The sequence below is a fragment of the Asterias amurensis genome, chromosome 13 (genome assembly GCF_032118995.1).
Source record: "Asterias amurensis chromosome 13, ASM3211899v1".
Lineage (NCBI taxonomy): Eukaryota > Metazoa > Echinodermata > Asteroidea > Forcipulatida > Asteriidae > Asterias > Asterias amurensis.
The window spans coordinates 16,001,447-16,281,777 of record NC_092660.1 but is presented as its reverse complement, the minus strand read 5'-3'; the positions used below and the strand labels follow the sequence as shown (position 1 = coordinate 16,281,777).

General features: G+C 37.9%; 12 protein-coding genes and 1 long non-coding RNA gene across 13 annotated transcripts; all 13 read right to left on the bottom strand.

Annotated features, from left to right (window-relative positions):
- Positions 1-1,092: 1,092 nt before the first annotated feature.
- Positions 1,093-7,987, bottom strand: LOC139945886 (angiopoietin-1 receptor-like). Its single transcript, XM_071943390.1, has 11 exons — positions 7,975-7,987; positions 7,578-7,756; positions 6,975-7,344; positions 6,523-6,633; positions 6,211-6,377; positions 5,392-5,505; positions 5,052-5,122; positions 4,844-4,884; positions 4,566-4,662; positions 3,999-4,104; positions 1,093-3,331 (listed from the first exon to the last, which is right to left on the bottom strand). Coding segments are annotated over exons 1-11 (1,332 nt in total). The 5' UTR covers positions 7,976-7,987; the 3' UTR covers positions 1,093-3,256.
- On the bottom strand, positions 7,987-32,443 carry LOC139946296 (protein sidekick-2-like). The gene is made up of 22 exons (XM_071943920.1): positions 32,236-32,443; positions 28,037-28,291; positions 26,950-27,084; positions 26,373-26,531; positions 25,721-25,852; positions 25,493-25,627; positions 25,210-25,266; positions 24,235-24,531; positions 23,480-23,785; positions 21,780-21,891; positions 20,125-20,297; positions 17,940-18,251; positions 17,502-17,780; positions 16,868-17,179; positions 15,758-16,054; positions 15,269-15,401; positions 12,029-12,204; positions 11,306-11,593; positions 9,844-10,082; positions 8,884-8,953; positions 8,286-8,541; positions 7,987-8,044 (listed from the first exon to the last, which is right to left on the bottom strand). Exons 1-22 carry the CDS (start codon positions 32,330-32,332, stop codon positions 7,987-7,989), a joined length of 4,278 nt encoding a protein of 1,425 aa, XP_071800021.1. The 5' UTR covers positions 32,333-32,443.
- LOC139945898 (uncharacterized) lies at positions 13,196-13,575 on the bottom strand. The gene is made up of 2 exons (XR_011787190.1): positions 13,411-13,575; positions 13,196-13,260 (listed from the first exon to the last, which is right to left on the bottom strand). It is a non-coding gene; the product is annotated as an uncharacterized lncRNA (long non-coding RNA).
- A 12,266-nt stretch (positions 32,444-44,709) lies between the features above and the next one.
- On the bottom strand, positions 44,710-50,059 carry LOC139946295 (tyrosine-protein kinase receptor Tie-1-like). The gene is made up of 13 exons (XM_071943919.1): positions 50,020-50,059; positions 49,694-49,926; positions 49,358-49,427; positions 48,961-49,139; positions 48,374-48,731; positions 47,936-48,046; positions 47,381-47,546; positions 46,777-46,891; positions 46,437-46,507; positions 46,227-46,267; positions 46,039-46,135; positions 45,452-45,557; positions 44,710-44,870 (listed from the first exon to the last, which is right to left on the bottom strand). The coding sequence occupies exons 1-13, from the start codon at positions 50,057-50,059 to the stop codon at positions 44,796-44,798; spliced, it is 1,662 nt and encodes a 553-aa protein (XP_071800020.1). The 3' UTR covers positions 44,710-44,795.
- A 171-nt stretch (positions 50,060-50,230) lies between these two features.
- LOC139946294 (protein sidekick-2-like) lies at positions 50,231-91,194 on the bottom strand. Its single transcript, XM_071943918.1, has 22 exons — positions 91,098-91,194; positions 84,348-84,602; positions 83,818-83,952; positions 83,299-83,457; positions 82,724-82,855; positions 82,261-82,392; positions 81,844-81,975; positions 81,618-81,749; positions 81,404-81,535; positions 79,829-79,888; positions 79,085-79,378; positions 69,898-70,206; positions 69,454-69,732; positions 62,566-62,877; positions 62,114-62,410; positions 61,525-61,839; positions 54,584-54,871; positions 53,587-53,719; positions 52,506-52,681; positions 51,827-52,111; positions 51,173-51,411; positions 50,231-50,341 (listed from the first exon to the last, which is right to left on the bottom strand). The coding sequence occupies exons 1-22, from the start codon at positions 91,192-91,194 to the stop codon at positions 50,231-50,233; spliced, it is 4,404 nt and encodes a 1,467-aa protein (XP_071800019.1).
- Positions 91,195-100,624: 9,430 nt separating this feature from the next.
- On the bottom strand, positions 100,625-107,375 carry LOC139946293 (angiopoietin-1 receptor-like). Its single transcript, XM_071943917.1, has 13 exons — positions 107,357-107,375; positions 106,921-107,153; positions 106,585-106,654; positions 105,820-105,998; positions 105,232-105,577; positions 104,773-104,883; positions 104,049-104,215; positions 103,315-103,428; positions 102,971-103,041; positions 102,762-102,802; positions 102,488-102,584; positions 101,918-102,023; positions 100,625-101,252 (listed from the first exon to the last, which is right to left on the bottom strand). The coding sequence occupies exons 1-13, from the start codon at positions 107,373-107,375 to the stop codon at positions 101,178-101,180; spliced, it is 1,629 nt and encodes a 542-aa protein (XP_071800018.1). The 3' UTR covers positions 100,625-101,177.
- A 281-nt stretch (positions 107,376-107,656) lies between these two features.
- On the bottom strand, positions 107,657-131,749 carry LOC139946292 (protein sidekick-2-like). The gene is given in 22 exon segments (XM_071943916.1): positions 107,657-107,767; positions 108,580-108,818; positions 109,981-110,268; positions 110,736-110,911; positions 111,446-111,578; positions 111,935-112,219; positions 112,706-113,020; positions 115,821-116,117; positions 116,273-116,584; positions 117,004-117,291; positions 118,141-118,449; positions 119,980-120,273; positions 121,123-121,179; positions 121,253-121,363; positions 121,658-121,792; positions 121,893-122,024; positions 122,108-122,242; positions 125,168-125,299; positions 125,752-125,910; positions 126,395-126,529; positions 128,366-128,620; positions 131,632-131,749. Coding segments are annotated over 22 exon segments (4,404 nt in total). The 5' UTR covers positions 131,738-131,749.
- Positions 131,750-142,868: 11,119 nt separating this feature from the next.
- On the bottom strand, positions 142,869-147,575 carry LOC139945888 (angiopoietin-1 receptor-like). The gene is made up of 11 exons (XM_071943392.1): positions 147,566-147,575; positions 147,169-147,347; positions 146,566-146,935; positions 146,114-146,224; positions 145,802-145,968; positions 144,984-145,097; positions 144,642-144,712; positions 144,434-144,474; positions 144,156-144,252; positions 143,589-143,694; positions 142,869-142,943 (listed from the first exon to the last, which is right to left on the bottom strand). Coding segments are annotated over exons 1-11 (1,332 nt in total). The 5' UTR covers positions 147,567-147,575.
- Positions 147,576-147,577: 2 nt separating this feature from the next.
- On the bottom strand, positions 147,578-174,706 carry LOC139946290 (protein sidekick-2-like). Its single transcript, XM_071943912.1, has 25 exons — positions 174,669-174,706; positions 172,027-172,157; positions 170,151-170,480; positions 166,652-166,888; positions 162,766-162,900; positions 162,224-162,382; positions 161,618-161,749; positions 161,382-161,516; positions 161,172-161,303; positions 160,681-160,740; positions 159,923-160,222; positions 159,358-159,408; positions 159,017-159,304; positions 158,482-158,661; positions 157,257-157,376; positions 156,814-157,101; positions 153,256-153,567; positions 152,458-152,754; positions 151,910-152,042; positions 151,205-151,380; positions 150,463-150,750; positions 149,429-149,667; positions 148,472-148,541; positions 147,877-148,132; positions 147,578-147,635 (listed from the first exon to the last, which is right to left on the bottom strand). Exons 1-25 carry the CDS (start codon positions 174,704-174,706, stop codon positions 147,578-147,580), a joined length of 4,545 nt encoding a protein of 1,514 aa, XP_071800013.1.
- Positions 174,707-180,337: 5,631 nt separating this feature from the next.
- Positions 180,338-231,271, bottom strand: LOC139945881 (uncharacterized). The gene is made up of 32 exons (XM_071943384.1): positions 230,949-231,271; positions 229,600-229,854; positions 228,689-228,823; positions 228,093-228,251; positions 227,304-227,435; positions 226,432-226,566; positions 226,222-226,353; positions 225,989-226,123; positions 225,775-225,906; positions 225,205-225,264; positions 224,447-224,746; positions 223,631-223,939; positions 223,182-223,466; positions 222,090-222,401; positions 221,637-221,933; positions 194,184-194,495; positions 193,504-193,788; positions 193,029-193,161; positions 192,391-192,572; positions 191,823-192,110; positions 191,159-191,391; positions 186,077-186,146; positions 185,453-185,634; positions 184,316-184,640; positions 183,845-183,955; positions 182,999-183,165; positions 182,334-182,447; positions 182,032-182,102; positions 181,638-181,678; positions 181,445-181,541; positions 180,981-181,086; positions 180,338-180,412 (listed from the first exon to the last, which is right to left on the bottom strand). Exons 1-32 carry the CDS (start codon positions 231,043-231,045, stop codon positions 180,338-180,340), a joined length of 5,667 nt encoding a protein of 1,888 aa, XP_071799485.1. The 5' UTR covers positions 231,046-231,271.
- On the bottom strand, positions 211,518-216,387 carry LOC139945887 (angiopoietin-1 receptor-like). Its single transcript, XM_071943391.1, has 12 exons — positions 216,197-216,387; positions 215,860-215,929; positions 215,478-215,656; positions 214,897-215,248; positions 214,530-214,640; positions 214,184-214,350; positions 213,956-214,069; positions 213,575-213,645; positions 213,367-213,407; positions 213,172-213,268; positions 212,392-212,497; positions 211,518-211,592 (listed from the first exon to the last, which is right to left on the bottom strand). Coding segments are annotated over exons 2-12 (1,314 nt in total). The 5' UTR covers positions 215,861-215,929; positions 216,197-216,387.
- Positions 231,272-244,981: 13,710 nt separating the features above from the next.
- Positions 244,982-251,169, bottom strand: LOC139946288 (angiopoietin-1 receptor-like). The gene is made up of 14 exons (XM_071943911.1): positions 251,151-251,169; positions 250,715-250,947; positions 250,379-250,448; positions 249,614-249,792; positions 249,043-249,373; positions 248,790-248,792; positions 248,580-248,690; positions 247,857-248,023; positions 247,125-247,238; positions 246,781-246,851; positions 246,569-246,609; positions 246,292-246,388; positions 245,725-245,830; positions 244,982-245,056 (listed from the first exon to the last, which is right to left on the bottom strand). The coding sequence occupies exons 1-14, from the start codon at positions 251,167-251,169 to the stop codon at positions 244,982-244,984; spliced, it is 1,617 nt and encodes a 538-aa protein (XP_071800012.1).
- Positions 251,170-251,450: 281 nt separating this feature from the next.
- On the bottom strand, positions 251,451-274,053 carry LOC139946286 (protein sidekick-2-like). The gene is made up of 21 exons (XM_071943909.1): positions 273,951-274,053; positions 271,502-271,819; positions 266,723-266,977; positions 264,768-264,902; positions 263,888-264,046; positions 263,283-263,414; positions 263,047-263,181; positions 262,837-262,968; positions 262,275-262,331; positions 261,351-261,644; positions 260,436-260,744; positions 259,333-259,617; positions 258,535-258,834; positions 257,717-258,001; positions 257,097-257,405; positions 255,739-256,026; positions 255,250-255,382; positions 254,539-254,714; positions 253,784-254,071; positions 252,375-252,613; positions 251,451-251,561 (listed from the first exon to the last, which is right to left on the bottom strand). Exons 1-21 carry the CDS (start codon positions 274,009-274,011, stop codon positions 251,451-251,453), a joined length of 4,401 nt encoding a protein of 1,466 aa, XP_071800010.1. The 5' UTR covers positions 274,012-274,053.
- Positions 274,054-280,331: the final 6,278 nt, after the last annotated feature.

Below are 280,331 nucleotides of genomic sequence, written 5' to 3'. Positions count from 1 at the left end.
GACAACTCGTCCATCCGGACAACTCGTCCGCGGACAACTCGACGGTGTTGTCTGACATTCAATTAAACGTCTTTGGTCGACGGAACCGTGTTCGCCATTGGTTTTACATGCTAAGTGCATGTCCTGAATGACATGGGAAATGTTCGGCTGTTGGGTATTCGCTGCATGTTCATGCTGCATTACGTAGGTCCAGTGCATGCACACTCGCTTACGCGCGCACATACATGTACAGTCACGTACATGCCGCCGGACGGTTTTTGCATAGCCCCGGACACAATTGCATATGCAAAAATGTCCTAATCGGACAGTATTGCGTGGCGGACACAATTGCATCTGACACCGGTGTATACTAGAGAAGTATTTCCCTCTATATGTTGTCCCCCATATAAACTTATTTAGCATTGATTGAATATGGTTCAACAGAGGGCGCTATCGGAAGAAGTTTATGCGCATTTTTCGGGGAAAGAATTCCCGGGATGACAGATTTTCCTGTCACAGCAGTGTCAACGATTTTCTGGTCACCCCTTACAGAAAACTTAGGTGAACATTTTCAATATCAAAGTATTCATAGGGGACTCCATCTGCTTCCCAAAGTAAACACAGCTTAAATTAACAAGCATATGTTTCTTTATTACCAGAATATTCAAAATCATCCAAATTGAACCTCGAACTAATACTCAGGTCTTCTGTTTTTCTCATTTGTATTTAACATCGGGAACTTATGTGTATTCGTAAGTAAACAGAATCATACTGCAATATGTTTGTCATGGGATCGCTTAAATTATTATTGGACCAATATTCATATGGACAATAACATTTTCTGCCTACAAGGTAGCCTTTTGTCAAGGCATACACGGCTTGGACAGCTACCAAGCAACTGGAACGTAATAATGACCCGAAGTAATACAATTAAAAAATACCCAAAGTTGTTTTCTTGTTATTGTTTTGTTTGCTGTTTATTTTGCTTCAAACAGTTTAAGCAGGCCTAAAGCACTTTATGTTATACACGTTGGCTAAAGATGCTGTAGATTCTCAAAAGTACACTTGTTTTGAATTAATTATGTTTAGCTATTACAATGCCAATGAATTGTCTACACTGATTCATGCTTTGGTCTTAAATATTTTATTTTTCTTGTAGTAACAAGCCACCAGGTACGTATCCCCCTTAAGGGGTGAGGTTATCAGATAAAATTGAAATGGTAAACAAGGTGTGAACATTATTCCCTTGCATGTTTTTACCACGAAGCGTTATATCGAAATACTGTTTCGTCTTTATGAAATCATGATACTTTGATTATAGTTTCGTTTTCTCATTATTTTTTTTATTTCAGTATTTGTTGCCAACGTTTGAGCTACATGTCCCGTTATGGGTTCCGTAGCAACGGAACGACTTGTTGTTCTTCTTTGGAATAATCTGCCTCTTAATATCCGTAACATGTCTTCTATTCATAAGTTCAAACAGGCCCTAAAAAACCACTTTTCCACAGCTGCTTTTCATTAATTTTGTTTTTCTTCCTTGCGCCATGAGCATCACCAGTGGTGGATACCGGCGCATTATAAGTGTTATTATTATTAACGAACTTTTGAATGCAACAATATTGACAAGGACATAGTTTGAACTTCATCGTATTCACCAAACCGACTCAATTAAGTGTGTGTATTGATAAAAGCCATAAATTAAATATGAAACCAACCAATAGTATCAGCAATGGTTGTTCTCATGTCTATGTATAAAGTCACTATGACACAAATACTTGAATGTTGAATTATTTACACAATATTTCAATCCTAGTTCAGTATCTTATTATAAGAGAATACTCCGAGCGATGCACAACAAAAAAACTAGTTAATTACATGTCCATGTAGAATAATAACATGAGGAACATACCAAACATACCAATGAAAGGATTGACCATTAACAAGAAGGATGACAAACTACATATGATAAGAAAATGAACGACATGGAACCATTATATAGCTCAGAATTATAAATTTACCCACGTTAAGTTTTTCCCTATAGGATATTACTTGATCCCGAACTTCAACATAAATATACAGGATTCGATGTAATCTTGATTGAATACATGACAACACAAATTGTTTACCATAACTTTAATATTAGGTTTCTTTGTGATAAATGATTGAAACATACCGATGTTCAAGTTAAAGTTATAGTACATGTTGATGTGTGGGCCTCTAACGATCTGGTGGGTTTCCTAATTAAAAGTAGATTTAGTACGACAAACAATGGATCTAGTAAGTACTTTCGAGTTTAGATGTTTAAACTTCCAATCTTATTATTAAAAGAATGGTTGTTGTAATAAACCGTACGTCACATTAAATTCAAAAAGACCTAACAGAACAATTCAATATAATTATAATTTAATTATATTAAACATACGGGTGGCACAATTATTACCCTTGGCACTTGTTTAGACGCAACGCAATGTGAACACATCAATACGCGTACGTCTGCAAAATCCTTTCGCGAACCGGACTTGACACGAATTGGAAATCATGACAAAGGTTATGCATTTTTCGCTAGAATTATAACGCTCATTATTACGAGGGGGCACTCATTAATGGAAATAAATAGTAGTGACTCGGTCCTTTTCCGCCCGACCACGACCACGTGTTTTTAAATCGAGCGTTCATGTCCACGTCTCACTCGATTGTGTCCTTAACAGCATTTTACAATTCGATGAAAGCAAAGAAGACCCACAAACCAATTTAAAACAGTATAGCGAAATCACGAACTGACAATCAAACTACCGAGATAAACTACCACCTGAAAAACGATCAAGAAACTACCAGCTATAACATACATACATAAGGCCTAACATGTGTCCATTTAAAATCACTTTTAAGTTCACAGTTTATATTTTTTGTTGATTTATAAGCAGTTAATTTTTTCTGTATAAAAAGCTTCTAGTGGATTCAAGCGGATAACCATGAAACGGTTATTATTTCTATAACAATGATACAATAAAAGGATTATCCATGTGCTTTTGTCTAAATTACATTGGCGTTTGGATAACATGGCCAAAACATTATCTGATCCCTTTCCTTTTACCTATACAACTACGTATTTTTTTAAGTACACAAGGTTAACAAGTTACATTGAATAGTATGAGCAAAAGTATGTTACGACACATCAGTACCTCCACAAATGCGAGTGTTATACGCCAGCGTTAAAACAAAAATATCGGTTTGACTTGTACCAAGATGGGTTCCCATACGATTTGAAAACACCCAGTTAGTTGTCGTCAAACTCCGGGAGTATGTTCTCATACAAATAATGTTTCGAACTCGGTAACAAACGCATGTAGATCTGTTAAGAAATAAACAAAACTTCAATACTCTTTAGGAATGAGTAAGGATATACGAAACTAAGCCGTCGCTAACAGGTGTCTGGGGACAAGCTTGCGACGCAGCATTAAACATTATTATCGAAATGCTTAGACCTCGTCATCAGGCATGATAGTGCGTCTATGTGTTAAGTTATCTTCTCTAAGTTGGGGTCGTTGCTTGAAACCAGAACCGAGTATTCAATTTTTTTTTATTCTGCATTTATTATTAATTGTGGCAAGAGTTTATTTCAAACATTAAATTTGCTGTAAAAAAAAAGTGCTTCTTCGGAATGTCTATAAAGAAACTAATCAAGACCTGTTTTCGATCTTAAAATGGCACAATGAAAACACAAACCTTGATCAGCTAAAATGTCTAATAGGGTTGGTTCTAGATGAAACATGTTCAGTTTACAGTTTACTTGTCAAAACAGCTTACAGAACACTTAGGCCTACTAAACATCTAGTTAAGTGTCAAAAATTGTGATGAGGGCTTATAATTTTGTTTATGTAATTTCCATTTTCTTCACTCATTTAGGCCATTAAGTTAATCATAAAACGGCAAGCTTTCTTCAGAGACGTGTTTAAGTCTAAGCATCAATAATTTGAATTTAACAACACAATAAGTTCTACATCTAATTTTAGTCTCACCTGATCCTCCTTGCTGTCGGCCATTGTTTCCAGGATAGAGACAAGTTTTTTGAAGGATGGTCGATCATCCGGATCTTCCTGCCAGCACTTCACCATCACATCGTAACTGTTTTAGTAAAGCAGATCAACCGACAATCATAATTTAAAATCCCTGGCCATCATTTAAATGCTTATTTATATTAAACACAAGCTGAACCACTCCTATAAGACCGATGGTATCACATTATTGTCTTACAAGAACATCTCTTTCCGATCATTGTTAAGGATGACTTTCTTTGGGCCGTTTCGAGAGTAATGTGACAGACTAGAGCAATGATATTTCAACAAAATGATACAATTCAGTGCGCATGGTATTGCTACATGTTCTTGCTCTAAACATTAAGATTTTCCATAATAGTAAGCATGGCATAATTTGGTATCCATGTCATACAACAAGCTTTCATGGTGCATATCAAATGCACTTGTTGTTGTTACAATTGGTCTCATCTTATGATTTGCATAAATTTTGTATGAATATGATTTAACTCTGCCCTCTATCATATATATTTTTTAACAACATTATCTTACATTTTGGCATCCGAGTTGTCTGGTTTGGGCATACGGTATCCATTCTCCAGCCTTGATGTCAGGAATGGAGTCTTGATACCAGGGTACGGTGTACCACCTGTATACAAACATCAATCACAATGATAATAGATGTTAAATTTGCATCGGGGATAAAGAATATAAATTTTTGTTTTTTTACCCATACACCGATTACCCAATCACAATGATGTAAAAGTGCATTCTGTTATTTAGACATTTAGTTGGACAATACTAAAACTATTTTGGAACAATTATCTTACCGAGGGTTGCAATTTCCCATAGCAGGATTCCGAAGGACCACCTAGTGTGTGAAACAAACGTTAAATCAAATTAGTCACTTGGTTCAGGAAAATTGTTCAGTAAAACATTTAATTACTAAAACAGTCCATTGATATTTTACTGCAATCGATAATTTTGCTGAAAACACTTTTATGTGCAAATACTGTTGTTTTCACAAATTTTGCTTACACATCACTCTTCGAGGTGTACGTCTGGCGAGTCAGTGATTCCAGAGAGAGCCAGCGAGTTGGGACACGAGTCTACAAAGACAGTAAAGTTTACACAGATGAGAAAAACCTCTCACAAAAATGCAAATCGTTTATGTTTTGAAATGACTTGTTGAAACATTTATCTAATTGAACATGGCAAGATTCATTTACAGCCAGTGTGTTTAGACATGGCCAAACAGTTTTCAAGAGCACGTCTGAATGGAAATTTGTTTTGAAAAGACAATGGTAACACTTTAGATTGATCGTACGCTACATCCGTTGTATGCGTCCCTGTGTGTAGCTTTTAAAGCGTACGATACCTTTGATGTCTGAACGTAAACGTCTTCTCCACGTGACAAACCGAAGTCAGAAACCTTGGCAACCAGATTATCATCAAGGAGAATGTTCCTTGCGGCCAAATCACGATGTATCACCTGTAAAAAAACATGTTTTGAAATTTAAAATGATTACCAAGATGAGAACATCAACTCGTTAGTCTTACTCCCCGACCGTTATTCTTAATGTGCATGTTCAAGAGAGTACACCAATCACACAAAATGTTAAGGCTCATGATATTTAATATCATGAGCCATTTAAAAAGTGTATACTATAAGAGACTTAAGCAACTTCAACTATACAAAAACAAAAACCAAAATACATATCAATCATTAAACCAAAATCTAGACTCAGGCAAGTGATCAATGAGTAATTACCAGTTCTTTCAATATAATATGCGAATAATCTTTGCGAGTATGAATTGTTTATTAAAGTTCAAAGAGTTCTTTATGTAAAACCAAAATACATGTTAATTACCTTTTATAGATTTTTGTTTGTGAATGACGTAGTCTTTAAGTTGTTGGGCTACCTACTTTGCAGTTATAAGAGTGTGTGCCATACAAATAACTAAGCCCCGCTGTAACATAATGCTGTCTTCAAAGTGAGAATACTACAGCAGTATAATTTCTGAAGAAAGGATGGCTTTAATCTAATTAATGTGGAGAGTAATATCAAGACTTGTTTTGTGCGGCCTTCCAGTCTTTATCAATGTGCTTAGTTATTGCTGTGATGGCACTGCCTGTATGTTAGTCATAGTAGTCTGGTTAAATTTTGTTTTGAAAACATGAAAATGATGTACTTGCCCCGGATGCAGCGAGGTGTTGCATTCCTTTAGCCACATCCAGAGCAAACTGGAGCAGCTTCTGAGGAGACAGCGATGCTTGACCATCATCCTCCATGGATCGAGCCTTCCTCAGGTAGCAACGGAGATCACCGTTGGATAAGTACTCCATAGCTACATACAATATACCTTAACAAATTTGAAAACCAAACAACTCAAAATCCGGCGATTCAAGAGGTTTTATTTTGTCAAACGCTTGTCAAACACCACACAAGTATTCTTGACAATATACAGAACGTTCCCTTCTTTCAATTTTGAACAAACATTTATTTACCTTCATGTTGACAAGCGCCTAGAATCTTGACGAGATTGGGATGACTTCCATGAAGAGTCATAGTTTTCAATTCTTCGAAGAAGTTTTGTCTGTCAGCTGGAAGTGCATTTTCTGAAATAAGTTAACCGTTTCAAAGCATCGGAACTACTTTAGAAGCATTGGTCATTAAATCTTCCCAAATTGCGGTTACATCGTATTATTGTTTTTTAGTCCCTAGTTTCGATGACACTATGTCTACGCAAACCCAATAACACAGAACGAGAACAAAAACGGATGGCAATTCTCAAATTAGATAAACAAAAAGCCAAAGCATTGCCAATGTAAACAACCTAGTTGCAGATGCAATCACATTATTGTTTGTAATAATTATTTTGCTTTGTTTGAAGGTCGTCTAAATCTGCTTCTATATGCTCGTTTAATATTTTCACCATGGGAAGTGAACTAAGACATACCTTTGAGCTTTTTGATCGCGGCCCTGCACACATCTCCTTCAAACATTACTCCGCCATAATGTACTTCACCAAAGTGACCCTTCCCAAGTACTTTTTTTCCTACCATCAAATCCTCCCACGCGACAATCCATGGATTAGCCCACGTAGGCAAACCAACATCTTCGTATGTAGGTTGTGATTCTGGTGCTGGTGCTGGTGCTGGTGCTGGTGCTGGTGATGGTTCTGGTGGTGGTGCTGGGAGAGCATCCCTTCGTGCAGATGAAGCGGGGCCCACAGGTTCATAGACCGACTCTTGTACCAGTGAAACTTCTTTTGGGATTGGTGCGCTGGTTGGTTTCTCCTCTCGTGGTTCGGCATTCTCATAAGAAACCTGTTGTGAAGCAGTATAGCAAATAAAATAATATAAAAACTGGTCACTGTATATTTAATGCATTTAATGTATTTCAACTATATTTTGAGCCTTAAAACAGAATGTCTGGTGATTTTGTGTTGGAAGGGGTTGGTTTGGAAACGTTTCGGCAGGCGTGTAGTAGCCTAGAGTGATGTTTTCTTTATTTAATTCTGTCTTTTGAATCATACCTGCAAATGCAACTTATTACTCACGAGTTCCTGGTCAGCATTTAACCCCTGAAGCTGCAAAAGATTTAGTCTTCTTCGTTTACGACGTCTTCGGGTGTAACCGATTACACCAACTACAATCACAACAGCAGCAATGACGACACAGATAACGATAATCAGAAGACTGCTCAGTCTAGTGATAGGCGTCTGAGTTAATGCGTTCACTACAGAACAGAAAGAAGATGCATTTTTAAACTTAAAGGTTATTTAATGGTCGTTTGTGAGTGTTCTTGTGCGATGACATGAGTACATGCATCTTCATGACCCAAACGTATACCCTGATGAGGGTATACTTTTGGGTTAACGGTATCAAATAATGACCCTGTTGCCTTGATGTAGATATTACATATTAAGTATCCACGGGAAAAGTATATAAACTTACTGTGTGGCAATGTTACAGATAATGAGACGTTGATCCATCCTCCAAGTCCAAAATGTGTTTCAGCACGTATCTAAAAAGGACCAAACCATAAACAATTCAATGACATTGACATTTCAAAAGTATTGTTAAACAATGCCTTTGGTTAACTTGGCACCATACCTGGAATGAATAGGTTAAACCGTTTTCACATGTTGGTTATCTCTCTCGTTTGAAGGTCAGTCTGCTGATGACATTGACTGTTTATTAACCATAGCAGTTTGAACACCCTTTTGGGAGCATTTTTTTTAATTCTTTCTCTGATGCAGCATTGCCTGTGGTTTACTTGGCACCATACCTGGAATGAATAACTGACATTTCCTTCCAGGTTCGTGATCTCTCTTGTTTGAAGGTCAGTCTGTTGATTATCTTTGACTCTAACTATCTCAGCCGATGATGAGTTTCCAGATCCTGTTCTCCAGTAGCGGATCTCGTAATTGATGCTATCGCCTTGAGATGGACGAAGCCACGACACGGTGATGCGGTCGCTTCTGATTACTGGGAAAGTCACGTTGCTTGGAGGTGTAGGAACTTTGTAAAGGAACAAATTGGATAAATAATAAATAAAAAAATAAAATAAAAAATACAATGATTAAAAAATATACATGCATGCTTCGTACGCCAGCCTACTAGTGTCAGGTATGAATTAGTGTTGGGCATATTATACGAAAATATACAGTGAGGAAAGTTTCCGCTGCATTTTTATTTTAATTGGTGAACGTTTTTTCAAATTTATTGTTTTTATTGTTGATGTATTTATTAAATTGTTTTACTTCATCAGTAACGCCTTGTATGTATACATAACGAATTGATTTAGTCTTGAAGAGTTTTATTATAGATCTTTATTCAAAACAAACGGCATTAGCGTGTAACCTTTGGGCACAGTAGTGACTGTTGAGATGTCACTCCATGGACCGTGTCCAACACTTGTCTCAGCTCGGATCTGAAAGAGAATTACAATGTATATTTAAATGTCAAAGAAGGATAATACTACTTGTATTTTGTGGATTCAAATATCGATACATTTTTCTCTCCCCTTTGTCCCCGTTAATACCACTATCGTTACAGCCCTTCCAGACCTAGCCTAATTGTGGTCACTAAATGACTGTTGTTGTGTAGAGTCAACACATTATTGTTTACGCTTGGTAATTGTATTATCACTTGGTGTATCTCAATAAATGCATACAATAACAAAACTGCCAAAATTTAAACCAATATTGGTCGTCGAAGTTGCGAGAGAATAATTCCAGAAAAAAAACCCTAGTCGCACAATAATTTTGCTACTATCAAAAGCTCTCCATTGCTCGTTACCAAGTACGTTGCTATGCTAACAATTATTTTGAGTAATTTACCAATATTGTCCAGTGCCTTTAATTGTTTCACGTTTATTTATATTCCTTTTTTTTTGATATGCATTTAATTGTGGAATAAATTGCACTGATTATCTGTTCCTCCTGATAATAACAACCAAGGGCTCATCAAGAAGATGTAAGCCTACTGGCATCGGGCGGTATGTCAAAAAAAATTGGGTTAAAATGTCATCTTCTGAGGTAAATTATTCACTATACAGGGTTCAATATGTCACGGCAAGAAACTTTATCGAGACAACTTAAATCATGCCCCCCAAAAAATAACCAGCTTTGCGAGAGCCCCTCTCAATAAATGGTTTGAAGTTATTACGAAGTCCTAAAGAACCAACCCTTTCATTCTGAAAACGGGGATGGAAAATGAAGAAAGAAAATAATACTTGCAACTTAAGTGCAAGAAAATAGAATCATCGCAGGAAAGCTTCGGTAATGATTACGATGACACCGTTGGATGTAATGTAAATACCTGTATTGAGTAACTAGTACTCTTGTCCAGGGCCATAATCGTTTTCGTCTGGTACCGACTAGCAAGCTGCTTTGTGATTCGTATTGTATCTCCCAATGTCTGGTTACCTGACCCTGTCTTCCAATAGCGGATCTCGTAGCTAATGATGATGCCATGAGGAGGACTAGGAGCGTTCCACGCTACGGTGATCCTGTCGCTCCTCGTAACTGGAAAAGTTACTTTGCTTGGGGGCGGAGGAACTGAAATAATATGTTAACAACACTTCCAGTACTTCTATACTAAAACAAAACACACACTATAATAATATGTGAGAGAAATATCCAAGCAAACATGAAGTACACCAGGATGGTTCAACTATTAAGACAGAGCCACCATCGTTTTGTAACTAAATAGTGTTTGTGTGTTTCTTGGGGTCAGGTATGTTGGGGGAACTCATGTTGTTCACATTCAGCTGAAAGTCACCTGCAAGTGGTATTTTGTCAAAATAAAGCTTTTGTTACTATAATATGTGTTTTGATGAGTGGAATATGAATAAACAATTAACTAAGGTTTTACAAAATTAGTTTCCATGTTATTTACAAATTTGAAAATAAGCCCGACCCGAGAGCGCGCTGTTTGTGACGTAAATCGAGGCGCAGTGACAACACAACATAGTGACGCTTCGCGCAAGCTAAAAACATGCCCTCAAAATTGAAACAATACATGTTTTTTTTCATGTTAGGCAAATGCTCTTTTAGGTTCGTTACGTCTTTCAGGTACCTTCTTCGACTACCCAACTAGCTGGACAAATTATTGGGATGGCGTTATGTTTTAGAAAATAACCTTTATCTTAATGTCAAAATGTGTAGTGTATTCCGGATTCTTGAAGCACGACGGCTCGAAGTATCTGCTGCACAGCACTGGAAAAGACGTCGGACCGGACCACTTTACAAACTGACCCCAGCTTTAGTTGTTTTGCTGCATCCAGCAGCAATACACCGGGTCGACATTGCCGGAAAAAATGCAAGAAAAAAACTTTTTTCGAAACGTACAAACTCACGACTAAGACTTGAATGTACTTGCACGTACGTGTGTTCGATGTTCGATGTTCGATCGAGGCAAAGTCTGCCTCGATTGACGTCACAAAAGGGGTAGGCGGAGTCACCCCCACACAACTTTATTTATTTGTTTTCAACATATAATAAGTCGTTAAAACAATTACTAAAAACAATTATTTTGTTGTTCAGGAACATACTCTAATGTTTGAAAACAAATATGTATTTCCAGGTGGCTTGAATGTTTGGGAAGGGGCAGTCGGGTGAGATGTTATTTGTTGTTACATCTAGTCTTATAAGAGAAAACATAGTAATCTATGTATAAAAGTTGTATTATACATGTTGGTGACTGAAACTAGTAAAACAATCATTGTCTTGATGTAGTGCATTATAGGCGTGTAGACATTAAACGATATTACACTACTTACTTCCTTCTTCTGTTTGAGTCGTATATGAAGCAACTGGTCCTGAACCAAACTGATTCTCTGCAGATACTGACAGTGTGTACGACGTGAAGGGAACTAGACCAGTGAACTCTACCCCCGTACTAGAGGTTGTATCTTCCTCGAATACTCCTTTTTCACTGTCAATGAGTCTGCAATGATGCTGGGTTATGATTCCGTTACGCTGACCACACGCTGGTTGTTTCCATGAGAATGCTATGGTTTGGTTGGTAATATCAGTAGATTCCACATCTCTTGGAGGACCGGAAGGTGCTAAAATTGGGAACAATTTTTTACACAAACAAACAAACGATGGTCTGTTTACTAAGTGTCGTGATTGTATACATACAGCAGTGCATCAACGATTTCATCCTTCAGTCAGAACGACATTTGAGTTTACCAACAATACATTCAAGTAAACATTGAACATGTTCAATTCATTTGTTATAATTTATTTACACACTATACCATTACCAATTTCCTCCCTTGATCAATGAAGATGATAATAAGAAAAAACAAAATATTTATAATGCGCAAACTCCAGGGTCACGTGCCCTATGCATACCTTTGCATCCATTTTGCTATTTTGTTTTGACTAACAATTGCAATCCTTCAATAAAGGAAAGCGATTTGTTTTATTGGTAAAAGCTCCATTAACCCACATCTTGACTTTAATCAAGGCGTACAAACCAGTTTTAATATACCTACCAGTGTCGTTGGTGATGACCATCGCTGATTCTTTTCCCCCTGCTCCTGCACTATTAGAAGGCGTGACGTACACGATGTATGTAGAGTGAGGGTATAATCCAGCTATGGTTGTTGGTGACTGGGAGCCATCGAGCCACTGCTCACGATTCTGGGAAACTTCACTGTCACACTGGTCCCTTTAAATATGACAATTATTTTAAAGGATTTATTCCTAGTACAACAACTAAAGGAAAATTGTTATAAAGGATATCACACCATCGGTTATTTTGTGCGAAAAAACACATAAATCTGAGTGGCTGGCATTAATCTGAAATATCGTTCCTGCGCCTGTTTAGAGTGTTTGCGTCTGCGATTACCGAGATAAAAGAACAGTGACGAGTTTAAGCTATTGGACGGACATTACTATTATTAACAGGTTCATATTTAACTGTATTTTTTTTAGATTTGGTTATTTTTCAAATTTACAGCTTAAAATTGTCATTATGATCTGTAAATTGCTCTCGAAACAGGATTTTAAAGCAACAAATTTTTGTTTTACCATTTTTTCCTCCAAGTCGTGAAAAATATGCTGTAAAATTTACGACTCAATCTAATTTTGCTATGCTAACGTTTTCAAAATGGATAAATCACACGTATTTGTTGCATTATATCACACTCATTGTCGTGTTTTAGTTTCAAGGGATACAACCATCTATCCCTTCCTCTTTTTCGGTTGGTTGTGAGCAGCAAAGGATAAACAAATTTATCCCTTCCACTTTTCAGCTTGATTTGAGCACCAAAGGATAAACACATCTATCCCCTCCTCTTTTTGGCTAAGTTTGTGCACCCGATATTGACTTTGTTCTCCCAAATATATTTTATGGAGAAAAAAACAGCATAATTTCAACACTTTGAAAACATCTTCAAGAAAAGTTGCTATATATTACCAACAAAAGTACAAAACTAATTTTTTTTTATTGAATTGTGAACCTGTTTATTTTTGGTTATTTGTCAAGTTCATACCTTAAAATTTTCATTATGGTCTGAGAATTGCTCTCGAAACAAGATTTTAAAGCAATAAGTTTTTGTTTTACCATTTTATCCTCCAACTCGTGAAAAACATGCTGTAGATTTTACGAATCAATCTAATGTTGCTATGCTAACGTTTTAAAACTAGATAAATTCCACTTATTTGTTACAATATATCGCACATTTTGACGTATTTGAGTTTCAAGGGGTAAACAAATCTACACCTCCTTTTTCTTGGTTGGTTTTGAGCAGCAAAGGATAAACAAATCTATACCTTCCGCTTTTCAGCTTGATTTGAGCAACAAAGGATAAACAAATCTATACCTTCCGCTTTTCAGCTTGATTTGAGTTTCAAGGGATAAACAAATCTACACCTCCTTTTTCTTGCTAAGTTTGTGCACCCGATACTGAATTTGTTCTCCCAAAAATATTTTATGGGGAAAAACAGCATAATTTCAACACTTTGAAAACATCTTCAAGAAAATTTGCTATTTATTACCGAAAAAGGCAAAAAATAAAAAATCGTAGTTAATTCTGAACCTGTTTATTATACTAACTTACACATTCAAACAGTGGTCGGCTGACCATCGCTTCAATATGATACATCATTTCATTTCTTTTTTAAGTGAAGAACCGATATCACATGATATTTGAAAAAAATGTACTCTCATTCAAGTTATAGTATTTTTTTAAGGTTTTATATGTCTGTAGATGTTTTCTAATTAATGACTTTATCGGTGGATAAGATCAAGATCTGAGATGAAACAAACAATTGCATAGTTATACTAAACAGTTTATATTATACGAAATACTTAACCCTAGGGAACCCAAGGAAAACTGGCAATGAAAAAAAAATTATTTTAAGGTACAAATCAAGTAGTTAGGGTGTCAATGTTTTTTTTTCAATTTGACCTCATTTGACCATAGTTACGGAATGTGACACATATGTCACATTGGGTGATTAAGTGCACACATTTTGAAAAACCTTAGCTGTATGTTACAAGGGTACTATTTACAAACAGTTTACAATCAATGTTGCTCATTATGTTATCACACGCGCGCTCACGGAAATACGAAAAAATATAGCGGAATTGCGTCACATATCGAACTCTACCTTTGGCCTCGTTGGATATGGGACGCAGACGCGCTAGATTTTGTTCATATTCCATGAGAGCGCGTGTGTTATAACGCATTTATCTTCAAGCACACTTGGCGTGTGACATAGAACACACAATACGCAGGTAGTGATATGGGCGCGTGCATAGACCGTATTGAATAACCGCTTCTCCGCTATTCGAAAGTCGCCATTTTGTACGGCAAACCATATGCGCGTCCAAACGCACACATCAATGAAGCACGCAGCATGCAACATTCCTGGCTTTGTTTCTACGCAACTTGCGCGCAAACGCGCACAGACGTCATGTTGTAGGTCAGATATATGTACGGTGACGTCATATTCAATACGGTCTTTATCACCATTCCATTCTGCAAATCTGATTGGAGGATAAGCGCGTACTTGAAGATAACAATAATTATAAGGTATCACACAAACGCGATTTACGCAAAAGTACATTAGCGCAATACGCAGAGTTAGAAAAGCGCAATATCGTAATACTCAAGGTGTGATATGGTCTGTTTGACATTTATAGGTCCAAAATCGCCTAATTTGGAATAAGTCCTGCGTTACACTTGAGAGCGTACAAGTTAGAACGCACCCAATCGCAAAACTCATTGCACGGTTGGTTACTGATTTGCCACACAGACGCTATTTTAGGCATGTATTTCATGCCCAATGTAGCCCAATGTGACACCGGTGTACATAATTAGTAAATCACCCATATCTATAGAAATAAAAGTTATTTTCCCGTAATCTTTTTTCTACATAATCTCTCCTATATACTGATCATTATTATATGTACTAATTATTGCATTGTAACATAATTTCTGGAGAAAAAAAACGTCAAAATGTCAAGTATATCGTGCAAGTAGGTATGGCTTCTTCGTCAACCTTCAAGAGGTCATGACCTGGTCAAAAATTTATATATCCGTAAAAAAGGGGGGCTATTATGTGACACAGAGTTCACTTTGGGCTTTGGTGGGTGTTTTGATGAGGGTTTGTTAATTTTTCAATTTTTTAATGTTTTTTTTTAAAATGTGACACCGGTGTCACATGGGGCTCCTCAGGGTTAAGCATTGAATTTGCCTGCTATTTGGTGATTATAAAACACGTACCTGTTCGTGAGTTGATATTCTACTGTGTATTTAGAGACCGGACAGTTGTTGGCGTTGGGGTTCTGCCAAACAACATGGATCTGAGTTGCGTCTGAGGTTGGGTTTGCCCGTAGCATGGTCACTCGTCCTGGAGCTAGTTTATAAAGACAGATGTGATGTTGTTATTCGTTTCTTTAAGTTTGTTTGTCCAATATTGCATCCCTGAGAGCAAAATGAAGCAGCGAATTAACCCAGCCATTTAAAGCAATTTCCAATATTATTGAAATAATCAAGCAGCTCTAGGCCTACTTGTCGTCCTTCTTCTTGGTGCTTTTATAAGAACAATAATATGCAACTTATTTTGTAGTCAAAACTCGACATGCAGCCCACAAAGGTACTTTACTTCTTGGTAAGCACGTGTCTCGGACATTCTCCCCCGCGAAGCTGTGTTTGTAATGCGTTTTTACCGTCAGACTAATGTTGGTAAACAGTTCCATGTTATGTACATACCGACAGTATATGTGGTCTCTTCCTGCTCAAATGATGTGCCTTCGCTTGTCCCGAGTGTAGTTACAGCGATGGTGTAGGATGTACATGGAGACAAGTTGACAAACCGTACAGACGTTCCCCTTACATCCACACTCTGTGTATGTTGGGCGTGTCCAGTTACGTATCCAGTTAGATGCAACTCAGCTCTGTAACCAGCAATGTTGCCTCCTCTGCTACCACACGGGATGGGGTTCCAGGTGATGCTGATGCTACTGGCAGTCACTTCACGTTCATTAAACGTAGGCGCAGCTTGGGGGCCTCATGTAAATCATCAAATAATACAGTCGTTTATGGTTCATAGCAATCCCTTTTTTTATGTGGTTGTACTTAAAACATACCGATCTTAAAGCCATTATACACTTTCGGTAAACAGTATTGTCCAAGTCCCACACTTCGTGTATCACAACTTATATATAAAATAACAATCCTGTGGAAATTTAGGCTCAATCGGACATCGGAGTCGGGAGAAAATAACGGGAAAACCCACTCCTGTTTTCGCGCGTTTCGCCGTGTCATGACATGTGTTTATAACAAATCCGTAATTCTCGTTAACGAGAATTTATATTGTTTTACCGTTTTCTCAAAAAGTAAAGCATTTCATGGACTAATATTTCAAGAGAAGTCTTTCACCATTACCTTCTGTAAACCCTGTAAATTATTTGTAAATCTGTGAACTTTTTTTTTTTTCCTGTACCGAAAGGGTCCAATGGCTTTAAATAATGAGTGAGCTCAAATAATTGAAATGTTCAAAATGACCTTTGGGATGTAAACGCCTTGTTGTTGTTATCAATTCACAAGGGTCGTGATGCTCAACCAACTCACACGAATTGCTTTGAAATCAAGCGCCTGTCACATTTTGACGATGATACACTATAATCTGCATGGTCTAGATGGTGTGGCTGAAAGCACCAACATTTAATGTAAATTGCAATGCTCTAAAATAATTAACGAGTATGCAGCAGTTAATTTGTTCCACTATCTGCAAAAGATAAATAATTACATCTTTTGCGCGTTTGTGTTGGACGTAAATCAAACAATTATAACACATGCATTTTGACAATTAATACTTACTTCTTTCACCTGTGATTTTTGATTTAGTTGTCGCTGTTCCGTCCCCAGCTTCATTTCGCGCGATAACACTGACCCTATATTTAGAGTGTGCTTTCAATCCTTCTATTAAGACTGAAGTATCGGAAGTGTTTAGTGATGAAATACCGGCATTGTCAACCTCCTGACATTGCTCCAGGTTGATGAGTTCATAGGTCACCAGGTAGCTAGAAGCGAGGCAAGGATTGCCAGAGTTGGTACCAGGTGCTGTCCATGATACTCGCAGTTGATCATGGCGTTTTCGACTGATAGTAAAGTCAGTAACAGCTTCTGGAGCTATGGAAATGCCATGCACGAAATAGTAGATTGCGATCAACGGTTAAGGGGAAATCAATATACTTACACGTTCATGATATCAAAAACACCACACAACAAGATTTAGTGAATAAAAACATTATTAACCAGAGGCCCGGTTTTATTGATATATATCTGTATTAAACATTAGTTGACAAAGTTGTCATAATTTGTTTTCTATTTTTTTTTTCTCGTAATTTGGGTGTGATCCCTGGCAACACGGCAGTTAACGGTCAATCCTTGGTTCAACCCCAAAAATCGAAAATTAAATTGATTACTATTTTGTTATCTGACCCATACGTACCGACTGACTCAGTTGTTTCCTGTTGGTTAAACGATGTCGTTCCGCCAGTACTAATAGTAGTGACATTGATTGTGTACGATGTGCATGGGGATAAGTTGTCAAACTGTGCATGCGTGTTTGGCACTTGAACAGGTTTACTGGCTTGGCTCTGTGGAGACAAGATCACGTTGTAACCAATAATACTACCTCCTCTACTGCCACATGGGATGGGGTTCCATGTGATGTAGATGCTACTAGATGTCACTCTACTGCTATTTAATGTGGGCGCAACGCCGAGACCTAATCGGGAGACAATGTTAACATATTTCAAGGGGGAGTCAGACAATCTGCAGATCTCTCAATAAAAATTACATTGACCTAATGCCTATCTCACTCCGAGGCTGACAGAATAGATATAATAAATGGTAGATCTATAAAGCATTGATGAATTTCACCTACTTCTTTCTGTTGTAATCGCTGATTTGGATTTCGTGGGTCCATCACCAGCTTCATTGCTCGATGTGACATTTATCCTGTATGTGGAGTATGGATGAAGACCATCGACAGTGATGGTTGTATCGGAAGTGTTCAGTGATGAAACACCGACATGGTCCACCTCCTGACATTGCTCCAGATTGATGAGTTCATAGGTCACAAAGTAGCCAGTAGCAAAGCACGGATTGTTGTGATTGACATCTCTGTTTTCCCAAAACACAACCAGTCTACCTTGGCTGTCAGCTTCGATTTGAACATTCTTGACACCCAAAGGTTCTGTATAAAATGCATATCATCAAAACTAAGGCACAATAACTTCCAAAGATCAAGATTTTCAAAAATCTATGAACACAAATTACATTATTATTAGCAACTAGGCCTGCTTACGAAACAAAAATTAAACATTTCTACGATTTGAATTCCCCTAAGTAATGATTCTTACAATTTTGTTGGTGGCATTGGGTGAATGGCAGACCTTGAGAAGTAAAAACTTGTCAAAACACTAGCATCACATTGCGGTAATTATGACACCACTTCACTACTTTGAACAACTAATACACAAACTTGATTGCAATAATGTAGACCCTCTCGCGCAAAACGAAACAACAGGTTGTTTGTTATAATATCATTTTCATAAAAAAATAAATAATAATTTGGACTGCGTGAATGCTTCAATAATATGGCTACCATGACGTTGAATATAATAATGAATTACTTTTTATTGCTGTACTTTGCCTAATCTTATTTGACCATGGTCCTTTTCCAATGCTGGTCGAGGCTCTCACTTGAATGATATATACAGTGCATGGCGTCAGGGAAGTCATACTTATAAGTTCATTCACTGCTGTGTTAGAGCCGATGAAGTTGGTATCATCTTCTTTTCGATACCTGTACTCATACTCTGTTATATGTCCACCTGTTTTTCCACAGGGAAGCTCCCAGGCAAACTCGATGTAATCTTTAGATGTTGAAGCGACAGTTACAGTTGGTGCTTCTGGTCCTGTTTAGGAAAGCCACATTAAACAAAATATATAATTATTAAGAAAACACCTTCACAAATGGAGTTGTTTACAAATGTGTACAGTCTCCATAGGTCTACGAGGCTCACACAGTGGAAGAAAAGGCAAACTTTTATACTAACTTGATTGTTCTGTTGTCGCGGTACCGCTGACGGCTGTACTATATCCAACTTGATTTCTGGATGTAATATTCACCATGTATGTTGAGTATGCTTCAAGTCTGTCGATAGTGATTGAAGTGGACGTTGTATTCAATGTGTCAATACGTCTATTGACCATCAGACACTGCTCAAGGTTAATAAGATCATAGGTCACCATGTATCCATTGGCAAGGCAATGATTTGTGTTTCTTGCCTGCCAAGACACATTCATATTACCATGGCCGTCTGGTTTGATATCCAATAACTTAATTGTCCGAGGGGCTGTACAAAAATAAATCACAACAATATTGCATAATTAAAAAAACAAAAAAACATAGTAAGTAAGCATGACTTCCAAAGATTAAGACAGATTTGACAAAGGTTTTGAAACCATCCCGAAAAGGTTTAACCCAGAACATGTGCATATGACTGAAAAAGAAGGCTATATTTTTGATGATTTGAGTTCTCTTTAAAAGCAGTGGACACTATTGGTAATTGCTCAAAATAATTATTATCCAAAAAACTTACTTGGTAACAAGCAATGGGGAGAGGTTAGAAGTATTGTAGTTTTAGAGAAAGGAGTAATTTTCCACGAATTTGATTTCGAGACCTCAGATTTAGAAGTTGAGGTCTCCAAATCAAGCATCAGAAAGCACACAACTTCGTGTGACAAGGGTGATTTTTTCTTTCATTATTGGCTCGCAACTTCGACAACCAATTGAGCCCAAGTTTTCACAGCTTTGTTATTTTAAGCATATATTGAGATACACCAAGTGAGAGCACTGGTCTTTGACAATCACAAATAGTGTCCATTAATTTCCCCAAGTATCCCTAAAAAAATTATTTGTTTAATAACAAGCATTAGTTTTGTCTCTTTTCACGGTGCAGAGATGGTATCGTCGTGACAACTATTCGTTAAATGCGAGTCATGTTTTTGGGGGCAAGTATTTACAGCATGACCCTTGCTTTTATTTGTATTATTATTATTACCTTGTTTGTTTGTTTCTTGCCAAGTCTCATTTGACCATGGACCTTTTCCAATGCTATTCCAAGCTCTCACTTGAAATATATATGAAGTACATGGTGTCAGGGAAGTAATCCTGATAAGTTTATTCGCTGTTGCGATAGGCTGGATGAAGTCTTTTTCATGTTCTGTTCGATACCTGTATTCGTACTCCGTTATATTACTTCCACCTTTACTTCCACAAGGAAGCTCACAGGCGACCTCGATGTAATCTGTAGATGTTGAGTTTACAATTACAATTGGTGCTTTTGGTCCTGTAAAAAAAAAAATACAGTAATTAGGAAACAATTCCTTTACACAATGGAGTTGTATACATACTTCAGTCTTCATGGGATTAATAAGAACAGCACAGTTGAAGAAGCAAAACATAACTCTCCTGGATATATCACACCAAATCTTAATACTAACTTGATGGTTTTGTTGTTATGGTACCAGTGATGAATGCACTTCCAACTTGATTTCTGGATGTAATATTCACCATGTATGTTGAGTATGCTTCAAGTCTGTCGATGGTGATTGAAGTGGACGTTGTATACAATGTGTCAATACGTATATTGACCATTTGACACTGCTCTATGTGTATGAGGTCATAGGTCACCATGTAGTCAATGGCTGGACAAGGACTTTGCTTGTCGGTAACAAAAGCAAGCCACGATAGCGACAGTTGAGTATCAGTGATGTCTAAGATGGTTACGTTTGTTACAGGATTGGGAACTTTAAGAAGAAACAGATACAAGAAAGAAAAAAACTACAATTACCATCCCGACATTTCCATGCTAGTAAAACTTGTTTGTTTATCATTATTCATTAGTTGATTACGGACTTGAGTCACAGATGTAAATTGTAGAACTTTGTTAACTGCTCAACACAAATTTTGTATAATTCTAGCCGGAACTTGAATATAAAATGTTTGACGCCTCGTCCTCGTGTGTTGTCAGGTACCTTAATTATTCCCAAGCTTGCAAAACACAAGGTGATCTATAGTTACTTGTTCCTGAACATTACTTCTGACTTTTAGCACATTGAAAAAGAGGACAACGCAAGCCATTGTATCAGCGTGTTTCAATATGTAGCTATGGTTAATTGGCACCTGAAACCAAATTAATAACACAAACATATTACCATTTCTACGATTTGAATTCCCCTAAGTAATGATTCTTACAATTTTGTTGGTGGCATTGGGTGAATGGCAGACCTTGAGAAGTAAAAACTTGTCAAAACACTAGCATCACATTGCGGTAATTATGACACCACTTCACTACTTTGAACAACTAATACACAAACTTGATTGTAATGAATTTGCACAATAATGTAGACCCTCTCGCGCAAAACGAAACAACAGGTTGTTTGTTATAATATCATTTTCATAAAAAAATAAATAATAATTTGGACTGCGTGAATGCTTCAATAATATGGCTATCATGACGTTGAATATAATAATGAATTACTTTTTATTGCTGTACTTTGCCTAATCTTATTTGACCATGGTCCTTTTCCAATGCTGGTCGAGGCTCTCACTTGAATGATATATACAGTGCATGGCGTCAGGGAAGTCATACTTATAAGTTCATTCACTGCTGTGTTAGAGCCGATGAAGTTGGTATCATCTTCTTTTCGATACCTGTACTCATACTCTGTTATATGTCCACCTGTTTTTCCACAGGGAAGCTCCCAGGCAAACTCGATGTAATCTTTAGATGTTGAAGCGACAGTTACAGTTGGTGCTTCTGGTCCTGTTTAGGAAAGCCACATTAAACAAAATATATAATTATTAAGAAAACACCTTCACAAATGGAGTTGTTTACAAATGTGTACAGTCTCCATAGGTCTACGAGGCTCACACAGTGGAAGAAAAGGCAAACTTTTATACTAACTTGATTGTTCTGTTGTCGCGGTACCGCTGACGGCTGTACTATATCCAACTTGATTTCTGGATATAATATTCACCATGTATGTTGAGTATGCTTCAAGTCTGTCGATAGTGATTGAAGTGGACGTTGTATTCAATGTGTCAATACGTCTATTGACCATCAGACACTGCTCAAGGTTAATAAGATCATAGGTCACCATGTATCCATTGGCAGGGCAATGATTTGTGTTTCTTGCCTGCCAAGACACATTCAGATTACCATGGCCGTCTGGTTTGATATCCAATAACTTAATTGTCCGAGGGGCTGTACAAAAATAAATCACAACAATATTGCATAATTAAAAAAACAAAAAAACATAGTAAGTAAGCATGACTTCCAAAGATTAAGACAGATTTGACAAAGGTTTTGAAACCATCCCGAAAAGGTTTAACCCAGAACATGTGCATATGACTGAAAAAGAAGGCTATATTTTTGATGATTTGAGTTCTCTTTAAAAGCAGTGGACACTATTGGTAATTGCTCAAAATAATTATCCAAAAAACTTACTTGGTAACAAGCAATGGGGAGAGGTTAGAAGTATTGTAGTTTTAGAGAAAGGAGTAATTTTCCACGAATTTGATTTCGAGACCTCAGATTTAGAAGTTGAGGTCTCCAAATCAAGCATCAGAAAGCACACAACTTCGTGTGACAAGGGTGATTTTTTCTTTCATTATTGGCTCGCAACTTCGACAACCAATTGAGCCCAAGTTTTCACAGCTTTGTTATTTTAAGCATATATTGAGATACACCAAGTGAGAGCACTGGTCTTTGACAATCACAAATAGTGTCCATTAATTTCCCCAAGTATCCCTAAAAAAATTATTTGTTTAATAACAAGCATTAGTTTTGTCTCTTTTCACGGTGCAGAGATGGTATCGTCGTGACAACTATTCGTTAAATGCGAGTCATGTTTTTGGGGGCAAGTATTTACAGCATGACCCTTGCTTTTATTTGTATTATTATTATTACCTTGTTTGTTTGTTTCTTGCCAAGTCTCATTTGACCATGGACCTTCTCCAATGCTATTCCAAGCTCTCACTTGAAATATATATGAAGTACATGGTGTCAGGGAAGTAATCCTGATAAGTTTATTCGCTGTTGCGATATGCTGGATGAAGTCTTTTTCATGTTCTGTTCGATACCTGTATTCGTACTCCGTTATATTACTTCCACCTTTACTTCCACAAGGAAGCTCACAGGCGACCTCGATGTAATCTGTAGATGTTGAGTTTACAATTACAATTGGTGCTTTTGGTCCTGTAAAAAAAAAAATACAGTAATTAGGAAACAATTCCTTTACACAATGGAGTTGTATACAGACTTCAGTCTTCATGGGATTAATAAGAACAGCACAGTTGAAGAAGCAAAACATAACTCTCCTGGATATATCACACCAAATCTTAATACTAACTTGATGGTTTTGTTGTTATGGTACCAGTGATGAATGCACTTCCAACTTGATTTCTGGATGTAATATTCACCATGTATGTTGAGTATGCTTCAAGTCTGTCGATGGTGATTGAAGTGGACGTTGTATACAATGTGTCAATACGTCTATTGACCATTTGACACTGCTCTATGTGTATGAGGTCATAGGTCACCATGTAGTCAATGGCTGGACAAGGACTTTGCTTGTCGGTAACAAAAGCAAGCCACGATAGCGACAGTTGAGTATCAGTGATGTCTAAGATGGTTACGTTTGTTACAGGATTGGGAACTTTAAGAAGAAACAGATACAAGAAAGAAAAAACTACAATTACCATCCCGACATTTCCATGCTAGTAAAACTTGTTTGTTTATCATTATTCATTAGTTGATTACGGACTTGAGTCACAGATGTAAATTGTAGAACTTTGTTAACTGCTCAACACAAATTTTGTATAATTCTAGCCGGAACTTGAATATAAAATGTTTGACGCCTCGTCCTCGTGTGTTGTCAGGTACCTTAATTATTCCCAAGCTTGCAAAACACAAGGTGATCTATAGTTACTTGTTCCTGAACATTACTTCTGACTTTTAGCACATTGAAAAAGAGGACAACGCAAGCCATTGTATCAGCGTGTTTCAATATGTAGCTATGGTTAATTGGCACCTGAAACCAAATTAATAACACAAACATATTACTTTAACATTATGTAGAATTTGCTTCTTTTAATTACAATTTACCGTTTGATTTAGTTGTTAAGTAAGGTACCATACTGTAATTTCCGATGCCTTTACTCGTTTGTGCAGCTACTTCGAGTTGATATCTTGTGCAATGATTCAAGTTGAGGTTGACAGAAATACCCTCGATTTCAACAGGTTCCACTTCACTCCCACGTCCATCAAGGACCTTATATACGTAGTTCACAATACTGAAACCTTTTGCTGGGCAAATTACCGGTTCCCAAGATAATGTGTGAGTGAATGAATCATTAGCAGAATAAGAAGACACGCTGAAACGTTTCGGTTCCATATCGGGATCTGAAATGGAGACCAACGACGCATTGTCACTGCTCAATGAGCAAAAAGGAGCGAGATAGTAGCTAATAAAACAGAATGAACAGAATTAAAGGAACGCGTTGCCTTGGATTGGTCGAGTTGGTCTTTAAAAGGCGTTTTCAACCGTTTGTTATGATTTTAAAAGTAGAATGATAATGATCCACACAAGTATCACTCGAAATTGCGTGGTTTTCCTTTTACCTCGTCGACTAGCACGGTCGGCCATTTTTTTCTTCGCATAAATGGCCGACCGTTTTAGTTCGCGACGTATAATCAAAACCGTGCCATTTTGTTGATCATTATATTCTAGTTTTAAAACATCTTTCTAATCATACACATTTCATAACAAACGTTTTCAAACGCTTTTTATAGACCAACTCGTCCGATCCAAGGCAACGTGTTCCTTTAAAGCATGGGTACAAAAACTCACACGGACATTCTCGGAAAGGCACATGAACAACGCCTACCATATTAGTTTTGGGAAATAACATACCTTACCACTTTCACTTATAAGAATTTAATTTGCAATTTGAATATCTATTTATTTTAGTTAATTTTGAGCAAAATACGATTGTCTTATTGAACCACTAAGTTGAAGAGTTTATTTGTAGTGAGAAAGCAGCATTGCTTATACTGGCAAATGAGATGAAAGCAACCTACCTAATGCTGTGCATGTTGTATTGCACGATCGTTTATTGTCAAAGTGAAGACATTGCTCTGTTGAAAAAAAAAAAACAGGAACGTAGAACAGCTTGAAGGAAAGTATGTGTTTGGTAATCACTTAAACAAATAATGACGATACAAAACTTTGTCATAAACCTAGCCACAGCTTTCGATAGTGAAAATTATTGTTCACATTAATGTGGTTTAATGCAAACAGATTTGTATGCCAGAAATGAGAATCGAAGAATTGTTGTATTGTGAAAAGGCCTTATGTCTTTACCTTGACAGTTATTTCCTATGTATCCCGTTGCACAGTCTCCATGACATTCACCTGTTGTTCCATTGCACACAATCCCGTCGGCACAGTTACAAGTTTTTGTACAGTTTTTACCGAATTTGCCAGCAGTACATTGTACTGCAAAAACAGCAAGAGAGATGTGGTGGATATTAACATAACATATCAAATTTGGTACTTCTTAAATTACAACTTGAAAGCTGTAGTACTTACCTTGACAGTTAACTCCTTTGTATCCCGCTGCACAATCTCCATTACACCGACCCGTTGTTCCATCACATGACGCCCCTTCGGCACAGTGACATATCTGGGCACAGTTGGCACCGTATGTTCCATCATTACAATCTGAACCAGTTAAGAAAGAACCAGAGAGAAAGCGCTAAAACACTGAACATTTGACTCACTAAGTCTTGGAATAAATAAGTAATAGTGCTATGATACGCCCGAGCACTATTTTATAAATCTAATCACTTTTTTGTCAATGAGTCTGCTGCACTGCTGCATTGGCTATCATGATACATCAACTATTTTATGAAAAGTAGTGTACACAGGACGAACTTTTTGTTGCCTATCGGGGATGCTCAACATTAAGTCGGTCTTGTTGTATATCAATGATAAAGTGTAAGTAAGTATTTGTTTACCATTATCTCATTTAAAGGTGAAATCCTCATTACACCTGCCTCAACAGGTAATAGACGCGCAACACGGGAAAGAGAAGGGTGTACTCAGCAGCGTGTATTTTTGTTTCATGGAAAGTCTTAGCAATTCAAAACATTGGTGTTTTTAGCCCAAGAACACCTTTAGTTTAGCCACGGCACATTCTTTGAAGATACTTACTGACTGTATGAGTTAAAAGGAAGTGTACCTGTATTGCACTCAAGTCCCTGGTACCCAGCGGCACAGCTACAACCGTATGGATCTGGTAAACAGAACAGCATTCCTCTGCAGGTAGAATCAGTTGATGGCAATCCAACAGCATTGCAGCGAAGGCTCCCTTTTTGGCCAAAGGTGTTTGGTCTTTTTACTAAGTATAGTTCACATGAAATCAACTTCAATTATAAATACTGGTCGTATTACATTTATATGCACATGCTTGTATATTTGTTTGACACGAGCAGCACACGGTGTTCATTACGTCGAATCATTGTCACTCAAGAAATATCGGGTCAAATCCAATATCGAAAAAGCAACATTGATATTCGCTGTGCAGTCCTAGTTGAATGGAAATGTCCAATACCAAGTTAACTTTACTGTCATTGAAAAAGAAATACTTCACTGGCTCATCAGTAACATATAGCTGGCTACGTTACGGTTGTGTCAAGATCTTTAGTTTATGATATGCTTCTGCAATTACACTCGATAGTAAACTGACTTTGTGTTGTGTTTTGGGTTTGTTTCAAATCATCCGCTGTACAATATCGTCCTTTTTTTTAAATACTTACTTCTTCCACAACGTTGACCACCAAATCCAGGTGGACAAATGCATTCACCACCAACGTCATCACAAACACCACCATTAAGACATCTCGGACACGTTGTGCTACAGTCTGGTGGACTATATTTATTTTTCGGGCATCCTGTCACAGAAAAAAAAACATATCTGACAATACTTTTTGTATTTAGCATTGTTCAACATATTTAATGTCTCAAAAAAAAAAACCCGCTTCCCTTTGAAAAATAAAGTAGTTTCACTTTGAATTTCATGGGACTTGTTTGACAGCGGGCCACATCAATTGCATAGCGCTTGGTTTTGGTCTGTTTGAGAGGGAAATAATTGCAAACACTCTTGTATGAACGTGAAGCAATGTTTAATCGAGATGATCCGGTTCAGATATAGTCACGGCAACTCGACGTGAGATCTAGACAATTGTATATAAAACCTAAACAGATCATTGCCATTTGATTGGATGAATGTCTGTACGTGATAGAAAGCATATGTACAATTGCACGCTAGGTCATACACAGTACAATTTTCGTACGTGCATTTTTCTTCCTTTCACCGTTCATTTTCCATACGATTGTTTTCCATTGCACGCTCGCCCGTCATCATTAACTTTGAGAAAGCATTCTTGTACAGAACATTACGTTATGGTTTGGTGTGTTTTCAAACAAATTGACAATTGTCAAGTTTATTTTTGTATGTGTTTTTTATTCGTGCAATAGTATGAAAATAAACTTAACACAAAAAACCCTGGCGAAAGCTACCCATAAAGAGGATGATTGATGTTTGTTAACACCAGGTTGGCAATTTTGGCCACATCACCACTCTTGCCTTGACCAAAAGTTGTGCAAAAACATCGACAGTGCATGTAAAAGTGCAAAACAGTGATCTTAACATCTTAATTTGAAATGGGACTTCCAAGGTGAGCCATATCCCCAGTGGTATGGCTTGTAGTTTTGTTTTAAGTTATGATGGTGGACGACCCCATAAATTGAATACCTTTAATCATTCATTGGGTGAGTAAACTAAACAGAGAAGCTAAAACCTACAACGAATTGCCCAATAGACAAGAAAATCGTTCGGATTACCTCTAACGACTAGTCTCATTAGCGCTTGGTTTCCTTGACCACGTTGATGCAGAAAGTGACACTCATAAATACCGTTGTCATTTGAACTGGCATTGGTTATGTCGAACTGCAGAGTGCCTGTTTTTATCACCTCGCCGCCATTTTTTCTCCATTTTATGTTAGAAATCTTATCGTCCTGTGTTTTTCGTGTAACTGTCAGACTGACATCGTCATGGAGGCTTACGGTACGGGTAACGAATGTGGGTGAAAGAGTTGCTGTGGAGGTAAAAAAATACTCTAAGTGGCATGAAGCTGTATCACCTATAAATTTTAAAGTAACCTGGAAGTTGTATTTTTTTTAAATAAAGCCTTTGTCACTAAAATGTGTGTGTTTTATGAGAGGAATGTGAATAAACAGTTAACTAAAGGTTTAAAGTAATCGTTTTGATTGTATTTACAAATTTACGAGTAGGCCCCGACCCGAGAGGGCGCTGTTCGTGTCGTAATTCAATTTGTAGTCAGGCCCCCGTACATTACGTCTGGGAACATGGCACATCAAACCAAATTTAGACACGATTTTACACACATACGTACATTGAAACTTGAACATGTTGAACGCCTAGTGGTTTTTACAAAAGCTATTGCTGCTATTTTTATTTAACTATGCGACTTTTTTGCACGTGTGTTTATCTACGCATCGAGGGGAGGGGGGGGGTCTATGTTTGATCGAGGCAAAGTCTTCCTTTTCCTACGTCACAAAAGGGGTAGGCGGAGTCAACCCCCAAGTACTTAATTAATGTTTTTAACATATAAATCGTGACAAACAATTACTCCAAAAATTGTTTTATTGTTGATAAACATATACTGTTTCCAGGTGCCTTTAATAAAAACCATGAATGTAATAACAACTATAAATGTAATAAACCCATCAACCATAAAATGCAATAAAAGTCAACCCTAAATGTAATAACCCAATCAACCATAAATGTAATAAACACCGTTACTCAAGTGAAACGGGTGAGACATAGCCCAACATAAAAACAATAATGTTCATCAACTTTCACCTTGAGTCCAACACACACGGAAGAATGAGAATAGGATCACACTGGATGCACTAAGTTAAAAAAAACTTACAGTTGATACAAAACAAAACAAAATGGTGACTGACGAAGCGTATATAAACGCACAGAAAATATGCTCTGACACCCTCCCATAAAAGGCACTTCCGACACAGAGATCTTGTAATATCATTTTAAAATAATTAGAAGTGGTCCAGGCATGGTTAAATACCTTATGCCCGTTGGCCATCGATTACATACACTTTTTTGCTCCCCAGCCTCCTTTTGGCCGCCGCCGGAAATACTTTCAACTTCCCGCACACAAGTTTACACAACAATAATTGGCCGAAGACTGTTTGAGCAAACCTGTGGCTTGGCAATAATTTACTCTGTTTTTGCCCCCCCCCCCCCCACCTCCCAAGTCATACAACAGACTGTTGCGTAAGAACTAATGCCTTGCACTCCTCATACATATAACATGCCGGCATTACATTTTACGTAATAATTACTATCACAGATATGACATCTCACACGTTATGAGAAAGTACAAAATCTTACTTAGAATGTTTCTAGGCATACCGTTTATACGGGAAACTTCATGGAAGATGTATGCTGTTCCTCACCACATTCCCCCCCCCCCCCCCCACCACCACTCATCCAACGCCCTTCCCTCTCTCCAGTCCAAATTTTCGTTTAAAACACAAACAAGCCTCCAATAGTTTCAGAATAGCCTGTCCCATAAAATTGCTCTTCATTTTACCATGATTGCGCCTTAACTATTACAGATTACTGAAATACTGTGAGTATGTACCGGCTTTACTTTTTCTGTTTGTCTTAAGGCCTTTACATACACTAACAAAGTTGTTTGATGCACCCATGTCCTGGGACAATATCAATCCGAACTGTCTTCGTGGCTACACTGTCTTCTCTATTCACAACATTTCTCTGCAGGCTACATGTACGATTTCACTCTTCTTTTCCAAACAGTTTTTTTTCTTCTCATTGTAATGCTTTCGTTTTTGTTTTGTTTTTGAACCCGCGGAAATTTAGGCTATTTTAATGATTATTGAATATTTTTGTTTTGTAATGGCTTTTATTACATTTATGGTTGATTTTAAATTACATTTATGGTTGATTGGGTTATTACATTTATGGTTGATTTTTATTACCTTTATGGTTGATGGGTTATTACATTTATGGTTGACTTTTATTACATTTATGGTTGATATTACATGTATGGTTGTTATTACGTTTGTGGTTTTTATTACATTTTTTTTTTCCCTGGAGGGGGAAACTTATTCAAGTTTCTTCAATGTACAAAGCTACACAAACTACTGGTAAAACCAACAACTTATAGAACGATACTAAGAGAGAAATGGCAAATTGCAAAAACACGAAGATTGATGATTATGCAAGGCATTTAGTTGGTACATAGCAATACAAAAGGCTCCCATTTGGTATTGAACTTATCTAAGTTGTTATTCTTAACAAAGATCATTAATTTTTTTCCATTACAAACTAGTGATTTATTTCCTTTTTGAACAAACGAGGGCTTTCTGTCATTCATCTTCATCCGATAAATATGAAAACGGCAAAGAATGAGAATCAAATTAAGAGCAGACCATTTTCTATTAAGGACTCCAAACAGCTTGGTCGTGTTGTCAAAAATAATATCAATGTTCAGTGAATTAGTCAACCAGTGTTTTATCTGACGCCAAAAATACAGAGACACCTTGCAATTACAAAAGAAGTGGACTAGTGTCTCTTCTTCCATTTTACAAAAAGTACACAGATTAGAATTCTTCCGACCAATTTTAGAAAGCAAGGAATTTACACCCATAATTCCCTATGCACCAATCTAAACTGGAACCAACGTATAAATTAAACTTGGTGTCACATGTGCAGTTAAAGGGTAAACCACAAAAAACGTGCCATTTACGAATCGGAAAATTCACACCAATTTTTTCTTCCCATTTAACAATAAACTTGTGCACAACTTTTCTTGCTGGAAGTGAAAACACTGTACAGACGGGTGGAGCCCTTTATGCCCATCAACAAAGTCTCAAAATTAAATGGTAAAAAAGGGCGAGCAGTTTCTGAGGTTTCTCCATTCAGTACATTACGGAGGGAATGTTTGATTGCATTGACCACACCCCCGTACTTTATAAAAATTGTTCTGACCCTGAATTTCCTTTGGAATGCCACAAGAGAAAGAGCCACACCTTGCGAGTCAAAAATTTTCACACACGAAGTTAACACCCTTTTTGGCCCAGTGTTTATAGTTAATGTGTTTGTTACCGATCATAATATTCTGATTATGCCATAACACATTTTTCAAAGCGTCAATTTGACTGGCAGGTACATGACATTTAACAAAGCTGCACCAAGCATTAAGAACATCAATCAAAAAAATGGTTTTGATTTGCGGTCCCTTTTAAATAGATCAGCAATGCCTGGTGGCCTCCCTCGAGTGCTAAAGGATCATGAATGTTCGAAATCTTCAAAAGAGTGACCCAACCCAAGTTATCTGAATTTAGAAATCTGCGGATCCAGGTGACCTTAAAGGCTTTTATATACGAATGCATGTCAATCATTTTAACTCCTCTATGACTATAGCCTTGAATCATCTGGTTCCTAGACACACGGTCAATCCCTCTCCATATAAAGTAATAGAACATACAGTCTAATTCTTTGATAACATTGCTAGGCGGGTTGGGAGAGTTAAAATAAGAAAAGTAAGCTTAGACAAAAGGAGCGACTTCGTTACAGTAACTCTCCCCAGCACCGTAAGGTTACGTTTAGACCACTGCTCAATTAAACACGGTCAATCCCTCTCCATATAAAGTAATAGAACATACAATCTAATTCTTTGATAACATTGCTAGGCGGGTTGGGAGAGTTAAAATAAGAAAAGTAAGCTTAGACAAAAGGAGCGACTTTGTTACAGTAACTCTCCCCAGCACCGTAAGGTTACGTTTAGACCACTGCTCAATTAAACTTTTAATAGCAGAAATGACCTTGGTGTAGTTCAGATTCACCATACTTGCAAAATTAGTGTTAAAGTCTATACTAAGGGCTCTGAAAGAGTTTTCAGCCAAAACCCAGTTAACCTTGATGTGCTCACAATTTATATGTGATAACGGTTTGATATAGCTCACTCACCTGCGGCTTTCATCTGTATCGTTGACACTGAGTTCAGGTCATACGTCCAATTGAAGGCACCGGCACTTTGTTTCTTGATACGGGAAATGTTGAACATTGCTCTCCTTATGGTGCTTGGCAAACCTTTTGATAACTTAAGAGAATCATTCGTCCAGTCAGACACGTCGCTACCGACACCCGTCTTTAAGGATCGAGAAAAAACAAGCTCCTGATCGTTGTCGACTGCCGATTTACCATCAAGCACCAAGTAACTGGCGATGAATACGTGTGAAGTGTGTTGAGCTGTCACACTGGTAAAGTCTACAACTGCTATCACGCCTGAGCATATCAAAAGGGAGTGTGGATACAGCTTGTAGTGTCTTATGAGAAGCTGAAGCTGTCAAACTATTTAGTCTACATCTGCTAATACGCCTGAATATTTAAAGGAACACGTTGTCTTGGATCGGACGAGTTGGTCTATGAAAAGCGTTTTAAACCGTTTGTTATGAAATGCATATGGATAGAAAGGTGTTTTAAATGTAGAATTTAATGATCCACACAAGTATCACTCAAAATTGCACGGTTTTCATTTTACGTCGCGAACTAACACGGCCGGCCATTTATGGGAGTCTAATTTTTGACCCTCATAAATGGCCGACCGTGTTTGTCGACAGGGTAAAACGAAAACCACGCAATTTCGAGGCATATTTGTGTAGATCATTGTATTCTACTTTTACAACATCTTTCTAACCATATACCGATTGTATAACAAACGGTTACATAGCGCTTTTCAAAGACCAACTCGACCGATCCAAGGCAACGTGTTCCTTTAACTAAGGGAATAAAGGGGTAGTGACGAGTTCTTCAACTGCCGGTTAAAGGCGGCAGGGTCGGCGGCCGTGTGATGAAGGCCCTCGCCGCGAGCCGAAGGCGAAGGCCTTTATCGCACGGCAACGATCCTGCAAGGTTTTAAACGGACGTTTAAGAACGAGTCACTACTCTTTTATTTCCATTCATAAATGCCATTTTGTTAAAAAAAAAGTTAACAAATACAGTTATAGACACTTTAACAATTGAAAACTCAAAGTTTGAAATATTTTTTTCAAAAACTTTGTGAAGAATCTGTTCGATGCGCGTGGGTTGTGTGTACGCGCGCGCTAAGAATACGCGTTGTTACTATAGCTTTGAATTGCGTTCCGCGTGATAATATTGCGCGCCCGACACGCGGAAGCCAGCTTGTTAGAAACAGCCCCAGCTGGTCATTATCAAAGGTTTAAACACCCCCACGTGACGCGCTCTCCACCAATAGGAGAAGAGAAACTGTCTGGGGTATTTATGAATAAACGATAACAGCAACAGTTAAGGATAACAACCTGACATTTAAAATAATATTTAGATGCACAAATTGCTTAGAAATAGGAAGATTTCATTACTATTACTGGACACTTCTGGGGAAATGACATGCATGTTAAGTTAAAGTTCGGATTTGGGTTGTTCTAAAACTCCCCTCGATTCCCTCGACCCACGACCCACGACCCACGACCCCTCAACGTCCGCCCCGTGTTCGAAGAATGTCCAAATTTCGAATTCACAACATGTCGCTGTACGGCCGAGTGAGAATTAAGTCCCCGATTTAGAATTCAGTGTGTGATTTGCGACGCAACTTCCACGACTAGATTTGATTTCAAGTCCGAGACTGCGGTTATATTTATCTGCATCAGCCACACAGAATTGGGAGTATTTACTCTCCGCTTCCGCACGTCACGTGCACGACCCCAAAACACGTGTGGGCCATTTGGTCGGTCGAGTCTACAACCTTGCGCTCCGCTTCTAGTAGTACCATGGAGGAATAGTACACCACATGACGGGAGCGATCGGCCGGAAATGGGTCCGCCTGATCATCACGTAATGAGTTGGCCGTAATCGTACTCGGGCGGTAAACGCTGGTTCCCAGTTGGGATAATAATCTCGGATCGGACAAGAGATACGCGTGGAAATGCCGCGTTTTTTTATCTGTACATCACAAATTGCCACAGGCCCGATCTCAACAGCCAATCACGCGAAGTTTGCTTCGTGCATAATACATACGTGTGCATGGTCTTGCATACTACGTGTGTATGGTCTGTGCGGCACCTAAATGTAGCCCGAGCCCTAAATGCTACATTTAGGTACATGTTTGGGGCTACATTTAGGTCCGGGTAACATTTAGGTACATGTTTGGGGCTACATTTAGGTCCGGGCTACATTTAGGTACATGTTTGGGGCTACATTTAGGTCCGGGCTACATTTAGGTACATGTTTGGGGCTACATTTAGGTCCGGGCTACAATTAGGTACATGTTTGGGCCTACATTTAGGTCAAGCTACATTTAGGGCTCGGGCTACATTAAGGTGCCGCACAATGGTCTGTCTCGTATGCTGTGTTGTGATGTGCGAGGCATGGTAGTCGACGTCAGCAAACAAAATTGTGTGCGTGATTGGCTGAGGTTGTGAACTGTGGCAATTTCGGTGTACAGAAAACAGGTTCATATTTAACTGTATTTGTTTAGATTTGGTTATTTTTCAAATTTACAGATTAAAATTGTCATTATGGTCTGTAAATTGCTCTCGAAACAGGATTTTAAAGCAACAAACTTGTTTTACCAATTTTTTCTCCAAATCGTGAAAAATATGCTGTAGATTTTACGACTCAATCTAATTTTGCTATGCTAACTTTTTTCAAAATGGATAAATCACACGTATTTGTTGCATTATATCACACTCGTTGTCGTGTTTTAGTTTATAGGGATACAACAATCTATCCCTTCCTCTTTTGCGGTTGGTTTTGAGCAGCAAAGGACAAAAAAAATCTATCCCTTCCATTTTTCAGCTTGATTTAAGCACCAAAGGATAAACAAAACTATCCTCTCCTCTTTTTGGCTAAGTTTGTGCACCCAATATTGACTTTGTTCTCCCAAAGGTATTTTATGGAGAAAAACAGTATAGTTTTAACATTTTGAAAACATCTTCAAGAAAAGTTGCTATATATTACCAAAAACAGTACAAAACTAAAAAAAAAAATGTTTAATAGTGAACCTGTTTATTTTTGCTGTAGATTTTACGAATCAATCTAATGTTGCTATGCTAACGTTTTAAAAATAGATAAATTCCACTTATTTGGTACAATATATCGCACATTTTGCCGAGTGATAAACAAGTGATAAACAAATCTACCCCTCCTACTTTTTGGTTGGTTTTGAGCAGCAAAGGATAAACAAATTTACCCCTTCCACTTTTCAGCTTGATTTGAGCAACAAAGGATAAACAAATCTAACCCTCCCTTTTCTTGCTAAGTTTGTGCACCTGATACTGAGTTTTTTCTCCCAAAAATATTTTATAGAGAACAACAGCATAATTTAAACTCTTTGAAAACATCCTCAAGAAAATTTGCTATATATTACCGAAAAAGGCAAAAAATAAAAAATCATAGTTAATTGTGAACCTGTTAGAAAAACAATTGCACAAAAGTCGAGGGGTCGAGGGGGTCGTGGGTCGTGGGGGTCGAGCGATTTTAGAACAACCCTTCGGTTTTCACAAAAATAATTTGTCAAACTGACAATCCATGAAACTTTTTTCGGAAAACCAATCATGCAAAGAAGTGTCTGCTTATTAAAACCGTCAATCTGCGCACTTCCAAGTATGATAATGAGGTGTTATATTTCGAGTTTATTGAATGATGCATGCTGTAAAAAAAACAAAAAAAAAAAACGTTCCGCTATGAGCATTCGGATAAATTTGCTCTGAAATGACAACTATTTGCTGAAATGTTGAAATTGTCTCGCGATCATCTCAACCTCGGTCAATGTTAAATTAAAGGAACTTTACAGAATTAGTAATTAGACCAAAACTCGGCTAAAATCCAAAATTTACATAGAACTTACACGGCGGTGTATGGTGGATTACACGAAGTGCTTTTAGTGTTTATAGGTTTTGGAGGTCGTCGCCCGGTCGACCACGTCAGAGCCAATGAACAGCTCTCCCTGGGTAGCTCCACCCACAATTTACATACACGACGAACGTTGCACAAGGTTCCTTTATTGCAAGTCATTTACATGGTGAATATTCATGTGTCGGCCTCTGTGATGACGAAACACCTGGTAAGCTTAGCCGCGCTATTCAAAGGCAAATGAATAGACAGTGTGCTTGTGACATACCAAGATAACACAAAGAGTTCCCTCTGTTAAAAACGCACCCCTGATGAGACCATAGCAAGTCTTTATATTTTGCTTCCTAGCCCAGTGCAGGACAGTCTCCACTCACATTGGCTTGTTTTGAACTCTTTGTTTCACTCCTTATGTAAGAGCATGGAGGACAAGTCAGTTCATCCACCTTTGAATAGCTTGCCAGGGGTGGTTCCACTCGCGCAAACGTTGCTTAGACCCTTCCCATGAAATATGTAAATTGCACATAGCGCGTGCGCACTAACGTTTTGGTTGGCAAAATGAGGGAACATCGCGCTGTTTTGTACACGGCTAGTCTGGTTCCCTGACCAAAGATTCCTTGACGTCTCTTGTTAAAAATCTTAGGTCAGGTATCACCCACGGTTAAACATAGAGCATGACGCAACTTGTCAGGGTCGGGGGTCATCTCCAGGGAAACCATGTCTGCACGTACTACTAGCGATAACGTAACCCTCCTCCCAACGACCGCCAGGCCGGAGGGTTACGAGATTATTTTGATCGTCAATTAATGACAATCTGGTTCAACACGTATAATGTCGACAGCTAGTCACCAGATTTTGCCCCATTTTTACCACTTTTAAAAATCATGAAACTTAATCCTCAATAAATGTCTAATGAACACTCAAGTCAGAACACTTTTGGAAAAAAAATATTTTTGAAGAAACAGGATAAAAACTTACCAGATCCCGGAGCGATTTCCCAGGTTTATATATTTTAAACTTGTCGCATTGCTTTGCAAACGCTTTATTTAGGCACAACGCCTGCATTTGCAATAACTGGCATAAAAACTCCTGGATCTACGGCCGACATGACTGACATTACGAGTCCGTACCGAACATCAACGATACTGTCCGAATGTTGACGACAACACGTTCGGAACATTTCGGATAACTTCGAAAGAGGAGGAATTCCTCCTCTTTGGTCACGTGATTTTGGGTGATACCGGACCCTAAATTCGACAGAGCCTAGTCGGAGATTTTTGGGTCTGGGAACCAGACTAGTACACGGCTAAATGGGTGCGTGACGCAGACGCGATTGCGCGTCTGCTTAGTGCACAACTCTATGGCGTGTGCCAACCAACAGGGTATGTACGCATGCGTGAATGTGATTAGAATAATTCATGGGAAGGATCCATTTCAAGTGGAACGAGTTGTTCGCCGCCACCGTTGGCGAACGTTGGCAACTTTAGGCGAACATACTTCTAAGGTGTTGGCGAGTGGTTTTTAAAATGGTGGACAAGCATACAGTATTATTTCTTTGTCACAAACATAATTACATTGTATTTTCGGTGGATGATAATGCAGATTTGGAACAACAAAGTTAATTAGTTGATGTAATGATGTCAAAAAGAGGACTATTGCAGTAAAACAAAAAACTACGTTTGGTGCGCGCCATCTTCATTTCGTATACGCACCAATCGTTCAAAAGATAAAAAACGTTTGCGCGAACAGTTGCGAGTCGTTTGCGCGAGTGGAACGCAGGTGTTTTGTCATCGCAGAGGCATATGCACGAATATTCCACTCTTTAAATGACTTACAATTAAGGAATCTTGTGCAACGTTCGTCGCGTATGTAAATTGTGGGTGGAGCTGCCCAAGGAGAGCTGTTCATTGGCTCTGAAGTGGTCGACCGGCCGACGTACCTCCAAAACCTATGAACACTACTCATAATTATTGGTTCATCCCTTGTGACAAAAGTCATTTCTTGAAGAGCTTAGAGATACTTTTCGGCAAAATGGGCGTGCACATGCCGACGATTTTCAGCTTTTGCGATTAAAATACGAAATTTTACTTTGTTCTGGGCTCCTTAATAATTAAACTACATTGTAACCGACACTTTTATGAAAAGGGCTATCACTAACCTTCAATACATCCCAGTACTATGATAAGCAGCTTGAGTTTCACACGGAGTTGTCCCGCCATGGTTGTCTGTAATGCGACACTGACTGCTCCCTCTTGCCTATTGTAATCCACTCTGAGAAGGAAAACCATTTCGATTACTCATACATTTGAATAAGGAACTTATGCAATTTATTGTTAACCAATGAAGGATAATTATTGTTTTTTGCACAAGAAGTTTGTGTAAGTTGACTGGCTGCCAAATTTGCTTAATCGTTGTTAAACAACAAGGATAGTTCCTCATTTGAGAAAAGGGCAGGAAATCCTGGTGTCTGTTGCTGTTTTTAAAAGATGTTATCAAAACAACAATTCCGGAGATGTTTCTTTTGAATTGCACATCATTAGAATATCATGTTTCCTTAATTAGTCTAGCTAAAACATTGAACCAGATTTATACATGGATACGCATGTAAACGTGTAATTAGCATATGAAACGGGGTACACTTTTGTTACAATTTGTTGCTAAATATCCAGAATTAAAATCGACAGTAAAACGAACCGGGAATAAGGGAAAACAATTTACCACACAAATGTGTAAACATCTTGTCTTTTGACAAGGCCTATGACTTGACAGTGTTTCTGGACTTGAACTTATTGCTTTGTCCTTAAAAAAATTCGCAGAACTTGCACTTGGTAATGCATGTCTCCACCCATGTCTCAAATACTGACCAATTCATGAAATGAGGGAATGACCTAATCTCAATGATGTTAGTAGATCGAAAGTTGTGTGACTTACCTGACATCATCTTCCTTATCTAAAAGGGACGTCGACCCAAGCCCATCAGATAATTTGTACGTAGAAAGGCTGAGTATTAAATACAAACAAGTCAGTACGCAGCGCAGGGCCGGCAGCGGAAAAAAAATAACATTCTGTCTTCATGGATGAATACAGGAAATGCTGTTACTTTTCAATATTAATATTATTGTGGTGAACATAATATAATTATTATTAATCTTAAATTCATACGAATCCTTTGGCAAACTATTGGGAAGAAGAAGAACAAATCGTTGACCATTTGTTTTAACTTGTTGTGTCACGTGTTAAAACTGTTCTAAACTGTTCTGACAAAGTCATTATCCGTTTGATCAAATCTATACTTCAATAAGGAAAACAGTAAAGGTTTGGATTGATCCATTGTGTGAGTCAGGAGGTACAAAACACAAATGAATGTAGAACAAGAATATATGAAATGTTTTCAGTTTTCCCCATTGTCTTCGTGAATGGTTAGGCAAGATGTGTAGCTGCCAGAGGGCAATACAACTTTATATCAATATATCACAGAAAAAAAGTTATTTTATAGTCTTCATAATGAGTAAGCTTTCAAATTAACCAATTTATGTTTTATCCTGATCAATAACTTTTTTTATATTTAGCTTTTTACTTAACAAAAATTCAATTAACTATTGGTTTGAAAGATTATGTGATGTAATTTGTAATTGATTTGTTTTATAACGAATCCAACCCGATTATGGTTGCAGATAAATGATCCTTACTTTAAAAACCCTTATCAATACTGTACAAGGAAACGTAAGAACACAACACACAAAATGATTGCATACAATATTTTTCCCCCAAATCATTTTGCAATAAACATCTGTGTTTCCTGTTTAGCTAATAGGAGGAACTATCCAGTTTAATTCATGCCAAATCTTCATCCAGACCACTAAAAAATCACAACGAACAACCAAGGTCGAATAATCAAAGTGGTCATGCAATTCTCAAGCTAATTGTTGTCCGATCAAGACAGTATTTCATATCAAGTGATGCCCATATGACTTTATAATTTATTGTCGCTGTGAACGCATTCAAAATACACACGGACAATATTCAGACTGCAAAACCCTTTTTGTCAACATTTGTCTTGAAACAACAACGAGTTGAAGAGACCCTGCATCCTCACGCACAATGATAGGAACCACGGTCATGAGAACTTAAGGGAAAGTTACCATCACGTAATATAGTGATATATTTTGATGTAGGAACTTAAAGGCTGCTATCCGGGGAGGGGGGGGGGTACATTAAGTTAATTATCCTGAATGCAATAGTTTAAAGGCAGTGAACACTTTCGGTAATTACTCAAAATAATTATAATCATAAAACTTTTCTTGGTGACGAGTAATAGGGAGAGGTTGATAGTATAAAACATTGTGAGAAACAGCTCCCTCTGATGTGACGTAGTTTTCGAGAAAGAAGTAATTTTCCACGAATTTGATTTCGAGACCTCAGACTTAGACCATGGTGCGAAAAAGGTGTGTTTTGCTTTTATTATTATCTCGCAACTTCGACGACCGATCGAGCTCAATTATTCACAGACTTGCTTTTTTATGCATTAAATGTTGAGATACACCAACTGTGAAGACTAGTCTTGAAAAGTTATAAATAGCGTCCAATGTATTTAATCACTAGTGAAGAAACCCATCATAAGGTCACCCGATTGGGTTTGACCACAAACGGCAGTCAAATTTAGTCAAAGACTAAACACAGTGAAAAACACATACACGCACACACGATTGGTTGATCATTCGGGTAATTTCTGAATGGAGTGATTTGTTGTTGAGTACAATTTGCTCGATGTAACAGAGTTGTTGGTGTTCACTGAAAAATTGTGTTTTGAAAGGTCTTTAATTGGACCGTTAATTTTAGAGTATAGTCAGGCCTAATGTAAAGTTGGCGCGTGAAAAGAAAATAATACCCACAATCGCTTGGGAATCTTGGCTTTGCAAAAAACACACACAAATGCCCACTGAATTTTTATGGCGGTACTTGGCAAAAAAAGTGACATCGAAATTGGCGTTTTAGTATAAACGGTTATCAACTACTTTGGATTTTGTGTGATCGTGAATATTAACACAGTTTTTTCGCTCTTCATTAAAAGCGAAAAGGGCATGCGATTATGTCCTATTATATGCAATACTATCCGGATGCATTATTGTATATGCAATAATGTCCACCGGACGGTTTTGCATATGCAATCGTGTCCGTCCGGACGCTGCTGCATAATGCAATTGTGTCTGCCCGGACACATTTGCATATGCAGTTGTGTCCGCCCCGTGCAAAGCTGTCCTTGAAAGAAATTAAACGGAGACCAGACAACTCGTCCGTCGGACAATTCGTCCGTCGGACAACTCGTCCCTTCGGACAACTCGTCCGCGGACAACTCGACGGTGTTGTCTGACATTCAATTAAACGTTCTTGGTCGACGGAACAGTGTTCGCCATTTGTTTTACATGCTAAGTGCATGTCATGAATGACATGGGAAATGTTCGGCTGTTGGGTATTCGCTGCAATCATAAAATACGTGCGTGTTCATGCTGCATTACGTAGGTCCAGTGCATGCACACTCGCTTACGCGCGCACATACATGTACAGTCATGTACATGCCACCGGACGGTTTTTGCATAGCCCCGGACACAATTGCATATGCAAAAATGTCCTAATCGGACAGTATTGCGTGGCGGACACAATTGCATCTGACACCGGTGTACTAGAGAAGTATTTCCCTCTATAATGTTGTCCCCCATATAAACTTATTTAGCATTGATTGAATATGGTTCAACAGAGGGCGCTATCGGAAGACGTTTATGCGCACTTTTCGGGGACAGAATTCCCGGGATGACAGATTTTCCTGTCACACCAGTGTCAACGGTTTTCTGGTCACCCCTTTGGGACTTTGTGTCCCAACAGAAAACTTAGGTCAACATTTTCAATATCAAAGTATTCATAGGGGACTCGATCTGCTTCCCAAAATAAACACAGCTTAAATTAACAAGCATATGTTTCTTTATTACCAGAATATTCCAAATCATCCAAATTGAACCTCGAACTAATACTCAGGTCCTCTGTTTTTCTCATTTGTATTTAACATCGGGAACTTATGTGTATTCGTAAGTAAACATAATCATACTGCAATATGTTTGTCATGGGATCGCTTAAATTATTATTGGACCAATATTCATATGGACATTAACATTTTCTGCCTACAAGGTAGCCTTTTGTCAAGGCATACATGGCTTGGACAGCTACCAAGCAACAGGAATGTAATAATGACCCGAAGTAATACAATTGAAAATACCCAAAGTTGTTTTCTTGTTATGGTTTTGTTTGTTGTTTATTTTGCTTCTAACAGTTTAAGCAGGCCTAAAACACTTTATATAATACACGTTGGCTTATGATGCTGTAGTTTCTCAAAAGTACACTTGTTTTGAATTAATGATGTTAAACTATTACAATGCCAATGAATTGTCTACACTGATTCATGCTTTGGTCTTAAATATTTTACTTTTCTTGTAGTAACAAGCCACCAGGTACGTATCCCCCCTAAGGGGTAAGGTAATCAGATAAAATTGGAATGGTAAACAAGGTGTAAACATTATTCCCTTGCATGTTTTTACCACGAAGCGTTATCTCGAAATACTGTTTCGTCTTTATGAAATCATGATACTTTGATTATAGTTTCGTTTTCTCATTATTTTTTTTATTTCAGTATTTGTTGCCAACGTTTGAGCTACATGTCCCGTTATGGGTTCCGTAGCAAAGGAACGACTTGTTCAAATACCATGCTGGTCCTCTACTTTGGAATAATCTGCCTCTTAGTATCCGTAACATGTCTTCTATTCATAAGTTGAAAGAGGCCCTCAAAATCCTGCTTTTCATTAATTTCATGTGTTTCTTTCTTGCGCCATGAGCATCACCAGTGGTGGATACCGGCGCATTATAAGTGTTATTATTATTAACGAACTTTTGAATGCAACAATATTGACAAGGACATAATTTGAACTTCATCGTATTCACCAACCCGACTCAATTAAGTGTGTGTATTGATAAAAGCCATGAATTAAATATATGAAACCAACCAATAGTATCAGCAATGGTTGTTCTCATGTCTATGTATAAAGTCACTATGACAAAAATAGCAATACTTGAATGTTGAATTATTTACACAATATTTCAATCCTAGTTCAGTATCTTATATAAGAGAATACTCCGAGCGATGCACAACAAAAAAAACTAGTTAATTACATGTCCATGTAGAATATAGGAACACGAGGAACATACCAAACATACCAATGAAAGGATTGACCGTCAACAAGGATGACAAACTACATATGATAAGAAAATGAACGATATGGAACCATTATATAGCTCAGTAATATAAATTTACCCACGTTAAGTTTCTTCCTATAGGATATTCCTTGATCCCGAACTTCAACATAAACATACAGGATTAGATGTAATCTTGATTAAATACATCACAACAACAAAAAGTGTTTACCATAACTTTAATATTAGGTTTCTTGGTGATAACATGATTGAAACATACCGATGTTCAATTTAAAGTTATAGTACATGTTGATGTGTGGGCCTCTAACGATCTGGTGGGGTTTCCCAATTAAAAGTAGATAAAGTACGACAAACAATGGATCTAGTAAGTACTTTCGAGTTTAGATGTTTAAACTTCCAATCGTATTATTAAAATAGTGTTTTTCGTTTTTGTTTTATTAACCGTGCGTCACATTACATTCAAAAAGACCTAGCAGGACAGTTTAACCATTTTGATTGGTAAAGAGGAGTTCACGAGGCCTTGCTTGAAACTGCGATATCGATATGTTGAGATTAGGTATAATACACATCCAGATGGAACATTGATTATCGCTTGGCACTTGTTTAGACACAACGCAATGTAAACACATCAGTACGCGCACGTCTACAAATCCATTGAGCGTCGCGTGCTGTTCGCGAACCTGACTTGACACGAATGGGAAATCATGACGAAGGTTATGCATTTTTCGCTAGAATGGTGACTCGGTCTTTTTTCCGCCCGACCACGACCACGTGTTTTTAAATCGAGCGTTCATGTCCACGTCTCACTCGATTGTGTCCTTAACAGCATTCATAAATCGATGAAAGCAAAGAAGACCAATAAACCAATTTAAAACAGTATAGCGAAATCACGAACTGACAATCAAACTACCGAGATAAACTACCACCTGAAAAAACGATCAAGAGACTACCAGCTATAACATACATACATTAGGACTAACGTGTACATTTAAGATAATTTTTAAGTTCACAGTTGTTTTTTTTTTTTTTTTTTTTGTAGATTTATAAGCAGTTAAAATTTTCTGTATAAAAGCTTCTCGTGGATTTAAGCGGATAACCATGAAACGGTCACATTTCTAGAACAATGGTACAATAACAGTGATTAAATGCTTTTGTGTAAATTACATTGGCGTTTGAATAACATGGCCAAAACATTATCTGATCCACTCTTTCCTTTTACCTACACAGCTATGTATTTTTTTTAAGTACACGAGGTTAACAAGTTACATTGAATAGTATGAGCAAAACTATGTTACGACACATCAGTACCTCCACAAATTCGAGTGTTATACGCAAGCGTTAAAACAAAAATATCGGTTCGACTTGTACCAAGATGGGTTCCCATACGATTTGAAAACACCCAGTTAGTTGTCGTCAAACTCCGGGAGTATGTTCTCATACAAATACTGTTTCGAACTCGGTAACAGACGCATGTAGATCTGTTAAGAAATAAACAAAACTTCAACACTCTTAGGAATAGTAAGGATATACGAAACTAAGCCGTCGCCAACAGTTCGTCTATTTTGTTAAACTATCTGCTCCAACTTGGGGTCGTTGCTTGAAACCACCACCGAGTTTATTTTTTTTGTAATTCTGCATTTATTGTCAATGGCGGCAAGAGTTTCTTTCAAACATTAAATTTGTTGTTAAAAAAGTGCGTTTTCGGAATGTCTATAAAGACTAATCAAGACCTGTTTTTCGATCATAAAATGAAACAATAAGAACACCAACCTTGATCAGCTAAAATGTATAATGGGGTTGGTACTAGTTGAAACTTGTATAGTTTACTTGTCAAAACAGCTTACAAAACACTTAGGCCTACTATACATCCAGTTAAGTGTCAACAATTGTGATGAGGGTTTATAATTTTTATGTAATTTCCAATGTCTTCAGTCAGGTAGGCAATTAAGTTAATCATAACACGGCACGCTTTCTTCGGAGACGTGTTTTTAGTTTCAGCATCAATTTTGAACTCGTGCACAGTTAGTTATAGGGCCTGCATCTAATGTTTTAGTCTTACCTGATCCTCCTTGCTGTCGGCCATTGTTTTCAGGACAGAGACAAGTTTCTTGAAGGATGGTCGATCATCCGGATCCTCCTGCCAGCACTGGAGCATCACATCGTAACTGTTTTAATAAGCAGATCAACCAAAACTCTTAAAAGAAAACCCCTGGCCACAATGCGAATCTTGTTTATACCGAACAAATGCTGAACCACTTCTATACGACTGATGGTATAAAGTTATTGTCCCAAAGGAACATCTCTTTCCCATCATTGTAATGATTATGTAATGTGACAGAGCAATGGTATTAAAAAAAAAAAAAAAAAAAAAAACCTTACCAGTTTCAGTGCGCATGGTATTTCTTCAATTTCTTGCTCTAAACACCAAGCTTATAATGGTAAGCATGGCGTGTTTTTTAGCGAATCGTATTGAGCTCTCTGTAATCCTGTTTATAGATTATCTTTGCCCTAAAACAAGTTTTCATGATCAAATACACTAACAAATTGTTGATGTTACACTTAGTCTCATCTTATGATTTGCTTAAACTGGTACATATGATTTAGCTCTTCCCCCTATCATGTATTCTTTTTTAACAATTATCTTACATTTTGCCATCGGAGTTGTCTGGTTTAGGCATACGGTATCCATTCTCCAGCCTTGATGTCAGGAATGGAGTCTTGATACCAGGGTACGGTGTCCCGCCTGTAATTACACATTGATCAGAATGTTGTAAAACAAAAAACATCAATTGGGCCATTACTAAAACAAAATCGTTTTGAAACAGTTATCTTACCGAGTGTGGCAATTTCCCAGAGCAGGATTCCGAAGGACCACCTAGTGTGTAGAACAAACATTTATAGGTTAAATTAGTCACTTGGTTCAGTAAACGTTTCCAGTAAAATTTACCAAAACCAATTGTTATAACAATCGCACTTATGTTTGTACTGGAATCTATAAGTTTGCACAATTTGTTCTGTACTTTGAGTTTTTAAAGTTCACTTACACATCACTCTTCGAGGTGTACGTCTGGTGAGTCAGTGATTCCAGAGAGAGCCAGCGAGTAGGGACACGAGTCTACAAAGACAGTAAAGTTTACACAAATGAGAAAAACCTCTGGCATTTAATAATACGTAATTTTTGAGGTCTGAAATAAAACAATTGAAATATGTCTTTACAGCCAGTTCGTTCAAAAATCACGGACAACTTTAAGAACACGTCTTAGTAGAATTTCGTTTTGCATTTGAGAGGAGACATGTGATAACATTTTGAACAGTTCGATAGCCACTTGGTTTGTAAAGTGTATAGTCTTTGTGTATAAATGTAAAGCTTATAAATGTTAGTACCTTGGATGTCTGCACGTAAACGTCTTCTCCACGTGACAAACCGAAGTCAGAAACCTTGGCAACCAGATTATCATCAAGGAGAATGTTCCTTGCAGCCAAATCACGATGTATCACCTGTATATTAAAATGAAATACAAGGAAAGATGAAAATGAAAGCTATTTTGTCCTACGTGCAGTACGTTATTTCAAGTGCGTAAACCAATAATAACAATATTACGAGACATTCAAAGAGCACACAAAAAATAAAAAAACGAAATCAAAGCATAAAGCGTTGTTACAAGAAAAACATACAATCAACTGAGTCCCTTAAGGTCCGATGAAATTCAGATAAGATTAATATTGACGAGTAAAAGGTGTAATAAAGTTCAAATAAGTATTATTTACTTTATTCAGAGAAGGCATGTATTCTTTTTTTTTTTACTTTTTACGACATTGTCCATATGAAGCTGATAAATAAGATAATAATTAACCCAATGGTCTAATCGTAACATATTGCCAAGTAAAAGTTAAGTTATTACAGTAGTAGTCTGATGATTGTTGTGAAGAAGTAATATCACGACTTGAATACCCTTTTTTTTTTTAAGATGAACATATTATACTTTCCCCGGAAGCAGCGAGGTGTTGCATTCCTTTAGCCACATCCAGAGCAAACTGGAGCAGCTTCTGAGGAGACAGCGATGCTTGACCATCATCCTCCATGGATCGAGCCTTCCTCAGGTAGCAACGGAGGTCACCGTTGGATAAGTACTCCATAGCTACGTATAATATACCTTAAACAAATAATATATGTTAAACAAAATAAAGTCCAGATGTTTTATTTATTTAAACGCTTAATGAAATGCAGGTAAGGAGCTTCCCCATTGTTTGTCAAACTTCACGCTGTAAAAACAGTCGCTGTAAAAACAGTCGCTGTAAAAACAGTGTTTAGAGTTTAAACACACATCTAAGCATGAGTTTTTGTAGGGCTTACCCACTTTTTCACATGTTTAACCCATGTTAACCATTTGTGTGTTTTTGAATCAAATAAACCATGTAAACAGGTGTCAAAATGCTAAAGATGTTGAAAAAGTTGGTACATTTGTGTTTAAACTCTTAACACTGTTTTATAGTGTAATTTCAAAATGAGTATATAGAACATCATTACCGATGCATCATTTACCTTCATGTTGACAAGCTCCTAGAATCTTGACGAGATTTGGATGACTGCCGTGAAGAGTCATGGTTTTCAGTTCTTCTAAGAAATTTTCTCTGTCAGCTGAAGGTGCATTTTCTGAAACAATTTCAAATCCATGTCAAAGAAAGAAGCATTCGTGATGATATCTCGCCAATAAATTTGTTTTGGTTTTGTTACTTCAAACACTCACCAGCTTGAAAACCATTGTGTACGCAAGCCCACACAAACAATAGGAGAACAAAAAACTATTCACTAACGAGATTTAAGTGTATAAATGCTATAACATTGCCACTAGGAAAGGGAGTACTTGCAGATACATATTTTGTTTTGCATTTCATGTTAAGCTGCTTTAAAAATCATGTACAACCTGCTAATCTTTGTTTTAGCTCGAGAGTCACCATGGGAATTGAACTAAGGTAATACCTTTGAGCTTTTTGATAGCAGCCTTGGACAGATCTCCGTTAACCGTCACACCGCCATAATGGACTTCACCAAAGTGTCCCTTCCCAAGTACTTTATTTCCTACCATCAAATCATCCCACAAGACACTCCATGGATTAGCCCATGTTGGCAAACCAACATCTTCGTATGTAGGTTGTGATTCTGGTGCTGGTGTTGGTGTTGGTGATGGTGATGGTGGTGGTGCTGGGAGAGCATCTCTTCGTGCAGATGAACCGGGGCCCACAGGTTCATAAACTGACTCTTGTACCAGTGAAACTTCTTTTAGGATTAGCGCACTGCTGGGTTTCTCCTCTCGTGGTTCGGCATTCTCTAAAGAAACCTGTTGTGAAGCAGTATAGCAAAATAAAAATATATAGAAACTGGTTACTGTATAATATTTAATGTATTTAAATTATATTCTGAGCCAGAAAACAAAATGTCTGGTGATTATGTGTTGGAAGGAGTTGGTTTGGGAAACGTTTCGGCAGGCGCGTAGTAGCCTAGCGTGATGTTTTCTCTATTTAGTTGTGTCTTTTGAATCGTACCTGAAAATGCAACTTTTTACTCACGAGTTCCTGGTCAGCATTTAACCCCTGAAGCTGCAAAGGATTTAGTCTTCTTCGTTTACGACGTCTTCGGGTGTAACCGATTACACCAACTACAATCACAACAGCAGCAATGACGACACAGATAACGATAATCAGAAGACTGCTCAGTCTAGTGATAGGCGTCTGAGTTAATGCGTTCACTACAGAAGAGAAAGAAGATGCATTTTTAAACTTAAAAGTTATTGAATGGTCGTTTGTGAGTGTTCTTGTTCGATGACATGAGTACATGCATATTCATGACCCAAACGTATACCCTGATCAGGGTATACTTTTGGGTAAACGGTATCAAATAATGACCCCGTTGTCTTGATGTAGATATTACATATTAAGTATCCACGGGTAAAGTATATAAACTTACTGTGTGGCAGTGTTACAGATAATGAGACGTTGCTCCATCCTCCAAGTCCAAAATGTGTTTCAGCACGTATCTAAACAAGACAAAACCATTAACAGTTCAGTGAACACTAACATTTCAAAAGTATTGTAAAACAATGCTTTTAGTTAACTTGGCACCATACCTGGAATGAATAGGTTAAACGATTTTCACAGGTTAGTGATCTCTCTAGTTTGAAGGTCAGTCTGTTGATGACATTGGCCATTTATTAACCATAGCAGTTTGAATACCTTTTGGGGAGCAAGAAATTTGGATTATTTCCCTGATGCAGCAATGCATGTGGTTTACTTGGCACCATACCTGGAATGAATAACTGACATTTCCTTCCAGGTTTGTGATCTCTCTTGTTTGAAGGTCAGTCTGTTGATCATCTTTGACTCTAACTATCTCAGCCGATGATGAGTTTCCAGACTCTGTTCTCCAGTAGCGGATTTCGTAATTGATGCTATCGCCTTGAGATGGACGAAGCCACGACACGGTGATGCGGTCGCTTCTGATTACTGGGAAAGTCACGTTGCTTGGAGGGGTAGGAACTTTGTAGAGGAAAAATGGGATAAATGATTATAATAGAAAAAGAAAAAGAAAAAAAATACAATGATTACAAAATTTACATGCTTGCTTCGTACGCCAGCCTTCTAGTGTCAGGTATAAATTAGTGTTGGGCATATTATACGAAAATATACAGTGAGGAAAGTTTCCGCTAGTATTTTTATTTTAATTGGTGAACGTTTTTTCAAATGTATTGTTTATATTGTTGATGTATTTATTAAATTGTGTTACTCCATCGGTAACGCCTTTTACGTTTACATAATGAATTGATGTATTCTTGAAGAGTTTTTATAGATCTCTATTCAAAACAAACGGCATCAGCGTGTAACCTTTGGGCACAGTAGTGACTGTTGAGACGTAACTCCATGGACCGTGTCCAACACTTGTCTCAGCTCGAACCTGAAAGAGAATTACATATTTAAATGTCAAAGAAGGATAATACTACTTGTATTTTGTGGATTAAAGTATCGATAAATTTGTATCTTCATTTTCTCCCCGTTAAAACCACTTTCTCACTGGGAGTTCGAATCCCACCCGAGTAACATGCCTGTGATATTTTTTCACATGACTCGTGAAAGTATTGTGTATACAGTCCTAACACACATCGGTGTATGGGTAAAAAAGAAAAAGAATAAATAATAATCTTTATCCCCGATGCAAATTTAACATCTCTTAGGGCCGTTTCACACGAGGAAAACAAGCAGGGGGTCCTTGGACTTAAGAACACAACGTTGTTTAATCCACATCGTGTGAAAGGTACCTCTGCTTAAATAGGCACGGGTCCCTGGTCTTTTTAAGACCAAGGTCCAGACCTCCGTCTTAAAAACACAACGTTGTGAAAATTATACCACGATCGTCCGTGTGTGCTGGGTGAATGGGAATTGCTTGCGTAACGAAGGACCCTGGTGTGGCTGGAGCTACCACGCATGCGCGCAAGAAGAAACACGTGGTGCAAGAAAATCAAGATGTTCGACCCCGTTATATGATAACGTTAACCCTTTGAGCGTGTGCACGACTCCTTCAAGAGAGCAAGTTTTCAATGTTGACCTTTAGCACCATAAAAGAAGAACGTTCTGAGACATGGGATGTTGGTTTCTGCGCCGTGTGAAAGGTCCTGTTTGAGTTTGACCAACGTCCTTGGTCAAGACAACTGCCACCGGAGACCAAGGACCCGAGTTTGACTTTGTCGTGTGAAAAGGGTTTTATATGATGCAATGTAGTAATGCATACCTGTATTGAGTAACTAACACTCTTGTCCAGGGCCATAATCGTTTTCGTCTGGTACTGACTAGCAAGCTGCTTTGTGATTCTTATTGTATCTCCCAATGTCTGGTTCCCTGACCCTGTCTTCCAATAGCGGATCTCGTAGCTGATGATGATGCCATGAGGAGGACTAGGAGTATTCCACGCTACGGTGATCATGTTGCTTCTCGTAACTGGAAAAGTGACTTTGCTTGGGGGCGGAGGAACTGGAATAATATGTTAACAATACTTCCAGTTCTTCTATACTAATATACAACACACACTATAATAATATGTGAGAGAAATGTTCAAGCAAACATGAAGTACACCAGAATTGTTTAACTATTAAGACAAAGCCATCATCGTTGGGTAATTAATTTGTGTTTGTGTGTTTCTTGGGGTGAGGTATGTTGGGGGAAATCATGTTTTCCCATTCTGAGAACAAACTGAATGTTTGGGAAGGGGCAGTCGGAAGAGATGTTATTTATTGTTACATCTAGACCTATACGAGAAAAAATAGTAAGCTTATGTACACAAGTTGTATATTATATGTTGGTGACTGAAAATAGTAAAAACAATCATCGTCTTTGTGTAGTGTTTAATTATAGGCTTGTCGAAATTAAACGACATTGTTTTGCTTACTTCCTTCTTGTGTTCGAGTCGTAATTGAAGCAACTTGCCCTGAAGCAAACTGATTCTCTGCAGATACTGACAGTTTGTATGACATAAAAGGAACGAGGCCAGTGAATTCTGTCCCAGTACTAGAGGTTGTATCTTCATCGAGTACTCCTTCACTGTCAATGAGTCTGTAATGATACTGGGTTATGAGTCCGTTACGCTGACCACACACTGGTAGTTTCCATGAGAATGCTATGGTTTGGTTGGTAACATCAAAAAACTTCAAATCTCTTGGAGGACCGGAAGGTGCTAAAATGAAGAGAAAAACAAATTAATACAAACATGAATAATTATCGTCAATACATTCGAAATTACGGTCAATACATTCAAGTAACGTTTATAAAACGTTCAATTCATTTGTTATCCCGTGAAACATGCTTTCATAACCGTGTTTATTAAATTATTTACACACTATACCGTGAACAATTTCTTCCCTTGATCAATGAAGATAATAATATGAACAAAGATTTATAATGCGCCAATTTCAGACAGAGCACTTGCCCCTCTGCATCCCTTTTGCCACAATTTTTACTAACCTTGGCGTTTTTTCAAAGAAAGAAAGAGAGTTATTTTCATGATTGAAGCTTCATTAACCCAAATCTTTACTATAATAAAAGCATACAAACATGTTGTTTATACCTACCAGTACTGTTGGTAGTGACCAGCACTGATGCCTCTTCCCCTGCTCCTGCACTGTTAGAAGGCTTGACGTACACACGATATGTAGAGTGAGGGTATAACCCAGTTATTGTTGTTGGTGACTGAGAGTCATCGAACCACTGCTTACGATTCTGTGGTACGTCTCTGTCACACTGGTCCCTTTTACAGAAAATCAATCAATTTAAAGGATTTATTACTTTCACAGTAAAACGAGGTAGCTTTTTGGTAAGTGTAATATATTTTGAAGTAATGGCGTTCCATCGACCGAGATAAAATGATGACGAGTTGAAGCTGTCAATCATACCTTGTACTAAACATCACATGTTTAAAGGCAGTGGACACAATTGGTAATAACTCAAAATAATTATAAGCACAAAACCTTTCTTGGTGACGAGTAGTGGGGAGAGGTTGATGGTATAAACATTGTGAGAAACGGCTCCCTCTAAAGTAACGTAGTTTTCAAGAAAGAAGTAATTTTCATCGAATTTGATTTCGAGACCTCAGATTTAAATTTTGAAGTCTCGAAATCAATCATATAAAAGCACACAATTTCGTGTGACAAGGGTGTTTTTTCTTGCATTATTATCTCCATACTTTTATGACCGATTGAGCTCAAATTTTCACAGGTTTGTTATGTTATGCATATTTTGAGATACAGCAGTTAGTGGGAAGATGGTCTTTGACAATTACCAAAAGTGTCCAGTGCTTTAAACATCGGTCGGCCGATCAACGCTTGACAATATTTAAAATTGCTATTGATCGGTAAATTTGAATGAAACCTTGCAAAACAGTATCACAATATGTACCCCATTCAAGCAAGTTAATTTGTATTTTACTTGAAAATACTTTTTGACTAAATCATGAAAAACTTCCAAATCTTCCAAACGCATAATTTTATATAGTTAAAATTAGATTCGAACTAATTTCAGTACACAAGAAAGTAAAAAAGTAAGAAAATAAGAACATGAGAAAAAAAAAACATAATTATAATATTATTTACTCATGATACGACCTATAATTCAGCGTCGGTCTTTGTTTGCTTTCTCAGATAATTCAATTCCTACCTGTACAGGAGTTGGTATTCTACTTTGTACTTAGAGACTGGACAGTCGTTGGCGTTGGGGTTCTGCCAAGTAACATGTATCTGGGTTGCGTCTGAGGTTGGGCTTGCCCGTAGCACGGTCACTCGTCCTGGAGCTAGTAAAAAAGATGTGACGTCGTTATACGTTTCAATGAACATATATAATATTGCATCCCATAGAGAAAAACGAAGCAGCGAACATTGCCCTGCCAGTTAATGTACATATATAATATTGCATCCCATAGAGAAAAACGAAGCAGCGAACATTGCCCTGCCAGTTAATGCAATTTCAAGTGTTAGTGACATAATCAAGAAGCTCTACCTGTCGCTTCTCTTCGGGGTGCATAATAAAACAATAATATGCAGTTTTTGTTGTAAAGTGATGAAATGTTTTTGTGATCGGACTCAATACAACATGCAACCGGTAGTAATTATATATTCTTTAGTTAAAGGAACACGTTGCCTTGGATCGGTCGAGTTGGTCTTTGAAAAGCGTTTGTAACCGTTTTTTATAAAATGCATATGGGTAGAAAGATGTTGTAAAAGTAGAATACAATGATCCACACAAACATGCCTCGAAATTGAGTGGTTTTCCTTTTACCTCGTCGACTAACACGTCGGCCATTTATGGGGGTCAAAATTTTGACTCCCACAAATGGCCGACCATGTTAGTTCGCACAGTAGAAGGAAAACCACGCAATTTCGAGACAAACTTGTGTGGATCATTGTATTCTACTTTTAAAACATCTTTCCAACCATATGCATTTTATAAAAAACGGTTACAAACGCTTTTGTTTTGACCAACTCGTCCGATCCAAGGCAACGTGTTCCTTTAAGTACGTGTCTCAGCCATTTTCCCCAAGTACCATGCAGTGAAGCTTTGTTTGTATTGCGTTTTGTTTATACTTTTCTCACATGATCCTACTCCCTTTTGTTTGAGACTCATTTTGGTAAACATTTCTATGTTGATATGTACATACCGACAGTGTCTGTGGTCTCTTCCCGCTCAAATGATGTGCCTATGCTTGCTCCGAGTGCAGTTACAGCGATGGTGTAGTTTGTACATGGAGACAACTCGTCAAACTGTACAGACGTACTCTCACCAATCACGTCATATTGACTTTGGGCGTTTCCTCTTAATAGAAACAACTTTGAGATGTAGCCTGTGATACTGCCTCCTCTGCTGCCACATGGGATGGGGTTCCAGGTGATGCTGATGCTACTGGCAGTCACTTCACTTCTATTAAATGAAGGCGCAGCTTGAGGGCCTAATGTAAATCACCAAACACAGTCGTTTATGCTTCACATCATCCCTTTCTTTGTGAATGTTGTTGTACATAAACTCATACCGATGATCTTAAATAATGAGCTAGCTCAAATTTAATTGTTCAAATAATAATTAATAATGATAATAAGACTTGTAATGCGCACATGTCCACCCTGCTCGGTGTTCAAATGGCCTTTGTGATGTAAATGCCGCGTTGCTGTTATCAAGTCACAAGGGTCGGATGAGGTTCACCAACTCACACGAACTGTATTGTAATCAAACGCCCGTATTGGAATAAAACATTACGATGACACTATAAACTGCATGGTCTAGATGGTGTGGCTGGAATCACCAACATTTAATGTACATTGCATTGCTCTAAAATAATTAATACTGTCGTGAATTTATTTCACTTTCTGTAAAAGATAAATGTGCGTTTATTTTGTACGTAAAGTAAACAATTATAACACATGCATTACAATTATGCATCCACTCTGACACACACTTACCTTTTTCGCCGGTAATCTTTGATCTAGTTGTCGCTGTTCCGTTCCCAGCTTCATTTTTCGGTGTAACATAGACCCTATATTTAGAGTATGCTTTCAATCCCTCTATAATGACTGAAGTATCGGTGGTGTTCAGTGATGAAACACCGGCATCATTAACCACCTGACATTGTTCCAGATTGATGAGTTCATAGGTCACCAGGTAGTCGGTGGCGAGGCATGGAGTGTCTGGGTTGGTACCAGGTGGGGCTGTCCAAGATACTCTCAGTCTGTCATGTTGTATGCGACTGATGGTCAAGCCAGTAACAACACCTGGAACTTTGGAATGATCATGCACAAAAGCGTGGAACATGGTTATTGAACATAAGAAATATTAACAGTCAACGCACGCGAGAGACTAATATCAATACATCAAAATAAACTCCATATGACTGGTTGGATCGAGCACAAAAATGAAAACAACCAAAAAACAAAAATAAATATATCGAATAATTCAGTTATTCATTATTAATACATTCATAAGTCGCTTGCGCAGATTTTATTTTTTTGTGTATGAATCATCAGTTTCGATTAACTGTCCGTTTCATACGTACCGGTTGTGTCAGTTTCTATTTCACGGCTAAACGATGTCCCTTCACCCCTAAGTTGTATAGTAGTTACGGTGATAATGTATGCTGTACAGGGGGATAACTGGTCAAACTGTGCAGATACAGAAGTGGTTGGCACTTGCTTTAGGTTGTCTCGCTTGCTCTGCCCGTCTTGTCGAGACAAACTCACGCCGTAACCAGTGATACGAACTCCTCTACTACCACATGGGATGGGGTTCCAGGTGATGCTGATGGTATTATATGTCACTCTACTGCTATTGAATGTAGGCGCAATCCCCAGACCTGGTCGGAAGAGACCATTAACACATTAATAATAAGGAGGAGTCGGAAAATGTGCAGATCTTTCAACAACAAAGGTGTCATTGCGTCTCTCTTACGACGAGTTGACGGAATAGATACACTAAACATGGCCAACAACAAGCAGGTAGTTTACTTACTTCTTTCTGTTGTAATCGCTGATTTGGATTTTGTGGGTCCATCGCCTGCTTCATTTCTCGATGTTACATTGATTCTGTATGTAGAGTATGGATGAAGACCCTCGACAGTGGTTATTGTATCTGTAGTGTTCAGTGAGCCACCGGATTGATCACCCTCCCCACATTGATCCAGATTGATGAGTTCATAGGTCACATAATAACTAGAAGCAAGGCACGGTTTATTTTTATGGCCAACTCCTCTGTCTTCCCAAGACGCAACTAGTATACCTTGGCTGTCTGGTTCAACGCTTAAATTCTTGACACCCAAAAGTTCTGTATAAAATGCAATGCAACACACAATTAATCACCAAAAGTACCAAAGATCCAGTAAGACTTTTAACAATATATTAACAAGATTTATATTGGTTAACACCTGTATGCCTGTTTTACCAATTAAGCAACATAAGTTAACTTTCTATGACTTGAATTCCACTTAATAACTATTGGAGCAATTACTAAATTTTTAAATGTAAAGAGCTCGCACAATCAACAAAATAATTTTTTTTTAATAACGTCATTTTGGTAATAAAATAAATAGTTTGCGTTGCAAGAATGATTCATTAATATGATTATGCTGTTATGACATTACCCTTTTGTAATGTATTTTGCCTAGTCTCATTGGACCACGGTCCTCTTCCAATGCTGTTCAAAGCTCTCACTTGAAATACATATGAAGTGCATGGCGTCAAGGAAGTTATCCTTATACGTTTATCCGTTGTTGTGTTAAGGTGGATGATGTCATTGTCTGCTTCTGTTTTATACTTGTATCGGTACTCTGTTATGTTGCCACCTGTTCTTCCACAGGGAAGCTCCCACGCGAACTCGATATGATCAGTAGATGCTGAGGCGACAGTTACAGTTGGTGCTTCTGGTACTATTATGAAAACCACGTAAACAATTAATTATAACAAGAACAAACACAATTGTACAAGTTGTGAAGTTTTCTAGAAAAATAACCTCTGCAGAACGGAAAGAAAGGTAAACACAACTTTCCATAGTAATATCAACTCTTACTTACTTGATTGTGTCGTTGTCAGATATTTGTTGGCAATATAACGCACATTTATTATTTTATTATTATTTTGTCATGTTTGTAGTCCAAGGGATAACAAAATCTATCCCCTCCTCTTTCTTTGCTTGGTTTAAGCAGCAAAGGATAGAAAAATCTAACCCTTCCTCTTTGCGACTAGGTTTGAGGAGCAAGGAGGAGCATCTTTTTGGCTGGGTATGAGGAACAATTGGGATGAAACATTCTATCCCCTCATATTTTTGGCTGGGCTTGAGGAACAAGGGATAAACAAATCTATCCCTTGACCTAAATTTTATCATTTCGAACCTCATTTCGATATCATTAAGGCCTACTTCATATTAGTTCACTTTATTCTGTAAGTATCGAATCTTATTATGTAAGCATGTAAATAATTGCGTGATTGAATTTAACTGATTTGATTGTGTAGGCCTACTACTTACTTCCTTGTTTTGTTCGAGTCGTATATGAAGCAACTGGTCCTGAACCAAACTGATTCTCTGCAGATACTGACAGTGTGTATGACGTGAAGGGAACTAGACCAGTAAACTCTATCCCCGTACTAGAGGTTGCATCTTCTTCGAATACTCCTTCTTCACTGTCAATGAGTCTGTAATGATACTGGGTTATGATTCCATTACGCTGACCACACGCTGGTTGTTTCCACAATAATGCTATGGTGTGGTTGGTAATATCAGTAGACTCCACATCTCTTGGAGGACCGGAAGGTGCTATAATTGGGGGAAAAAAATTACAACAATAAACAGGCGATGGTCTGATTACTAAGTGTCGTGATTGTATACATACAGCAGTGCATCAACGATGTTGTCCTTCAGTCAGAACGACATTCGAAATTGCCAACAATACATTCAAGTAAACAATGAACATGTTCAATTCATTTGCTATCTGGTGAAACATTCTTTCATGAAGCTATTTATTTATTTATTTACACACTATACCATTACCAATTTCCTCCCTTGATCAATGAAGATAATAATAACAAAAACAAAATATTTATAATGCGCCAACTCCAGGGTCAGGTGCCCTATGCATAACTTTGCATCCCTTTTGCTATTTTGTTTATACTAACAATTGCAATTCTTCAATAAAAGGAAAGCGATTTTTTTTTTTTTTTTTTTTTTTTTTTTTTTACGGCTCCATTAATCCACAACTTGACTTTAATCAAGCCATACAAACCAGTTTAACTATACCTACCAGTATTGTGGGTGATGACTGTCACTGATGCCTCTTCCCCTGCTCCTGCAGTGTTAGAAGGCGTGACGTACACACGATATGTAGAGTGAGGGTATAACCCAGTTATGGTTGTTGGTGACTGGGAGCCATCGAGCCACTGCTCACGATTCTGTGGTACGTCTCTGTCACACTGGTCCCTTTTACAGAAAATCAATCAATTTAAAGGATTTATTACTTTCACAGTAAAACGGGGTAGCTTTTTGGCAAGTGTAATATATTTTGAAGTAATGGCGTTCCATCGACCGAGATAAAATGATGACGAGTTGAAGCTGTCAATCATACCTTGTACTAAACATCACATGTTTAAAGGCAGTGGACACTATTGGTGATAACTCAAAATAATCACAAGCACAAAACATTATCTAATAACGAGTAATGATAAGCTTTTTGTAGTATAAAGCATTGTGAGAAACGCTCCCTCTGAAGCTACGTAGTTTTCAAGAAAGAAGTAATTTTCATCGAATTTGATTTCGAGACCTCAGATTTAAATTTTGAAGTCTCGAAATCAATCATATAAAAACACACAATTTCGTGTGACAAGGGTGTTTTTTCTTTCATTATTATCTCCCAACTTTTATGACCGATTGAGCTCAAATTTTCACAGGTTTGTTATGTTATGCATATTTTGAGATACAGCAGTTAGTGGGAAGATGGTCTTTGACAATTACCAAAAGTGTCCAGTGCTTTAAACATCGGTCGGCCGATCAACGCTTGACAATATTTAAAATTGCTATTGATCGGTAAATTTGAATGAAACCTTGCAAAACAGTATCACAATATGTACCCCATTCAAGCAAGTTAATTTGTATTTTACTTGAAAATACTTTTTGACTAAATCATGAAAAACTTCCAAATCTTCCAAACGCATAATTTTATATAGTTAAAATTAGATTCGAACTAATTTCAGTACACAAGAAAGTAAAAAAGTAAGAAAATAAGAACATGAGAAAAAAAAACCATAATTATAATATTATTTACTCATGATACGACCTATAATTCAGCGTCGGTCTTTGTTTGCTTTCTCAGATAATTCAATTCCTACCTGTACAGGAGTTGGTATTCTACTTTGTACTTAGAGACTGGACAGTCGTTGGCGTTGGGGTTCTGCCAAGTAACATGTATCTGGGTTGCGTCTGAGGTTGGGCTTGCCCGTAGCACGGTCACTCGTCCTGGAGCTAGTAAAAAAGATGTGACGTCGTTATACGTTTTAATATACATATATAATGTACATATATAATATTGCATCCCATAGAGAAAAACGAAGCAGCGAACATTGCCCTGCCAGTTAATGCAATTTCAAGTGTTAGTGACATAATCAAGAAGCTCTACCTGTCGCTTCTCTTCGGGGTGCATAATAATACAATAATATGCAGTTTTTGTTGTAAAGTGATGAAATGTTTTTGTGATCGGACTCAATACAACATGCAACCGGTAGTAATTATATATTCTTTAGTTAAAGGAACACGTTGCCTTGGATCGGTCGAGTTGGTCTTTGAAAAGCGTTTGTAACCGTTTTTTATAAAATGCATATGGGTAGAAAGATGTTGTAAAAGTAGAATACAATGATCCACACAAACATGCCTCGAAATTGAGTGGTTTTCCTTTTACCTCGTCGACTAACACGTCGGCCATTTATGGGGGTCAAAATTTTGACTCCCATAAATGGCCGACCATGTTAGTTCGCACAGTAGAAGGAAAACCACGCAATTTCGAGACAAACTTGTGTGGATCATTGTATTCTACTTTTAAAACATCTTTCCAACCATATGCATTTTATAAAAAACGGTTACAAACGCTTTTGTTTTGACCAACTCGTCCGATCCCAGGCAACGTGTTCCTTTAAGTACGTGTCTCAGCCATTTTCCCCAAGTACCATGCAGTGAAGCTTTGTTTGTATTGCGTTTTGTTTATACTTTTCTCACATGATCCTACTCCCTTTTGTTTGAGACTCATTTTGGTAAACATTTCTATGTTTATATGTACATACCGACAGTGTCTGTGGTCTCTTCCCGCTCAAATGATGTGCCTATGATTGCTCCGAGTGTAGTTACAGCGATGGTGTAGTTTGTACATGGAGACAACTCGTCAAACTGTACAGACGTACTCTCACCAATCACGTCATATTGACTTTGGGCGTTTCCTCTTAATAGAAACAACTTTGAGATGTAGCCTGTGATACTGCCTCCTCTGCTGCCACATGGGATGGGGTTCCAGGTGATGCTGATGCTACTGGCAGTCACTTCACTTCTATTAAATGAAGGCGCAGCTTGAGGGCCTAATGTAAATCACCAAACACAGTCGTTTATGCTTCACATCATCCCTTTCTTTGTGAATGTTGTTGTACATAAACTCATACCGATGATCTTAAATAATGAGCTAGCTCAAATTTAATTGTTCAAATAATAATTAATAATGATAATAAGACTTGTAATGCGCACATGTCCACCCTGCTCGGTGTTCAAATGGCCTTTGTGATGTAAATGCCGCGTTGCTGTTATCAAGTCACAAGGGTCGGATGAGGTTCACCAACTCACACGAACTGTATTGTAATCAAACGCCCTTATTGGAATAAAACATTACGATGACACTATAAACTGCATGGTCTAGATGGTGTGGCTGGAATCACCAACATTTAATGTACATTGCATTGCTCTAAAATAATTATTACTGTCGTGAATTTATTTCACTTTCTGTAAAAGATAAATGTGCGTTTATTTTGTACGTAAAGTAAACAATTATAACACATGCATTACAATTATGCATCCACTCTGACACACACTTACCTTTTTCGCCGGTAATCTTTGATCTAGTTGTCGCTGTTCCGTTCCCAGCTTCATTTCTCGGTGTAACATAGACCCTATATTTAGAGTATGCTTTCAATCCCTCTATAATGACTGAAGTATCGGTGGTGTTCAGTGATGAAACACCGGCATCATTAACCACCTGACATTGTTCCAGATTGATGAGTTCATAGGTCACCAGGTAGTCGGTGGCGAGGCATGGAGTGTCTGGGTTGGTACCAGGTGGGGCTGTCCAAGATACTCTCAGTCTGTCATGTTGTATGCGACTGATGGTCAAGCCAGTAACAACACCTGGAACTTTGGAATGATCATGCACAAAAGCGTGGAACATGGTTATTGAACATAAGAAATATCAACAGTCAACGCACGCGAGAGACTAATATCAATACATCAAAATAAACTCCATATGACTGGTTGGATCGAGCACAAAAATGAAAACAACCAAAAACAAAAAAAAATATATCGAATAATTCAGTTATTCATTATTAATACATTCATAAGTCGCTTGCGCAGATTTTATTTTTTTGTGTATGAATCATCAGTTTCGATGAACTGTCCGTTTCATACGTACCGGTTGTGTCAGTTTCTATTTCACGGCTAAACGATGTCCCTTCACCCCTAAGTTGTATAGTAGTTACGGTGATAATGTATGCTGTACAGGGGGATAACTGGTCAAACTGTGCAGATACAGAAGTGGTTGGCACTTGCTTTAGGTTGTCTCGCTTGCTCTGCCCGTCTTGTCGAGACAAACTCACGCCGTAACCAGTGATACGAACTCCTCTACTACCACATGGGATGGGGTTCCAGGTGATGCTGATGGTATTATATGTCACTCTACTGCTATTGAATGTAGGCGCAATCCCCAGACCTGGCCGCAAGAGACCATTAACACATTAATAATAAGGAGGAGTCGGAAAATGTGCAGATCTTTCAACAACAAAGGTGTCATTGCGTCTCTCTTACGACGAGTTGACGGAATAGATACACTAAACATGGCCAACAACAAGCAGGTAGTTTACTTACTTCTTTCTGTTGTAATCGCTGATTTGGATTTTGTGGGTCCATCGCCTGCTTCATTTCTCGATGTTACATTGATTCTGTATGTAGAGTATGGATGAAGACCCTCGACAGTGGTTATTGTATCTGTAGTGTTCAGTGAGCCACCGGATTGATCACCCTCCCCACATTGATCCAGATTGATGAGTTCATAGGTCACATAATAACTAGAAGCAAGGCACGGTTTATTTTTATGGCCAACTCCTCTGTCTTCCCAAGACGCAACTAGTATACCTTGGCTGTCTGGTTCAACGCTTAAATTCTTGACACCCAAAGGTTCTGTATAAAATGCAATGCAACACACAATTAATCACCAAAAGTACCAAAGATCCAGTAAGACTTTTAACAATATATTAACAAGATTTATATTGGTTAACACCTGTATGCCTGTTTTACCAATTAAGCAACATAAGTTAACTTTCTATGACTTGAATTCCACTTAATAACTATTGGAGCAATTACTAAATTTTTAAATGTAAAGAGCTCGCACAATCAACAAAATAATTTTTTTTTAATAACGTCATTTTGGTAATAAAATAAATAGTTTGCGTTGCAAGAATGATTCATTAATATGATTATGCTGTTATGACATTACCCTTTTGTAATGTATTTTGCCTAGTCTCATTGGACCACGGTCCTCTTCCAATGCTGTTCAAAGCTCTCACTTGAAATACATATGAAGTGCATGGCGTCAAGGAAGTTATCCTTATACGTTTATCCGTTGTTGTGTTAAGGTGGATGATGTCATTGTCTGCTTCTGTTTTATACTTGTATCGGTACTCTGTTATGTTGCCACCTGTTCTTCCACAGGGAAGCTCCCACGCGAACTCGATATGATCAGTAGATGCTGAGGCGACAGTTACAGTTGGTGCTTCTGGTACTATTATGAAAACCACGTAAACAATTAATTATAACAAGAACAAACACAATTGTACAAGTTGTGAAGTTTTCTAGAAAAATAACCTCTGCAGAACGGAAAGAAAGGTAAACACAACTTTCCATAGTAATATCAACTCTTACTTACTTGATTGTGTCGTTGTCAGATATTTGTTGGCAATATAACGCACATTTATTATTTTATTATTATTTTGTCATGTTTGTAGTCCAAGGGATAACAAAATCTATCCCCTCCTCTTTCTTTGCTTGGTTTAAGCAGCAAAGGATAGAAAAATCTAACCCTTCCTCTTTGCGACTAGGTTTGAGGAGCAAGGAGGAGCATCTTTTTGGCTGGGTATGAGGAACAATTGGGATGAAACATTCTATCCCCTCATATTTTTGGCTGGGCTTGAGGAACAAGGGATAAACAAATCTATCCCTTGACCTAAATTTTATCATTTCGAACCTCATTTCGATATCATTAAGGCCTACTTCATATTAGTTCACTTTATTCTGTAAGTATCGAATCTTATTATGTAAGCATGTAAATAATTGCGTGATTGAATTTAACTGATTTGATTGTGTAGGCCTACTACTTACTTCCTTGTTTTGTTCGAGTCGTATATGAAGCAACTGGTCCTGAACCAAACTGATTCTCTGCAGATACTGACAGTGTGTATGACGTGAAGGGAACTAGACCAGTAAACTCTATCCCCGTACTAGAGGTTGCATCTTCTTCGAATACTCCTTCTTCACTGTCAATGAGTCTGTAATGATACTGGGTTATGATTCCATTACGCTGACCACACGCTGGTTGTTTCCACAATAATGCTATGGTGTGGTTGGTAATATCAGTAGACTCCACATCTCTTGGAGGACCGGAAGGTGCTATAATTGGGGGAAAAAAATTACAACAATAAACAGGCGATGGTCTGATTACTAAGTGTCGTGATTGTATACATACAGCAGTGCATCAACGATGTTGTCCTTCAGTCAGAACGACATTCGAAATTGCCAACAATACATTCAAGTAAACAATGAACATGTTCAATTCATTTGCTATCTGGTGAAACATTCTTTCATGAAGCTATTTATTTATTTATTTACACACTATACCATTACCAATTTCCTCCCTTGATCAATGAAGATAATAATAACAAAAACAAAATATTTATAATGCGCCAACTCCAGGGTCAGGTGCCCTATGCATAACTTTGCATCCCTTTTGCCATTTTGTTTATACTAACAATTGCAATTCTTCAATAAAAGGAAAGCGAGTTTTTTTTTTTTTTTTTTTTTTTTTTTTTTACGGCTCCATTAATCCACAACTTGACTTTAATCAAGCCATACAAACCAGTTTAGTATACCTACCAGTAGTGTGGGTGATGACTGTCACTGATGCCTCTTCCCCTGCTCCTGCAGTGTTAGAAGGCGTGACGTACACACGATATGTAGAGTGAGGGTATAACCCAGTTATGGTTGTTGGTGACTGGGAGCCATCGAGCCACTGCTCACGATTCTGTGGTACGTCTCTGTCACACTGGTCCCTTTTACAGAAAATCAATCAATTTAAAGGATTTATTACTTTCACAGTAAAACGGGGTAGCTTTTTGGCAAGTGTAATATATTTTGAAGTAATGGCGTTCCATCGACCGAGATAAAATGATGACGAGTTGAAGCTGTCAATCATACCTTGTACTAAACATCACATGTTTAAAGGCAGTGGACACTATTGGTGATAACTCAAAATAATCACAAGCACAAAAAATTATCTAATAACGAGTAATGATAAGCTTTTTGTAGTATAAAGCATTGTGAGAAACGCTCCCTCTGAAGCTACGTAGTTTTCAAGAAAGAAGTAATTTTCATCGAATTTGATTTCGAGACCTCAGATTTAAATTTTGAAGTCTCGAAATCAATCATATAAAAACACACAATTTCGTGTGACAAGGGTGTTTTTTCTTTCATTATTATCTCCCAACTTTTATGACCGATTGAGCTCAAATTTTCACAGGTTTGTTATGTTATGCATATTTTGAGATACAGCAGTTAGTGGGAAGATGGTCTTTGACAATTACCAAAAGTGTCCAGTGCTTTAAACATCGGTCGGCCGATCAACGCTTGACAATATTTAAAATTGCTATTGATCGGTAAATTTGAATGAAACCTTGCAAAACAGTATCACAATATGTACCCCATTCAAGCAAGTTAATTTGTATTTTACTTGAAAATACTTTTTGACTAAATCATGAAAAACTTCCAAATCTTCCAAACGCATAATTCTATATAGTTAAAATTAGATTCGAACTAATTTCAGTACACAAGAAAGTAAAAAAGTAAGAAAATAAGAACATGAGAAAAAAAAAACATAATTATAATATTATTTACTCATGATACGACCTATAATTCAGCGTCGGTCTTTGTTTGCTTTCTCAGATAATTCAATTCCTACCTGTACAGGAGTTGGTATTCTACTTTGTACTTAGAGACTGGACAGTCGTTGGCGTTGGGGTTCTGCCAAGTAACATGTATCTGGGTTGCGTCTGAGGTTGGGCTTGCCCGTAGCACGGTCACTCGTCCTGGAGCTAGTAAAAAAGATGTGACGTCGTTATACGTTTTAATATACATATATAATGTACATATATAATATTGCATCCCATAGAGAAAAACGAAGCAGCGAACATTGCCCTGCCAGTTAATGCAATTTCAAGTGTTAGTGACATAATCAAGAAGCTCTACCTGTCGCTTCTCTTCGGGGTGCATAATAATACAATAATATGCAGTTTTTGTTGTAAAGTGATGAAATGTTTTTGTGATCGGACTCAATACAACATGCAACCGGTAGTAATTATATATTCTTTAGTTAAAGGAACACGTTGCCTTGGATCGGTCGAGTTGGTCTTTGAAAAGCGTTTGTAACCGTTTTTTATAAAATGCATATGGGTAGAAAGATGTTGTAAAAGTAGAATACAATGATCCACACAAACATGCCTCGAAATTGAGTGGTTTTCCTTTTACCTCGTCGACTAACACGTCGGCCATTTATGGGGGTCAAAATTTTGACTCCCATAAATGGCCGACCATGTTAGTTCGCACAGTAGAAGGAAAACCACGCAATTTCGAGACAAACTTGTGTGGATCATTGTATTCTACTTTTAAAACATCTTTCCAACCATATGCATTTTATAAAAAACGGTTACAAACGCTTTTGTTTTGACCAACTCGTCCGATCCCAGGCAACGTGTTCCTTTAAGTACGTGTCTCAGCCATTTTCCCCAAGTACCATGCAGTGAAGCTTTGTTTGTATTGCGTTTTGTTTATACTTTTCTCACATGATCCTACTCCCTTTTGTTTGAGACTCATTTTGGTAAACATTTCTATGTTTATATGTACATACCGACAGTGTCTGTGGTCTCTTCCCGCTCAAATGATGTGCCTATGATTGCTCCGAGTGTAGTTACAGCGATGGTGTAGTTTGTACATGGAGACAACTCGTCAAACTGTACAGACGTACTCTCACCAATCACGTCATATTGACTTTGGGCGTTTCCTCTTAATAGAAACAACTTTGAGATGTAGCCTGTGATACTGCCTCCTCTGCTGCCACATGGGATGGGGTTCCAGGTGATGCTGATGCTACTGGCAGTCACTTCACTTCTATTAAATGAAGGCGCAGCTTGAGGGCCTAATGTAAATCACCAAACACAGTCGTTTATGCTTCACATCATCCCTTTCTTTGTGAATGTTGTTGTACATAAACTCATACCGATGATCTTAAATAATGAGCTAGCTCAAATTTAATTGTTCAAATAATAATTAATAATGATAATAAGACTTGTAATGCGCACATGTCCACCCTGCTCGGTGTTCAAATGGCCTTTGTGATGTAAATGCCGCGTTGCTGTTATCAAGTCACAAGGGTCGGATGAGGTTCACCAACTCACACGAACTGTATTGTAATCAAACGCCCTTATTGGAATAAAACATTACGATGACACTATAAACTGCATGGTCTAGATGGTGTGGCTGGAATCACCAACATTTAATGTACATTGCATTGCTCTAAAATAATTATTACTGTCGTGAATTTATTTCACTTTCTGTAAAAGATAAATGTGCGTTTATTTTGTACGTAAAGTAAACAATTATAACACATGCATTACAATTATGCATCCACTCTGACACACACTTACCTTTTTCGCCGGTAATCTTTGATCTAGTTGTCGCTGTTCCGTTCCCAGCTTCATTTCTCGGTGTAACATAGACCCTATATTTAGAGTATGCTTTCAATCCCTCTATAATGACTGAAGTATCGGTGGTGTTCAGTGATGAAACACCGGCATCATTAACCACCTGACATTGTTCCAGATTGATGAGTTCATAGGTCACCAGGTAGTCGGTGGCGAGGCATGGAGTGTCTGGGTTGGTACCAGGTGGGGCTGTCCAAGATACTCTCAGTCTGTCATGTTGTATGCGACTGATGGTCAAGCCAGTAACAACACCTGGAACTTTGGAATGATCATGCACAAAAGCGTGGAACATGGTTATTGAACATAAGAAATATCAACAGTCAACGCACGCGAGAGACTAATATCAATACATCAAAATAAACTCCATATGACTGGTTGGATCGAGCACAAAAATGAAAACAACCAAAAACAAAAAAAAATATATCGAATAATTCAGTTATTCATTATTAATACATTCATAAGTCGCTTGCGCAGATTTTATTTTTTTGTGTATGAATCATCAGTTTCGATGAACTGTCCGTTTCATACGTACCGGTTGTGTCAGTTTCTATTTCACGGCTAAACGATGTCCCTTCACCCCTAAGTTGTATAGTAGTTACGGTGATAATGTATGCTGTACAGGGGGATAACTGGTCAAACTGTGCAGATACAGAAGTGGTTGGCACTTGCTTTAGGTTGTCTCGCTTGCTCTGCCCGTCTTGTCGAGACAAACTCACGCCGTAACCAGTGATACGAACTCCTCTACTACCACATGGGATGGGGTTCCAGGTGATGCTGATGGTATTATGTGTCACTCTACTGCTATTGAATGTAGGCGCAATCCCCAGACCTGGCCGCAAGAGACCATTAACACATTAATAATAAGGAGGAGTCGGAAAATGTGCAGATCTTTCAACAACAAAGGTGTCATTGCGTCTCTCTTACGACGAGTTGACGGAATAGTTACACTAAACATGGCCAACAACAAGCAGGTAGTTTACTTACTTCTTTCTGTTGTAATCGCTGATTTGGATTTTGTGGGTCCATCGCCTGCTTCATTTCTCGATGTTACATTGATTCTGTATGTAGAGTATGGATGAAGACCCTCGACAGTGGCTATTGTATCTGTAGTGTTCAGTGAGCCACCGGATTGATCACCCTCCCCACATTGATCCAGATTGATGAGTTCATAGGTCACATAATAACTAGAAGCAAGGCACGGATTAGTTTTATTACTAACTCCTCTGTCGTACCAAGACGCAGTCAGTCTACCTTGGCTGCCTGGTTCAACGCTTAAATTTTTGACACCCAAAGGTTCTGTATAGAGTGCAATGCAACACACAATTAATAACCAAAAGTACCAAAGATCCAGAAAGACTTTAACAATCTATTAACAATATTTATATTGGTTAACACCTGTATCCCTGTTTTACTCATCAAGCAACAAACGTTAATTTTCTACGACTTGAATTCCACTAAATAATTTTTCGAACAGTTTTGTTTGTGGCATTGTGTGAATGAGGGAAATGAGAAGGTATAACTTTAAAAAATGCTAGCATCCCTTTGCGGTAATGATGACATCACTTTTTTGAACAAACAGCTACTCAATCTTTGAATGTAAAGAGTTTGCACAATAAACAGAATAGGTTGTTTATAATAACGTCATATTGGTAATAAAATAAATAGTTTTGCATTGCAATAATGCTTCATTAATTGTTATGCTGTTGACGTTGTATATACCATGTATTACCCTTTTGTGTTGTCTTTTGCCTAGTCTCATTGGACCACGGTCCTCTTCCAATGCTGTTGAAAGCTCTCACTTGAAATACATATGAAGTGCATGGCGTCAAGGAAGTTATCCTTATACGTTTATCCGTTGTTGTGATAGGCTGGATGAAGTCATTGTCTGCTTTATACTTGTATCGGTACTCTGTTATGTTGCCACCTGTTCTTCCACAGGGAAGCTCCCAGGCGAACTCGATATGATCTGTAGATGCTGAGGCGACAGTTACAGTTGGTGCTTCTGGTACTATTATGAAAACCACGTAATTTAACAATTAATTATATAAGAAGAAAAAACAAACGTAAGAGCGTAGTTTTAAAGAAAAATGGTACAGTCAATGATCAACTAAACTCTGCACAATGGAAGGAAAATAAATCACAACTTTCCATAGTAACATCAACTCTTACTTACTTGATTGTGTCGTTGTCATAGTTCTGGAGACGGGGGTACTACTCCCAGCTTGGTTTTTCGATGTAACAGTCACCCAGTATGTTGAGTACGCTTCAAGTCTGTTAATTGTGATTGTAGTGTTGGTTGTGGTCAATGTTTCAATACCTCTACTTGCCACCTTACACTGCTCAAGTTGTATAAGGTCATAGGTCACCAGGTATTCAGTGGCAGGACAAGGACTCTGATTGTCGGCAAGAGGAATATCCCATGATACTGTCAGTTGATTATGGCTTGTTGCAGACACGGTAACGCTTGCTACAGGATTGGGAACTTCAAGAACAAACAAATACAAGAAAAGAAGGCTATAATAACACCCATGACAAGTATATGCTACGACGTTAATCTTCTTTGTTTTGAAACATTATTACTGACCTGAGTAGAAGATGTATGAAACTATAGCCCAATTTGCGCTTGATTGGAAGTTGCAAATTGTAGTAATATTAAGTTTAATGCTGCTCACTTATATTTAGGTGTTCGGACTCGAGTTTTTTTTTAAGTGTTCGGACTCGAGTCCGAAGACCTCTTGTTTTTGTTCGGTTTTTTTTTAGGCGTTCGGACTCGAGTCCGAAGACCTCTTGTTTTTGTTCGTTTTTTTTTTTTTTTTTTTTTTTTTTTTTTTTACTTCGTCTTCTTCTCCGTGGTTTTTGTCCGCTAACAAAGACATATTTGCTAAGCTCACATAAACTTGAAACTTCACACATAGTTAGATATTTATTAGTAGATGAAACCGTTTTAGTTTCGTCATGATGACGTCATCAGGTGTCGAATTACAAGGTTTTTAGGTTCAAAAAGTGACCATTTGCTTTTCGCTATATGTCTTCGAATTTTATAGTTATGATATTCATAATTACGCATCTGATAGATCAAGACTGGGACAACATTTGAAAAGTTAACGTCAAAATCGTATGACCCCTCCTTCCGTTCGTACCGGAAGGTCAAAGTTTGCAATTGTATATTTTTCTTCAAAAATACATCTCCGTCCCTTGCCCTCTAACAAAAGCACACTTCCCAATTCTGTATGAACTTCTAACTTCACACATAGTTAGATATTTATCAGGAGAAGAAACCGTTTGAGTTACGTCACGATGACGTCATCAATTCTTGAGTTATGAATTTTCAAAGTTTATTATTTCAAAAAATCATAACTTTTGATCTACGTGATGGGTTGTTACAATCGACACATCATCGGAAAGTTCGTTAAAAACTCCGTAAATGCCTCGCAGACATGATCCCATTTTGATCTCGTCTTCTGGTTCAAAATCGAGTTTGAAAATACATAATTTCATGTATAAAGAACTACGAAGTTTCCCCATCGGTTGTGCGTAACACGTGTGTCGTACACGTGTAGTGTTTTAGGCATCATTTATTTGGTGGCATGCTGCCAAGTTTATTGTACTCTGTGCCATAGCGTGATATTCATAGAGCTATATAGCTCTATTATTTAGAGCTGTATAGCTCTATTTATGCAGAACGCTGCGAAAACGATTTCCTCTCAATCTTCGGCGTCAAATTGTTCAAATGTTACCCTTCTGATGGCTTAGTGGTCAATGTGGAATTGAAGACGAAGTTTCGCTGAGATGGCCACCTACTTCAGTGATTCATGGGACTTTTAATTATGTGAGAAAACAACAGTACAAAATGACGAACATTGGTCATGTTTTGGTTAAACACCGAGAAGAATAGAGACGTTGCATCGATCGACCACTCCCCCGGGTGAAGGGCGTTTTGGGCCCACGGAACTTCTTGAACTTAGCATAATCATCAATTGTTTTGATTATTTGTTAAAACAACTATCCAAGTTATTCTGATTTAAATACTTTGAAGAAAAAAAATCTCTGGAATAACATAAGCCCTTTTAAACTTTCTCTAGTAGGAAAGGACGTTACGTAAACTAATCTATTTCTACATCCATGCACAGACATGGATGTTACAATACAAAACATTCAAAGAAAACAGAATGGTTAAAGCATAAGGCCCAAGCAATTAGGAGTGGTCTTGCTAAAAAAACTGCCGGATTAAACAAAACTTTAGTACAAACAAATCAATAAAACAATCCAGATTTTCATCTTCTTCTTCTCTTCGTCCCTTGTCCTCGAACAAAAGCACACTTCCTAAACTCGTATGAACTTGAAACTTCGCACATAGTTAGATATGCATTAGGAGTGGAATAATGTGTTAGTTAGGTCATGATGACGGCATCCATTCTTGAGTTATAAAAATTCAAAGTTTATTATTTTGTGACCCTCTCAATACTTAAGAGAGTCGGATAAGGATAGAGGCTAACGGCAAGTTGTTTTCTTTACACTCGGTGCACCATTTTGTTTCCTGAAACAGACGAAGACAAATTACATGTTGTCAGGTCTTCGCTAGAGTCATTATGAGGGTGGCGGAAGCGCGCGAAATTGAAATGCTGTCCAAGAGAGGGCGCTTCTCTTGAATAATTAAATGTTACATAATAAGTAAGTGCAAAAAAAATAACAGTGGGGGTACAATTTCTATGACCGTCACAATTTCAAAAAATCATTATTTTTGATCCACGTGATGGATTCTTACAATCGATACATAATCGGAAAGGTCGTTAAAAACTCCGTAAAGGCCTCGCAGACATGACCCCATTTTAACCTTGTCTTCTGGTTCAAATCAGATTTTTTGTGTATTTTCGTCAAAAATACATTTTTTGTTTTGACTACTACCGTACTGCGTTGATCACATCGGTTCTCGTCCGATCAGTGAAGTTAAGCAACCTCGGGCCCGGTCAGTACTTGGATGGGAAACCCGCTAAACCAGTTGTTGATGTTTTTTTTTTTTTTTTTTTTTACTTGTTTTTAAAAATATTATATCAGCTTCGTTTATAGTCTGTTTTCAAGGCGTTTTCAATAAACATTTCCCTTTCGTTTACTTATTCTCTTCTCCAGTCGTCATCATTCATAAGTTCCTATGTCCTCAACCACAAAAGCTATTTTGACAATCTATACATCATATGAAAGGGGTTTACGTACTTCACAAAAATGGATATGTTGGTGACCTTCTCTTGACCTTTTGACCTTTCTAAACCGGAAGTGCATGTAAAATGCTTTGAAAAGGCCTATTTTCATGGGTTTTTCCTTTAATAATTGTCCACCAGGGTGTATTTTTGTACTCCCGGAAGCCGAACACCTTGTTTTTGTTATGACAAAAACTTGAGTCTAGTGTATTTTTAAGTTTGTTCGGCCAACTCAAAAATACCTTGTCCGCTAACAAAAGCACCTTTCCCAAACCCGTATGAACTTGAAACTTCACACACAGATAGGTATTTATTAGGAGAGGAAACCGTTCAAGTTACGTCATGATGACGTCAACCGTTCTTGAATGATGGTCATTCAAAGTTTTTTTATTAATATAAAATCATAACTTCTGATCTACACAGGGGATTCTTACAATCAATACATCATCGGAATCATCATTCAAAACTCCGTAAACGCCTCGCAGACATAATCCCATTTCGACCTTGTCTTACGGTTCAAAAGTAAGCATTTGTATATTTTCTTGGCTTAAGTGTTTATGCCCAACGCAGCATAGCCTTGCTCAAGGCAGTCGAATTATTCACTCCGAAAAAAGACCGCCGCTGTGTAAAAACCCACCCGTATTCACTGTGCGTAAAACCCACCCGTATTCACTGTGCGTAACATCGCACGACACGATGCCCCCGTACACTATCCGCATGCGGAGGCCGTCAGGCCGACAGCCTTGTAGGATCTGTATCTTCCGGGTTTAATGTGTTGTATTGAAAAAATTCCAATAGTGGACGAAATTGGGGGGGCTCGAGGATATGCTAGTATGCAGCTCATGAATATGTATATCGTTCGTCAGACCTATCAGACAACACAGGATGTGAGACAAATGAATTATTCATTTTGACGACCAATCACGCACTTCCCTTATCACGACCTTTGGACCCTATCATGCGTCCGTGGTGGTGGTGTGTGAGGTAAACATGTCTCGTCTTTCGCGGGCATTATGGTAATGAGCTGACCGTGGGAACTCTTCGCTTATTATAGTAATGAGGTCAGTGGCTTCAACACAGATCCTACAAGGCTGTCGGCCTCACGGCCTCCGCATGCGGATAGTGTACGGGGGCATCGTGTCGTGCGATGTTACGCACAGTGAATACGGGTGGGTTTTACGCACAGTGAATACGGGTGGGTTTGTACACAGCGGCGGTCTTTTTTCGGAGTGAATAGTTCGACTGCCTTGAGCAAGGCTAAACGCAGCATACCCCTCGCGACTATAGCTTGTTCAGACTTGTTTACACATTAAACGCCAGTGCCATGTGCGTGCACATGGCGTGATTTTCCATTGATAAGTTTTGACTGGCAAAAGGTCACATACGGAGCTCCATGGGTGCCATCCAACATATTGAGTTACCGACATACGTTATCTCATCAAGACGACTTATTTCGTGGAACCAGTTACTAACGGACATATTATTTTGCTAAGTCGACTTACTCAAAACTATCAGTTGACTTAATAACATAATTTATCTCATCAAGTCGACTTAGATAAAATGTTAAGTCCACTTACTGACATAATTTATCTCACCAAGTCGACTTACAGTTTACTTATACACAGCCTGCACACGTTGCAAATTGAGATTGCGAGTTAGGGCCCGCGTGATCGCTAATAATGTGGGGCGTTTTTTGTGCCTGGGATGCAGAAGAATAACCACAATCTAAGACTTGAATCAAGTCTACACCTCGTCCAACTCCGATTGTATTAGTCAATTCAGGCATCCTCTTCAATTTTATTTTATGTAACAAGCAAAATTATTAATTTACTGATTTTATTTAAAAAGGGAAAGTAGACTGTTAGCAAACTGCGTCCAACTAACATTACATGGTGTACATGTAATTGCAAAAAAGTGTTACTGGCCTCACGTTTTGACCCTACTAAATAGCTACGTGAGAAGAATGAGACAATAAATCATGAATTCAGTTCAAAAGGATAAAAGTTTGTTTTCGTCATATTAATCATCAAACAATAAGCCTTTACACACTTAAAATCTTCACAACAAAATGTATGTATGGAATGTACCAGACAGCACGTAACGGAGCCGAGTCGAAAAGTGACAATACCAAAGTGCAACCATCAGCTGTGAAGTTACATTATATATGATGGTTGTCAAAAAGATAAAAAGGTTGTTGTCGCCACAACCAACCCCCTTATATTTCAACGAACCATGTGAATATATTCAAACAAACACAACCTTCTAAAGAATATCCATGCATAGATTTGTCAGGTGCATACAATTATGTCCCAGCCAGCACTGTGATTTATGTGTGTTTTACTAGTTTCCTCACTCCCCAACCAAAGTGACTACAATACATCTCTATTGAATAACAATGGTATATTTCGTCATGGTTTTTATTTTCAGCTTTTCCATAGATCCTGTTTTTTATGACTCCCAAAAATGGCCGACCGTGTTAGTTCGCAAAGTAAAAGAAAAACCACGCAATTTCGAGGCAAATTTGTGTGGATCATTTTACAACATCTTTCCAACCATTATGTATTTTATAACAAACGGTTACAAACGCTTTTTATAGACCAACTCGTCCGATCCAAGACAACGTGTTCCTTTAACGCATGTAATGTTATTTACATAAAATAAGAAAATACTGGAACCCACGATCGGGCTAAGCATACTAATTATGTATCGTTTGGAACCTCCTTAACATCTCCTGCCCTAGTGGTGCCCGATCCAAGGCGTCAAACATGACTTAAAGCCATTGGACCCTTTCGGTAAACAGTATTGCCCAAGGCCCACACTTCGTGTATCAAAACTTCTATATCAAATAACAAACCTGTGAAAATTTAGCCTGGAGAAAATAACGGGAAAACCCACCCTCGTATTCGCGCGTTTCGCCGTGTCATGACATGTGTTTAAAATAAATCCGTAATTCTTTTGACCCAGAGTGGCTCGGTCCAAGTTGTCAAACATAATGATAATGAAGTAAATTTAATCACAAACAATGGAACCCCCATGAGCGGGCTAAGCACGGGCTAATCATACTAATATTTTGTAACCGTTGGAACCTACTTTATATCTTTGCCTGGTCAAACATCATTTAAAGGGGCATTACAGTATTACATTTAGTTTTAGCCCGCAAACGTAAAGTTAAAAAGCAATATACAGACTAGGAAATAGAGTGCTCTCATAGTGGTGCACAGTGTTTGATACACACACATCTCAACGCGTGTTCAGGCTGTTAAGTCAACTTCTTAGTTTCTGTAAGTCGACTTGGTGAGATAGTTGTAAATAGTTGCGTTAAATAATAAGTTTACACTTGGCGCCTCATAAGGGAACGTGTTCCTTTAATTGTTAGTTGTTCGAGCAACAACCCTTTTGATGCTAAATTACCATAATACACATCGAGAAAAAAAATCTTTGCATTTTTAACAACACTTATTTCATTGACTCAAACGCTGACCTTGACGATATCCGAACACCTTGTGTTTGTTTCTACAAACACTAAATTCTAGTTTTTACTTCGTCTTCTTCTCCGTGGTTTTTGTCCGCTAACAAAGACATACTTGCTAAGCTCACATAAACTTGAAACTTCACACATAGTTAGATATTCGTTAGTAGATGAAACCGTTTTAGTTTCGTCATGATGACGTCATCAGGTGTCGAATTACAAGGATTTTAGGTTCAAAAAGTGACCATTTGCTTTTCGCTATATGTCTTCGAATTTTATAGTTATGATATTCATAATTACGCATCTGATAGATCAAGACTGGGACTACATTTGAAAAGTTAACGTCAAAATCGTATGACCCCTCCTTCCGTTCGTACCGGAAGGTCAAAGTTTGCAATTGTATATTTTTCTTCAAAAATACATCTCCGTCCCTTGCCCTCTAACAAAAGCACACTTCCCAAACCTGTATGAACTTCTAACTTCACACATAGTTATATATTTATCAGGAGAAGAAACCGTTTGAGTTACGTCACGATGACGTCATCAATTCTTGAGTTATGAATTTTCAAAGTTTATTATTTCAAAAAATCATAACTTTTGATCTACATGATGGGTTGTTACAATCGACACATCATCGGAAAGTTCGTTAAAAACTCCGTAAATGCCTCGCAGACATAATCCCATTTTGATCTCGTCTTCTGGTTCAAAATCGAGTTTGAAAATTCATAATTTCATGTATAAAAGAAAACGAAATTTCCCCATTGGTTGTGCGTAACACGTGTGTCGTACACGTGTAGTGTATTAGGCATCATTTATTTGGTGGCATGCTGCCAAGTTTATTGTACTCTGTGCCATAGCGTGATATGCATAGAGCTATATAGCTCTATTATTTAGAGCTGTATAGCTCTATTTATGCAGAACGCTGCGAAAACGATTTCCTCTCAATCTTCGGCGTCAAATTGTTCAAATGTTACCCTTCTGATGGCTTAGTGGTCAATGTGGAATTGAAGACGAAGTTTCGCTGAGATGGCCACCTACTTCAGTGATTCATGGGACTTTTAATTATGTGAGAAAACAACAGTACAAAATGACGAACATTGGTCATGTTTTGGTTAAACACCGAGAAGAATAGAGACGTTACATCGATCGACCACTCCCCCCGGGTGAAGGGCGTTTTGGGCCCACGGAATTCACGTCAGTATTACAATATCTATTACTTCTTGAACTTAGCATAATCATCAATTGTTTTGATTATTTGTTAAAACAACTATCCAAGTTATTCTGAGTTAAATAGTTTGAAGAAAAAAAATCCCTTTTAAACTTTCTCTAGTAGGAAAGGACGTTACGTAAACTAATCTATTTCTACCTCCATGCACAGACATGGATGTTACAATACAAAACATTCAAAGAAAACAGAATGGTTAAAATATAGGGCCCAAGCAATTAGGAGTGGTCTTGCTAAAATAAACTGCCGGATTAAACAAAACTTTAGTACAAACAAATAAATAAAACAATCCAGATTTTCATCTTCTTCTTCTCTTCGTCCCTTGTCCTCGAACAAAAGCACACTTCCCATACTCGTATGAACTTGAAACTTCGCACATAGTTAGATATGCATTAGGAGTGGAATAATGTGTTTGTTAGGTCATGATGACGGCATCCATTCTTGAGTTTTAAAAATTCAAAGTTTATTATTTCAAAAAATCATTATTTTTGATCCACGTGATGGATTCTTACAATCGATACATAATCGGAAAGGTCGTTAAAAACTCCGTAAAGGCCTCGCAGACATGACCCCATTTTTACCTTGTCTTCTGGTTCAAATCAGATTTTTTGTGTATTTTCGTCAAAAATACATTCTTTGTTTTGACTACTACCGTACTGCGTTGATCACACCGGTTCTCGTCCGATCAGTGAAGTTAAGCAACATCGGGCCCGGTCAGTACTTGGATGGGAAACCCACTAAACCAGTTGTTGATGTTGTTGTTGTTGTTTTTTTTTGTTTTTTTTTTACTTCTTTTTACAAATATTATATCAGCTTCGTTTAAAGTCTGTTTTCAAGGCGTTTTCAATAAACATTTCCCTTTCGTTTAGTTAGTCTCTTCTCCAGTCGTCATCACTCAAAAGTTCCTATGTCCTCAACCACAAAAGCTATTTTGACAATCTATACATCATATGAAAGGGGTTTACGTACTTCACAAAAATGGATATGTTGGTGACCTTCTCTTGACCTTTTGACCTTTCTAAACCGGAAGTGCATGTAAAATGCATTGAAAAGCCCTATTTTCATGGGTTTTTCCTTTGATAATTGTCCACCAGGGTGTATTTTTGTACTCCCGGAAGCCGAACACCTTGTTTTTGTTATGACAAAAACTTGAGTCTAGTTCACTTTGTATTTGTTTGAAAATTGTGCCGGAACTTACACAAACAATAATTATTTGCACATCAAGCGTCTTGTCTCGTGTTTTGCCGTGTACCGTATCATAATCAGGCTTGTAGATCACAAGGTAGCTCAGTAGGCCTACTGTAGTACTTCTTGTCCATAAACAACTGCCAGCGCCTTGAGGGCTAAATGCACGCCATTGTGTCAGCGAGGATTAATATGAAACTATGGTTAAATGCAAACTTAAACTCACAACTAAACACACAATAATTATAACATTATACCGAACTGACTTATTTAAGAGATTATTTACCCGTTGATTTAGTTGTGTAAGATACTATGCCGTAATTCCCGATGCCTTGACTCGTTTGTGCAGCAACTTTGAATTGATAACTTGTGCAATGTGCCAAGTGAAGGTTGACCGATGTACCCTCCACTGCAACTGGTTTCACGTCGCTCTCATGGTCACCCAGTACATCATACACGTAATTCACAATGTCGATGCCATTGGGTGGGCAAATTACCGGTTCCCATGATAACTTGTTAGTGAATGAATCGCCAGCAGAATAAGAAGACACACTGAGACGTCGGGGTATCCTGTTTGGATCTGAAATTAATTGGAACACTCCAAGTGTATAAAATCGTAAAGAGCATATACAATTCACTTCACACAGTCACTGCTCAATAAGTGAAAATGAGCCAGTGTATGAACTAATCCCTTAAATGCCATGATTACATTTGGCCTTGGAGACCACGCCTCACTTTAATACATCCATGCAGAGAGACAGGACTCAGGAGCTACATTAAGAATAATGCAAAAGGCAATGCAGTATATAAACAGATTATAAACAGTAAATCATAATATTTCGCTCTAACAAACTAAAAACATAAGCAAATGTATGTGACAAAAAAAAGTTTAAAATAGGGAAGACACATTGGGAAGACAATTTATCAGTCCAATGAGTATCTAAATTTAATCATAACAGAATCACAGATAGGGAAGATCGAGTTGGGAAGAAGCCTACATATCTGGGTTCAGCAGATGAGTGCAACTTACCTAATATTGTACAAGTCGTACTACACGATAGGTTATTATCTCCATAGGGAAGACATAGTTCTGTTGAATAAAAAACACCGTTATAACTTATAAGGGAATGCGTACGACTGGTTATCATTCTGGCAATACATAACTTTCGGTAGGCTTCATACATCAACTTATCAACTTTGGATAACATAAACAATTTTGAGAACATTTCACAACAAAGTAATGTATGTTATGTAAAAAGATCAGTTGCTATTCCCTGCAATTTGAATCTGAGAAGCGTTTATGTCAGTAGCACTTCTGTGATTGTGTTTTCTTATTACACTTGCTCCATAATTTCGTCTAAAAAATGCCATCGTCTTTTCAATTAAAATTTCCATTATGTTGGTGTATAGTTGCACACAACACATGTTTATGTACGTGTATAACATAATTGACCGTTTAAGAAAACCTTAGCATTTAACCTCAAATGGAAAAGCACCGTCACAATCCTTCAGTTGACACCTATAATTATTTGGTCCAGTAAACCACTTGAGTTACTCCAAGTTCCTTTTAAAAACAAACAAACTATGAAGGCAATGTCCAACTCAACATTAAACGTTAGTAGAAGCCAAGTTTGTGGTTGAAAAATATTGTAAACTTGTATCTTACCTTGACAGTTATCCCCGGTGTATCCCTGCTCACATCGCCCTCTTTCGCATCGACCTGTGATTTGATCACACACCGCCTCGGTAGCGCAGTGACAAGTCTGTGTACAATTCATACCGTACGTCCCATCTACACATGACTCTGAAACACAAAGTAAACTAATCAAGTAAACTGCCACTGTTTTATTTTGTTTTTCCTCTGCTGTCAAGGACACCAGTTCATGTTGCAATAATTGTAGTTTTTAACGTGTTTTAAGGGGGGCTTGGTGTTCATTCTTCATAAATAAAATACTTTCTGTCCTCTGGAGATAAAAACAAATCATAATATTAAGTTCAATACAGCCACAAGCTTACACTTTGAATTCTTAACAAGCACTGTGAAAATTACCTGACTGTTGTATTTGTACCTGACCGCAAAACAAATAAAATATTATGTCACCTCAAAAGTGTTCTTGTTTAAAGTACATACATGCATTTTAAACCTTTTGCAATAATAATAATAATATTATAGGTATTTATATAGCGCCTTTAACACAGAAGATGCGCCGAAATCCAGTAGAACGTTTTTAACTGTTCCTTTTAGGCTAACGTTTAACAAAACAAATATTGTAAATGAATTATCAGTGTTAAGTGTTAAGTATATACGATGTATACATAGGCCTACAGTTAATCAATTTTCTTTTTAAATCCAAAAAGGTAACAAATGGTAGCCATGGTAACGCAATAAGTAAACATTGTAATTTTTAGTTGTTTGGATCCGAGTTAATATTGAACCTAAGGAAAACAGTTTGGTATCTATCAAACCATTGCCAAACGTGTATGAGATCGGGAGCAGAATGTCGACCAAGTCGGCTCATGAAACATTTTAAGCTTTTTACTGAGGAAATGCACAATTTCGTTATACATAATTTGTCTTAATGCTTACTCAGTAAGTGTTCAATACCTTGACAAATGTTCCCAGTGTATCCTGCGGCACAGCTTCCACTACATTGACCTGTTGTTCCATCACATGACACACTGTCGGCACAGTGGCAAGTCTGGGCACAGTCAGCACCGAATTTCCCATCGATACAATCTGAAGAGTTGGAAAGAGAACATTACAGCATCTTTTGAAATCCCGAACATTTCAAATGTTAACTGAAGGCATGTCCTCTTACCCTGACAGTTATCTCCTTTGTATCCCGCTGCACAGTCTCCAACACATTGGCCCGTTGTTCCATTACATGACGCATCGGCACAGTGGCAAGTCTGGTTACAGTTCAAACCGAATTGGCCAAATGCACATTGTACTGAAAAATAAGTAAAGAGACATGATGATTATTAATGTAGAAATTACATCTCAAATTACATCTTAAATTACCAATTTCCAGCTGTAGTCCGTACCTTGACAGCTATCTCCTTGGTATCCCGCTGCACAGTCTCCATCACATTCACCCGTTGTACCGTCGCATGACGCACCGTCGGCACAGTGACAGTTCTGGGCACAGTTGACACCGAAATTGCCATCGATACACACTGAAAAGCAGAAAAGAGAACATTGTAAAATTGAATTTCCTAACATTTCAAGATTCAGTTGAAGGCATTATTCCGTACCTTGGCAGTTGTCTCCTGTGTATCCCGATGCACAGTCTCCATTACACCGACCCGTTGTGTCATCACATGACGCGACGGCACAGTGGCAGTTCTGGTCACAGTTGGCACCGAATTTGCCATCGATACACACTGAAAAGCAGAAAAGAGAACATTGTAAAATTGAATTTCCTAACATTTCAAGATTCAGTTGAAGGCATTATTCCGTACCTTGGCAGTTGTCTCCTGTGTATCCCGATGCACAGTCTCCGTCACATTGACCCGTTGTGCCATCACATGACGCGACGGCACAGTGGCAGTTCTGGTTACAGTTCTTACCGAATTGGCCAGAGGTACATTGTACTGGGAAATAGGAAGAGAGACATGATGACTATTAATGTAGAAATTGAAAATCAAATTCGGTGTTTCTTAAATTTCCAATTTCCAGCTATAATCCGTACCTTGACAATTATCTCCTTTGTATCCCGCTGCACAGTCTCCAACACATCGGCTCGTTGTGCCATCACACGATCCCACGTCCGCACAGTGACAAGTCTGGTTACAGTTCAAACCGAATTCGCCAGAGGTACATTGTACTGGGAAATAGGAAGAGAGACATGATGGCTATTAATGTAGACATTGAATATCAAATTGGTTGTTTCTTAAATTACAAATTTCCAGCTGCAATCCGTACCTTGACAGTTAACTCCTTTATATCCCGCTGCACAGTTTCCGTCACACCGACCCGTTGTTCCATTACATGACACCCCTTCGGCACAGTGACATATCTGGGCACAGTTGGCACCGTATGTTCCATCATCACAATCTGAACCAGTAAAGCAAGAAGCAGAGATAAAGCTTCATAAAAAAAAAAACACTAAATGTTGACTGTCTGTTTATCGACACCTGGTACATCGAACACAGAAAATGTACACAGAATGAATTGGTTTTATTTTTCCTGGGGGATTCTTAATCCAAGGTGTAAAGTCCGCGTGGTTGGATCCTATATTACGTTTCAGCGCCACCTCATGATATCCTCCTAAAGCCGCCTGAAAATGCCTAGACACACAACCGTCTTGATCTGAACACAGTCGTAGCAGACAGCAGGGGAATGGAGATATGTACTCGTTGTGCATTTTTGATTTCTTGGGAAGTCATATTTTGTTCTTCAGTTTGAAATATTGTTTGCGTTTAGCCTATCAATAGGTTATTTTATCTACGGCACATTTTTTGGATGATGTTTTCTGATTGCTTGATTTAGAAGTGTACCTGTCTTGCACTCAAGTCCCTGGTACCCAGCGGCACAGCTGCATCCGTATGGATCTGGTAAACAGAACAGCATTCCTTTACATGTAGAACCTCGTGAAGGCAGTCCCACAGAATCACAGTGAAGGCTTCCTTCTTGGCCAAAGCGGTTCGGTCCTTTTACTAAGTACAATTCACATGACATCAACAACACTTAAACACATCAATACGTTCGGGTGATACTACTTAAAAAAAACTGTAATCGATCGGTCTGTTTGGCGTTGTAAACAAATATGTTGGTTGCACTAAGCACGAACAACTCTCCAAGAACATTCTGAAAGATAATTGATTTAATAGTATCCCGCCCATTGGTGTAGAACTTGTTCACACTACTCTGCTAGATTAATGGTCATTATCATTAATTGTTGTAAAACGAAACTTAGGAAGTTTTCTACAAATAAAAATGCAAACGGAATCCAAAGCCCAGAACCAATTGTTTTTACTAGTCAGCTTCAAAACAAGATTCGTCATTTGTGTACTCACTGTTTTCACAGAGTTCACCACTAAACCCAGGTGGACAAATGCAGTCACCACCAACGTCATCGCAAACACCACCATTCAGACATTTTGGACACTCGCTGCTACAAGCCGGAGGGCCATAGTTATTTTGTGGGCATCCTGTTGTAACAAAGAAAAAACATTGTCAAACGCTTACAATAACCTCCACGTTAGCGTAAAAACCAGCACATAGTTGCCCCCCTATATGATGACCCTGGAACATACAGCAGCCGCATTGACCACCGTTAATTTCCTGATTGAACCCGACAGTTTTTTTTTGTGATTTTTACGTCTCTGCATTTCTTGAGAAAAATAGTTGTTATACATCTTATACCATAACATAATAATATATTATTATAAGATGTATGACATCTTTGCATTGAAGTGAAGCAATGTTGTCGGGATGTAATTGTAAGTTTAAATGTAAAAGATAGCAGCCTAAGATAACCTAAACAACAACAGTAACCTCACAGATTTATATCTTATACATTGAACACAAGTTTCATTCTGCTTACCTCTTACAATTAACCTTATTAGCGCCTGATTTCCTAAGTCCCGTTCGTGTCGATAATGACACTCATAAATACCACTGTCGTTGGTACTAGCGATGCTTATGTCGAATTGCAGGTTGTTTAGTCTCATCGGATTCCCACCATTTTTCCTCCATTTGCTCTTTGACTGTTTGTCAAGCGTTGATTTTTTGGTAACGACCAGACTAACGGGATCCCCAAGGTTCACAGTACGGCTTACGAAGGTCGGTAGGAGGGTTGCTGTGGATGTCAATGACAACACAGAATGCAAAGTCACTTACGTAATTTCACTTTGGTACGTACATGGTATAACTAGAACAGCACAGCTGCCATGGCGAGCTGCCGATCACCAGATAGAAAAAAACAATAATTTGATCAACTGATGGTCAAAGGGATGGGGACATTTGACAAGTGTGAAGTAATGACCATTTCAGGTTTCCATTGTTTTAGCTCATTCAACTTCTGGAACCAGTGATGCACTCTGAGTTTTATCTTTTCATATTATATACATACAGGCAGCAGTATTTGATTTAAGTTTGAGGTTAGTACATCATTGAAAAACGGAGTTATGTCTATAAAAGTTGTTCATTGTTTCAGCTCATTCAACTGAAACCAGTGATGCACTATTTCAGTTTTATCTTTTCATATGCATCTATATGTAATAATCAAGTTTCTGACTTAAGTTTCAAGTCAGTACATCACTGCAATCAGGAGTTAAGACCGCTCAAACTTTTCATTGTTTCAGCTCATTCAACTGAAACCAGTGATTAGATCTTTGAGTTTTATCTTTTCATGTGAATCTTACATGTAAGAAGCAATGTTTGCCTTAAGTTTCAATTCAGTTCATCATTGTAATCAGGAGTTATGACCATTAATGTTTTTCATTGATACAGCTCATTCAACTGAAACCAGTGATTAGATCTTTGAGTTTTATCTTTTCATGTGAATCTTACATGTAAGAAGCAATGTTTACCTTAAGTTTGAATTCAGTACATCATTGTAATCAGGAGTTATGACCATGTAATGTTTTTCATTGTTTCAGCTCATTCAACTGAAACCAGTGAATAATTCTTCGATTTTTATCTTTTCATATGAATCTACATGTAAGAAGCAATATTTGACTTAGGTCTCAGTTTCAAGGCGGACATGATTGCGATCAGGAGTTATGATCATTTATGTTTTGTTATTGTTTCAGCTCATTCAACTGGAACCAGTGACAGAGGATTTAATTTTTGTTTTAACAATATATTTCAAAACTTTAAGATTTTAACTTGAGTTGGTTTCTTTTAAATCCAGATGTCAATGGTTGAGCCTGAAAACAACTTTAACCTATTTGTTATTCCCAAAACTTTAACATTTTGTTTTATTCCACAAAAGTTTAACTTTTTTTTGTTTCAAAAACTTCAACATTATTTGAAAACATAGCTGAAAATTACTGGCAATTGTATAACAATCTTCTTGGGCTTGTACAGTATAAAACAAAAACAACTCAACTTTAAGACTTAAACTTAAACCAAAAACTTGAACATGTCCACTGAATGCGGACGGCTGGACGGACAGACGGACGGACGCCGGACGGAAATAGGTATTTCATAGCCTCGCACTGCTCTGCAGCTCGCCAAAAAGCATCATGCCTTTTCGAAGAAAAAAAATTGGGCAATGATGACGAGCTTTATTACCACTAGACGGTCCGACACCGAGCTGGCCAGACACTTGGTAAAATACAAGCGTACTGTGTACACATTCCCTGTCAATGTTATTGAAAGCTTGGGTCAGAAAATAATTGCTGAATGCTGGCGATTTGTGTATATCTTTTGGTTTGTGTGTTACTCTCGTTTGAGCAGCCTTTGGGTTGAACTATGCCATTTTTTTTTACAGAGTTTGCAAATTAATCTCCCATTAAATATGTGACACAACCCATCACATGAAGCGTACGATTCGCGGGATCGCTAAAGATTTGGCACTGACTTTAATTCTGGCATTATACAAATATGTACGCTGGAAATCATTATTGGCGCCCGAAACAGTTTATTTCGTTGACATTAAACTATTTATTGAGCAGGAAATCATTTCGTTCACTCGCAATAAATAACTCCGTTCACTCAAAAGTATTTGTATACCCAATCAAAATAACACCCACGAGAGTTGTCCTTGTAAAACCAGTCCTTGTTTTGACGTAAAATGAGTCACATCACGGACAAGATGATTGTTGATCACCCCTTTTTCACAACAATGCCTTTATGATTCCTAGGCGCTCGGAAATTTTTCCATAAATTTGCCACATTGTACCCAGCTTGACAGTGGTCAAATGTTTTCACTATGGTTTTCACCAAGTATTTCTGATTTGGAGTTTTACTAGCATCTGTTGTAGTTGCATACTCGTTTATCTTTCCAAAAGGATTAAGAGTCATTTCAGCTAAATAGTTGACATACTTGCTCACGGTCAAAAAATGATTTTTTTTTTATACTTTGTGGGTGGAAGGGCCTTGGGCTGCAAGTTAACAAAATTGCATTTTCAATTCCATATATAGCCCGTTGCCATGGTTACGGCTCATTTTGTTTTTTGGCCATTTTAGGCCGATTTTGGGGTCTGAAAAACGGGTTTTTAGCTCATATTTACAACTCCACCCCACCAAAATGCAAAATTATTTCAACAAACCTTGTATATCACTACAAAGTATCTTCCTTTGCCTTCCTTCAGAAAAACAATCATTGCTTTAAATATCACCCTTGTGCTATTTTTGCATCGTGCATTATAGTATGTTTTTAGAACTTGCAAAATCGCCATTTTTACCCTATTTTTGGACCCCAAAATGTCAACTTGCCAGGGGTCTCAGAAAATTTTCCTTTCGGCTGTGATTAGGGCCAGTGAGAAAAACTTGGGGAATTGTAACCTGTTGTGACAGTATTGCCTCAAAACTAGACTTTTTTCCCCAAAACGTGAAAATATGCTCTTTAAGGGTCTTTTCAAATAATATCGTTATACATCGTCCACGGTGGGGAAAAAGAATATTTTTCTTATACTTTGTGGATGGTAGGGACTTGGGGTCCAAATAAACAAAATTTACATTTCAAATCATTATATAATACGTTGCCATGGTAACAGTTCATTTGTGTTTAGGCCACTTTTGGCCGATTTGGGGGTCTGAAAAACTGTTTTTTAGTTAATATTTACAACTCCACCCCACCAAAAAACACAAATCTTTCATAAAACCTTTTACATCACTACAAAGTATCATCCTTGGATTTACCTGAGACATAAAGTTATTGCTATAAATTTCACCCTTGTGCTATTTTTAGATTGTGCATTAGAGTGTGTTTTTAGAACTTGCAAAATCAACAGTTTTACCATATTTATTGCTATAAATTTCACCCTTGTGCCATTTTTAGATTGTGCATTAGAGTGTGTTTTTAGAACTTGCAAAATCAACAGTTTTACCATATTTGTTGCCCTCAAAATTAATTTTTTTTTCAGGGGGGGGAGTCTCAGAATATTTTCCTTTCGGTTTTGATAAGGGCAAGTCTACCTGATGTAACAGTACTGTCTCAGATATATACCTTTTTTTCCCTAAACAGAAAAATGCATTTTGAATTGTTTTTTCTTCAAATTGAATTTATAACATTAAAAAGTAATAATTCTATCAATCTTGTTTCTCTTTTTAAGCACTCTGTAGGCTTAGTGGATTACCCAACATTGATCAGGAATGATTGAGGACATACATTTTAGAATTTGCCCGGCCCAGCACCAATCATATTCCTTGAAATTGCATAAAACAATGTTTTGTGAATAGCACCTCTTTTTTGAAAGTGTTCCCTTTCTGTTGTGATTGGGGCGATTTTTGGTGTTTTCATGTCTTCTGGGGAGAAACACAATTGGGTTATTGTATCCTGTTGTGACACTACCTGGCTCAATAGTATAGTAATTTTTTCAAAATCAATGCATGCTTGTAAAAATCTGGCACTGTTTGAATGCCCTTTGAGTATTGGATACAACGTTTATATTTAAACATAATGGTATCCAACCAAGCCATAACCAATGCTTTGCCACTGAGAGTTCTTGATTTGGCTATTTTACCTATTGTACAGGTATGATTCCCATTGCAAGTAGAGTGCGATGAGCATTCTTTACAAGTTGTCTTTAATACAGGGCCTACTCTCCTTGGTCCCTGCCTGCTACCAATTGTAAAACTTTTCATAGAGACAGAGATCATAAACAATCATGTCCAACACAAATGTGGGAAATTAAAAGCCTCCGCATAAAAGTGTTGTTAAAAACAATGATACTAACGATTTGCATGATTGAGCATAAGAGATCATTAAAAAGAAACATGTTGCCATGGGATCGGTCAAGTTGGTCTTTGAAATGCGTTTGTAACCGTTTGTTATAAAATGCATATGGTTAGAAACATGTTTTGGGGTGATACTTGTGTGGATCATTGTATTCTACTTTTAAAATATCTTTCTAATCATATGCATTTTGAAATTAACGGTTACAAACGCTTTTTAAACACCAACTCGACCGATCCAAGGCAACGTGTTCCTTTAATGAAACAACATTGATAGAAGTTGTAACTACTTGCACCTGCTTAGCATAAATAAGTAAGATGCAATTGCAGTGACAAAGGTTTATTCATCCTAGTTTGATTATTTTTTCCATTCACTATCTTACTAATTCATTTGTTATATATGTCTCTGAGAACGATGAACAAAAAACATTGTCAAACATTACCTGCTGAAGTGTTTATCACGTGAAAAATAAACCTTTGTTATTGTTTGCAACAGTACAATTTAAAGGAATCCCACCATGGGTGGGGGAACTGCTTACAGAAGGCTAAGGCAGGTGAATGGCCATTTAGATACTTTGGAGACAGTATTTGCGCACTTTTAGAGCCTCTTTGTTCTGATGGGGATGAAAATGTTTAGTTTGGTAGCAGGCAGGGGCCAATTAGACAACTTGTAAAGAATGCTCATCGCACTACTTCTCTTCTTGCAATATGGCTTAAAAATAATAACGTTGTACTTGTTACTTTAAAGAGCATGGAAACATTGCCAGATTGTTTAATAACCATGCTCGTTTTTGTGTTTTATTAATTCAAACTAAGGGATATCTTCAAAATGCATTTTTCTTGTTTTTACAAAAATTACCATGTTTGATGCAGAAGTGTCACAACACCAAAGTGTTTCGCCCCAGCTGACATGCAAACCATAACGATAGCCCAATCACAACCAAAATGGAAATATTCTGAGAACCAATACAAATTTAGACTGCAGAAACTTTCTTGATTTGTAAAGGGAATTCAAAAATGTGACTTCCAAAAAAAGAGCCGCTGTTCACAAATCTTTGTTTTATGAAATGTCAAGAAATATGATTGGGGCAGGGCCGCGGTGGGGCAAATTCTAAGATTTAGGTCATCAACAAGTCCTGATCAATGTTGGGTAATGCACTAAGCCTACAGAGTGCTTATGAAGATCTGCCAGATTGATGGAAGTATTACTTCTTTCTGTTATAAATTCAAAATGAAGCAAATAATATTTCAAAATGCATTTTTCCATGTTTTGGGGGAAAAGGGTCTATTTCTGAGACAGTACTGTTACATCAGGATACAATTACCCAAGGTTTTCTTACAAGAAATAAAAAGACAAATTTTGGCCCTATTCAAAACCAAAAGGAAAATGTTCTCCATAAAAAAAAAAATGCGGGCAAAAATATGGGGAAAATGTTGATTTTGCAAGTTCTAAAAACATACTCTAATGCACGTTCTAAAAAAAGCACAAAGGTGAAATTTATAGCAATAATTTTTTGTCTCAAGTAAAGCCAAGGATGATAATTTGTAGTGATGGAAAAGGTTTTATGAAATATTTGTGTTTTTTGGTGGGGTGGAGTTGTAAATATTAACTAAAAAACAGTTTTCAGACCCCCAAATCGGCCAAAAGTGGCCTACCATCCACAAAGTATAAGAACAATTTTCCTTTTTTTTCAACGTGGACACGTATGTCAATATTATTTGAAAAGACCCTTAAAAAGCATTTTTTCACGTTTTGGGGAAAAAAGTCTAGTTTGAGGCAGTACTGATACAACAGGATACAATTGCCCAAGTTTTTCTCACCAGATATGAAAAGACCAATATTGGCCCTAATCACGGCCGAAAGGAAAATTTTCTGAGACCCCTGGCAAGTTGACATTTTGGGGTCAAAAAATAGGGTAAAAATGGCGATTTTGCAAGTTCTAAAAACATACTATAATGCACGATGCAAAAATAGCACAAGGGTGATACTTAAAGCAATATTTTTTTTCTGAAGGAAGGCAAAGGATGATACTTTGTAGTGATATACAAGGTTTTTTGAACCAACTTTGCATTTTGGTGGGGTGGAGTTGTAAATATGAGTTAAAAACCTGTTTTTTCAGACCCCAAAATCGGCCTAAAATGGCCAAAAAACAAAATGAGCCGTAACCATGGCAACGGGCTATATATGGAATTGAAAATGCAATTTTGTTTACTTGCAGCCCAAGGCCCTTCCACCAACAAAGTATAAAAAAAAAAAAAAATTTTGACCGTGAGCAAGTATGTCAACTATTCACCTGAAATGACTCTTAATAACGCTATTTTAAATTGTTTAAATTGAGGAGAAAACAATACCATCGGGTTTCTAATGTATGACATAATATTCTAAAGCAATATCTTGATGGCAGAAGCATACAATTAGTCACAAGACTTGTTCATTTGAATCCCTTACCTGTGGATCTCATCCGTATCGTTTTCACTTCGTTAGAGCCATACGTCCATTTGAACGCACCGACGCTTCCTGTAGTGGCCTTGGGAACTTTATACATCTTCCTCTTTACATTGTCTGGCAATGTCGATGGTAAAGGTTCAGAATAATCCGTCCACGCAGTGATGTCGGTAGCTTTACCAGTCGGTATGAATCATGTTAAACCATAATCTTCTTTTCTGGTTGCTGTGGGCTCATCACCAGTCACCAAATAACTTGCGATGAATACGTATGTGTTGTTCTGCAAAGGGCCATAAGCTGTCACGCTGGTAAAGTCTGCAACTGCTGACACGCCTGAAAACAAGTTAAAGGGAAAGTACATGTTTGGTAATTACTCAAAACCAATATTAACTTAAAAACTGACTTGGTAATGAGCATTGGAGAGCTGTTGATTGTATAAAACATTGTGGGAAACGACTCCCTCTGAAGTAGCGTAGTTTTTGAGAAAGAGGTAATTTCTCACTAAAATAATAAAAGACTTCTAGCTAGAAGTCTTTTACCTTATCTGAAAGCATACAAATTCGTCCAACAAGGGTGTTTTTTCTATCATGTATTTTCTCGCAACTTCGATGACCGATTGAGCCCAAATTTTCACAGGCTTGTTATTTTATGGGTATGATGGGATACACTAAGTGAGAAGACTTGTCTTTGACAGTTACCAAACGTGTACCCTCCCTTTAAACATGGATTTTGTAGACTGCTTGTATTGCGAGGTTTAAAAAAAAAAATATATATATATTTTGTTGTTGTTACGCATTAGAACAAGGTTAAACCGTGACAAAAAAGCAACAATAGTTTTCAAAATTTGTACTATTATTTGAACGCAATATTGTTCTTGATATTTTGACAAATTTGTTGTTTAGTGACACAGATCAAACAATTAATAGTTAAAGCCACTGAACACGTGTGGTAATTGTCAAAGACCAGTCTTCTCACTTGCTGTATCTCAACTTAAACATAAAATAACAAACCTGTGAAAATTTGAGCTCAATCGGTCGTCTAAGTTGCGATATAATACTGAAAGAAAAAAACACCCTTGTCGCACCATGGTCACACAAAGTTGTGTGCTTTCAGATGCTTGATTTCGATACCTCAAATTCTAAATCTGAGGTCTCGAAATCAAATTCGTGGAAAATGACTTCTTTCTCGAAAACTACGTCACTTCAGACCTGTTTCTCACAAAGTTTTATTTTATCAACCTATCCCCATCACTCGTAATCAAGAAAGGTTTTATGATGATATTTGTTTGAGTAATTACCAACAGTGTCCTCTGCCTTTGAATAAATAAACTACATAGAAAACAAAGGGTGGTATCAGGTGATGAACAAAATGTGCATTTTGGTATCGATTCTTAAGAGCGAAAGTAGTGTGATTTTGATTATTTAATTTCAGAACACATGTAAAAAGCCTTCAAAGGGAGAACAACAGAAGTAGAACGTCCCAAACAAGTCTTTCTAATTCAAAACCGTGTTATTGAAAACGTGTTATTGCATACAATATTGAAGATGTATTCGTGTTCCCCCGGTTGGAGAAGACAGCCTGGAAAGGAATCCGACGGGCATAAAAGTGAGCCTTATATATAGTGCCCTCGCTTGTAAATAGCTCATACAATATCTTTGTGTATGTAACTATTCTAGAAGCTAGAAATGGAAGATGTTTAGCAATATACAATATACAAATTTCGATATCAACTTGGACGGTCTCGATATGTCGATTTCAATAATTTTGCATTCCTCATGTCAACAATGGACATTTTCTAGCAGTGTAAATATGGAAAAAAATGCGAAGTTTCAAGATAAGCTCACAACTGTCCATGAATCAAACGTTTCGTTTTGTTCGGAAGAAAATAAAGACCCATTCACGAGGGCAAGGTTAACAAAAAAATCCCGCGTATGAAACACTCGGTTGCAGTAATAATGTTTTTTTTTTTTTTTTTATAAATTCGATTTGTATTAAGCTTTAAATTGTTTGACATGCAATATTTATTCCATTTGCGATAATGTCGGCTAGCTTTAAGGAACAAAAAAGGTTCCTTTACGAATGCTTAGCGTGTTGCCGCCTGAAATATTTCTGACTGAAATGTCATAATTTGATGAGAAAGAAATTTAGCTATGCGTTTGGAGTTTATCGCTCAGTGAGCGTGTAATTATTATTTTTTTTTTTCATCAATGCCATACAAATCAATGTGTAATCGTCTGTCACTATTTTCTGGTGACCCAGATGGACGATCGATCTCAAACTTCTTCAGGTTTGTCAGTTTATGTATGGTGTATTACATAAAGTGCTTACACTGACAGAACTGTTTTTTGTTTTTAGCAAAACCAATTCTGTAATGTTCCTTTAAACTAAGGTGTGCAACCAATGTGCCTACTTTGGGCAAGAGTATAATATAAATCAAGACGCACATACAGAGCCACTAACAACAAAGAACACAAACGGTTTATCAAGCGCGCAGATGGAGAGTCATACAATGTCAAAATCCAATAGCTTCCGAGAATAGAACCAAATCCAAGATCTTTTAACATACTATGTAAGTAAAGATTTATTTGAATGTAGAGCTTGTCAACGAGCCACTCAGGACATGCTTAAACCACAAACTTTCTTGTGAGTCTTCCCCCTCAATCTCCACCAATGGTTTCGCCCAAAGATACCATCAGGGCCCTTGTGCGAATGTACCACACGTTGTAAATGCTAACACTTTACGCATTAGGTTAAATGTTGCTTACAGTTAAACATGCAAGCAACGTTTTTAAAGTGCAACATGTTATGTAAAAATAAAAATAAAAACATTTGGAAAACAACTTAAACATTATTATTTTTTTTATATGAAACAGTAAGTAGTGACTATTAAAACTTGTAGGTAAGATTTAACCCTTTTTGCTTAAGTTTACGATTGTTTCCATTTTAATATCATGGCGACGTCATGACATTCAAGAAAGCGTAAACAAAAAACTATAAAGAAAGGACTATACCTTCAAACACTCCTAACAATATGAAAAGCAGCTTGAGTTTCACATGAAGTTGTCCCGCCATGGCTGTCTGTAAGGCGACACTGACTGCTCCCTCTTGCCTATTGCATTTCACTATGAGAAGGAAAAACATTTATTTTACTAATACAATTGAATAAGGAAATTATGCAATTTATTGTTGACCAATGAAGGATAATTATTGTTTTTTAGATAAAGATTGTGAAGGTTGACCGTCTGCCAAATTTACTTAGTCGTTGTTAAATAACTTGAATAGTTCCTCCTTGGAGAAAAGGGCAGGAAATCCTGGTGTCTGTTGCTCTTTTTAAAAGATGTTATCAAAACAGTAATTCCAGAAATGTTTCTTTTGAATTGCACATCATTACAATATCATGTTTCCTTAATTAGTCTAGCTAATATATTGAACCTGATTTGTACTTGGATACCCGTGCAAACGTTTGTTTACCACAAATGGAATACACTTTTGTTACAATTTGTTGCCTGCAATCCAGAATAAAAATCGACTTTATTATTTACAGTAAAGCTGACGGGGAATACGGGAAGACATTTTACCAGAGAAATGTAAAAACAATTTGTCTTTTGACAATGAGTAAGACTTGAAATGGTTTCTATTGATTGTCGTTAATAAAGTTTCATACAACTTGCACTTGGTAATGCATGTATGTCTCTACCCATATTAAATTCTCAAATCTTGACCGATCATGTATTATTATGAAATATTATGAAATCTCAATATTGTTTTTAAATCAAACGTTGTGTGACATAATTGACATCATCTTCCTTGTCAAAAAGGGAGGTCGGCCAAAGCCCATCTGAGAATGTAAAGATCGCAAGGCCGAGTTGAAAAAAAAAATCATGCAAATCGTAGTGGACACCGCGCAGTTATAGGGCAGCAAACCAAAAAAAAAACATAACCATGTCTTCATAAAGCCTAAGCCTACAGGAAATGCTATTACTTTAAATATTAATAGTATGGTGGTGATTAAAGTCACCTGGAAGTGGTATTTTTTTTAAATAAAGCTTTTGTCACTAAAATATGTGTTTTTATGAGAGGAATGTGAATAAAAAGTTAAGGTTTAAAAATATTAATTTTGATTGTTTTTACAAATTTACGAGTAGGACCCGACCCGAGAGGGCGCTGTTCGTGACGTAATTCAAGGCGCGATATTTGAAGAGAAAATTTGTAGTCAGGCCCCCGTACATTACGTCTGGGAACATGGCACATCAAAACAAATTTAGACACGATCTTACACACATACGTACATTGAAACTTGAACATGTTGAACGCCTAGGGGTTTTTACAAAAGCTATTGCTGCTGTTTTTATTTAACTATGCAAATTTTTAGTGAACAAATGGGTTGTATGATGTGGGTCTGCCTACGTATTATTATAGAAATACGGCCACGGAGCAGACTGCACGCACGCACTATGGCTGCTGTATAATGTGCGGACGGTCACATAGACCTGCACGCACGGTGAATCGCATGCGGTACCAACAAAAAATCGTGTCACTTGGCAAAAGCTAAAAACATACCCTAAAAGTTCAAACTTACTCGAATTTTTTCACGTTTAGCAAATGCTCCTCTGGGTTCGTCACGTCTTTCAGATACCTTCTTCGACTTCCCACTAGCTGGAAAAATTGTTGGGACGGCGTCGTGTTTAAGAATGGCTCTTCTCGTCATGTCAAATGAGTTGTGTATCCCGGATTCGAAGCACGACGGCTCGAAGTGTTCGCTGCATAGCGCTGAAGACGTCGGACCGGACCACTTTGCTCTAGTTAATCTGACTTTCGCAGCCCACAACCGCCTACACTTGGGATCTGCAGGAAACAGATGAAGACTGACCCCATCTTTAGTTGTTTTGCTGCATCCAGCAGCAATTCACCTGGTCGGCATTGCCAGAAAAAAACCTTTTTCGCAGCGTACAAACTCACGTCTTAGAATTACATGTACTTTTGCACGTGTGTTTATCTACGCATCGAGGGGGGTCTATGTTTGATCGAGGCAAAGTCTTCCTTTTCCTACGTCACAAAAGGGGTAGGCGGAGTCAAACCCCCAAGCACTTAATTAATTGTTTTAACATATAAATCGTGACAAACAATTACTCAAAAAATTGTTTTATTGTTAATAAACATATACTCTGATGTTTAAAAGAAAAAAAATCCTATTTCCAGGTGCCTTTAAAATAGTCATAAAATCTTACGAATCCAAAGGGAAAGAAGAGGACAAAATTAGTGAAATTTCAACTCGTTGTGTATTTACGAGTTAACACTAACACTGTTTCAACATTGCTGACGTTTTATCTTTATAATTGAAGACAGAAGCTCATGTTTAGTTTGATCAAATCTATACTTCAAGAAGGAAACAGTACAACTGTGTATTAAATCCATTGTGTGGGCCAGGAGGCAAAAAAAAATAAAAAAATGAAGATATAACAAGAATATGCAAAGGTTTCAGTTTTCCCATTGTCTTCGTGGATGGTTAGGCAATATGTAGAGCTGTCAGAGGGCAATACAGCTTTATACAAACATTGCAAAGAAAGAAGTTGTTCTGTATAGTCTTCATAATGAGTACGCTTTCATATTAACCATGTTTTATCCTTATCAATAACGATGTTTGGTGCTTGTCGTTTTTTACTAGACTGTTTTTTTTTTATATTTAAAAAAAAAAATCAAATAATTATTTGTTTAAAGGATTAGGTGATGTAATTTGTAAATGATTTATTTTATAACGAATCCAACCTGATTATGGTTGCAGATAACTGGTCCTTACTTTAAAAACCCTTACCAATACTGTACAAGGAAACGTAAGAACACAACACGCAAAATGATTGCATTCAATAATAACTTTTGAGAACCGTTGTAAAACAGTTTCCCCCCAAATCAGTTTGCGATAAACATCTGTATTTCCTGTTTAGCTAATAGGAGGAACTATCCAGTTTAATACGCCAAATGTTCATCCAGACCACTCAAAAATCACAACGAACAACCAAGGTCGAATAATCAAAGTGATCATGAAATTCTCAAGCTAATTGTTGTCCGCTCAAGACAGTGTTTCATATCAAATGATACCCATATGACTTTATAATTTATTGGTGCTGCGAACACATTCAAAGTACACACGGACAATATTCAGAATGCACAACCATTTTTGTCAACTATTGTCTTGAAACAAAAACGAGTTGAAGAGACCCTACACCCTCACGCACAACGATAGGAACTACGGTCATGAGAACTTAAGGGAAAGTTACCAGTCACTTAAAGCCATTTTGCAAAAAACACACACAAATGCCCACTGAATTTTTTATGGTGATACTTGGCAAAAAAAAAAAAAAATGACATTGAAATTGGGCGTTTCAGTATAAACGGTTATCAAATTCTTTGGATTGTGTGTGATTGTGGGTATTAACACAGTGATTGTGGGTATTAACACAGTTTGTTCGCTCTCCATTAAAAGCGAAAAGGGCTTGCAATTATGTCCTATTATATGCAATACTATCCGGATGCATTATTGCATAAGCAATAATGTCCGCCGGACGGTTTTGCATATGCAATCGTGTCCGCCCGGACGCTGCTGCATAATGCAATTGTGTCCGCCCGGACACATTTGCATATGCAGTTGTGTCCGCCCCGTGCAAAGCTGTCCTTGTAAGAAATTAAACGGAGACCAGTCAACTCGTCCGTCGGACAACTCGTCCGTCGGACAACTCGTCCGTTCGGACAACTCGTCCGTGGACAACTCGACGGTGTTGTCTGACATTCATTTAAACGTCATTGGTCGACGGAACCGTGTTCGCCGTTTGTTTTACATGCTAAGTGCATGTCATGAATGACATGGGAAATGTTCGGCTGTTGGGTATTCGCTGCAATCATAAAATAAGTGCATATTCATGCTTCATTACGTAGGTCCAGTGCATGCACACTCGCTTACGCGCGCACATACATGTACAATCATGTACATGCCGCCGGACGGTTTTGCATAGCCCCGGACACAATTGCATATGCAAAAGTGTCCTGATCGGACAGTATTGCGTGGCGGACACAATTGCATCTGACACCGGTGTACTAGATAAGTATTTCCCTCTATAATGTTGTCCCCCATATAAACTTATTTAGCATTGATTAAATATGGTTCAACAGAGGGCGCTATCGGAAGACGTTTATGCGCATTTTTCGGGGACAGAATTCCCGGGATGACAGATTTTCCTGTCACACCAGTGTCAACGGTTTTCTGGTCACCCCATTGGGACTTTGTGTCCCAACAGAAAACTTCGGTCAACATTTTCAATATCAAAGTATTCATAGGGGACTCGATCTGCTTCCCAAAATAAACACAGCTTAAATTAACAAGCATATGTTTCTTTATTGAACAGAACATTCAAAATCATCCAAATTGAACCTCGAACTAATACTCAGGTCGTCTGTTTTTCTCATTTGTATTTAACATCGGGAACTTATGTGTATTCGTAAGTAAACATAATCATACTGCAATATGTTTGTCATGGGATCGCTTAAATTATTATTGGACCAATATTCATATGGACATTAACATTTTCTGCCTAAAAGGTAGCCTTTTGTCAAGGCATACATGGCTTGGACAGCTACCAAGCAACAGGAATGTAATAATGACCCGAAGTAATACAATTGAAAATACTCAAAGTTGTTTTCTTTTTATGGTTTTGTTTGTTGTTTATTTTGCTTCAAACAGTTTAAGCAGGCCTAAAGCACTTTATATTATACACGTTGGCTTATGATGCTGTAGTTTCTCAAAAGTACACTTGTTTTGAATTAATGATGTTAAGCTATTACAATGCCAATGAATTGTCTACACTGATTCATGCTTTGGTCTTAAATATTTTACTTTTCTCGTAGTAACAAGCCACCAGGTACGTATCCCCCCTAAGGGGTAAGGTAATCAGATAAAATTGGAATGGTAAACAATGTGTAAACATTATTCCCTTGCATGTTTTTACCACGAAGCGTTATCTCGAAATACTGTTTCGTCTTTATGAAATCATGATACTTTGATTATAGTTTCGTTTTCTCATTATTTTTTTTGTTTCAGTATTTGTTGCCAACGTTTGAGCTACATGTCCCGTTATGGGTTCCGTAGCAAAGGAACGACTTGTTCAAATACCATGCTGGTCCTCTACTTTGGAATAATCTGCCTCTTAATATCCGTAACATGTCTTCTATTCATAAGTTCAAACAGGCCCTAAAAACCAACTTTTCCACAGCTGCTTTTCATTAATTTTGTTTTTCTTCCTTGCGCCATGAGCATCACCAGTGGTGGATACCGGCGCATTATAAGTGTTATTATTATTAACGAACTTTTGAATGCAACAATATTGACAAGGACATAGTTTGAACTTCATCGTATTCACCAACCCAACTCTTTTAAGTGTGTGTATTGATAAAAGCCATGAATTAAATACATGAAACCAACCAATAGTATCAGCAATGGTTGTTCTCATGTCTATGTATAAAGTCACTATGACAAAAATACTTGAATGTTGAATTATTTACACAATATTTCAATCCTAGTTCAGTATCTTATATAAGAGAATACTCCGAGCGATGCACAACAAAAAAACTAGTTAATTACATGTCCATGTAGAATAATAACATGAGGAACATACCAAACATACCAATGAAAGGATTGACCATTAACAAGAAGGATGACAAACTTCATATGATAAGAAAATGAACGATATGGAATCATTATATAGCTCAGTAATATATATTTACCCACGTTAAGTTTTCTCCCTATAGGATATTACTTGATCCCGAACTTCAACATAAATATACAGGATTCGATGAAATCTTGATTGAATACATGACAACACAAATTGTTTACCATAACTTTAATATTAGGTTTCTTGGTGATAAATGATTGAAACATACCGATGTTCAAGTTAAAGTTATAGTACATGTTGATGTGTGGGCCTCTAACGATCTGGTGGGGTTTCCCAATTAAAAGTAGATTTAGTACGACAAACAATGGATCTAGTAAGTACTTTCGAGTTTAGATGTTTAAACTTCCAATCTTATTATTAAAAGAATGGTTGTTGTAATAAACCGTACGTCACATTAAATTCAAAAAGACCTAACAGAACAATTCAACCATTTTGATTGGTAAAGAGGACTTCATGAGGCCATGACTAAAAGTACGATATCGACATGTTGAGATGCTGAGATAAAGTATATTAAACATACGGGTGGCACAATTATTACCCTTGGCACTTGTTTAGACGCAACGCAATGTGAACACATCAATACGCGTACGTCTGCAAAATCCTTTCGCGAACCGGACTTGACACGAATTGGAAATCATGACAAAGGTTATGCATTTTTCGCTACAATTATAACGTTCATTATTACGAGGGGGCACTCATTAATGGAAATAAATAGTAGTGACTCGGTCCTTTTCCGCCCGACCACGACCACGTGTTTTTAAATCGAGCGTTCATGTCCACGTCTCACTCGATTGTGTCCTTAACAGCATTTTACAATTCGATGAAAGCAAAGAAGACCCACAAACCAATTTAAAACAGTATAGCGAAATCACGAACTGACAATCAAACTACTGAGATAAACTACCACCTGAAAAACGATCAAGAAACTACCAGCTATAACATACATACATAAGGCCTAACATGTGTCCATTTAAGTTCACAGTTTATATTTTTTGTTGATTTATAAGCAGTTAATTTTTTCTGTATAAAAAGCTTCTAGTGGATTCAAGCGGATAACCATGAAACGGTTATTATTTCTATAACAATGATACAATAAAAGGATTATCCATGTGCTTTTGTCTAAATTACATTGGCGTTTGGATAACATGGCCAAAACATTATCTGATCCCTTTCCTTTTACCTATACAACTACGTATTTTTTTAAGTACACAAGGTTAACCAGTTACATTGAATAGTATGAGCAAAAGTATGTTACGACACATCAGTACCTCCACAAATTCGCGTGTTATACGCCAGCGTTAAAACAAAAATATCGGTTCGACTTGTACCAAGATGGGTTCCCATACGATTTGAAAACACCCAGTTAGTTGTCGTCCAACTCCGGGTGTATGTTCTCATACAAATACTGTTTCGAACTCGGTAACAGACGCATGTAGATCTGTTAAGAAATAAACAAAACTTCAATACTCTTTTGGAATGAGTAAGGATATACGAAACTAAGCCGTCGCTAACAGGTGTCTGGGGACAAGCTTGGACGCAGCATTAAACATTATTCTCGAAATGCTTAGACCTCGTCATCAGGCATGATAGTGCGTCTATTTGTTAAGTTATCTTCTCTAAGTTGGGGTCGTTGCTTGAAACCAGAACCGAGTATTCCATTTTTTTTTATTCTGCATTTATTATTAATTGTGGCAAGAGTTTATTTCAAACATTAAATTTGCTGTAAAAAAAAGTGCTTCTTCGGAATGTCTATAAAGAAACTAATCAAGACCTGTTTTCGATCTTAAAATGGCACAATAAAAACACAAACCTTGATCAGCTAAAATGTCTAATAGGGTTGGTTCTAGATGAAACATGTTCAGTTTACAGTTTACTTGTCAAAACAGCTTACAGAACACTTAGGCCTACTAAACATCTAGTTAAGTGTCAAAAATTGTGATGAGGGCTTATAATTTTGTTTATGTAATTTCCATTTTCTTCACTCATTTAGGCCATTAAGTTAATCATAAAACGGCAAGCTTTCTTCAGAGACGTGTTTAATTCTAAGCATCAATAATTTGAATTTAACAACACAGTAAGTTATACATCTAATTTTAGTCTCACCTGATCCTCCTTGCTGTCGGCCATTGTTTCCAGGATAGAGACAAGCTTTTTGAAGGATGGTCGATCATCCGGATCTTCCTGCCAGCACTTCACCATCACATCGTAACTGTTTTAGTAAAGCAGATCAACCGACAATCATAATTTAAAATCCCTGGCCATCATTTGAATGCTTATTTATATTAAACACAAGCTGAACCACTCCTATAAGACCGATGGTATCAAATTATTGTCTTACAAGAACATCTTTTTTCCGATCATTGTAAGGATGACTTTCTTTGGGCCGTTTCGGGAGTAATGTGACAGACTAGAGCAATGATATTTCAACAAAAATATGACAAAATTCAGTGCGCATTGTATTGCTACACGTTCTTGCTCTAAACATTAAAATTTTCCATAATGGTAAGCATGGCATAATTTTGTATCCATGTCATACAACAAGCTTTCATGGTGCATATCAAATGCACTTGTTGTTGTTACAATTGGTCTCATCTTATGATTTGCATAAATTTTGTATGAATATTATTTAACTCTGCCCTCTATCATACATATTTGTTAACAACATTATCTTACATTTTGTCATCGGAGTTGTCTGGTTTGGGCATACGGTATCCATTCTCCAGCCTTGATGTCAGGAATGGAGTCTTGATACCAGGGTACGGTGTACCACCTGTATACGAACAATAATCACAATGATAATATGTTAAATTTGCATCGGGATAAAGAATATTATTTTTTGGTTTTTACCCATACACCGATTACCCAATCACAATGATGTAAAAGTGCATTCCGTTATTTAGACATTCAGTTGTAGAATACTAAGACTATTTTGGAACAATTATCTTACCGAGGGTGGCAATTTCCCATAGCAGGATTCCGAAGGACCACCTAGTGTGTGAAACAAACGTTAAATCAAATTAGTCACTTGGTTCAGGAAAATTGTTCAGTAAAACAATTAATTACTAAAACAGTCCATTGATATTTTACTGCAATCGATAATTTTGCATGAAAACACTTTTATGTGCAAATACTGTTGTTTTTAGAAATTTTGCTTACACATCACTCTTCGAAGTGTACGTCTGGTGAGTCAGTGATTCCAGAGAGAGCCAGCGAGTTGGGACACGAGTCTACAAAGACAGTAAAGTTTACACCGGGATGAGAAAAACCTCTCACAAAAATGCCAATCGTTTATGTTGTGAAATGACTTGTTGAAACATTATCTAATTGAACATGATAAGACTCATTTACAGCCAGTGTGTTAAGACATGGCCAAACAGTTTTCAAGGGCACGTCTGAATGGAAATTTGTTTTGAAAAGATAACAATGGTAACACTTTATATTGATCGTACGCTACATCCGTTGTATGCGTCCCTATGTGTAGCTTTTAAAGCATACGATACCTTTGATGTCTGTACGTAAACGTCTTCTCCACGTGACAAACCGAAGTCAGAAACCTTGGCAACCAGATTATCATCAAGGAGAATGTTCCTTGCGGCCAAATCACGATGTATCACCTGTAAAAATGTATGAAATTTTAAATTAGTTCCAAGATGAGAACATCAACTCGCTAGTCTTACTCCCGACCGTTATGAGTAAACCAATTTACAAACATTTACAAAGTGCATACTATAAGAGCCTTCCGCAACACCAACTATTATTGACATAAAACGAGCAATAAAACAAAATCTAGACTCATACAGGTGATAAATGTGTCCTTACAGTCCATCAAAGAAAGTAATGATCTTAGCGAGTATAAGGTTTATCAAAGTTCAAATAGTTCTGTATTTTAAAACCGGAATACAAGTGTTATTACTGTTGAAAGCTTTTGTAAAGGAGTAGTCTATAAGTTGTTGGGTTGCCTACTGGGCAGCTAAAGAACATGTGCCATACAACATTATGGTCACCATTTAACCAAATGTTCCAGTAAGATTATTGCAGCAGTATAATTCGTCTCAAGAAATGATGACTTTAATATAATTATTGTGGAGAGTAATGTCAAAACTTGTTTTGTGTGGCATTACAGTCTTTATTAATGTGTTTAGGTTTTGCTGTGATGACATTAGATTGCCCGTTTGTTAACCATAGTTATCTGAATACTCTTTTTAAGAGGCTAGAAAAATAAAGGTATACTTGCCCCTGATGCAGCCAGGTGTTGCATTCCTTTAGCCACATCCAGAGCAAACTGGAGCAGCTTCTGAGGAGACAGCGATGCTTGACCATCATCCTCCATTGATCGAGCCTTCCTCAGGTAGCAACGGAGGTCACCGTTGGATAAAAACTCCATAGCTACGTACAATATACCTTAAACAGATATTGAGAATAACAATTGAATTTCACAGCCCAGCAATCCCACAATTTGTATTTGGTCAAACGCTTATTGCAATGCAATTTCTGAAGAATTCTTATTAAAGGAACACGTTACCGTGGATCGGACGAGTTGGTCTACGAAAAGCGTTTGTAACCGTTTGTTATAAAATGCATATGGTTGGAAAGATGTTTTAAAAGTAGAATATAATGATCCACACAAGTATCACTCAAAATTGCACGGTTTTCTTTTTACGTCGCGAACTATCACGGTCGGCCATTTATAGGAGCCAAAATGTTGACTCCCATAAATGGCCGACCGTGTTATTGGACGAGGTAAAAAGAAAACTACGCAATTTCGAGGCATATTTGTGTGGATCGTTGTATTCTACTTTTACAACATCTTTCTAACCAAATGCTATTTATAATTAACGGTTACAAAACGCTTTTCAAAGAACAACTCGACCGATCCAAGGCAACGTGTTCCTTTAATGTGAATAACGTTCCTTGTTTTTTTTTTTATCATAAACAAAAATTGAAGATGAATCACTTACCTTCATGTTGACAGGCACCCAAAATCTTGACAAGGTTGGGATGACTGCCGTGAATTGTCATTGTTTTGAGTTCTTCTAAAAAATGTTCTCTGTCAGCTGAAGGTGCATTTTCTGAAAAGAAAAATTCAATTCCATGTCAAAGAAAGAAGCATTAGTGATGGTATCTCGCCAAAAATTTGTTTTTGAGTACTGTTATTTCAAACACTTACCGGCTTGAAAACCTTTGTGTACGCATGCCCAAACAAAACAAACAAAACAAAAAACACCCATTCACTAAAAATATTGAGAAGTGTATAGTTGCTATAAACATTGCCACTAGAAAGGGAATACTTGCAGATATATACAAAAACAAATATTTAATCATCATCTTAATAGCTGGTTTTATTTTGAAGTCCATTTTGAAATCTGCTTATCTCTGTTATAATGGAAATTGAACATGGACATTTCACTCAGACATACCTTTGAGCTTCTTGATCGCAGCTTTGTACAGATCTCCTTTAAGCATTACTCCGCCATAATGTACTTCACCAAAGTGCCCGTTCCCAAGTACTTTTTTTCCTACCATCAAATCCTCCCAAAAGACACTCCATGGGTTAGCCCATGTTGGCAAACCAACATCTTCGTATGTAGGTTGTGATTCTGGTGCTGGTGCTGGTGTTGGTTCTGGTGCTGGGAGTGCATCTCTAGGTGCAGATGAACCGGGACCCACAGGTTCATAAACTGACTCTTGTACCAGTGAAACTTCTTTTGGGATTGGTGCGCTGGTTGGTTTCTCCTCTCGTGGTTCCGCATTCTCATAAGAAACCTGTTGTGAAGCAGTATAGCAAATTAAAAAAAAAGAATATATAGAAACTGGTCACTGTATATTTAATGCATTTAATGTATTTAAATTATATTTTAAGCCTGAAAACAAAATGTCTGGTGATTATGTGTTGGAAGGGGTTGGTTTGGGAAACGTTTCGGCAGGCGTGTAGTAGTCTAGAGTGATGTTTTCTCTATTTAGTTCTGTCTTTTGAATCATACCTGCAAATGCAACTTTTTACTCACGAGTTCCTGGTCAGCATTTAACCCCTGAAGCTGCAATGGATTTAGTCTTCTTCGTTTACGACGTCTTCGGGTGTAACCGATTACACCAACAATAATCACAACAGCAGCAATGACCAAACAGATAACGATAATCAGAAGACTGCTCAGTCTAGTGATAGGCGTCTGAGTTAATGCGTTCACTACAGAAGAGAAAGAAGATGCAGTTATTTAAAGGAACACGTTGCCTTGGATCGGACGAGTTGGTCTATGAAAAGCGTTTGAAACCGTTTGTTATGAAATGCATGTGGTAAGAAAGATGTTTTAAAAGTAGAATACAATGATCCACACAAGTAGCACTCAACATTGTACGGTTTTCATTTTACGTCGCGGACTAACACGGTCGGCCATTTATGGGAGTCAAGTTTTTGACCCCCATAAATGGCCGACCGTGTTTGTCGACGAGGTAACACGAAAACCACGCAATTTCGAGGCATATTTGTGTAAATCATTGTTTTCTACTTTTACAACATCTTTCTAACCATACCGATTTTATAACAAACGGTTATAGAACGCTTTTCAAAGACCAACTCGACCGATCCAAGGCAACGTGTTCCTTTAATGGTCGTGAGTGTTCTTGTGCGATGACATGAGTACATGCATCTTCATGACCCAAACGTATACCCTGATCAGGGTATACTTTTGGGTTAACGGTATCAAATAATGACCCTGTTGCCTTGATGTAGATATTACATATTAAGTATCCACATGAAAAGTATATAAACTTACTGTGTGGCAATGTGACAGATAATGAGACGTTGCTCCATCCTCCTAGTCCAAAATGTGTTTCAGCACGTATCTAAAAAGGACAAAACCATTAACAGTTCAGTAAACACTAACACTTCAAAAGTATTGTAAAACAATGCCTTTGGTTAACTTGGCACCATACTTGGAATGAATAGGTTAAACCATTTTCACAGGTTGGTGATCTCTCTCGTTTGAAGGTCAGTCTGCTGATGACATTGACTGTTTATTAACCATAGCAGTTTGAATACCCTTTTGGGAGCAATGTTTGTTTGTTCTTTCTCTGATGCAGCATTGCCTGTGGTTTACTTGGCACCATACCTGGAATGAATAACTGACATTTCCCTCCAGATTCGTGATCTCTCTTGTTTGAAGGTCAGTCCGTTGATCATCTTTGACTCTAACTATCTCAGCCGATGATGAGTTTCCAGATCCTGTTCTCCAGTAGCGGATCTCGTAATTGATGCTATCGCCTTGAGATGGACGAAGCCACGACACGGTGATGCGGTCGCTTCTGATTACTGGGAAAGTCACGTTGCTTGGAGGGGTAGGAACTTTGTGGAGGAGAAATGTGATAAATAATTGTTAAATAACAATATAAACAAAAATACAATGAAAACAAAATAAAAAAAACAATTCTTATGATACAAAAACAAAAGTTTAATTGGTATGTCAATGGGTCTCGAATAATATGAAAAAGGGTAATGGCGAAAGCTGTGGTATTCAGGTAAATTTAAACTAACAGATGGGCGATCACCTTTCTGACAATGATCCATACTGATGAGTTTTCAGGTCACAAATCAGTTAGTGGAAGGACAAAGTATACATGCATGCTTTGCTACGCCAGCCTACTAATGTCAGTAGGTATTAGTGTTGGGCATAATAATACGAACATAAACAGTGAGTAAGTTTCCGCTGGCATTTTTTTTTTTAATTCGTGGACGGTTTCTTTCACAAATTTATTGTCATTATTGTTGATGTATTTACTCATTTGTTTTACTTCATCGGTAAGGTCTTTTATATATTCATAACTGAATGATTTAGTATTGACGAGTTTTTATAGATCTGTATTCAAAACAAACGGCATTAGCGTGTAACCTTTGGGCACAGTAGTGACTGTTGAGAAGTCACTCCATGGACCGTGTCCAACACTTGTCTCAGCTCGGACCTGAAAGAGAATTACATTGTATATTTAAATGTCAAGGAAGGATAATACTACTTGTATTTTGTGGATTAAAATATCGATACATTTTTCTCTCCCCTTGGTCCCCGTTAATACCACTATCGTTACAGCCCTTCCAGACCTAGCCTAATTGTGGTCACTAAATGACTGTTGTTGTGTAGAGTCAACACATTATTGTTTACGCTTGGTAATTGTATTATCACTTGGTGTATCTCATTAAATGCATACAATAACAAAACTGCCAAAATTTAAACCAATATTGGTCGTCGAAGTTGCGAGAGAATAATTCCAGAAAGTCGCACAATAATTTTGCTACTATCAACAGCTCTCCATTGCTCGTTACCAAGTACTTTTCTATGCTAACAATTATTTTGAGTAATTACCAATATTGTCCAGTGCCTTTAATTGTTTCACGTTTATTTATATTCCTTTTTTTTTTTTTTTAACCCAGGTCTCATCAAGAAGATGTAGGCCTACTGGCAACACTTAGTGGTTAAAATGTCATCCTTTGATGTAAATTATTCACTACCACGGTTCAATATGTCATGGCGATAAACTTTATCGAGACAACTTAAATCATGCTAAAAAAACAAAGAATTCAGCTTTGCGGGAGCCCCTCTCAATAAATGGTTTGAAGTTATTACGAAGTCCTGAAGAACCAACCCTTTCATTCTGAAAACGGGGATGGAAAAGGAAAACAAGAAAATAATACTTGCAACTTAAGTGCAAAACACAGAATCATCGCAGGAAAGCTTCGGTAATGATTACGATGACACCGTTGGATGTAATGTAAATACCTGTATTGAGTAACTAATACTCTTGTCCAGGGCCATAATCGTTTTCGTCTGGTACTGACTAGCAAGCTGTTTTGTGATTTGTATTGTATCTCGCAATGTCTGGTTCCCTGACCCTGTCTTCCAATAGCGGAGCTCGTAGCTAATGATGATGCCATGAGGAGGACTAGGAGCGTTCCATGCTACGGTGATCCTGTCGCTTCTCGTTACTGGAAAAGTTACTTTGCTTGGGGGCAGAGGAACTGTAAGATATTAATAAAAGTACCATTAATATCAGTTTAAAAACGTTTAATTGCGTAGCCTGCTACGTACTCTTCATTTGTTTGGAGGCAGTTTTATACAACATTAACTATTGGGTTCAAACCACGTGTTTGCAAACCACTGTTTTGTTTGTGGAGATGTCTGTGTTTTTTTTCTTCTTTTTCTAGTTTTTGTATTTATTTTCATATGAGAATTTATTGAGAAACATTTTAACCTTTTGGAAGGGCAGTTAGCAGACCTACCAAGTCTCACGCATTAGGCGTGAGACTCACGCATTAGGGGTCTGTTTTTTCACGCATTAGGGCCAGACCGGAGAAAACAATAAAAATTGATCTTTTGGGGGGGGGGGGGAAATCTGACACAATCGACCCTCCACATTAAGCAGCAACATCTCCTGTGTACCTCATGTGAGTTTGAAGTATACTGAAGAGGTTTTTGATGCGTTTTGAAACAATTGTTTTGTCCATAAATAAATTTCTGAAAAAAACCGGGGGGCGATTCTGTTCTCCGAGAGAGAAAAACAGGCCTTCCAAAATGTTGTTTTTTTTTAGGTGGGGGGGGGGGGCTTCGAAAAATCTCACGCATAGCTGGCCTCTGAACTTGTCATCTCTGAGTTAGTACAACGAATTGGCTGAATTGTTCAGTGATTTAGTTTTATTATTATGGTCGCTTTCTGTGTCACATGAGCTATGATAGACACATCGAGTGATTTTTGTTGGTATGTGTGCAGTTTTGCTTGACAAAATTCAAAATGTTGGTCACTCCAAATAATCTCATTATCAATAATGGTAGTGTTGTTGCAAATAGGCTTCTTACAACAAATTGATTCAATATGTGTTGTATTTCCTCTGACTATCTTGTGTCCGAGTAGTTGTCATGTCTTACGTTCGTCGGCGTATGTCCTTCTGTGTGCATGAATGTATTTTTGTTGTCCGTTTTTTTTTTTTTTTCTTTTTCTTTTTTACAAGCTTCTGTTTATCAAAACATCCCCATACTCTAGTTCTGACATTTGTCCTGTCTCCCGTTAGGCCTACTTCATATTAGTTTACTTTATTCTGTAATTATCGAAAAAAAACTATGTAAGCATGTAAATAAATGTGTGTTTAAATTTAACTGATTTGATTGTGTAGGCCTACTACTTACTTCCTTGTTTTGTTCGAGTCGTATTAAAAGCAACGGGTCCTAAAGCGAATTGATTCCTGGCAGATACTGACAGTGTGTATGACGTGAAGGGAACTAGACCAGTGAACTCTACCCCCGTACTAAAGGTTGTATCTTCCTCGAATACTCCTTCTTCACTGTCAATGAGTCTGTAATGATACTGGGTTATGATTCCATTACGCTGACCACACTCTGGTTGTTTCCACGAGAATGCTATGGTTTGGTTGGTAATATCAGTAGACTCCACATCTCTTGGAGGACCGGAAGGTGCTATAATTGGGAATTTTTGTTTACAAAAATAAACAGGCGATGGTCTGATTACTAAGTGTCGTGATTGTATACATACAGCAGTGCATCAACGATGTTGTCCTTCAGTCAGAAGGATATTCGAATTTGCCAACAATACATTTAAGTAAACAATGAACATGTTCAATTCATTTGTTATCTGGTGAAACATTCTTTCATGAACCTATTTATTTATTTATTTACACACTATACCATTACCAATTTCCTCCCTTGATCAATGAAGATGATAATAAGAAAAACAAAATAGTTATAATGCGCAAACTCCAGAGTCACGTGCCCTATGCATACCTTTGCATCCCTTTTGCTATTTTGTTTTTACTAACAATTGCAATTCTTCAATAAAGGAAAGCGATTTTTTTTCTTGGTTACGGCTCCATTAACCCACATCTTGACTTTAATCAAGGCGTACAAACCAGTGTTAATATACCTACCAGAGTCATTGGTGATGACTATCGCTGATGCTTTCCCCCCTGCTCCTGCACCATTAGAAGGCGTGACGTACACGATGTATGTAGAGTGAGGGTATAATCCAGCTATGGTTGTTGGTGACAGGGAGCCATCAAGCCACTGCTCACGATTATGAGGAACTTCACTGGCACACTGGTCCCTTTAAAGAAAACAATTATTTTAAAGGATTTATTCCTAGTGCAACAACTAAAGGAAAATTGTTATAAAGGATATCACGCCATCGGTTAGTTTGTGCGAAAAAAAACCACATAAATCTGAGTGGCTGGCATTACTCTGAAATATCGTTCCTGCGCCTGTTTATAGTTTTTGCGTCTGCGATTACCGAGATAAAAGAACAGTGACGAGTTTAAGCTATTGGACGGACATTACTATTATTATACTAACTAACACATTCAAACAATGGTCGGCTGACCATTGCTTCAATATGATATAACATTGCATTTGTTTTAGTGAAGAACCGTTATCACATGATATTTTAAAAATATACTTTCACTCAAGTTAGTATTTTTTGATTTTTTTTTTATTTCTTTAGACATTTTTTAACTTATGACTTTATCGGTGGATAAGATCAATATCTGAGATGAAACAACACTTGCATAGATACTTAACAGTTTATACGAAATACTTTAGCATTGACTTCGGCTTTTTTTTTTAGTGATCGTAAAATATTTACCTGTTCGTGAGTTCATATTCCACTGTGTATTTAGACACTGGACAGTTGTTGGCAGTTGGGTTCTGCCAAGTAACATGGATCTGGGTTGCGCCTGAGGTTGGGTTTGCCCGCAGCACGGTCACTCGTCCTGGAGCTAGTTTATAAAGACAGATGTGATGTTGTTATTCGTTTCTTTAAGTTTGTTTGTCCAGTATTGCATCCCTGAGAGCAAAATGAAGCAGCGAATTAACCCAGCCATTTAAATCAATTTCCAATATTATTGAAATAATCAAGCAGTTCTAGGCCTACTTGTCGTCCTTCTTCCTGGTGCTTTTATAAGAACAATAATATGCAACTTATTTTGTAGTCAAAACTCGACATGCAGCCCGCAAAGGTACTTTACTTCTTGATAAGCACGTGTCTCGGACATTCTCTCCCGCGAAGCTGTGTTTGTAAGGCGTTTTTACCGTCAGACTCATGTTGGTAAACAGTTTCATGTTATGTACATACCGACAGTATCTGTGGTCTCTTCCCGCTCAAATGATGTGCCTTCGCTTGTCCCGAGTGTAGTTACTACAATGGTGTATGATGTACATGGAGACAAGTTGACAAACCGTACAGACGTTCCTCTTACATCCACCCGTTGTTGATGTTGGGCGTGTCCTGTTATGTACAACTTAGCTCTGTAGCCTGTGATGCTGCCTCCTCTGCTACCACATGGGATGGGCTTCCAGGTGATGCTGATGCTACTGGCAGTCACTTCACTTTCATTAAACGTAGGCGCAGCTTGGGGGCCTAATGTAAATCATCAAAATACAGTCGTTTATGGTTCATAGCAATCCCTTTTTTTATGTGGTTGTACATAAAACATACCGATCTTAAATAATGAGTGAGCTCAAATAATTGAAATGTTCAAAATGACCTTTGGGATGTAAACGCCGCGTTGTTGTTATCAATTCACAAGGGTCGTGAGGCTCAACCAACTCACAGGAACTGCATTGAAATCAAGCGCCTGTCACTTTACGACGATGATACACTATAATCTGCATGGTCTAGATGGTGTGGCTGAAAGCACCAACATTTAATGTAAATTGCAATGCTCTAAAGAGTATGCAGTGAATTTGTTCCACTATCTGTAAAAGAAAAACAATAACTACATTTTTGTTTCGCGTTTATGTTGTACGTAAATCAAACTGTAATGATTTTTCGCGTTTATGCTGTACGTAAATCAAACAGTAATGACACTCATTACAAAATGCGCCCACTTTTACAGACACTTACCTCTTTCACCGGTAATCTTTGATATAGCTTTCGATAATCCAAATCCAGCTTCATTTCTCGATGTAACGGTGACCATATATGTAGAGTGTTCTTTCAATCCTTCTATAATGACTGAGGTATCAGAAATTTTCAGTGATGAAACACCGTCATGGTCAACCTGCCGACATTGCTCCAGATTGGTAAGTTCATAGGTCACCAGGTAGTCGGTGGCGAGGCAAGGAGTGTCTGGGTTGGTACCAGGTGGGGCTGTCCAAAATACTTCCAGTTGATCATGGCGTATGCGACTGATGGTCAAGCCAGTAACAACACCTGGAACTTTGGAATGATCATGCACAAAAGCGTGGAACGTGGTTATTGAACATAATAAATATTAACAGTCAATGCACGCGAGAGACTAATATCAATACATCAAAATGGTTGGTTGGATCGAGCACAAAAATGAAAAAAAAAAATATATATATATAAATATAGTTGTAGTCATGAACACACATGACTACATTGCTGAGGGCCTTAGACAGCTCAGTAACACTGATCATTACATTGAATGTGCTTCTGATCCCACTGAATCTTTCTCCCAAGATATCAGTGACACCCTGGTTAGGATTTATAACGCCAATGGTATTGAGAAAGATACATTTAACTATCTCCTCCCACATGACCCCCGTACAGCAAGGTTCTACCTTTTACCTAAGATACATAAGCCCAATAACCCAGGGAGACCTATTGTATCTGGGAATGGTAGCCCCACAGAGCGCATTTCTGAGTTTGTCGATAGCTTCCTCAAACCCTTAGTCTGCCGTATTCCTTCCTTCATCAAGGATACCAAAGACTTTCTCCACAAACTAGATGAGGTCAAGCACCAAATACCTAACTCTGCTATTTTGGTTACTTTTGATGTTTCATCACTGTATACTAACATACCCCATCATGAAGGCATGAGTGCATGTGTCTCTGCCCTCAATGCTAGTAATCAGTCCCGCCCCTCAGTGAGTCATATTAAGGAACTCATGAGCCACATTCTAATGAAGAATAATTTCACATTTTCTGACAGGCATTTTCTACAGGTACAGGGTACTGCCATGGGTACCAAAATGGCACCCTCATATGCTAACCTATTCATGTCTCAGTTGGAGGACAGACTCCTGTCCTCCGCCCCCAACCGACCACTAGTTTGGTGGAGATTTATTGATGATATTTTCTCCATCTGGTGTGGTGACCAAGATAGCTTGGATGAGTTTATTAACCATATCGACTCATTTCACCCCACCATAAAGTTCACTACCGAACAATCTCTCACCAGTGTGAACTTTCTAGATGTGACAATAACCAAGTCTCCTAATGGCCTTGTCACAGATGTTTACAGTAAACCCACCGACACCCACCAGTACCTTCTCTCCAATAGCTGTCACCCTAGTCACTGTAAGAAGGCAATTGCTTACAGTCAGGCCTTACGTATCAGGCGTATCTGTTCCACAGATACCCTGTACAAGAGGCGCTCATCAGAGCTAAGGAAACACCTTGTATCTAGGGGACACTGCGAACGTATGGTCCAACTTGCTATCAACAGGGCTCTCAACGTACCTCGTCATACTCTGTTGACTAACACGGGAGCTAATAAAGCTCCGACCAATAGAGTTGCTTTGGTCACCACCTTCCACCCCAAACTACCCAAACTTCCCTCAATTCTCAATAATAACATGCCTATACTTCACTCCTCCAGCAGGTTACACTCAGCAATCCCTAAGGTTCCCGTGGTTGCATTCCGCCGCCCTAAGAACCTTGGTGACATACTAGTCAGGGCCAAACTTCCCCCAGGTACAGTCCAAACACAACCCCCGACAGATATACTGGGCCAAACTTCCCCCAGGTACAGTCCAAACACAACCCCCGACAGATATACTGGGCTGTCACAAATGTACCCGTTCCAAATGCAAAACGTGTCTGCACATAAAGCCCTCACTTAAGGTGAAGAGTCATACCACTGGCTCTTCATACAACATCAAGACCGACTCTGAATGTAGCACGTCTAATGTAGTCTATGTCATATCATGTAAGAGATGTGGGCTACAATATGTGGGAGAGACTAAGACCAAACTTAGTCTTCGCTTTGCGAATCATGTCTCTTCCATAAAGACTAAGAAACCGTACCCAGTCTCTATCCACTTCAACAGCCCCAATCACAGTGTCAATGATGTTGAACTTCTGGTGATTGAAGCTTGCAATGGTGATGACACACACCGCAAGAGTAGAGAATCACACTGGATTCACCAGCTCAAGACAGTCAAACCCTTTTGACTTAACATAAACACTGGTGTTAAATAACTTCTCATTACCCTCCACTTCACTTCGGCCTAAGAACTTATGTGTTGTATATATTCTGTACATAAAGTTTAAATGAATCTTGTTCAAAGTTGTTTTTATAAATTCATCACTGTAACTATCTGATGTAAGTAACCACCCCCCCTTTTTTTCCACAGGTCCCTCATACCTATTTTTAAAATCATCATACCTTTGATCTTGCTATTCTTATTAATTGACCATTGTTAGTTGCATCATGATGCAACTTGCTCTCTAATCCTACCCTTTCATGTCTCCCTGCATTGTTGTCGAACAATACATTTACCACTTTTATGGTCCAGTAACCCATCCTTTCATTCTAAACATCCTTTGTCCTCGCCACTTCACTCCCATTGGTTCATAGCCACCAATATTGACTCTGAAATAGAAACTTTGATTGGCTGTTATTTTCCCGCTTCTTTCTGGATCCTTTCCTTAATCCCTTTCCCCCTCTCTTTTTCTATAAATGGATATGTATTTGTTTGTACTTGTTTTATGCCTCTGAAGAAGGTCCGGATTGGATCGAAAGCTAAGGCCATCTACCCTATTCATTATATATATATAAATATATATATCAAATAATAAACCACAAGGGAAACTGACTGGGTACATTTTTAAATGATTTTTTAGGATTGAACAAAGAAAATAAATATATATATATATATATGATCTAATAATTCAGTTATTCATTATTAATACATTCATAAGTCGCTTGCGTAGATTTCATTTTTGTGTGTATGAATCATCAGTTTCGATGAACTGTCCGTTTCATACGTACCGGTTGTGTCAGTTTCTATTTCACGGCTAAACGATGTCCCTTCACCCCTAAGTTGTATAGTAGTTACGATGATAATGTATGCTGTACAGGGGGATAACTGGTCAAACTGTGCAGATACAGAAGTGTTTGGCACTTGCTTTGGGTTGTCTCGCCTGCTCTGCCCGTCTTGTCGAGACAAACTCACGACGTAACCAGTGATACGAACTCCTCTACTACCACATGGGATGGGGTTCCACGTGATGCTGATGGTATTAGATGTCACTCTACTGCTATTGAATGTAGGCGCAATCCCCAAACCTGGTTGGAAGAGACCATTAACACATTTATAATAAGGAGGAGTCGGAAAATGTGCAGATCTTTCAACAACAATGGTGTCATTGCGTCTCTCTTACGACGAGCTGACGGAATAGATACACTAAACATGGCCAACAACAAGCAGGTAGTTTACTTACTTCTTTCTGTTGTAATCGCTGATTTGGATTTTGTGGGTCCATCACCTGCTTCATTTCTCGATGTTACATTGATTCTGTATGTAGAGTATGGATGAAGACCCTCGACAGTGGTTGATGTATCTGTAGTGTTCAGTGAGCCACCGGATTGATCACCCTCCCCACATTGATCCAGATTGATGAGTTCATAGGTCACATAATAACTAGAAGCGAGGCACGGATTTTTTTTATTACCAACTCCCTTGTCTTCCCAAGACGCAGTCAGTCTACCTTGGCTGTCTGGTTTAACGTTTAAATTCTTGATACCTAAAGGTTCTGTATAAAATGCAATGCAACACACAATTAATCACCAAAAGTACCAAAGATACAGAAAGACTTTAACAATCTATTAAAAAGATTTATATTGGTTAACACCTGTATGCCTATTTTACTCATTAAGCAACAAACGTTTTTTTTCAACGACTTGAATTCCACTAAATAATTTTTCGAACAAATTTTGTTGGTGGCATTGTGTGAATGAGGGAAATGAGAAGGTATAACTTTTAAAAATGCTAGCATCCCTTTGCGGTAATGATGACATCACTTTTTTGATCAGACCCTCAATCATTGAATGTAAAGAGCTCGCACAATAAACACGGTTGATTATAATAACGTCATTATTGGTAATACAATAAATGGTTTTGCATTGCAATAATGCTTCATTAATTATTGTTATGCTAGTGACGTTGTATTACCACTTTGTGTTGTATTTTGCCTAGTCTCATTTGACCATGTTCCTTTTCTTCCAATGCTGTTCAAAGCTCTCACTTGAAATACATATGAAGTGCATGGCGTCAAGGAAGTTATCCTTATACGTTTATCCGTTGTTGTGATAGCCTGGATGAAGTCATTGTATGTTGCTTGTTTATACGTGTATCGGTACTCTGTTATGTTGCCACCCGTTCTTCCACATGGAAGCTCCCACGCGAACTCGATGTAATCTGAAGATGCTGAGACGACAGTTACAGTTGGTGCTTCTGGTACTATAATGAAAACCACGTAAACAATTAATTATAATAAGAACAAACAAAAATGTACAAGTGAAGTTTTCTAGAAAAATGGTACAGTCCTTATAGATTAAATAAACTCTGCAGAACAGACAGAAAGGAAAACACAACTTTCCATAGTAATATCAACTCTTACTTACTTGATTGTGTCGTTGTCAGATATTTGTTGGCAATATAACGCACATGTTGTCATGTTTGTAGTCCAAGGGATAACATAATCTATCCCCTCCTCTTTCTTTGCTTGGTTTAAGCAGCAAAGGATAGAAAAATCTATCCCTTCCTCTTTGCGACTAGGTTTGAGGAGCAAGGAGGAGCATCTTTTTGGCTGGGTATGAGGAACAATTGGGATGAAACATTCTATCCCCTCATATTTTTGGCTGGGCTTGAGGAACAAGGGATAAACAAGTCTATCCCTTGACCTAAATTATATCATTTCGAACCACTTTTAAACTTTTATTTTGGTCAGCTTTCCCAATAGTGAAGTACATAATTGTTAATAAGAAGGTGTGCGTATTTTTTTGTTATGGTATGATGCAGCAATAAGTATGAGTACGCAATTTGGCAAATTTGTTTGCTAACAAAATTGAATAAATAAATAAAAAAAAAAAATTAAAAAAAAAGATTTTTGGGGTTGAACAAAGAATTGACTAGAGTGGGATTCGAACCAACGACCTGTGTGTTTGAATTTAACTGATTTGATTGTGTAGGCCTACTACTTACTTCCTTCTTTTGTTCGAGTCATACAGTCCTTACAGATCAACTGAACTCTGACCAATGGAAGGAAACGAAAACACCACTTCCCATAGTAACATCAACTCTACTTACTTGATTGTGTCGTTGTCATAGTTCTGGAGACGGGGGTACTACTCCCAGCTTGGTTTCTCGATGTAACAGTCACCCTGTATGTTGAGAACGCTTCAAGTCTGTTAATTGTGATTGTAGTTTTGGTTGTGGTCAATGTTTCAACACCTCTACTAACCTCCTCACACTGCTCAAGGTTTAGAAGGTTATAGGTCACCAGGTAGTCAGTGGCAGGACAAGGACTCTGATTGTCGGTAAGAGGAGCATCCCATGATACTGTCAGTTGATTATGGCTTGTTGGAGACACGGTTACACTTGCTACATGATTGGGAACTTCAATAACAAACAAAATACAAGAAAAGAAGGCTATAATAACACCCACGACAAGTATATGCTACGACGTTAATCTTCTTTGTTTTGAAACATTATTACCGACCTGAGTAGAAGATGTATGAAACTATAGCCACATTTTGCGCTTAATTGGAATTTGCAAATTGTAGTAATATTAAGTTTACTGCAGCTCACTTATATTTCACTTTGTATTTTTTTTTTTAATTATGCCGGAACCTACACAAATATTAATTATTTGCAAATATATTACCCTTTTGTGTTGTATTTTGCCTAGTCTCATTGGACCACGGTCCTCTTCCAATGCTGTTGAAAGCTCTCACTTGAAATTCATATGAAGTGCATGGCGTTAAGGAAGTTATCCTTATACGTGTATCCGTTGTTGTGATAGGCTGGATGAAGTCATTGTCTGTTGCTTTTTTATACTTGTATCGGTACGCTGTTATGTTGCCACCCGTTCTTCCACAAGGAAGCTCCCACGCGAACTCGATATGATCTGTAGATGCTGAGGCTGCAGTTACAGTTGGGGCTCCTGGTACTGTTATGAAAACCACGTAATTTTACAATTAATTATATAAGAAGAAAAACAAACGTAAGAGCGGAGTTTTAAAGAAAAAAAGGTACAGTCCTTACAGATCAACTGAACTCTTCACAATGGAAGGAAAAGAAAACACAACTTTCCATAGTAACATCGCCTCTTTCTTACTTGATTGTGTCGTTGTCATAGTTCTGGAGACGGGGGTACTACTCCCAGCTTGGTTTCTCGATGTAACAGTCACCCAGTATGTTGAGTACGCTTCAAGCCTCTCAATTGTGATTGTAGTGTTGGTTGTGGTCAATGTTTCAATACCTCTACTTGCCACCTCACACTGCTCAAGTTGTTTAAGGTCATAGGTCACCAGGTATTCAGTGGCAGGACAACGACTCTGATTGTCGGTAAGAGGAGCATCCCATGATACTGTCAGTTGATTATGGCTTGTTGGAGACACGGTAACACTTGCTACAGGATTGGGAACTTCAAGAACAAACAAATACAAGAAAAGAAGGCTATAATAACACCCATGACAATTATATGCTACGACGTTAATCTTCTTTGTTTTGAAACATTATTACCGACCTGAGTAGAAGGTGTAAGAAACTATAGCCTCATTTTGCGCTTAATTGGAATTTGCAAATTGTAGTAATATTAAGTTTACTGCAGCTCACTTATATTTCACTTTGTATTTTTTTGAAAATTATGCCGGACCTTACACAAACAATAATTATTTGCACATTAAGCGTCTCGTCTCTGTGTTTTGCCGTGTACCGTATCATAACCAGGCTTGTAGATCACAAGGTAGCTCAGTAGGCCTACTATAGTACTACGTACTTGTCCATAAACAACTTTCAGAGCCTTGAGGGCTAAATACACGCCATTGTGTCAGCGAGGATTAATATGAAACTATGGTTAAATGCAAACTTAAACTCAATAATTATAGCATTATACCAAACTGACTTATTTAAGAGATTATTTACCCGTTGATTTAGTCGTGTAGGATTCTTCACTGTAATTCCCGATGCCTTTACTCGTTCGTGCAGCAACTTTGATTTGATATATTGTGCAATGAGCCAAGTTAAGGTTGACCGATGTACCCTCCACTGCAACTGGTTCAACATCGCTGTCATGACCACCATGTACCTCGTACACGTAGTTCACTATACTGAAGCCTTCTGCTGGGCACATTACCGGTTCCCATGATAATGTGTGAGTGAATGAATCATCAGCAGAATAAGAAGACACATTGAGACGTTGGGGTATCATGTTGGGATCTGAAATCAATTGGAAGACTATGTTATATGTAAGATCTAAAAGCGTATACAATTCACTTCGGATTGCCACTGCTCAAGGAGTGTAAATGAGCCTGTGTGGGAAGTTACCCATTAAATAACAAGACAGAATACATACTAGGCTCGGGAGACCACACCTCACATCCATGCAGAGATATATGACTGGGCTACATAAAGGATACATACATACAGAAGGCAATGCAAGGGCCATAATGTTTCGGTCAAACAAAAAACCCATATGCAAAAATGTTACACACATAAATGTTCAAATTTGGGAAGACACATTGGGAAGAAAACTTATCAGACCATTTTCGATGGAAATAACAACAATTATTAAAGACACTGGACACTAATGGTAATTGTCAAAGACCATTCTTCACACTTGGCGTATCTCAACATATGCATTAAATACCAAAACCTGTGGAAATTTGAGCTCAAAAGTTGCGAGATAATAATGAAAGTAGACAAAAACTTTTCACACGAAGTTGTGGGCTTTCAGATGATGCTTGATTTCGAGACCTAAAATACAAAATCTGAGGTCTCGAAATCAAATTCCTGGAAAATTACTTATTTCTTGAAAACTACATTACTTTAGAGGAAGCCGTTTCTCACAATGTTTAATACCATCAACCTCTCCTCATTACTCGAATCAAGAAAAGGTTTTATTATACTAATTATTTTGAGTAATTACCAAAAGTATGTCCCATGCCTTTAATGTTTACATTTCTAAGATATTTCGAGCAAAGACGATTGTCATACAAAGATTACTAAAGGGAAAGAACGAGTTAGGACGAAGCCTGAATACTGACCCATCAGATGAAGGCAACGTACCTAATATTGTACAAGTCGTATTGCACGAAGGCTTATTTCCAAAATGAAGACATCGCTCTGTTAAAAAAAACACCTATAGTGATTAGTGAGTTCAGTAAATCACTTGAATATTCCAAGTTACAATTCAAACTATTGCACAGTTTCCCCGTAAATTGACCTGTTATTCCGTTGCATGGTGACACACTGTCGGCACAGTGTCAGTTCTGGGCACGGTCGGCACCAAAATTACAATCGATACATACTGACAAAAGGAAACAATAGACCTCAACATTAAATCATATTTTCCCCAATCATTTTAAAGTTTCTGATGCGGGACAGTAATATCATTAGTATGGTACACTGCAGAACGGTTTCCATTACAATTTCCTGTTGTTCCATTGCACAATATCCCGTCGGCACAGTTGCAAGTCTTTGCACAGTTGAATTTGCCAGGAGTATTGTACTGAAAATAAGGAAGAGTGACATGATGGACGTTTATATTAAAAGTATAAATTGGTTGTTTCTTAAATTATCAATTTCTAGCTGTAATCCGTACCTTGACAGTTATCTCCTTTGTATCCCGATGCACAGTCTCCATCACATTGACCCGTTGTTCCATCACATGACACTCCGTCCGCACAGTGACAAGTCTGGTCACAGTTCTCACCGAATTCGCCTAAGGTACATTGTACTGAAAACAAAAGGTAGAGAGACATGATAATTATTAATGTAGACATTGAATATCAAATTGGTTGTTTCTTAAATTACAAACTTCCAGCTGCAATCCGTACCTTGACAGTTATCTCCTTTGTATCCCGCTGCACAGTCTCCGTCACACCGACCCGTTGTTCCATTACATGGCACCCCTTCGGCACAGTGACATATCTGGGCACAGTTGGCACCAAATTTGCCCTTGATACAATCTGAAGAGTAGGAAAGAGATCATTACATCATAGTTTGAATTCCCCAACATTTTCAAATTGTAACTGAAGGCATGTCCTCTTACCTTGACAGTTATCCCCTTTGTATCCCTCTGCACAGTCTCCATCACATTGACCCGTTGTTCCATCACATGACACCCCGTCCGCACAGTGACAAGTGTGAGCACAGTTCTCACCGAATTCGCCTGAGGTACATTGTACTGAAAACAAAAGGTACAGAGACATGATTATTATTAAAGGGACACACCGGCTCACCGTGTACGCAGTTTAGAGCTGTAGAATCATAAATGATGTTTCTATAGATGGTTGCTGTAAAAACAAAAATCATCAAAATGTCACGTAATTAGCGAAAAATTATTAAAAAACCCAAAAGCGGTAAAAAGCCAGCGTAAACGTATTTCCAGCCGTTGCAACTGTCAAGTCTTCGTGACATCGTCGCACAATATTGCAAGTAGACTGGTGCTTTGTTTATAGCAACGTTTTACTACGACGCAGCATAAGGATCCAGTCTATCCATAAAGTATAATTAACCAGCATATACGGATCAGGCAAATCCTTCGACGATGGAGGTAGTCGTGCTTCGACGACGTACATCCAAAGATCGTCACGAAGAACACAAAAAACTAACCCAAAATATGATGGGACAGCGACGTACAAGTAAATAAAGCATTCCTGGCACCAACTTTCTGGTAAACTTGTGGCTGGTGGCCGACTAAATTTTTGAATAGTAAAGAAATTTTGTGAGCAGTATTTTCTGATAAACAGATGAAACTGAGGGGCCCTGTTATTCACAGTGAAACATTTTATAATCCGGGGGGGGGGGGATGGGGGTTGGGGGGAGGGAATCGTGAGGGATTCAAAAGCGTCCTTGTGAGAATGTATTTTGAAATGTAAGCGTAGCTGCAAATCTTGAAACGTAAGCCTAGCTTGACTCGGGATTTAAAGCGTAATTTTTGATTTTAGCGTAACAAACCTAAATGATGTATATGGATTGTATGAATATGGAGTAGCTGCGTAGCTTGGAACGTAACCATATCTTTTGAAACGTAAGGATATCTTGGAACGTAAGCATAGTTGGGTATCTTGGAACGTAAACGTAGCTGCGTATGGATTGTAAGCATAGCTGAGAAGCTGTGTAGCTTAGAACGTAATCTTATCTTTTAGAACGTAAGCATATCTTGGAACGTAAGCGTAGCTGGGTATCTTGGAACCTAAACGTAGCTGCGTATGGAACGTAAGCGTAACTTGACTCAGGATTGAAAGCGTACCTTTTGTATATATAGCGTAACTTGAGAAGGAACGTAAGCAAAACTTGGAATGTAAGCGTAGCTTGGAACGTCATATTTTGGAAGGTATAAGCGTAGCTGGATATCTTGGAACGTAAACGTAGCTGCATATGGAACGTAAGCGTAGCTTGACTCGGGCTTGAAAAACGTACCTTTTTATATAATAGCGTAACTTGAGAGAACGTAAGCGTAGCTGAGTAGCTGCGTAGCTTGGAACGTAACCAAATAATACCTCAACAATTTTAAAAATAACACTTCATTCACAGAATTAAAAAATATTATTTTGACAAAATTATGCTTTGAGGGAATTTTTTTTTCATATTTTTTTCAACCTTTTATACAAAATGAGTTTTCACCTGTTCTTTTTTCGATCGGGGGCTCCGGTTTTTTTAATCCTTTTTTTCTTCTTCATAAAACATTTTTTAAGCTACTCACACAATAACACTGTCAATAACAAAATGCGATATTCCTACGTTTTGACATCGTCAATCTTTTTTTATTGTTTCCTGAAAACTTCTAGCAAAAAGAAATTAGGAGCCATGAAACAAAACAGAGTATAATATTGGAACGTTGCGATCATAAGAAATAACGGATTTGACACGAGGTGTACCGACTGACAAACCCACGACGACAAACATGTACTCTGATGTCTGGCTCCCAACCCCTCCCAAGCTCACGGCGAGACCCGCAAGCTGGGAGTTCATAGCGCCCGGGATTACACCTCCAGCCCCCCACGAGACACGGCATGTGCGGTACGTGATATGCCCCGAGGCTTATGTTCCGATTGCTCCAAGCTGTGGGGCCATATAACAAGCTTCCGTTACACGGACTCTTTGAATGCGAATCTTACGTTAAAATTTTTCACCATTATTTACATTAACTTTGTAGCGATAATTTGAATACATGATCTTTTTCGTCAATGACTCGTTAATAATTTTGTAAAAAAAAAGATTTAAACTTGGTTTGGTAAGTTACTTTTAGACGGCTTGAAGTAAAACTAGCCCGGAAGGTCACGTGATTTTTTGTACCACTTTTTGGTTAGAACAATCACGCGACCTTCGTTTTTGTTTTAAAATGCTCAAAAACGGCCAGATTTGATGATTTTTATTAAGGACTGTTCTTCTTCATTCCTGGAAACCCGTTGAATACATGTATTAGTCTATTTTGTAGCCCAAATAGCCCAATTCGGCCGGTGTGTCCCTTTAATGTAGACATTGAATTGTCAAATTGGTTGTTTCTTAAAGTCACCTGGAAGTGGTATTTTTTCAAAATAAAGCTTTTGTCACTAATTTATGTGTTTTGATGAGTGGAATGTGAATAAACAGTTAACTAAGGTTTTAAAAAAATCAGTTCTTATGTTATTTACAAATTTAAGAGTAGACCCCGACCCGAGAGGGCGCTGTTCGTGACGTCAATCGAGGCAGACTTTGCCTGTAATGCGTAGAGTAAACACAATTGCAAAGTACATGTACGGACCAAGTCGTGAGTTTGTACGTTTCAAAAGAAGATTTTTTTTTTCCGGCAATGCCGACCAGGTGTATTGCTGCTGAATGCAGAAAAACACTTTTTGAAACGTACCAACTCACGACTTGGACGTACATGTACTTCGCACGTGTGTTTACTATACGCGTTGCAGGCAAAGTCTGCCTCGATTGACGTCACAAAAGGGGTAGGTGGAGTCAGCCCCCCAAACAACTTTATATATTTTTTAAACATATAAATCGTGACAAACAATTACTAAAAAAATGGTTTTATTGTTCGTAAGAATATACCCTTATGTTTGAAAAAAATATATTTCCAGGTGACTTTAAATTACAAACTTCCAGCTGCAATCCGTACCTTGACAGTTATCTCCTTTGTATCCCGCTGCACAGTCTCCGTCACACCGACCCGTTGTTCCATTACATGACACCCCTTCGGCACAGTGACATACCTGGGCACAGTTGGCACCGTATGTTCCATCATCACAATCTGAATCAGTTAAGAAAGAACCAAAGAAAAGTGCTAAAAACAAACCGAATGCTGACTGTCTGTTTATCGACGCCTGGTACATTGAAGCTTTTTGCACAGAAAATGTACACCGAATGAAAAACGAAAATTCTGGAGGGATTCTAAACCCATGGTAATTAAGTCCGCGTGGTTTGATCTAGCGATTATGTAGTCGATGTTTTTATTCAGTGCCAGCTCAGTATAGTGATATCCTCCTAAAGCCGCCTTAAAAGTCCTATACACGCAACTATCTTGATCTGAACATAGTCGTACTAGACAGTGGGGGAAGGGAAAGGTGCATTTCTGTTTTCTTGGGAAGCTATATTTTGTTCTTAGAAGTTTCAAATATTGTTTGCGTTTAGCTTATGAATATGTTATTTTATCAACGGCACATTTTTGATGATGTTTTCCGATTGTTTGGGTTAAAAATGTACCTGTCTTGCACTCAAGTCCCTGGTACCCAGCGGCACAGCTGCATCCGTATGGATCTGGTAAACAGAACAGCATTCCTTTGCAGGTAGAACCATCGTGAGGCAACCCAACAGCATCACAGAGAAGGCTCCCTTTTTGGCCAAAGCGGTTCGGTCCTTTTACTAATGCATCATGATATCAACAACAACTAGACATAGAGTTTTTGTTTATTACAAAAACACGGTGATTGGTTGAACGCAACGTGATGAACACCTAATTAATTACTGTGGTATAATGATATGGATGATACTTCTAAGAACAGTGTAATCACGCGGTCTTTTTGGGGTGGTAATAAACAACCAGATTGCTGGCACGTGGCTCCAATAACTCTTCCAAAAATCACAACTTTAGCAGGCAGTTTGGTGTTGTCCAGCCAGGTTGATTAGCATAATACTATAATATGACTTCTTTGGTCTGAAACATATGAACGGTACATTTACCAAGGTTAATATAGAGGATACCTAGGCCAAAATGCCAACATAGTATAGATATGGCTCAGCCTTTGAAGGTTGCAAGATTTTTCTTTCAGAACTTTGTTTCACTAGGGTGTAATAGTTTTGTTTTAGTGTTTTTTTAAGTAAACTGTTCATCTTTTTTTCTGCTCACCTTCTCCACAGAGTCTACCACCAAACCCAGGTGGACAAATGCAGTCACCATCAACGTCATCACAAACACCACCATTCAGACATCTCGGACACTCGCTGCTACAAGCCGTTAGGCCATATTTATGTTGTGGGCACCCTGTTTTCAAAAAAAAAAAAAAAAAAAAAAAAAAAAAAACATTGCATACGTTAGCATACAAAAATACTTGTTCTTTATTTTGTTATTAATATTTAACCCTCCATTCCGCATATTTAAGCCGCAAGCTGGTCGATCAACTTTACGATGACACAGGAATAGTAAGCAATCAATGATTTGCCTGAGCTTCTTAGACCGCCGGGAATATTCTGCTACAGTTTGTCGCCGGCCTCAAGTTATAACTTATAACTACAGTGAAGTTAAGACGATTGGCATTAGTTGCCATTCTAAACGAAAACAGAGGGGGACAACAACTATTCTTACGCCAACGTGTTTCCACTAGGCGGAAATTTATTCGCAGTCGACCTGTGTGGATTTGCAATGTCGTGCGCCAATATAATTGTCTGTAAACCAATCAGTGAGTGCGAACAAAAGTAAGCAGCAACTTAATATAGGCTTACTAGCAAATTAAATCACAAACGACGAGTTCAAGGCCACTATCTATTAAACATAATAAAACAAAAAAAACGTAAAACAAATAGTTTGGCTTGAACCTTTTAGTAGAAATGTACGACATGTCTTTAAAAATCAGGTGTGTCGTCCCTTTGGTGTTTTGAGCTTGGGTTTGTTTGGGTGACGGCTGACTAAACGTTCACTCGAATTACCAGTTATAAAAACATTCGCATTTACTTTGTGAAAGATTCCGTCCGTCGCAGTTCAAGCTAAAGGTATGTTGACCAAGGCCTGGTGATCGCATTGGGCTTCGGATGCAGTTAGATAGAGCATAGGCCTGTTTATTTGTGTCTCTGATGTTAGGCCTATTTATTTGTTTCTCTGATGTTTTAGAGATAAGTAGCTGCTAACATATTTCCATTGAAGTCTGGTTCTAGTTTAACCATGGATTCCATGGCACAATTAACAGTTTTTGTTAATTACTCCTCTTATGAATAAAGTAGAAAGCTATTTTTTTCTTGACTTTCTCCATTATACGATTGATAAACATAATGGAGAGTTTGAGTAACCAAGCTTATCTGGTTTACCCTGGCACTGGTCCAAGGTATTATGGAGATTTCCCCCATTGACTTGCGTTGACCAATGCCTTTAGTGTGGGGACTATGCCTATTTTAGAATACATCATGGATACTCTGCAGGCAAGCGTGGCATGAGGGAATTGTTTTAGTATATCTAGACCATCTCAAAGGTGTTGGGGGTGCACAGAGTCCATTTATGCAGCATCAAATCCCCCGTTTGTGTAGTGTATTAGTGTGTGTTAATTACACAGTATTTTCATGGCCTGCCTAATGCACAGTGTTTTGGTCTGCTGTATTGTATTGCAGAGTTAAGTGAAAGTATTCCAAGATATCTAGACAGTTATAATAATATGACAATAACACATAATATTGTAAAGCGCACTTTATCTGTATGACATTCAACGGCGCTGGTCAAGAACAAGAATACAATTTCACTCATGTTTATAGGCTAATCTGAAGAGATTGTTGGAATCGTGAGATGTCATGTGTATCCTTGAGATGTTGAGAGTTCCAGAGATGGGTTGAAATGTTACTAAAGGCCATACATAGCTTGATAAACAGGTCAGAGGAACAAAGAGCATGCTGCCCGATGACTTCAGACCCGGCCCGATGACACTACAGTGCTGAAGCATGCTCTGTATATAGGTAGGGGCTAGTCCATGGAGAACCTTGAATGTCAGAAGAATGATCTCATATTGTATTATGAAATAAACGGGTATCCAGTTGGGATTTTGTAAAATGGGAGAGATGTGAAGCAACATATTCTTTTTCATTACAAATAAATAAATAAATGAATCATTTTGCTTACCTCTAACAATCAATCTCAGTAGCGCCTGGTTTCCTTTGGCACGTTCATGTTTATCATGGCACTCATAAATACCACTGTCGTTGGTACTAGCATTGTTAATGTTGAATTCCAGGATGTTCGCGTTCATCGCTCCACTGTTGTCTTTCCTCCATTTGCTGTTTGAAATCCCGTCAACCTCTGTGTTTCTGGTAACGGTCAGAGCAACATCATCGCCGATGTTGACAGTACGGCTTACGAAGGCTGGTACAAGTGATGCTGATGTGGATGTCAAATTAATCACAAAATAAACAAAAAAATAAACAAAACAGACGGAATGATTAAGCTCACATTGTCATTAACGGCACGTTGTTAATGGCATAATAAAGATTACATTTTAAGTATAACTATTACCCAGTTACTACAATAGAAACAAACATCGTGTCTATAATTGAATGGACTCATACTTGTTTGGTAGCTTAATACTAATTTAAACCTAATGTATAATGATTATTTGGTGCGTTATAGTGAACCACTTTGTTTTAGACGAAGAATTGCATTGTTTATTTGGTTTTATTCAGGTTGAGGGTTTAGTTTGCGTACTTGAGGGCTACATGTTTTACTTTACTTGAGTGCTACATATTATACAGATGCCAGGGTGCCGCCGAGACATTTTTGGCACAGAACAAAAGGATGGCATCAAAAACACATAACTGGAGTTGAATTTGGAAGCTAAACAAACAATTCTTTTTTATAACAACACAATCTTAGAAATTTAGCACAAACTTTTAAGTTTTAAGACGTTTTCGCGAAAAGTACAAATCAGTTTGAAGCATTTATTTTGTACTTTTTTTATTTTTTTGTGTGGAAAGTTCACACTTTATGTTGACTAAAGAAAATAGAACAAAAGCTGAAAATGAAATTTTGCAATTAAATAAAATGAAGGTGTTCTACCCAGCAGTTATGGCAAGCCATACGCCCAATAATTCGATAAACACTGTTTATCACCGATAAACACTGTTTATCGCCGATAAGCACACTTTTTCGACCGATAAACACTGTTTTTCGCGATAAACTTTGTTTATCAATTGATAAACTTTGTTTAAAAGTTTATCAATTGATAAACGTTGTTTATCGAGCGATAAACACAGTTTTTCGAGGTGATTAACAGAGTTTTTCGATAAACACTGTTTATCAAGTGATAAACACGGTTTACCGAAAAACTTTGTTTATCAATTGTTTATCAATTGTTTAAAAGTTTATCAATTGATAAACGTTGTTTATCGAGCGATAAACACAGTTTTTCGAGGTGATAAACAGAGTTTTTCGATAAACACTGTTTATCAAGTGATAAACACGGTTTACCGAAAAACAGTGTTTATCGGGTTGATAAACAGAGTTTTTCGATAAACACGGTTCATCACTTGATAAACAAGGTTTTTTGATAAACAGTGTTTATCACTTGATAAACAGTGTTTATCGAATTATTGGGCATCTGGCGTCGGCGTAAAACTGTGTTTATCAGTCGAGAGTTTATCAGTCGATAAACATAGTTTTTCGATGAACAGTGTTTATCACTTGATAAACACTGTTTGTCGAATTATTGGGCATCTGGCGTCGGCGTAAAACTGTGTTTATCAGTCGATAAACAGAGTTTTTGGATAATCAGTGTTTATATCACTTGATAGCACTGTTTATCGAATTATTGGGCATCTGGCGTCGGCGTAAGACTGTGTTTATCAGTCGATAAACAGAGTTTTTTGATAAACAGAGTTTATCACTTAATAAACAGTGTTTATCACTTGACTAACACTGTTTATCGTATTATTGGGCATCTGGCGTCGTCGTAAAACTGTGTTTATCGACCGATAAACACTGTTTTTCGATAAACCATGTTTATCACTTGATAAACAGTGTTTATCGAAACACTCTGTTTATCACCTCGAAAAACTCTGTTTATCACCTCGAAAAACTCTATTTATCGCTTGATAAACATAGTATTTCGATAAACAGTGTTTATTAGTTGATAAACAGTGTTAATCGAAAAACTTTGTTTATCACCTCGAAAAACTTTGTTTATCACCTCGAAAAACTGTGTTTATCGCTTGATAAACATAGTTTTTCGATAACAGTGTTTATCAATCGATAAACAATGTTTATCTCGAAAACAGTGTTTATCGGTCGAAAAACAGTGTTAATCGGCGATAAACAGTGTTTATCGATGATAAACAGTGTTTATCGAACTATTGGGCATATGGCTTGCCATAAGCAGTGGCAAGTCCCTTTAGTTGGTGCAGCTGATAATGACACATACAGTTGTATTAAAGCGTATATATTATGATTGGCGACATTCACTCCAATTCTCTGGAAAACTTTTGGATCCAACATCATCAAGTTTTGAGAATAATTATGTACAAAGCCTGCAATACCGTAATTAGATATGAGGATTGTTTCGATTCAGAAGCGAACGAAATTATAAAGGTTGTTTGTTTAAGTGTTGAAAAGGACAACAAAGGTACACGATAAAAGCGTTTAAACAAGGTTCATTCTGATTCGCTGACCGGTGACCAATCGGAAATCAATCGGATTCTACCGACCTCTTCAATTGCAGAGGTAGATGGCTGTACACGTGAAAGGTCATATTATTTGAAAGTTAGATGACGTTAATTTAGTTAGTCTCAACACGGATTAATATGGTCCGTCTTGCACTGAAATCGTGCACTAATTTCGATTGCTATAGAAACATCATTTATTTCAAGAGATCGAACTAATTATGGCAGTCCATCGGCAGCGCCCTAGTTAATGATTTGAAACCCCGAATTTTCTTTGCACTGATAAAACCGCAGCAAGTGCGCGAGATTTGTTCGAGAAACAACGGGAGTTCGAGAGGGTCTGTTTTTATAGCAACGTAGCGTTCCGCACGAGTAGTTGGTGTCCAAGATGGCGAGGTGAATTGTTCTTAAAAAAAAAAAAAAAAAAAAAAAAAAAAAAATTGTGCTGTTTTCGATGTAGTTTAGCTTAATTATTTACTGTCAAACAAAGTTCAATGTATATAGGTAAATTTGAGGGGGTATTTTACTTGTTGCGTCCTGAATGGACTACAAAAAAATGTTAGGAAAAATTAAAGATTCGGATAGATGAATGTACCAACTGTCATTTGATATGTATTTTACGTTTACTATTTTGATTCCTTGATGAAGGCTAGAGTTGATTATTTTGAAGGCAAAGTCTTGCTGGCAAAGACACAGCTTTAGGTAGAATTATATGTTTGGTTTATTTGAATCACTTACCGGTGGGTCTCATCCGTATCGTAATCACTGAGTTCACGCCATACGTCCATTCGAACGCACCGACGCTACCTTTATTGTCACTTGGAATTTTAAACATCTTCCCCATAACACCATTTGGTAATGCAGTTGCTAAAGGCAAGGAAACGTTCGTCCAGTTAAGCAGATCGCTACCGACACCCGTTGGTATGTATCGAGAAAAAACAAGCTCTTCATTGTTGTCTGCTGTGGTCTCATTACCAGTCACCAAATAACTTGCGATGAATGTGTGTAGGTTATCAGAAGCTGTCACGCTAGTAAAGTCTGCAATTGCTGACACGCCTGAAAACAAGTTAAACAATGATTTTGTAAACTGCTTGAATTGCGAGGTTTTCGATTAAAAAAAAACACGGCATTTCAAACTTTATTCTGTTGTTGTTATGCACAACATTGTTTGTAGGATTAGAAAAGGGTTAAACCGTGACCAAAAAGCAACGATAGTTTTCAAAATGTGTACTATAGGTTTTCTCGGTCAAATTCGGCAAATGAGCAGTCAATTTCATTTTCATGCGTTCGAATTAAAGCTGTTTTGCCTCTCCAGTTGTTACTGCGTTTCAAATTCAGAATTCTGCCATTCAATTTCGTTTTGAGTCGAGTCAATTCCTTTAGCACTCTGTTCAATTTAGCGTAGCGTCATTCTTTTTCGTGACACACACGCCTAAAGAAGCGTCTGCGAATTTGAATGTTGCTTTGATGAATTGTTAAATTGAAGGATTATTTTGTTAAATCGAATGACGCAACATTAAATTGGACTAATCATGAAACGAAATTGAATAACCCTTTTGAGTAGCATTTGATTTCGCGCGAAATATAGCTTGGTGGTTAAATTGGCTGCTCATTTTCCGAAATTGACCGAGAAAACCAATATTATTTGAATGCAATATTGTTCTATGCATTTTGAAAAAATTGTTGTTTAGTGACATAGATCAAACAACTAATAGTTAAAGCAACTGAACAAGGGTGGTAATTGTCAAAGACCAGTCTTCTCACTTGCTGTATCTCACATAAACATAAAATAACAAACCTGTGAAAATTTGAGCTCAATCGGTCGTCTAAGTTGCGAGATAATAATGAAAGTAAAAAACACCCTTGTCGCACCATGGTCACACAAAGTTGTGTGCTTTCAGATGCTTGATTTCGAGACCTCAAATTCTAAATCTGAGGTCTCGAAATCAAGAAAATTACTTCTTTCTCACAAAGAAGCTGTTTCTCACAAAGTTTTATTTTATCAACCTCTCCCCATAACTCGTAATCAAGAAAGGTTTTATGATGATAATTATTTTGAGTAATCACCAATAGTGTCCACTGCCTTTGAATAAATAAACTACATAGAAAACAAAGGGTGGTATCAGGTGATGAACAAAATGTGCATTTTGGTATCGATTCTTAAGAGCGAAAGTAGTGTGATTTTGATTATTAAATTTTAGAACACATGTAATAAGCCTTCAAAGAGAGGACAACAGAAGAGAACGTCCTAAACAAGTCTTTCTAATTCAAAACCGTGTTATTGAAAACGTGTTATTGTATACAATATTGAAGATGTATTCGTGTTCTCCTGGTTGGAGAAGACAGCCTGGAAAGGAATACGACGGGCATAAAAATGAGCCTTATGTATAGTGCCCTCGCTTGTAAATAGCAAATACGATATATTTGTGTATGTAACTTTTCTATAGAAGCTAGAAATGCAAGATGTTGAGCAATATACAATATTCAAATTTCGATATCAACTTGGACGGTCTCGAGATGTCGATTTCAATACTTTTGCATTCCTCATGTCAACAATGGACATTTTCTAGCAGTGTTAATATGGACAAAAATGCTAAGTTTCAAGATAAGCTCACAACTGTCCATGAATCAAACGTTTCGTTTTGTTCGGAAGAAAATAAAGACCCATCCACGAGGGCATGCAAGGTTAACCAAAAAATCCCGCGTATGAAACACTCGGTTGCAGTAATAATGTGTGGGTTTTTGTTTGTGTTTTTTTATAAACTCGATTTGTATTAAGCTTTAAATTGTTTGACATGCAATATTTATTCCATTTGCGATAATGTCGGCTAGTTTTAAGAAACAAAAAAGGTTCCATAACGAATGCTTAGCGTGTTGCCGCCTTGAAATATTTCTGACTGAAAGTTCATAATTCGATGAGAAACAAATTTGGCTATGCGTTTGGAGTTTATCGCTCAGTGAGCGTGTTATTCTTTTTTTGTTGTTTCTTTTTGCATCAATGCCATACAAATCAATGTGTAATCGTCTGTCACTATTTTCTGGTGACCCAGATGGCCGATTGATCTCAAACTTTTTAAGGTTTTCCAGTTTATGTATGGTGTATTACATAAAGTGCTTACACTGACAGAACTGTTTTTTGTTTGTAGCAAAACCGATTTTGTAATGTTCCTTTAAACTAAGGTGCGCAACCACTGTGCCTACTTTGGGCAAGAGTATAATATAAATCAAGACACACACAGAGCCACTAACAACAAAGAACACAAACAACGGTTTATCAAGCGCGCAGATGGAGAGTCATACAATGTCAAAATCCAAAAGCTTCCGAGAATAGAACCGAATCCAAGATCTTTTAACATATATTATGTAAGTAAAGGTTTATTTGAATGTAGAGCTTGTCAACGAGCCACTCAGGACATGCTTAAACCAAAAACTTTCTTGTGAGTCTTCCCCCTCAATCTCCACCAATGGTTTCGCCCAAATATACCATCAGGGCCCTTGTGCGCATGTACCACACGTTGTAAATGCTAACACTTTACGCATTAGGTTAAATGTTGCTTACAGTTAAACATGCAAGCAACGTTTTTAAAAGTGCAATATGTTATGTAAAATTAAAAACATTTGTAAAACAACTTAAATATTATTTCGTTTATGTATGAAACGGTAAGTAGTGACTAATAAAACTTGTAGGTAAGATTTAACCCTTTTTGCTTAAGTTTACGATTGTTTCCATTTTAATATCATGGCGACGTCATGACATTCAAGAAAGCGTGAACAAAAAACTATAAAGAAAGGACTATACCTTCAAACACTCCTAACAATATGAAAAGCAGCTTGAGTTTCACATGAAGTTGTCCCGCCATGGCTGTCTGTAAGGCGACACTGACTGCTCCCTCTTGCCTATTGCATTTCACTATGAGAAGGAAAATCATTTATTTTACTCATACAATTGAATAAGGAACTTATGCAATTTATTGTTGACCAATGAAGGATAATTATTGTTTTTTAGATAAAGATTGTGAAGGTTGACCGTCTGCCAAATTTACTTAGTCGTTGTTAAATAACTTGAATAGTTCCTCCTTGGAGAAAAGGGCAGGAAATCCTGGTGTCTGTTGCTCTTTTTAAAAGATGTTATCAAAACAGTAATTCCGTAAAATGTTTCTTTTGAATTGCATATCATTACAATATCATGTTTCCTTAATTAGTCTAGCTAATATATTGAACCTGATTTGTACTTGGATACGCATGCAAACGTTTGTTTACCACAAATGGAATACACTTTTGTTACAATTTGTTGCCTGCAATCCAGAATAAAAATCGACTTTATTATTTACAGTAAAGCGAACGGGGAATACGGGAAGACATTTTACCAGAGAAATGTAAAAACAATTTGTCTTTTGACAATGAGTAAGACTTGACATGGTTTCTATTGATTGTCGTTAATAAAGTTTCACACAACTTGCACTTGGTAATGCATGTATGTCTCTACCCATATTAAATTCTCAAATCTTGACCGATCATGTATTATTATGAAATATTATGAAATCTCAATATTGTTTTTAAATCAAACGTTGTGTGCCATACTTGACATCATCTTCCTTGTCAAAAAGGGAGGTCGGCCAAAGCCCATCTGAGAATGTAAAGATCGCAAGGCCGAGTTGAAAAAAAAAAAATCATGCAAATCGTAGTGGACACCGCGCTGTTATAGGGCAGCGAACCAAAAAAAAAACATAACCATGTCTTCATAAAGCCTAAAAGTGATTAAAGTCACCTGGAAGTGGTATTTTTTTTAAATAAAGCTTTTGTCACTAAAATATGTGTTTTTATGAGCGGAATGTGAATAAAAAGTTAAGGTTTAAAAATATTAATTTTGATTGTTTTTACAAATTTACGAGTAGGACCCGACCCGAGAGGGCGCTGTTCGTGACGTAATTCAAAGCGCGATATTTGAAGAGAAAATTTGTAGTCAGGCCCCCGTACATTACGTCTGGGAACATGGCACATCAAAACAAATTTAGACACGATCTTACACACATACGTACATTGAAACTTGAACATGTTGAACGCCTAGTGGTTATTACAAAAGCTTTTGCTGCTATTTTTATTTAACTATGCAAATTTTTAGTGAACAAATGGTTGTAAGATGTGGGTCTGCCTACGTATTATTATAGAAATACGGCCACGGAGCAGACTGCACGCACGCACTATGGCTGCTGTATAATGTGCGGACGGTCACATAGGACCTGCACGCACGGTGAATCGCATGCGGTACCAACAAAAAATCGTGTCACTTGGCAAAAGCTAAAAACATACCCTAAAAGTTCAAACTTACCCGAATTTTTTCACGTTTAGCAAATGCTCCTCTGGGTTCGTCACGTCTTTCAGATACCTTCTTCGACTTCCCACTAGCTGTAAAAATTGTTAAGACGGCGTCGTGTTTAAGAATGGCTCTTCTCGTCATGTCAAATGAGTTGTGTATCCCGGATTCGAAGCACGACGGCTCGAAGTGTTCGCTGCATAGCGCTGAAGACGTCGGACCGGACCACTTTGCTCTAGTTAATCTGACTTTCGCAGCCCACAACCGCCTACACTTGGGATCTGCAGGAAACAGATGAAGACTGACCCCATCTTTAGTTGTTTTGCTGCATCCTGCAGCAATTCACCTGGTCGGCATTGCCAGAAAAAAAAAACTTTTTCGCAGCGTACAAACTCACGTCTTAGAATTACATGTACTTTTGCACGTGTGTTTATCTACGCATCGAGGGGGGTCTATGTTTGATCGAGGCAAAGTCTTCCTTTTCCTACGTCACAAAAGGGGTAGGCGGAGTCAAACCCCCAAGCACTTAATTAATTGTTTTAACATATAAATCGTGACAAAAAATTACTCAAAAAATTGTTTTATTGTTAATAAACATATACTCTTATGTTTAAAAGAAAAAAAATCCTATTTCCAGGTGCCTTTAAAATAATCATAAAATCTTACGAATCCAAAGGGAAAGAAGAGGACAAAATTTGTGAAATTTCAACTCGTTGTGTATTTACACTAACACTAACACTGTTTCAACATTGCTGACGTTTTATCTTTATAATTGAAGACAGAAGCTCATGTTTAGTTTGATCAAATCTATACTTCAAGAAGGAAACAGTACAACTGTGTATTAAATCCATTGTGTGGGCCAGGAGGCAAAAAAAAAAAAAAAAAATGAAGATATAACAAGAATATGCAAAGGTTTCAGTTTTCCCATTGTCTTCGTGGATGGTTACGCAATATGTAGAGCTGTCAGAGGGCAATACAACTTTATACAAACATTGCAAAGAAAGAAGTTGTTCTGTATAGTCTTCATAATGAGTACGCTTTCATATTAACCATGTTTTATCCTTATCAATAACGATGTTTGGTGCTTGTCGTTTTTTACTAGACTGTTTTTTTTTGTTATATTTAAAAAAAAAAATCAAATAATTATTTGTTTAAAGGATTAGGTGATGTAATTTGTAAATGATTTATTTTATAACGAATCCAACCCGATTATGGTTGCAGATAAATGATCCTTACTTTAAAAACCCTTACCAATACTGTACAAGGAAACGTAATAACACAACACACAAAATGATTGCATACAATAATAACTTTTGAGAACCGTTGTAAAACAGTTTTCCCCCAAATCAGTTTGCGATAAACATCTGTATTTCCTGTTTAGCTAATAGGAGGAACTATCCAGTTTAATTCATGCCAAATGTTCATCCAGACCACTCAAAAATCACAACGAACAACCAAGGTCGAATAATCAAAGTGATCATGAAACTCTCAAGCTAATTGTTGTCCGATCAAGACAGTATTTCATATCAAGTGATGGCCATATAACTTTATAATTTATTGTCGCTGTGAACGCATTCAAAATACACACGGACAATATTCAGACTGCAAAACCATTTTTGTCAACATTTGTCCTGAAACAAAAACGAGTTGAAGAGACCCTACACCCTAACGCACAACGATAGGAACTACGGTTATGAGAACGTAAGGGAAAGTTACCAGTCACTTAAAGCCATTTTACACTTCTGGTAAACAGTACTGTCCAAGTCCCACACTTCGTGTATCACAACTTATATATAAAACAACAAAACTGTGAAAATTTAGGCTCAATCGGTCATCGGAGTAGGGAAAAAAAAACCCGGGAAAACCCACTCTTGTTTCCGAGCGTTTCGCCGTGTCATGACATGTGTTTAAAATAAATCCGTAATTCTCGCTATAACGATAATTTATATTGTTTTACCGTTTTCTCAAAAAGTAAAGCATTTCATGGATTAATATTTCAAGAGAAGTCTTACACCATTACCTTCTGTAAACCCTGTAAATTATTTGTGAATCTGTGAACTTTTTTTTTTTTTTTTTTTTTTCTGTACCGAAAGGGTCCAATGGCTTTAATATAGTTAGATATTTTGATGTAAGAACTTACGGCTGCTATCCGGGGGTTACTTTACGTTAATTATCCTGAATGCAATAGTTTAAAGGCAGTGGACACTTTTGGTAATTACTCAAAATAATTATAACCATAACCTTTCTTAGTGACGAGTAATAGGGAGAGGTTGATGGTATAAAACATTGTGAGAAACAGCTCCCTCTGAAGTGACGTAGTTTTCGAGAAAGAAGTAATTTTCCACGAACTTGATTTCGAGACCTCAGATTTAGACCATGGTGCGACAAAGGTGTGTTTTGCTTTTATTATTATCTCGCAACTTCGACGACCAATCGAGCTCAAATTTTTACAGGTTTGTTTTTATGCATAATGTTGAGATACAACAACTGTGAAGACTAGTCTTAAAAAATAATCAATAGTGTCCAGTGTATTTAATCACTAGTGAAAAAACCCATCATGAAGGTCACCCGATTGGGTTTGACCAGAAACGGCAGTCAAATTTAGTCAAAGACTAAACGCAGTGAAAAACACATACACGCACACACACGATTGGTTGATCATTCGGGTAATTTCTGAATGGAGTGATTTGTTGTTGAGTATAATTTGCTCGATGTAACAGAGATCCTGGTGTTCACTAAAAAATGTGTTTTGAAATGTCTTTAATTGGACCGTTAATTTAGTATAGTCGGGCCTAATTTAAAGTTGGCACGTCAAAAGAGATAATACCCACAATCGCTTGGGAATCTTGGCTTTGCAAAAAACACACACAAATGCCCACTGAATTTTTTATGGCGATACTTGGCAAAAAAAAAAAAAAAAAATGACTTCGAAATTGGGCGTTTCAGTATAAACGGTTATCAAATTCTTTGGATTGTGTGTGATTGTGGGTATTAACACAGTTTGTTCGCTCTCCATTAAAAGCGAAAAGGGCATGCAATTATGTCCTTTTATATGCAATACTATTCGGATGCATTATTGCATAAGCAATAATGTCCGCCGGACGGTTTTGCATATGCAATCGTGTCCGCCCGGACGCTGCTGCATAATGCAATTGTGTCCGCCCGGACACATTTGCATATGCAGTTGTGTCCGCCCCGTGCAAAGCTGTCCTTGTAAGAAATTAAACGGAGACCAGTCAACTCGTCCGTCGGACAACTCGTCCGTCGGACAACTCGTCCGTCGGACAACTCGTCCGTTCGGACAACTCGTCCGTGGACAACTCGACGGTGTTGTCTGACATTCATTTAAACGTCCTTGGTCGACGGAACCGTGTTCGCCGCTTGTTTTACATGCTAAGTGCATGTCATGAATGACATGGGAAATGTTCGGCTGTTGGGTATTCGCTGCAATCATAAAATACGTGCGTGTTCATGCTTCATTACGTAGGTCCAGTGCATGCACACTCGCTTACGCGCGCGCATACATGTACAGTCATGTACATGCCGCCGGACGGTTTTTGCATAGCCCCGGACACAATTGCATATGCAAATGTGTCTGGACCGGACAGTATTGCGTGGCGGACACAATTGCATCTGACACCGGTGTACTAGATAAGTATTTCCCTCTATAATGTTGTCCCCCATATAAACTTATTTAGCATTGATTGAATATGGTTCAACAGAGGGCGCTATCGGAAGACGTTTACGCGCATTTTTCGGGGACAGAATTCCCGGGATGACAGATTTTCCTGTCACACCAGTGTCATCGATTTTCTGGTCACCCCTTTGGGACTTTGTGTCCCAAAAGAAAACTTAGGTCAACATTTTCAATATCAAAGTCTTCATAGGGGACTCGATCTGCTTCCCAAAATAAACACAGCTTAAATTAACAAGCATATGTTTCTTTATTTCCAGAACATTCAAAATCATTCAAATTGAACCTCGAATTAATACTCATGTCCTCTTTTTTTCTCATTTGTATTTAACATCGGGAACTTATGTGTATTCGTAAGTGAACAGAATCATACTGCAATATGTTTGTCGTGGGATTGCTTAAATTATTATTGGACCAATATTCATATGGAAATTAACATTTTCTGCGTACAAGGTAGCCTTTTGTCAAGGCATACATGGCTTGGACAGCTACCAAGCAACAGGAATGTAATATTGACCTGAAGTAATAAAATTGAAAAATACCCAAAGTTGTTTTCCTGTTATGGTTTTGTTTGCTGTTTATTTTGCTTCAAACAGTTTAAGCAGGCCTAAAGCACTTATGTTATACACGTTGGCTATAATGATGCTGTAGTTTCTCAAAAGTACACTTGTTTTGAATGAATGATGTTAAACTATTACAATGCCAATGAATTGTCTACACTGATTCATGCTTTGGTCTTAAATATTTTACTTTCTTGTAGTAACAAGCCACCAGGTACGTATCCCCCCTAAGGGGTAAGGTAATCAGATAAAATTGGAATGGTAAACAAGGTGTAAACATTATCCCCTTGCATGTTTTTACCACGAAGCGTTATCTCGAAATACTGTTTCGTCTTTATGAAATCATGATACTTTGATTATAGTTTCGTTTTCTCATTATTTTTTTTATTTCAGTATTTGTTGCCAACGTTTGAGCTACATGTCCCGTTATGGGTTCCGTAGCAAAGGAACGACTTGTTCAAATACCATGCTGGTCCTCTACTTTGGAATAATCTGCCTCTTAATATCCGTAACATGTCTTCTATTCATAAGTTCAAACAGGCCCTAAAAACCCACTTTTCCACAGCTGCTTTTCATTAATTTTGTTTTTATTCCTTGCGCCATGAGCATCACCAGTGGTGGATACCGGCGCATTATAAGTGTTCTTATTATTAACTAACTTTTGAATGCAACAATATTGACAAGGACATAGTTTGAACTTCATCGTATTCACCAAACCGACTCAATTAAGTGTGTGTATTGATAAAAACCATGAATTAAATACATGAAACCAACTAATAGTATCAGCAATGGTTGTTCTCATGTCTATGTATAAAGTCACTATGACAAAAATAGCAATACTTGAATGTTGAATTATTTACACAATATTTCAATCCTAGTTCAGTATCTTATATAAGAGAATACTCCGAGCGATGCACAAAAAAAAAACTAGTTAATTACATGTCCATGTAGAATAGTAACATGAGGAACATACCAAACATACCAATGAAAGGATTGACCATTAACAAGAATGATGACAAACTACATATGATAAGAAAATGAACGATATGGAATCATTATATAGCTCAGTAATATAAATTTACCCACGTTAAGTTTTCTCCCTATAGGATATTACTTGATCCCGAACTTCAACATAAACATACAGGATTCGATGTAATCTTGATTGAATACATGACAACGCAAATTGTTTACCATAACTTTAATATTAGGTTTCTTGGTGATGAAATGATTGATACATACCGATGTTCAATTTAAAGTTATAGTACATGTTGATATGTGGGCCTCTAACGATCTGGTGGGGTTTCCTAATTAAAAGTAGATTTAGTACGACAAACAATGGATCTAGTAAGTACTTTCGAGTTTAGATGTTTAAACTTACAATCTTATTATTAAAAGAATGGTTGTTGTAATAAACCGTACGTCACATTAAATTCAAAAAGACCTAACAGAACAATTCAACCATTTTGATTGGTAAAGAGGAGTTCATGAGGCCATGACTAAAAGTACGATATCGACATGTTGAGATGCTGAGATTAAGTATATTAAACATACGGGTGGCACAATTATTACCCTTGGCACTTGTTTAGACGCAACGCAATGTGAACACATCAATACGCGTACGTCTGCAAAATCCTTTCGCGAACCGGACTTGACACGAATTGGAAATCATGACAAAGGTTATGCATTTTTCGCTAGAATTATAACGCTCATTATTACGAGGGGGCACTCATTAATGGAAATAAATAGTAGTGACTCGGTCCTTTTCCGCCCGACCACGACCACGTGTTTTTAAATCGAGCGTTCATGTCCACGTCTCACTCGATTGTGTCCTTAACAGAATTTTACAATTCGATGAAAGCAAAGAAGACCCACAAACCAATTTAAAACAGTATAGCGAAATCACGAACTGACAATCAAACTACCGAGATAAACTACCACCTGAAAAAACGATCAAGAAACTACCAGCTATAACATACATACATAAGGCCTAACATGTGTCCATTTAAAATCACTTTTAAGTTCACAGTTTATACTTTTTGTTGATTTATAAGCAGTTAATTTTTTCTGTATAAAAAGCTTCTAGTGGATTCAAGCGGATAACCATGAAACGGTTATTATTTCTATAACAATGATACAATAAAAGGATTATCCATGTGCTTTTGTCTAAATTACATTGGCGTTTGGATAACATGGCCAAAACATTATCTGATCCCTTTCCTTTTACCTATACAACTACGTATTTTTTTAAGTACACAAGGTTAACCAGTTACATTGAATAGTATGAGCAAAAGTATGTTACGACACATCAGTACCTCCACAAATTCGCGTGTTATACGCCAGCGTTAAAACAAAAATATCGGTTTGACTTGTACCAAGATGGGTTCCCATACGATTTGAAAACACCCAGTTAGTTGTCGTCCAACTCCGGGTGTATGTTCTCATACAAATACTGTTTCGAACTCGGTAACAGACGCATGTAGATCTGTTAAGAAATAAACAAAACTTCAATACTCTTAAGGAATGAGTAAGGATATACGAAACTAAGCCGTCGCTAACAGGTGTCTGGGGACAAGCTTGGACGCAGCATTAAACATTATTATCGAAATGCTTAGACCTCGTCATCAGGCATGATAGTGCGTCTATTTGTTAAGTTATCTTCTCTAACTTGGGGTCGCTGCTTGAAACCAGAACCGAGTATTCCTTTTTATTTTATTCTGCATTAATTATTAATTGTGAAAAGAGTTTATTTCAAACATAAAATTTGCTGTAAAAAAAAAAGCTTCTTCGGAAACTAATCAAGACCTGTTTTCGATCTTACAATGACACAATAAAAACACAAACCTTGATCAGCTAAAATGTCTAATAGGGTTGGTTTTAGATGAAACATGTTCAGTTTACTTGTCAAAACAGCTTACAGAACACTTAGGCCTACTATCCATCTAGTAAAGTGTCAAAAATTGTGATGAGGGCTTATAATTTTGTTTATGTAATTTCCATTTTCGTCACTCATTTAGGCCATTAAGTTAATCATAAAAGGGCAAGCTTTCTTCAGAGACGTGTTTAAGTCTAAGCATCAATAATTTGAATTTAACAACACAATAAGTTATACATCTAATTTTAGTCTCACCTGATCCTCCTTGCTGTCGGCCATTGTTTCCAGGATAGAGACAAGCTTTTTGAAGGATGGTCGATCATCCGGATCTTCCTGCCAGCACTTCACCATCACATCGTAACTGTTTTAGTAAAGCAGATCAACCGACAATCATAATTTAAAATCCCTGGCCATCATTTAAATGCTTATTTATATTAAACACAAGCTGAACCACTCCTATAAGACCGATGGTATCACATTATTGTCTTACAAGAACATCTCTTTCCGATCATTGTTAAGGATGACTTTCTTTGGGCCGTTTCGAGAGTAATGTGACAGACTAGAGCAATGATATTTCAACAAAATGATACAATTCAGTGCGCATGGTATTGCTACATGTTCTTGCTCTAAACATTAAGATTTTCCATAATAGTAAGCATGGCATAATTTGGTATCCATGTCATACAACAAGCTTTCATGGTGCATATCAAATGCACTTGTTGTTGTTACAATTGGTCTCATCTTATGATTTGCATAAATTTTGTATGAATATGATTTAACTCTGCCCTCTATCATATATATTTTTTAACAACATTATCTTACATTTTGGCATCCGAGTTGTCTGGTTTGGGCATACGGTATCCATTCTCCAGCCTTGATGTCAGGAATGGAGTCTTGATACCAGGGTACGGTGTACCACCTGTATACAAACATCAATCACAATGATAATAGATGTTAAATTTGCATCGGGGATAAAGAATATAAATTTTTGTTTTTTTACCCATACACCGATTACCCAATCACAATGATGTAAAAGTGCATTCTGTTATTTAGACATTTAGTTGGACAATACTAAAACTATTTTGGAACAATTATCTTACCGAGGGTTGCAATTTCCCATAGCAGGATTCCGAAGGACCACCTAGTGTGTGATACAAACGTTAAATCAAATTAGTCACTTGGTTCAGGAAAATTGTTCAGTAAAACATTTAACTACTAAAACAGTCCATTGATATTTTACTGCAATCGATAATTTTGCTGAAAACACTTTTATGTGCAAATACTGTTGTTTTCACAAATTTTGCTTACACATCACTCTTCGAGGTGTACGTCTGGCGAGTCAGTGATTCCAGAGAGAGCCAGCGAGTGGGGACACGAGTCTACAAAGAAAGTAAAGTTTACATCGGGATGAGAAAAACCTCTCACAAAAATGCATATCGTTTATGTTTTGAAATGACTTGTTGAAACATTTATCTAATTGAACATGGCAAGATTCATTTACAGCCAGTGTGTTTAGACATGGCCAAACAGTTTTCAAGAGCACGTCTGAATGGAAATTTGTTTTGAAAAGACAATGGTAACACTTTAGATTGATCGTACGCTACATCCGTTGTATGCGTCCCTGTGTGTAGCTTTTAAAGCGTACGATACCTTTGATGTCTGAACGTAAACGTCTTCTCCACGTGACAAACCGAAGTCAGAAACCTTGGCAACCAGATTATCATCAAGGAGAATGTTCCTTGCGGCCAAATCACGATGTATCACCTGTAAAAAAACATGTTTTGAAATTTAAAATGATTACCAAGATGAGAACATCAACTCGTTAGTCTTACTCCCCGACCGTTATTCTTAATGTGCATGTTCAAGAGAGTACACCAATCACACAAAATGTTAAGGCTCATGATATTTAATATCATGAGCCATTTAAAAAGTGTATACTATAAGAGCCTTAAGCAACTTCAACTATACAAAAACAAAAACCAAAATACATATCAATCATTAAACCAAAATCTAGACTCAGGCAAGTAATCAATGAGTAATTACCAGTCCTTTCAATATAATATGCGAATAATCTTTGCGAGTATGAATTGTTTATTAAAGTTCAAAGAGTTTTTTATGTAAAACCAAAATACATGTTAATTACCTTTTATAGATTTTTGTTTGTGAATGACGTAGTCTTTAAGTTGTTGGGCTACCTACTTTGCAGCTTAAGAGTGTGTGCCATACAAATAACTAAGCCCCGCTGTAACATAATGCTGTCTTCAAAGTGAGAATACTACAGCAGTATAATTTCTGAAGAAAGGATGGCTTTAATTTAATTAATGTGGAGAGTAATATCAAGACTTGTTTTGTGCGGCCTTCCAGTCTTTATCAATGTGCTTAGTTATTGCTGTGATGGCACTGCCTGTATGTTAGTCATAGTAGTCTGGTTAAATTTTGTTTTGAAAACATGAAAATGATGTACTTGCCCCGGATGCAGCGAGGTGTTGCATTCCTTTAGCCACATCCAGAGCAAACTGGAGCAGCTTCTGAGGAGACAGCGATGCTTGACCATCATCCTCCATGGATCGAGCCTTCCTCAGGTAGCAACGGAGATCACCGTTGGATAAGTACTCCATAGCTACATACAATATACCTTAACAAATTTGAAAACCAAACAACTCAAAATCCGGCGATTCAAGAGGTTTTATTTTGTCAAACGCTTGTCAAACACCACACAAGTATTCTTGACAATATACAGAACGTTCCCTTCTTTCAATTTTGAACAAACATTTATTTACCTTCATGTTGACAAGCGCCTAGAATCTTGACGAGATTGGGATGACTTCCATGAAGAGTCATAGTTTTCAATTCTTCGAAGAAGTTTTGTCTGTCAGCTGGAAGTGCATTTTCTGAAATAAGTTAACCGTTTCAAAGCATCGGAACTACTTTAGAAGCATTGGTCATTAAATCTTCCCAAATTGCGGTTACATCGTATTATTGTTTTTTAGTCCCTAGTTTCGATGACACTATGTCTACGCAAACCCAATAACACAGAACGAGAACAAAAACGGATGGCAATTCTCAAATTAGATAAACAAAAAGCCAAAGCATTGCCAATATAAACAACCTAGTTGCAGATGCAATCACATTATTGTTTGTAATAATTATTTTGCTTTGTTTGAAGGTCGTCTAAATCTGCTTCTATATGCTCGTTTAATATTTTCACCATGGGAAGTGAACTAAGACATACCTTTGAGCTTTTTGATCGCGGCCCTGCACACATCTCCTTCAAACATTACTCCGCCATAATGTACTTCACCAAAGTGACCCTTCCCAAGTACTTTTTTTCCTACCATCAAATCCTCCCACGCGACAATCCATTGATTAGCCCATGTTGGCAAACCAACATCTTCGTATGTAGGTTGTGATTCTGGTGCTGGTGGTGGTGCTGGTGATGGTGGTGGTGATGGTGATGGTGGTGGTGCTGGGAGAGCATCTCTTCGTGCAGATGAACCAGGGCCCACAGGTTCATAAACTGACTCTTGTACCAGTGAAACTTCTTTTGGGATTGGTGCGCTGGTTGGTTTCTCCTCTCGTGGTTCGGCATTCTCATAAGAAACCTGTTGTGAAGCAGTATAGCAAATAAAATAATATAAAAACTGGTCACTGTATATTTAATGCATTTAATGTATTTCAACTATATTTTGAGCCATAAAACAAAATGTCTGGTGATTTTGTGTTGGAAGGGGTTGGTTTGGAAACGTTTCGGCAGGCGTGTAGTAGCCTAGAGTGATGTTTTCTCTATTTAATTCTGTCTTTTGAATCATACCTGCAAATGCAACTTATTACTCACGAGTTCCTGGTCAGCATTTAACCCCTGAAGCTGCAAAAGATTTAGTCTTCTTCGTTTACGACGTCTTCGGGTGTAACCGATTACACCAACTACAATCACAACAGCAGCAATGACGACACAGATAATGATAATCAGAAGACTGCTCAGTCTAGTGATAGGCGTCTGAGTTAATGCGTTCACTACAGTACAGAAAGAAGATGCATTTTTAAACTTAAAGGTTATTTAATGGTCGTTTGTGAGTGTTCTTGTGCGATGACATGAGTACATGCATCTTCATGACCCAAACGTATACCCTGATCAGGGTATACGTTTGGGTAAACGGTATCAAATAATGACCCCGTTGCCTTGATGTAGATATTACATATTAAGTATCCACGGGAAAAGTATATAAACTTACTGTGTGGCAATGTTACAGATAATGAGACGTTGCTCCATCCTCCAAGTCCAAAATGTGTTTCAGCACGTATCTAAAAAGGACCAAACCATAAACAATTCAATGACATTGACATTTCAAAAGTATTGTTAAACAATGCCTTTGGTTAACTTGGCACCATACCTGGAATGAATAGGTTAAACCATTTTCACAGGTTGGTTATCTCTCTCGTTTGAAGGTCAGTCTGCTGATGACATTGACTGTTTATTAACCATAGCAGTTTGAACACCCTTTTGGGAGCATTTTTTTGTATTCTTTCTCTGATGCAGCATTGCCTGTGGTTTACTTGGCACCATACCTGGAATGAATAACTGACATTTCCTTCCAGGTTTGTGATCTCTATTGTTTGAAGGTCAGTCTGTTGATTATCTTTGACTCTAACTATCTCAGCCGATGATGAGTTTCTAGATCCTGTTCTCCAGTAGCGGATCTCATAATTGATGCTATCGCCTTGAGATGGACGAAGCCACGACACGGTGATGCGGTCGCTTCTGATTACTGGGAAAGTCACGTTGCTTGGAGGTGCTGGAACTTTGAAGAGGAGAAATGGGATAAATAATAAAAATAAAAAAATAAAAAAAATACAATGATTAAAAAATACACATGCATGCTTCGTACGCCAGCCTACTAGTGTCAGGTTTGAATTAGTGTTGGGCATATTATACGAAAATATACAGTGAGGAAAGTTTCCGCTAGCATTTCTATTTTAATTGGTGAACGTTTTTTCAAATTTATTGTTTTTATTGTTGATGTATTTATTAAATTGTTTTACTTCATCAGTAACGCCTTGTATGTATACATAACGAACTGATTTAGTCTTGAAGAGTTTTTATAGATCTTTATTCAAAACAAACGGCACTAGCGTGTAACCTTTGGGCACAGTAGTGACTGTTGAGATGTCACTCCATGGACCGTGTCCATCACTTGTCTCAGCTCGGATCTGAAAGAGAATTAAAATGTATATTTAAATGTCAAAGAAGGATAATACTACTTGTATTTTGTGTATTAAAATATCGATACATTTTCCTCTCCCCTTTCTCCCCGGTAATACCGCTATCGTTACAGCCCTTCCAGACCTAGCCTAATTGTGGTCATTAAATGACTGTTGTTGTGTAGAGTCAAAACATTATTGTTTACGCTTGGTAATTGTATTATCACTTGGTGTATCTCAATAAATGCATACAATAACAAAACTGCCAAAATTTAAACCAATTGGTCGTCGAAGTTGCGAGAGAATAATTCCAGAAAAAACACCACCCTAGTCGCACAATAATTTTGCTACTATCAACAGCTCTCCATTGCTCGTTACCAAGTACGTTTCTATGCTAACAATTATTTTGAGTAATTACCAATATTGTCCAGCGCCTTTAATTGTTTCACGTTTATTTATAATCCTTTTTTGGGGGGATATGCATTTATTTGTGGACTAAATTACACTAATTATCTGTCCCTCATGATAATAACAACCCAGGTCGCATCAAGAAGATGTAGGCCTACTGGCATCGGGCGGTATGTCAACATTTTTGGTTTAAAATTTCATCTTTTGAGGTAAATTATTCACTCAGTGTTCAATATGTCACGGCGAGAAACTTTATCGAGACAACTTAAATCATGCAAAAAAAAAAATCAGCTTTGCGAGAGCCCCTCTCAATAAATGGTTTGAAGTTATTACGAAGACCTGAAGAACCAACCCTTTCATTCTGAAAACGGGGATGGAAAAGGAAAAAAAAGAACAAAAATACTTGCAACTTAAGTGCAAGACATAGAATCATGAAAGGAAAGCTTCGGTAATGATTACGATGACACCGTTGGATGTAATGTAAATACCTGTATTGAGTAACTAATACTCTTGTCCAGGGCCATAATCGTTTTCGTCTGGTACTGACTAGCAAGCTGCTTTGTGATTGTTATTGTTTCTCCCAATGTCTGGTTCCCTGACCCTGTCTTCCAATAGCGGATATCGTAGCTGATGATGATGCCATAAGGAGGACTAGGAGCATTCCACGCTACGGTGATCATGTCGCTCCTCGTAACTGGAAAAGTGACTTTGCTTGGGGGCGGAGGAACTGTAAGATGTGAATAAAAGTACCATTAATATCAGTTTAAAAACGTTTAATTGCGTAGCCTGCTATAATCTTTATTTGTTTGGAGGCAGTTTTATACAACATTAACTATTGGGTTCTAACCATGTGTTTGCAAACCACTGTTTATTTGTGGTGATGTTTGTGTGTGTGTGTTTTTTGTTTTTTTTTTGGGGGGAGGGGGTTATATTTATTTTTATTTGGGAATGTTTTGAGAAACATTTGTACCTTTTGGAAGGGCAGCGAGTTCAACGAATTGGCTGAATTGTTCAGTGATTTAGTTTAATACTATGGTCGCTTTCTGTGTCTTCATACATGAGCTATGATAGACACATCGAGTGATTTGTGTTGCTGTGTGCACTTTTGCTTGACAAAATTCAAAATGTTGGTCACTCCAAATAATCTCATTATCAATAATGGTAGTTTTGTTGCAAACAGGCTTCTTAGAACAAATTGATTTAATATGCACATGTGTTGTAATTCCTATGACTATCTTGTGTCAGAGTATAGTTGTCATGTCTTACGTTCGTCGGCGTATGTCCTTCTGTGTGCATGTATGTATGTTTGTTTTTTCTTTGTTCGTTTTTTTTTACAAGCTTTTGTTTATCAAAACATCCCCATACTCTAGTTCTGACATTTATCCTGTCTCCTGTTAGGCCTACTTCATATTAGTTTACTTTATTCTGTTATTATCGATATTTGTTATGTAAATAATGTAAAGCATGTAAATAAATGTGTGCTTGAATTTAATTGATTTGACTGTGTAGGCCTACTACTTACTTCCTTCTTTTGTTCGAGTCGTATTAAAAGCAACGGGTCCTGAAGCGAATTGATTCTTGGCAGATACTGACAGTGTGTATGACGTGAAGGGAACTAGACCAGTGAACTCTACCCCCGTACTAGAGGTTGTATCTTCCTCGAGTACTTCCTCTTCACTGTCAATGAGTCTGTAATGATACTTGGTTATGATGTCATTACGCTGACCACACGCTGGTTGTTTCCATGAGAAAGCCATGGTCTGGTTGGTAACATCAATAGACTCCACATCTCTTGGAGGACCGGAAGGTGCTAAAATTGGGAACAAATTTTTACACAAATAAACAAACGGTGGTCTGATTACTAAGTGTCGTGATTGTTTACATACAGCAGTGCATCAATGTTTTTGTGCTTCAGTCAGAACGACATTCCAGTTTACCAACCTTACATTCAAGTAGAATTTAAAATGTTCAATTCATTTGTTATCCCGTGAAACATTCTTTCTTAACCGTATTTATTAATTTATTTACACACTGTACCGTTACCAATTTCCTCCCTTGATCAATGAAGATAATAATAACAACAACAAAATATTTATAATGCGCCAACTCCAGGGTCAGGTGCCCTATGCATAAATTTGCATCCCTTTTGCTATTTTGTTTTTAATAACAATTGCAATTCTTCAATAAAAGGAAAGCGGGTTTTTTCTTGGTTACGGCTCCATTGACTTTAATCAAGGCGTACAAACTAGTTTTAATACACCTACCAGTATTGGTGGTATTGACTGTCAATGATGCCTCTTCCCCCGCTCCAGCACTGTTAGAAGGCGTGACGTATACACGATACGTAGAGTGAGGGTATAATCCAGTTATGGTTGTTGGTGACTGGGAGCCATCAAGCCACTGCTCACGATTCTGGGAAACTTCACTGTCACACTGGTCCCTTTAAAGAAGACAATTATTTTAAAGGATTTGTTCCTCGTACAACAACTAAAGGTAAATTGTTTTAAAGGATATCACACCATTGGTTATTTTGTGCGAAAAAACATTAATCTGAGTGGCTGGCATTATACTTCGAAATATCGTTCCACCTGTTTTATAGTTCTTGCGTATGCGATTACCAAGAGAAAAGAACAGTGACGAGTTTAAGCTATTGGACGGATATTACTATTATTATACTAACTTATAACACATTCAAACAATGGTCGGCTGACCATCGCTTCAATATGATACAGCATTGCATTTTTTTAAAGTGAAAAACCGATATCACGTGACATTTAAAAAAATGTACTTTCATTCAAGTTATAGTATTTTTGGAAGGTTTTATATTTATGTAGAAGTTGTTTTCTAATGTATTACTTTATCGGTGGGTAAGATCAAGATCTGAGATGAAACAAACAACTGCATAGTTATACTTACGAAATACTTTAGCATTGAATTTGGCTTGTCTTTAGAGATAATAAAATACATACCTAATCGTGAGTTGATATTCTACTGTGTAATAAGAGACTGGACAGTCGTTGGCAGTTTGGATCTGCCAAGTAACATGGATCTGGGTTGCGTCTGAGGTTGGGTTTGCCCGTAGCATGATCACTCGTCCTGGAGCTAATTTATAAAGACAGATATGATGTTGTTATTCGTTTCTTTAAGTTTGTTTGTACACTATTGCATCCCTGAGAGCAAAATTAAGCAGCGAATTAACACAGCCATTTAAATCCATTTCCAATATTATTGAAATCAAGCAGCTCTAGGCCAACTTGTAGTCCGTCTTTCTGGTGCTTTTATAAGAACAATAACATGCAACCTAATTTGTAGGTGGTGAATATTTGTTTGACTCTGTCTCGAATGCAGCCAACAAAGGGTATCTTTCTTTGTAAGCACAATTCTCGGGCATTCTCCCAAAGTGCCTTTTTGTGAAGCTGTGTTTGGAATGCATTTTTAAATACTTTTCTCACATGTTCCTACTCCCTTTTGTTTCAGACTCATTTCGGTAAACAATTCTATGTTTATGTGTACATACCGACAATATCTGTGGTCTCTTCCCGCTCAAATGATGTGTCTTTGCTTGTTCCGAGTGTAGTTACTACAATGGTGTAGGATATACATGGAGACAAGTTGACAAACCGTACAGAGGTACCTTTTACATCCACCCCCTGTTGACGTTGGGCATGTCCAGTTACGTATCCAGTTAGATACAACTCAGCTCTGTAGCCTGTGATGTTGCCTCCTCTGCTACCACATGGGATGGGGTTCCAGGTGATGCTGATGCTACTGGCAGTCACTTCACTTTCATTAAACGTAGGCGCAGCTTGAGGGTCTAATGTAAATCATCAAATAATACAGTCGTTTATGGTTCATACCACTCATTTTTTTTTTATGTGGTTGTACATATAAACATACCGATCTTAAATAATGAGTGAGCTCAAATAATTGAAATGTTCAAAATGACCTTTGGGATGTAAACGCCGCGTTGTTGTTATCAATTCACAAGGGTCGTGAGGCTCAACCAACTCACAAGAATTGCATTGAAATCAAGCGCCTGTCACATTATGACGATGATACACTATAATCTGCATGGTCTAGATGGTGTGGCTGAAAGCACCAACATTTAATGTAAGTTGCAATGCTCTAAAATAACTAAAGAGTATGCAGTGAATTTGTTCCACTGTCTGTAAAAGAAAAACAATAATTACATTTTGGTTTCGCGTTTATGTTGTACGTAAATCAAACAGTAATGATTTTTCGCGTTTATGCTGTACGTAAATCAAACAGTAATGACACACTTATTACAAAATGCGCCCACTTTTACAGCACTTACCTCTTTCACCGGTAATATTTGATATAGCTTTCGATAATCCAAATCCAGCTTCATTTCTCGATGTAACATTGACCCTATATTTAGAGTATGCTTTCAATCCTTCTATAATGACTGATGTATCGGTGGTGTTCAGTGATGAAACACCGGCATGGTCAACCTGCCGACATTGCTCCAGATTGATGAGTTCATAGGTCACCAGGTAGTCAGTAGCGAGGCACGGATTGTTTGGGTTGGTACCAGGGGCTCTCCATGCCACTCTCAGTTGATCATGTTGAATGCGTCTGGCGGTCAAGCGAGAAACAGCTTCTGGTACTTTGGACAGGTTATGCACACAAAGTTGGACTGTTATTATTGGATAAGAGATTATGAGCAATCAAACGGGTTTCAACACAATATTGAAAAGGATGTTAAAACTGTTTTAAATTTTCGCCCCATGCGTACGTACCAGATGTCTCTGTTCTTTCATGATGGCTAAACGATGTAGTTCCGCCTCCACTGAAAGTAGTGACAGTGATGGTGTAATATGTACAGGGCGATAAGCGGTCAAACTGTACAGACGTGGTGAATACACCCAGAGACTGACTGGTTCGGCTCCGTCCTAGATGAGACAAATACGCTCTATAACCAGTGATACGAACTCCTCTACTACCACATGGGATGGGGTTCCAGGTGATGTTGATGCTAGTTGATGTCACTCTACTCCTAATGAATGTAGGCGCAATCCCCAGACCTAATCAGAAGGCACCATTAAGAAGGAGTGAAACATTGCGCTTTCAACAACAAATATTTTGGCATGACATCTTTCTCACTTCGAGACTGACGAAATAGATACACTAAAAGGTACATTTACAAATGCATACGGAATTTCACTCACTACTTTCTCCTGTAACCGCTGATTTGAATTCCATGGCACCATTACCAGCTTCATTTATCGATGTAACATGTATCATGTATGTAGAGTAAGGATGAAGCCCACCGAGAGTAATGGTAGTATCCGAAGTGGTCGATGACGATGAACCACCGGAACGGGTCTCACATTGCTCCAGATTGGTGAGTTCATAGGTCACCAGGTAGTCGGTGGCGAGGCATGGAGTGTCTGGGTTGGTACCAGGTGGGGCTGTCCAAGATACTCTCAGTCTGTCATGTTGTATGCGACTGATGGTTAAGCCAGTAACAACACCTGGAACTTTGGAATGATCATGCACAAAAGCGTGGAACATGGTTATTGAACATAAGAAATATTAACAGTCAATGCACGCGAGAGACTAATATCAATACATCAAAATAAACTCTATATGACTGGTTGGATCGAACACAAAAATGAAAACAACCAAAAAACAAACAAAAATATATATATGATTGAATAATTAAGTTATTCATTATTAATACATTCATAAGTCGCTTGCGCATTTTTCATTTTTGTGTGTATGAATCATCAGTTTCGATGAACTGTCCGTTTCATACGTACCGGTTGTGTTAGTTTCTATTTCACGGCTAAACGATGTCCCTTCACCCCTAAGTTGTATAGTAGTTACGGTGATAATGTATGCTGTACAGGGGGATAACTGGTCAAACTGTGCAGATACGGAGGTGTTTGGCACTTGCTTTAGGTTGCTCTGCCCGTCTTGTCGAGACAAACTCACGCCGTAACCAGTGATGTTGACTCCTCTACTACCACATGGGATGGGGTTCCAGGTGATGCTGATGGTATTAGATGTCACTCTACTGCTATTGAATGTAGGCGCAATCCCGAGACCTGGTCGGAAGAGACCATTAACACATTTATAATAAGGAGGAGTCGGAAAATGTGCAGATCTTTCAACAACAATGGTGTCATTGCGTCTCTCTTACGACGAGCTGACGGAATAGATACACTAAACATGGCCAACAACAAGCAGGTAGTTTACTTACTTCTTTCTGTTGTAATCGCTGATTTGGAATTCGTGGGTCCATCACCAGCTTCATTTCTCGATGTTACATTTATCCTGTATGTAGAGTATGGATGAAGACCATCGACAAGGAGGGTTGTATCTGTAGAGTTCAGTAAACCACCGGAATGGTTACCCTCCTGACATTGCTCCAGATTGATGAGTTCATAGGTCAACTCATAAGCAGTAGCAGGACAATGATTGTCACGTTTGGAAGGAGCTGTCCAAGTTACTCTCAATTGACCATTTTGTTTGCTTTTGATAGTCAAGCCGGTAACAGCACCTGGAACTTTAAATAGCCATGTAAACAAAACACATGTTTGTTTTCGGTTTAGGAAAATTTTTGTTTACTTAATAATCTGAAAGATATTTTCAAAATATTATTAATTTTTGTCAAATAGATAAAAACTAGGTTCCGTATGCAAAATCAGGAACCCCACCTTTAGCAAGCATAATGCTTCTTTAAGGCAACAAAAAAAAAAAATCCACAGGACCACATATCTTCCCTCGAAACACGACTGCATTTTCATTAAATAAATACCTTTCAAAGAATAACAACAACTTCCAAAAGAGAAATTTCATAATAAATTCGTTGTTTACATATACCGATTGTCTTTGTTATTTCCGCATGGTCAAATGATGTCCTTCCTACTGTACTTAGAGTAGTGACAGTGATGGTGTAAGATGTACAGGGCGATAAGCGGTCAAACTGTACAGACGTGGTGAGTACACCCAGAGACTGACTGGTTCGGCTCCGTCCTAGATGAGACAAATACGCTCTATAACCAGTGATACGAACTCCTCTACTACCACATGGGATGGGGTTCCAGGTGATGTTGATGCTAGTTGATGTCACTCTACTCCTAATGAATGTAGGCGCAATCCCCAGACCTAATCAGAAGGCACCATTAAGAAGGAGTGAAACATTGCGCTTTCAACAACAAATATTTTGGCATGACATCTTTCTCACTTCCAGACTGACGAAATAGATACACTAAAAGGTACATTTACAAATGCATACGGAATTTCACTCACTACTTTCTCCTGTAACCGCTGATTTGAATTCCATGGCACCATTACCAGCTTCATTTATCGATGTAACATGTATCATGTATGTAGAGTAAGGATGAAGCCCACCGAGAGTAATGGTAGTATCCGAAGTGGTCGATGACGATGAACCACCGGAACGGGTCTCACATTGCTCCAGATTGGTGAGTTCATAGGTCACCAGGTAGTCGGTGGCGAGGCATGGAGTGTCTGGGTTGGTACCAGGTGGGGCTGTCCAAGATACTCTCAGTCTGTCATGTTGTATGCGACTGATGGTTAAGCCAGTAACAACACCTGGAACTTTGGAATGATCATGCACAAAAGCGTGGAACATGGTTATTGAACATAAGAAATATTAACAGTCAATGCACGCGAGAGACTAATATCAATACATCAAAATAAACTCTATATGACCAGGTTGGATCGAACACAAAAATGAAAACAACCAAAAAACAAACAAAAATATATATATGATTGAATAATTAAGTTATTCATTATTAATACATTCATAAGTCGCTTGCGCATTTTTCATTTTTGTGTGTATGAATCATCAGTTTCGATGAACTGTCCGTTTCATACATACCGGTTGTGTTAGTTTCTATTTCACGGCTAAACGATGTCCCTTCACCCCTAAGTTGTATAGTAGTTACGGTGATAATGTATGCTGTACAGGGGGATAACTGGTCAAACTGTGCAGATACGGAGGTGTTTGGCACTTGCTTTAGGTTGCTCTGCCCGTCTTGTCGAGACAAACTCACGCCGTAACCAGTGATGTTGACTCCTCTACTACCACATGGGATGGGGTTCCAGGTGATGCTGATGGTATTAGATGTCACTCTACTGCTATTGAATGTAGGCGCAATCCCGAGACCTGGTCGGAAGAGACCATTAACACATTTATAATAAGGAGGAGTCGGAAAATGTGCAGATCTTTCAACAACAATGGTGTCATTGCGTCTCTCTTACGACGAGCTGACGGAATAGATACACTAAACATGGCCAACAACAAGCAGGTAGTTTACTTACTTCTTTCTGTTGTAATCGCTGATTTGGAATTCGTGGGTCCATCACCAGCTTCATTTCTCGATGTTACATTTATCCTGTATGTAGAGTATGGATGAAGACCATCGACAAGGAGGGTTGTATCTGTAGAGTTCAGTAAACCACCGGAATGGTTACCCTCCTGACATTGCTCCAGATTGATGAGTTCATAGGTCAACTCATAAGCAGTAGCAGGACAATGATTGTCACGTTTGGAAGGAGCTGTCCAAGTTACTCTCAATTGACCATTTTGTTTGCTTTTGATAGTCAAGCCGGTAACAGCACCTGGAACTTTAAATAGCCATGTAAACAAAACACATGTTTGTTTTCGGTTTAGGAAAATTTTTGTTTACTTAATAATCTGAAAGATATTTTCAAAATATTATTAATTTTTGTCAAATAGATAAAAACTAGGTTCCGTATGCATAATCAGGAACCCCACCTTTAGCAAGCATAATGCTTCTTTAAGGCAACAAAAAAAAAAATCCACAGGACCACATATCTTCCCTCGAAACACGACTGCATTTTCATTAAATAAATACCTTTCAAAGAATAACAACAACTTCCAAAAGAGAAATTTCATAATAAATTCGTTGTTTACATATACCGATTGTCTTTGTTATTTCCGCATGGTCAAATGATGTCCTTCCTACTGTACTTAGAGTAGTGACAGTGATGGTGTAAGATGTACAGGGCGATAAACGGTCAAACTGTACAGACGTGGTGAGTACATCCAGAGACTGACTGGCTTGGCTCTGTCCTAGTTGAGACAATTCCGCTCTGTAGCCAGTGATACGAACTCCTCTACTGCCACATGGGATGGGGTTCCAGGTGATGTTGATGCTACTGGCTTTCACTCTACTGCTATTGAATGACGGCGCAATCCCCAGACCTATTCGGAATTAGGCAAAGGCTTACATTAAACTGTAGAAAAGCGAGGATCTGTTTGGGTTTTCGTCTCAACAAAATGATGCCGTCGAAAAAGTAACGCGACAAACAGCAACGTTTCTCCCTTTTTATAGTAACTGATGTGGTATAGACAAACGCAAGCTAACAATAACAATACCAAAGCGTCACAAATTGTACTTACTTCTTTCCCCTGTAACCACTGAACTGGTCCGAGTGGTTCCATTTCCAGCTTCATTTCTCGAGGTAACATTGATCCGATACTCAGAGTATGCTTGCAATCCTTCTATCGTTGTAGATGTACCAGTAACATTCAGTGAACCACCCGAACGGTCACCTTCTCGACATTGGTCAACATTCATGAGTTCATACGTCACCAGATAGTCAGTGGCAGGGCAATAACTTTTGGTGTTGGTTTTCCAAGACACAATCAGTTTATTATGGCCGTCTGGTTGGACATATAATTGCTTAACACGCCAAGGGGCTAAAAAAAAAAGGTTGCCAAGTAAATAAAAAAATAAAATGACGTTGTATGAGATTTGATGCATTGCACGGTGAGGTATCATATAAATAGTATGTAAGACAGTTCTCTAAAGAACTCCACCTGCCAAGTATATAGACACATACATGGTGTTACCGCAAACCAGATAATAATAATGACGTTGCCTACACTTGTCGTGGAGAAAGTTGTGTAGGTTTACTCGAATTTTGCAAAAAAAAACCTTGCAAATAAGTACCCTCGCAATATAATTTTATAATAGTAGTTTCAACAAAATCGATCAATTCCACTGGGTGAATGCTTACAAAGTATCACCATGACCCTTTCTTTTTTATATTACCTTGTTTAGTTGTTCGTCGCTTATTCTTTTTTGACCACTGCCCTTCTCCAATTCCGTTAACAGCTCTCACTTGAAATATATATAAAGAGCATGGTGTCAGGGAAGTTAATCTTATGCTTTTATCCGTAGTTTTTTTTGTTGGATTGATGAACTTTTCTTGTGGTCCATTTTTGTACTTGTACTCGTACTCCGTTATGTTGCCACCTGTTCTTCCACAGGGAAGCTCCCAGGCGAACTCGATATGATCTGTAGATGCTGAGACGACAGTTACAGTTGGTGCTCCTGGTGCTGTTATGAAAACCACAGTAAACAATTTTAACTAAAATATCATAAGAAAAGGCTTTGATTATGGCTTGTTGGAGACACGGTTACGCTTGCTACAGGATTGGGAACTTCAAGAACAAACAAATACAAGAAAAGAAGGCTATAATAACACACATGACAATTATATGCTACGACGTTAATCTTCTTTGTTTTTGAAACATTATTACCGACCTGAGTAGAAGATGTATGAAACTATAGCCACATTTTGCGCTTAATTGGAATTTGCAAATTGTAGTAGTATTAAGTTTACTGCAGCTCACTTATATTTCACTTTGAATTTTTTTGAAAATTATGCCGAAACTTACACAAACAATAATTATTTGCACATTAAGCGTCTTGTCTCGTGTTTTGCCGTGTACCGTATCATAATCAGGCTTGTAGATCACAAGGTAGCTCAGTATGCCTACGGTAGTACTACGTACTTTTTCATTAACAACTTTCAGAGCCTTGAGGGCTAATTGCACGCCATTGTGTCAGCAATGATTAATATGAAACTATGGTTAAATGCAAACTTAAACTCACAACTAAAAACACAATAATTATAACATTATACCGAGCTGACTTATTTAAAAGACTATTTACCCGTTGATTTAGTCGTGTAGGATTCTTCACTGTAATTCCCGATGCCTTTACTCGTTCGTGCAGCAACTTTGATTTGATATATTGTGCAATGAGCCAAGTTAAGGTTGACCGATGTACCCTCCACTGCAACTGGTTCAACGTCGCTGTCATGACCACCAAGTACCTCATACATGTACACGTAGTTCACTATACTGAAGCCTTCTGCTGGGCACATTACCGGTTCCCATGATAATGTGTGAGTGAATGAATCATCAGCAGAATAAGAAGACACATTGAGACGTTGGGGTATCATGTTGGGATCTGAAATCAATTGGAACATTCCGAGTGTAAAAGATCGTAAAGAGCGTATACAATTCACTTCACACACAGTCACTGCTCAAGAAGTGAAAATGAGCCAGTATGAACTAATCCATGAGCCTGTGAGACCACGCCTCACTTAATACATCCATGCAGAGAGATACGACTGAGCAGATAAGAAGATATGCAAAAGTCAATACAGTAAAGGGAGGGTCATAATAATTCGCTCAAACAAAAACATCATGAGCAAAATATGTAAACAAAAAATGTTTAAAATTTGGAAGACACATTGGGAAGAAAAACAATATCAGACAATTTTTTGGTTGAAAGATTACAACTGAATACCTAAATTTCTGAGATAGTTTCCAGCAAAAGACGATTGTCTTAAAATAATCGCAGATAGACAAGATCGAGTTGGGAAGAAGTCTACATATCTGGTTCAGCAGATGAATGCAACTTACCTAATATTGTACAAGTCGTACTACACGATAGCTTATTATCTCCATAGGGAAGACATTGCTCTGTTGAATAAAAACACCATTATAACAACTTATAAAGGAATGCATACGATTGGTAATCATTCTGGCAATACATAACTTTCAGTAAAAGCTTAACATCAGCGTTGGATAGCATAACTCGGTTGCTCTGACCTGCAATTTGAATCTGGGAAGCGTTTATGCGTAACTTCTGTGATTGTGTTTTCTCATTTACACTTGCTTCATAATATCGGCATTATCTAAAGAATGGCACCACTTTTTCAATCGAAATCTTCATATGTGAGTGTCATTATACACATAACCTATATATGTACATTAATAAAAATCATTGACTAAAAATCTTAACGTTCAACCTCAAAATGAAAATATTTAGGCCCTACTGAAAATTAGGAAGAGAGACACGACGGACGTTAAAACAAAATTCCAAAATACAAGTTTCCAGCTGTTATCCGTACCTTGACAGTTGTCTCCGTTGTATCCCTCTGCACAGTCTCCATCACATTGTCCTGTTGTTCCATCACATGACACCCCGTCCGCACAGTGACAAGTCTGGTCACAGTTGGCACCGAATTTGCCGTCAATACACACTGAAAAGCAGAAAAGAGAACATTGTAAATTTGAATTCCCTAACATTTCAAGATTCAGTTGAAGGCATTATTCCGTACCTTGACAGTTATCTCCTGTGTATCCCTCTACACAGTCTCCATCACATTGACCCGTTGTTCCATCACATGACACCCCGTCCGCGCAGTGACAAGTGTGAGCACAGTTCTCACCGAATTCGCCTGAGGTACATTGTACTGAAAACAAAAGGTAGAGAGACATGATGATTATTAATGTAGACATTGAATATCAAATTGGTTGTTTCTTAAAATTACAATTTTCCAGCTGCAATCCGTACCTTGACAGTTATCTCCTTTGTATCCCGCTGCACAGTCTCCATCACATTCACCCGTTGTTCCATTACATGACACCCCTTCGGCACAGTGACATATCTGGGCACAGTTGGCACCGTACTTTCCATCATCACAATCTGAACCAGTTATGAAAGAACCAAAGAAAAGTGCTAAAAACAAACCGAATGCTGGCTGTCTGTTTATCGACGCCTGGTACATTGAAGTTTTTTGTCCAGAAAATGTACACCGAATGAAAAAAGAAAAAAACAACATTTCTAGAGGGATTCTTTACCCATGGTAATAAAGTTCGCGTGGTTGGATCTAGCGATTGTCTACTCAATGTTTTTATTCAGTGCCACCTCAGTTTAGTGATATCCTCCTAAGGCCGCCTTGAAAGTCCTATACACGCAACTATCTTGATCTGAACATAGTCGTTCTATACAGTGGGGGAAGGGATAGGTGTACTCATTGTGCATTTCTGTTTTCTTTGGAAGCTGTATTTTGTTCTTAGCTTTTTGAAATATTGTTTGCGTTTAGCCTATGAATAGGTTATTTTATCTACGGCACATTTTTTGGATGATGTTTTCTGATTGCTTGATTTAGAAGTGTACTTTTCTTGCACCCAAGTCCCTGGTACCCAGCGGCACAGCTGCATCCGTATGGATCTGGTAAACAGAACAGCATTCCTTTACATGTAGAACCTCGTGAAGGCAGTCCCACAGAATCACAGTGAAGGCTTCCTTCTTGGCCAAAGCGGTTCGGTCCTTTTACTAAGTACAATTCACATGACATCAACAACAATTAAACACATCAATACATTCGGGTGATACTACTTTAACAAAAACTGTAATCAATCGGTCTGTTTGGCGTTGTAAACAAGTATGTTGGTTGCACTAAGCACGAACAACTCTCCAAGAACATTCTGAAAGATAATTGATTTAATAGTATCCCGCCCATTGGTGTAGAACTTGCTCACACTACTCTGCTAGATTAATGGTCATTATTATTAATATTGTTGTAAAACGAAACTTAGGAAGTTTTTTTTTTTTTAATAACTCACATAAAACAAACTTAAAAAAACGGAATCCAAAGCCCAGAACCAATTGTTTTTACAAGTCAGCTTCAAAACGAGATTCGTCATTTGTGTACTCACTGTTTTCGCAGAGTTCACCACTAAACCCAGGTGGACAAATGCAGTCACCATCAACGTCATCGCAAACGCCACCATTAAGACAATTCGGACACTCGCTGCTACAATACGGTGAGCCATATCTATTTTCTTGACATCCTGTTTCAGCAAAGAAAAACATTGTCAAAAGCTTTTACAAAAGAGTTTTCTCAAAAATCATACATACTAGCATACACGTAGTTGTTCTTTTTTGTAGTTATAATGTAACCCTCCCTTACGCATTTATCAAGGCCGCCCTCGGGTCAACTTTACGATGACACAAAATAGTCAGCAACGGATTTAACTTGGCCTGAGCTTCTTTCTTAGACAGTCGGGAAATAATCCGCTACTGTTTGTTACCGGCCTGAGTATAATAACTGCAGCGGTGAAGTTAAGACGATCGGCATTAGTCAATCTGAAAAGTATTGACAGAAATTGTGTAGCAGTTAAAATTGTTACTCGTCCTAACTCGAGATAAGACGAGTCCTAACTCTTTGTGAAATCGACCCCAGGTTTCTTTGTACATTGTCGTTGCAAACTTTGGTCTGCAAGTAAACCCTGTATGAGTGGTTCCTTGAACCATCAAATGTTGGGTGTAGTTATTTGGTTGTGACAATTATGAGACTCTTTGCAACCATGTTGAGTGGCCGCAAATCAAAGTTTGCTCTGACTTTGGCTGAAGATTGGCTACGTCATTGTGGTTTCTTTTAGGTGTTAGTAAAAACTGCAATAGGGGTGGCCTGATATAGTTTCACTATGCTGGTGTTATAGTTCTCCGTCTGTACGTTTGTTCCTGTGTCCATGTCAAACGTTGAAGAAAGCAGCCACCTAGACGATAGACACACTTGATGCGATGCCTGATGATATGTCATAGATATAGTGATTTATTTGAAATCCCTATCTAGGTACTCAAAAGTGATTGCCGTCTCTGCCATATCTCACTTCATTGTTCTGGCACTGATTTGGCTTGTTGCTTTGTTGTAGCTACTCAGCTTTTCCATCTCTGTTTCTATCCGAGTCAGGCATCGTCAGCAGCAACTTTGTCCGTTGTGTGTGCCTCACCCATCCCGCTGTCCAGGCAATTAGTTGCCTCCCCGGTTGTTGCCTCCCCGGTTGCCTGAACCATTGTTGCCTACCCTGTTGTTGCCTCCCCTATTTTTGCCACTTATGATTGTCTCCCCTGTTGTTGGCTCCCGTTGCCTACCCTGTTGTTGCCTTCCCTATTTTTGCCTCCCCTGCTTTGGCCCCCTTGTTGTTGCCTCCCCTGATGTGGCCTCCAGGCGTGTCCTCCCCTATGTTGCCTCCCCAGCTGGTACCTCCTCAGGTGTTGCCCCCCCCCCCCCCCCCCCCCGCTGGTTCCTCCTCCTCTGGTGCCTCCCGTTGTTACCTCCCAACCTGTGCCTCCCTAGTTGTTGCCCCCCTGTTGTTGCCCGCCTGTTGTTGCATCCCTGTTGTTGCCTCCCGTTGTTGCATCCCCAGCTGGTACCTTCTCAGGGTTTGCCCCCCCCCCCCCGCTGGTTCCTCCCAACTTGTGCCTCCCTTGTTGATGCCTCTACCGTTGATGCCTCATTTAACTTCCTTAGAGCACTGCTAACTATACTGTTGTTGTGCGGTCTTTTTCACAAGAATTGTTCCCACTGAGCAATAGTAGGTGACCGTATTTACCAGCATAGGTCCTCTCTGCCATCAATGGTTATTTTGCTTATACTTAGAAACTACCTTGGAGGTTATTAGAGAAGCTATCGCCCTGGTGTTTGCTTGACATCCTCATGTAGCCGAGCTTCATCATAGGATAGACAATTAGCATTTTCTCTTACAACTTGCTGAGTTCCATGACAAACCAAACATAAAACGCAAGTACTTTAGCAAATTTTCTGATACACTCCAGTCTGCACACGCGGATGCTAAACCGCGTTGAAACAAGCTGTGCTGTTTAGGGCGCATCGCAATAAGTGGTAATTTTACATTTGCTGACACGTTGACCTTTGACCTAGATGATGACTATATAGGTCATTTGAGACACGGTGGAATCATTCAACCCAAAGAATTAATTAATTATTGATTACACTGTCATGGTACCGTGTAAATGCGTTTGGGTGGAGAACACCAATTAAACGCATGTTTGACCCCATGACCTTTGACGTAGTTATTTGGAAAGGGTCAATCGAGTATGCAAATATGTTTTTTAGATTCTCAAGGTCAGGTTTCTATTCACCTTTAACACAAACCTTGTCCATAAAATTAATAGTTTTAGAGATAATTGACCTTAACGATTGCTAAAACCACCTAATTTAAATATGCAAATTAGGTCAATTCTGGCTTGAAACTCTTGTCCGATTTTGAATGTGTCATCAATAACCACCCAATAAACAAGAATCAACAATAAAACAAACTTTTGCAATTTGTGTAACTCGACATGATTTTTTTTCTTCTAAATCTGGTCCTCTAAAGTGTCTGTAAACCAATCAGTGAGTGCGAACAAAAGTAAGCAGCAACTGATTGGCTTACTAGCAAATTACATCACAAACGACAAGTTCAAGGCCACTATCTATTAAAATTAATAAAACAAACGAAACGTAAAACAAATAGTTTGGCTTAAACCTTTTAGTTGAAAAGACGACATGTCTTTAAAAATCAGGTGTGTCGTCCCTGATCGTCCTTTGGTGTTTTGAGCTTTGGTTTGTTTGGGTGACGGCTGACTAAATGTTCACTCGAATTACCAGTTATAAAAACATTCGCATTTACTTTGTGAAAGATTCCGTCCGTCGCAGTTCAAGCTAAAGGTATGTTGACCAAGGCCTGGTGATCGCATTGGGCTTCGGATGCAGTTAGAAGTGTCTCTGATGTTAGGCCTATTTATTTGTGTCTGATGTTTTAGAGATAAGTAGTTACTAACATATTTCCATTGAAGTCTGGTTCTAGTTTAACCATGGTTTCCATGGCACAATTAACAGTTTTTGTTAATTACTCCTCTTATGAATAAAGTAGAAAGCTATTTTTTTCTTGACTTCCTCCATTATACGATTGATAAACATAATGGAGAGTTTGAGTAACCAAGCTTATCTGGATTACCCTGGCACTGGTCCAAAGTATTATGGAGAGTTCCCCCATTGACTTGCGTTGACCATTGCCTTTAGTGTGGGGACTATGCCCTATTTAGAATACATTATGGATACTAATGCAGGCAAGCGTGGTATGAGGGAATTGTTTTAGTATCTCTAGACCATCTCAAAGGTGTTGGGGGTGCACAGAGTCAATTTTATGCAGCATTAATGTGTTAATTAGCCATTATTTTCATAGACTGCCTAATGCAGTGTTTTGGTCTGCTGTATTGTATTGCAGAGTTAAGTGAAAGTATTCCAAGATAGACAGTTATAATAATATGAAGAAAAAAAAACATAATTTGTAAAGCGCACTTTATCTGTATGACATTCAACGGCGCTGGTCAAGAACAAGAATACAATTTCACTCATGTTTATAGGCTAATCTGAAGACATGGGTCTTAAGAGATTATTGGAATCGTGAGATGTCATGTGTATCCTCATGTGTAATCTTTTGTTGAGGCAGAGAGTTCCAGAGATGGGTTGAAATGTTACTAAAGGACATACATAGCTGGATAAACAGGTCAGAGGAACATGAAGCATGCTGCCCGATTACCTCAGACCCAACCCAATGACACTACAGGGCTGAAGCATGCTCTGTATGTAGATAGGGGCTAGTCCACGGAGAGCCTTGAATGTCAGAAGAATGATCTCATATTGTATTATGAAATAAACGGGTATCCAGTTGGGATTATGTAGAATGGGAGAGATGTGAAGCCACATATTCTTTTTCATGATAAGTAAATAAATAAATGAATCATTTTGCTTACCTCTAACAATCAATCTCAGTAGCGCCTGGTTTCCTTTGGCACGTTCATGTTTATAATGGCACTCATAAATACCACTGTCGCTGGGACTGGCGCTCTCGTTCTCGTTCATCGCTCCACCGTTGTCTTTCCTCCATTTGATGTTCGAAATCTCGCCATCCGCTGTGTTTCTGGTAACGGTCAGATCAACATCATCGCCGATGTTTACAGTACGGCTTACGAAGGCTGGTACAAGGGATGCTGTGGATGTCAAATTCACCACAAAATAAACAAAAAAATAAACAAAACAGACGCAATGATTAAGCTCACATTGTCATTAACGGCACATTGTTAATGGCATAGTAAACATTACATTTTAAGGATAACTATATACCCAGTTATTACAATGGAAACAAACATCGTGTCTATAATTGATTGGACTCTTACTTGTTTGGTGGCTTATACTAATTTAAACCTAATGTATAATGATTATTTTTTGCTTTAGTGAACCATTTTGTTTTAGACGAAGAATTGCATATTTTGTTTGGTTTTATTTAGGTCGATGGTTTAGTTTGCGTACTTGAGGGCTACATGTTTTACTTTACTTGAGGGTTACTTGAGGGTTTACTTTACTTGAGTGCTACGTATTATACAGATGACAGGGTGCCGCCGAGACATCTTTTGCAAAGAAAAAAAGGATGGCATCAAAGACACATAACTGGAGTTGAATTTGGAAGCTAAACAAACAATTTTTATTTTGTTTATAATAACACAATCTTAGAAATTTAGCACAAACTTTTAAGTTTAAAGACGTTTTCGCGAAAAGTACACATCAGTTTCAAGCATTTATTTAGTACTTTTTTAATGTTTTTTTTTGTGTGGAAAGTTCACACTTTATGTTGACAAAAAAAATTGAACTAAAGCTGAAAATGGAAATTTGGATTAAAATATGAAGGTGTTCTACCCAGTAGTGACAAGTCCCTTTAGTTGGTGCAACTGATAAGGACACATACAATTGTATTAAAGCGTATATATTATGATTGGCGACATTCACTCCAATTCTCTGGAAAACTTTTGGATCCAACATCATCAAGTTTTGAAAATAATTATGTACAAAGCCTGCAATACCGTAATTCGATATGATGATTGTTTCGATTCAGAAGCGAACGAAATTATAAAGGGTGTGTGTTTAAGTGTTTAAAACGAAATATGGTCTATGGTCTATGGCGTCATTTACGTCATTTACGTCATTTACTTTATTCCATAACTCTTTTATTTTTGCACGACTTGCGCAATGTGGTCAGTTTCACCCGTTTGCACAATAGGTGAATAGTTCTCTATGGTTGTACCCATTGCGCCATTCGTGCAAAATAATGGAGCGATTTAACAATAGCATGCATCACAGGTGTGGGTTAAAGCGAACGTATCTTGTGCAAATTAAACAAGTTGCGAAATCATCTCCTGAATTTAATCTTTGTCATAATATTCAGCAGAACGCTTCCCGGCTGTAGCAAACAATATGCGGAATCAAAAACGGGTAAAGGCACAGACTTGATACTGGCAGTTGCATGAAAATAACGCGACAACAGGCAGTTAGGTATCCATGTTTGTGGCTTTGTTAGTACAGCTGTGTCACTTAAAGAGTATATATATGTACTTTTTCCTAACAAAAAACACAATGTCCACAGATTTACATTAAACTTACACAGTTTGAAGATGATGATAGTAGAAAGCTTCCCTTGAAATTTTACTTACTGAGGTGCTGTAGTTTTTGAGAAATGAGTAAAAGTAATAATTTTCGTCTTAGTTTTAGCATGTAAGATGTATTAACCAGTTATGCTATGGTTTTGGTAAAATATCATAACTGGTTAAGGGGATTTTACATGCTAAAATAATTTTGGTCTCATGAGACGAAAATTATTTTGTGACTTGTTTTACTCATTTCTCAAAAACTACACAACCTTAGTTAGTAATATTTGAAGGGAAGCTTTCCACTATCATTATCTTCAAACCCTGTATTAGTTCAACGTCTGTGGACTTTTTGAAAAAGTACCCGAATCCTTTAATCCACGAAGCCAGTTAAACAAACACAAACAATTTATTTAGCATGTTTCTGGGCGTCGCGTGTACCGCGAAGGTATGTTCATAAATACCTAAGACAGTTTATCCATTCTGATTGGTCGAAAGGCCATCACGTGGAGGTGTTTAAACATATGATAAAATACCAGTAAAAAGTGTTTAAACATGGGTGTGACACGTGAGCTTGCACCTGTGCTTATAAGACAGTTTATTTATTCATCTTATAAACGGCTGGGACACCTGTGCCACATCACGCGATACGCGCGACGCGCACGCCATTATAAGGAGTTGTTTACCAGAGGGCCTTACCATTTCATAGCTGGAGGGGTGTTTTGTTGAAATCAATCATTGAACAATATTATAATTTTTGCGTTTTATGTTTTATTTTTAGACCAAACAGTTTTGAGGTTTTTTGACCCAAAAGGTATTTATGAATGGGAATAAAAATGTGCTTGGCCAGTATTAAACACTCTGTCTAAAACCGGTTGCAGTCTGGATGCTGATAATTACCCTCGCCTTCGGCTCAGGTAGTTATCGCATCCAGACCGCACCCGGTATTAAACAGTGTTTAAAACCGGCCAAGCACATATTTATTCATATTTAATTGTTGTTCATAGGGAAATGGTTGTTTCAAAGGAGCCCCTTTACAAACAGGACACGATGAAGACCAAAAATAACACAAGTATATTTTTAGTTTTTCAGTTTGTGCGCTCACAAATATTTCGTGCTGACACAGTAATTTTAGCACTAAACAAAACTCGGAATTCATTTCGTGCACTTAAACTAAGTTCGTGTGCTCGAAACACAAAATAATTGTATATATCAATATAAACCACAAGGGAAACTGACTGGGTAAATTTTGAAATGATTTTTGGGGTTGAACAAATAATTGACTAGAGTGAGATTCGAACCAACGACCTCCGGATTAACGTTGGTTCGAATCCCACTCTAGTCAATTCTTTGTTCAACCCGAAGAAAGTTATTTAAAGGACACAACATAATACATTTTAAAGAGCAAGAAATTAAATGTCGTGCGCTCAAAATTATTTGTACCCGAACAAGCACACTCAGTTGTGTTCCGTGTTAATATAATAGTCCTTACTGTGACGTAAACTTAGTCACATCGAGGACTAGATGAATGTTGTTTACCTTTGATGCTTGTTTCATGGCAATGCCGTTTTTTTTTTATTTGCATGGCGCTCCGAGTTTTTTTCACCTCAAACTCGGCCTTTTGCAAAGCGTGACAGCGATCACAGGTTTACTTGATAGAAATAATGTTCTATGAGTTTTACTTAAAGCAAATTAAATTGTTACACATCCGTTCACATATCTTTTAGAAAACCACAAAATAAAGCCAAAATCGATATCACATGCAACGTTCTTCCTTATGGTAAAATGCAAAACTTAGTCATTATTATGCTCGATTCACATTTGAAACACTAACCTGTGGACCTCATCCGTATCGTTTTCACTTCGTTAGAGCCATACGTCCATTTGAACGCACCGACGCTTTCTGTAGTGGCATTGAGAACTTTATATATCTTCCTCTTAACATTGTCTGGCAATGTCGATGGTAAATAATCAGAAAAATTCGTCCACCCAGTGAGGTCGGTAGCTCTACCAGGCGGTATGAATCGTGTAAAACCAAGCTCTTCGTTGTTGGTTGCTGTGGGCTCATCACCAGTCACCAAATAACTTGCAATGAATACGTATTGAGTTCCCTGCAGCGAGCCAGTAGCTGTCACGCTGGTAAAGTCTACCACTGATAACACGACTGAGGAACATAATTTAATAAGCGATTTGTTTGATTAGAAGAAGAAAAAACAGACTCACCTACCAAACAAAGGAATGGTGAGATATATTAGTACAAACTCGCTCACACCTTAACTGACAACTTCTTAATGAACCTTTATGGTTATATTTTCCAGTGACCTTCCAATTTGAACAGCTTGCACTTTTCTAAATTTATTTCATTAGATTTTTACGAATGTGGTGTCTTTCTGAACATTTTAAAATACGATAAAATACTCTGATATTTAGTGCAAAATAATATCAAAAAATGTTAACTCTGTCAATTCACTTTTAACCAGCTTCTAGGCGAACTTATATATTTTTGTTTTTGACACTCGAGGAGGCTGAATGAGGTTTTTGATGTATAATAAAAAATGAATGAAATAAAAATGTTTATTTGTGGAAGCCAGCCTTTATTAAAGCAATCGCACAACATCGGTAAACAGTATTTTCCAAAGGCCCACACTTCGTGTATCACAACTTATATACAAAACAAAAACTGTGAAAAATTAGGCTCAATCGGTCATTGGAGTCGGGAGAAAAAAACGTTCGTTTCCGAACGTTTCGCCGTGTCATGACATGTGTTTAAAATAAATCCGTTATTCTCGATATCGAGAATTGATAATTGTTTTAATGCTTTCTCGAAAATTACAGCATTTCATGGAATAATATTTCACGGGAAGTCTTTCACCGTTACCTTATGTAAACTATGTAAGATATTTGTAAATATGTGAACTTTTAATTGTTGTTCTGTTCAGAAAGACTCCAATGGCTTTATAAAATGCGTTAGTGGGAATAAATATAAACATGTGAATGCCGCAATAAGGTCGTAAGTAACTATGTAGGCCAACAATATCAATGTCATGCATGCTTGTAGACAGTTGCAGACGGTAAAGCGAAATGCGACATGTTCCAATGCGGGGGGGGGGGGGGGACAAAAATGAAAACCGTCAAACAACTAAACAGGGGGGGGGGGGGTATACGGTTAGGAAGCTGAAGCATTTCGTTTTAAAGTATCAAACCGGTTAAGTTTAGTAAGTTTAGTGGTGCAGAACAACACCGTGAATCGTGCATTTGCACAACGCTCGTTCGCATATACACATAAGCAAAGTCTATGCATTTGGGCTAGGCTTGAAGAACAAGAAATTTAAAAAATACCAATTCCTCTTGTCGGCTGAGTTTGAGGAACAAGGCACATATATAAATCCATCCCTTTACTTAAATTTACAAAGTACTTTTTTTGTCCCCCCTTACTTACAATTTACAGTTTGCCGAAATCCAAATGCTTTCGGGAACAGAACAAATTCCAAGATTTTTACCAAGTTTAATTTATGCAAATAGTTCTACATAGTTGAATTTTCCTTCAGTTATTCAAGAATTGCCAAAACTAAACACGTTCTGGGGATATACCCCCATATAACCCCATATAACAGCCGCCGAGGGCTTCGCCCATAATATACCCTATACCAGGACCCTAAAGCGGGCTCGTTTCATCGCATCATATCTATTAGGACTTGTCAAGTACATACCTCCAAAAACTCCAAACAGTATGAAAAGCTCCTTGAAGCTCACATGAAGCTGTCTCGCCATGGTTGCCTGTGTGTCGACTTCGGCTGCTCCCCCTTGCTTAATAATGATCCATTCTACGAATGAAAACCATCTTTACAAAACAAAAGGAGGAACTTACGAAATCCATTAAAGAACCAAAGGCGAATACTATTTGTTCAAATTAAGATTGACTAGAAGTTGACTGGCTGCCAAATTTTCCTTTTTCTTCGTTAAATAACTTGAATAGTTCCTTCTAGAAAAGGAAATCCTGGTGTATTTTAGGCCTTTTTCAAGAGATATTGTTTAAACAATATTATTGTATAATCGTTAATTTTGCGTGTTTCCTTCAATGGTCTTGCTCAGATTTAAAACAGATTGATGTTTATAACCTTGATTCGGAGACGCAAATTTAAGTTGGCAAACTACGAAAGTGGGGCATTTTGCCCCAATCACTTAATCAAGTATAATAATCACAACTTGAAATATTTTACTATATTTTCTGTAAGGGAAAGTTATGAAACGTAAACTGAATTCGTTTCACTTGAATGTCATATGACATTGAATTGTTTATGAATTAAACTAATTTCTGTATCCTTAATAAAACTCCAGATATACAAGGTTTTCCATGTCAGGCTTCCATTGCACAGTATTGCACAAAGAAAACCTAAAAGCTCAGAGCAGCGACCTAAAATCTCAATTACTATTGAAAAAGAACCATACCTTCCACACACTTTCCTGACAAACAAGTGGAAGTCCCTAAGCTCATGTGAGAAATAGATTGTGTAAGCCAATGAGTAGTTCCCAACACTGTAGGCATGTATAACAAAAGTACCGGAAAAGCAAGGGCAACGTAAAAAAACAACAACAACAACAACAACAGCAGCAGCAGCAGCAACGGTCGTTTCATAGACAGCAACAAGGAGCAATCAATGTTCATTTTTTATTAACGTACAGGTGAAGATCAAATTTTTCAAATTCACGTAAATTTTTGTCAAACTAACAAAACAAAACTGTTGTGTTAACATTGGTGATTCGTGCTTTAATTTTCCTTTATTTGCTATTAGATATTACATTGTATTTTTGTTATGCTTTGGAAGCACGTACACCCACTGCCCTTGATTCGGTTGTTACACCGCAAAACACTATTGTGTGCCCCTCCCTACCCCCTTCCCAGATTTTAATTTCAGAGGGCAATAGTTCACATGAAAAAATTGTTAGTTTAGTAACTTCAAAATCCCTACCAGTCCAATAAAATGAAGAAAAACAAAAATAACAAAGGAGAGAAACAAATTGAGGAACTGTTCTAAACCAAATATTTTTTGTTGATCGTCTTTTTGTGATAGACATCTTGATTTCCTGTTTAGCTAATGAGGAGAAACAGTCCAGTTTAATCCGTTCAAATTCGTCCTCCAGACTTATCATAAAACAGACTGAAAATATCAATCTAAAAAAAAAAAAAGGACTGTGAACTATCGATACAGTGTATCGATAGTTCACAGTCTTTTTTTTATTCAAGTTGCCATACACACAAGGCCTGAAGGCCACTTCAAGGTGTGGGCTACAATTATTTTATTTTGTCCAGAGACCTAAAGCCACCTACTCCTAGGGCTGAAACAGGGTTACCCCTTTTACAGTCCATACGGATGTAGGCTTGGGTATCATCAGTCCGAAGCCTGGCCGGTAGAGCAGAAAGCTCTACCTCCCCAATTTTATGTAGCAAGTGCCACAACGGGATTCGAACCCACACTCTGCTGATCAAACATCAGAGCTAGAATTTGGTGCTCTTAACCGCTCGGCCACGGTGTACAGGAGTGTTCAAATAATTCCATGAACGTTCCAGATCCAAATGCTGGTGTCTGATTTCAGCACATAATTGCCGTCTAACCCAGTCACAATACACAGTGACATTATTACATTCAGATTGAACATTTTTGTTGCACACATTTGTTTTGAATGAGACAACAATATTCTGAATAGAAGCAAGCGCACCCTCACAATTAGTTTGTGTATGCATAAAGGCCGCCTCTGTGAGTACCCGATGGTGATTGGGCAACACAGAAGCCGGACAAAAGGAAGAAGAAAAAAAAAACACCCACACGCCCGTTGCAATTTGATGTCGAGTACAATAGTTGGTGTCCTCGGAAAAACTGTTCATTGAGCGATATCGTTTAGCTTGTTACGAGTGTAGGCCTATTGCACAGTTCGTGTGCCAATCGTTTCTTGAAGTTTGAGAAAACATAAACCATCAATGAAGTTCCCAGTGCCAAGTATCTATAATGTGTTGATGGCAAGTTACCCGGCTAATAACTAAGGATAATGCTATTAATTCTTTATAGAATTCAAGCCAAGCATTGTTGGTTTGATTGTGCTCAATGTGTTTTGTTGCAACGTTTCCTCTTTCAGCCTCTTTCAAGAAAGCTGTGATAGTACCATCTATATAACTATGAACAACAGGAAACAATAGTTTACTCAAACAAATATTTAGATGGGTTTTCCCCACATGTATAGGAACAATTTCGTACTCATTTTCTTGAAGGTAGATGACCCAAGTAGCTTATGTTTTTTTTTTTTTTTTTTTTTTCTTTTGCGTAGCTAATGTAAAAAAATACATGATTTTGTTTACCTTTGACGAACAAACACCGCTGCCGTTGGTGCTGGCATTGTTAATGTCGAAGTGCATGGTCTCTGTTTGAACCACCTCACCCACCATTTTTGTCTCCATTTGCTGTTAAAAATCCTGACATCCTCTATGTTTCTTGTAACATTCAGACATTGCCGTTGATATTCGCGGTACGAGTTGTTGTCTGCTGCGGTCTCACCATCGAACACCAAATAACTTGAATACCTATGGAGTACCTATGGAGTGTATAATGAAGAGGTTGGAGCTGCCACAATGATGAAGTATGCAACTGCTGATACGCTTGAATGAATATCACACAGAAATGTGTTGTCGTACACTGCTGGTATTTAAGTATTCACGCCAACAACATATGTTGGACACTATTGGTAATTAATCAAAACAATTTAGAGCATAACAACTTATTTGGTTCTATTTCAACCAGAATTATTCTTAATTTTGAAATTTAACAATTAATTCAATTTCATGGGGCTCGGTCCCTGAAAAGGGTTGAACGAGCATAAAATGAGAATGATAACAGTAAAACAAAATTAACTCTCTTTATTTCTGAAAGAGGCAAGTTTTTGGATGTATCCGTCGGGACAAATAGTACTGATATGCGTTGTGACGAAGCAAGAAACTTAAAAAAGTTACATGCTTAATGTAATCCTTTTGAAACCATTCCCATTGATAATGCTTAAGTAGTTCGTGGTTTAGGATAAAGGTTGAAATTGGCCTGCGATCATCTCAAGCTATGGTTATTGCTAATTCAAAGTCGGTATGGTTGGCTATGTCATGCGATTTAACGAAGTTAAATAATCTATAGTCTAAGGGCCAAAAGCTAAATAAAATAAAAACTAACGCACAAGTCCCCATTGACATGTACACACACCAACCACAACAAACAAGTGATGGTTGTCTACCTTTTATTTACAAATGCCATATTAACATAATTAGCCAAAAGTGCTGGTGTGTAAGACACCACTCTCATTTGAGATAGTGATGGAGTCATGAATGGATTCGAGTAGGCCACCATGACGATTTCAAGTTTGCCGTTGGCAGTAACCATTGACGCATGTACTTACACACACCAACAACAAAACGTTTGTGTGGACTTACACGCCCATTGAAACAGGATTTCTACATAAGAATGTATTCACGGACGTGTAGCTTTATTCATAAGGACTGCATACAAAGACTTTCTCATGAATAACCTTGAAATCACCCCAAAACAGACATAATATTCCTATGATTACAAGTGACTTCCAAAGAGGCGAAACTCATTCGTCAGTGATTTTGTCGGGACCCCCGGGCAAAGACAGCTCATTTTTGGTCCAACGAGAATCATGCAGCTGTGACAACACAGCGCCCTCAAGACATTTATTTTAACAACCACACAATAAAATGCCCCTAATCAACGTTTTTTTGGAGACTATGTCCCCATGGGAAATTAGCATGCACTGGAGGAAATTTAATAAAAAGAGGGCGCTTTCAAAAGAACTTTGTACACAGTTCGCCGTAAGGTGGAGGGGTTGGCTTGAAAGAAATCACATGCCCATCCGCTAAACATGTCATTATGTCAATACCCTAACTCAAAACCATACGCAGTCGCTCATTTAATTATCTTCAGGTCCTTTACTAGTTCGCTTTGTTTAAAACTAACAAAAGAATGTTGTGTGTATGCATAGGTAAACGACTTGATACAGCCATTGTCTACGTGAGAGGCGGCGTTTCCTACATCCAATCCCAAGAATAGTGGGGCAGAATCTCCTCCAAACAGCGGCAAGTTTCGTGTTTGGCACAAATTTGATAACTTCGTATTATTATTATTATTACGAACCAACTAACACGCTCAGATTCAATCTCGATCAAAGCAGGCAGCAGGTTAGTATTACCCCAATTATCAACATCAAACTTGTAATCGTACAATTATGAAAGAACCCGCAGTTTGAAAATACATTGAAAGTTCTAGAGAAAACAGTGACCTTAAATCGGGTCTAAACAATATAAAGGAATACGATGTTGTAACAATAAGGAAATTGACGCAATTTGTATGGGCAACTTGTTGTTTTTTGGCTTCGAGTGGTCAATTTGTTCTGCGCAGCAAAGTGGTTTTATGACTATTTGCAAGGAATTATTGATAAAATTCGCGCAAATTGTACGCGGTAGTTCTGCATAATGTAAAGTTGTGCATAAAGTGTTATTAGTAATAAATACATAAAGGGTCAGGGTGTAAGTCAAGTAGGAACTGCTCATTATTATTATCATGTTAAATTAACACAAATTGCGAGACCTGAAAACAGCCGAAGGTTGTTCCTTCATTTAATTATTAGCTGTTTATTTTGCTGCTGTTTTTATTCTATTTTAAGATGCCTAAAAGTAGTAACTACATTTCTACATTTGGCTAATTGTCAAAACGTTTCCAATAAGTACACTAATTTTGATTCAATGTTATTAAACCATAACAATGCCACTGAGTTATTCACTAGCGAAACTTCATGTTTAATCATAGAGCTATTTACCCATTGGCCATTGGTTTTTCATGTCCTCATCAGATGCTAGTTTATTTTCCTTCTGTTTGATTGTCCATCTGATCCCTACGTTCGTTGGTTTACTTAGTATATAACTTCTAGTTAAAGGAACATTATAAAATTGGTATGCTAGCAAAAAGGTTGCTGGCAGTGTAAGCACTTTATGTAATCCAAAATATACATAAACTGGCAAAGTTTGAGATCGATCGGCCATCTGGGTCACGAGAAAATGGTGAAAAACTGATTACAAGTTTTACATTGCGTCGGTCCCAAAACAAAAATGAATAAAACGCTCACTGAGCGATGAACTCCAAACGCGAAATTAGATTATTTGTTTCTCATCAAATTTGACATTTCAGACAGAAATATTTCAAGGGATTTGTTTCCACTATCATCAATGGACCGTGTAAGTTTTATGTAAATCTGTGATCTTCACTATTTTTGTTTTTACCAATTATGTAACGTTCCTTTAATTATATTTAATTATGTTATTGTCAGTGATACGAACAAGCTATTATTTCACGAGTAAAACAAAATACATGTAGGGAATGCCAATCAACATAAGGAAGATAAATAAATACATTTAGGGTATAGTTTCATTTGTTGGATATTACTTGATCCAAGATTGAACATAAACACACACTAGTTGATGTAATCTTCATTAAGTGTATATCAAAAACACAATTGTTTTTTATCAGCACTTATAAATGTACATAGTTAATTTCTTATTAATTTATTGATTCAAGCAGACCACTGTTGAAATTAATTTGAACTACATCCCATTCACGTTATTGGTGCATCTTTTTACGAAGATAAATGGATCTATAGTTATTTATAACTTTCTTGTTTTGACGTACATACTTCAGACCGAGTTTTTGTGGTAGTTTTGTTAAAACAAACGCTGGTGTTTTAATAAACATTGCAATAAAGATTCATAAAGACATATAACAATTTATCTACTATAATTGGTTGGAGAGGAAATGACATTGCTATGTGCGAAAATGCGACATCAACATGGTGAGAAGTGTTTAAACAAACGCGTGGCGCACGAGCTGACGGTTGACGTTAATTTATGAGAAATGCATGCAATAATTACATGTCGGTGTCAGATGCAATTTTGTCCGCCATGCAATACTGTCCGCTCCGGGCACTTTTGCTTAATGCAATCGTGTCCGGGGCTATGCAAAAACCGTTCGGTGGACATGTACATGACTTTACATGTATGTGCGCGCGTAAGCGAGCGTGCATGTACTGAACCTACGTATATGCAGCATAGTTATTCACGTATTTTTATGATTGCAGCGAATACCCAACGGCCGAGCATTTCCCATGCCATTCATGATATGCACTGAATTAACTTGTAAACAAAATGGCGAACGTGTTCCGTCGACCAAGGGCGTTTAATTTACTGCAAGGACGGTTTTGCACGGGGGCGGACACAATTGCATATTATGCAAATGTGTCCGGACGGACACAATTGCATATTATGCAGCAGCGTCCGGGCGGACACGATTGCATATGCAAAACCGTCCGGCGGACATGATTGCATATGCAATCATGTCTATTTCATTAAAACCATATTTTTATGAGCGTCGCGTGCATTTTGAACCTCGGCGAAACAGAGTCTAGAGGCGTGATATAATTTGAAAATCCCGAGGTTTTACAAATTGGCAGTATACACATATTGACTGCTTCGAGTGCTATGGTTAAAACTACGACTCCCGAGGTGATCCCCGAACGTTTTTTTTTTTTCCCGAGGCGCAGCCGATGGAAAATCGAACGGTCCGGGGATCACCGAGGGAATCGTAGTTTTAACCATAGCAGGAGTTAAAGCAGTCAATATTTGTTTTGTTACACCCCAACAGACTTTCATCTTCGTACACGTAACGTTCGTACGCGCGTTTCAGATACACAGATGCACAACTGATTGGGTTCGAGGTGGGTAAAAAGACGTTTTGGGTACTGCACGCCGTTTGATAGTCGTCGGACTAAAACACGGCAAACGATGCACTATCACACGGCCGCCGTCTAGTAAAACTAAGACATATCATGTGACGCGCTCTAAACCAATGAAAAGGCAGAGTATTTGTAAGGGGTGTTACAATAATAATTGTAACGCTCATTATTACGAAGAGGGTAATTTAAGAATGGAAATTAAAGAGTAGTTATCTTTGGACTTTCGCTTAAAACCTAGCAGTGTCGTGTCCGTGCGATTTAAAAGACCACGTCTTCGGCTAAGTTCATTATCGCACGACCTCAACCCTGACGATTTCACATCGTTCCACCCATTTCATTGTCTTAATAACATTATAATTTAACAAAGTAACGAACTCACGCAAACAAGTCAAAAACTAGCGCGTACTGAAAAACAAACGGGACGACAAACTACAATATGATAAGATAGTAAACAACGATCAAAAACTTCAATACAAATAATCCCAAGCATACATTTTACAGGTGTAGTTTACAATAATCGAGTATTACAAGATACATTGTTTTAAAAAGCATTGTTCGCATTCTGTGTATATTTCAAAGCGGACCGGTGTTCAATTTTTCTCCAAAGTATTACTGTAACAGGGTTCGAACTTCAAATAATTGTCAAATAAAGTTTGTTATTAAATAGTTACTTTTTCCCCATTTGATAATTAACCAATGTGGTGTGACATGGTTCAATAAAGTAAGCACTTGAAGTTGATACCAATAAGGCAACTCAATATGTACTGTTGTGATTTGTTGTGTCCTCAGAGAATAAACTTCCTTTTTCCAAATAAAAACAGATCAAGTAAAAAGATGGAAGGTAACACTCAACTGTGTATGGCTAACATCCATTAAACGGTACTATTTCTAGAAAAACAAAATCAATTAAAACATTTTATAAATGGTATGTCATTAATTATCTGAGTAAATGTACAAAGGCGTTTTGGAGAGTTAAACATAAAATGTGCTAACAAATAGCACTCCGATTCAGCTTTTCCAATTACACCAACGCGTTTAAAAGTAGCGAGATTAAAGCGTTACAATGATTTGCAGAAGCAAAATTAATGTTACGATATCCTTTCCTTCACAATGTCGGGTGTATTGGGCGTTTGGGAAAAAATATCGGTTCGGGTGTCAAACGATGCCCATACGACTTGAACAAATCAATTAGTTGTCGTCGAACTCCGGGTGTATATTCTCGTACAAATACTTGTTCGAACTCGGTAAAAGACGGATGTAGATCTGTAAATAAATAAACAAAGCTTTACAGTTCATCTCTATGAATAAGCTATACGAAATGAAGCATTTGCAATCAATTGTCTAAAGATAGCCTTGACGCAGTATTGAAGTATTTTCGAATTGTTAAGACCTCGTTAACGGGCGCGTCCGTTTCTGTATTATATCCGCTAGATAATACGAAGGGTCGTTGTTTTAAATCCAAAATATATGCATATTATATATATAGAGATTTGTTTTATTTTAAATTGTTTGTAATGCAAGTCGTCTGACACACAAGGCTCGGAGGCCGCTTCAAGAATTGGGCTACAATCAACTATTTTTCCAGGCCTGGCGCTGTCGCCACCTACTCCTGTTGCTGAATCAGGGTCACCCCCTGTACAGTCTATCGGGTGTATGTTTAGGTATCCTTCTTCAAAAGCCTAGCCGGTAGAGCAGAAAGCACTACCTCCCCAACTTATCAATGAATCTTAATTTGTTGTTTTTTTTTTTTTTTTTTTTTTGTATACCCGATGAGCAGAGCAACTAAATCAACTTAATTCAACAACATTCAGTTCTTCAACTTTAGTCTTACCTGATCCGCGTTGCTGTCTGCCATTTTTTTAAGGACAGAAACAAGTTTCTTGAAGGATGGTCGATCATCTGGATTATCCTGCCAGCACTTCAACATCAAATTATAACTGTTGAATTAATCAAGTTAACCGACAAGCATAATTTAAAACCCTTGGCCATAATGTGAAATGTGATTCATGTTCAAATCGAAATACCGAAAATGATCGACATACAACTTTTTGGGAAATAATTTCATAATACTCGAGGTAACGAGATGAATTGGACATTTTGTTTTACCATTTAATTGGTGTCCCTTTAGGGTCTTCATACTACAATGTGTCTTAGTCCTAACAACAAACTTTCAAGATTGATAAAGACTTCCATCACACTTGGTATCATCCGATGATTTCCTATGTTACATGTATGATTTCAATATCCCTCTTTCGGGTCTTCTTTTTAAAACAAAAAATAATGAAATTCTCTTACATTTTTGCATCAGAATTGCCTGGTTTAGGCATACGGTATCCATTCTGCAATCTATATGTCAGGAACTGAGTCTTGATACCAGGGTACGGTGTCCCACCTTGGTATGCAAACAATAATCACAACGTGGTTAAACTATATGTGGAATATTTAGTTCAATATTACAGGCTATTACTAAAAGTGGTATGAATCTTACCGAGTGTGGCTATCTCCCACAGCAGGATTCCGAAGGACCACCTAATGTGTAAAACATATCGCATCAATATTAATAATATAACTAGTCACTTGGTTCAGTAAACAATTTCCACTTAAAAAAAATCAACCACACGTACAAGCAACATTGATAGATAACGTTAATCGATCGGTTCACACTACTGTGCGGTTGTACTTTGTTTTTACAAAGTTTGTTTACGCATCACTCTTCTGTCTGTGAAGAGAGTGAACAAAAAACCAGAGAGGGAGATGAGAAAAACCTCAAATGAGTATACATTATCGAACACAGTGAAACAAGCACATTGACATAATTCGAATGGTTTCCATAAAAACATTAATGTTGTGTTGATGATTTGGTCAAGAAAAAAGTTTCTTACACATCACTCATTGAGGTGTACGTCTGGTGGGTCAGTGATTCCAGGGACAACCAGCGAGTAGGGACACGAGTCTGCAAAAAGTACAATATTTACCAAGAGATGACAAAAACCTCATACGGAGATAAATCATTTATAAAAATACTTTATGAATAATTTTTTTACTTCACAGTCCCTTCACAGCAAGTCTGATGAGTTGATAGTGTTTTGCATTTGAAAGGAGGTAGTAAACTTTGGTTGGTTCGACTGCCACATGTGTGTAGGTCCTTAGTGCAGTCTTTGTATGTGAATGTAAAGTTTAGTACCTTGGAAGTCTGTACGTAAACGTCTTCTCCACGTGACAAACCGAAGTCAGAAACTTTGGCAACCAGATTATCATCGAGGAGAATGTTCCTTGCAGCCAAATCACGATGTATCACCTGTACAATGGAATATAATGATCAATTATTCTAAAGGTCTAAACATGACCGTTTAACGTAGTTTGCATTTACAAGGAAGGGACAACATAATAAAACAATTTGTTATACATTTATATAGCGCATTATAAACCAGCCTTGCAACACCACACATACAAATAGTGAGATTACATATGAGGCCGAGTTGAAATAACATTATATTCAAACAAGTGAGTCCCTAAAATGCCATTAAAAAAAAAAAGAAAAAAAAAAGACTGAGCTTGGCGGCGGGTTTGAGGTTTATTTATTACCTATTTAATAAAAAAAATTGTCAAAGAGGTATTCCATAAGAAATCCTCATTGAAAATACTTGAACCTAATGCTCCAAACTGAGATTATTACAGTCGTAGTTTGACGAATTAGTTTGATTTGTGTGCAGAAGAAACATCACGGCTTGTTTTGTGTTATTTTCCCGTCTTTACCGTTGTTTTTGCTCCGATGATATTGACTGTTTATGGAACTTGTTAAGACAGACTTAACACCCTTTTTGCAGACAATTGAAACTGTATACTTGCCCCATGTGCAGCCAGGTGTTGCATTCCTTTAGCCACATCCAGAGCAAACCGGAGCAGCTTCTGAGGAGAGAGCGATGCTTGACCTTCATCCTCCATGGATCGAGCCTTCCTCAGGTAGCAACGGAGGTCACCGTTGGATAAGTACTCCATAGCTACGTATAATATACCTTGAACAAATATTGAGAACAACACATGAATACAATAAGTTTATTTTGTCAAACGCTTACTACAAATATATTGCTGAAGTATACACAGCTATGTACAACAAATATTGAGAGCAACAAATGAATACAATAAGTTTATTTTGTCAAACGCTTATTACAATTCCATTGCTGAGGTATTCTTGTTCATAAGAACGCACCTTTTTATCAAATTGTAATTTCAAAATGAAAATACATTGAATCATTTATTCATAACACAAATGACAAGGATAATGTACTTTGTCCTATCACTGAAGACAAATACTGGCCATGGTTGAAGAGTCAACCAGAGCGATTTTATTTTATTTTTTTTTTTTTTTTTTTTTTAAGACAGGGAACATAATATAATATTAGAGTTAGTTGATATAGGTTTTCTCGGTCAAATTCGGCAAATAAGCAGCCATTTTAACAACCAAGCTATTCGATTTCGCTCGGAATCGAATGCTACTGAAAAGGGTCATTCGATTTTTTTTCGAACGCATGGTCGAGTTCTGAATGTGAAACGCAGTAACAACCGGAACATCAAAACAGCTTTAATTCGAACACATGGATGGAAATGAAATTGACTGTTCATTTGCCGAATTTGACCGAGAAAACCTATATTATGAAAGACCGGTTCCTCAAGATGGATTGAGTGTGTATTTACCTTCATGTTGACAAGCGCCTAGAATCTTGACGAGATTAGGATGACTTCCGTGAAGAGTCATAGTTTTCAGTTCTTCTAAGAAATGTTGTCTGTCAGCTGAAGTTGCATTTTCTGAAATAAATTTACCGTTTCTCAAGTCAAAACATCGGAGATACTGAAGGAGCATAGAGATGACATCTCTCGGTTTACACCGTAAAATTACTTTCAAAAAAGTCCCTAGTTGGATTGACATTGTCTATGCAAACCCAAGCAAAATTTAAACCGTACGACAACAAACAAGAAGGGGATATTCCCAAAAGATATAAAAAGGGAAGTAGCTCATACACAAACTGCCACAGTAAAGGAAAACATTGCAGACACAGAGATATATTGTTTGTCATCATCAAGGTTAAATTGTTTTTTATGTTGTGTATGTAAAAACTACTTATCTTTGATAGTGATTGTCACTATGAAAAGTGAACAAAGACATACCTTTGAGCTTTTTGATCGCAGCCCTGCACAAATCTCCTTTTACTCTTATAACACCATCACCTACTTCACCAAAGTGTCCCTTCCCAAGTACTTTATTTCCTACCATCAAATCATCCCACATGACACTCCATGGATTAGCCCATATGGGCAAACCAACATCTTCGTATGTGGGTTGTGGTTCTGGTGGTGGTGCTGGTCGTGCATCTCTACGTACAGATGAACCGGGGCCCACGGGTTCATAGACTGACTCCTGTACAAGAGAGACATGCCTTTGGGATAGTGCACTGGGTTTCTCCTCGCGTGGTAAGGTATTCTCATAAAGAACCTATTGTAAAATATTACAAGAAATCATAAGCAGCTTGTTACGGTGGTTTTATTGGTTATCAAAGGACATTTTGCAAGCTATAGAGACTGTGTAAACAAGGTACTACACATACTACCTTGTAATTGTGTAGTAAAATAAATGTCAGCTAAACAGTAAGTGGTTGCAAATGGAAACCTTACACGTGAAAGTAAAAAAAAAAAACATTTCAAATCGTTCGTTCACCCGAAAAGAACAACTTAATGCGTTGCTCATTCGAGGGAACGAAATAATATTTTGAAGGAACAAAATGTAACGAACTGAAACTGTACGCCCCGCCGGTGCGTTGGAGTGGCCCCGCCGGATCTTGGAGGACAACGCTCCCGATGCAGCTGGCTTGAACTCTTGATGAACTGTTTAGTGATTGGACGAACTATCGATAATGTATAACATTGTATAACATAATTGTTAGAGATTATCCAGGTGCGCTGACCGGGTGCGTTGTTTTGGCGCCCTTTCTAGCAATGTATTGTAAGTGATAAAGTTGTGTAGACAGACCAAATGTTGAGTTCAGTGAGTGAGCATTGAATAAGTTGTCCTTCTCGAAGTATTAAATAAATCAGTGTGTTTCATGTTGAACGGAATTTGAGATCGTATGTTTTTCTGTCTGCGTAGAAGGACCCTGGCAGTACGTTACAATAATTATATTTCGAGAAGACTTTCTTCAAGCTCGCAAAAGACATCCAAAGAAAGATGTTTTATTAACTCCGATCTGTCTTTTGAAGAGTGGAGAGGGACATTTAAAACATTGGAAACATTGACAGGTTTTTACTCACAAGTTCCTGGCCAGCATTAACCAATGGATGCTGCAGAGTATTCCGTCTTCTTCGTTTACGACGTCTTCGGGTGTAACATATTACACCAACTACTACCACAGCAGCAGCAATGACCACACAGACAACGATAATCAGAAGACTGCTCTGTCTGGTGATGGGCGGTATCTGAGTTACTGCGTTCACTACAGAAGAGAGAGAAGATGCATAAAAACTAATGTTAGTAAACCGATTGCCTGTGTCCTTGTGTGTTTGCATTAGCGCCTTTCTACGGCGGTATACGTTTGGATTTTATATGTTTTTAAAAGCAGTGGACACTATTGGTAATTTCTCAAAATAATTATTAGCATGAAAACTTACTTGGTTACAAGCATCTGAAAGCGCACAACTTCATGTGACAATGGTGTTTTTCCTTTCATTATTATCTCGCAACTTCAACGAAAATTGAGAAGACTGGTCTTTGACAATTACCAATAGTGTACAGTGTACAGTGTCTTTAAAGAACACCCTGTTGCCTTGATGTGGACAAAGTGTAACGTAAAGTGTTCACGTTGGGAAACTTACTGTGTTGCAAGATAAATAATAATGAGACCTTATTTAATTATTTTAATAACAAAATATTATTACCTCCGGGATCGGTTGTAACTGTTGCAATGTCACTCCATGGACCATGTCCTACACTTGTCTCAGCTCGGATCTAAAAGAGATTTGTCAAAATGTATGTTTTAACAAAATATCATGGAGGGGGTTACTACCACTATCGTTATAAATACTACAGGCCCGATTTTGGTTGTGATTATTAATTTGGTGAATGTTGTTTTAAAGACAAACTTTTCCGTCAACTTTTATTTTTCTAACCATTTTATTCAAAGATTCGATAATTCTGACTGTTAAGAGTCAGTTCAGGTAAATAATTGACATAGTTGCTCACGGTCAAAAAAATGATTTTTTTTTATACTTTGTGGGTGGAAGGGCCTTGGGGTGCAAGTAAACAAAATTGCATTTTCAATTCTATATATAGCCCGTTGCCATGGTTACGGCTCATTTTGTTTTTTGGCCATTTTAGGCCGATTTTGGGGTCTGAAAAACTGGTTTTTAGCTCATATTTACAACTCCACCCCACCAAAATGCAAAATTATTTCAAAAAACATTTTATATCTCTATAAAGTATCATCCTTGGCCTTCCTTGAGAAAAAAAATTATTGCTTTAAATATCACCCTTGTGCTGTTTTTGCATCATGCATTACAGTATGTTTTTGGAACTTGCAAAATCGAAATTTTTAACCTATTTTTGGACCCCAAAATGTCAACTTGCCAGGGGTCTCAGAAAATTTTACTTTCGGCTGTGATTAGGGCCAACATTGGTCTTTCCATATCTGGTGTCAAAAACTTGGGCAATTGTATCCTGTTGTGACAGTACTGCCTCAAATCTATACTTTTTTCCCCAAAACGTGAAAAATGCCTTTTTAAGGGTCTTTTCACATAATATCGTCATACGTGTCCACGGTAAAAAAAAAAGGAATATTGTTCTTATACTTTGTGGATGGCAGGGACTTGGGGTCCAAATAAACAGCATTTACACTTCAAATCATAATATAACACGTTGCCATGGTAACAGTTCATTTGTGTTTAGGCCACTTTAGGCCGATTTTGGGGTCTGAAAAACTGTTTTTTTTAGTTAATATTTACAACTCCACCCCACCAAAAAACAAAAATATTTCATAAAACCTTTTACATCACTATACAAAGTATCATCCTTGGCTTTACTTGAGACCAAAAAATATTGATATAAATTTTACCCTTGTGCTTTTTTTAGAACGTGCATTAGAATATGTTTTTTTGAACTTGCAAAATCAACATTTTTACCATATTTTTTGCCCTCAAAATTTCATTTTTTCAGGGGTCTCAGAATATTTTCCTTTCGGGTTTGATCAGGGCCAAAATTTGTCTTTTTATTTCTGGTAAGAACAACTTGGGCAAGTGTATCCTGATGTTAACAGTGCTGTCTCAAAAATAGACTTTTTTTCCCCAAACAGAACAATGCATTTTGAATTGTTTTTTCTTCATATTGAATTTCTAACATTAAAAAGTAATAATTATATCAATCTTGCAGCTTTTCCTAAGCACTCTATAGGCTTAGTGGATTACCCAACATTGATCAGGAACTGTTAATGACCTTAATTTGAGAGTTTGCCCGGCCCAGCCCCAATCATATTTCTTGACATTGCATAAAACAATGTTTTGTGAATAGCGCCTCTTTTTTTGAAAGTGTTCCCTTTCGGTTGTTATTGGTGTTTTCATGTCTTCTGGGTAGAAACACTGTGTTTATTGTATCTTGTTGTGACTGATCATGCCTTAAGTATAGTAATTTTTCCAAAAACAATGCATGCTTGTTAAAAATCTGGCACTGTTTCCATGCCCTTTGAGTAATGAATACAAAGTTTTTATTTAAACATAATGGTATCCAACCAAACCATAACCAATGCTTTGCCACTGAGAGTTCTTGATTTGGCTACTTTACCTATTGTACAGGTATGATTCCCATTGCAAGTAGAGTGCGATGAGCATTCTTTACAGGTTGTCTTTAATACAGGGCCTACTCACCTTGGTCCCTGCCTGCTACCAAATGTAAAACTTTTCATAGAGATAGAGATCATAAACAATGTAGTTTCTGTGCTTGCGGCAGATGGTTTGGAGCATCCAATCATGTCCAACACAAATGTGGGAAATTAAAAAGCCCGCTTAAAAGTGTTGGAAAAGTTTGCCAAGATCTTATTAAAAACAATGATACTAACGATTTGCAAGATGAGCGTAAGAGATCATTTAAAAGGAACACGTTGCCTGGGATCGGTCAAGTTGGTCTTTGAAATGCGTTTGTAACCGCTTGTTATAAAATGCATGGTTAGAAAGATGTTTTTGAGTGATACTTGTGTGGATCATTATATTCTACTTTTAAAATATATTTCTAATCATATGCATTTTGTAATAAACGTTTACAAACGCTTTTCAAAGACCAACTCGACCGATCCAAGGCAACGTGTTCCTTTAATGAAACAACATTGAAAGAAGTTGTAAATACTTGCACCTGCTCAACATAAATAAGTAAGATGCATTTGCAGTGACAAAAGTTTATTCAGGCTAGTTTGATTATTTTTTTCCATTCACTATCTTACTAGTTCATAATTATTATATATGTCTCTGAGAACGATCAACAAAAAACATTGTCAAACATTACCTGCTGAATTGTTTATCACGTTAAATAAACCAACTCTTTTATTGTTTGCAACAGTACAATTGAAAGGAACCCCACCATGGCTGGGGGAACTGCTTACAGAAGGCCAAAGAAGGTGAATGGCCATTTAGATACTTTGGACACAGTACTTGCTCACTGTTAGAGCCTCTTTGTTCTGATAGGGATGAAAATGTTTAGTTTGGTAGCGGGCAGGGGACCAAGAAGACTGTTATAAGGCCATGTATAGACAAGAATAGTAAAGAATGCTCATCGCACTACTTCTCTTCTTGCAATGTGAATCATACCTGTACAACTAGGTAAAGTAGTCATGACAAAACAAGAACTCTCAGTGACAAAGCATGGTTATAAACTTTTTATATGTTACCTAAAGAGCATGGAAACGGTGCCATATTTTTTTAACAGGCATGCTCGTTTTTGTTTTTCATCAATTCAAACTAAGGGATAACTTCAAAATGCATTTTTATTGTTTTTGGAAAAATTACCATGTTTGAGGCAGAAGTGTCACAACAGGATACAATAAACGAAAGTGTTTCTCCCCCGCAGACATGCAAACCATAATGATAGCCCAATCACAACCAAAAGGGAAATATTCTGAGAACCAATAAACAATTAAGACAATACAAACTGTCTTTATGTGCAAGGGGAATTAAAAAATGTGACTTTCAAAAAAGAGGCGCTGTTCACAAAACTTTTTTTTTTTTTATGCAATGTCAAGAAATATGATTGGGCCGGGGCCGGGGCCGGGGCGGGGCAAATTCTAAGATTTAGGTCATCAACAAGTCCTGATCAATGTTTGGTTATGCACTAAGCCTAGAGAGTGCTTATGAAAAGCTGCCAGATTGATGGAATTATTACTAACTTCTTAATTTTATAAATTCAAAATGAAGCAAATATTTCAAAATGCATTTCTCTATGTTTTTGGGGAAAAGGGTTTATTTTTGAGACAGTTCTGTTACATCAGGATACAATTGCCCGAGTTTTTCTTACCAGAAATAAAAAGACAAATTTTGGCCCTGATCAAACCCGAAAGGAAAATATTCTGAGACCCCTGAAAAAAATGAAATTTTGAGGGCAAAAAATATGGTAAAAATGTTGATTTTGCAAGTTCAAAAAAACATATTCTAATGCACGTTCTAAAAATGGCACAAGGGTAAAACTTATAGCAATATTTTTTTGTAAAACCAAGGATGATACTTTGTAGTGATGTAAAAGGTTTTATGAAATATTTTTGTTTTTTGGTGGGGTGGAGTTGTAAATATTAACTAAAAAAACAGTTTTTCAGACCCTAAAGTGGCCTAAACACAAATGAACTGTTACCATGGCAACGTGTTATATTATGATTTGAAATGTAAATGCTGTTTATTTGGACCCCAAGTCCCTACCATCCACAAAGTATAAGAAAAATATTCCTTTTTTTTTACCATGGACACGTATGTCGATATTATGTGAAAAGACCCTTAAAAAGGCATTTTTCACGTTTTTGGGAAAAAAGTATAGTTTTGAGGCAGTACTGTCACAACAGGATACAATTGCCCAAGTTTTTGACACCAGATATGGAAAGACCAATGTTAGCCCTAATCACAGCCGAAGGAAAATTTTCTGAGACCCCTGGCAAGTTGACATTTTGGGGTCCAAAAATAGGGTAAAAATGTCGATTTTGCAAGTTCTAAAAACATACTGTAATGCATGATGCAAAAATAGCACAAGGGTGATATTTAAAGCAATAATATTTTTTCTCAAGGAAGGCCAATGATACTTTGTAGTGATATAAAAGTTTTTTTGAAATAATTTTGCATTTTGGTGGGGTGGAGTTGTAAATATGAGCTAAAAACTAGTTTTTCAGACCCCAAAATCGGCCTAAAATGGCCAAAAAACAAAATGAGCCGTTACCATGGCAACGGGCTATATATAGAATTGAAAATGCAATTTTGTTTACTTGCACCCCAAGGCCCTTCCACCCACAAAGTATAAAAAAAATTCATTTTTTGACCGTGAGCAACTATGTCAATTATTTACCTGAACTGACTCTTAAGGATCTCTCTGAAATAATCGATATATCTGCTGTTGGCTGTACGCTTAATACACACAATAATCATGCACAGTCGAGCTGAAACAAATAAAGGCTTGATTTATCTCGCAAAGTCGTTTCGTTCTGAAAGTATTAAAACCCAAGGTTGACTTGGTTGTCACGATGTCCTCTCTATACGACTTCATGGATGAGGCTCGGTAAGGCGACCTTTTTAGGCTCAGTACGTCATGATGTCAATGTGTTGTAAATTACTAAAATAAGTCAGATTCGCAAGTAATTACTGAAGCTCCGAAAAACTTCGCCTTACAATCGGAAAAATGGAAGGAAAAAGATGAAGAAAAAAAATGCAACTATTAAAATGTATTCAACTGAATCATCCAGGAAAGATCGTGTACAGGGGTGACACCGCTGATGTAAACGTAACTACCTGTACTGAGTATTTATGACTCCCTTCCAAATTCGAGATCTTCTTCGTCTGGCCCTGACTAGCAAGCTGCTTAGTGATTCTCACTGTTGATGTCTGGTTCCCTGACCTTGTCTTCCAATAGCGGATCTCGTAGCTAATGATGATGCCATGAGGAGGACTAGGAGCATTCCACGCTACGGTGATCCTGTCGCTCCTCGTAACTGGAAAAGTTACTTTGCTTGGGGGCAGAGGAACTGTAAGATGTGCAAATTTGTTTACCAATAATATTAATTTAAAAGCGTGAAAATTGGTGACCTTCATTTGTTTGAAGGCAGTTTGGTTGTATCCACGTTTTCGCAGATCATTGTTTAATTGTCGGGGTGTTTGTCTGGTTGAATGTAAAGTTTTTTTGTCTTTATATTACAAGAAGTTACAACAAATTTAGCACAAAATTCAAAATGTATTAATTATAGATTAATTGTTTCACATGGTCGCTATCTGTGTCTTTGCGTAAAAGCTAATAATTAATACACTTATTGGATACAAACAATTGCTTGCCGACACTCATTTGCTGGTCACTTCAATTAATTGTATTATCTTTAATTTAAATTGTTTATTGGATGTGAACTTAATTGTTGAAACACAATGATGATATATATATATTTTCGTAAGCCTAACTACTTACTTCCTTCTTCTGTTTGAGCTGTATTCGAGGCATTGGGTCCTGAACCAAACTGATTCTCGGCAGATACTGACAGTGTGTATGACGTAAAGGGAACGAGGCCAGTGAACTCTATCCCTGTACCAGAGGTTGTATCTTCGTTGAGTACTTCCTCTTCACTTCCGACGAGTATGTAATGATACTGGGTTATGATGCCATTACGCTGACCACACGCTGGTTGTTTCCAGGAGAACGCCATGGTTTGGTTGGTAACATCGATAGACTTCAAATCACTAGGAGCACCGGATGGTGCTAAAGTGAAAACAAAAGTAAAATACAAAAACAGAGAAGTCAGTGGACTATTAAATATATCATAAACACTGTAATGATTAGGTAATTAATTGTTTCACGGGCAACATGTCCTTTCTAAAAGAACATACCGATTGGAAATATACAGTGGTCTGATTGTTTCCTGCACCAAACAAAACACATTTCATAACAAACGGTTTAGGATGCTTTTCATAGACCAACTCGCCCGATCCAAGGCAACGTGCACCTTTAACCCAAATACAAACCAGTATTAAAAACTTACCGGTAATATTAGTGATGACTGTCACTGATGCCTCTTCCCCTGCCCCTGCACTGTTAGAAGGCGTGACGTACACACGATACGTAGAGTGAGGGTATAATCCAGTTATGGTTGTTGTTGTTGTTGACTGAGCGCCGCTGAGCCACTGCTCACGATTCTGGGTTACTTCACTGTCACACTGGTCCCTTTTACAAAAAATCAGTACAAACAAGATAACAATTGGGTCATGTTTATATTTTTCCAGAAGGAAGATAATGTTCGATCGACCATGCAAAATGTTTAAGCAACTTGCGTCCGTAACTGCAAAAAAACAAAGTAAATGGTGACGAGTTTAAGCCGTCTGACGTATATTAAGCAATTACTCGTTCAAATATAGGTTGGCCGACCATATTGCACAAACATGATTCAAAATTGCATTACAGGCAAATAACACCTGACGATACAATATCACCGAACACAAACACAAGTACTTTCAGTCAATGAAGTTTGCTTGTGCCAACTTTGAAGTCCTTAAACACGCTATATCCATCTGAGATAAAGAACATAACACATATGCATAATAATAATAAACGGTGTTTTTTTTTTTTTTTTTATAAGAATTTAGTTTATTGTTTTATTTTTCTAGATCATAAAATACAAACCTATTGGTGAGTTGATATTCTACGGTGTAATTACAAACTGGGCAGTTGTTGGCAGTTGGGTTTTGCCAAGTAACATGTATCTGGGTTGCGTCTGAGGTTGGGTTTGCTCGTAGGACGGTCACTCTTCCTGGAGCTAGTGTATAAAGAAGGACGTGTGAAGAGACCAAAGACGGGATTGAACATTGTCGGGTCATGTAAAGCAGTTCCCATAAAACAATCAAGCACCATTACTTGTTGTCACTCGTTGAGTTACCTTTATCAGAACAGTCTACTACGTTTTTGTCAGTGGTGAATATTTTTCGAATCAGACTCGACATGCAAAAAAATCACTAATGGTCAAAAACGTGTCTCGGTTGGCCATATCCGCGCCGATTTCTGAAGCTTTATTTCTTAGTGCTTCTTGTATTTTTTTTTTTTTTTTTTTTTTAGCTTTGTTTTAGATTCAATCGGTAAAGTTTATAGGTTATGTACATACCGATAGTTGTTGTGGTCTCTTCTCGCTCAAATGATGTGCCTATGCCTGTTCCGAGTGTAGTTACTACAATGGTGTAGGATGTACATGGAGACAAGTTGACAAACCGTACAGACGTGCCTCTTACATCCACCTGTTGTTGATGTTGGGCGTGTCCTGTTATATACAACTCTGCTCTGTAGCCTGTGATGCTGCCTCCTCTGCTACCGCAAGGGATAGGGTTCCAGGTGATGCCGATGCTACTGGCAGTCACTTCACTTCTATTAAACGTAGGCGCAGCTTGAGGGCCTGAATGAAATATTTTAAGGCAATAGTTGATCGTAGTTTCAAACATCAAACTCTTTTTTTTGTGACCACATGTGTTCGTTCAGACAAATGCCGCGTGTGGCAGATATCAAGACACAATTTGGGTTAATAAAACACAGTTCTTTGTTTCTGAATAGAGATTCATGGCTCACATGGGATGGATAACGTTCAACCAAATCCCCAAATTAGTTTTAAATCGTACACCTGCCAGACTGTGATCCACAAAGATCTAAACTCTTACTTGGAAATCTTCATGGTATATATGTTTAATTGCCGTCTCGATAATCAATAATTTATTCCATATTGAAAAAGATATAACCACCTTTTACGTAAATAAACAATCATGTACTGCTAAATGCATCAACTCAGACAAACACTTTTTTCACCGGTAATTTTTGACTTAGTTATCTGAATTCCGTGTCCAGCTTCATTTCTCGATGTAACATTGATCTTATATGTAGAGTATGCTTTCAATCCTTCTATAATGACTGAAGTGTCGGAAGTGTTCAGTGATGAAACACCGGCATGGTCAACCTCCTGACATTGCTCCAGATTGATGAGTTCATAGGTCACCAGGTAGTCAGCAGCGAGGCATGGATTGCCAGGGCTTGTACCAGGTGATGTCCATGATACTCGCAGTTGATCATGGCGTATTCGACTGATTGTCAAGCCAGTAACAGCATCTGGAGCTATATGGAATGGTAATGCAAAACGAATGGACTGTTATTACTGGATATGAGAAAATGACCAATAAATGGGGTTTTAGCGAAACAAAAATACAAAACAATGACCGCCTACAGGTACGGAGGTTTTTTTATTTTTTTTATTTTTTTTTTTATTAAATGTATTCACTATACCCTTAAAGGATTTGGGTACTTTTTCAAAATGTCCACAGATTTACATAAAACTTACCGGGTTTAAAGGTAATGATAGTGGAAAGCTTACCTTCAAATATTAATTACTGAGGTGCTGTAGTTTTTGAGAAATGAGTAAAACAATGTCATGAAAATACGTTTTTACATGCTCATAATTTTCGTCTCATGAGACGAAAATTATTTTCATTACATTGTTTTACTCATTTCCCCAAAACTACAGCACCTCAGCACGTAATATTTTCAGGGAAGCTTTCTACTATCATTATCTTCAAACTGTGTAAGTTTGGTGTAAATCTGTGGACATTGTGTTTTTTGTCCTACAAAAAGTACCCTTTAATTGAATATTGTTTTAAACATTGTTTAAAATTACTTTAATTTCTACCAACACGTACCTATTGTTCCAGTTTTTTCTCCACGGTAAAACGATGTTTCTCCACCTCTACTTAAAGTAATGACATTGATTCTGTAATATGTGCATGGGGATAATCGGTCAAACTGTGCAGATACTGATGGGTGTTGCACATCCCGAGACTGACCGGCTCGGCTCCGCCCTTCCCGAGACAACTCCACTCTATAACCAAGGATACGAACTCCTCTGCTACCACATGGGATGGGGTTCCAGGTGACGTTGATGCTACTGGACGTCACTCTACTGCTTTTGAATGTAGGTGCAATCCCGAGACCTGGTCGAAAGGCAAAGATAACACTGTAGGAGTAAACACAAATTGCGCCCATTTTTCCAACACTAGAGTCTTCCTCACTTCGAGACAGGTGGAATAGATAGGTTAACAGTACGGCTACATCCAAAAAAGCGTCAATCAATTGTACTCACTTCTCTCAGTTGTATTTTCTGAGATGTATTCCATGGGTCCATCACCTGCTTCATTTCTGGATGTGACATTGATCCTGTATGTAGAGTATGGATGAAGACCCTCGACAGTGATGGTTGTATCTGTAGTAATAACTGAACCACCGGAATAATCACCTTCCTGACACTGCTCCAGATTGATGAGTTCATAGGTCACCAGGTAGTCAGTGGCAGAGCAAGGATTGTCACGGTCGGTACCAGGGGCTATCCAATATACGCGTAATTGATCATGTCGTATGCGACCGATGATCAAGTCTGTAACAGCATCTGGAACTTTGAATAAACATTTACAAAAACAGTTGATTTGCGTGTGTGGGTGATACATATTTTAACCGGGGACCTAAAACAAAAGTGGACAATGGTCATCGGTTCGGTAAAGGTCTGTGGTTGGAAAACGTGTACAAAACCAACGGGTGCTGTTGCAAAAAAAAAGAAGTTAGCGTACAAACAAAAGAGGGACAATGTAGGAGGTCCACGATTGCAGGTGTATACACACTTGGTTGTGTGTGCGGTTTAGGGTTTTACGTTTTATTCGAATAAATTTTATCATAAGGCTTAAATTGTTTTAACATACTTTTCAATTTACCTCATATGGACTGTTAAGTTGAACTTCTTTACGCCCTGATATAATACGCGTCACAGTAACTCTTCAGTGACAGATCCTTGCAATTTGCTTATTGTAGAAATAATTATGTTTACTGCTGAACGCTAATATTTTATTTTAAGTATTTGCATATTACACGTTTCATCCCCGCATTTTGTCGCTGCCGTATTCCCAGGCGACCACCTGTTTGTGAATCATTTTTAACTGACTTTCAGCACAATGGAGAAGAGGACAATGCCAGCCATTGTGGCAGCTACATTTAGACTGAAACTATGGTTAAATGCAAACTTAAACTCACAATAAACAAGACACACAACATAATTGTAACAATATGTCGAACGGACTTATTTAAGAGGTTTACCCATTGATTTAGTCGTGTAGGATTCTTCACTGTAATTCCCGATGCCTTTACTCGTTTGTGCAGCAACTTTGATTTGATATTTTGTGCAAAGAGACAAGTTAAGGTTGACCGATGTACCCTCCACTGCAACTGGTTCAACGTCGCTGTCATGACCACCAAGTACCTCAAACATGTACACGTAGTTCACTATACTGAAGCCTTTTGATGGGCACATTACCGGTTCCCATGATAATGTGTGAGTGAATGAATCGTCAGCAGAATTAGAAGACACATTGAGACGTTGTGGCATCATGTTGGGAGCTGAAATCAATTATTGGTAAAAACTCTATTGTGTAATGTGTAAGATCAGACAATGAAGCACTTGCTTCGCATTGAAAGTGCTCAAGAATTGAAAAAAAAAAAAAAAAAAAAAACATGGATACAAAAGGCTTGGGAGACCACACCTCACATACACTCGTAATGCAAATAGAGACGCTGGCCTGGCTTTATTGTTTTGGTCACAACACCAACCACAAGCTTATTACGCGAACAACATGTTACAGTTCGGGCAAATTATACCATTTCGCTCGAGTTTAACATTAACATTTGGATACCTAAATTTTTGAAGAAGAACAAAAAAAAATTGTTGAAACAAATTTGATTAAAATGTGATTGTCATAAGTGGATCAAAGTGAGGAATAATGAATTATGGGAAGCTTGCTCATTAAACCTAGATGAAAACAACATACCTAATACTGTGCAAGTCGTATTGCATGATGGTCCGTAGTCCAAGTGAAGACACTGTCCTGTTGAAGAAAACACACATAGGAATAAATTTTAAAAAAATAATATAAAAAGTAAACTTGCAGGTACAGCCACATGTAAATCTCTTTGGAGTGAGTGTTGGCTCTGAAAAGAGCCGGTTGGGTCTCGACGTTTCGAACAGTATACTTTTAAGGAGATACCCATTTAATGGTTTGTACCGCAGGTTTACATAGTTTTTCATATTTCTCCAGACCCTGCAAAGCTACAAGAATGCTTAAATCGTAAGATATTAATTTAACCTTGAAATGGAAAAGCAAAACACATTCAAATAAATAACTGTTTTCTAGAAACTCTTCAATGTTAAACGTTACCATTGTTGATTGTATAGCTGCCAAAGGTATTAAAAGATAATAAGATAATAAAGATAATAAAGTTAAAGATAAGCTGCCAATGATAATCCTTCGGATTTGAACATGTGAGACAAAATGTTACACAAAATGTGTATCAAACAAAACATTAAAGATATACCTTTATGATGTATGTATTACTATCATGTTATTATTATTTTGCTATCATTTTAAGAAATCGCCAAAATCACAGGGCCAGGCGGACACTGCAACGTTTTAGGGCTAAACACTAAACTAAGTTTGTGCTGTCGACCAAAATCAACCAAAATTTGCCACCTGGCTGAAAAGAGGTAAATGATGTAGGCGTGGGTATCATCCACTAGGAGCCTTGCTGTTAGTGAAGGATGCACTACCTTCCCCTTTCCTTTTTCGAAGACATTGTAAAAAAACTTGTTTAAAGGAACGTTACAGAATTGAAAGAAAACAAAATCGTGAAGATCACAGATTTACATCAAACTTACACGGTTTGATGATAATAGTAGACAACATCCCTTAAAATAATTCTGCCTGAAATGCCATATTTAATGAGAAATAAATAATTTTACTTTGCGTTTAGAGTTTATCGCTCGTTAAACTTTTATTCATTTATTTTTTTGCATCAATATCATGAAAAATGTGTAATCGTATTTTTTTTCTCGTGACCCAGTTGGCCGATCGATAACAAACTGACACAGGTTTTTCAGTTTATGTATAAGGTGGATTTCATAAAGTGCTTACACTGCCAGCAACTGTTTTGTTAGCAAAAACAATTTTGTAATGCTTCCTTTAAATGCACTAGTGTGCTGCTGAAAACGTGAGATTTCGGGTTCGGTGAACAAGACCGCTCGGCCTCGAAACGCCATTTTCAATCAAACCAAAGGAGACACTGAAGGTTTAAAGAGAATGTATGGCAATGGGGGAGACATAACTTAACTCAACATAGAAACAATGTTAGAGATCACACTAGCGGTTGTAATGATTGTCAATGTGTATCTTACCTTGACAGTTATCCCCAGTATATCCTTGTGCACATTGCCTACTATCGCATCGACCTGTTATTCGATCACAGAACGTGTCGGTAGCGCAGTGACAAGCCTGTGTGCAGTCCATGCCGAACATCCCACCTGAACATGGTTCTAAAACATATAGGCCGTTGTTATAATTGGTGGATACAGCTCTGCTACGGTGAGGAAAGCCTTAGCAACATGGATATTTTCATACAGCCTCAGTTACAAAGTAAACTCACAAGCATGCCGACGTTGTGGGGATATGTCTTATGCTTTTTTTTTTTTTTTAACAGTAGAGTATATGTTTCTGAACAATAAATTATTTGTTTTAATATTTGTTTTTAACAATTTATATGTTTAATAAAGTTGTGTGGGGTGACTCCGCCTAACCCTTTTGTGACGTCAATCGAGGCAGACTTTGCCTCGATCGAACATCGAACACACGTACGTGCAAGTACATTCAAGTCCTAGTCGTGAGTTTCACATTTCGAAAAGGTTTTTCTTGCATTTTTACGACAATGTCGACCAGGTGTATTGCTGCTGGATGCAGCAAAACGACTAAAGATGGGATCAGTTTGCAAAGTGGTCCGGTCCGACGTCTTTTCCAGCGCTGTGCAGCAAACACTTCGAGCCGTCGTGCTTCGAGAATTCGGAATACACTACACGTTTTGACATGAAGAGAAAGTTATTTTCTACAACATAACGCCATCCCAACAATTTGTCCAGCTAGTGGTGAAGTCGAAGAAGGTACCTGAAAACCGTCACGAACCTAAAGGAGCATTTGCTTAACGTGAAGAAAAAAAAATCAGGTATTGTTTCAACTTTGAGGGCATGTTTTTAGCTTGCGCCAAGCGTCACTATGTTGTGTTGGTACTGCATGCGACTCATCCCGCCTCGATTTACGTCACGAACAGCGCCCTCTCGGGTCGGGCTTATTATAAAGTTTGTAAATAACATGGAAACTAATTTTGTAAAACATTAGTTAATATTTATTCATATTCCACTCATCAAAGCACATATTTTAGTGACAAAAGCTGTATTTTGACAAGTTACTACTTCCAGGTGACTTTAAATTAATTTGACCTAATTTTCTTGTTCCTGCTCTATTGTATAACTTATGTGGGCTGGCGAAAATGATACCAAATGAACATCGTTGTATCAGAGCTGCCCTGCAAATAGCGACCCAGGGTAGGTCTGAGGGCGATGTGACCCCCCCCCCCCCCCATTGTTGCGCAACGTTACCGCATTTTTACACATGTTTAGATGGGGTTTGCCATCCTCAGTTCTCTTCTTACATTGTGGTAATGGGATATTTTTTAGTCACGATCAAAAGAAACAGGATCAACATTTTTGTTCAGTATGTTATGTATTTCTTCTTTGGTCTTTTGCATTAATTTTGCTGAGCTCCTTTTCCGACTCTTTGTCGTGATAACGTGCCCGCGTCGAAACTGTACTCCACCAAATTGCGGATTTTGTAGTCCACAGAGTAAAACAGAAGGCCGAACAAGTTCCAGTGTGTCTATATATTATGTTAAACTTGTTTCACGATCCCGACCATATTGTGTTCAAAGCAAACTCCTTCTATAGCAAAAAGCTACCAATCCGAAGGCAACCTATAAACAAAGCATGCCATGGGCTAACGTATATAGGGCACACTGTATTTTGAATTTCCAGAAATAAAGTGACATTGATAATTACCATTATGTCCTTTAAAGACCATTTCACATAAAACAATAAAGGCAACTTACGTTCCACTGAGGTATAGATCAAAGTAAACCCTGAATATTCGACAGAACCGTCCGTTTCGAAGCGTAGGTAGGCCTGGTTGCTGGAAAGGGTCATATCGGCGGGTGGCGTATGTCCACAGAATTTGCCCAGCAGCGGTGACCAGCTGTAACGACCATCGCGAATCTGTGGAAAAAGGGTCGTAATTTTTGCTTTGTTTTTCTTTGCTGCTTGGATGTAATGTGAAAGTCCAACAGGACGACCCGGGAACCAATAAAGGCTAATTAGATGAATCCACTTATTAAGGGGTTTCACCCTAACGCTTACTAAACTGTGCAAATTGTGTGTGCCCGGACAATTTTATTTTTTCCCCAGGCCAATCTCCCGAAAGATAAATAGTAATAATCATAACATATAGAAGAGTTTGCGGTAACACCACGTAATAACAATCTCTAATTTAGAGATTGTTATTACGTGGTGTTGCCGCAAACTCTTCTATATCTTATCTCCACCATGCACAGTTTCAAACCCTACTTAATAATCATAATCATAATACCATATAGCCTTGCTCAAGGCAGTCGAATTATTCACTCCGAAAAAAGACCGCCGCTGTATAAAAACCCACCCGTATTCACTTTGCGTAAAACCCACCCGTATTCACTGTGCGTAACATCGCACGACACGATGCCCCCGTACACTATCCGCATGCGGAGGCCGTCAGGCCGACAGCCTTGTAGGATCTGTGTTGAAGCCACTGACCTCATTACTATAATAAGCGAAGAGTTCCCACGGTCAGCTCATTACCATAATGCCCGCGAAAGACGAGACATGTTTACCTCACACACCACCACCACGGACGCATGATAGGGTCCAAAGGTCGTGATAAGGGAAGTGCGTGATTGGACGTCAAAATGAATAATTCATTAGCCTCACATCCTGTGTTGTCTGATAGGTCTGACGAACGATATACATATTCATGAGCTGCATACTAGCATATCCTAGAGCCCCCCCCCCCCCGTTTCGTCCACTATTGGAATTTTTTTCAATACAACACATTAAAACGGGAAGATACAGACCCGACAAGGCTGTCGGCCTGACGGCCTCCGCATGCGGTTAGTGATGTACGAGTGCGATGACTTGTGTGAACAGTATTCGTGCGATGTGACAGTGTGTATACGGGTGGGTCATTCGGTGTGATCGCACACACCATGCACAGGGTATACGGCGGGTGGGTTTACAGCTGCGTCTTTTCGGAGCGAATAATGCGACTGCCTTGAGCAAGGCTAAATACCATACAAAAAATATATAAAAACAAATATTAGAATACACCAGCCTGGGAACTGAGCCCCCATTTAGTTACATGATATTAAGGACATCAACTCCCGGGGCATTGCATTTAGGAGAAACAGTAAAATGTCCAATACGGACAATGACTTCACCTAAAAACATATCATTATATGCGAATGATTGTCACCTATGTCGCTTTAATTTTAAGATAAATGGAGAATTAACAACGTTTCATATATTTTCAGAAAAGTAAAACAAAGAAGAAATCAAGATTTTTGTTTTCTTCAATCTTTAAAAGTGTGCAATGAAATGGGACCTATAACATACACTGTTTTTCGATCGTTTTTTGAAATCTAATTGCCGTTGTTTGTTGTATAAGTCCCTGAAACCACCGAATGGCCGTAGTTAAACATGTGTGTGCGGCGGGTAACACTGAAAGTAAATTATGGGGATGAGAAATATGCTTCAGCTACACACATATAACCCTGCAGTAGAAGCTGCTGTCATATTATTATCATCAGTAATAGGGACCTTTAGATTTAAGTGAACGCGGACTTCGTTCACGTCGAACGTTAGCCTTTATTCAAGGCGCTTCGCTGCGTCGCTACTCTCGCTGGTCTCTTTTCTTGAGTGGCACGAGTGACGTCTAGGTGCCGCGTGCGCCTTTATAAAGGCTACGTTCACGTCCAGCACGGCTGTGGTATTTCCGAACGTACGTCAAAACCACAGTGTTGGGGTCCTCAACTCGTGCAGACAACGTTGGTGACGACTTGACGCATGCGCAAAGCCACAGCAAGATGTAGTCACGTGTCAGTCGACGTCTTGGATGCGAAATCTAAAGCTGCATGTTGTCTGCACGTTGTGTCGTATGAGGCGCCAATTGTAAACTAGTTATTTAACGATGTTATTCACATAACATAAATCATTTTATCCACTATTTTACTTGTATTTAAAAATAATAAATTTTACAAAAAACAAATATATGTGTATAATTGAAAGAACGCTTTCGTTGCCCTATAAAATGAAAGTTGTCTAATATGTATATCAAAATAACTGCATGAGCAAAATAAACAATCATCATTGTTTGTAAAAAAAAAGATAAACAAAATGAAATGGCGTGTAGAATTACATATAAATGCTTCGTGCAACAATGTGTGGGTAGATGGCCTTCTAGCTTTTGATCCAAACTGGACCTTCTTCCAAGGCGGAAAAAAATACGTTTCCTACAATAGGGGGAATGGATTAAGGGAAGGATCCATAAAAACGGGAACATTATAGCCAATCAAAGTTTCTATTTGAAAAACCACTGGGCCCAATTTCATAGAGCTGCTAGGCACAACAATTTGTTTAGCATTACATTTCTGCCTTGATAAAAACAGGCTTACCGACCACAGTTGCATATTGCTTGTTACGTAGTCAGCTGTTGCTTGCCTTTCCTGAAAACCACGTTGAAATTTTGTTGGTAGGCCTAATTCTCTTTTATCAAGGAAGACTTGTTTTGCCAAGTAAAGGTTTGTGCTGAGCAGCTCTATGAAATTTGACCAAGCTGGCTATGAACCAAAGATCGTGGCTGTAGTAGGGGCACTATGCTACGAACCCCAATATGAGTATGAGGACAAAGGATGGTCAGTATGAAAGGATGGATTATTGGACCACAAACGTGGGGTGTAATGCATTGTATGTATAACAATGCAGGGAAACGTGAAAGGGTTGGATTAGAGAGCAATTTGCATGATGCAACTAATGGACAGTTTATAGAACAACAAGATCAAAGGTGGGGTGTTTTCAAAAGAGGTATTGGGAGGAGGGGGGGGGGGGGCTGTAGAGAAAACGGTTACCACATACCACTGCAAATGGAGACAGTTTTTGTAACCCAGGGCCTATATATAAACAACACTTATTGACCCAACAAGTTTCGTATTATACATATTATTTACAGAAACTAAATATACAACAAATAAATTACCCAGCTATAGTAAAATGGAGGGTAATGGTAAGCTATTCAACACCAATGTTGGACTGTCTAAGTTGAATTGGTGAATCCGGTGTGATTCTCTATGCTTGCGGTGTGTGTCATACTCTTGCGAAGCTTATGTATAATATTGTGTGGTTTAAAATTTCTTATTTGTAATTAAAGGTAAAATAATGGATGAATACTGATTTATGTGTTATATAATGAACTATATGTAAATAATTGCGTTTAATAAAATGTTTACATTTGGCGCCCCATAGAGTCGCGACCCCAATACTAAGGTTATGACGTCACTTGGAAAAAACACAACCGTGGTCGACGTGAACGAGGTCCACGTTCACTCAAATCTAAAGGTCCCTATTGATAATTTTTTTGCAACTACATTATGGTTGGATTCGTTATAAAAAAAATGTATATAAATTGTTACAAAAAAATTACACTATTGTTGTATATTTTATTGAATTAACCAAATCGTTCAAGAATAATTTATCTTGCATGGTGGAAATACGATAATACGGTAACACCATATTATGACTATCTCTAATGAGTTGGGGTGGTTCTGAAAAGAACCTTTGGTTTACTCGACGTTTCGATCAGTATGCTCTGATCGTCTTCTGCTTTCTCCAGAAGACGATCAGAGCATACTGATCGAAACGTCGAGTTAAACTTTGATGCGTATGTCACGAAAATACCCTTCCTACAAACCAGTGTGACACTGATGCCAGGTGGTAATCTTTATCGTATTGTCATTGAGTGTGCCTTACCTCTAGGTAATCGAACGTGCACGTTGCTCCAACCTGTCCCTCAACACGGAACGGTCCGTTGAATGTCAACCGGACAACTTTGTTAACCTCTACTGTGATGAACCATGCGCAGTTCAGGTTGACATCATACTCCCCATCGTTGTTTGCATCTACATCTGTGAGAGTTCCAGTGGGGGCGGTTAATGTTCCACCACAGTCTGAAGATTGTCCAACTGAAACAAACAAAACATTTAATATTACAAAAAAAGTTGGATTTCTGAACGTTGTAAAGGTTTGAGAACCCCGGTTTTGTTAATTATACAAAGACTGAAACAACCAGGTCTTAGTGAATTCAGCTTCGTTCACAAACTCATAACAATGAGCATTGACATCAATATGACGTCATTGGTTGCAGCTTAAAACAAAACTCCAGTATTCAATGGTATGCGACATGATGAGCCATGAGGTCATGCAAACAAAACTTATTCAAAAGTCACCCACACACACAGTCTTGTTTCCATCTTGAACCTTCTCTCGCAATTTTCACATAATGAAGTGTCTACCAACTTGAATTACTAATGTACAAAAAATCTAGTAAGATTGAGCCGCTTGGTTTTGTGATGACATTTTAATATTTACGTTTAAACATTTATAATTGTAAAATGTTTACATGGTTTATAATTTGTCTTTTTAGGTAAAAACAAACATCAACTATTTCTTTCAAAGGAAAGAGGAGCGTATATAATTTTTGCGATAGGGAAAACCATAATGAGAACTACAATCACGACAATTATTTTGTTGGTTACAAATTGAAAGCCTGTTGAGCAATCTCTAATTTTATGGGGTTTCATTTTTAATTTGAAATTAAACTGTTTTTTTTTTTCTCGGTATTCATCGTAGCTATCCAAAAATTAATAACAGTTTGGGTGCTACTTCCTTCAGCGCATTTGCCAATCAGCAGGTTGAGGTTTATTTGCACCAGTTCTAAGTTGTTAAAGACAGTGTCCAGTTTTCGTAATTACTCAAAATAATTATTAGCATGAACCCTTACTTGGTGACGAGTGATGGAGAGAGGTTGATAATATAAAACACTGTGAGAAACAGCTCCCTCTGAAGTGACGTAGTTTTCGAGAAAGAAGTAATTTTCCACGAATTTGATTTCGAGACGTCAGTTGAGGTCTCAAAATCAAGTATCTGAAAGCACACAGCTACATGTTACAAGGGTGTTTTTTTCATTTAATATCCCGTAACTTCGACGACCAATTGAGCTCAAATTTCCACAGGATTGTTATTTTATGCAAATGTTGAGATACACCAAGTGAGAAGACTTGTCTATGAAATTACAACACATACCAATTGTGTCCAGTGTCTTTAAAATAACCTGTAAATACATTTCCGATGACTTCATGACATATAGCAGTTTACATTGAAATTGAAAAAAAAAAAAATCAGCACAAAGAGCACTATTATAGTTACATACCTTTAACAAATTCCAACAACAACATGATCAGCAACTTGAGGTTCACATGAATTAGTCCTGCCATAGCTGTCTGATGGTAACCAATGCACTCTCTGTTGTACCTTACTTCATAGAAAAACAAATTATAACAAAACAACTTCAAAAGAGGATCTTTTGCAATTTTAGTGTTGACCAATGATTGATGACAGCAATATTGTTTAAATTAAAATTGCGGAATTGGCCATCATCCAAATTTACATAATCATCATAAAAGGGCCTCTAGTTCCTCTTTCCTTTTTGGAGAGGAACAAGACCTCGAAACCATTGCCCTTTTTATACGATGTCAAAACAATAGCATATTATGTTATAGTTTTGTTATGAAGTCTGGCTAACTTTTGAACCAAATTTAAACTTGATTACGTGTGTAAACTTCAAATAAGCAAATACAATCAAAGCAACTTTAGTTACAGATAGGCATACACTGTGCGTAAAATAATACTGTCAGCAAACCACAATATAAACTTCTCTGTCGAAATGAATTAGGGAAAAGTAACTTGACTGTGCACGAAGTTTTTTTTATGAGGAATTTATTTGTGTTTCGAAATTCACATTTGCCTCAAGTCAGTTTTATTGTAAATTTAATTGATAGAAGAAATAAAACCCTACACAAAAACTTGTTTTTTCATGACATGTCTCCAATAAACGTACCTTGCAAACAAGTGGAAGTTCACCAGTCCATCTGTTAATCGTTTGGAGATATTAGACACGGCAAGGCTAAGTTTATGCAAACATGTTGACATGTAATGGGACAACATCAATGCAAAGGATGATTTCAAAAGAAAAAATACAAAACCCAGTTAATATGAAGACAGGTCCTGGCATTTGATGTTGATTGGTATTCTTGTACGTTGATCACCCCTTACATAGGAACTCGAATAAAACATTTTGCAAACGAGAGTAAACAACTGGAACCGCTATCTCAATCAAAGTATGTATCATTTCACGTGCCCTGTTTTCTTTTTGAAAAGTTAAAAAGATTATGTTGGATTGGCAGAGCTGAACTTTTTGTTGCAGGACAATATTATACATAAATAGAAAAAACCCGTGTGAGTCAGGTGGGAATAATAGAAAATAGAATTAGCTGCTGCAAACGACTTACCAACCAAATGGACCGATGGTATAAATGCAAAAAAAAAAAAAAAAAACTAGTTAACGGCCTGGCGTTTCGACTCTAGCAGAGTCTTTCTCGGAAGCTAAATGACAACACAACAAACATGAACAGGTAACGTAGTGAAACAAAGAAGAACCTTACACATTTATTTGTGTTTCAACCGATACAAGCTGATGGGTTGCTCCAGGTTTTCATTTGCAGAATACTGTACCTGTACAACATTACTTAATTTCCATGGCAAATATTTCACAGGCAAACTGGTTCTGGTTTGATTTTCATAATATGTTAGCCAAGACTAAAATTTCACAACAAAACAACACATGGACATGAACACAATTAATGTCACCTGGAAGTGGTATTTTATCAAAATAAAGCTTTTGTCACTAAAATATGCGTTTAGATGAGTGGAATGTGAATAAACAGTTAACTAAGGTTCTAAAAAATTGGTTCTTATCTTACTTACAAATTTAAGAGTAGGCCCCGACTAGACAGGGCGCTGTTCGTGACGTCAATCGAGGCGCGATATTTGAAGAGAAAATGTTGCACAGTGCTGAAAAAGACGTCGGACCGGACCACTAGGCACTATTGCTCTCGTGAGTCTGACCAGCCATGCAGGCTGACCCCATCTTTAGTTGTTTTGCTGCATCCAGCAGCAATAGGACCAACACTTGGTCGGCATCGCCGGAAAAAATGCAAGAAAACAACTTTTTCGAAGCGTACAAACTCAATGACTTGGACTTGCATGTACTTTGCACGTGTGTTTACTCTACGCATCAAGGCAAAGTCTGCCTCGATTGACGTCACAAAAGGGGTAGGCGGAGTCAACCCCCCAAACGACTTTTACTATTTTTTAAACATATAAATCGTGACAAACAATTACTTAAAAAAAAATGTATTGTTTACTAAACATAATAACACTCTAATGTGTTTATGTTTAAAAATATATAAATTATATTTCCAGGTGACTTTAATAACTATTATCTTTGGGGGACTGCTGTCAACAATAGTTTTGTTTTCTCTTTAATTGGGGGATATAGACATCTATATCTGTATTTGTATGTGTAGTTATGTTCGGCTAGGATGTCATCATCCGGAGATAATTATGTCAGGATCTCAACATGTCGGATGGCACTTCATGCAATTCATGCGGCTGTATATAAAATTCTGAGGGCGGTGAATATTTTTTTATTTATTTTTTTCTCCGGTCTTCTCGTTGGTTGTTTAGGAACAAAATTAATTATTAACGATGGAGCCCAATACAGAGCCGGAACTCAAGCTAAGGTGCGATTAAAGTTCCCGAGCAGGTTTTTTTTTTTTTTTGGGGGGGGGGGGCCTCCAGGTTCCATGATGTCACACGGAAATATTGTGGGTGCAAAGAATATCTTAGAAAGTTCAAATTCGTGCCGACGTTTTTATGTTTCAATTAAATGCAAAACGAAACTGTTGAAGGCCATGTATATGTGTTCGTGCGGAACTTCCAATGTTTTTGTTGCAACCACGTCCTCTTTTACCTTCTTTAAGGAAGTTGGCCTTTAAAAAATAGAACGAAAAAAAAAAAAAAATGGAAAAAAAATACAAAAAATACACATGTAGAAACAATTTGTGTTAATTAAGTGACACTTTCCTCCTACCCAACCGTTAATTCTCTGACGAATTATTGGCTGCGAGGACATCAAACTTATAATCCTTCAGATATGAAGTCGCAAACATATGTCCCTCCTGCCAGAAATAGTGCTTCAAGGGACATTGAGCTTATTAAATAAAAATAATTGTTCAATTGAGTACGCCTAAAACTACAACGAACTTAACAAATGAGTGTATAATCAATTGTTGTGTTCTCATCAAGTTTTATTCAGATAAAATATGGGTTACAACGTTTAACAATGATTCCGATTGCGTTGCATGGCAAACTTTAAACCCCAACTATCAGCACTGGAACGTGTTTTTTGTTCTTTTCTTTTAAAGACCACAGTCATAAATAGTAAGCATTTCGTTGTGGTATTCCTTCGTGGTGATCAGTTGCTGGCACTTTGGTTTCACTAGAATTAAAGACAGTTGAACACAATGTAATTGTCAAAGACTAGCCTTAACTCACTTGGTGTATCTCATCATATGCACAAAATAACAAACCTGTGAACATTTTGAGCTCAATTGGTCGTCGAAGTTGCGAGATAATAATGAAAGAAAAAACACCCTCGTCACACGAAGTTGTGTGCTTTCAGATGCTTGATTTCGAGACCTCGAATTCTAAATCTGCGGACTCGAAATCAAATACGTGGAAAATTACTTCTTTCTCGAAAATTACATTACTTTAGAGGAAGCCGTTTCTCACAACCTCCCCCCGTTACTCGTTACTAAGTAAGGTTTTATGCTTATAATTATTTTGAGTAATTGCCATAGTGTCCACTGCCTTTAACCACATACGTTATATCTGCCGACTTGTTCCCGTGAGAAAATCTGCTAGCATTTCCATTTCTCCACAGTTTATTGATAATTTCTCTCCAGAGGATCTTTAACCTTCGTTCACATGTTCTCCGTAATAACCCTATCTCTTCCACAGTTCTTGTAAACACATATTTAATAAAACATTATAATTAACACTTTTTAACAACAACTGATTTATAGGTAACATAACAAAGTCTTGGTTAAATATATTGTTCAACCCCAAAATCATTTCAAAAATTTACCCACTCAGTTTCCCTTGTGGTTTATATTGATATATTAATAAAGCATAACCATTTTTATATAAGCATCTAAAATTGTCTGTGTACATGGTTGATAAGCAGCGAAAGTTCAATGTTTATTTATGTTACACTTTTGTTTTGATAATATTAAAAACAAAACGTAACATCAATATACATTGAACTTTCAATTTATATTATGAATAGTATGTGTATTACTCTCAAAAGAAAACGCACCAAAAACAAGTCATAAACTAGTCAAAGCACGGGCTTAAATGGAATGACCACCACCTGTTAGGATAATGTCCAATAATCAAGTATTTCAACCAAAGACCTTAAAAAAAAATACATTTTAACAGGTATTTATTTAAAAACAAAATCATTTAAGCTAGCATTTAATAGCAAACGAGTTGTTTATGTAGCATGAAATATTTTCTGCGATAAACAAGTACCAGCTTATTGTTAGTTTTATTATATAATTCATCGTAAGGTTGTGTCCGAACCAAACAATATTTTTAACTGGTGTTTAAAATGTTTAAAGAGCACCAATTTCGAAACTTTAAGGTTCAGTTAAATTGACGTTTCTAGTTAGAGTCGGATTTAGGGTGACATGTTTAGCATCAGTTTTGGAATCAGTATCAGAATGAAGATCAGCGTGAGGTTTGTAGGCACGCTCAAATCAAAATAAGTGCCTCTCAAAAGTCTAATGGGTTGTTAAGTCAGGCTATATAAGTGCCTTTATATATCAACGAAAAAAAAAATAAATAAAAATACAGCTTTGTATTTCGTCACCACACCTAATAGGCCTATCTATAGACGATGTGACCTATGTTTACATTCAAACCGCCCTCTGTTGACAAAACACTATATACGTCATGTTTCGCCGGGCACTGAGTTGCGTAGTCATAGCATGGAGGGAGGAAGGAAGAGAAGGAGCTCGAACGATCCGCAAAACTGCAGAGTAACAAAAGAATACCCTGACAATGCCCCTGTTTGACCAGTGGAAAAAGATAGGAGACCTCCAGCTGGACGGCCGATTAACGAGCAGGATTAGATATCTTTGTACAGAACGTGCGGTACCGCCGCTCTGCACCGTTGCCTTCGTGTAAAGTTGAATCATTGGAGACAAGAATTGTGAGTAAACACGTTTTCATTTACCGTTTGTGGTGTTTCGCTGAAACATTATGGCATATTTTTACATTTTTTGTGACTTTCCGGTCAATAGCGGTGGATCAAAATTTGGGTATAGGCACACGAGGGTGGTTGGTATTCAATTGTGTCAATCGTTAAGGTGTACAGTAGCGTCCACAAATGTTATCGCGTCTCAAAAAAGTAGTTTTTCCTCTGTTATATCCATACGACATACGACGCCATAGTTTGGCGAAGAACCAAGTGCGCACTCGCAAATTCACAAACGCCAGGTCGCCCATTGTTTGTGTAAGGTATGTGGGTGATACGAGGTGTCGTTAAACGATGCGGTACCGAGGGTTCGACTTTTGAAGTCCCTTTGTTCGAGCTCCTTCTCTTCCTTCCTCCATGGTCATAGTAAGATTGCGATACACTTTCTAGCTGGCTGCCAAAACACAAAGGTTTTGCCCAGCGGTATGCGCGCGAATCATGTTATGGTTTTCGTGTGACGTCAGAGGTCACATCGTCTATTGCGTTTATGACTACACATTCCAGGGTTAAAGCGTTACAATGAATAATTGTATGGCATTTTTTTTGTTTTGTTTTTTCAACTTCCAAATCTCCGTAATTGAATGAAACAACCTATTGGTTTGACTTGTACCAAGTAGTGTTGCTCTTTATGACACGAATAAAGGACACTTTAGTTGTCGTCAAGTTCTGGGTGAATGTTCACATACAAATACTTTTCCGAGCTCGGTAACAATCGCATGTAGATCTGTTAAGAAACAAACAAAAATTAAAAGTATCTCTATGAATAAAGTAACGAAGCACAGACGTTGTCCTACAAGCTATGGACGCAGCGTTGAAATACGTTTATTTGTTAAGACTTATTTTCCATGTTCGCTGGTCCTACCGTTGTAAATACATGATCAGATGCGAGTTTGGTTTTTTGGGAAAAACTCAAACATTCAAACTGCTGAAATGTTGTATTATTTTATACTTAGTCGGATTGATTCTGTAGTCATAAGTCTATGTCACAAAACAAGGGCAACTGAATCGTGTATAAAGGTTTGTAATGTTAGAAACATTTTCAATTTAAAGGCAGTTGACACTATTGGTAATTGCTCCAAATAGTTAATACCATAAACTTTTCTTGATTACGAGTAACGGGGAGAGGTTGATAGTATAAAACATTGTGAGAAACAGCTCCCTCTGAAGTGACGTACTTTTTGAGAAAGTAAATTTCTACGAATTTGATTTCGAGACATCAGATTTAGAATTTAAGGTCTCGAAACCAAGCTTCTGAAAGTAACAACCTCGTGTGCGACCATGGTGCGACAAGGGTGTTTTCTCTTTCAATAATATCTTGCAACTTCGACGACCGATTGAATCTTTGACAAAAAGACTAGTCTTTGACAATTACCAATAGGGTCCAGTGACTTTAACATCAACTTAGTACCATACGAACAAATATTTACGAAGTTGTACACACTTTTTAGCACAGCGTTAAGCTTGCTCCTGAAATAAGTTTAATATATTTGCAAAAGATAATGGAATCAATCAAACGAACTTACCTGATCCTCCTTGCTGTCGGCCATTGTTTCAAGGTCAGTAACAAGTTTCTTGAAGGATGGTCGACTATTTGGATCCTCCTGCCAGCACTGGAGCATCACCTCATAACTGTTAAGCAGATTAACCAACAAGCATCATTACCCGTTAGCATAATTATTGTGACTGTTTTTATGAATGCAAAATAATACAAATCGTGTTATCAAGTTATTGCCTCAATAGAATGTGGCAGGTCAAACACATTTTACCCGTGGTTTCATAATAGGTGATTTTGGAGTAATGTTCTTACATAGCAATGAAACTTAATGCATGAGACAATTTTAAACGATTTTCAACATGTTATAAGGGGCCAATTTCATAAAGCCAGTAAGCACGACAATTTGCTTAGCATGAAATTTCTTTCTTGATTAAAAACAGGAATACCAACCAAATTGCCACAGGATAAGCAAACAACAACTGACTGAATACTAGTATCATGGAACATGCAACAAATGGAAATTTGGTTGGTAATCCTGTTTTATCAAGGACCGGATTTTATGCCAAGCATTTTTAGCGCTTACAGGCTTTATGAAGTTGGGCCCAGGTCGTATTCATAATGGTATTTCAGTGTTCTTACTCAATTTGTCATATAGATGCATTATATAGATGAGGAAATTATATTGATCATGAGATATTGATGTTTCTTGCTGACATATAAGCACGTGCTAGTTGGAATGAACTTTGATTATTGAAAGAAGTATAATTAGATGCATATTACAGAACACTTTTATATCAAACTCTCTTACATTTTGTCATCGGAGTTGTCTGGTTTGGGCATACGGTATCCATTCTCCAGCCTTGACGTCAGGAATGGAGTCTTGATACCAGGGTACGGTGTCCCGCCTGTACACGAACAATAATCACAATGTGGTAAAACTGTATTTGATTTGTTTCTTTATATTTTCAGCATTTTGTTAAAAGCACTGAAACAAATGTCTTACCGAGTGTGGCAATTTCCCAGAGCAGGATTCCAAAGGACCACCTGATGTGTGAACAATACATGCACAAATTAATGATTTCATTAACTTGGATTATAAACTTGTTCATTAAAAATATGATCAATCACATTCAAGAAACACAGTGATTTTGTTTGCATGAAAACTTGGAATTTTCTATTTAAATAAAATTGTGTTTTTAAAGTTTACTTACACATCACTCTTCGAGGTGTACGTTTGGTGGGTCAGTGATTCCAGAGAGAGCCAGCGAGTGGGGACACGAGTCTAAAAGAAAGTTAAAGATATCAACAAATTGAGAATTTCTTTTACGGAGGTAGTTTAGTGTGGTGACTAGAGGTGTGGCTATACATATTTGTAAATAATTAGTATGCTTATACGAGTGAAGTAATAAAGTTCGCTGTGACACCGTAAAATATATCTATATTTGTGAACAGTGCTGGCTCACAGGGAGAAGAGCCATGTGTCGATCGACGCTTCATTTATTGTGTTCCGTCCAACTTCTAGACTTTGCTGTGTATGGGAAGTTTTAGGGTTGGCTGGGTTCAGAGTTGAATGCTTAAAATAAATAAGATACCTTTGAAGTCTGTACGTAAACGTCTTCTCCACGTGACAAACCGAAGTCAGAAACCTTGGCGTTCAGATTATCATCCAGGAGAATGTTCCTTGCAGCCAAATCACGATGAATCACCTGTAAAATAAACACAAAATGCTAAATTATTATTTGTGATTCTTCAAATATCGTTGAATTGGTTTTGGCGGTATTGAACGGGCTTTTCTTTGGAAAAAACTGACAATGACTTGCCCCGGAAGCAGCGAGGTGTTGCATTCCTTTAGCCACATCCAGAGCAAACTGGAGCAGCTTCTGAGGAGACAGCGATGCTTGACCATCATCCTCCATGGATCGAGCCTTCCTCAGGTAGCAACGGAGGTCACCGTTGGATAAGTACTCCATAGCTACGTACAGTATACCTTGAACAAATATTGAGATAAAAAGAACGATGACAAGTTGATTTTGTTAATGTCTTAAGAGCTTATTGTAATGCAATTTTTGAAGCCTTCTTATTCCTTATGTTTAGAACTGGTTTTCTGCAAACTTCCATTTCCAAATAAACCTGGAGAAAGTATTCATTAAACGATGAATTATTTACCTTCATGTTGACAAGCGCCTAGAATCTTGACGAGATTAAGATGACTTCCGTGAAGAGTCATGGTTTTCAGTTCTTCTAAAAAATGTTCTCTGTCTATGTAAGTGGCATTTTCTGAAATAAATTTAACAATTAACTCTTAGTCGTATAGCGTCACAACTAGTAAAGAAAACATTAGTTGTCATATGATATTTCACCAATTCCATTTTGTGGTCAAACAGTAGATGTGTTATTATTTATTATAAACAAGTTCCCTGTTTGAATGCCACGTAACGCAATCCAAAGCAAACGTAAACTAGGATTCTAAAACAAAAAAAAACATCTAAATAGGCTTCATTTGACGCCTAGAAAACGTAAACATTAAACATACCTTTGAGCTTTTTGATCGCAGCCCTGCACAGATCTCCTTTTACTTTAACAACACCATCACGCACTTCACCAAACTGCCCGTTCCCAAGTACTTTGATTCCTACTATCAAATCATCCCACAAGACACTCCATGGATTAGCCCATGTTGGCAAACCAACATCTTCGTATGTAGGTTGTGATTCTGGTGCTGGTGCTGGTGCTGGTGCTGGTGATGGTTCTGGGAGTGCAACTCTAGGTGCAGATGAACCGGGGCCCACAGGTTCATAAACTGACTCTTGTACCAGTGAAACTTCTTTTGGGATTGGTGCATTGGTTGGTTTCTCCTCTCGTGGTTCGGCATTCTCATAAGAAACCTGTTGTGAAGCAGTATAGCAAATTAAAAATACATAGAAACTGGTTACTGTATAATATTTAATGTATTTAAATTATATTTTGAGCCAGAAAACAAAATGTCTGGTGATTATGTGTTGGAAGGAGTTGGTTTGGGAAACGTTTCGGCAAGCGTGTAGTAGCCTAGAATGATGTCTTCTCTATTTAATTCTGTCTTTTGAATCATACCTGCAAATGCAACTTTTTACTCACGAGTTCCTGGTCAGCATTTAACCCCTGAAGCTGCAAAGGATTTAGTCTGCTTCGTTTACGACGTCTTCGGGTGTAACCGATTACACCAACTACATTCACAACAGCAGCAATGACCACACAGATAACGATAATCAGAAGACTGCTCAGTCTAGTGATAGGCGTCTGAGTTAATGCGTTCACTACAGAAGAGAAAGAAGATGCAGTTATTTAATGGTCGTTTGTGAGTGTTCTTGTTCGATGACATGAGTACATGCATCTTCATGACCCAAACGTATACCCTGATCAGGGTATACTTTTAGGTAAACGGTATCAAATAATGACCCCGTTGCCTTGATGTAGATATTACATATTAAGTATCCACAAGAAAAGTATATAAACTTACTGTGTGGCAATGTTACAGATAATGAGACGTTGCTCCATCCTCCAAGTCCAAAATGTGTTTCAGCACGTATCTAAAAAGGACCAAACCATTAACAGTTCAGTAAACACTAACATTTCAAAAGAATTGTAAAACAATGCCTTTGGTTAACTTGGCACCATACCTGGAATGAATAAGTTAAACCATTTTCACAGGTTGGTGATATCTCTCGTTTGAAGGTCAGTCTGTTGATGACATTGGCTGTTTATTAACCATAGCAGTTTGAGTACCTTTTTTGGGAGCAAGAAATGTGTATACCATCCCGGACGCAGCAATGCTTGTAGTTTACTTGGCACCATACCTGGAATGAATAACTGACATTTCCTTCCAGGTTTGTGATCTCTCTAGTTTGAAGGTCAGTCTGTTGATTATCTTTGACTCTAACTATCTCAGCCGATGATGAGTTTCCAGATCCTGTTCTCCAGTAGCGGATCTCGTAATTGATGCTATCGCCTTGAGATGGACGAAGCCACGACACGGTGATGCGGTCGCTTCTGATTACCGGGAAAGTCACGTTGCTTGGAGGGGTAGGAACTTTGTAGAGGAGAAATGGGATAAATAATTATACAAAAAATACAATGATTAAAAAATATACATGCATGCTTCGTACGCCAGCCTACTAGTGTCGGGTATGAATTAGTGTTGGGCATATTATACGAAAATATACAGCGAGGAAAGTTTCCGCTAGCATTTTTATTTTAATTGGTGAACGTTTTTTTCAAATTTATTGTTTTTATTGTTGATGTATTTATTAAATTGTTTTACTTCATCAGTAACGCCTTGTATGTATACATAACGAATTGATTTAGTCTTGAAGAGTTTTTATAGATCTTTATTCAAAACAAACGGCATTAGCGTGTAACCTTTGGGCACAGTAGTGACTGTTGAGATGTAACTCCATGGACCGTGTCCAACACTTGTCTCAGCTCGGATCTGAAAGAGAATTACAATGTATATTTAAATGTCAAAGAAGGATAATACTACTTGTATTTTGTGGATTAAAATATCGATACATTTCCCTCTTCCTTCCCCCCCCCCCCCCGTTAATACCACCATCGTTACAGCCCTTCCAGTCCTAATTGTGGTCATTAAATGACTGTTGTTGTGTAAAGTCAACACATTTTTTTTTACGTTTGGTATTCTCACTTGGTGTATCTCAATAAATGCATAAAATAACAAAACTGCCAACATTTAAACCAATTGGTAGTCGAAGTTGCGAGAGAATAATTCCAGACAAAATAACACAACCTAAAGTCGCTCAATAATTTTGCTACTATCAAAAGCTCTCCATTGCTCGTTACCAAGTACGTTGCTATGCTAACAATTATTTTGAGTAATTACCAATATTGTCCAGTGCCTTTAATTGTTTCACGTTTATTTATATTCCTTTTTGTTGATATGCATTTAATTGTGGACTAAATTGCACTGATTATCTGTTATCATTTTGGTTTAAAAAGTCATCTTTTGAGGTAAATTATTCACTCATTCAATATGTCACGGCGAGAAACTTTATCGAGACAACTTAAATCATGCACACAAAAAAAAAATCAGCTTTGCGAGAGCCCCTCTCAATAAATGGTCTGAAGTTATTACGAAGTCCTGAAGAACCAACCCTTTCATTCTGAAAACGGGGATGGAAAAGGAAGAAAGAAAAAAATACTTGCAACTTAAGTGCAAGACATAGAATCATCACAGGAAAGCTTCAGTAATGAATACGATGACACCGTTGGATGTAATGTAAATACCTGTATTGAGTAACTAATACTCTTGTCCAGGGCCATAATCGTTTTCGTCTGGTACTGACTAGCAAGCTGCTTTGTGATTGTTATTGTATCTCCCAATGTCTGGTTCCCTGACCCTGTCTTCCAATAGCGGATCTCGTAGCTGGTGATGATGCCATGCGGAGGACTAGGAGCATTCCACGCTACGGTGATCCTGTCGCTCCTCGTAACTGGAAAAGTTACTTTGCTTGGGGGCGGAGGAACTGTAAGATGTGAATAAAAGTACCACTAATATCAGTTTAAAAACGTTTAATTGCGTAGCCTAATACGTACTCTTCATTTGTTTGGAGGCAGTTTTATACAACATTAACTATTGGGTTCTAACCATGTGTTTGCAAACCACTGTTTATTTGTGGTGATGTTTGTGTGTGTGTTTTTTTTTTTTTTTTTTTTTTGGGGGGGGGGGTTATATTTATTTTTATTTGGGAATGTTTTGAGAAACATTTGTACCTTTTGGAAGGGCAGCGAGTTCAACGAATTGGCTGAATTGTTCAGTGATTTAGTTTAATACTATGGTCGCTTTCTGTGTCTTCATACATGAGCTATGATAGACACATCGAGTGATTTGTGTTGCTGTGTGCACTTTTGCCTGACAAAATTCAAAATGTTGGTCACTCCAAATAATCTCATTATCAATAATGGTAGTTTTGTTGCAAATAGGCTTCTTAAAATAAATTGATTTAAAATGTGTTGTATTTCCTCTGACTATCTTGTGTCCGAGTAGTTGTCATGTATTACGTTCCTCGGCGTATGTCCTTCTGTGTGCACGTATGTATGTTTGTTTATTCTTTGTCCATTTTTTTTTTTTTTTTTTTTTTACAAGCTTCTGTTTATCAAAACATCCCCATACTCTAGTTCTGACATTTATCCTATCTCCTGTTAGGCCTACTTCATATTAGTTTACTTTATTCTGTTGTTATCGATATTTGTTATGTAAATAATGTAAAGCATGTAAATAAATGTGTGCTTGAATTTAACTGATTTGACTGTGTAGGCCTACTACTTACTTCCTTCATGTGTTCGAGTCGTATTAAAAGCAACGGGTCCTAAAGCGAATTGATTCCTGGCAGATACTGACAGTGTGTATGACGTGAAGGGAACTAGACCAGTGAACTCTACCCCTGTACTAGAGGTTGTATCTTCCTCGAGTACTTCCTCTTCACTGTCAATGAGTCTGTAATGATACTGGGTTATGATTCCGTTACGCTGACCACACGCTGGTTGTATCCACGAGAATGCTATAGTTTGGTTGGTAATAACAGTAGACTCCACATCTCTTGGAGGACTGGAAGGTGCTAAAATTGGGATTATTTTTTTTACAAAAATAAACAAACGATGGTCTGATTACTAAGTGTCGTGAATGTATACATACAGCAGTGCATCAATGTTTTGTCCTTCAGTCAGAACGACATTCGAATTTGCCAACAATACATTCAAGTAAACATTGAACATGTTCAATTCTATTGTTACCTGGTGAAACATTCTTTCATGAAGCTATTTCTTAATTCATTTACACACTATACCATTACCAATTTCCTCCCTTGATCAATGAAGATGATAATAAGAAGAAAAAAATAGTTATAATGCGCAAACTCCAGGGTCAGGTGCCCTATGCATAAATTTGCATCCCTTTTGCTATTTGTTTTTAATAACAATTGCAATTCTTCAATAAAAGGAAAGCGAGTTTTTTTCTTGGTTACGGCTCCATTGACTTTAATCAAGGCGTACAAACTAGTTTTAATACACCTACCAGCATTGTTGGTGATGACTGTCACTGATGCCTCTTCCCCCGCTCCAGCACTGTTAGAAGGCGTCACGTATACACGATACGTAGAGTGAGGGTATAATCCAGTTATGGTTGTTGGTGACAGGGAGCCATCAAGCCACTGCTCACGATTATGAGGAACTTCACTGGCACACTGGTCCCTTTAAAGAAAACAATTATTTTAAAGGATTTATTCCTAGTGCAACAACTAAAGGAAAATTGTTATAAAGGATATCACGCCATCGGTTATTTTGTAAGAAAAAAAACCACATAAATCTGAGTGGCTGGCAATACTCTGAAATATCGTTCCTGCGCCTGTTTATAGTTTTTGCGTCTGCGATTACCGAGATAAAAGAACAGTGACGAGTTTAAGCTACTGGACGGACAATACTATTATTATACTAACTTACACATTCAAACAATGGTCGGCTGACCATTGCTTCAATATGATATAACATTGCATTTGTTTTAGTGAAGAACCGTTATCACATGATATTTTAAAAATATACTTTCACTCAAGTTAGTATTTTTTTTAATTTTTTTTGTTTATTTCTTTTGACATTTTTTAACTTATGACTTTATCGGTGGATAAGATCAATATCTGAGACGAAACAAACACTTGCATAGATACTTAACAGTTTATACGAAATACTTTAGCATTGACTTCGGCTTTTTTTTTTTAGTGATCGTAAAATATTTACCTGTTCGTGAGTTGATATTCCACTGTGTATTTAGACACTGGACAGTTGTTGGCAGTTGGGTTCTGCCAAGTAACATGGATCTGGGTTGCGCCTGAGGTTGGGTTTGCCCGCAGCACGGTCACTCGTCCTGGAGCTAGTTTATAAAGACAGATGTGATGTTGTTATTCGTTTCTTTAAGTTTGTTTGTCCAGTATTGCATCCCTGAGAGCAAAATGAAGCAGCGAATTAACCCAGCCATTTAAATCAATTTCCAATATTATTGAAATAATCAAGCAGCTCTAGGCCTACTTGTCGTCCTTCTTCATGGTGCTTTTATAAGAACAATAATATGCAACTTATTTTGTAGTCAAAACTCGACATGCAGCCCGCAAAGGTACTTTACTTCTTGAAAAGCACGTGTCTCGGACATTCTCTCCCGCGAAGCTGTGTTTGTAAGGCGTTTTTACCGTCAGACTCATGTTGGTAAACAGTTTCATGGTATGTACATACCGACAGTATCTGTGGTCTCTTCCCGCTCAAATGATGTAGTCTATGTCATATCATGTAAGAGATGTGGGCTACAATATGTGGGAGAGACTAAGACCAAACTTAGTCTTTGCTTTGCGAATCATGTCTCTTCCATAAAGACTAAGAAACCGTACCCAGTCTCTATCCACTTTAACAGCCCCAATCATAGTGTTAGTGATGTTGAACTTCTGGTGATTGAAGCTTGCAATGGTGATGACACACACCGCAAGAGTAGAGAATCACACTCATGGATTCACCAACTCAAGACAGTCAAACCCTTTGGACTTAACATAAACACTGGTATCAAATAACTTCTCATTACCCTCCACTTCACTTCGGCCTAAGAACTTATATGTTGTATATATTCATAGTATAAATTAATCTTGTTTAAAGTTGTTTTTATAAATTCATCACTGTAACTATCTGATGTAAGTAACCCCCCCCCCCCCTCTTCTTCCACATGAAAATCATCATACCTTTGATCTTGCTATTCTTATTAATTGACCATTGTTAGTTGCATCATGATGCAACTTGCTCTCTAATCCTACCCTTTCATGTTGTCCGGCATTGTTGTCGAACAATACATTTACCACTTTTATGGTCCAGTAACCCATCCTTTCATTCTAAACATCCTTTGTCCTCGCCACTCTACTCCTATTGGTTCACAGCCACACATTGTCTCTGAAATAGAAACTTTGATTGGCTGTTATTTTCCCGCTTCTTTTGGATCCTGTCCTCAATCCCTTTCCCCCTCTCGTTTTCTATAAATGGATATGTATTTGTTTGTACTTGTTTTATGCCTCTGAAGAAGGTCCGGTTTGGATCGAAAGCTAAGGCCATCTACCCTATTCATTATATATATATATATATATATATGATCTAATAATTCAGTTATTCATTATTATTACATTCATAAGTCGCTTGCGCAGATTTCATTTTTGTGTGTATGAATCATCAGTTTCGATGAACTGTCCGTCTCATACGTACCGGTTGTGTCAGTTTCTATTTCACGGCTAAACGATGTCCCTTCACCCCTAAGTTGTATAGTAGTTACGGTGATAATGTATGCTGTACAGGGGGATAACTGGTCAAACTGTGCAGATACAGAAGTGTTTGGCACTTGTTTTAGGTTGTCTCGCTTGATCTGCCCGTCTTGTCGAGACAAACTCACGACGTAACCAGTGATACGAACTCCTCTACTACCACATGGGATGGGGTTCCAGGTGATGCTGATGGTATTAGATGTCACTCTACTGCTATTGAATGTAGGCGCAATCCCGAGACCTGGTCGGAAGAGACCATTAAACACATTTATAATAAGGAGGAGTCAGAAAGTGTGCAGATCTTTCAACAACAATGGTGTCATTGCGTCTCTCTTACGACGAACTGACGGAATAGATACACTAAACATGGCCAACAACAAGCAGGTAGTTTACTTACTTCTTTCTGTTGTAATCGCTGATTTGGATTTTGTGGGTCCATCACCAGCTTCATTTCTCGATGTTACATTGATTCTGTATGTAGAGTATGGATGAAGACCCTCGACAGTGGTTGATGTATCTGTAGTGTTCAATGAGCCACCGGCTTGATCACCCTCCCCACATTGATCCAGATTGATGAGTTCATAGGTCACATAATAACTAGAAGCAAGGCACGGTTTATTTTTATGGCCAACTCCTCTGTCTTCCCAAGACGCAATCAGTCTACCTTGGCTGTCTGGTTCGATGTTTAAATTCTTGACACCCAAAGGTTCTGTATAAAATGCAATGCAACACAATAAAGCACAAGTATAAGTCAAAAGATCAATAAAGATTGTTAACCATCTATTAACAAGATTTATACTGTTTAACACCTGTATGCCGTTTTATTTAGATACATTGTCGCTATTGGTATTTGTCAAAGACCAGTTATCTCACTTGATGCATCTCAACATAATATGCATAAAATAACAAACCTGTCATCGAAGTTGTGAGATAATACTAAAATAAAAAAACACCCTTGTCACACGAAGTTGTGTGCTTTCAAATGCTTGATTTCGAGACCTCAAACTCTAAACCTGAGGTATCGCAATCAAATTCGTGGAAAATTACCTCTTTCTCGAAAATTACGTCACTTCAGAGGGAGTCGTTTCTCACAATGTTTTATACCACCAACAGCTCGTTACCAAGTAAGGTTTTATGTGAATACTTATTTTGAGTAATTACCAATAGTGTCCATCACCGCCTTTAAGCAAAACAAAATAATTTTCTACAACTTGAATTCCCCTAAATAATTATTCGAACAATTGTGAATGAGGGAAATGAGAAGGTATAACTTTTAAAATACTAACATTCCTTGGCGGTACAAATGATGACATCATATTCACTATTTTGAACAGCTACTCAATCTTTGAATGGGAAAGAGCTCGCACAATAAACAGAATAGGTTGTTTATAATAACGTCATTTTGGTTAATAAAATAAATAGTTTGCGTTGCAAGAACGTTTCATTAATAAGGTTATGCTGTTATGACGTATAATACAACATGTATTACCCCTTTGTGTTGTTCTTTGCCTAGTCTCATTGGACCACGTTCCCTTTCCAATGCTGTTCAAAGCTCTCACTTGAAATACATATGAAGTGCATGGCGTCAAGGAAGTTATCCTTATACGTTTATCCGTTGTTGTGATAGGCTGGATGAACTCATTGTCTGTTGCTTTTTTATACTTGTATCGGTACTCTGTTATGTTGCCACCCGTTCTTCCACAAGGAAGCTCCCAGGCGAACTCGATGTAATCTGTCGATGTCGAGTCGACAATTAAAGTTGGTGCTTCTGGTCCTGTTATGAAAACCACGTATACAATTAATTATAATAAGAACAACAAAACAAAGGAAAGTTGAGTTTTCTAGAAAAATGGTACAGTCCTTAAAGGTTAAATAAACTCTGCAGAACGGAAAGAAGGGAAAACACAACTTTCCAAAGTAATATCAACTCTTACTTACTTGATTGTGTCGTTGTCATAGTTCTGGAGACGGGGGTACTACTTCCAGCTTGGTTTATTGGAGTAACAGTCACCACGTATGTTGAGTACGCTTCAAGTCTCTCAATTGTGATTGTAGTGTTGGTTGTGGTCAATACTTCAATACCTCTATTTGCCACCTTACACTGCTCAAGTTGTATAAGGTCATAGGTCACCAGGTATTCAGTGGCAGGACAAGGACTCTGATTGTCGGTAAGAGGAGTATCCCATGATACTGTAAGTTGATTATGGCTTGTTGCAGACCCGGTTACACTTGCTACAGGATTGGGAACTTCAAGAACAAACAAATACAAGAAAGGAAGGCTGTAATAACACCCACGACAAGTATATGTTACGACGTTAATCTTCTTTGTTTTTGAAACATTATTACTGACCTGAGTAGAAGATGTATGAAACTATAGCCACATTTTGCGCTTAATTGCAAGTTGCAAATTGTAGTAATATTAAGTTTACTGCAGCTCACTTATATTTCACTTTGTATTTTTTGAAAGTTAGGCAGGAACTTACATAAACAATATTTGCAAAGCAAAGCGTCTCGTCTCTGTGTTTTGTCGGGTACCGTATCATAATCAGGCTTGTAGATCACAAGGTAGCTCAGTATGCCTACTGTAGTACTTCTTGTCCATAAACAACTTTCAGAGCCTTGAGGGCTAAATACACGCCATTGTGTCAGCAATGATTAATATGAAACTATGGTTAAATGCAAACTTAAACTCACAACTAAACACACAATAATTATAACATTATACCGAACTGACTTATTTAAAAGATTATTTACCCGTTGATTTAGTCGTGTAGGATTCTTCACTGTAATTCCCGATGCCTTTACTCGTTCGTGCAGCAACTTTGATTTGATATATTGTGCAATGAGCCAAGTTAAGGTTGACCGATGTACCCTCCACTGCAACTGGTTCAACGTCGCTGTCATGGCCACCAAGTACCTCATACATGTACACGTAGTTCACTATACTGAAGCCTTCTGCTGGGCACATTACCGGTTCCCATGATAATGTGTGAGTGAATAAATCATCAGCAGAATAAGAAGACACACTGAGACGTTGGGGTATCATATTGGGATCTGAAATCAATTGGAACATTCCGAGTGTATTACATCGTGAAGAGCGTATACAATTCACTTCACACAGTCACTGCTGAATGAGTGAAAATGAGCCAGTATGAACTAATCCATGAGCCTGTGAGACCACGCCTCACTTAATACATTCATGCAGAGAGATACGACTGAGCTACATTAAGAAGATATGCTAAAGGCAATACAGTCAAGGGAGGGTCATAATAATTCGCTCAAACAAAAACATCATGAGCAAAATATGTAAACAAAAAATGTTTAAAATTTGGAAGACACATTGGGAAGAAAAACAATATCAGACAATTTTTTGGTTGAAAGATTACAACTGAATACCTAAATTTCTGAGATAGTTTCGAGCAAAAGATGATTGTCTTAAAATAATCGCAGATAGACAAGATCGAGTTGGGAAGAAGTCTACATATCTGGTTCAGCAGATGAATGCAACCTACCTAATATTGTACAAGTCGTACTACACGATAGCTTATTATCTCCATAGGGAAGACATTGTTCTGTTGAATAAAAACACCATTATAACAACTTATAAAGGAATGCATACGATTGGTTATCATTCTGGCAATACATAACTTTTAGTAAAAGCTTAACATCAGCGTTGGATAGCATAACTCATTTTGAGAAACATTTCACATCAAAGTATTGATGTTGTGTTAAAAGGACTCGGTTGCTATTACCTGCAATTTGAATCTGGGAAGCGTTTATGCGTTACTTCTGTGATTGTGTTTTCTCATTTACAATTGCTTCATAATATCGGCATTATCTAAAGAATGGCACCACTTTTTCAATTGAAATCTTCATACGTAAGTGTCATTATACACATAACATATATATGTACATTAATGAAATTATTGACTAAAAATCTTAACGTTCAACCTCAAAATTAAATTAACGTTCAACCTCAAAAAGGCCCTACTGAAAATTAGGAAGAGAGACACGACGGACGTTAAAACTCCAACTAGAAGTAGGTTGTTTCCCAAATACAAGTTTCCAGCTGTTATCCGTACCTTGGCAGTTGTCTCCTATGTATCCCTCTGCACAGTCTCCATCACATTGTCCAGTTGTTTCATCACATGACACCCCGTCCGCACAGTGACAAGTCTGGTCACAGTTGACACCGAATTTGCCGTCCATACACACTGAAAAGCAGAAAAGAGAACATTGTAAAATTGAACTTCCTAACATTTCAAGATTCAGTTGAAGGCATTTAATATTCCGTACCTTGACAGTTATCTCCTTTGTATCCCGCTGCACAGTCTCCAACACATCGGCCCGTTGTTCCGTTACACGATTCCACGTCCGCACAGTGACAAGTCTTGTTACAGTTGGCACCGAATTCGCCAGAGGCACATTGTACTGGGAAATAGGAAGAGAGACATGATGACTATTAATGTATACATTTAATATCAACTTGGTTGTTTCTTAAATTACCAATTTCCAGCTTTATTGCGTACCTTGACAGTTATCTCCTGTGTATCCCGCTGCACAGTCTCCATCACATTCACCCGTTGTACCGTCGCATGACGCACTGTCGGCACAGTGACAGTTCTGGGCACAGTCAGCACCGAAATTGCCATCGATACATACTGAAAAGCAGAAAAGAGAACATTGTAAAATTGAACTTCCTAACATTTCAAGATTCAGTTGAAGGCATTATTCCGTACCTTGACAGTTATCTCCTTTGTATCCCGATGCACAGTCTCCAAAACATTCACCCGTTGTTCCATTACACGATTCCACGTCCGCACAGTGACAAGTCTGGTTACAGTCGGCACCGAATTCGCCAGAGGCACATTGTACTGGGAAATAGGAAGAGCGACATGATGACTATTAATGTAGACATTGAATATCAAATTGGTAGTTCTTAAATTACCAATTTCCAGCTGTAGTCCGTACCTTGACAGCTAACTCCTTTGTATCCTGCTGCACAGTCCCCATCACATTGTCCTGTTGTTCCATCACATGACGCACTGTCGGCACAGTGACAGTTCTGGTCACAGTTGGCACCAAATTTGCCATCGATACAATCTGAAGAGTAGGAAAGAGAACATTACATCATAGTTTGAATTCACCAACATTTTCAAATTGTAACTGAAGGCATGTCCTCTTACCTTGACAGTTAACCCCTTTGTATCCTGCTGCGCAGTTTCCTTCACATTGACCCGTTGTACCATCACATGTCGCACCGTCGGCACAGTGACATATCTGGGCACAGTCAGCACCGAAATTGCCCTCGATACACACTGAAAAGCAGAATAGGGAACATTGTAAAATTGAACTTCCTAACATTTCAAGTTTCAGTTGATGGCATTATTCCATAATTTGACAGTTATCTCCTTTGTATCCCGCTGCACAGTCTCCATCACATTGTCCTGTTGTTCCATCACACGACGCACTGTCCGCACAGTGGCAAGTCTGGGCACAGTCAGCACCGAAATTGCCCTCGATACAATCTGAAGAGTAGGAAATAAAACATTACAGCATATTTTGAATTCCCCAACATTTTCAAATGTTAACTGAAGGCATGTCCTCTTACCTTGACAGTTAACCCCTTTGTGTCCCGCTGCACAATCTCCATCACATACACCCGTTGTTCCATCACATGACACCCCTTCGACACAGTGACATATCTGGGCACAGTTGGCTCCATAGGTTCCATCATCACAACCTGAACCAGTTAAGAAAGAACCAGAGATAAAGCTCTAAAAACATGAGCGCAAGTTTGTATGTGTTTGTTATAATGGTAAGCGCTTTTGAACGCTCGTATCACACGTATCGAATTTATTACCACTTAAATATTGTTTTACACATTACAAACATTTTGTCTAGAGCGGTTCTCAGCTTAAGGTATGAAGTCCGTCTGGTTTTATCTGAACATAACTTTGGCGAACTGTTAACGTTCCCCTACAGTTCCACCCAATTATAGAGACGTCATCCGTGTACTGCTTCAATGGGCCTAGACGCACAACCACCTTGATACGAACAGAGTTAAAGGACATAGCGGGGAGGGGAGAGATGTTGTAGTGTGCTTTTTTTTGTTCTTCACCGAAATGACGTTTTGTTCTTAGCACTTTAAAACACTGTTGTGTGTTTAACTTATGAATTTATAATAATAATACAGAATAATAATATACAGCACTTACTTGTATAGAGCGCACAGTATCTGACAAAGAAATGCCATTCCCAAAGTCAAGAGTCCAGGATTTAAGATATTTATTTGAAGGGGTGTGTTTTGAGCTGCCGTTTGAAGATTGAGGGATTATTTTGTGTTCTGAGGGCATATTATAAGTTATATAGTTACTGAATGTGTGAGTTAAAGGTGTACCTGTCTTGCACTCAAGTCCCTGGTACCCAGCGGCACAGCTGCATCCGTATGGATCTGGTAAACAGAACAACATTCCTTTGCAGGTAGAACCATCGTGTGGCAATCCAACAGCATCGCAGCGAAGGCTTTCATGACGCCCAAAGCTGTTCGGTCCTTTAACTAAGTACAATTCACAAGACATCAACAATGATTGAATATCTGGTGGTATTACGTATAATGCATAACAAGCAACATGGTAACACGGTTTTCCGTACTTCGAATCATTTACACTCAATAAATAATGGGTCCTCGCACTGCTGATATGTCCAATATCCAATATCGTAAAAACAACATTGATATTCGCTGTGCAAACCGATACAGTTGAATGTCCAATGTCCAATATTAAGTTAAATTCATTTAAACAGTTAGACCTCCACTGACTCAAGAGTTACATGTGGCTATAGTTCTTTTTTTTCACGGTTTTGTAAAGATCTTTGGTTTATGATATGCTTCTGCAATTACACTCAGTTGAAAATGTATGTTGTGTTGTGCTTTGGGATTGTTTTCATATCAACCGCTGTTCAATATCGTCTCTTTTATAATAACAAAAATCGTACTTCTTCCACAGAGTCTACCACCAAACCCTGGTGGACAAATGCAGTCACCCCCAACGTCATCACAAATGCCACCATTGAGACATCTCGGGCACTCGTCGTGACAGTCAGGAGGGCCATGTTTATTTTTCGGACAACCTGTAAAAAAAGAAAAGAATGAAACAAACCTCGTATGATCAGCATACATCATGTTAAACGTTGTTACAAGAAAATGTGTGGTTCCCTTTGTAAATATTTTAGTTTTACCGAGATTTGTATCGAACTATGATGGTATTCAGATCACAGTCAATGGATGGAGTTGTATGGAGGACGTTATTTTCCTTTTTTTTGCGTTCTAATTGATAGGGGAAAAGTTGTCAACACCCTTGATATGAATGTGCAGCACTGTTATACCGAGATGGTTTGTTTTGTGAAGTGACGGTAACGGTAATCGTGAGATCTTAGACAAAAGATCCAACTCCCAGGGATTGTTTTATGATTCTTGCAGTGAGTAACGTATTCTTTGTCATAAGTTAACTCCCCTACAAAAGGTCTTTCACAATGTATTACACAGCTGGGGTATGAAGGTTTTTTTCTTTTCAAGCATTATGCCCCCCACCCCCTTCCCACAAACACTACATTAAACAGACTGACCCTGGTAAAAAAAAGTTTCATTCATATAGCCTCAAACCAGGATAGTATTTTGTCGAAGTGCTCTTGCATGCCGAGACTGGAATTTGAGCGAAAGCATAACAGTGAAAAACTAAACGGTGATCCCAACCTTTGAATTTATTTTGCAATGTTCAAAATTAGCGGTATCAGCTTTTGTATTGTGTTTCTTGAATGTATGGTAGTGGATGAACATCGGGTGAGTAATTAAACAAAAACGTTGTAGCAAAATATAAAAATTAACAATATAAAATTATTCGGTTTACCTCTGACGATTAATCTCAGTAGCGCTTGATTTCCGTCACCACGTTTATGCTGATAGTGACACTCATAAATACCGCTGTCGTTGGTATTGGCATTGTTTATATCGAAGTTAAAGGTATTTTGTTTTACCACATCGCCGCCATCCTTTCTCCATCTGCTCTCTTGATTCTGTTTATCTGGTGTATTTTGTTTAACTGTCAGACTTACGTTGTCGTTGAGGTTCACCGTGCGGGTGACAAAAATGGGTAGAAGAGTTGCTGGGGAGTTCAAAATTACAACGGCATGACACAACAAAACAAGAATAAAAGAATTCACGTTTAAAGGCATAGGACACCTTGGTTATTGTCAGATCAGTCTTCTCACTTGGTGTGTCTCAACATAGACGAAACAACAAATCTGTGAAAATTTGAATTGAATTGGTCGTTGAAGTTGCGAAATAATAATGGAAGAAAAACACACCCTTGTCACCTTGAAGTTTTGTGCTTTCAGATGCTTGATTTCGGGACCTTGAAATCTAATTATGAGGTATCGCAATCAAATTCGTGGAAAATTACTTCTTTCTCGAAACTACGTTACTTCAGAGGGAGCCGTTTACACTATCATTATCTCTCCATTGCTGTTTACCATTTATATAATATTGGATGGCTTTGAGGGGGATACTATACACATATTGACTGGCAATGAGGTAACTAGTGTACGTCTATTTCCCGAGGGACTTTGAGTGACCAGACTGAGGGACCTATTTATCGAGGCCGAAGGCATAGTCAACTTAGCGCTAAACAAAACTCGGGATTAATTTCGTGCACTTAGACTCAATTCGTTTGCCCCAAAACACAAAATAATTGTATCGAAGAAAATGATTTAAAGGACACACAAAATAAATTTTCAAGAGCAAGATATTATGTAGAGCTCAAATTTCGTGCGCTCAAAATTATTTGTACCCGAACAAGCACACTCAGTTGTGTTCCGTGTTAATCTATAGTCCTTACCGTGACGTAAAATTAGTCACATCGAGGACTAGATGAATGTTGTTTACCTTTGATGCTTGTTTCATGACAATGCCGTTTTAATTTGTATGGCGCTCTGAGTTTGTTTTCACCTGAAACTCGGCCGTTTGCAAAGCGTGACAGTGATCAAAGGTTTACTTTATGGAAATAATTTTCAATGAGTTTTACCTAAAGCAAATTAAATTGTTACACACCCGTTCACATTTCTTTTAGAAAACCACAAATAAAGCCAAAATCGATATCAGTGATTCTCAAATCGATTAAAATATATTCACATGCAATGTTCTTCCTTCTGGTAAATGCATAACTTTGTCATATGCTCGATTCACATTTGAATCACTCACCTGTGGATCTCATCCGTATCGTTTTCAGTTCGTTAGAGCCATACGTCCATTCGAACACACCGACGCTTCCTGTAGTGGCACTGAGAACTTTATACATCTTCCTCTTTACATTGTCTGACAATGTTGATGGGAAAGAACCAGAATAATTCGTCCACCCAGTGATGCCGGAAGGTTGACCCGTCTGTATGAATCGTGTAAAACCAGGCTCTTCGTTGTTGCCTGCTGTGGGCCCATCACCAGTCACCAAATAACTTGCAATGAATACGTACTGGTCGTTCTGCGAACCCAAATGGCCAGAAGCTGTCACGCTGGTAAAGTCTACCACTGCTGATGACACGCCTGGAGAATTGTTAAAATGGGAGACATGTTCCGTTAGAAAAAGAAAGAAAACATAAAAACAAACGAGCTACACAACATTAAAAAAAAAAAAAAAAAAAAAAATGATTTTTTTTCCAGATTTTTTCTGCAGATGTAAAATTAAAGGCTTTAGCTGAAAAACTTTGATATTATTTGAGTTAAAAAATTACAACTTTCCCCAAATCTACATTACAGAGGGAGTCATTTCTCCGAATGTGTTAAACTCTCAACAGCTCTCATTTGATTGTTACCAAGAACGATGTTATGCTGTTCCGCCCTGTTTATACCAATTGTGTCCAGTACATTTTATACTAAGAAATGTAAACTCGCTAATACCACTACTGATTGGAAATTATTTCAATTAATTAAGTTTCCCTTTTTCAGCACCCTTCAGCTAGAAATGATCAGATCAAAGAATGATACGTTGATTTGAGTTAAGTAAGTCCACTGCTGGTAAGCGGCTAGTCTTGGTTCCAAGACCATTGGTGTTGCGCGGTCACACACAACCAACGTTCCGATCTATGCCCGGCAAAAACTGTACACGCTTGTAATGAACGAACGCTAGCGGGCGCTCTGTTTCTCTGATTTCCGGATCTCACCATGGTCTTGGATATTTGCAACGTCGGGTCTTAACTTTTTTATTGTTCTTCGGCAAATCTCCCCCGACTTTCCGGTGGAGCCAATCAGAGGCTGCGTAGCGGTTGGCTCATGAATAATAATCAGTTTTGTGCATGCAGTGTACAATGCATACAGTAAGTGCGTTGCATGACTTTTGCTATACTCTGCATGTGTATGTGGGTATACGTTTTTATCGGAGTATAATACTATCCAGATCAGTAGGATTTGAAACTTTGCATGGTGGAAATACGATACAGAATTAAGGTTTGCGGTAACACCACAAACCTTTCTATTAATATCCAGATACAGACTTCTGCATTGCCATGATACAGTTTGAAATGCGATCGTGGGGTTATGCTCCCGACGTGACAGGGCCCAATTTCATGAAGCCTGTAATGGCACAACAATTAGCACAAAATAGTATTGCTCAGCAGAAACTGGTTACTGAACCAATTTTAATTAAATTTGAAATGTTGTAGACTTGTGGCTAGTGCCCAACTAAATTTTTGGATAGTAAAGAAATTGTGTACAGTATTTTCTGCCAAACAGATAACTGGTGGGCCCTGTACTGTTATTCACAGTAAAAGTTGTTTAATCTTGGGGGAAGGAAATCTTGAGGGATTCAAAAGCGTCCTTTTGAGAACGTATTTTGAAACGTAAGCGTAGCTGCAGATCTTGGAACGTAAGCATAGCTTGACTCGGGATTGAAAGCGTACCTTTTGATATTATAGCGTAACCTAAACGTATCTTGGAGTGTATAAGCGTAGCTGAGTAGCTGCATAGCTTGGAACAAAACACTAAAATCTTTTGGAGCGTAAGCATATCTTGGAACGTAAACGTAGCTGCGTATCTTGAAACGTAAGCGTAACCTCACATGGGATTGAAAGCGTACCTTTTGATACTATAGCGTAACTTGAAGGAACGTAAGCAGATCTAGGAATGTAAGCGCAGCTGAGTAGCTGCGTAGCTTGGAACGTTGACATATTTTTTGGAACGTAAGCATATCTTGGAACGTAAGCGTAGCATCTTGGAACGTAAACGTAGCTGTGTATCTTGGAACGTAAGCGTAGCTTGACTCGGGCTTGAAAACGTACCTTTTGATACTCGAAGGAACGTAGACTTTTAAGCGTATCTTGGAATGTAAACACTGCCGAGTAGCTGCGTAGCTTGGAACGTAATTATATAATATCTTTTGGAATGTAGTCGTAAAGATATCTTTTGGAACAACTCATGAGAAATTGTGAATTTTGATTTCTTGTCGAGTGGCGACTACTGCTATTCAACTCACTTGGTTAATCGTGCGGCTAAGACTACGTACTACAAAAGTAGTTGTGATCAAATTCCTGCTTGGTATAACCACTTTTGTCGCGCATGACTATTCACAAAAACTTTTTACAAAACACAACCATGCAGACGTCAGTGACACAATCTTTCAATCATTTCAGATGCCCCTTCGGCAAACAATATGTCACGATGCATCTGGGGCAACGGGAGTAAGTTTCGCGACTAATATCAAAGTCGTAGTTATTTGAGGCGACTATAGTAGGGTCATAAATTCCACTAGTTGCCCAATTTAATCATTACCTCAAAAATAACTCTTCATTCACAGAATTAAAAAATAGTACTTTGTTTGACAAAATTATGCTTAGAGGGAATTTTGTTTTATCATTATTTTTATTTCAACCTTTTATAAAAAGTTCTCATAATTTTGTTAAGCTACTCACACAATAACACTGTCAATATAACAAAATGCGGTATGTGACGTTTTGACATCATCAACATTACCTGAAAACTCATAACAAAAAGAAATTAGGGGCCATGAATTAAAATGGAGCATATTGGAACGTTGCGATCATAAGAAACAACGGATTCGACACCCGCAAGCTGGGAGTTCATAGCGCCCGGGATTTAACACCTCCAACCCCACGAGACACGGCATGGGCGGTACATGATATTCCACAAGGCTTACGTTCCGATTGCTCCACGCCGTGGGGCCATACAAGCGTCCGTTACACGGACTCTCTGAATGCTAATCTTACGTTCGATTTTTGACCATTATTTACGATTTCAAATCGTCACGTATCCATAATCTGAATAGGTAGTCTATACTTGAAATTTCACTGTTTTCCTTTTAATAGGCCTAATGACCACGGAATCACTTTGAGCAAAGATTATTAAAAATAGAGCGCCGATCGTAATGACCGTTGACTCGATCTAGTTTGAATAGTCATCTTCAATTCGTCACGTGATATGAATATTGCATACATTAAAAGTCATTTACATAGTCTGGCCACGCCTTCAATTTGCAAATATCCAAGACTTGGTGAGCACAGACATGGTGAGATCCGGAAATCAGAGAAACAGAGCGCCCGCTAGCGTTCGTTCATTACAAGCGTGTACAGTTTTTGCTGTGCATAATCGGAACGTTGGTTGTGTGTGACCGCGCAACACCAATGGTCTTGGAACCAAGACTAGTAAGCGGCGCGCTGCATACCCATGCGCCGCACTGAGCTGGGGTTTGTCGTGCTGAGGCCCGACCGACCCTAAAGGCCGGTTTATAGTCGGTCGCGCGATGGTCGCGCGACGGAAATCTTGCGCGCAATCCTAAGATTGAGGCCTAAAAACCGTGTCTTTTTATGATCGCGCGTCAATATTTCCGACGCCCGACCATCGCGCGTCCGACTATAACTCGGCCTTAAAGCTCTTCACGTCGGGTCGTTGACTTGTGGACAAGTCGTTAAATCGGCCCCACGCGCTGAGATAGTGCTCTCGCGAGATTACTGCTCTCGCACGAACTGATGGCTCCCCGATTTCGACTCCTCATTAACGATTTGTACAAGCTGACAGCGGTACGTATTCATGTATTCAAGTACGAACGCGGTGTACATTACGGTTGCCGCGGAGACAATCGTGCAGAGACGTCAATTTTTATAAGAGGGTAGTAATAGTTTATATTACTGTAAAGCTTGAACCGGAGGACATCTGTGAATCTTGTTTACTTTGATTTAACTGCTTTATTAATTGATTAGGGCCGTACTTACAAAATCATCTCCAAATGCATTACTATAGTATCTGTTTAATATCCGTGAGTTGCCTCATGTAAATAAATAATGCCCACGGTCAATGGTAATGGTCCAATGCAGTCCTTTTAACCGATGTGTTGTGCTCGGACTGTGTGTATAAATCAAACTTGGTTTAAGTCCCTGGACAGTACGTTATGTCAAATAATTACCAATCAAATTGTGTTTTAATCATGAAAGCTGGACAAGTTGCAACATAAAATACAGTTTTATATTACTACCAGTCCCAAAATTCATTATTTGTTTACTGACAAATGTTTTTTGTAATAAGTTTTCATCTAAAAAGCGATTTTGAAAACCATGGTCGACATGTGGAAGTTTGATATATGAGTCTTGTGGATGGACAAGTTTCACAGGGTAGTCATGTGCGGATCGCAGGGATTCCGGAAAATTTTCAATAACTCTTTTCAGATGTCGATGTATTTTAAAGATATTATAGCTAATCATCGACATACACTCTACTTGCCCAAGATATTGCAAGACAAGGTTTCATATGACACTTGGCAGCTGTACTTTTAATTTTTTTTTTAAGCAACTGAAACCACGAAAAATATTACTCACTTCCTAGCAATCATAACAATTAATATAAGGGTCAAATAGGGTAAAGACTCAAGGAACAGTGACTCAAATTGTAGTTTGCCTCAAACAAAAAAATACGAAATAAATTTATTGATAAATCTATCAACAAAAGCAAACCAGTGGTTGAAATAAATAAATTAAATTGAGCAATTAACAATTAAAATACCTTCAGACTGATGGTTCTTCAAGTTTACCAACCACGTCCATGATTGATTACAGACCAAGTTAAGACGAAGTTATTTATGTATGCACATCAAAGTTCCCGATTAAAATCCGTACTCTAAAGTACAACCATGCACACGACGTAGGCATATAAATACACGCTGACAGTTTTGTTGATCGTTCATTCATACATGTGACTTCCCGAACCCATCCAATACAGGGTGTACTGTTCAATAGTATATACATGTTGAATATTCATAGTTTAACGACATCGACCAATCAGATGCGTCTGTACGATTTCGGCTGAAGTGCCCATAGGCTGTGCACAAACTGCTGTCAGCTTGTACAAGTCGTTAATGAGGAGTCGAAATCGGGGAGCCATCAGTTCGCGCGAGAGCAGTAATCTCGCGAGAGCACTATCTCAGCGCGTGGGGCCGATTTAACGACTTGTCCACAAGTCTAGTCGGGTCGCGGCCCGCCGATATTTGCCGCGGTCTCTATAAGGCCATTTTTTATACGACGAATCTTTCGATAATAAGGATAATAGCAAATCTCAAAAATTTAATAAATTGCACATTTTAACCGAAGATTGAATTCGGCAAATGAGGCGATTGTTTTTCTGACACTATCGCATGCACTTAGACATTTTGGTGATGTTGATTTTATTTAAAAAAATCAAACTACACCTTTGTAAATACAACTAAGGAGAATGTCAATATAAAAGTGTGTTATAATTGTTGTAGTAGGCGTATACACTTTACACAAATTTCTAAACTCTAACCGAGTCGTACCGCACTGGGGCCAATTTCATAGAGCTGCTTCAGCAAAAAATTTGCTTAAGCACGAAAATAGCTCGCTTATTTTACACATGTTACTGGCCAAAATTTCATGCCATATACACTGCTCATGACTAGTATTTAGCTGTTGTTTACTTAGCATAACAATTGAGGGGAGTCTTGGCCGGTAATCTGATTTTACTAAGCAATGAATTTTTTGCTTAAAGGCAGTGGACACTATTGGTAATTGTCAAAGACTAGCCTTCACAGTTGGTGTATCTCAACATATGCAATAACAAACCTGTAAAAATTTGAGCTCAATCGGTCATCGAAGTTGCGAGATAATAATGAAAGAAAAATAACACTTGTCAAACGAAGTTGTGTGCGTTTAGATAGTTGATTTCGATACCTCAAGTTCTAAATCTGAGGTCTCGAAATCAAATTCGTGGAAAATTACTTCTTTCTCGAAAGCTATGGCACTTCAGAGGGAGCCGTTTCTCACAATGTTTTATACCATCAACCTCTCCCCATTACTCGCCACCAAGAAAGGTTTTATGCTTATAATTATTTTGAGTAATTACCAATAGTGTCCACTGCCTTTAAGCAAAATTTTGTGCTTAAGCAGCTCTATGAAATTGGGCCCAGATTACCCTTTGAAGTAAAAGTGAAAGTGGTGTCAAACAAGCTTAATGTAATACCCCGTTCGGTACAGTCTTGGCCTTATTGTAATACCCCGTTCGGTACAGTCTTGGCCTTATTGTAATACCCCGATCGGTACAGTCTTGGCCTTATTGTAAAACCCCGTTCGGTACAGTCTTGGCCTTATTGTAATACCCCGTTCGGTACAGTCTTGGCCTTATTGTAATACCCCGTTCGGTACCGTCTTGGCCTTCAGAAACTTCATCAACAAAAGTTTCTATTCAGAAACTTCAAGTTTAAATTGAACCCGTTTATTTGAGTTAACGATTGTTTATTTGTTTACATTTACGGCGACGTCATGGCATAGTAATAAACAGAAGTTAACTTGTCAAGAAAGAAAACAAAAACCTCAAGGGTACATACCTTCAAAAATTCCCAACAATATGAAAAGCAGCTTGAGTTTCACATGGAGTTGTCCCGCCATGACTGTCTGTAAGGCGACACTGACTGCTCTCTCTTGCTTAATATAATCCACTCTGAGAAGGAAAACCATTTATATTACTCATACAATTGAATAAGGAACTTATGCAATTTATTATTAACCAATGGAGGATAATTATTGTTTTTTAGATGAAGATTGTTGAAGTTGACCGTCTGCCAAATTAGCTTAATCGTTGTTAAACAACTTGGATAGTTCCTCCCTGGAGAAAAGGGCAGGAAATCCTGGTGTCTGTTGCTCTTTTAAAAAGATGTTATCAAAACATTAATTCCGGAAATGTTTCTTTTGAATTGCACATCATTACAATATCATGTTTCCTCAATTAGTCTAGCTAATATATTGAACCTGATTTGTACTTGGATACGCATGCAAACGTTTATTTACCACAAATGGAATACACTTTTGTTACAATTTGTTGCCTGCAATCCAGAATAAAAATTGACTTTATTATTTACAGTAAAGCGAACGGGGAATACGGGAAGACATTTTACCAGAGAAATGTAAAAACAATTTGTCTTTTGACAAGGCGTAAGACTTGACATTGTTGCTATTGGTTGTCATTAATAAAGTTTCATACAACTTGCACTTGTTAATGCATGTATGTCTCTACCCATATTAAATTCTCAAATCTTGACCGATCATGTTTTATTATGAAATATTATGAAATCTCAATATTGATTTTAAATCAAACGTTGTGTGACATACCTGACATCATCTTCCTTGTTAAAAAGGGAGGTCGACCCAAGCCCATCTGAGAATGTGCAAGGCCGAGTTGAAAGAAAAAAAAACACGCAAATCGTAGTGGACACCGCGCAGTTATAGGGTAGCGAAAAAAAAAAAAAAAAACATAACCATGTCTTCATAAAGCCTAAGCCTACAGGAAATGCTATTACTTTTCAATATTATTAATATGGTGGTGATTAAATTAATCATAAAATCTTACGAATCCAAAGGGAAAGAAGAGGACAAAATTAGTGACATTTCAACTCGTTGTGTATTTACGCGTTAGCACTGTTTCAACATTGCTGACGTTTCTTCTTTAGAGTTGAAGACAAAAGCTCATGTTTAGTTTGATCAAATCTATACTTCAAGAAGGAAAACAATATTATGCAAAGTTTTCAGTTTTCCCCATTGTCTTCGTGAAAGGTTTGACAAAATGTATAGCTGGCCGAGGGCAGTTCAACTTTGTAAACATGTTTCACAGAAAAGGGGTTCTTTTATAGTCTTCATAATGCGTAAGCTTTCGAATTAAACAATTAATGTTGTATCCTTATCAGTAACGATGTTTGGTCTTTGTCGTTTTTTACTAGCCTTTTGTTAACATTTAGCTTCTAACGTTTTTAAATAAAAATCAAATAACTATTGGTTTAAAAGACTATGTGACGTAATTTGTAAATAATTTATTTTATATCGAATCCAACCCGATTATGGTTGCAGATAAATGATCCTTACTTTAAAAACCCTTACCAATACTGTACAAGGAAACGTAAGAACACAACACACAAAATGATTGCATACAATAATAACTTTTGAGAACCGTTGTAAAACAGTTTTTCCCCCAAATCAGTTTGCAATAAACATTTGTATTTCCTGTTTAGCTAAGATGGGGAACTATCCATTTTAATTCATGCCAAATCTTCATCCAGACCACTCAAAAAACACAACGGAGAACCAAGGTTGAATAATCAAAGTGATCATGAAATTCTTAAGCTAATTGTTGTCCGATCAAGACAGTATTTCATATCAAGTGATACCCATATGACTTTATAATTCATTGTCGCTGTGAACGCATTCAAAATACACACGGACAATATTCAGACTGCATAACCATTTTTGTCAACATTTGTCTTGAAACAACAACGAGTTGAGACCCTACACCCTCACGCACAACGATAGGAACCACGGTCATGAGAACTTAAGGGAAAGTTACCATCACTTAATATTATAAGTTATCACACAAGCGCGAGTGGAATACGGAAAAATATAGCGCTTCTGCGTCCCACATCCAACGAGGCCGAAGGCCGAGTTGGATATGGGGACGCAGACGCGCTATATTTTCCGTATTTCCACGAGCGCGCGTGTGATAACGTATTTATCTTCAAGCAAACTTGGCGCGTGACATAGAACACACAAGACGCATGGTAGTGATATTAGCCGTGCAATATAGGTTTTTATCACCACTCCATTCTGCCAATCTGATTGGAGGATTAGCGCGTACTTGAAGATAATATACAAATATTGACTGCTTCGAGTGCTATGGTTAAAACTATGACTCCCGAGGTGATCCCCGTAGCGTTCTATTTTCCCGAGGCGAAGCCGAGGGAAAATAGAACGCTCCAGGGATCACCGAGGGAGTCATAGTTTTTAACCATTGCACGAGTAAAAGCAGTCAATATTTGTTTTATAACACCCCAAACATTTCTAAATACTGTACTATTATTATTAAGTTACAGACCTGAATGCTACAATCCACGGACGGCGCGAATACAGATTGCAAACACTTTTACTTAACGTGTTGCATGTAGTGTCGTGCAATCCGAAACGGTTACAGACTATTAATCTATCATACTCGTACACGCAACGGACGTCTGTGTACTGCACGCCGTGTGCTAGTCTGTCGGACTAGCGCACGGCGCCATGTGCTAGTCTTCGGACTAGCGCATGGCAAACCGACGGCCGTCGTCTAGCAAAACTAAGACATGTCATGTGACGCGCTCTAAACCAATGAGCAGGCAGAATACTTGCAAGGGGTGTTATAAAGTAATATATTTTGATGTAAGAACTTAACGGCTGCTATCCGGGGGGGGGGGGGGTTACATTAAGTTAATTATCCTGAATGCAATAGTTTAAAGGCAGTGAACACTTTTGGTAATTACTCAAAATAATTATAATCATAAAACCTTTCTTGGTGACGAGTAATAGGGAGAGGTTGATAGTATAAAACATTGTGAGAAACAGCTCCCTCTGAAGTGACGTAGTTTTCGAGAAAGAAGTAATTTTCCACGAACTTGATTTCGAGCCCTCAGACGAAAAAAAGTGTGTTTTGCTTTTATTATTTTCTCGCAACTTCGACGACCGATCGAGCTCAATTTTTTACAGGTTTGCTTTTTTAAGCATAATGTTGAGATACACCAACTGTGAAAACTAGTCTTGAAAAGTTATAAATAGTGTCCAATGTATTTAATCACTAGTGAAGAAACCCATCATAAGGTCACCCGATTGGGTTTGACCAGAAACGGCAGTCAAATTTAGTCAAAGACTAAACACAGTGAAAAACACATACACGCACACACACGATTGGTTGATCATTCGGGTAATTTCTGAATGGAGTGATTTGTTGTTGAGTATAATTTGCTCGATGTAACAGAGTTGTTGGTGCTCACTAAAAAATTGTGTTTTGAAAGGTCTTTAATTGGACCGTTAATTTAGTATAGTCGGGCCTAATGTAAAGTTGGCGCGTCAAAAGAGATAGTACCCACAATCGCTTGGGAATCTTGGCTTTGCAGAAAACACACACAAATGCCCACTGAATTTTTTATGGCGGTACTTGGCAAAACAAGTGACATCGAAATTGGGCGTTTCAGTATAAACGGTTATCAAATACTTTGGATTTTGTGTGATCGCGAATATTAACACAGTTTGTTCGCTCTTCATTAAAAGCGAAAAGGGCATGCAATTATGTCCTATCATTTGCAATACTATCCGGATGCATTATTGCATATGCAATAATGTCCACCGGACGGTTTTGCATATGCAATCGTGTCTGTCCGGACGCTGCTGCATCATGCAATTGTGTCTGCCCGGACACATTTGCATATGCAGTTGTGTCCGCCCCGTGCAAAGCTGTCCTTGTAAGAAATTAAACGGAGACCAGACAACTCGTCCGTCGGACAATTCGTCCGTCGGACAATTCGTCCGTCGGACAACTCGTCCGTCGGACAACTCGTCCACTCGGACAACTCGTCCGCGGACAACTCGACGGTGTTGTCTGACATTCAATTAAACGTCCTTGGTCGACGGAACCGTGTTCACCATTTGTTTTACATGCTAAGTGCATGTCATGAATGACATGGGAAATGTTCGGCTGTTGGGTATTCGCTGCAATCATAAAATACGTGCGTGTTAATGCTTCATTACGTAGGTCCAGTGCATGCACACTCGCTTACGCGCGCACATACATGTACAGTCATGTACATGCCGCCGGACGGTTTTTGCATAGCCCCGGACACAATTGCATATGCAAAAATGTCCTGATCGGACAGTATTGCGTGGCGGACACAATTGCATCTGACACCGGTGTACTAGAGAAGTATTTCCCTCTATATGTTGTCCCCCATATAAACTTATTTAGCATTGATTGAATATGGTTCAACAGAGGGCGCTATCGGAAAAAAGTTTATGCGCATTTTTCGGGGATAGAATTCCCGGGATGACAGATTTTCCTGTCACACCAGTGTCAACGGTTTTCTGGTCACCCCTTTGGGACTTTGTGTCCCAACAGCAAACTTAGGTGAACATTTTCAATATCAAAGTATTCATAGGGGACTCGATCTGCTTCCCAAAATAAATACAGCTTAAATTAACAAGCATATGTTTCTTTATTACCAGAATATTCAAAATCATCCAAATTGAACCTCGAACTAATACTCAGGTCTTCTGTTTTTCTCATTTGTATTTAACATCGGGAACTTATGTGTATTCGTAAGTAAACATAATCATACTGCAACATGTTTGTCATGGGATCGCTTAAATTACTATTGGACCAATATGCATATGGACAATAACATTTTCTGCCTACAAGGTAGCCTTTTGTCAAGGCATACATGGCTTGGACAGCTACCAAGCAACAGGAATGTAATAATGACCCGAAGTAATACAATTGAAAATACCCAAAGTTGTTTTCTTTTTATGGTTTTGTTTGTTGTTTATTTTGCTTCAAACAGTTTAAGCAGGCCTAAAGCACTTTATATTATACACGTTGGCTTATGATGCTGTAGTTTCTCAAAAGTACACTTTTGAATTTTGAATTAATGATGTTAAACTATTACAATGCCAATGAATTGTCTACACTGATTCATGCTTTGGTCTTAAATATTTTACTTTTCTCGTAGTAACAAGCCACCAGATACGTATCCCCTAAGGGGACAGGTAAGCAGATAAATTTGAAATGGTAAACAAGGTGTAAACATTATTCCCTTGCATGTTTTTACCACGAAGCGTTATATCGAAATACTGTTTCGTCTTTATGAAATCATGATACTTTGATTATAGTTTCGTTTTCTCATTATTTTTTTATTTCAGTATTTGTAGCCAATGTTTGAGCTACATGTCCCGTTATGGGTTCCGTAGCAAAGGAACGACTTGTTCAAATACCATGCTGGTCCTCTACTTTGGAATAATCTGCCTCTTAATATCCGTAACATGTCTTCTATTCATAAGTTGAAAGAGGCCCTCAAAATCCACCCTTTCACAGCTGCTTTTCATTAATTTAATGTGTTTCTTTCTGTTTCTTCGCCATGAGCATCACCAGTGGTGGATACCGGCGCATTATAAGTGTTCTTATTATTAACTAACTTTTGAATGCAACAATATTGACAAGGACATAATTTGAACTTCATCGTAATCAACAACCCGACTCAATTAAGTGTGCGTATTGATAAAAACCACGAATTAAATATATGAAACCAACCAATAGTATCAACTGTGGTTTTTTCTCATGTCTATGTATAAAGTCACTATAACAAACATAGCATTACTTGAATGTGGAATTATTTACACAATATTTCAATCCCAGTTCAGTATCTTATATAAGAGAATACTCTGAGCAATGCACAGAAAAACACTAGTTAATTACATGTCCATGTAGAATATAGGAACACGAGGAACATACTAAACATACCAGGGAAAGGATTGACCGTCAACAAGAAGGATGACAAACTACATAATAATAAGAAAATGAACGACATGGAACCATTATATAGCTCAGTAATATAAATGTACCCACGTTAAGTTTCTCCCTATAGGATATGACTTGATCCCGAACTTTAACATAAACATACAGGATTAGATGCAATCTTGATTGAATACATGACAACACAAATTGTTTACCATAACTTTAATGTTAGGTTTCTTTGTGATGAAATGATTGATACATACCGATGTTCAATTTAAAGTTATAGTACATGTTGATATGTGGGCCTCTAACGATCTGGTGGGGTTTCCCAATTAAAAGTAGATTTAGTACGACAAACAATGGATCTAGTAAGTACTTTCGAGTTTAGATGTTTAAACTTCCAATCGTATTATTAAAAGAATGGTTGTTGTAATAAACCGTGCGTCACATTAAATTCAAAAAGACCCAGCAGAACAGTTCAACCATTTTGATTGGTAAAGAGGAGTTCATGAGGCCATGACTAAAAGTACGATATCGACATGTGGAGATGCTGAGATAAAGTTTATTAAACATACGGGTGGCACAATTATTACCCTTGGCACTTGTTTAGACGCAACGCAATGTAAACACATCAATGCGCGTACGTCTGCAAAATCCATTCGCGAACCGGACTTGACACGAATTGGAAATCATGACAAAGGTTATGCATTTTTCGCTAGAATTATAACGCTCATTATTACGAGGGGGCACTCATTAATGGAAATAAATAGTAGTGACTCGGTCTTTTTCCGCCCGACCACGACCACGTGTTTTTAAATCGAGCGTTCATGTCCACGTCTCACTCGATTGTGTCCTTAACAGCATTTTATAATTCGATGAAAGCAAAGAAGACCCACAAACCAATTTAAAACAGTATAGCGAAATCACGAACTGACAATCAAACTACCGAGATAAACTACCACCTGAAAAACGATCAAGAAACTACCAGCTATAACATACATACATAAGGCCTAACATGTGTCCATTTAAAATCACTTTTAAGTTCACAGTTTATATTTTTTGTTGATTTATAAGCAGTTAATTTTTTCTGTATAAAAAGCTTCTAGTGGATTCAAGCGGATAACCATGAAACGGTTATTATTTCTATAACAATGATACAATAAAAGGATTATCCATGTGCTTTTGTCTAAATTACATTGGCGTTTGGATAACATGGCCAAAACATTATCTGATCCCTTTCCTTTTACCTATACAACTACGTATTTTTTTAAGTACACAAGGTTAACCAGTTACACTGAATAGTATGAGCAAAAGTATGTTACGACACATCAGTACCTCCACAAATTCGCGTGTTATACGCCAGCGTTAAAACAAAAATATCGGTTTGACTTGTACCAAGATGGGTTCCCATACGATTTGAAAACACCCAGTTAGTTGTCGTCCAACTCCGGGTGTATGTTCTCATACAAATACTGTTTCGAACTCGGTAACAGACGCATGTAGATCTGTTAAGAAATAAACAAAACTTCAATACTCTTTTGGAATGAGTATTAAGGATATACGAAACTAAGCCGTCGCTAACAGGTGTCTGGGGACAAGCTTGGACGCAGCATTAAACATTATTCTCGAAATGCTTAGACCTCGTCATCAGGCATGATAGTGCGTCTATTTGTTAAGTTATCTTCTCTAAGTTGGGGTCGTTGCTTGAAACCAGAACCGAGTATTCCATTTTTTTTTATTCTGCATTTATTATTAATTGTGGCAAGAGTTTATTTCAAACATTAAATTTGCTGTAAAAAAAAGTGCTTCTTCGGAATGTCTATAAAGAAACTAATCAAGACCTGTTTTCGATCTTAAAATGGCACAATAAAAACACAAACCTTGATCAGCTTAAATGTCTAATAGGGTTGGTTCTAGATGAAACATGTTCAGTTTACAGTTTACTTGTCAAAACAGCTTACAGAACACTTAGGCCTACTAAACATCTAGTTAAGTGTCAAAAATTGTGATGAGGGCTTATAATTTTGTTTATGTAATTTCCATTTTCTTCACTCATTTAGGCCATTAAGTTAATCATAAAACGGCAAGCTTTCTTCAGAGACGTGTTTAATTCTAAGCATCAATAATTTGAATTTAACAACACAGTAAGTTATACATCTAATTTTAGTCTCACCTGATCCTCCTTGCTGTCGGCCATTGTTTCCAGGATAGAGACAAGCTTTTTGAAGGATGGTCGATCATCCGGATCTTCCTGCCAGCACTTCACCATCACATCGTAACTGTTTTAGTAAAGCAGATCAACCGACAATCATAATTTAAAATCCCTGGCCATCATTTGAATGCTTCTTTATGTTAAACACAAGCTGAACCACTCCTATAAGACCGATGGTATCAAATTATTGTCTTACAAGAACATCTTTTTTCCGGTCATTGTAAGGATGACTTTCTTTGGGCCGTTTCGGGAGTAATGTGACAAGCTATAGCAATGATATTTCAACAAAAGGATAAAATTCAGTGCGCATGGTATTGCTACATGTTCTTGCTCTAAACGTTAAGATTTTCCGTAATGGTAAGCATGGCATAATTTGGTATCCATGTCATACAACAAGCTTTCATGGTACATATCAAATGCACTTGTTGTTGTTACAATTGGTCTCATCTTATGATTTGCATAAATTTTGTATAAATATGATTTAACTCTGCCCTCTATCATATATATTTTTTAACACCATTATCTTACATTTTGTCATCGGAGTTGTCTGGTTTGGGCATACGGTATCCATTCTCCAGCCTTGATGTCAGGAATGGAGTCTTTATACCAGGGTACGGTGTACCACCTGTATACGAACATCAATCACAATGATAATAGATGTTAAATTTGCATCGGGGATAAAACATATTAATTTTTGGTTTTTACCCATACACCGATTACCCAATCACAATGGTGTAAAAGTGCATTCAGTTATTTAGAAATTCAGTTGGACAATACTAAAACTATTTTGGAACAATTATCTTACCGAGGGTTGCAATTTCCCATAGCAGGATTCCGAAGGACCACCTAGTGTGTGAAACAAACGTTAAATCAAATTAGTCACTTGGTTCAGGAAAAATATTTTCAGTAAAACAAATAATTACTAAAACATTCACATTGATATTTTACTGCAATCGATAATTTTGCATGAAAACACTTTTATGTGCAAATACTGTTGTTTTCACAAATTTTGCTTACACATCACTCTTCGAGGTGTACGTCTGGCGAGTCAGTGATTCCAGAGAGAGCCAGCGAGTTGGGACACGAGTCTACAAATACAGTAAAGTTTACACCGGGATGAGAAAAACCTCTCACAAAAATGCCAATCGTTTATGTTGTGAAATGACTTGTTGAAACATTATCTAATTGAACATGATAAGACTCATTTACAGCCAGTGTGTTAAGACATGGCCAAACAGTTTTCAAGGGCACGTCTGAATGGAAATTTGTTTTGAAAAGATAACAATGGTAACACTTTATATTGATCGTACGCTACATCCGTTGTATGCGTCCCTATGTGTAGCTTTTAAAGCATACGATACCTTTGATGTCTGTACGTAAACGTCTTCTCCACGTGACAAACCGAAGTCAGAAACCTTGGCAACCAGATTATCATCAAGGAGAATGTTCCTTGCGGCCAAATCACGATGTATCACCTGTAAAAAAGTATGAAATTTTAAATTAGTTCCAAGATGAGAACATCAACTCGCTAGTATTACTCCCGACCGTTATGAGTAAACCAATTTACAAACATTTACAAAGTGCATACTATAAGAGCCTTCCCCAACACCAACTATTATTGACATAACACGAGCAATAAAACAAAATCTAGACTCATACAGGTGATAAATGTGTCCTTACAGTCCATCAAAGAAAGTAATGATCTTAGCGAGTATAAGGTTTATCAAAGTTCAAATAGTTCTGTATTTTAAAACCGGAATACAAGTGTTATTACTGTTGAAAGCTTTTGTAAAGGATTAGTCTATGTTGTTGGGTTGCCTACTGGGCAGCTAAAGAACATGTGCCATACAACATTATGGTCACCATTTAACCAAATGTTCCAGTAAGATTATTGCAGCAGTATAATTCGTCTCAAGAAATGATGACTTTAATATAATTATTGTGGAGAGTAATGTCAAAACTTGTTTTGTGTGGCATTACAGTCTTTATTAATGTGTTTAGGTTTTGCTGTGATGACATTAGATTGCCCGTTTGTTAACCATAGTTATCTGAATACTCTTTTTAAGAGGCTAGAAAAATAAAGGTATACTTGCCCCTGATGCAGCCAGGTGTTGCATTCCTTTAGCCACATCCAGAGCAAACTGGAGCAGCTTCTGAGGAGACAGCGATGCTTGACCATCATCCTCCATTGATCGAGCCTTCCTCAGGTAGCAACGGAGGTCACCGTTGGATAAAAACTCCATAGCTACGTACAATATACCTTAAACAGATATTGAGAATAACAATTGAATTTCAAAGCCCAGCAATTCCACAATTTGTATTTGGTCAAACGCTTATTGCAATGCAATTTCTGAAGAATTCTTATTAAAGGAACACGTTACCGTGGATCGGACGAGTTGGTCTACAAAAAGCGTTTGTAACCGTTTGTTATAAAATGCATATGGTTGGAAAGATGTTTTAAAAGTAGAATATAATGATCCACACAAGTATCACTCAAAATTGCACGGTTTTCTTTTTACGTCGCGAACTATCACGGTCGGCCATTTATAGGAGCCAAAATGTTGACTCCCATAAATGGCCGACCGTGTTATTGGACGAGGTAAAAAGAAAACTACGCAATTTCGAGGCATATTTGTGTGGATCGTTGTATTCTACTTTTACAACATCTTTCTAACCATATGCTATTTATAATTAACGGTTACAAAACGCTTTTCAAAGAACAACTCGACCGATCCAAGGCAACGTGTTCCTTTAATGTGAATAACGTTCCTTGTTTTTTTTTTATCATAAACAAAAATTGAAGATGAATCACTTACCTTCATGTTGACAGGCACCCAAAATCTTGACAAGGTTGGGATGACTGCCGTGAATTGTCATTGTTTTGAGTTCTTCTAAAAAATGTTCTCTGTCAGCTGAAGGTGCATTTTCTGAAAAGAAAAATTCAATTCCATGTCAAAGAAAGAAGCATTAGTGATGGTATCTCGCCAAAAAATTTGTTTATGAGTACTGTTATTTCAAACACTTACCGGCTTGAAAACCTTTGTGTACGCATGCCCAAACAAAACAAACAAAACAAAAAACACCCATTCACTAAAAAGATTGACAAGTGTATAGTTGCTATAAACATTGCCACTAGAAAGGGAATATTTACAGATATATATATAAAAAAAAAAGATTTAATCATCATCTTAATAGCTGGTTTTATTTTGAAGTCCATTTTGAAATCTGCTTATCTCTGTTATAATGGAAATTGAACATGGACATTGCACTCAGACATACCTTTGAGCTTTTTGATCGCAGCTTTGTACAGATCTCCTTTAAGCATTACTCCGCCATAATGTACTTCACCAAAGTGTCCCTTCCCAAGTACTTTTTTTCCTACCATCAAATCCTCCCAAAAGACACTCCATGGGTTAGCCCATGTAGGCAAACCAACATCTTCGTATGTAGGTTGTGACTGTGGTGCTGGTGCTGGTGCTGGTGCATCCCTTCGTGCAGATGAACCGGGACCCACTGGTTCATAAACTGACTCTTGTACCAGTGAAACTTCTTTTGGGATTGGTGCGCTGGTTGGTTTCTCCTCTCGTGGTTCCGCATTCTCATAAGAAACCTGTTGTGAAGCAGTATAGCAAATTAAAAAAAAGAATATATAGAAACTGGTCACTGTATATTTAATGCATTTAATGTATTTAAATTATATTTTAAGCCTGAAAACAAAATGTCTGGTGATTATGTGTTGGAAGGGGTTGGTTTGGGAAACGTTTCGGCAGGCGTGTAGTAGTCTAGAGTGATGTTTTCTCTATTTAGTTCTGTCTTTTGAATCATACCTGCAAATGCAACTTTTACTCACGAGTTCCTGGTCAGCATTTAACCCCTGAAGCTGCAATGGATTTAGTCTGCTTCGTTTACGACGTCTTCGGGTGTAACCGATTACACCAACAATAATCACAACAGCAGCAATGACCAAACAGATAACGATAATCAGAAGACTGCTCAGTCTAGTGATAGGCGTCTGAGTTAATGCGTTCACTACAGAAGAGAAAGAAGATGCAGTTCTTTAAAGGAACACGTTGCCTTGGATCGGACGAGTTGGTCTATGAAAAGCGTTTGAAACCGTTTGTTATGAAATGCATGTGGTAAGAAAGATGTTTTAAAAGTAGAATACAATGATCCACACAAGTAGCACTCAACATTGTACGGTTTTCATTTTACGTCGCGGACTAACACGGTCGGCCATTTATGGGAGTCAAGTTTTTGACCCCCATAAATGGCCGACCGTGTTTGTCGACGAGGTAACACGAAAACCACGCAATTTCGAGGCATATTTGTGTAAATCATTGTTTTCTACTTTTACAACATCTTTCTAACCATACCGATTTTATAACAAACGGTTATAGAACGCTTTTCAAAGACCAACTCGACCGATCCAAGGCAACGTGTTCCTTTAATGGTCGTGAGTGTTCTTGTGCGATGACATGAGTACATGCATCTTCATGACCCAAACGTATACCCTGATCAGGGTATACTTTTGGGTTAACGGTATCAAATAATGACCCTGTTGCCTTGATGTAGATATTACATATTAAGTATCCACAGGAAAAGTATATAAACTTACTGTGTGGCAATGTGACAGATAATGAGACGTTGCTCCATCCTCCTAGTCCAAAATGTGTTTCAGCACGTATCTAAAAAGGACAAAACCATTAACAGTTCAGTAAACACTAACACTTCAAAAGTATTGTAAAACAATGCCTTTGGTTAACTTGGCACCATACTTGGAATGAATAGGTTAAACCATTTTCACAGGTTGGTGATCTCTCTCGTTTGAAGGTCAGTCTGCTGATGACATTGACTGTTTATTAACCATAGCAGTTTGAATACCCTTTTGGGAGCAATGTTTGTTTGTTCTTTCTCTGATGCAGCATTGCCTGTGGTTTACTTGGCACCATACCTGGAATGAATAACTGACATTTCCCTCCAGATTCGTGATCTCTCTTGTTTGAAGGTCAGTCCGTTGATCATCTTTGACTCTAACTATCTCAGCCGATGATGAGTTTCCAGATCCTGTTCTCCAGTAGCGGATCTCGTAATTGATGCTATCGCCTTGAGATGGACGAAGCCACGACACGGTGATGCGGTCGCTTCTGATTACTGGGAAAGTCACGTTGCTTGGAGGGGTAGGAACTTTGTGGAGGAGAAATGTGATAAATAATTGTTAAATAACAATATAAACAAAAATACAATGAAAACAAAATAAAAAAAACAATTCTTATGATACAAAAACAAAAGTTTAATTGGTATGTCAATGGGTCTCGAATAATATGAAAAAGGGTAATGGCGAAAGCTGTGGTATTCAGGTAAATTTAAACTAACAGATGGGCGATCACCTTTCTGACAATGATCCATACTGATGAGTTTTCAGGTCACAAATCAGTTAGTGGAAGGACAAAGTATACATGCATGCTTTGCTACGCCAGCCTACTAATGTCAGTAGGTATTAGTGTTGGGCATAATAATACGAACATAAACAGTGAGTAAGTTTCCGCTGGCATTTTTTTTTTTAATTCGTGGACGGTTTCTTTCACAAATTTATTGTCATTATTGTTGATGTATTTACTCATTTGTTTTACTTCATCGGTAAGGTCTTTTATATATTCATAACTGAATGATTTAGTATTGACGAGTTTTTATAGATCTGTATTCAAAACAAACGGCATTAGCGTGTAACCTTTGGGCACAGTAATGACTGTTGAGAAGTCACTCCATGGACCGTGTCCAACACTTGTCTCAGCTCGGACCTGAAAGAGAATTACATTGTGTATTTAAATGTCAAGGAAGGATAATACTACTTGTATTTTGTGGATTAAAATATCGATACATTTTTCTCTCCCCTTTGTCCCCGTTAATACCACTATCGTTACAGCCCTTCCAGACCTAGCCTAATTGTGGTCACTAAATGACTGTTGTTGTGTAGAGTCAACACATTATTGTTTACGCTTGGTAATTGTATTATCACTTGGTGTATCTCATTAAATGCATACAATAACAAAACTGCCAAAATTTAAACCAATATTGGTCGTCGAAGTTGCGAGAGAATAATTCCAGAAAGTCGCACAATAATTTTGCTACTATCAACAGCTCTCCATTGCTCGTTACCAAGTACTTTTCTATGCTAACAATTATTTTGAGTAATTACCAATATTGTCCAGTGCCTTTAATTGTTTCACGTTTATTTATATTCCTTTTTTTTTTTTTTTGAACCCAGGTCTCATCAAGAAGATGTAGGCCTACTGGCAACACTTAGTGGTTAAAATGTCATCCTTTGATGTAAATTATTCACTACCACGGTTCAATATGTCTTGGCGATAAACTTTATCGAGACAACTTAAATCATGCTAAAAAAACAAAGAATTCAGCTTTGCGGGAGCCCCTCTCAATAAATGGTTTGAAGTTATTACGAAGTCCTGAAGAACCAACCCTTTCATTCTGAAAACGGGGATGGAAAAGGAAAACAAGAAAATAATACTTGCAACTTAAGTGCAAAACACAGAATCATCGCAGGAAAGCTTCGGTAATGATTACGATGACACCGTTGGATGTAATGTAAATACCTGTATTGAGTAACTAATACTCTTGTCCAGGGCCATAATCGTTTTCGTCTGGTACTGACTAGCAAGCTGTTTTGTGATTTGTATTGTATCTCGCAATGTCTGGTTCCCTGACCCTGTCTTCCAATAGCGGAGCTCGTAGCTAATGATGATGCCATGAGGAGGACTAGGAGCGTTCCATGCTACGGTGATCCTGTCGCTTCTCGTTACTGGAAAAGTTACTTTGCTTGGGGGCAGAGGAACTGTAAGATATTAATAAAAGTACCATTAATATCAGTTTAAAAACGTTTAATTGCGTAGCCTGCTACGTACTCTTCATTTGTTTGGAGGCAGTTTTATACAACATTAACTATTGGGTTCAAACCACGTGTTTGCAAACCACTGTTTTGTTTGTGGAGATGTCTGTGTTTTTTTTCTTCTTTTTCTAGTTTTTGTATTTACTTTCATATGAGAATTTATTGAGAAACATTTTAACCTTTTGGAAGGGCAGTTAGCAGACCTACCAAGTCTCACGCATTAGGCGTGAGACTCACGCATTAGGGGTCTGTTTTTTCACGCATTAGGGCCAGACCGGAGAAAACAATAAAAATTGATCTTTTTTTTTGGGGGGGGGGGGGAAATCTGACACAATCGACCCTCCACATTAAGCAGCAACATCTCCTGTGTACCTCATGTGAGTTTGAAGTATACTGAAGAGGTTTTTGATGCGTTTTGAAACAATTGTTTTGTCCATAAATAAATTTCTGAAAAAAACCGGGGGGCGATTCTGTTCTCCGAGAGAGAAAAACAGGCCTTCCAAAATGTTTTTTTTTTTAGGTGGGGGGGGGGGGGGGGGGCTTCGAAAAATCTCACGCATAGCTGGCCTCTGAACTTGTCATCTCTGAGTTAGTACAACGAATTGGCTGAATTGTTCAGTGATTTAGTTTTATTATTATGGTCGCTTTCTGTGTCACATGAGCTACGATAGACACATCGAGTGATTTTTGTTGGTATGTGTGCAGTTTTGCTTGACAAAATTCAAAATGTTGGTCACTCCAAATAATCTCATTATCAATAATGGTAGTGTTGTTGCAAATAGGCTTCTTACAACAAATTGATTCAATATGTGTTGTATTTCCTCTGACTATCTTGTGTCCGAGTAGTTGTCATGTCTTACGTTCGTCGGCGTATGTCCTTCTGTGTGCATGAATGTATTTTTGTTGTCCGTTTTTTTTTTTTTCTTTTTCTTTTTTACAAGCTTCTGTTTATCAAAACATCCCCATACTCTAGTTCTGACATTTGTCCTGTCTCCCGTTAGGCCTACTTCATATTAGTTTACTTTATTCTGTAATTATCGAAAAAAAACTATGTAAGCATGTAAATAAATGTGTGTTTAAATTTAACTGATTTGATTGTGTAGGCCTACTACTTACTTCCTTCTTTTGTTCGAGTCGTATTAAAAGCAACGGGTCCTAAAGCGAATTGATTCCTGGCAGATACTGACAGTGTGTATGACGTGAAGGGAACTAGACCAGTGAACTCTATCCCCGTACTAGAGGTTGTATCTTCCTCGAATACTCCTTCTTCACTGTCAATGAGTCTGTAATGATACTGGGTTATGATTCCATTACGCTGACCACACTCTGGTTGTTTCCACGAGAATGCTATGGTTTGGTTGGTAATATCAGTAGACTCCACATCTCTTGGAGGACCGGAAGGTGCTATAATTGGGAATTTTTGTTTACAAAAATAAACAGGCGATGGTCTGATTACTAAGTGTCGTGATTGTATACATACAGCAGTGCATCAACGATGTTGTCCTTCAGTCAGAAGGATATTCGAATTTGCCAACAATACATTCAAGTAAACAATGAACATGTTCAATTCATTTGTTATCTGGTGAAACATTCTTTCATGAACCTATTTATTTATTTATTTACACACTATACCATTACCAATTTCCTCCCTTGATCAATGAAGATGATAATAAGAAAAACCAAATAGTTATAATGCGCAAACTCCAGAGTCACGTGCCCTATGCATACCTTTGCATCCCTTTTGCTATTTTGTTTTTACTAACAATTGCAATTCTTCAATAAAGGAAAGCGATTTTTTTTCTTGGTTACGGCTCCATTAACCCACATCTTGACTTTAATCAAGGCGTACAAACCAGTGTTAATATACCTACCAGAGTCATTGGTGATGACTATCGCTGATGCTTTCCCCCCTGCTCCTGCACCATTAGAAGGCGTGACGTACACGATGTATGTAGAGTGAGGGTATAATCCAGCTATGGTTGTTGGTGACAGGGAGCCATCAAGCCACTGCTCACGATTATGAGGAACTTCACTGGCACACTGGTCCCTTTAAAGAAAACAATTATTTTAAAGGATTTATTCCTAGTGCAACAACTAAAGGAAAATTGTTATAAAGGATATCACGCCATCGGTTATTTTGTGCGAAAAAAACCCACATAAATCTGAGTGGCTGGCATTACTCTGAAATATCGTTCCTGCGCCTGTTTATAGTTTTTGCGTCTGCGATTACCGAGATAAAAGAACAGTGACGAGTTTAAGCTATTGGACGGACATTACTATTATTATACTAACTTACACATTCAAACAATGGTCGGCTGACCATTGCTTCAATATGATATAACATTGCATTTGTTTTAGTGAAGAACCGTTATCACATGATATTTTAAAAATATACTTTCACTCAAGTTAGTATTTTTTTTTTTTTTTTTTTATTTCTTTAGACATTTTTTAACTTATGACTTTATCGGTGGATAAGATTAATATCTGAGATGAAACAAACACTTGCATAGATACTTAACAGTTTATACGAAATACTTTAGCATTGACCTAGGCTTTTTTTTTAGTGATCGTAAAATGTTTACCTGTTCGTGAGTTGATATTCCACTGTGTATTTAGATACTGGACAGTTGTTGGCGTTGGGGTTCTGCCAAGTAACATGGATCTGGGTTGCGCCTGAGGTTGGGTTTGCCCGCAGCACGGTCACTCGTCCTGGAGCTAGTTTATAAAGACAGATGTGATGTTGTTATTCGTTTCTTTAAGTTTGTTTGTCCAATATTGCATCCCTGAGAGCAAAATGAAGCAGCGAATTAACCCAGCCATTTAAATCAATTTCCAATATTATTAAAATAATCAAGCAGCTCTAGGCCTACTTGTCGTCCTTCTTCCTGGTGCTTTTATAAGAACAATAATATGCAACTTATTTTGTAGTCAAAACTCGACATGCAGCCCGCAAAGGTACTTTACTTCTTGATAAGCACGTGTCTCGGACATTCTCTCCCGCAAAGCTGTGTTTGTAAGGCGTTTTTACCGTCAGACTCATGTTGGTAAACAGTTTCATGGTATGTACATACCAACAGTATCTGTGGTCTCTTCCCGCTCAAATGATGTGCCTTCGCTTGTCCCGAGTGTAGTTACTACAATGGTGTATGATGTACATGGAGACAAGTTGACAAACCGCACAGACGTTCCTCTTAATACATCCACACTCTGATGACGTTGGTTGTGTCCAGTTAGATACAACTCAGCTCTGTAGCCTGTGATACTGCCTCCTCTGCTGCCACATGGGATGGGGTTCCAGGTGATGCTGATGCTACTGGCAGTCACTTCACTTTCATTAAACGTAGGCGCAGCTTGGGGGCCTAATGTAAATCATCAAATAATACAGTCGTTTATGGTTCATAGCAATCCCTTTTTGTATGTGGTTGTACATAAAACATACCGATCTTAAATAATGAGTGAGCTCAAATAATTGAAATGTTCAAAATGACCTTTGGGATGTAAACGCCGCGTTGTTGTTATCAATTCACAAGGGTCGTGAGGCTCAACCAACTCACAGGAACTGCATTGAAATCAAGCGCCTGTCACTTTACGACGATGATACACTATAATCTGCATGGTCTAGATGGTGTGGCTGAAAGCACCAACATTTAATGTAAATTGCAATGCTCTAAAGAGTATGCAGTGAATTTGTTCCACTATCTGTAAAAGAAAACAATAACTACATTTTTGTTTCGCGTTTATGTTGTACGTAAATCAAACACTAATGATTTTTCGCGAGAGACTAATATCAATACATCAAAATAAACTCCATATGACTGGTTGGATCGAGCACAAAAATGAAAAAAAAAAAATATATATATATATATGATCTAATAATTCAGTTATTCATTATTAATACATTCATAAGTCACTTGCGTAGATTTCATTTTTGTGTGTATGAATCATCAGTTTCGATGAACTGTCCGTTTCATACGTACCGGTTGTGTCAGTTTCTATTTCACGGCTAAACGATGTCCCTTCACCCCTAAGTTGTATAGTAGTTACGGTGATAATGTATGCTGTACAGGGGGATAACTGGTCAAACTGTGCAGATACAGAAGTGTTTGGCACTTGCTTTAGGTTGTCTCGCTTGCTCTGCCCGTCTTGTCGAGACAAACTCACGCCGTAACCAGTGATACGAACTCCTCTACTGCCACATGGGATGGGGTTCCAGGTGATGCTGATGGTATTAGATGTCACTCTACTGCTATTGAATGTAGGCGCAATCCCGAAACCTGGTCGAAAGAGACAATTAACACATTTATAATAAGGAGGAGTCGGAAAATGTGCAGATCTTTCAACAACAAAGGTGTCATTCTGTCTCTCTTACGACGAGTTGACGGAATAGATACACTAAACATGGCCAACAACAAGCAGGTAGTTTACTTACTTCTTTCTGTTGTAATCGCTGATTTGGATTTCGTGGGTCCATCACCAGCTTCATTTCTTGATGTTACATTTATCCTGTATGTGGAGTATGGATGAAGACCATCGACAAGGAGGGTTGTATCTGTAGTGTTCAGTAAACCACCGGAATGGTTACCCTCCTGACATTGCTCCAGATTGATGAGTTCATAGGTCAACTCATAAGCAGTAGCAGGACAATGATTGTCACGGTTGGAACTAGGAGCTGTCCAAGTTACTCTCAATTGACCATTTCGCTTGCTTTTGATAGTCAAGCCGGTAACAGCACCTGGAACTTTAAATAGCCATGTAAAAAAAACACATGTTTGTTTTCGGTTTAGGAAATTTTTTATTTACTTAATAATCTGAAAGATATTTTCAAAATATTATTAATTTTGTCAAATAGATAAAACTAGGTTCCGTATGCATAATCAGGAACCCCACCTTTAGCAAGCATAATGCTTCTTTAAGGCAAAAAAAAATTCCATAGGACCACATATCTTCCCCCGAAACACGACTGCATTTTCATTAAATAAATACCTTTCAAAAAATAACAACAACTTCCTAAAAGAGAAATTTTATAATATATTCGTTGTTTACATATACCGATTGTCTTTGTTATTTCCGCATGGTCAAATGATGTCCTTCCTACTCTACTTAGAGTAGTGACAGTGATGGTGTAAGATGTACAGGGCGATAAGCGGTCAAACTGTACAGACGTGGTGAGTACATCCAGAGACTGACTGGCTTGGCTCTGTCCCAGTTGAGACAAATCCGCTCTGTAGCCAGTGATGCGAACTCCTCTACTACCACATGGGATGGGGTTCCACGTGATGCTGATGCTATTGGCTGTCACTCTACTGCTACTGAATGTAGGCGCAATCCCCAGACCTATTCGGAATTAGGCAAAGGCTTACATTAAACTGTAGAAAAGCGAGGATCTGTTTGGGTTTTCGTCTCAACAAAATGATGCCGTCGAAAAAGTAACGAAACAAACAGCAACGTTTCTCCCTTTTTATAGTAACTGTAGCCTTGCTCAAGGCAGTCGAATTAGTCACTCCGAAAAAAAGACCGCCGCTGTATAAAAACCCACCCGTATTCACTGTGCGTAACATCGCACGACACGATGCCCCCGTACACTATCCGCATGCGTCGGCCGACGGCCTGACGGCCTCCGCATGCGGTTAGTGGTACGAGTGCGGATGACTTGTGTGCACAGTATTCATACGATGTGACAGTGTGTATACGGGTGGGTCATGCGGTGTGATCGCACGCACCACGCACAGGGTATACGGGTGGGTTTACAGCGGCGTCTTTTTGGAGCGAGTAATGCGACTGCCTTGAGCAAGGCTATAGTAACTGATGTGGTATAGACAAACGCAAGCTAACGATAACAATACCAAAGCGTCACAAATTGTACTTACTTATTTCCCCTGTAATCTCTGAACTGGTCTGAGTGGTTCCATTTCCAGCTTCATTTCTCGAGGTAACATTGATCCGATACTCAGAGTATGCTTTCAATCCTTCTATCGTTGTAGATGTACCAGTAACGTTCTTTGAAACACCTTGACGGTCTCCTTCCTGACATTGGTCAACACGGATTAGTTCATACGTCACAAGGTAGTCATTGGCAGGGCACTGATCGTTTTGTGCGGCTCGCCAAGACACAAGCAGTTTATCATGTTCTTCTGATCGGATATCCAAATCATTAACATGCAAAGGGGCTGTACAAACAAATAAACAAAAGTTGGCATAACTTTCGAAGACAGATAAAGATTGTTTTTATTTTTTATTATCCTATATAGCAATTTGTTTTCCATATTTGAAACATGTGTGAACGGATGACAAATATGTTTTCTGCGATTTGAAAAATCTTAGTTTTCCCTAAGTTCATGGCCCTGAAAGCATAACTGGACCGATTGAAGATTTTAATTTTGCGAAATGCTAGCACTGTTGTTTCCCTTTTCACATTGCGTGGGTGAGGGCGTATCTCATACTGTTGCATACATACTGCATATTATTTTATTGTAAGGAAAAAGCTTAAAGCTTGCACAATATAATTACAACATGAAGAGCAGTGTACGCTGTTTTACTAGCAGCATAAAAAAAAAAAAAAAAAAAAAAAAAACAATAACAATTTACACTGCCTGCATGCTTCAACAGTTCGAAGTAGGCTAATAATAAGCTGTATTATGTTAAACACAAAACAATTAGTTAATTACCTTGTTTTTTGGTACTGTGACTAGTCTCAATGGACCACGGCCCTTCTCCAATGCTCGTCGAAGCTCTTACTTTAAATTCATATAAAGCGCATGGTGTCAGGGAAGAAATCCTTTCAAGTGTTTCCGTTGTTGTGATAGGATTTCTGAATTTTCTTTCATTTTTTGTTCGAAACAAGTATTTGTACTCTATTATACTGCCACCTGTTGTTCCACAGGGAAGCTCCCAGGCAAACTCGATGTGGTCTGTAGATGCAGAGTTGACAGTTACACTGGGTGCTTTTGGTCCTGTTATGAAAACCACAATAAACTAATACATTAAATCACTGTTGTTAATTACTCAAAACAATTGTTAGATAAAAACTTACTTGATTACGAGCAATGGAGAGCTATCGCTATAACACATTGTGCGAAACGGCCCCCTCTGAAGTTACGTAAAGTGAGAAAGAAGTAATTTCTTACAAAACAAATTTGAATTGAATTCGAGACCTCAGCTGTTAAAGCGTTCGTATTACTCGTAAGATATTTGTAAGGAGAGGTCGAGGGACGACCGAGAAAATATTCACTATCCAATCGCAATTTCGGGGTGAGTTCATGACGAATTTCAAATATTCATATTCGCAAGAATATTCGCCAAAGTTTGAGAGAAGCATTATATAAGAAAACATCTTTACAAACTGAGTTTGTACAGTCTTCACATGTCTACTAAGCTAACACAAATCCAGTTATTTCATTTGGATACAATAATATCATTGGATAAATGCGGTGATTTAAAACTACCGTAGATGGGTTTGTTTTGATTGGTCGGAGGTCACCTCGGTTAACCAATCAAGCTATGGAAAGCTTATTTCGGTCGTCTGGTGCCGCGTGTCCACGTGCGTAGTGTGTCCCAATAAATGCATGTGGATGTACTTTTTAGAGTTTGTGCGTATCGCTATGTGAAAGGTATGTAGGACAAAGATGAATATACACGCCGGTTTTGAGGCCGGTCTTAAGGCCGGTCTTAGATGTTATTCACTAGCCTCGAAGTGTGAGGTCAGATGTTCAGGCTAACATAATGGAAGCAAGCAAAACACAACCTTACGTACATCACACTTAATACTAACTTGATTCTTCTGTTCTCGTGGTACTGGTGACGGCGGTACTTATCCCAGCTTGGTTTCTGGATGTAACATTCAACCTGTATGTTGAGTATGCTTCAAGTCCGTCAATGGTAATTGTAGTAGCCGTTGTATTCAATGTGTCAATACGTCTATTGACCATTTGACACTGCTCAAGGTTGATAAGGTCATATGTTACCAGGTAGTCTATGGCAGGACAAGGACCTTGGGCGTCGGTAACAGGGACAGCCCATGATATCGTGAGTTGAGTATCAATGATAGATGAGACTGTTACGTTGGTGACAGGATTTGGAACTTCAAGATGAAACGGATAAAAGAGTGTGGAGTTATTTTTCTCGAAGCAAACACAAAATTACTGAAAGAAAATTACAAATGAAACTGATTTCCCACTTAAACTCCAGGTTTTTGTTCCTTTTAATAACCATTTTATTGTATTGTAAAAAAAATCAAATTTATTATTTTAAGCTGTGTGCATGCTACGTCGGTTGTGTAAAATAATAAGCCTTGGTTGGTTGTGGGCTTGAGTGACGGAAATATGACACCATGGCAAAGTCGTTCCCTGCAAAGTTGCTCCTCCTCCCAGCAAGCTCGCCCGACTGTGCCGGTGCGAGATGACTGGAATTACGTTTGACAATAGACCAGTGTACACATCATCGCAAGTTGGCATAAGTTGTACTGCTGAACACTTTCAATATACTTTTTTGATGGAACTTCAGTTTTGAATAATAACCGCCATGACCACTTCTGCCAACAAACAAAAGACTCCCTATACTATAACTTGTTCATGAATTTTGTTTCTTGCTTTCAGCATGAAAGGGAAGTGAAAAACTATTTGAGTCATGGTATCAACGAAAAAACTACAATCTAATGTATATTTAAATTCTTTTAAAAACTGCTTACCCTTTGATATAGTTGTGTAAGATACAAAACTGTAATTTCCGACGCCTTTACTCGTTCGTGCAGCAACTTTGAATTGATAACTTGTGCAAATAGACAAGTTAAGGTTGACAGAAGTATACTCGACTTCAACTGGTTCAACTTCACTCCCGTGTCCATCAAGCACCTTATATACGTAGTTCACTATACTGAAGCCTTTTGATGGGCAAATTACCGGTTCCCATGATAATGTGTGAGTGAATGAATCATCAGCAGAATAAGAAGACACATTGAGACGTTGGGGTATCATGTTAGGATCTGAAATCAATTGGAACATTCCGAGTGTATAACATCGTGAAGAGCGTAAACAATTCACTTCACACAGTCACTGCTCAATGGGTGAAAATGAACCAGTATAGACCGTATTGAATATGACGTCACCGGGAATGCTGTGTGCTGCGTGCTTTTGATGTACGCTTTTGGACGCGCATACGGTTTGCCCTACAAGATGGCGACTTTCATACCAAAAAGGGGTTATTCAATACGGTCTATATGAACTAATCCATTTAATGCCATGATTACATTGGCCTGGAAGACCACGCTTCACTTAATATTAATACATTCATGCAGAGAGACACGACTGAGCTACATTAAGAAGAATGCAAAAGGCAATGCAGGATATAAGAAAGTAAGTAGAGGGTCATGGTTTTCGGTCTAATAAAAAAGCATAAGCAAATATGTGAACAAAACAATGATTAAAATTAGGAAGACACATTGGGAAGAAAAATCAATATCAGACAATTTTTCGAATTAAAGACTAAAACTGAATACCTAAATTTCTGAGTTAATTTCGAGCAAAAGGCGATTGTCATAAAAGGATCACAAATAGGATATAGCGAGTTGGGAAGAAGTCTACATATCTGTGTTCAGCCAATGAATGCAACCTACCTAATATTGTACAAGTCGTGTTGCACGATAACCCATCTCCAAATGGAAGACATTGCTCTGTTGAATAAAAACACCATGTATAACCACTTATAAAATAATGCATATTGATTGGTTATCACTCTGGCAACACACAACTTTCGGTAAGCTTAACATCAGCTTTGCAAAGCATAAATCATTTTGAGAAACATTTTACATCAAGTTGTTATGATAAAAGACATCGGTTGCTATTTCCTACAGTTCGAATCCGAGAAGCGTTTATCTCAGTGGAATATTTCTGTCATTGTGTTCTTATATTACACTTGCTCCATAATTTCGGCATTATCTAATGAATGACGCCACATTTTCAAACGAAGTTTTCATATGTAAGTGTCACTGTACACATAACATTATATTATCGTTCATGGATAAAATAATTGACTGTTTAAACACAATCTTAGCGTTCAACCTCAAAATGAAAATCTGAGGCCCTACTGAAAATTAGGAAGAGAGACACGATGGACGTTAATATGAAATTCCAATTTGGCTGTTTCTTAAATTATAAGTTTCCAGCTGTAATCCGTACCTTGACAGTTATCTCCTTTATATCCCGCCGCACAGTCTCCGATACACCGACCCGTTGTTCCATCACATGACACACTCTCGGCACAATGACATATATGGGCACAGTTGGCACCGAATTTGCCATCGATACACACTGAAAAGCAGAAAAGAGAACATTGTAAATTTGAACTTCCTAACATTTCAAATTTCAGTTCAAGGCATTATTCCGTACCTTGGCAGTTGTCTCCTGTGTATCCCGATGCACAGTCTCCATCACATCGGCCCGTTGTTCCATTACACGATTCCACGTCCGCACAGTGACAAGTGTGAGCACAGTTCTCACCGAATTCGCCTGAGGTACATTGTACTGAAAATAAAAGGTAGAGAGACATGATGATTATTAATGTAGACATTGAATATCAAATTGGTTGTTTCTTAAAATTACAAATTTCCAGCTGCAATCCGTACCTTGACAGTTATCTCCTTTGTGTCCTGCTGCACAGTCTCCATCACATTCACCCGTTGTTCCATTACATGACACCCCTTCGGCACAGTGACAGGTCTGGGCACAGTTGGCACCATAGGTTCCATCATCACAATCTGAATCAGTTAAGAAAGAACCAAAGAAAAGTGCTTAAAACAAACCGAATGCTGGCTGTCTGTTTATCGACGCCTGGTACATTGAAGCTTTTTGTCCAGAAAATGTACACCGAATGAACAAAAAAAAAAAAAATTCTAGAGGGATTCTAAACCCATTGTTATAAAGTCCGCGTGGTTGGATCTAGCGATTGTGTACTCGATGTTTTTATTCTGTGCCACCTCAGTATAGTGATATCCTCCTAAACCCGCCTTAAAAGTCCTAGACACGCAACTATCTTGATCTGAACATAGTCGTACTAGACAGTGGGGGGAAGGGATAGGTGTACTCATTGTGCATTTCTGTTTTCTTGGGAAGCTATACTATTTTGTTCTTAGCAGTTTCAAATATTGTTTGCGTTTAGCTTATAAATAAGTTATTTTATCAACGGCACATTTTTGATGATGTTTTCCGAATGTTTGAGTTAAAAATGTACCTGTCTTGCACTCAAGTCCCTGGTACCCAGCGGCACAGCTGCATCCGTATGGATCCGGTAAACAGAACAGCATTCCTTTGCAGGTAGAACCATTATGAGGCAACCCAACAGCATCACAGCGGAGGCTCCCTTTTTGGCCAAAGCGGTTCGGTCCTTTTACTAATGCATCATGATATCAACAACAACTAGACATAGAGTTTTTGTTTATTACAAAAACACGGTGATCGGTTGAACGCAACGTGATGAACACCTAATTAATTACTGTGGTATAATGATATGGATGATACTTCTTAAGAACAGTGTAATCACGCGGTATTTTGGGGGGTGGTAATAAACAACCAGATTGGTGGCACGTGGCTCCAACAACTCTTCCAAAAATCACAACTTTAGCAGGCAGTTTGGTGTGGTCTCCAACCAGGGCCCAATTTCATAGAGCTGCTCAGCACAAAAATTTGCTAAGCATGAAACTTCTTCCCAGATAAAAACAGGATTACCAGCCAAATTTCCATTTGTTGCATAGTGCTTGTCTGGTATTCAGCTTTTGTTTGCTTATCCTGGAAATCACATGGAAATTTGGTTGGTAAACCTGTTTTTATCAAGGAAGAAATTTCATGCTAAGCAAAATGTTGTGCTTAGCAGCTCTATGAAATTGGGCCCAGGTTGATTAGCATAATACCATAATATGACTTCTTTGGTCTGAAACATATGAACGGTATATTTACCAAGGTTAATATATAGGTACCTATAGGCCTAAATGCCAACATAGTATAGATATGGCTCAGCCTTTTAAGTTGCAAGATTTTTCTTTCGGAAATTGGTTTCACTATAGGGTGTATTAGTTTAAACTGCTATAAAATGTTCATCTTTTTTTTCTGCTCACCTTCTCCACAAAGTCTACCACCAAACCCAGGTGGACAAATGCAGTCACCATCAACGTCATCACAAACACCACCATTCAGACATCTCGGACACTCGCTGCTACAAGCCGTTAGGTCATATTTATGTTGTGGGCATTCTGTTTTCAAAAAGCAAAAAAGCAAAATCCAAAAAACATTGCATACGTTAGCATACAAACCAGCATACACAAATACTTGTTCATTATTTTGTTATTAATATTTAACCCTCCATTCCGCATATTTAAGCCGCAAGCTGGTCGATCAACTTTACGATGACACAGGAATAGTCAGCAATCGATGATTTGCCTGAGCTTCTTAGACCGCCGGGAATATTCTGCTACAGTTTGTCGCCGGCCTCAAGTTATAACTCATAACTACAGTGAAGTTAAGACGATTGGCATTAGTTGCCATTCTAAACGAAAACAGAGGGGGACAACAACTATTCTTACGCCAACATGTTTCCACTAGGCGGAAATTTATTCGCAGTCGACCTGTGTGGATTTGCAATGTCGTGCGCCCATATAACTGTCTGTAAACCAATCAGTGAGTGCGAACAAAAGTAAGCAGCAACTAAATATAGGCTTACTAGCAAATTAAATCACAAACGACAAGTTCAAGGCCACTATCTATTAAAAATAATAAAACAAACGTAAAACAAACAGTTTGGCTTGAACCTTTTAGTAGAAATGTACGACATGTCTTTAAAAAATCAGGTGTGTCGTCCCTGATCGTCCTTTGGTGTTTGAGCTTGGGTTTGTTTGGGTGACGGCTGACTAAACGTGCACTCGAATTACCAGTTATAAAAACATTCGCATTTACTTTGTGAAAGATTCCGTCCGTCGCAGTTCAAGCTAAAGGTATGTTGACCAAGGCCTGGTGATCGCATTGGGCTTAGGATGCAGTTAGATGTGTTTCTGATGTTAGGCCTATTTATTTGTGTCTGATGTTTTAGAGATAAGTAGTTGCTAACATATTTCCATTGAAGTCTGGTTCTAGTTTAACCATGGTTTCCATGGCATAATTAACAGTTTTTGTTAATTACTCCTCTTATGAATAAAGTAGAAAGCTATTTTTTTTCTTGACCTCTTCCATTATACGATTGATAAACATAATGGAGAGTTTGAGTAACCAAGCTTATCTGGTTTACCCTGGCACTGGTCCAAAGTATTATGGAGATTTTCTCCATTGACTTGCGTTGACCAATGCCTTTAGTGTGGGGACTATGCCTTATTTAGAATACATGATGGATACTCTGCAGGCAAGCGTGGTATGAGGGAATTGTTTTAGTATCTCTAGACCATCTCAAAGGTGTTGGGGGTGCACAGAGTCCATTTTATGCAGTATTAATGTGTTAATTAGCCATTATTTTCATAGACTGCCTAATGCAGTGTTTTGGTCTGTTGTGTTGTATTGCAGAGTTAAGTGAAAGTATTCCAAGATAGACAGTTATAATAATATGATAAAAAAAAACATAATTTGTAAAGCGCACTTTATCTGTATGACATTCAACGGCGCTGGAACAAGAATACAATTTCACTCATGTTTATAGGCTAATCTGAAGACATGGGTCTTAAGAGATTATTGGAATCGTGAGATGTCATGTGTATCCTAATGTGTAATCTTTTGTTGAGGCAGAGAGTTCCAGAGATTGGTTGAAATGTTACTAAAGGACATACATAGCTGGATAAACAGGTCAGAGGAACATGAAGCATGCTGCCCGATTACCTCAGACCCAACCCAATGACACTACAGGGCTGAAGCATGCTCTGTATGTAGATAGGGGCTAGTCCATGGAGAGCCTTGAATGTCAGAAGAATGATCTCATATTGTATTATGAAATAAACGGGTATCCAGTTGGGATTTTGTAGAATGGGAGAGATGTGAAGCAACATATTCTTTTTCATGATAAGTAAATAAATAAATGAATCATTTTGCTTACCTCTAACAATCAATCTCAGTAGCGCCTGGTTTCCTTTGGCACGTTCATGTCTATAATGGCACTCATAAATACCACTGTCGCTGGTACTGGCGCTGCTTATTCTTAAGTCCAGGATGTTCCCGTTCATCGCAATACCGTTGTCTTTCCTCCATTTGCTGTTTGAAATCTCGCCATCCGCTGTGTTTCTGGTAACGGTCAGATCAACATCATCGCCGATGTTGACAGTACGGCTTACGAAGGCTGGTACAAGGGATGCTGTGGATGTCAAATTCACCACAAAATAAACAAAAAAATCAACAAAACAGACGCAATGATTAAGCTTACATTGTCATTAACGGCACGTTGTTAATAGCATAGTAAACATTACATTTTAAGGATAACTATATACCCAGTTACTACAATGGAAACAAACTTCGTGTCTATAATTGATTGGACTCTTACTTGTTTGGTGGCTTATACTTATTTAAACCTAATGTATAATGATTATTTAGTGCTATAGTAAACCATTTTGTTTAAGACGAAGAATTGCATATTTTGTTTGGTTTTATTTAGGTCGATGGTTTAGTTTGCGTACTTGAGGGCTACATGTTTTACTTTACCTGAGGGTTACTTGACAGTTTACTTTAATTGGGGGCTACATATTATACAGATGCCAGGGTGCCGCCGAGACGGTTTTGGCATCAAAAACACATAACTGGAGTTGAATTTGGAAGCTAAACAAATTTTGTTTTTTATAACAACACAATCTTAGAAATTAAGCACAAACTTTTAAGTTTAAAGACGTTTTCGAGAAAAGTACAAATCAGTTTCAAGCATTTATTTTGTACTTCTTTTATGTTTGTTGTTGTGGAAAGTTCACACTTTATGTTGACTAAAAAAAATTGAACTAAAGCTGAAAATGGAAATTTTGATTTGAATATGAAGGTGTTCAAGTCCCTCGAGTTGGTGCAGCTGATAATGACACATACAATTGTATTAAAGCGTATATATTATGATTGACGACATTCACTCCAATGCTCTCGAAAACATTTGGATCCAACATAAACAAGTCTCGAGAGTATGTACAAAGCCTGCAATACCGTAATTAGGATTGTTGAAGCGAACAAAATGATAAAGGTTGCTTGTTTAAGTATTAAAAAAGACAACAAAGGTAGACGATAAAAGCGTTTAAACAAGGCTCGTTCTGATTCTGACCGGTGACCAATCAGAAATCAAACAAAATGATTAAAATTGATTCTTGCGACATCCGGGCCACCCACACTACCCGTCTCCACCAATCAGAATACAGGAATTACATGTACAATCATGGCTGCCTTTTACGTTACGATGTGTTTAAATAGCGTCAGCATTTTTTGCACTCTGACTGGACTACACAAAATAAGACACAAAACCAACTATACTCTTTTAGAGTAGGAAATTGTCTATTCATTTATGTTAGTATTGGCGTGTGGGAGAATGTTTAAGAGAGAAATATTGTAAAGTAATTGTGTTCGGTTTTTTTTTCGGTTTTAAACCAATTTTGACTATCAAAGTACACCACCTTAATAAAGTCAATTTTGTTCAAAGGCAAAAAGGAAGATATACCCTTAATTTTAGGGAATAATGGGAAATTTTAATGAACTAACGTCTAAAAAACGAGAAACTACCCAAATTTCACGAACGGTTCCGGCTCATTAAATATTCATAAAGATGTCACGCGCGTTCGAGCCATGAGACGGTGCAAAGAAAAGGAACGGATTTTGTGTGTGGTGCAGATAGAAAAAAAATCGAGCACACAAGTTAACTTAAAAGCACAGGACACTATTGGTAACTACTCAATATAATTGCTGCCATAATAACTTACTTGGTAACGAGCAATGGAGAGCTGCTGTTAGTATAAAACGTTGACAAGGCTATTTTTTCTTCAACTATTATCTCGCAACTTCGACGACCAACTTAGCTCAAATTGACTGGTCTTTGACAATATTACCAAATATGTCCTGTGGCTTTTAGAGAAATATTATGAGCGGTTTAAATAGAGTCCTCGTTTAAGTTCGCAAATTTTTCACACTTGGTGCTACCGCAAATAAACAAAACATTCATGGATGCATGCATTACCCATACAATGCCAAACATAAAACGTTAAAACTGGGTATGTAACTTATACGAGGGAGGGCATCAGAAAAACTTCCTTAGTAACATTATTCCTGAGGAAAAAGGTAACGAAGTCACAAGAAAAATAGCTAACATCGGGGTCTCAGAAACTTAGAAAAATTTAATGTTCAAAAATTGTAATAAACTCGGAATCTATATTATAAAAGCGCTTAAATCGCATGGGCGCCGCCATGTTGTTTTCACGTTAAGTGGTGCCCTCACCCTGCTAAAATGATGCGTCCTGGGGTAAATTTCGGGTTACCCGTGGGATTGGGATTTGTGTTGTTTGTGACGTCACAGTCAAAGCGCGAGCGTGTATAACTTTGTGATTGAGTGCAGGCGTCCTTTGTGATGTCACAGTCACAGCGCGAGCGTCCAGTAACTTCGCGCGTACAGTAAAGAACAATGCATGGGGTCGAGGCACGACGACAGGACGAAGGCTGGTGGTGGTGGGGGTTATGAGAGCACGTTGTGGGACAGGGAGAAGGAAGGGGCACGCATTGTGGTACGTCTGTTGGAAGGGTGCGGGGGAACGGCAAAAAATGCAGGGAACATAGTAAAAGGGCTGGGAAAATAATACGGAAAGGGGAAAAAGAAAAAGGGACTAATGATGACATTGGACTGGGAAAAATAAACTGGACAGAGAAAAATACACGAAACGGAGAACCACCTGACTGGCGGGACCCGCGCGGAACGGGGAAAGTTATGGAAAAGAGTGCAAAGAACAATTTCACGGACGGGATGACGGGAAGGAGGCACGGGTTAGATTTGGGACGGGGACAGGAGGGAGGGGCACAAAGTGATACGTCTGTGGAATGGGGGACGGGGGAACGGCACAAATAAAATGACGGGGAAAATGAACAGGGCTGGGGTAGGGATTGAAAACATGAAAAGGGACTATCATGATATGGGACATGGGACAGCAAAATATTAAACTGAATTGGGGGGGGGGGAGTAATCAACCACATGAAACGGGAAAGAACCACAAACGGGACCCGCGCGAAACTGGAAAATATGAGTTATGGGCAAACAGTGGCAAGCAAAGAACAGTGCCAATGCACGGGACCGTGGGGACGGGAGGCGTGAGTTAGATATGGGACGGGATAGGGAAGGTGCACACGGTGGGACAACGAGTTGGGGGAAAAATGAACGGGGCTGGGGAGGGGGAAATGAACGGGGCTGGGGAGGGGGAAATGAACGGGGCTGGGGAGGGGGAAATGAACGGGGCTGGAGAGGGGGAAATGAACGGGGCTGGGGAGGGGGAAATGAACGGGGCTGGGGAGGGGGAAATGAACGGGGCTGGGGAGGGGGAAATGAACGGGGCTGGGGAGGGGGGAAAAGAACGGGGCTGGGGAGGGGGGAAATGAACGGGGCTGGGGAGGGGGGAAATGAACGGGGCTGGGGAGGGGGAAAATGAACGGGGCTGGGGAGGGGGGGAAAGAAATGTGACTTAAAAACGATACAGGACAGGAAAACAATAAACCGAATGGGAACAAAATAAACGAAACGGGATATAAACGGGACTGGGAAAGAACCACTATCGGAACCCGCTGGAAACTGGAAAACATGGATGGGATCGACAAATAATGCCGAAACTGGAAAAAACGGACAAGTGTACGATTTCACACAGCACTAAGATTCGTCTTAGCTTAGGATGGGTGGTTTGCCATATTGATTTGTATTGTGACCCTGCCCAGCCACTTTAACCCTCCCTGTACACAGCGCTACACTTGCAGCATTTTATACGTAGAGCTTTCTAGCGGGGTTGCCGCGCGAAGCGCGGCATCCTGCTAGTAACAATTACATCTAGAATAATGGAGATGCGAAAAGCTTTGTTACGTCATCAATCACGTTACATTGTGAGAGCTCCACATTGTATAACATGCAAACTGCCACACATGACGCCAACTAATTGTCAATTCAAGTGTTTCTAGTTTTCCAAAACCCTAAGGTTGGTGCCTCAATTCTCGATCGACAATTACAAAAGATACAAGTGTAGGCCTACAATCAATATAAATATCACATTTTAATGGTAAACAAACACGCCATAAATAAGTTTAAATAGTATTCTCATTAAAAAGTACCTGTTCAAGTCTCGGAATTGAGATTTATAGTTGAAGTATCGAAGCTATTGAGCACTTAGTTATTAGTCACATCGAACACGCAGAAACTTGGTTATTGTTGAAAATCGTTTACATAAAATATAATTATGCCAACATTTGCACTTAGAACAATGGCCTTCACAATGCTTACTTCCCAACGTTCTTAAACAATCATTATGACAATGTCCAGAATGTTTGTTTTGTCGCATTAGAATTGTGTTTAGGATGATCACTTAAAACTGTGGTTTTATTATAATAATTTTGATTTTATGTGTTCCTGCCCTGCAAATCTGGGGTGTTCAAATTGACGTCATGCGTTAAAACAACACTAATTTCCGACAAAGCAATGACATCCGGTATTTAAGACAATATTGATGTTTGTGCAGGTTGATTTCATATGAATTGTGCTATTAACAATTAATAACCTTAATTATCGATGTAAATCGTATGCCTTATTTTGAAGGCAAAACTAGCAAAGTTTTGCTGGCAAGGACACAACTTTTATTATATATAATTATATGTTTTGTTTATTTGAATCACTCACCTGTGGGTCTCATCCGTATCGTTTTCACTGTGTTGGAGCCATACGTCCATTTGAACGCACCGACGCTTCCTTTAGTGGCATTGAGAACTTTATACATCTTCCTCTTTACATTGTCTGGCAATGTCGATGGTAAAGAATCAGAAGAATCCGTCCACCCAGTGATGTCTGTACCTGTACCCGTCTTTATGAATCGTGTTAAACCAAGCTCTTCTTTTTTGGTTGCTGTGGGCTCATCACCAGTCACCAAATAACTTGCGATGAATGTGTGTAGGTTGCCAGAAGCTGTCACGCTAGTAAAGTCTGCAACTGCTGACACGCCTGAAAACAAGTTAAACAAGGATTTTGTAAACTGCTTGTATTGCGAGGTTTTCGAAATAAATAAAACATGACACTACAAACTGTATTCTTGTGTTGTTATGCACAACATAATTTGTACGATTAGAAAAGGGTAAAACCGTGACCAAAAAGCCACAATAGTTTTCAAAATGTGTACTATTATTTGAATGCAATAATGTAATATTGTTCTTGGCATTTTGAAAAATTTGTTGTTAATAGTGACACAAATCAAACAATTAATAGTTAAAGACACTGAACACGTGTGGTAATTGTCAAAGACCAGTCTTTTCACTTGCTGTATCTCAACTTAAACATAAAATAACAAACCTGTTAAAATTTGAGCTCAATCGGTCGTCTAAGTTGCAAGTTAATACTGAAAGAAAAAACACCCTTGTCGCACCATGGTCACACAAAGTTGTGTGCTTTCAGATGCTTGATTTCAAGACCTCAAATTCTAAATCTGAGGTCTCGAAATCAAATTCGTGGAAAATGACTTCTTTCTCGAAAACTACGTCACTTCAGAGGGAGCTGTTTCTCACAAAGTTTTATTTTATCAACCTATCCCCATCACTCGTAATCAAGAAAGGTTTTATGATGATATTTTTTTGAGTAATTACCAACAGTGTCCACTGCCTTTGAATAAATAAACTACATAGAAAACAAAGGGTGATATCAGGTGATGAACACAATGTGCATTTTGGTATCGATTCAAAGAGCGAAAGTAGTGTGATTTTGATTATTTAATTTTAGAACACAAGAAAAGCTCATAACTGTCCGAGAATCAAACGTTTCGTTTTGTTCGGAAGAACAAAAAAGACCCATCCACGAGGGCAAGGTTAACCAAAAAAATCCCGCGTATGAAACACTCCTCGGTTGCAGTAATAATGGGTTTTTTTATATCGTTTTATTTATTATAAATTTGATTTATATTAAGGTTTAAATTGTTTGACATGCAATATTTATCCATTTGCGATAATTTTGTGTGCTCGAAAAAAATGTGCCCACAAAAAACGTTTGTTTGGGGCTGGCAGGGTAACTTGAACTTTGTTTTGGTTTTATCCCTATTTCGGCTTGTTTTAAGGAACAAAAAAGGTTCCATAACGAGTGCTTAGCGTGTTGCCGCCTTGAAATGTTCCTGACTGAAATGTCATAATTTGATGAGAAATAAGTTTAGCTATGCGTTTGGAGTTTATTGCTCAGTGAGCGTGTTTTTTTTTTTTTTCTTTCTTTTTGCATCATTGCCATACAATCAATGTGTAATCGTCTGTCACTACTTTCTGGTGACCCAGATGGACGATCGATCTCAAACTTATTCAGGTTTGACAGTTTATGTTTGGTGTATTACAAAAAGTGCTTACACTGCCAGAACTGTTTTTTGTTTGTAGCAAAACCGATTTTGTAATGTTCCTCTAAACTAAGGTGTGCAACCAATGTGCCTACTTTGGGCAAGAGTATAATATAAATCAAGACACACACAGAGAGCCACTAACAACAAAGAACACAAACAAAGGTTTATCAAGCGCGCAGATGGAGAGTTATCCCTGGTCATACAATTCCCCCCCCCCCCCCCCAAAAAAAAAAAAAAAAAAAAAAAAAAAGCTTCCGAGAACAGAACCAAATCCAATATCTTTTAACATTTTATGTAAATAACGATTTATTTGAATGGAGAGCTTGCCAACGAGCCACTCAGGACATGCTTAAACCCAAAACATTCTTGGGATTCTTTCCCCCTCAATTTCCTCAAGTGTTTCGCCCAAATATACCAATACGGCCGTTGTTCGTGCTCATGTACGTTGTACGTGCCAACACTTTACGCATTTTGATATCTGTTAACTGTAAGCAACATTTTTTAAAAGTGCACCAAAAGTGCACTTTTTTCCTCTTGCAATATTTTATGTACAAATAAAAATAAATACATTTGGAAAACAACTTAAATTTTATTTATATATATACAACAGTAAGTAGTGACTATTAAAACCTGTAGCTAAGATTGAACCAATTTCTTTAAGTTTACGATTGTTTCCTTTTTACTATCATGGCGAAGTCATGACATTGTAATTTATAGCACTTTTCAAGAAAGCGTAAACAAAAAGCTAAAAAGAAAGGACTATACCTTCAAAAACTCCCAACAATATGAAAAGCACCTTGAGTTTCACATGGAGTTGTCCCGCCATGACTGTCTGTAAGGCGACACTGGCTGCTCTCTCGCCCTCTCTCTCTTTCTCTCTCTCTTGCCTAATCACCTCTCTTGGAAGGAAAACCATTTATATTACTCATACAATTAATAGAGGAACTTATGGACGTTATTGTTGACCAATAGCGAACAATTATTGTCTTTTAGATGAAGGTTCTGGAAGTTGACTGTCTGCCAAATTTGCTTAATCGTTGTTAAATAACTTGGATAGTTCCTCCTTGGAGAAAAAGCAGGAACTACTGGCGTCTGTTGCTCTTTTTAAAAGATGTTATCAAAACAATTATTCCGGAAATGTTTCTTTTGAATTACACATCATTAGAATATCATGTTTCCTTAACTAGTCTAGCTAAGATATTGAGCCAGATTTGTACTTGGATACGCATGCAAACATGAATTAAGCATGAAATTAAAACACCTTGTAACAATTTGTTGCTGGAAAATGTATTAGTTACTGTAAAAATTACCGGGAATAAGGGAACTTATTTGACCAAAAAATGTGTAAAAAAACTCGCCTTACATAACGTATGGCTTGACATTATTCCTGGACTTAAACGTATTGCTTTGTCATTAATAAAGTCTCATACAAGCAGGGGCGTCAATCCATCTTGAAGTGTGGGGGGGGGGCATAACATTTTTTAGCCCGTATATGCTCTCTGGTGCAATCTAGTGAATCTGAGGGGTGTGTTCCCCCTCTCAGATGTTGAAATTTAGTGCCTATTGTTAAGCTATGATGCACCTAATCTTGCTATCATGGTTATTGTACCTAAAAAGCAACTCAATTATAGCTTCGTTATATCAATATTGTATCTGCATTCTAACGCTCAGACGGCCTTTCATCCCTATCATCACCAGACCTATTAAACACAAGTTTTATGGGGCAAATCTCTCAGAATGGAACAGAACATCGGTAAAATTTGAGCAGAAGTAGAACCTTTTGGGTTGACAACATCTTTAAGTGCGGATCTATGAACCAAGTTTTTAGGGGACAATCTGTCGAAGAGTGAGCTCAGGGGTGCGAAATCTTTACGGCATGGATCCGAGCCCGATTAAGGGCCCGGGCAAATTTTGCATTCTAGATGCTCTGTGGTGCAATCTTAATCCAATAAGAGGCATACAGAACGGAACAGAACATCTGTAAAATGTGAGCAGCAGTAAAACCTTTTGGGTTGACAACATCTTCAAGTGCGGATCTATGAACCAAGTTTTAGGGGAAAATACTGTCAAATAGTGAGCACGTGAGTGTGAAACCTTTACGGCATGGGTCCGGGCCCGCTGAAGGGCCCGGAAAGATTTTGTATTTTTAGATGATCTGTAGTGCAATCTTTAGGCCATTTAGCGGCCATTGGCAAACGAAACAGACCAATGAGCTGTGTGAATATTTATGTTCCAGTGCTCCACAATTCCTCAGTGCAAAACACGATTTTCATAATAAAGTAAAGGTGGTCAAACGACACGGGGAACATTGATACTGTGTCCCCCACCCTTCCAAAATGGGATGGGATGGGGTGGGGTAGGGGTGGGGTATACCCCACCCCTATACACGTCCCTTCCACTCTTTCAAGGGGGAGATGCAAATCTGTCAACGATGAGCATGCGTGTGAGAAGCCTTTACGGCTCGGGGTGCGGGCCCGATTATAAGGGCTCTGGGTGCGGGCCCGATTAAGGGCCCGGGAAAATTTTGCATTTTAGATGCTCTGTGATGCAATCTAGGGCCAATTTTGAGAAGGGATATTGTGTCATCCTTTGCCCACAGGATTAATGCCCATATAGGGATACAGGGTTTCGTTTTACACAGTGCAAAACTTGGGCTTCGTGATAAAGGTGGTCAAAAAGGTGGGGGGGGGGGGAATTTGATATTGTGTCCCCCACCCTCCAAAAGGTGGGGTGGGGGGGGGGGGCACATGTTCCCCTGTCCTCCCCCCCCCCCTGATTGACGCCCATGCATACAAGTCTCCATCTACACTCAATTCTCAAATCTTGACCAATTCATGAAACGAGGGAATGACCTAATCTCAATAGTGTTAGTAGATCGAAAGTAGTGAGACATACCTGACACCCTCTTCCTTGTCAAAAATGAACGTTGACCCATGCAAGCCCTTCAGAGTTTTGATACGTGGCAGGGTTGTTGTTAAAACAAATCATGCATAGGGTATGGGGTACACAGCACAGCTATTGGCAGCGAACCAAAACAAACATAACATTATAATATTATCTTCATGATTACAGGAAATGCTTTTACTTTTGAATATTAATAATAATGGTGGTGATTAAAATTAGTTTTAAAATCCTACGAATCCTTTGGTAAACGAATCTTTTGGCAATGGACAGAAGAACAAAATGTACAAACAAAATGTTTTAGTTAGTTTTGTATTTACGTGTTGACACTGTTCTAACATTGCTGTCGTTTTATCTTTAGAATTGAAGACAAAACCTCATGTTTCGTTTGATCAAATCTATACTTTAAGAAGGAAAACTGTAGAAAATGGATTGAACCCATTGTGTGAGTCAGGAGGCATACAAATAAAAAACACAAAAAATGAAGATAGAACAAGAATGTTTCAGTTTTCCAATTGTCTTCGTGGACGGTTAGGCAATTTGTAGAGCTGTCAGAGGGCAATACAGCTTTATAAACATATTTCACAGACAAAATTGTTTTGTATAGTCTTCATAATGAGTATCAATAACCATGTTTGGTGTTTGTCGTTTTTTTTACTAGCTTTTTGTTTAATATTTAGCTTTTCACTTTTTAAAAAAAATCTAATAATTATTGGTTTAAAAGATTATGTGATGTAGTTTGTAAATTATTTATTTTATAAAGAATCCAACCCGATTATGGTTGCAGATAAACTATCCTTACTTAAAAAAAACCTTACCACTACTAAACGTAAGAACACAACACACAAAATGATTGCATAACATAATAATTCTTGAGAACCGTTGTAAAAATACCCAAATCATTTTGCGATAAACTTCTATATTTCCTGTTGAGCTAAGAAAAGGAACTATCCAGTTTAATTCATGCCAAATATTCATCCAGGCCACTAAAAACCAAGGTCGAATAATCAAAGTGAACATAAAATTCTCACGCTTTTTTGTATTCATCCAGGCCACTAAGGTCGAATAATCAAAGTGAACATAAAATTCTCAAGCTTTTTTGTTCCCCACCAAGACAGTGTTTCATATCAAATGATACTCATATGACTTTATAATTTATTGGCGCTGTGAACGCAGTGAAAATACAAACGGACAATATTTAGTCTGCATAACCATTTTTGTCGATACTTTTAAAACAGAGGAGCCCCTTCACCCTCACGCATAGCGATATGAACTACGGTCACGAGAACTAAAGGAAAAATTGCCACTCACTTATTTGTGAAACATTTCGATGTAAGAACTTACGGCTGCTATCCAGGGGTTATATTAAGTTAGTTATCATGGATACAATATAATTTACACTATATTTATATGATGTTTAATAAGACCACCATACCCAAAGTCATCCATGTTTTTGACTTCACAAACAAGTCACCATGAACATTTGAAGTTTGCGGCGGCCTTCCCCACCAATTGACATGTCCAAACACCAAAATGAAACCATGTTTTCATTGTACACACCCACTGAACACATTGTTTGTATAAATGCATTATACACGAACCTTTAATTGTATTTACAAGGTCTGCAACAAAAAGTAAATTATCTATCACCAGGCTAATACATAGACATAAAGTAATACTTTATACCTACAATTAAAGTGCCTCACAATGAGGTGAAACTCCTTTGCCAATGAGGACCATGCAGCTGGGATAACACAATTGTACGCGGTAAAGTTGTGCGTAAAATAAGTGTTATTAGTAATAACATAAAAGGTCAGATAGTAAGTCAAGTGGAAACTGTCAATATTATTATATAATATAAACACAAAGTACGAGAATTTAAAGTTGCCAAAATTGTTGTTTTTTAAGTTTTTTTCAGCTGTTTATTTTGATGTACAAGTAAGCTTACAACTAGTTACTATGGTTAAAAAATAAAAACAAATAATCGAAACGCTTCCAATAAGTACACTGAATGTGTTTTAATGTTGTCAAATTATTACAATGCCACTGGGTTATTGCTACTGATTTATTGTTTAGTCTTGATTAATATTCAAATAATTTATCGTTTTTAACAAGCCACACGGTGCAGAGCTTCTAAAGAAACTGACAAAGTATATTGAAACCATTGTTCGTTCCCTTACAATAATATGTTTTTATCGAGGTGTTGTTTCGTTTCCTTTAAAAACCCGTTGTTTTCACTCGAAATACAAAGTCGTTCTCCCGCAATCAATTCATTCCCTCCAAAAATTATTCCGTTCCCACAAAATCAAAAACCTGTCCTTTAAGGGAATCTGAATTATTTGGTAAACTCAAAGTCAGTGAGATTACAATTGTAAACCGCATTATTTGTATAATATTTTGATAAACGTGACAAATAAAGATTATAAAATATATCCGCAAGTAGTTTTCAAGTCTCTCAAACTACTTTTTTCATGCCTACACATAGAGCAGTAGAGCTATTAACCCAAAATGGCTTTGGTCCCTCATTTTCTCATCAGATGCTAGTTTATTATCTTCCTTCTGTTTGATCGTCGATCCTTTCCCTATGTTCGTTGGTGTACATAACATATAAATCCCAGTTCATATTGAATTATATTATATTGTCAGTGATACAAAAAGCTATTATTACACGAGAAAAACATGTAGGGAATGCCAATCAACATAGGAAGAAAACCTGACTCATTTAGGGTATAGTTTTCTTTGTTGGATATTACTTTATCCAAGTTTAACATAAATACATGTCTGTTTGATTTTATCTACATTAAATATAGCACAAACAGCAAACTAGTTTTGTTTTGTCAGTTGAGCACTTGTAATTGTCTGTGTACATATATTATTAATTTTTTTTTTTAATTTAATGATTCATGCAGTTTACTGTTGAAAATGAGTTATTAATATATCGTTATTCACGTCTTTGGTAAATTTTACAGGTGTAGTTTAAAATCATTGAGTAAATTGTAAGATGTTTTTAAATAAGCATTTGACGAATTCTGTGTATAATTTTAACAGATTCGGTGTATATTTTATTCTCTATAATGTGTTACAGTGTTCGAACTTCAAATAAACTTTCTTTTTCAAAATAAGAGCAGATCAAGTAAAAACATCGAAGGAACACTCAACTGTGTATGGCTAACATTTTTGAAACGGTATCATTTCCAGAAAAATGTTATCAACTAAAACATTTTATAAATGATTTGACATTAATTATCTAAGTTAACTTACAATGGCGTTTTTGGAAAGAAAAACAGTACATGTGCTTACAAATAGCATTTTGATTCAGCCTTTCAGCCAACTATAATTTGGCAAAAATATATTCAGTTTTAGTCAAGATCTTGATTGGTCTGCGATATGGATCAGCGATTTTAAGAACTACTTAATGGATCCTGATGATAAACAATTCATGTAAAAACTCAGACACAGAGTTTTACCTACTAAAGATGTTTTGCTTAAAATTGGTATTGTTAGAGAAGAATCTTGCCCGCTCTGTAATGTAGAAAGAGAAACTCATGAGCATATTTTCATTTACTGTTCACACACATTGGATGCTTGGATTTTTTGTAGAAAGATTGCTTAGCAAATATACAGGTAACAAACATTTTTACTTAAACGACTCTAACAGAATTCTTGGATATGCTCTAAAACCGGTTCAGGCCATCGTTGTTGCTAAATTGCTTAGGCTGATCTGGAATATTCGATGCAAAAAGGTGTTTAATAGTTATTCCAGACCAGCAGAAATCGACATCATCTCACAGTTAAAGTTATCTTTGAAATATTTTCTTCGAATGGAAAAGAACAAGTTAAAACCAGAATCATTCGAAAATTGCTATACTAGGAACAATGCTTTGTGTTTCACCACTAAGGACGAAGTCAGTTTTAATTACTAATTGTCTGTTTTACCAAGGGCCAAGTTATTTCCTTTGTCCCATAATGTATCATGTTTTTCTAGTTTTTGTTTTTGTTGTTGTCAGTATTGTTTTTTTCCCGAACCACGTGATTCCCGATTCACGCTAAATTGTAGATATTTGTATATATAATAGAGGTATTCATTTAACTATTTAATTATTTTGTTTATTGTTATTATTATTGTTATTTTCTGAGTTCTGAGCTTCTGTTACTTACTGTGCCTGTTATATATTAGAAGTATTTACTGGAGTGTCTTTTGATAGTGTGTTTATTTGATGTATGCCTTTGCTGATGAATTTTGAA

Coding starts and splice junctions, on each gene's coding strand:
- LOC139945886 (XM_071943390.1), bottom strand. Junction 7,345..7,577: donor TAAATGCTGACCAGGAACTC/GTGAGTAATAAG, acceptor GCTTCACAACAG/GTTTCTTATGAGAATGCCGA. Junction 3,332..3,998: donor CCGACAGCAAGGAGGATCAG/GTGAGACTAAAA, acceptor ATTTCTTAACAG/ATCTACATGCGTTTGTTACC.
- LOC139946294 (XM_071943918.1), bottom strand. CDS start 91,194: ATGTATAAAGTTCCCAAGGCCACTACAGGAAGCGTCGGTGCGTTCAAA. Junction 82,393..82,723: donor TAAAGGAGTTAACTGTCAAG/GTACGGATTGCA, acceptor CCTATTTCCCAG/TACAATGTACCTCTGGCCAA. Junction 81,536..81,617: donor CAAAGGAGATAACTGTCAGG/GTAAGAGGACAT, acceptor CCAACTCTTCAG/ATTGTATCGATGGGAAATTC.
- LOC139945881 (XM_071943384.1), bottom strand. CDS start 231,045: ATGTATAAAGTTCTCAGTGCCACTACAGGAAGCGTCGGTGTGTTCGAA. Junction 226,567..227,303: donor CAAAGGGGTTAACTGTCAAG/GTAAGAGGACAT, acceptor CCTATTTCCCAG/TACAATGTGCCTCTGGCGAA. Junction 191,392..191,822: donor AGCTCAAACAGAAGAAGGAA/GTAAGTAGTTAG, acceptor CACATCTTACAG/TTCCTCTGCCCCCAAGCAAA.
- LOC139946290 (XM_071943912.1), bottom strand. CDS start 174,706: ATGCCAGCACCAACGGCAGCGGTGTTTGTTCGTCAAAG. Junction 157,377..158,481: donor TGGTTCACTGAATGTTACTG/GTACATCTACAA, acceptor TGAACTCTACAG/ATACAACCCTCCTTGTCGAT. Junction 152,043..152,457: donor AGAGACCACAGATATTGTCG/GTATGTACACAT, acceptor TTTATAAATTAG/CTCCAGGACGAGTGATCATG.
- LOC139945887 (XM_071943391.1), bottom strand. Junction 213,646..213,955: donor TTTACGTACAGACTTCAAAG/GTATCTTATTTA, acceptor ACTTTCTTTTAG/ACTCGTGTCCCCACTCGCTG. Junction 211,593..212,391: donor CCGACAGCAAGGAGGATCAG/GTAAGTTCGTTT, acceptor GTTTCTTAACAG/ATCTACATGCGATTGTTACC.
- LOC139946296 (XM_071943920.1), bottom strand. CDS start 32,332: ATGTTCAACATTTCCCGTATCAAGAAACAAAGTGCCGGTGCCTTCAAT. Junction 24,532..25,209: donor TACAACATGCACAGCATTAG/GTAGGTTGCTTT, acceptor TCTCCATTTCAG/ATCCCGATATGGAACCGAAA. Junction 23,786..24,234: donor CTTAACAACTAAATCAAACG/GTAAATTGTAAT, acceptor TTCTTCTTAAAG/TTCCCAATCCTGTAACAAAC.
- LOC139946286 (XM_071943909.1), bottom strand. CDS start 274,011: ATGGCGGGACAACTCCATGTGAAACTCAAGGTGCTTTTCATATTGTTG. Junction 262,969..263,046: donor CACAGGAGACAACTGCCAAG/GTACGGAATAAT, acceptor TCTGCTTTTCAG/TGTGTATCGATGGCAAATTC. Junction 252,614..253,783: donor GACTCGAACAAAAGAAGGAA/GTAAGTAGTAGG, acceptor AATATCTTACAG/TTCCTCTGCCCCCAAGCAAA.
- LOC139945888 (XM_071943392.1), bottom strand. Junction 145,098..145,801: donor AACACCTCGCTGCATCCGGG/GCAAGTACATCA, acceptor GTTTTTTTACAG/GTGATACATCGTGATTTGGC. Junction 144,713..144,983: donor TTTACGTTCAGACATCAAAG/GTATCGTACGCT, acceptor CTTTCTTTGTAG/ACTCGTGTCCCCACTCGCTG.
- LOC139946288 (XM_071943911.1), bottom strand. Junction 249,374..249,613: donor TAAATGCTGACCAGGAACTC/GTGAGTAAAAGT, acceptor GCTTCACAACAG/GTTTCTTATGAGAATGCGGA. Junction 245,831..246,291: donor GACAACTCCGATGACAAAAT/GTAAGATAATGG, acceptor TTACTAAAACAG/TTACGATGTGATGGTGAAGT.
- LOC139946293 (XM_071943917.1), bottom strand. Junction 103,429..104,048: donor AACACCTGGCTGCATCAGGG/GCAAGTATACCT, acceptor ACATTTTTACAG/GTGATACATCGTGATTTGGC. Junction 101,253..101,917: donor CCGACAGCAAGGAGGATCAG/GTGAGACTAAAA, acceptor ATTTCTTAACAG/ATCTACATGCGTCTGTTACC.
- LOC139946295 (XM_071943919.1), bottom strand. CDS start 50,059: ATGCCCAACACTAATTTATACCTGACACTAGAAGGCTGGC. Junction 49,140..49,357: donor ATCTGTAACACTGCCACACA/GTAAGTTTATAT, acceptor TCTCTTCTGTAG/TGAACGCATTAACTCAGACG. Junction 46,508..46,776: donor TTTACGTGCAGACATCCAAG/GTACTAACATTT, acceptor CTGTCTTTGTAG/ACTCGTGTCCCTACTCGCTG.